This window comes from Geotrypetes seraphini, chromosome 2, assembly GCF_902459505.1.
Source record: "Geotrypetes seraphini chromosome 2, aGeoSer1.1, whole genome shotgun sequence".
NCBI lineage: Eukaryota > Metazoa > Chordata > Amphibia > Gymnophiona > Dermophiidae > Geotrypetes > Geotrypetes seraphini.
In genome coordinates this window covers 263,982,341-264,270,698 of record NC_047085.1, presented here as the reverse complement: position 1 = coordinate 264,270,698, position 288,358 = coordinate 263,982,341, and the positions used below count along the sequence as shown (strand labels likewise).

Sequence of the window (288,358 nt, the reverse complement as noted above, 5' to 3'; positions counted from 1 at the left end):
CTCTTGGGGGAGGATGGGATATAAAACCAACCAACCAAATAAATAAATGGATTTTTTTGACACATGCTCTTATTAGCAAAAAATAAAAAAAAAGCAGCGCTTAGGGGGAAACTGATCTGTAGGTAATAGCTACTTTCAGAAACGCAACTTCCTGTGTGTATCAAAATCCAGATTTTCTATTTGATTTAGGACAGATGTAAAGGCAGACAAATATTCCAGAATGGTGGTTCTTAAACCTGTCCTAGTGGTTTCCCCACCCACCCCTGCCAGTTGGGTTTTCAAGATATCCCTAATGAATATGCATGCATGAGATTTTCCTATAAAGCAGATATTAGGCATGCAAATTTCTCTCTTGCATATTCATTAGGGATATCTTGAAAACCCGACTGGCTGGAAGCCCTCCAGGACAGGTTTAAGAACCATTGTTTTAGAAGATTCCTGGAAGCTCTACCCATCCATAGACCTTGCCAGGTCTCAAAGCCAGAAGAAAGGCAGATGAGGAGGAGAGGGAACAGGAACAGCAGTAGTGCTAGTAAGCAAAGGCAACAACATTTCAAAATGATTAAGGGTGCCAAGCACAGTCCCTGGACACAGTGAAGGAACTTGCTCAATATTGGAGTTGCTCAACACCTATTGAGCTGGCTCTTATTGCTAGTACCACAGAGCAGAGGTCACGAGATCAGCACCTTTATTGCCACCACATCACATAATAACATCACTCTGCCTCACAACCACCTTGTCTCCTTCCTGCCTATCTCCACCTCGGTTCTCCTCTTCCCCACACGTAGTGCAAGCCTCTTGTACATAGTGGGGCAATGAAGAAAGAGGAACACTGGTGAGGATAAACAGCCTGGCCCTGTATATTTGTTTATTTTTTGCACTGCTGTTGCTGCCCTGAGGAGATGGGACAAATGATAAAGATGAGATGAAGGGAGATAGGGAACAAGAGTGAGGGAACACAGATAAGAATAAGAGTGATGAACATCGATATAATTAACATTAAGATTTAGAAGAAAAACTTGTTTACAAATCTAATGTCCCATAATCCCTCAAGTCAACTGAGTCCAGTCAGAGGCTTTATCTATGCATAGTTAATCTAGCACTGAACCCTCAACTTGATGCATGCCTTAGAAACATTGCTGAGACATGAACTAGAAGACATTTGCATTCTTATTAACAAAACAAACAAAAAAATGTAGATTTGGTGTGAAATGTTATTTTGTAGCATGCACACTGAAAATAGAGAGGCTTGCCACAGAGACTGGAAGGGCACCGGCAAGTCTCTCCTCTTTGCCTTTCTAACAGTGCTACTAAATCACGGTTCTGTGATTTCTCAATTAAGGCTTTTGCCTCCAGCAAAGTTGCTGCAGTTCTCTGTCGCACTGTTGCTTTCAGATCTCTACATTCCCTTTGCTGGGTTCTGCCTACTAAGACCGTACTACATCAATGGCAGCACAAAGCTACACTCACTCTCTACTGCTGTATCTGCTGTGTTTTCCTGTCTATGGTGGATGAGCCCATTGCAGCAACATACTTGACTTGTTGCAGGTTTCCGGGTCTCGCTGCGTCTTCGTCAGGTAGAAACTGACGTTTCAGCCACCATGCTGTGGCTTTCTTCAGGGTATGCTTTGAAGTCTGCAGTGTGATTTTGGAAATAGTGGGTTCACTGACCTATCAAAAGACTTTTTCCAAAAAATAGGTCTAAAGACTTCCTGGGGCAACATATTCAGATTTTCCCTGATGTCTCCAGAGAGACTCAAAAAAGAAGGAAAGAATTTTTAATTTTTAATTTTAAAACCTGGAGTGACTCAAATAGGGGGTAGTTTTTTCTTGAGATATCCATGTAAATGTGTAGTGAGATATTTATCATTGAAATATATATTTACAGAGCCATCTCAATTGATTAGTTTTCTCTCAATGAAACGTCTTGAAAAAGGAATAACAACGTAATAACGCCTATGTGAAATTAGCTCCCTGTACTTTAGTTAGACAAGGATTTTTCTTGCTTAATTAATTTGAAGTATATAAGTTCTGCTCTTAATAATGGATTCAATAATATTGAGGACTAGTGTGAGAACAGCTAGTTTGGTATTTCCTTGTAGCAATATTAAGTTTGGAATTATAGTTTAATATGTAGTTTGATCTCACTTTTCTGTACAAGATGTATATGCTTGGTAATATTGTAAAATGTTATAAATAAAATAATAAAAAAAAGACTTTTTCCATTCTATGGACTTTCAAAACAAAACTCAAATTTCTGACCAACTGACTTTCCTGCCAAAATTCAAATTGGTGGACTTCCCTGTTCCCAATCAGGTCAGTGAACCTATTATTTGCAAAGTCACACTGCAGACTTGAGAGCATACCCTGAAGAAAGCCACAGCATGGCGGCTGAAATGTCGGTTCCTACCTGACAAAGACGCAGCGAGACCCGGAAACCTGCAATGAGCACAATGCCAGCTGCAGAAACCCTGAGAGAACATACTTGACATTCAAACTCTTTTTTTTTTTTATGTGAAATTGTTTTTCATTCTTGCAAAATGCAGAGTGAAGGAACACTGGCTCAGGATGTCAGAATGTATTTTTATTTACAGCAAAATAAACAATTAAGTATTTATGGATTTAGTTTGGATTTGTTGTTTCCGCAGTACTTATTCTAGATCACCACTCTCTAAACGTGTGACCTGGAGTTCCCCATCTGGCAGTGTGGTTTTACAATAGTGGATCTTAAATACATATTTATGTAGATGGAGCTTGAAAATCCAACTGGCTGGGGAGAGAGGGGGAAAAATCACCAGAACAACTTCAGGATCCTCTGCTCTAAGGCCAGAATGGTGCCTCTTCAGTCCTGCTACTCTATGAACCGGGAGACGTGAACTCATCGGATCAGTGGGGCTGATCGGTCATTGGTGACGGTGGGACGAAGCTTCACTGTGGCAAATGGATTGGTGCCCCTGCAGGGATAAAAAGGTATATCAGGAGAACAGGTCTATTTTCCCATAACAGCTTTCTCTGGCTGTCAGTCAATCAGGAAGAAGAGAAGCTACACACAAAAGCATTAAGCAAGAGCATTTCAAATTACTCAAGCAAAAAAAATGTTCAGAAAAATGGGGAATTAATTCAGCAGCCTCTATCCTACCAACCCTCTTAATGGCCTTTTTTCTTTACATGGAACTGCACGAACGTCACTGTTAGCATGCACTTCACTATACCGAGCTGCACCAATGGCATTGCTCAAATGAGAAAACAGAGAGGCAATAGAGTACCACAATAATATAAAGGAAAAAAAGGAAACCCGTACCAAAACAACATCAACCCAACCCCAAACAATAAACTAGAAGACAAGTAGAGTGGACACAAGAAAAGATAAAAACACTGTCAACTATTTTATGGACGCACTACTAAAATTCAAAACAATAGAATACCTGATATGGCCATGTTTCTGTTTCACTCAAATGGCTAAATAAGTGGTTACAGATAAAACAAGGTGAAATATTGCTAAGATCAGTTAATGGATTATAGCAATCCTCCAGATCAATACTGCTTTAGAAAAATAAATTTAGTCATTAAAGCCAATATTCATAGTTTATTTAAATTTTTGATTAAATGCTTATCCATAGGTACAAAGCGTTGTACATAATTATTTAAAATAGCTGGGAAACAAACAATTTAAATTATTAGACATACACCGACTAATCATACATCTTATAACCAGAGAGCATTGGGGAAAAAAGGGAAGAACTACAATTTCTTATAAAGAAGTACTACAATTTCTTATAAAGAATACATAAAAGGAGAATACAATGAAGGTAACTCAAGAGAACAAGCGCACCCTAAGCACAAATAAAAAAGCCAATAACAGAAAACTATTACTGTTGCGGGATTCCATCATCAGAGGCATTAACCTTGAAATACAGGGCGAGGAGACCAAAATAGTGAAATGTCTTCCAGGATCCTCAGCTACCAGGAGTTCTAGGCAAATACTAACTATAATTAAGGAAGAAACTAAAGATATTAACACTGATGTTGTTATCCATCTGGGAACAAACGACCTGGCCAACAACTCCACATTTGCAGCACAGAAAGCTTTTTGGGAGCTTGGTGAGGGTTTGAAACCTTTTGTAAAGACTTTAGCTTTTTCTGAAATACTGCCTGCATATGGAAAAGGAGAGCAAAGAGTGAAAAACACAGAGGACTTTAATAGATGGCTCAAATCCTGGTGTCATCAAGAAGGCTTCAGGTACATAGGAGGATGGGGAAATACATGGAAGGACAAGAAACGATATTGCACTGATGGGCTACATATTTCTACAGCAGGAAAAAGAAACCTTGCAGAGAAATTTAGACCAGTGTTCTTCAACCTTTTTACACCCGTGGACTGGCAGAAAAAAAATAATTATTTTGTGGACTGGCAAACTACTAGGACTAAAATTTAAAAATCCCGTTTCCGCCCCATCTCCGCGAGCTCGGTCCCCACAAATCATCTGATCCCATCCACACAAGCCTCAGTTATGATTTTATATTGAATGTATTTTATTAAAGTATAAAAAGAAACAATATTCTGTAGAATTGTCATTTTATAAATACAAATAATTCAGAGCAAGGATCAACAAAACCCCTGTCTCCCCTCCCCTTCACATATATCCCCTCTACTATCAAGAAAACTGAACAAGCCAAATTATTACAGAATGCTACACAAAAATATCATGCTAACAGAATACTGAAGTAACACATGACAGGAATAGTTTTAGGGGAGTGCAACTAGGGCAACTGCCCCCTGGTCAGAGAGCGCCCTAAGCCAGCTGAAAGCTAAAGAAGCACTGCCTGGGTTTTGCAGTCCCCAGTTATGTCTAAAACCAGCTCTAGCAGGATATATATTTCAAATCTGATATATTCTAATCACAAAATAGAAATAAAATTATTTTTTTCTACCTTTTGTCGTCTCTGGTTTCTGCTTTCAATCTTTTTTTCACTCTCTTCCTTCCAGCGTATGCCCTCTCTGTCTCTTCAATCCAGCATCTGCCCCTTCCATCCACTATCTGTCCTCTCCCCCTTCCATATGGTATCTGTCTTCTTTCTATGTCCCTCTCCCCTTTCCATCCAGCTTGTGCCCCTCTCTCCTATTTACATGATTCATTCCAGCTTCACTGCTCTCTTCATTTTTATCTCTCCACCAGATCTATCATCTTTGTCCCTCTGCTTATTTTTCTGCTGACCCCTTCCTATCATCAATCTCTCTACTTTCTCATGCCTGTGTCTCCCCTTCCCCTCCTCTAATCTCTCTGCCAGCTGTTTCCTTCCTTTTTTCATTCTCCTTTCCCTCCTCCTCCTGTCCAGCAGTAACTCTCTTCCCTTCCTCCCCTCCCAGCAGCATCTCTCCGTCTCCCTCTCCAGTAGCAGCTGTCCCTTTTTTTTTCCTTGCCCAGCAGCTTCCCAGATTCCTTTCCCTCCTCCCCTCCCAGAAGCATCTCTCCTTCTCCCTCTCCAGTAGCAGCTGTACCTTTTTTTCCTTGCCCAGCAGCTTCCCAGATTCCTTTCCCTCCTCCCCTCCCAGAAGCATCTCTCCTTCTTCTCCCTCTCCAGTAGCAGCTGTCCCTTTTTTTATCTTGCCCAGCAGCTTCCCAGATTCCTTTCCCTCCTCCCCTCCCAGAAGCATCTCTCCTTCTCCCTTTCCAGTAGCAGCTGTCCCTTTTTTCCCCTGCCCAGCAGCTTCCCAGACTGATAGTGGTTTTCTCCCCTCCCAGCAGCTCTTCTTACTTCCCAGCGCAGCGATTCACGAAGGCAGCCTCGGGTCCTTTGTTGGGTCGCGCCGCCTCTGAGGAAAGAGGAAGTTGCATCATCAGAGGCAGCCGCGACTCAGCAAAAGCCCCGAGGCTGCCTTCGTGAATCGCTGCGCTGGGAAGTAAAGGAGAGCTGCAGAGAGGGGAGAAAGCCACTGTCGGAGGCTCCCCAAGATCTCTCCGGCCCAGCGCACGCTTCCGATGCTGATCTTGCCGGTCCTGCGCGGACCGGCAGGAAGTTCAAATGAGTCAATCTTGCCGGTCCTGTGTGGACCGGCAAAAATTTCCTGCGGACCGCTACCGGTCCGCGGACCGGCGGTTGAAGAACTGTGATTTAGACAATATGTTTCTAGGCATTTAAACTAGAAGGTGGGGATGGTTTATGTATGAAGGACAATTATAGAGACCACCCCCGGCAAAAGAAAAGATGTGATAGTAGTAAAGATTGCAACATAAACAATATCAGAAACTCATTTCTTAGTATTGCAACGGAAAGTGAAACGAAACAAAAATCCATACGAAAAAGGAGATTATCGCTGGAAAGCAATGACCACAAATGCTCGCAGTCTAAGCAACAAAGTTCATGATCTGCAAGCCCTGATGTTAGAGGCAGATCTAGATATTGTCGCTATCACAGAGACATGGTTCAGTGAATCACATGGATGTGATGCAAACATACCGGGATATAATCTTTTTAGGAAGGACAGAGATGGTCAAACAGGTGGAGGAGTAGCTCTCTATGTAAAGATCAATATCCAAGCGACCAAAATGCAAGGGACCTGGGGAGAGGAAGAAGTGATATGGATCGCTCTGAAAAGAGAAGATGGAACTTCTATCTACGTGGGTGTAGTCTACAGACCTCCGACTCAATCGCAGCAAATTGATAAGGAACTGATTGTAGATATCCAAAAATTTGGAAGGAAAGAGGAAGTTCTGCTGTTGGGAGATTTCAACCTGCCAGATGCGGACTGGAATGTTTCGTCAGCGGAATCGGAAAGAAGTAGGCAGTGGCGTACCAAGGGGGGGGGCGGGAGGGGCGGTCCGCCCCAGGTGCCAGCCCTGAGGGGGTGCTCCGGGCCTTACCGTTCAGTCCCCCCCCCCACCCCCGAAGGACCGCTCGCCCCACTGACATTCCTGCACCACCTGTGAAGCAGCCCGCAGCAGGATCGCGACGTCAGCGATCCCTGCGCTGCTTGGGCGCTGCTTCCTGTGCCATGGTCCCACCCCTCCTCTGACGTAAGAGGAGGGGCGGGACCGCGGCGCAGGAAGCAGCGCCTAAGCAGCGCAGGGATCGCTGACGTCGCGATCCTCCTACGGCTGCTTCATAGGTGGTGCGGGGAGGCCGGGGGGGAGCGGTCCTTCGGGGTGGGTTGGTGCATCAGTCCTTCAGGGTGGGGCGGGCGGGCAGGCAGGCAGGATTTCAAGGGGGAGGGGGGTGACAGGCAGGCAGGCCTTCAAGGGGGGGACAGGTAGGCCTTCAAGGGGGGGACAGGCCTTTGGGGGGTGTGCAGACCTTCAAGGGGTGCAGGCCTTCAAGGTGGAGGAACAGGCCTTCAAGGGGGGGCAGACAGGCCTTCAAGGGGGGGCAGGCAGGCCTACAAGGGGGTGGGACAGGCCTTCAAGGGGGGGACAGGCCTTCGGGGGGGGGTGCAGGTCTTCGGGGGGTGCAGGCCTTTGGGGTGGGGTGCAGACCTTCAAGGGGATGCAGGCCTTCAAGGGGGGGACAGGCAGGCAGGCCTAAAAGGGGGGGACAGGCCTACAAGGGGGTGGGACAGGCCTTCAAGGGGGGGACAGGCCTTAGGGGGGGTGCAGACCTTCAAGGTGGTGCAGGCCTTCAAGGGGGGGACAGGCCTTCAAGGGGGGACAGGCAGGAAGGCAGGCCTTCAAGGGGGGGACAGGCCTACAAGGGGGGGACAGGCCTACAAGGGGGTGGGACAGGCTTTCAGGGGGGTGTGCAGGCCTTTGGGGGGGTGCAGGCCTTTGGGGAGTGCAGGCCTTCGGGGGGGGTGCAGAACTTCAAGGTGGTGCAGACCTTCAAGGTGGTGCAGGCCTTCAAGGGGGGGACAGGCCTACAAGGGGGGGACAGGCCTACAAGGGGTTGGAACAGGCCTTCAAGGGGGGGGAAAGGCCTTCAAGGGGGGGGACAGGCCTTCGGGGGGGTGCAGGCCTTTGGGGGGATGCAGGCCTTCAAGGGGGTGCAGGCCTTCAAGGGGGGGACAGGCCTTCAAGGGGGGGACAGGCCTACAAGGGGGGGGACAGGCCTTCAAGGGGGGGACAGGCCTACAACAGGGTGGGACAGGCCTTCAAGGGGGGTGCAGGCCTTCAAGGGGGGACAGGCAGACCTTTAAGGGGGGACAGGCCTTTGGGGGGGACCCTGGTTTAGAAGTACACGGAGGGAAGGGGGTGTTCAAAGAGACGTGCATATGCCAAACTTTGGGGGGGGGAAGAAATAATGGGTCTGAAAATAGAGGAGAGGGAGAGAGATGATGGACCATGGGATTTAGGGAGGGAAGGAACAGAAAGGGAGAGAAATTGGACACAAGGGATGGTGTGGAGGAGGGATAGAGATACTGGATAGGAGGGTAATTGGGAAAAGAAAGGGAGAGATGGTGGACTCTGGGGTGGTGGGGAAGGAGGGAGAGATGCCGGATGAAAGGGTAGTTAAGAAAAGGTGGATCTGTGGAGGGAGATGAAAAAAAGGAAAGATACCAGACTTCCTGGGGAGGGAAGGGAAATGGAAAGGGAGGACAGAGTTGGCAGATGGATGGTTAGCACGCAGAAAGAAGAAAGAAGAAGACCATGGCAAGTAAGTTATCAGAAGAAAACCAGAGCCTTAGACCAACAAGATTTGAAATATAACCAGACAACAAAAGGTAGAAAATTTAATTTTATTTTCTGTTTTGTGATTATAATATGTCAGATTTGAAATGTGTATCCTGCCAGAGCTGGTGTTGGACTGCAAACGTGAGCTAGGATTTAACAAAGAGAGGAAAAGTCCTTTTTGTTTCTTTATTTTATTTACACCACAGCTCCAGTGTGGTTAGGAGAAGCCAAAGGGGGTGAAAAAGCTATAAAACCCACCAGGAGTTTTGAAAAAAATCACCCAACTGGGCAGGAAAATCGAATTGAAAAACCAATTCAATAGGCTGAATCGAATTGAAATTATTTTTCCTGAATCTGGCAGCATTAGTTTGCGCTACTGTCTTAGACTTTAGGACCTGGGATTGGGGAGAGATGGCATCCTCAGTACTTTATAATGCAAGTGAAACGAGGATTTGGTCAGACTTTTGAAGGGTCTGCAGAAAAAAAATATTGTATAGGCCGGGGACATGAAACAGCAGGAAATGGGAACTTTTCTTCCTTCTATTTTTGTGAATGGAAAGGCTGAGGATGTCAGAGAGTTCAGTTAAAATATGTGCTTTATAAGAAAATATAATAATGTGTTTTATAAAGTTTATAGCATAGCTGGCCTACCCAGTGAGGTGTTCTAGTGGTGGTGGGGGCAGCGTGTCAATGTGTTGAGAGGAAGAGGTGGTCTGGGAAATTCTGCTGAGCAAACTCTGGGCCCATTTCCACCCCCCCCCCCCCCAGTTAGTCCACTCCACTCAACTGGTTCACACACTGAGTGGGTCTTTGGGTGTTGTTTTGGGATCTCTTCCAGTGGTTTATCAGTATCTCCTTCTGGTCCAAGGAAGGAAACTTTGTTATCCTTAGCATTGACCTACAGAATATGTTTGTAACAGCGCTGCTTGTGTGGCATTAGGCTATGTAGTGATCGAAAGAAAAAAACAGACCTTTGCACATTTTTGCACTATATGGTGGGTGTATGAGGAGATTCACATTTCCTGCACAGCTAAGTCCATGTGAAGTTACCTTGTGCTGTATTTGACATCTAGCAAGGTCTCTGTTTGAAAGGAAAGATCTAAACTTAAAAATGAAGTGGCCAGAAGTTATGGTAAAAGCAGATAGTATAGCTGGTTTTAAGAAAGATTTGGACAAATTCCTGGAGGAAAAGTCCATAATCTGTTATTAAGACAAGGTGGAAGTGTCTGCTTGCCCTGGATCGGTAGCATGGAATGTTGCTACTCTTTGGGTTTTGACCAGGTATTAGTGTCCTGGATTGGCTACCATGAGAATGGGCTACTGGGCATGATGGACCATTGGTCTGACCCAGTTAGGCTATTCTTATGTTATGTTCTCATTTGTAGGGGCCTTTGTTTTCACTTCTTATTTTAATGTATTTTTTTTCTGGGAACTTATCAGTGTTTTTTATCATGGGAACAAAAATGAAAGAGAATTAATGTGTGTGGGATGAGGGGGTAACTAATTTCTTCAGCTAAATAATTCAATCCACTTCAAACAGACATAGGAGAACTCACGCACCATTCACACACCCTCCAACCAAAAATGTCAAAAGAAAAAAAACTGTTCGACAACCTCCTAGCCATTCGAGCTGCAACATTCGACCCCCAACTCTACAACCAATTGACATCGACCACAGACTGCAAAACCTTCAAAAAGAAATAAAAACCCTTCTATTCAAAAAAACATATAAAACCAAACTAACACAATCAGAACTGTCCCAAGCATCACCTGCAACTACTCCATATGTACTTCTGGTGTCATGACAATTCAGACATAATTTATGTTATGTTATGTTTGGAATATAAGAAAATTTTCACTGCCTGTTTCTATTCTGACCATTTATTCCGTTTCATGGTCATTACAAAAAAATATTTTTTTACATGGGGGGGGGGGTCAAAAAATGATGGGCCACGGGTGCCACATACCCTAGGTACGCCACTGGAAGTAGGGAGATTGTGGATGCCTTTCAAGAGGCTCTGCTCAGACAAATGGTGATGGAACCCACAAGGGAAAAAGCGATATTGGATCTGGTCCTCACAAAAGGAGAGAGTATCTCTAATGTTCAAGTGGGTGCTCACTTGGGAAGTAGCAATCATCAAAAGGTTTGGTTTGATATAACGGCCAAAGTGGAGAGCGACCTTCTAGCATGATACTTAAAGTCCTAGATTTCAAACGTACAGACTTTAATGCAATGGGAGAGTACCTGAAGAAAGAGCTGTTAGGATAGGAGGACATAAGAGAAGTGGAAAGACAGTGGTCTAAGCTGAAAGGAGCAATAAAAATGGCTACGGACCTTTATGTGAAGAAAATCAATAAAAACAAGAGAAAAAGGAAACTGATATGGTTCTCCAAACTAGTGGCAGAGAAAATAAAGGCGAAAGAGTTGGCATTCATGAATATAAAAAAAACCCAAGAAGAGGAGTGCAGAAAGGACTACAGGGTGAAACTGAAAGAAGCCAAGAGAGAGATACGTCTGGTGAAAGCAGAGGTGGAAGAAAAAATGGCTAAAACTGTAAAAAAGGGAGACAAAATTTTTTTCAATATATTAGTGAAAGGCGGAAGATGAAAAATGGAATTACTAAACTAAAAGATGCTGGGAACCGATATGTGGACAGTGATGAGGAAAAAGCAAATGTGCTAAACAAATACTTCTGTGTTCACAGAAGAAAATCCTGGAGAAGGACCGAGATTGTCTGGCATAGTTACACGAAAAAATGGAGTAGATTCTGCACTGTTCACGGAGGAGAGTGTTTATGAGCAACTTGAAAAACTGAAAGTGGACAAAGCGATGGGACTAGATGGGATCCATCCCAAGATACTAAGGGAGCTCAAAGAGATTCTGGCAAGTCCTATTAAAGACTTGTTCAACAAATCTCTGGAGACGGGAGTGATTCCTGGGGATTGGAGGAGAGCGGATGTGGTCCCTATTCATAAAAGTGGTCACAGGGATGAAGCAGGAAACTACAGGCCGGTGAGCCTCACTTCAGTTGTTGGAAAAATAATGGAAGTGTTGCTGAAAGAAAGGATAGTGTACTTCATTGAATCTAATGGGTTACAGGATCCGAGGCAACATGGCTTTACAAAAGGTAAATCGTGTCAAACGAACCTGATTGAATTTTTTAATTGGGTGACAAGAAAGCTGGATCGAGGACATATGCTAGATGTAATTTACTTAGATTTCATCAAAGCCTTTGATACAGTTCCTCATAGGAGGCTGTTGAACAAACTTGAAGTGCTGAACTGGGTTAGAAACTGGCTGAAGGACAGACGCCAGAGGGTGGTGGTTAATGGAAGTCGCTCGAAGGAAGGAAAGGTGAGTAGTGGAGTCCCTCAGGGTTTGGTGCTGGGGCCAATCCTGTTCAATATGTTTGTAAGTGACATTGCTGAAGGGTTAGAAGGAAAAGTGTGCCTTTTTGCAGATGATACCAAGATTTGTAACAGAGTAGACACCGAAGAGGGAGTGGAAAATATGAAAAAGGATCTGCAAAAGTTAGAGGAATGGTCTAATGCCTGGCAACTAAAATTCAATGCAAAAAAAATGCAGAGTAATGCATTTGGAGATTAATAATCGGAAGGAACCGTATATGCTAGGAGGAGAGAAGCTGATATGCATGGACGGGGAGAGGGACCTTGGGGTGATAGTGTCCGAAGATCTAAAGGCGAATGTTATACCCAGGGGGTAAATGAACTCAGCATAATACGTGACATGTCTCCTCAAGTCTGCTTATCTAACCTCCTTGACCTAAGTGTTGCCAAAACAACATCAAAGGAACTGGCCAGGGGGATAACTGAAACCCAGCATACTACTGACATGAATCCACAAGTCTGCTTATCTAGCATTCTGACCTCCTTGACCTAGGTGTTGCCAGGACAACATCAAGAGAACTGTGAAACCAGATGGGAAGCCGGTTTTATGCAGCACCTCCTTCTGACATCCTGACCTGGGTGTTGTCAAGACAAAAGACCAGGACCGGGTGTGCCTGAATCGTAAGTGAAGGACGCTGATTTCTGCTGGATCAGCTGTATTGCTATGAACTATATAAGAACAGAACTCTGCCCCTAACATTAGAATCCTAGACGTCTAAAGGGACAGTCCTTTGGTCCACCCGCCTATCAATTGTAAGGGATTCCCAATTGTGAAGGAGGTCGTTGCATGGGGTCAAGGTGAAGCTATTTTATTCTTATATTTAATTCTTATATATGTATAATAAAGTGTTATTGTTTATGCTTTATATTGTCTGTGTGCTTTTCTGAGTGTCACTGATCATCCCATTTGACAGAAATAAGTGGCAGAACAGCGAAAAAACAGTGTGACAAGGCAGTGGCTACTGCCAGAAGGATGCTGGGCTGTATAAAGAGAGGCGTAGCCAGTAGAAGGAAGAAGGTGTTGATGCCCCTGTACAGGTCATTGGTAAGGCCCCACTTGGAGTATTGTGTTCAGTTTTGGAGACCGTATCTGGCGAAGGACGTAAGAAGACTTGAAGCGGTCCAGAGGAGGGCGGCAAAAATGATAGGAGGCTTGCGCCAGAAGACATAAGAGGAGAGACTGGAAGTCCTGAATATGTATACCCTAGAGGAAAGGAGAGAAAGGGATGATATGATTCAGACATTCAAATACTTGAAGGGTATTAACATAGAACATAATCTTTTCCAGAGAAAGGAAAATGGTAAAACCAGAGGACATAATTTGAGGTTGAGGGGTGGTAGATTCAAAGGCAATGTTAGGAAATTCTACTTTACGGAGAAGGTGGTGGATGCCTGGAATGCGCTCCCGAGAGAGGTGGTGGAGAGTAAAACTGTGACTGAGTTCAAAATAGCGTGGGATGAACACAGAGGATCTAGAATAGGAAAATAATATTAAAAATTGAACTAAGGCCAGTACTGGACAGACTTGCACGGTCTGTGTAAGTATATGGCCATTTGTTGGAGGATGGGCTGGGGAGGGCTTCAATGGCTGGGAGGGTGTAGATGGGCTGGAGTAGGTTTTAATAGAGATTTCGGCAGTTGGAACCCAAGCACAGTACCGGGTAGAGCTTTGGATTCTTGCCCAGAAATAGATAAGAAGAAAAAATTAAAAAATTTAAATTGAATCAGGTTGGGCAGACTGGATGGACCATTCGGGTCTTTATCTGCCGTCATCTACTATGTTATACTGGACTAGATGGACCATTGGTCTGACCCAGTAAGGCTATTCTTATGTTCATAGTTGGTCTGGAGGAGCAACACTTCCCAAGGAGAACACAAGCAGTCATTAGACGCTTGAAGCTTATTATTCTGAATGAGTTCTATTCTAAGAGTACAGTGACCGTTCACATGGTCCAGGTTCCTTGGATGATGTCACCCATATGTTAAAATATAATGCCTGCTTTTCCTCAGAGAAAGATATTTGCCCCAGATTTGTTTTTGATGTAGTGACTGCACATGAACTCTCTGATATTTTGCAGACACACATTAGATTGGGTGATAATATTGCTCTCTTTTTATTAGTAGATGTGAATTATAGATCTGAAAAAAAAATGACTCACTATCAGCTTTCATCAAACAACTACACTGGTACCCATTCCATCACGAATAAAATTTAAAATTTCATGCATCATATACCAAATAATTCACGGAAACTCAGCAGCTTCACTCATCCAGCTCTTCTCAAAGGCATGGTCTACCTCCCACAGAACCCTTAACAGGATACTACTAAACCTTCCTTCAACAAAGAATCTCCAATAAAAGCGAAGTTTTCATTCCATGCTTACCTTCCTAAGAGTGAAAACCTGGAATGACCTCACTGAAATGACCATAACAGAACCCAACTACACCATATTCCGGAAAAAACTGAAACCCTACCTCATTGACACTTGAACATCTCAGATCTTCCCCAGCCCAAATGTTCTCCCCCATTTCTCCTCCCCTTCTCTCCCTGCCTCTCTCCGCTTCCTCTCACTTCTCTTTGTAAGTCACCTTGAGCCTGCTTAGGTATGCGTGATGCAGAACTAGAAGATTAGATTAGATTAGAATACTTCGCTAATTGAGGGTGTATTCCTGGATTTGTTTAAGATTGCTACAGTTAAATCTTTGTTGAAGAATGGCCACTTATATCCTCTGGTTAGCTTTAATTATAGGCCCATCTCAGCTCTACATGCCTTAGTGAAAATTATTGAGAAATTGGTATTGAACCAATTGTTGAGCTTCATTGAAGAGGCAGATTTGCTAGATGTTAATCAGATTGGTTTTCAAAAAGCCCATAATACAGAAATGTTATTACTATCTGTGATTAATATATTAAGATGATGAGTGGATAGGAATATCCATTTTTTTTGTTTATCTTGATATAGCCTCTGCATTTGGAACTGCTCAACATGATATTTTGTTACAGTTGCTTTGGACTATGGGCGTGCAAGGTATTGCATATGACTGGTTTGTTTCTTATTTGAAGAACAGAAAGATGACAATGGACAACAAATTTTTCCAAAAGTTTTGCTTTCTTAAAACAAATCAGTGATTATGATAGATCCTTTCAAAATAAACACAAATATCTTTTCCACTGACTATCACGTAGGAATTTTGAGAAACATGATGGTATCTTTAATTGACTATAACATGTTTTAATGCACAAAGTTTCTGATGCACTGTGATAGTTCACTGTGGCTAAAAGTGTTTTCCTGCTGATTTTCAGTTGTACTCAGTGTCCGGTGCATCCCGTTGTAGTGTCCAACAACAGTCAGCCAGCATTGATGGATTCCAGATGCCCTGATATCTTTTTTCCATAGTGGCAATGTCCTGGTAAAACCTTTCCCTATGTTTGTTGCTGACTGCACTAAGATTTACACGGAAGAAGTCCAAGTGTGAATACAGAAAGTGCATCTTCAGTGACATGTTTGCACTTCATGATTTTGAATGCTATAAGAAGTTTGTCAACCAACTGAATATAGTTTGGTGCTCTGTAACTGCCAAGAAAATTCTCAACAACATCCTTGAACGCTTTCCAGATGATTTTCTCTGGCCCAACTAACAAATCTTCAAATCTCTCATCACTGATGTCTGATCAGTGGGCCGACAAAAATGTCTTCCTTAATCTAGGTGTCAGTAATTAAATATTAATTGCATTAGCCTGAAAGTATAACAAGAAATTACTTTTTTGTTACAACGGTACGTGATATGTAATTTTAAATGTGATTTTCATGATCAGCAGCCGAAAATCTGTAAGATACACCCAAAAGTGATGAAGAAGCAAAAACTTTGTTGTCCAATGTGATTATAACCAGGGATGGTATCTGCTGCCTATGGTATTTAATTTGTATTTGCAACTGCTTTGTACTGTATTGAGGGATTTGGAGGTGGCTTTTAGAATGTATGCAGATGGTGTACAGTTTTTTTTCACGTTGATGATTTTATTGTTGGTCGAAGGAAATTGATACATTATTTAATGTTATTTCTCAGTGGCTGAATGCACATGGTCTACACTTAAATCCATCAAAGACTGAGGTGGTGCTGTTAAAAAGTGGAGGGAACAGTGGTTTGTTGAATCACGTTCAATTCTGTGATACTACTATTGTTGTTAAGGAACAGATCACCAGTCTGAGAGTGATATTAGATACACAGTTGAATTTTAATGCTCATATTGCTAAAGTTGTTCAAAGATGTTTTTATCAATTGCCTATGTTAAATAAGATGAAACCTATGATTCCATCATCAGATTTTTGGGTAGTGGTGTCAGAGCCTTATTTTGACAAGATTGGACTATTGTAATACAGTTTATATATGGGATTGTCCCCTTCCTGTTTGGAGGCCATGGAAATAATACAACGTGCTGCTGTGAAACTAATTCTAGGGCTGGGATGAACTGAATTTGTAATTTTCCTGGAAATGTCCAGTTATCTTCTTTTGTAATCCGCCCAGAACTGCAAGGTATTGGCAGAATAGAAGTCACTAATGTAATGTAATAATAAGACTAGCTCAATGAAAATTCTACATTGGCTCCTCATACGGTCCAGGGCACAGTAGAAATTGATGACTCTAACTTTCAAGACATTGAATGAAATGGTTCCAGGTTATTTTAAGCAGACTCTGCAGCTATACCACCCCACATTACATTGATGTCTTCTATCCCGCCAATACTTTTCAGTTCTAGGTGGTTTACAACAAAAAATTAGCCTGGGCATTCCCAGGGAGATTACAAGGTTGATAGCTATAGTATGCGTCGGGATCTGGGAATGGTCGATATGGTTTGGTTAGATCATTATCCCAGGACAAGCAGGCATGATATTCTCACATGTGGGGTGACGTCATCTACGGAGCCCCAGCGCGGACAGCTTTTCAAGCAAACTTGCTAGAAGTTTCAAGTTTGCACACTGCACCACGCATGTGCTAGCCTTCTTGCCCACTAGAGGGCGCATCCCCACCTCGTGGTCCTCAGTTCATTTTCATCCGCGGAGCCAGAAGCCCTGTGGAGAAATTGTGCTAATTGTGCCTTCTGTCGCCGCGGCTGTGTAGGGATTTTCGCACGGTCGCTGCGTTTTTTTTTTGTCTTCTTTCTTTATTTTCTTCTTTTCCAAAAAAAAAAAAAAAACTTTTTCGTTCCGTTGCTACCGGGGGCTCCCGGTAGCCGTGGCCGAGGAACCTCGCTTGTTCCCGGCTCTCTTTTGGGCCCATGTCCCGGCCCGTAACGGGCTTTAAAAAGTGCGGGCGCTGTGAACGGCTTCTTTCAATTACTGACCCGCACGGGTGCTGCTTGCGGTGTTTGGGGCCCCAACACCCGACGGCGTCCTGCGAGCAGTGTGCCACTTTCCAGAAGCGGGCACTTAAACGCCGCAAAGCCCGCATGGCAGAACTTTTTTCTGTCGAGTCCCCTCCGGGGAAGGCCTCGAGTTCGGCCTCGGCTTCGGCCCCGGCCTTGACCTCGGCCTCGACGTCGGCATCGACCTCAGCTTCGGCACCCTCGGCTTCGCCTCGGGCCTCGATGCCTTCGAAACAGCCGGCCTCTTCCAAGGCCTCGGGTAAGTCTCCGCTTCCCTCCTCAGCTCCAGGATCGTCCAAAAAGCCATCCTCGGGCTCGTCGGCGGGTGGGTCCGCCTCTGCTAAACCCAAGTTGCCCGCGTCCGCTGCCCCGAGGGAATACTCGAGACCGAGGTCGCCCTCCGAGGAGCAGCGGCAGGTCTTGCCACAGGGTATGTCAATCCCTGTGTTCCAAGAACTGCTCCGGGCGTTGATCGCCTCGGAGCTCACCGGGGCCATTGACCAGCTGCAGCAGGCTTCGGCCTCGGCGGCTTCGGCCCCGGAGGCTTCGGCCTCGGTGGCCCCGCAGTTGGCGACCTCGGCCTCGGGTACCGGGGCTTCGGCTCCCGAGGCGCCCACGGCCTCGACCTCGGCGGTACCCTCGGACCCGGCTTCGCGGGATCCGCCTGAGCGTAGCGTGCGCCCGAAGGACAAGGTGCGCCGAGTGCGCAGAATCTCATCTTCGTCCTCGGGGTCCTCGCGAGGTTCATCGCCCTCGGGCAGGTCTCGAGCGAGGCGCCAGCCGAGGAAGGCCAAGCGGTCTCGGACCTCGCCTCGACGGCGTGGTCGCTCGTCGCCGGCCGGGGCCGATGCCTTGCAGGTGCGGGACCTGCGTGTCGATAACCCCATTTTGTTCCGGTCTCCGGCCAGGGAGAGCTCTCGGGCTTCCTCGCCGGGGCCGAAGGGTCGGGCTTCGGTGCCTCGGACCCCGGGGGGATCCCCGAGGGGTTCCTTCCGACGCACCCGGTCTCCGACTCCGTCGAGGTCGCAGGACTGTGCCTCGTTGGGGTCGGGGTCGGGGAGGGAGCCCAGATACTCTCACGAGGCCTCTCCCTTCGGCTCCGCCGGGAAGTCGCGGTCTCCCTCTCCTCCTGCTAAACCCTCATCCTTTACCAGGTTTGTGCAGGATATGGCGGCGGCTTTGGGTGTTGACTTGTCTGAAGGGTCCACTCACACCAAAGAGTTCTTGGAGGAGCAGGATCTTCCTGCCCCTCCTAGGGAGTCCCCGCGCCTTCCGATTAACAAGGTCCTCTGCCAGACCTTTCTGCGGAATCTTGAGGCTCCTTTGACGGTCGCGGTGGTCCCCTCCAAAATGGAGTCTAAGTATCGCACCCTCCCCATCAAAGGGTTTGAGAAGGGCCAACTTTCCCATACTTCGCTCCTGGTGGAATCGGCGGTCAAGAAATCGCAGCCCTCCAGGGTCTCGGCGACGGTCCCACCGAGTAGGGAGGGCCGGACCCTTGACAAATTTGGCCGTCGTCTCTATGCGAACTCTCTGATGGCTGCAAGGGTCCTGAACTATGCATTTTCGTACTCTTCCTTCCTCCGTACGATGGTGAAGGACCTCCCCTCTTTTCGTGAGGTGATGCCGGAGTCGCATAGGGACCGGTTCGCCACCTTTAGTTCGAATCTGACCCAGTTGCGCCTGTATTTATTCCACGCAGTTTATGATGCGTTTGAACTCGCCTCGAGGGTGTCCGCCTGTGCAGTGGCCATGCGCCGGCTGGCGTGGCTTCGGACCCTCGAGATGGAGTCAAATTTGCAGGAACGCCTGGCAAACTTGCCTTGTGTTGGGGTGGAATTATTTGATGACTCTTTGGATGCGGCGACGGAGCGACTGTCTAAACAGGAACGCTCCCTGGCCTCTCTGGTGCGGCCGAAGCCTAAGGCTCCTGCCCAGCGTCCCTTCCGGCAGCCCCCGAGGAGGTACCCTCAGAAGTCCACACCGGCCTTCTCCAGACCGCCCCCTCGGAGACAGCCCCAGCAGAGTAGGGGTGGCCCCTCTAAACCTGCCGCGCAGGGGGCCGCCAAGGCCGCGCCGTCCTTTTGACGGGATGGGCGGTTGGGGGCGGGCCCTCACCGCAATATCGCACCACCCCCTCCCCATCGGGGGTCGGCTGACGGCCTTTGCCGGGGCCTGGTCGGCGATCACGTCGGACGCATGGGTGCTCCGGATAATCTCAGACGGCTATTCGCTAAACTTCTCCTGTCCGCCTCCGGACTTGCCCCCCGGGGCGTGCCCTCCCAATCGGAACCAGCTGGCCCTTCTCCTGGAGGAAGCCAGGGCCTTGTTGAGTCTCAGGGCGGTCGAGGTGGTACCTCGCGATCAGATGGGCCAGGGGTTTTACTCCCGTTACTTTTTGGTCCCAAAAAAGACCGGGGACTTGCGCCCCATTTTGGACCTCCGGAAGCTCAACAAGTTCCTGGTCCGGGAGAAGTTCCGTATGTTATCGCTCCCGGTTCTCTATCCACTTTTGGACGAGGGAGATTGGATGTGCTCCCTGGACTTGAAGGAAGCTTACACCCATGTTCCGGTGCATCCCGCTTGCCGCAAGTTCTTGCGTTTTCAGGTCGGGGATTTGCACCTGCAGTATCGGGTTCTTCCCTTCGGGCTGTCATCTTCCCCTCGGGTATTCACCAAGTGTATGGTGGTGGTGGCGGCGGCCCTGCGCTCGCGGGGTCTGCAGGTCTTTCCCTATCTGGACGATTGGCTGATCAAGGCCCCGTCCAGGGAGGGGGTTATCTTAGCGACCCGACAGACTATCAGTCTTTTGCAGGACCTGGGGTTCGAGGTGAACTTCCCCAAGTCTCAGTTGCGTCCGGCGCAGTCTCTCCAGTTCATTGGAGCCGTGCTGGACACGGTTCGCCTCCGCGCTTTTCTCCCCCCGCCTCGACGGGAGACTCTGCTTCGGTGGAGTCGCCATTGCCAAGGGCAATCGCAGATGTCGGCCCAGCACATGATGGTTTTGCTGGGCCACATGGCGTCGACGGTTCACGTTACGCCGTTCGCTCGCCTGCACTTGAGAATCGCGCAATGGACTCTGGCGTCACAGTGGCGACAGGATCGCGATCCGGTGTCTTCCCGGATAGCAGTGACTCCTTGTTTACGTCGATCGCTCCGTTGGTGGACCGTCTCTTCCAATTTGTCAGGGGGTTTGCTGTTTCTCGTTCCTCCTCACACCAAGGTCTTGACGACGGACTCCTCCGGGTATGCGTGGGGAGCGCACCTGGACGGCCTGAGGACGCAAGGTCGGTGGTCTGCCGAGGATCGTCGGAGCCACATCAATGTGCTGGAGCTTCGCGCCATTTTTCTAGCTGCGCGAGCTTTTGTCCACCTGCTACGCGATCAGGTGGTACTCGTGCGGACGGACAACCAGGTAGCGATGTACTATGTAAACAAACAGGGGGGTACGGGCTCTTGGCCCCTGTGTCAAGAGGCCCTCCGCCTTTGGGACTGGGCGATCTCCCAGAACATGTTCCTGCGGGCGGTGTACATTCAGGGAGAGCAGAACCAGCTGGCAGACAAACTCAGTCGTCTTCTCCAGCCGCACGAATGGTCTCTGAACTCCCGAGTTCTTCGCGAGGTTTTCGACCGCTGGGGTACTCCTCAGGTGGATCTGTTTGCCTCTCCGGAGACTCGCAAGCTGCCCCTCTATTGCTCTCGGATTTACTCTCCGGATCGTCTCGAGGCGGATGCCTTCCTCCTCGAATGGGAGGGGAGGTTCCTTTATGCGTTTCCGCCGTTTCCTCTGATTTTGAGAACGCTGGTTCATCTCAGATCGACCGGAGCCTCCATGATCCTCATTGCGCCTCGTTGGGCCAGGCAGCCCTGGTTCTCCCTACTTCTTCAACTCAGTACCAGGGAACCTCTGCTTCTGCCGGTGTTTCCCTCTCTGCTGTCTCAGAGTCGGGGTTCGCTGTTGCATCCCAATCTTCAGTCTTTACATCTGACTGCTTGGTTTCTCTCCCCCTGACTTCGATTCCGGTGTCTCGGGCCGTGAGGGACGTTTTGGAGGCCTCGCGTAAGGTCTCGACTCGGCTTTGCTATACTCAGAAATGGACCAGGTTTACATCCTGGTGTTCTTTGAATAGTCTGGAACCAGATTCGGTGCCTGTGGCTTCGGTTCTGGAATATCTTTTGCATTTGTCTGAGTCTGGCCTGAAAACGACTTCCATTCGGGTACATCTCAGTGCCATTGCAGCATTCCATCGGCATCTTGAGGGTCGTTCTCTCTCTCTTCATCCTCTGGTGACGCGTTTCATGAAGGGGCTAGTGAATATCCATCCTCCTCTGAAACCTCCTCCGGTGGTGTGGGATCTTAATGTGGTCTTGGCTCAGCTTATGAAGCCTCCCTTTGAGCCCATCGACAAGTCGCACCTTAAGTTTCTTACTTGGAAAGTAGTCTTTTTGATTGCACTCACGTCTGCTCGTCGAATTAGTGAACTACAGTCTTTGGTGGCGGATCCTCCTTTCACGGTGTTTCATCATGATAAGGTGGTTCTCCGCACCCATCCCAAATTTTTACCTAAAGTTGTGTCTGATTTCCACCTCAATCAGTCTATTGTCCTTCCGGTGTTTTTTCCGAAGCCCCATTCTCATCCTGGTGAGGCGGCGCTTCATACCCTTGACTTTAAGAGGGCGTTGGCATTTTATCTCCAACGTACCAAGTCTCATCGGAAGGTTACTCAATTATTTTTGTCCTTTGATCCTAATCGTTTGGGACACCCGGTTTCAAAGCGCACCTTGTCCAACTGGTTAGCTGCTTGTATTTCTTTTTGCTACGCTCAGGCTGGTCTCCCGCTTGCGGGTCGTGTTACGGGTCATAAAGTCCGGGCGATGGCAGCTTCTGTGGCTTTCCTCCGATCTACGCCTATGGAGGACATTTGTAAAGCTGCCACTTGGTCTTCGGTTCATACGTTCACCTCCCACTACTGTCTGGACACTTTGTCCAGAAGCGACGGCCGGTTTGGCCAGTCGGTGTTACGTAATCTGTTTTCATAATTTGCCATCCTCCCACCTGCCCTTTTTTGGTTGGCTTGGAGGTCACCCACATGTGAGAATATCATGCCTGCTTGTCCTGGGATAAAGCACAGTTACTTACCGTAACAGGTGTTATCCAGGGACAGCAGGCATATATTCTCACAACCCGCCCACCTCCCCGGGGATGGTTTCCTTTGCTATGATATGGAACTGAGGACCACGAGGTGGGGATGCGCCCTCTAGTGGGCAAGAAGGCTAGCACATGCGTGGTGCAGTGTGCAAACTTGAAACTTCTAGCAAGTTTGCTTGAAAAGCTGTCCGCGCTGGGGCTCCGTAGATGACGTCACCCCACATGTGAGAATATATGCCTGCTGTCCCTGGATAACACCTGTTACGGTAAGTAACTGTGCTTTTGACAAATTTCTTGAATACTATGGTTTTCAGTTCTTTCCTGAATGTTTTGTAGCTAGGTGTCGTGGTCAGCAGATTTGAGAGGTGGTGGTCTATTTTTGCTGCTCTGGTTGGCTAGTAGACCATGATATATTTTTTTTTGCTTTGCATGCCTTTGATTGGGGGGTGGGTAAAGTGTGCTAGAGTTCTCCTTGGTCTGGATGTGTTTTTCCAGATTAGGCAGTTGTTCAGATAGCTTGGTCCATTTCCATTTAGGGCTTTGAATAGGGTGCAGTAGAATTTGTGTTGTATGCGTGCTTGTATTGGGAGCCAGTGTGAGTCTTGGAAACCTGAGGTAATGTGGTCATATTTTTTCAGCGAGTATATTAGTCTTAGGGCTGTATTTTGGACTGTTTGTAATTGTTTTAGCATGTTGGTGGGGCATGACAGGTATAGTATGTTATAGTAGTCCAGGAGTCCTAGGATTAGCGCTTGTACTAGGAGTTTGAATTGTTCGTTGTTGAAGTATTTTCGGACTTCTGAACCATTTTGTTGATTTGAAGTTGCATGATGCAGCCTTTGTCTATCATTATTCCCAGCAGTTTTAGGTTGGGTTGTAAAGGATATGTGATGGAGTTTATTTCTAGGTTTGTTATGGCTGGGGTTTTGTTTCTTTCTAGAAGTAAGAATTTGGTTTTGTCTTGGTTCAGTTTTAATTTGTGGTCTCTCAACCATTTTGACACTGTTTCTAGTGCAATGTATAGTTTATTCATTGTGTTGGGGGTGGTTTGGTCGAAAGGCAGGAGGATGGTGATATCGTCTGCGTAGCTGTATGATGTTATACCTTGTTTGTCTAAGCATGTGCCAAGTGAGGCTAAGTAAAGGTTGAAGAGTGTTGGTGATAGGGGGGAGCCTTGGGGAGCTTCCCAAGGGTTGTTCCAGGATTCGTTCACTGAGGTCTTCTGCAAAGAAACAATTAGTGGCGCATCAGGGGATACACTATGCAGCTACTAGCCAGAATGCAATGTCAATTTCAGGGCCTCCATGCTGGAACAAACTTCTTTTGACATCATTTGATGTATTTAAAAAGAGGTTGAAAATCTATGTATTTGTTTTGGCCTTTTTCTGATGAACTGGCTGGTTGATGATAGACAGATGGTAAGGTTTACTATACTGCCAACTGATTTTATATTATTTGTATTGACCTTGCTGTTTTCATATATATTTTTTGTTTCCTACTTTGTTGTAAGCAGGATATGAATGTTATAAATAAATCTCTGCTCTACAGTAGAATCTGGCACATTTCTTCCTTCCTCATCCCAACCTCTTAAGAGATCCCAAGGATCAATAATCTTACCTGGGAAACAGCTCTGGGGGATGTGATGATTTCTGTAATAAATTAAAAAATGAAAACAGATTAAGCTGAGCCTCATTTCCACTTGAAGTCTGTTCAATTTTAAATGCAATGCAACAAAATGCACAACAAAGTGGCCTTAAAAACTGGAGATGTAGAATTCTTTAACTTGAAATGACCTGACACGACCCATGTTTCAGATGAAAGCCTGTATCAGTGGTCCAGTGACTTGTATATCTACATCCTACCCCTGATAGAAGGTCAACAATCTCATCAAAATACTGCTTTCTAGCAATATGAGCATATAGATAAATATAGTATCACAGTCTCGTCATTTACATCTCAAATGTGAATATATCAGCAACATTCTCCAGTCTCTTTGCAAAACAAATACATTTGTGCCTTTTTGCGCATGAAACATATTGTGAGGCTCAAGGTCAAAGGCCACATGACTAAAGGACCCCACAAATGAACATCCAGGCTATTCGTCCAGATTGCCAGGACATCTATCTTTATACCACATTTTCAATCAAAATTTCATCCAAGTCCCAAATGCACAGAACAAAACCATTTGAATATGGGAGGGACCAATATAGTAATGGACTGGCCACCCAGACATGGCAATAGAGCAGTGGGGCACCTTACAGGGCACTGCTTTGTACTTCACAAAAAGGGTGCCAGATATGTCACCAGAACTCCCTTATAGGTTATGGTGAGCCCCCCAAAACCCACTATACCCACCAGTCTACAACCCCAATAGCCCTTATGGCTGCAGGTAGCACCTATATGGCAGTAGAATAGGCTTTTGGGGCATTTTGGTGGGCACACTAGTTTCACCATAAATGTAGTGGTTAGAGTGGCTTATGGGACTTGCTACTCCTCTCTATGGTTCACTAGCCCACCTCCCAGGCTATTTAAGACACCTACTAGGCTTTCCTATACCAAGTGCTGATGTTCTGGAGACAGGTATGTACTTTTTTATGCTGATCTTTGTGGGGTGTGAGGGGGTCAGTTTGTGGAGGTCTTTACTTTATCTCTGCAGTGGTTATCTGATCACTTTGGATACCTTTCGGGCACTTTTACCTGTTTATACATCATCTAACTAACAACGTTTAAGTTTTGTCCAGGATGTCTAATAAAACATTTAATTATCCCTGCAGGATGACTAAGTCTAGGTCGACCCCCATCCTGCCCACATACTACCCTAACCATTTCTCTAGATTTGCCAGTTTCAGCTCTGGGTGCACAGCGGTATTCAGAGGCATAAAAAGTCCCGCAGCACGTCAAGAAAGTTAATTTGATTATCAGCACTTGGACGACCTTTTAGGTCATCCAATTGCCAACTTGGGCAGATTTTTAGACATGTTTAAGTTTTGATTATGAGCCCCATATTCTGATACACAATTTTATGAAATTGATTTTTCTTTATCATAATACAGTGTTTATTCAATGGCGCGAGCCTCAGGACATGAAAACTACCCCAAAATAGTAATTGTTTTCCATGTAATTTCAGTACAGAGATTTTGAGCACCCCAAATCTTGAGTTATTGTTTGAAAGGACCTCTACCCCAGGGCCTTACAGGTACATTTCTTGCCCCCAGAAAGAACCTGCTCCTCTGGATATAAGTATATATGCACTGAGTGAAGAGAGAGGATTGAGAGGGTGGGAATCCAGAGAGGGGCTACCCCTCATCCAAACATATTATCAATGGCATCACTAGTAGTGCTGCCCGATTCAGGAAAAACATTTCGATTCAATGCAATTCAGCCTATTGAATTGATTTTTCAATTCGATTTTCCTGCACAATTGGATGGTTTTTTTCAAACGTCCTGGTGGATTTATTTTATAGCCTCTTCACCACCTTTGCCCTCTCCTACCCACACTGGTCCTGTGATGTAAACAAAATAAACAAACAAAAAATACTTTTCCTCTCTGTAAAATCGTAGCTCACGTTTGCAGTTTCTAACACTAGTTCTGGAAGGATACACATTTCAAATATCACATATTGTAAACATAAAACAGAAAATAAAATTATTTTTTCTAACTTTTGCTGTCTGGTCATTTTTCAAATCACGTTGGTCCCAGGCTCTGGCTGTCTTTTGATAACTCGCTTGCCAGGGTTTCCTTTTTTCTTCTTTCTCGGTGCTAACCATCCATCTTCCATCTCTGTCCTCCCCTTCAGTTTCCCTTCCCTCCCCCGGAGGTCTGGCATCTTTCCTTTTTTTCATCTCCATCCCCCCGCAGCTGCAGCGATGGACCCTACCATCCCCAGATCCACCATCTCTCCTTTTCTCAACTATACTTTTATCCAGCATCTCTCCCTCCTTCCCCACCACCCCAGGGTCCACCAGCTCTCCCTAACTACCCTCCTATCCAGTATCTCTACTCCCCTCCCCCTGTCCACACCATCCCTTGTGTCCAACTTCTCTCCCTTTCTGTTCCTTCCATCCCAAAATCCCATTGTCCATCTCTCTACCTCTCCTCTGTTTTAAACCCATTATTTCTTCCCCTTCCACCCCAGTCCAATATATGCATGTCTCTTTGAACCCCCCTTCCCTTCCTCTGTGTACTTCTACATCAGGGCCCCCTGAAGGTCTGCACCCCCCTCCCCCCAAAGGCCTGCTTATTCCCCCAGCTTCCCCTGTCCACCATTCATCCTCCCTCTGAATCCTTTATCTATCATATTCAGCATCTCTCTGTGTCCTTGTCCCCATTCTCCTCTCCAGTAGTGTCCTCTTTGTGTCCCTGTTCCTATGTTCCCTCCATGCCCAGTACCTTTCCTCTGTTTCATGTCTCTCCCCATATCCAGCTTCTTTCTTTTCTCTTTCTTACCTCCTGTATTCCCTTCCCCAGGCACAGGCTTTCTCCTACTATCTCTCCTGCCATCTTGCACTCTTCTCACCTACTTTGGAGCAGTATCTGTCCCTCTTGATCACTTTAAATTTACTGACAGAAAACGTTTTTCTCAGCATTTTAGATTATTTACATTTCCTACTATAAAAGGTTGCATATACAAAATATTTTTCCATACAATTTTATCTTTTCATGCTGGATCATGGGATAAACCCTTTTCTGTCCTGGTAACAAACTTCAACTCCTATCTTTGACAAATTCTTCTGAATGTAATTATAACACACTGTGGGGCTCATAATCAAAACAAAAAAACATCTAAAAAGTGGCCTAAATGGGTACTTGGACGATCAAAAAGCCTGATCGTCCAAGTACTCATAACCAAAGCTGGTTTTAGACGTATCTAAAACCAGCTTAGGCCTTTCCCCTGCCACTAAATGCATAGAGTGAAAAGAGGTATTTTTAGAGGAAGGGAAAGGGTGGGAGGTGGGCCGACCTAGACTTAGTCGTACAGCAGGTATAACCAAAACCTAAAATAGGCTGCCTAGTCGGCACTTATACGTTTTGACTTAGACCAAGTCAAACAGGTATAAGTGCCGAAAAAGGAGCCGCTGAGCTGATCGCGGCTGCCGCGATGAGCTCAGCGGCCCCGGCAACTTGCCCATCCCCCACCGCAACCATCATGGCAGGAGAGATGGCTCATCTCCCCTGCCGTGATGGTGATCAGCCACCCCCCCTCCGAACTGCGGCACTTCAGGGTGAGGATCGCAATCCTCACCTCGAAGTGCTGCGGTTCAGGGGGATGCCAATTACCATGGGAGCAGGAGAGATGCCAATCTCTCTTGCCGCGATCTACCCCCCCTCGACAAGATCAGAGCAGGAGGGAGCCCAACTACTCCTGCCCCGCCGAAACCCCCACCCGCATCCGTGAAAAGATCGGGGCAGGAGGGAGCCCAACCCCTCCTGCCCCGCCGAAACCCCCACTAAGATACGGGCAGGAGGGAGCCCAACTTCTCCTGCCCTGCCGAAACCCCCACCTGCACCTGTGAAAAGATCGGGGCAGGAGGGAGCCCAACCCCTCCTGCCCCGCCGAAACCCCCACTCGCACCCCCACTAAGATACGGGCAGGAGGGAGCCCAACCCCTCTTGCCCTGCTGAAACCCCCTACCCCCCACTCCCATGAAGATACAGGCAGGAGGGATCCCAGGCCCTCCTGCCCTTGATGCACCCCGAACCCCTAATTGGCCCCCCTGAACTCTGCAACCACCCCCACCTGGCGACCCTCCACCCCCTCTTACCTCATCTTCATTGGACGGACGGACAGGTCCCAAGCCCGTCCAGCAGACCCGTCATCCACAGAATAGCGGACCTTAGGGCCCGATTATCCCAGGTGCCTAAGGCCCTACCCAAAGGTGGGGCCTTAGGTGCCTGGGCCAACCGGAATTGGCCCAGTTGCCTTAGGCCCCTCCTGTGGGCAGGGCCTTAGGCACATGGGCTGGGTTGGGCAAAGGACTGGCTCCTCCTTCACCTAAAAGGTCTGGTTTTGGGCATTTGGGACTTAGGCTTTTTTGTGGTTTATTATATGTTGTAAGTGTAGACATAGTGGTGGTCTGGGCGTTTAAACAGTTGAACTCCTTTTGGATGTTTTGGGTTTTTTTGAGAATGGACATTTTCCCTGCTTCTACTTTCAGCGTTTAGGGCCTAGGCCAAAAGGGGACTTGGACGTTTTTGTTTTTTTAAAATTATGCCCCTCTTTGCTTGTACAGTCTTTTTATTGTTAACCGTGTTGAACTGAGAAGTTACTGCGGTATACTATATAAGTGAATTTGTTATGCTATGACAGTATTAAATTCTAATTTAATCAAAATACAAAAATCCACATAACCAGAACAAACCACTTGTCTAACAGACCTCAGCGATGACACCCAGAACTGTTAATTTAAGCATTTACTAGAGATTTACACGCTGCACTTTTCATCAGCCTCAAAGAATAATATTTCTGAGAATTTTAATTTAATTTTTGCAATATTTAGGAATTTATTTTCAGCAGGAGATATTGCAAAAATTAAACTAAAATTCTCAGAAATATTTCTCTTTGAGAACGATGAAGAGTGTGGAGTGTAAATCCCTAGTGAATACTTAAATTAGCACTCCTGGGTCTCACATTGAGGTCTGTTAGACAACAAGTTTGTTCTAGTTGCTTGGACTTTTATTTTTTGATTAAGGGGTCCTTTTACTAAGGAGCGCTAGTGTGTCTTAGTGTGCGCTAAAAATTAGCACACACTAAATGCTAATGCGTCCATTAAATCCTATGGACATGTTAGAACATGTTAACATTTAGAATGCACTAAGACACACTAGCGCACCTTAGTAAAAGGAACCCTACGTTTGATATTCTGTTCAACCAGTGAAGATGTCAAGGTTATAAAACTAAGCCATCTTTAATGGGTAGTATTAAATTCTATCCATATTCTGTCCCCTGGTATGTCGGGTGAGATGCTTTTGCGAATATTCATATTGTTCTCTGGTTTGCTGTTTGTCATATTTTCAAAGAGTTTGAAAAAGAGAGAGGATAGATGTTGGGGTGGGGGGGGGGGGGGGAGGAGAGAGACAGAGAGGAGGGAGATGATGGAAGGGGTGAGCGGAAAGGGAGATGCTAGAAACCAGAGACTGGTACCAACACAACTGAAAAAGTAAATAGCCAGACAACAAAGATTGAAAAAAGAAATTAGTTTAAGATAAAATAGTGTTGTAGCTGTGTTAATAAACATTAATAAGTAAAAATAGAAAATGGAAATAAAGTGTTATATTTCTATTGGATTAATTTTGATACCTTTTTTGACTAACTTCAGAGACCAAAACATCCTTCTTCAGGTCAGGACATCATAATAACAATATGCTTCCCTGATCTGAGGAAGGAGATTTTGGCCTCTGAAAGCTAATTGAAAAATATATTTAAGGCTCCTCTTACTAAGGTGCGTTAGGGCCTTAACGTGCGGAATAGCACGCTAAATTGCCACACGCGCTAGACCTTAATGCCAGCATTGAGCTGGCGTTATTCTAGAAGCATACTGCGCGGTGTAGCGCATGGTAATTTTGTGCGTGCACTAAAAACACTAGCACACCATAATAAAAGGAGCCCTTAGTCCATTAAAATAGTATCATTTTCTATTTTTTGTTATATTTGCATTTGTTAATTTATAACATTGTGGCTTGAATATATCAATCTGATATCATTATATTTTGCTTTCTCATTCTCTGGTGTTGCACTGTATGAAGAATCTAGTTTTTGGGGGGTTCAGTTTAATTTTTATTTCTATTTTTATATTGTAGTCACTGGGTGAAGATTTGTGTTCTGCATGTTTGAAAGAGACATGGTTTTCTATTAGCACTGATTGCATGATTGATCTGTTTTAATCTGATTTGTTTAGTTTTCCAATAGGTTTATTGATGTTTTATTGGTCACTGCAGTTGCAGTCTTGTAGGTGCTTATGTGACTTGTGGAAGTTACTGCTATTATGATATGGTAGAATTGCTCTGTAGGTCCTGAGTGACATTTGTAGTGTTTTGTATTACTTAAGTTCACACTATACCTGGTATTTTGGGCACACTGTCAGAAGAGAGAGATCACTGGAGAAGGACATTAAGTTTGGGAAGATAGAAGGAAAAAGGCAAAGATGGCAATCTGCTATCAGATGGCTGGACAGACTGAAAACAACCATGAGGATGATGCTGGAGGATGTTGCCAGACTAGCACAAAGCTGATTTATTTTTAGATCTGTAATTCATCAAGCCACTAGGACTCAAACATGAGTCGATGGCACCTAACAACAACATACCTGGTATTGGATTTGGATTTAGATCATATCTTTCTCAGCAATGGCTCAAGGCAAGTTATATTCAAGTACAGTAGATGTCTTTTTATGTCCTTGGAAGGCTTATCATTTTTAAGTTTTGTACTTGAGGCAATGGAGAGTTAAAGTGACTTGTCCAAGATCTCATGCAGCATCAGTGGGATTTAAGCCCTGGCTTCCCTAGTTCTCAGCTGGCTTTTTCTTCTGAAGTGAGATTTTTTTAGCAATACATCTGTGCATAATGCTACCTCATTGTAATGCAAACTGAGCGTTACCTCAAGATTCTGGGTGTGCCGCAAGGTGCTAGCGAAGAAGAGAGGTGCCGGTGCCAGTTGACTGCTTACGGGATATGCCTCTTGCTGCGAGAGGCACAACTTGTAGGCAGTCAGCCAGCACTGGCGCCTATCCTCCTCTGCACAGCTCTACTCCTGCACGGGATAGTAATTGCAGGCTCAGAGCACCATCTGGAGGACCTCTGCGCATGCATAGACATTAACATGATGATGTCACACATGTGCATGATGTTATCACATCGACGTTCATGCATTTCCGGATGCCCTCCAGCTGTGGCCCCGAATTCAGTGTGCCGTGGCTTTAAAAAAGTTTGTGAGACACTGTGCTACTATGTCATACCGTATTGCTCTCTCCCTCCCATATCATAGTCAGAGATTGGCAAACCCCCAAGATTAATAAAATATAAACATGCCAGAGAGCAGGGAAGGTTTGCTTCTCACCACAGCAATGCCACTAAACACTTCAGATGCAGCTCTTCTGTGCCAAAGCCTCATGGAGATGCCAGCTCTGACCACTAGCTGCGCCATGAACAAATTCTGGGCCACCAGAAACTCTGCATTTATAATACTGTACAGTTGACTGATGAATTCAGCTGATTTTTCTCCCCCACATTGTTTTTGCTTGCATCACCTCTTTCACTGTCTTTTCCTATTGTCTTTTCTGTTTCTCTTCTTCCCTTCTGTTTCACCCTCCTTCACCCTTCTCTTTTTATTTGCTTTCTTATCCCTGCATTGTTGCTTTCATTCAACTCTCTTTCTGCCTCAGTTCCTCTCTCAAAGGATTTCTTTCAAGGCTTCTCTCACCTACTGCTTTGTGTTAATTTTTCATTGAATCTCTATATCTTGCACACTGCCATTCACGTTGTCTGTGCTACTTAAACATAGCAGGATACCAAAACATTCTTTGTATGCAGAGGAAGATTCTGGAGTCCTTGTTCATAGTGACCTATTTGGAGAATGATATAATAGGTTGGACCTGCTTGTTTGTAAATGGCCAAGTGGGGTGACAACTCCTATACTTTGCAGGAACTACTTAAAGGCCTTGTCTCTAGGAATTGGGGAAGATTTGGAAAAAAAGATGGATGGCTCAGGAAAAGCAAAGACAGTGGTCTTTCTAATGGCTAGCTAGTAAGAGCTGCTCCCTAAACTGGCAAGGCCTAAACCAAAAAGGAGATTGGAGGAATCTGATAGAGTCAAGCTGCCACTAGATGTTTTTATGATTCCCTCAGGAAGAGAGTAGAACCTACTGGGTCCATCCCACCTCTACTCCTGAGAAGCCCAATTGTGTTGTGAGGGATTGGGTCCCTGGGTGCATATCAAACAGTTAGTCAGGAGCTATTTTTGTGAAGATAATATTTGGGAAAGCTGATTTTTTTTTCTCTAAAAGAAGAATAATTCCTCACGCTATACCTCACCATAGAGATAGCTGAAAATGGTTTTGGGATATTCTTTTGCGAGTCTAGTGGCACTTGGCACTGACAGGTTGCATTTGGTGATTCTGGTTTCAGAGATGTATTTTCAACCATGGGACAACATATTAAGTTATTCTGAAGAATATTTTCAGAGACTTTTACAAGCAGCTATATCTCCAGACAATGTTCATACTTGTGTTCATACTTCAACGGAAGACAAATGTCAAGAAGTAATCCTGATGAAAAAAGATTACACCCAAAAAGAACAGCATTTTATGGGACTAATTAAAAACTCAAAACAATACTTAAACAATATGGACCCCTATGATAAGACAACTGCAGCACCCAAAAAGTGGAGAATAAATGACCCCTTATAGTTCAGCACAATCAAGTCATGCAACATGGGGCTAGTCACAGTCTCAAAAAATTCCACAGTATATAATATTCGTGATACTGTCCATTCATAAGTGCAGCCAAATCTTCTTAAACACAGGAACACACCAGGACTAAATTAATCCACCACAACAGAAGTCAGTTCCCACAAGAGAAGGGCAGCAAACAAAAACCAAGAACTCATCAGCCCAGACTCAACAGCGGCCCTGTTTTGCCCACAGCTATTTTAAGAGCACTGACAAATGTCCCTCTTCAAAAACTCGAAAATCATAATCAAAAGACCAAAAAGCAAAGGAAAAACTTGTCCCATATAGGCTCAACAGCAGTTTTTCCTTTGCATTTTGGTCTTTTGATTATGATTTTCGAGTTTTTGAAGAGGGACATTTGTCAGTGCTCTTAAAATAGCTGTGGGCAAAACAGGGCCGCTGTTGAGTCTGGGCTGATGAGTTCTTGGTTTTTGTTTGCTGCCCTTCTCTTGTGGGAACTGACTTCTGTTGTGGTGGATTAATTTAGTCCTGGTGTATTCCTGTGTTTAAGAAGATTTGGCTGCATTTATGAATGGACAGTATCATGAACATTATATCCAGTTGCATTTACAACATTCTAGTTTTTGCTGTTAAAACACAATAAGTGCAAAAACTTACAGCACTTTAGTTAAAAGGCCCCATAAAGTCTCTCTTTCTTCATTTCTGACTGATCCTCTCTATATTCCTTCCCCTTCTGCCTTATCATACTCTACGCTTTTCTCTTTCCCACTCCAATTTCCCTTTCTCGTTCCTTCCACTTTAGTTTCTTCCTCTCACTTCCCTCTCCAGGGTCCCCCAAGTATTTTTGCTCATGAATCTGAAGGTATCACTCTAAGTTACAATTTGTTCTTAAGGTGCAAGAAAAGGCTTTCCCTTTCCTTCCCTTCCCAAACATCCCGCCTCCTTTTTTCTGTTTAGTGCTCAGCACTGGCATCACCATTAACTTGCACATCCAGCTGCATGTACAAAAGTCCTACTGTTAGCAGAAAGAGCAGTCATTCTGCAGCCACCAAAACTCCGGTTCGGGGGTCATAGAGGACAGAATGGTACTAAAAGGACCCTGCAGAAGGACAGAAGAAGAGACAGAGGAAGAGGGGTGAGAAGGTCCATGCAGAACACACATTTCTGCCTTCTGAGCCCTCACTTTGCAGCTGTGCATAAGAACCACTCACAATCAGTGGTGTAGCTAGGGAGGTTGATGCCTGAAGCAGTGGCACCCAGTGCAACCCTGCACCGTACAACCCCCCCTGCTGTTCCCCACCACGCCGTGTGCCTCCCCCCATGTAATTCCCCCTGCTGTTCCCCACCACGCCGTGCACCTCTCCCCCCCCACCCCGCATACCTCTTGAAATGTTTGCTGGTGTGAGTGGCATCTTCCACCTGCTGCTTGTGCTGGCCTTGGCTCCCTTCTGATGTCATTTCCTGATCCCTTGACCAGGAAGTGATGTGAGAAGGGAGTTGAGGCCGGTGCGAGCAGCAGGTGGAAGATGCCACTCATGCCAGTGAACACTTCAAGGAGTGTGCAGGAGAGGGCGGAGAGAAAGAGAGGCACCAGCACCCGGGGTGGTCTGCCACCCCCCTTAATAATATTATTTTTCTATACCGCCAACACCCAAAGAGTTCTAGGCGGTTCACAAAATAAGAAAACTGAACAATTCAGTGATGAAATACAGAACATATGAGAAGCAACAGTACAATATACAGCTTTATACTATTATAGTGTGAATACTGTGATGTAGTCACTAATCAAGTAACAAATTTCTTGAACAAATAGGTCTTTACTAATTTCCTGAATGCAGTTTGTCGAATCATATCATCTAACCAAGCTTGGACTTTACCTACTTGATAGGCCAAGGTTCTATCAAAAAACTTTTTGTAACAGCAATTTTTGGGATTTTGGGGTAAGTAAACCAGAACAAATAGTAGACTTAATCAGACTATACAATTCGAAGTGAGAAAAAAGATAGAATGGAGATAATCCAGATAACAATTTATAGTAAATGCAAGTAAATTTGAAAAGTATTCTAGTTTCTATTGGTAACCAGGGCAGTTGCCGGTAATAAGGTCTGACATGTTCCTGTTTTTTCAACCTGACAATTAAACGGACGGCTGTATTTTGAATTAACCTTAGTCTTCCAAGGATTGTTTTATAGGATCCCAGATAGATTATACTGCAGTAATCGAGAATGGACAAGATTAAAGCCTGTACTAGTAATCTAAAAGAGATAGGGTCAAAATATTTTTTAATGGTTTGCAATTTCCATAGTGCGAAAAACATATCTTAACAAGTATATCAGTATGTTCCACCAGGGTTAAATGATAATCTAGTGTGATTCCCAGAACTTTAAGAGAGGGAACTATTGGATATTCTTGTCCTCTTAAGTAAAGAGTTTTATCCATTATTTTATCATTAGGACTAGCAAGAAAAAATCTAGTTTTTTCAGTATTTAATTTCAACTTAAATTCAATAGTCCATTGTTAAATCCGATTTAAGATGGTGGTGATCTGATTTTTTATTTCCGTGGTAAGAGAAATGACATAAGAACATAAGAATTGTCGCTGCTGGGTCAGACCAGTGGTACATCGTACCCAGCAGTCCACTCATGCGGTGCCCTGATTGAGTCTAGCCTTACCTGCGTACGTTCCGGTTCAGCAGGACCTTGTCTAACCTTGTCTTGAATCCCTGAAGGGTGCTTTCCCCTATACCAGCTTCCAGATTTCTACTACTCTCTGCTACAACTGTTTCTGTACTAAAGCGTTGTCTAAATCCAGATTGATGATCATGAAGAATATTGATTTTTTTTCTAGATACTTAACTAGTTCTAAGTTAAGCAAACCTTCCACTATTTTATAGAACAAAGGTATACTTGAACAGGTCTATAGCTTGTTATTACAGATATAGATTCTTTATGATAGGGGTAATCAAGATACGACCCAACTCGTTCAGAAATAGCCCATTTATCAAAGAGAAACTAATCCATTTAAACAGAGCTGCCGAGGAAATCGTAATAGGAGACCAAAATGATAAGCTGGTCAATTTAGAGGTAAGCCAAGAGGATGTACTCAAGCAGATAGACAGACTAAAGAGCGACAAATCGCCAGGTCCGGATGGCATTCACCCAAGGGTACTCAAGGAACTAAAAAACGAAATAGCGGAGTCACTTCGACAAATATGCAACCTATCCTTAAAAACCGGAGAGATCCCGGAGGACTGGAAAATAGCAAATGTCACACCCATCTTCAAGAAGGGCTCAAGGGGCGACCCAGGAAACTACAGGCCTGTGAGCCTGACCTCAGTCCCGGGAAAGATGATGGAGGCACTGATTAAGGACAGCATCTGTGAACACATCAAAAACAATGGGCAGCTAAAACCGAGTCAGCATGGCTTCTGCAAGGGTAGGTCATGCCTCACAAACTTATTGTACTTCTTTGAGGGGGTGAACAGCCAGGTGGATAAAGGGGAATCTATAGATATCATTTACCTCGACTTCCAAAAAGCCTTCGACAAGGTACCACACGAGAGATTGCTCAAGAAGATATGGAACCACGGGGTGCAAGAGGAGGTCCACCGATGGATCAAAAACTGGCTGGCAAACAGGAAACAGAGGGTTGGCGTAAAGGGCCATTACTCGGACTGGAAAGGGATTACGAGCGGAGTTCCACAGGGGTCGGTGCTGGGACCGCTCCTGTTCAATATCTACATAAACGACCTAGAAGCGGGAGCCAAGTGTGAGGTCATTAAATTTTCAGATGACACCAAACTATACAGCAGGGCTCAAACGAGGGAAGACTGCGAAGATATCCAAAAGGATCTAACGCAGCTGGAAAAGTGGGCCGAAAAATGGCAAATGAGCTTCAACATAGGGAAATGCAAGGTCATGCACGTGGGGAAAAAGAACCCGATGTTCACTTACAAAATGGGGGGAACACCACTAGGGGTCAGTAACCTGGAGAGAGACCTGGGAGTGATGGTAGACGCAACACTGAAGGCATCGGCGCAGTGCGCCACGGCCTCAAGGAAAGCAAACAGAATGTTGGGTATCATTAAGAAGGGTATCACGACCAGGACGAGGGAAGTCATCATGCCGCTGTATCGTGCAATGGTGCGGCCGCATCTGGAGTACTGTGTCCAGTACTGGTCACCGTACCTCAAGAAGGACATGGCGGTACTTGAGGGAGTACAGAGAAGAGCAACTAAACTGATAAAGGGAATGGAAAATCTCCCATATACCGACAGATTAAAGCAGCTAGGACTTTTCTCCCTGGAAAAGCGGAGACTTAGAGGAGACATGATAGAAACCTTCAAGATCCTGAAGGGCATAGAAAAAGTAGACAGGGACAGATTTTTCAAATTATGGGGCAACACAAGTACAAGGGGGCACTCGGAGAAATTGAAAGGAGACAGGTTTAGAACAAACGCTAGGAAGTTCTTTTTCACTCAGAGGGTGGTGGATACATGGAACGCGCTTCCAGAGGCTGTGGTAGAAAGGAACACATTAAATGGTTTCAAGGAAGGTTTGGATAGATTCCTAGAAGAAAAAGGGATTGAGGGGTATAGATAGATATAGACCACTACTCAGGCAATGGGCTTGATGGGCCGCCGCGGGAGCGGACCGCTGAGCAGGATGGACCTATGGTCTGCCTCAGCGGAGGCAACTTCTTATGTTCTTATGATTGTCAGAGAGACCATGTCTAATAAACAGCTTATTTATTTTACAAATTAATAAACTGTTGCCAAACTGGTATATCAAATTTATTCCAGTACATGTCAGCTCTTATACCTTCTCTCAACTGCACTGGTTGAAAATTGTGGAAATCAGTAATAGACTGTAAAGTAGCTCTTAAAATTACAGATTTTATTATTAAAAAATTCTGCTAATATGTCAGCCGACGGAGATTTTTCATTACTTAGCTGCTTTATAGAAACAGTATCAGTTAACTTTTTCACTAGTTTAACTAGTTCTCTACTGTTTATCTTAACTGTACCTACTTTCTGTGCATAATAGTTGGAGCGTTTATCTTTAATAAGATTCTTATAGATTTTTAAGTTACATCTCCAATTTTTCTTGTCCTTCTCATTACCAGTTTTTAACCAAATCCTTTCCAGTTTTCTTAATTTCTGTTTAAAAGCCAAAAATTCTGCATCATACCAATCGTTTAGAGCAGGGGTAGGGAACTCCAGTCCTCGAGAGCCATATTCCAGTCGGGTTTTCAGGATTTCCCCAATGAATATGCATGAGATCTATTTGCATGCACTGCTTTCAATGCATATTCACTTCCAACTTCTAGATATAAATAGAATTTTAAAACCTTGTGGAAGACAATCATTTACAACAGAATCATTTTCCGAGACCAAGCAAATTTCTGTCAAGACTACAATATCTGGGTTGGTCTTCTCCAACCAATCCTTTAATAGTTGTGTTTTATTTCTAATTGAACAAATATTTAAATAAAAACCTTGCAAATTGTCGAAGTTTAAAATATCAGGTTCCCTAGAGAAACCAAGATTTCTTAAAAGGCGTTGCTTTTTCTCATGAGATTTACAATATCTACGGGAAGTAATCACGACTGGTTTTTGCAGGGGGCCCGAATCTGAAGAGTCATACAAAAACTATCGAGATACTGGCTCCACAACAAATTTAGAAGGATAGCGCCAAGTGTAATGAATAGGAATTGATCTAGAATTAAGTACATCAATACATCAACTCTTATAGCAAATCATATATAACACAGCAAATATCAGCAACTGACAATTAAATAACGCTATCTTTCCAAGGAAAGGAATCACAATTAAACAACAAAATTCCTACAGAAATAGTTAATACTTATCAATTTGCAGTCCCATCGCTCAGTCGCTACGCAAAGGTGCATGCTAATGCGTGCGCCTTTGACATATGCCTTCGACGGTGCGCCGAACGGCAGCGCACCGTTAGATGCTGAGGTTTTAAAAGTCCCAGCAGTCACGTGATCAGGCAGGGCGGAGCAACGCTCACAACGCTGGAGAGTGGAAACAGCTGACGACTTTGAACAGAGCCGGTTGTTGAAAGTCACAGAGAAGATAGATTTTCCCTGCTGAGGTTTTAAAAGCCCCAGTGGTCACATGATCAGGCAGGGCGGAGTAAAGCTCACAACGCCAGAGAGTACACCACAGATCAGAACTATTGGACAAGTCATATTCTTCAAGTAACTCTCAGTTTTGTAAACAGAGGTTTTGTGGGTAGGCTTATTATAAGTTGCTGAATATGTAGCAAAGGAACAATTAAGTCAAGATTTATTTTTTTTTTAATTGTGAGATTAATCATGATTAATAATTTTAATTTTTCCACAGCCCTAGTATTTCCCCAATGAATACGCATGAGATCTATTTGCATGCACTACTTTCAATGCATATTCACTTCCAACTTCTAGATATAAATAGAATTTTAAAACCTTGTAGAAGACAATCATTTACAACAGGATCACATAAGTAGAATTTTGGAATTTACACACAGATGTGCACACATAAATATGTATATGCCATCATTTTAAGCTGAGGTGTAGATTTTAGCACCTACTTTATAGGATGGGTAAGGTATATAGTTCTATTATTACCAAACTATAGAAAATAAAGAAGGAACTTCAGAGAATATAAACAGACAAGATAACTTTGGAAAGACAAAAAAGAAAAACAGTGAATAAAAGTGACGCTGTCCTTTCTGTTCATTTTTAAGTGCCTGATTTCCATGGAGACTCTTAACTATTGTATGATGCTGAAAACTGACTGCTTAAGGTTCATGGTTATTATTATTATGACAATAAACCTGATCCCCCTTCAGAATTAGTATTGTTGTAAAATACAGCTTGCAACATGTTTCTGTGGAGCCTTAGTGAAAATTAAGCTTCAAATAGTCACCTGAGCCTTGGCGCTCGTCAATGGAGGCGGTGGAGGGGCTGTGCTGGCCACACTGCTGCGCCGGCTGTTCAAGTTGGACCCAGTGGAGGCCCTGGAGGTTATTCTGTGAGGTGGGGAGACTGCAGCGCTGTTCTGGTAATCAGCTTCTAGGAAGTCATCGGAGCTGTCCAAGAGGTCTCCTGTGCTGTGAGTGCTGCGGAGTGCAAAAGACCTGAAGGAGAAAAAGCAACTCAGGCCAATATGAAAAAGAGGACATTAAAACCACAAATGGGGAAAAGACACGGAGACACTGATTTGAAAAGGGATCACAGGGAAGCAGTGGGTGTTGGCAGGGTTGATATTTTGGTGGGGCCTGAAGTTAACATGGTGAGGCACTAGGCAGTGTGGAAGTTCAAGTTTTCAAGTTTCAAGTTTTATTAATTTTGATATACCAACCATCAAGTTAATATCTGGCTGGTTAACAATATGTTTAAAAGAAAGAGAAACTAAAAAAAACTAAAAAAAAGAGGTATTGTGTATATACAAATAACATTACAGGACGAACTAGACCGTGAGGATAAAAGGGAAGGGAGGGTGAAGTTACATATTTGAGAAGAAAATGGAGATAGTGGGGTTAGGATAAAACATAATGGAGAGGGACGCTTTAAAGAAAGCGGTTATTGTTGATAAATAGAGATGATGGCTCTAAGTGTAAGCGAAGGCATCGCGAAATAAGTTGACAGTGCACCAAGGCTTGTTCTCATTGGTCTACGCTGCCTGCCACTGAAAGGGTGCTCCCAACTCCAAAGCCGTTTTGCCACAATCCACAAACCCCTGCAGTGAAGAATGGGATAGAAGTAAGGCCTAGATTCACCAAACTCACCTTTCCGATCCAATCCGTGGGTGATCTGTGGCCGAGTCTTGCCGGGCGACCGATTCACTAGAGTCCTCATGCATATGATCTGATCGGACACACACCCACAAGCGATCCCACGGATCGCTGCAGAGCGGTCCAGACGCATACGCAGACCATCCTCTGCCTGGAGATGTGATCCACGCATGCACTAACTCTCCACACAAGCTTGAGGTCAAAACAGAAGACCCCCCCCTTCTGTTTTGACCTCAAGCTTGTGTGGAGAGCAAGTGCATGCGTGGATCGCATCTCCAGGCAGAGGATGGTCTGCCCCCGGTGGCTGCACTCGCTGGCCCCACAAGAATCATAACATAACACGTTTTGCAGCCAGACCGGAACAAATAGCAGAACACACCATAGTGCAGCCCCGCTTTAAAGACACAGGCTTGCAGAGAGCAGGGCGCTTTTTGCACAAGGGAGATTTTTTTTTTTTACTTTGATGATTTCAGGACTGTAGGGCTGGGATTTCAGGGTGGTAGAGAGCAGGACAGTCGGCAAAGACGTGAGCAACTGCTCCTCAGCAGTCACTTCTTTTTGGATCAGACAGCCCAATCGATGTTTCTTCATTGGTTTAGTGAATCACTGCCTTCCTATTTTGCATGCCATTTCCCCTCATTTGCATGTGCGGATCAGATCGGGTGCGAATCGGATCAGCCAGATTAGTGAATCAGGTCGGAGAAGGCTTGCAAACTGGTCAGAGAAGGCTCACTAAGCTTAGTGAATCTAGCCCTAAATAACCTTACAGTGATAAAAATCACTGTGTAAAAACAGTGCCCGGGGTGTTAAATCTGTGCTTTCAGATCACACCCACTCTCAGTTTACTATTTGAAAGAATTTTCTTTTTTTTTTTTTACTACTACACAGTAAGAGAAAGACAAAGATAGATGAACAAAGATAGATCGTGTTACCGTATCGATTGCTCTTCTAGGTCTCTCTTGTCTTCCAAGGATTTCACATATGCTTCTGGAAACCATCCTGACCTAGAGCAGAGACAGACAGAATGAGATGAGAAGGAAAGATGGAGACTGACAGAGAAACGCAACCTCCTCTAAGAATATAGCTCAATACAAGGGGACTGTGTGGTAGACTTTAATCCCCAAATAGGGTAGCACCGGACCTCAGCAATGTTTTTTGGTTTAAACCAGGGCTGCCCAAGTCCAGTCCTCGAGATCTACTGGCAGGCCAGGTTTTCAGGATATCCACAATGAATATGCATGAGGAAGATTTGCCTGAACTGCCTTCTTGGTATGCAAATCTCTCTCATGCATGTTCATTGTGGATATCCTGAAAACCTGGCCTGCCAGTAGATCTCGAGGACTGGACTTGGGCAGCCCTGGTTTAAACTGACCTTCACAGCATTAAATAAAGGGCACCTGTGAAGCAAAAAAAACTTCACTCTTCTCTAAACCAGAAAATAAGTTTTGTCAATCTTTTAGTCTGATCAGGGATGGCCCAAGACAGTCTGGGAGTAAGGTAGTTGGGAGTAATAGAAAAACTGCACACTGGCAGGAGCCAAGCAATTACGTTTATTACAAAATCATGAAAATATATAAACCATTTACTGTATATATTACATGCGCATAACCTAATGGAGTCAAACCACACACAAAAGAAAAATGAATCGCTCATTCCACCAGGGTTGAGCTTGTGGCTGACAGGACCTAACTTCACACCTCTGAGGCTTCAGGTAAGGTACGAATACAGAGAATATGGACTATAATTATGCATTAACAGAGCATTCTTGGATCAACCAATAACTCTCTCAACAGGAGGTACAGAGCAGAAACAGAATGCTTCACTTTACAACTACAAAAAAAGAGCACCTAAAGCCTTAAAAATTGGGATTAGCCATTATTAAATTATCATGACACGGGATGTGTTTCGGCACACAGTATCAGTTTCCAGAGTCTCTATGAGAAAGAATATAAAAATAATAAATTTGCTTGCATTTAATATGAATTAATTATTTATGACTATTATTTTCAACTTCTCGCTCATAAAGACCCCCGATGCAAGCGCTGTATGCCAAAACACATCCCGTATAGGATCAATTTAATAAAGATTCACCCCAATTTTTATGACTTTTGGTGCTTTTTTTTCCCCTTTATTTGGTGTACTTTGACTCTGTTTTTAGCTTTCACTTTATAACTCATCATACAAACGCCCTGATGTCAAATCGGAAATAGTAACACAAAACTTTCTCCACTACCAGACACTGTGGGCTCCTTTTACAAAGGTGCGCTAGTCGCTACCGTCTCCTTTTAAGCAGGCGGTAATTTTTCAGCTAGCGCACACTAATCTTGTGCATGCGCTAAAAACGCTAAGCGCATCTTAGTAAAAGGAGCCCTGTGTGATGCAAGACAAAACCTTGCAAATAGACAAATTGACCTCAAATTAACAACTCAAACTACATCAATCTTACCCATGAAAAGTTAGCACTGCAAATGTTCTAGAACACCATCCCACCTCCAGGGATCAGGGGTGTGGGTCTTTTATTAAGCATAGGGGTGATGGGGCTCTTTTCCATTTTGAAAAGACAGACCACTAAGGATTTCTATACAGAACCTACATATCAACTGAATCCTTTAGCCCTATTACAAAAGGAAAACACAGGTCATCATTTAGAAAAAAAATATGAGATTACAAACTTGAAACATAAGCCCCCCCCCCCCCTTTTTTACTAAGCCATGATAGAGATTTCTATCGTGTCCCGGAGCGTTAAATGCTCCGATGCAGCTCTGACACTCATAGGAATACTATGAGCATCGAAGCATTTAGCGCTTTGGGCCACGGTAAAAACCTCTATCGCGGCTTAGCAAAAAAAGAGGGGGGGGGATAATTTAGACAAAAATCTCATGCACGAATACAGGATGCCCGGAGGGTACTTGGAGAGACCTCCCAGGAATGAGACTTGGGAGTTCTGATTGACAAGTCGATGAAGCCGTCCACGCAATGTGCGGTGGCGGCGAAAAGGGCGAACAGAATGCTAGGAATGATAATGAAGGGGATCACAAACAGATTGGAGAAGGTTATCATGCCGCTGTACCGGGCCATAGTGCGCCCTCACCTGGAGTACTGCGTCCAGCATTGGTTGCCATACATGAAGAAGGACATGGTACTATTTGAAAGGGTCCAGAGAAGAGCGACTAAAATGGTTAAGGGGCTGAAGGAGTTTCCGTACAGTGAGAGCTTGGAGAAACTGGGTCTCTTCTCCCTTGAAAAGAGGAGACTGAGAGGGGACATGATCGAAACATTCAAAATACTGAATAGACTTAGCAGATAAAGACAGATTGTTCACCCTCTCCAAGGTAGGGAGAACGAGAGGGCACTCTCTAAAGTTGAAAGGGGATAGATTCTGTACAAATGTAAGGAAGTTTTTCTTCACCCAGAGAGTGGTGGAAAACTGGAACACTCTTCCGGAGTCTGTTATAGGGGAAAACACCCTCCAGGGATTCAAGACAAAGTTGGACAAGTTCCTGCTAAACTGGAACATACGCAGGTCAGGTTGGACTCATTTAGAACACTGGTCTTTGACCTGGGGGGCTGCCGCGTGAGCGGACTGCTGGACACGATGGACCACTGGTCTGACCCAGCAGTGGCAATTCTTATGTTCTTATGTTCAGTTCCTTTTCCGCTTCTCTATTTTTCATCTCCATAAGCTCCTTCCCTTCCTCAGACTACTTACTCATTCTTTCCCTCCAGTTTGCCATAGAGCCATCCATTACGGGCCTCAGGTACCAGGACAGCAATGATATCCCCTTTTCCAAACCTCAGCATGGTCTTGTTACCACTGTTAGAGTGAGAGGCAATAGCCTGGACCTTCAGACCTCCTGTTACGCTGGTAACATCGCCAAAGGAGCTGGACCGTGAGCAATGTTCGCTAAGTAAAGAGCCTGGTGGAGAAAGGAAACAAAAGCAGGAAGTTATTTTAAACTGTAGCTCATTAGGTTCTCAACCCAGACCTCAGGACACACCCAGCCAGTCAGGTTTTCAGTTTGTTCACACTGAATATGCATGCACTACCTTTATTGTATGGCCAGTAGGAAAAAGGAGGTATTGATGCCTCTGTATAAGACATGGGTTTGTGAAAGACTGAGGGCCTCTTTTACAAAGCTGAGGTAGCGATGCTGCTGTGATAAATGCATCGAAGCCCATTCTCTTCCTTTTGTGCATTTACCACAGCACCTTCACTACCGCAGCTTTGTAAAAGGGACCCTTATTGTTTGCAAAATAAATAAGCTTCCGTTCATAACAAAATCTCAGGGTTTCTACTGATATGCCACTCTATCCATGCATTCCAAGTGTGGCCCGGGAGGGCCTACTGGGCCCACCGGGCCCACCACCTTTCAGCCAAAATGCCCCAGCTTCCATAATCTGTTCTTACCACTTGATGGGCTTCTCGAAAGGGGCCTTCTGCCCAGCTCAGACTGAAGAGAGGTTCTCATCTCAGCCTGCTCTCTTTCCACAGCCTGGAGGATGGAGTTTGAGCTGCGACTCATGCCTGGGCTGAAATCACCTAGGGACCTTTGGGACTGTAAAGGAGAACAAAAGATGTGGCATGAGATGGACACCAACATCCTACTCTTTTATTTATTCATTTCTTTGAATATTTGGAGTGCCACCATTCCGACATGACAATTAAAAAAAAAAAGGTATAAACTAATTAGGAATATGCAAAGGAAAGAGTGACTAGAACTACATTATGGTTTCCAAAACAGAGGACAGATGAGTGAAGACAATTTGGCCCCGTGGATCTCAATCCAGTTTGTGGGACACACCCAGCCAGTCAGGTTTTCAGGATACACATAATGAATATACTGTATGTGAGATAGATAGAAACATAGAAACATGACGGCAGATAAAGGCATCTAGTCTGGCCATCCGCAGTAACCATTATCTCTTTCTCTCTCTGAGAGATCCCACGTGCCTATCCCAGGCCCTCTTGAATTCAGACACAGTCTCTATTTCCACCATCTCTTCCGGGAGACTGTTCCAAGCATCTACCACCCTTTCTGTAAAAAAAATATTTCCTCAGATTACTCCGGAGCCTATCACCTCTTAAGTTCATCCTATGCCCTCTCATTGAAGAGTTTCCTTTCAAATGAAAGAGACTCAAATCATGCACATTTATATTATGTAGGTATTTAAACATCTCTATTATATCTCTCTTTCTCCCGCCTTTCCTCCAAAGTATACAGATTGAGATCTTTATGTCTGTCCCCATACGCCTTATCACAAAGACCACACACCTTCCTCTGGATCAACTCCATCTTTTTTATATCTTTTTGAAGGTGCGGCCTCCAGAATTGTACACAATATTCTAAATGAGGTCTCACCAGAGTCTTATACAGAGGCATCAATACCTCCTTTTTCCTACTGGCCATACAATAAAGGTAGTGCATGCATATTCAGTGTGAACAAACTGAAAACCTGACTGGCTGGGTGTGTCCTGAGGTCTGGGTTGAGAACCTAATGATCTACAATGTTCTGCATATGCAAAGTTAAAAACTGGAACAAGAAAGGCAGAAATGCAAAGTTTTAACATATAACTTGGGCTTTCTATAAGAACTCTCAATTTGTCTATCCAGGGCCGCCATCAGAAATTTCTGGGCCCCTTACTGAGCAATCCTATTGGGCCCCCCACGCACCCCTTCCCCCCCTTCTTCCATGGGCCGAATACACAACATACTTTTCTCTGTCGCCGCACTCTTTGACCAAAAGATTTGTAAGCCTGCAACCACGTCAAGGTAGACTCTTTCAGCAGGGCCCTAACCTAACCTAAACTAAACTAATCTATACCTATCTATTCTAAACTAACATATGTCTAATACTGAACTAATAACAAACTAACAAACATCTGCATAATAAATAACTAATAAATAATAGTGCTAGTAGCTATAATTCACTTTTGAATGTAAAATCTCAGTTAAGGATTTCTTTTGACCTTTGTAGGCCAGAAGTAGATCACAATTGCACAATATTTTTGTAACAAGTATTAAATGTGTTTTTATAAATACTGTAAGCTTAATAAATATATCAGAAAAAACTACACATCTGAGCACATATCTGAACATACACATCTGTATGATCCCATCCTCCTCAGCTTGCCTATAGCTGCATCATGCATGTTAAAAATGTACGATATGTTGATATGTGCACCTTCCTTCCTTCCCATCCATCCTCCTCAGCCTGTCCTTACACATCCACAGCTGCATGTTAATGATGATGTATATGTTATGATGATAAATAAGTGCATATGAGCACATCATTAACATGCAGCTATGGATGAATATATAATGATGTTATGAGTGTGCACCTCTTCCTTCCCATCCTCCTCAGCATGTCACATACAGCATGTTACATTACACAGACTTTGTGTAATGTAACATGCTGTATGTGACATGCTAAGGAGGATGGGAAGGAAGAGGTGCACACTCATAACATCATTATATATTCATGAATCAATCTGATAATCATCACCACCAGGCTGTGTGTGTTATGGGATGGAGGAAGAAAGGTGCATGGGATGGAGGAAGAAAGGTGCATGTTTAAATTGCGCGGGGACAGAAATCCCACCCGTCCCCACCCGTCCCCGCGAGGAATCCCCTCCGTCCCTGCCCGTCCCCGCAAGGAATCCCCTCCGTCCCCGCCCGTCCCTATAAACTACAGAAATAGTTATTTCATTTAATTATGCTACTGAATTAAAGGCTCTGGTAGAAACCCATTTACAAATAAGCAAAAAGACTTTATTAATTTGGAAATATTAATTGGGAAGAATACATACTTTGTAAACAGGTTTCTACCAGAGCCTCTAATGTTTATAAATTTTTATCAACACAACTAATATACTACTTTATCCTGAATTAAAAGAAATATAATTTTTTTCCTACCTTTGTTGCCTGGTTTCTGCTTTCCTCATGTTCTCATTTAATTCCTTCCATCCACTGTCTCTCTTCTTTCTGCATCTTCCATTTGCTCTGTTACTGTGCCTCTCCCTTTCTCCCCCCTCCCAAATTGGTCTGGCACCCATCTTCTTCCCTCCACTCCCCCCATAGTCTGGCATCTCTGTCTTCTTCCCTGCCAGTGTCTTCTCCCCACTCTCTCTTCCCCATTTCCTTTCAGCGTCCTTCTCCCCCCCGCTTCTTCCCCATGTCCTGTCAGCATCCTTCTCCCCCCTCTGTGTTCCACATTTGCTTTCAGTGTCCATCTTCCCCATGTCCTTTCAGCGTCCTTATCCACCCGTTTGTCTTCCCCATGTCCTTTCAGCGTCCTTCTCCACCCCTTTGTCTTCCCCAGTGCTTTCAGCAGCCTTCTCCCCCCTCAGTTTTACCCATTTCCCTTAAGCGTCTTTTCTTCTCCACTCCACCTTTCCTCCCTTTCTCCCTCCCTGCCCCTTACCTTTGTGGCGCTTCCCCACCCGACTGACAACAGAACAGGTCCGGTCGGACAAACCTCCCTGCCCTGTAGCCACAAATCTAAATTACCTTCTTACAGCAGCTGGAGTATTGAAGCTGCTGTAAGAAGGTAATTTAGATTTGCGGCTACAGGGCAGAGAGGTTTGTCGGCCGGGCCTGTTGTCGGTCGGTTGGGGAAAGCGCCACAAGGCTAAGGGGACCTGACCGGCTGTGCACACTCCCCCCCCCCCGGGCCCCATGGCTGCACCGAGGTGGACCGCCCCCCCTCCCTTCGGTACACGACTGCCTTTTCCCTACCTGCCCTGCCGCAAGCAGCCGACCGGAAGTCTTCCTGATGTAAGCGCTGACGTCGGAGGAAGGGAGGGCTTTGCTTAAGCCCTCCCTCCGACGTCAGCGCTGACATCGGGAAGACTTCCGTTCGGCTGTGTGCTGCGGCAGGGCAGGTAAGGAGAAGGAGAGGAGACTATGCTTGCGACCCTGGGGGAGCCTGGGCCCTCTGTCAGCTCCGGGCCCCTGAATGCAGGACTGGTAGTACTGCCCTGATGGCGGCCCTTTGTCTATCCACTGGGAAAGGATTCCATAGAGAGAAGCCAAAAAGCTGAGTGCAGAGCTACATGTTGAGTCCAGACACAAGGTGGTAGGATTACCATAAGGTTCATTTGAGAATGTCTCAAAGAGCAAATAGGACAACAAGGGATTAGAAGGACACACCATAAATAGAAAATCTGGTGTAAAAAGCTTGACAAGCCAGCATCAAGGTTTTAAATTTGATTCTGCTACAAGGGGTGTGGGGGGGGGGGGGGAGATCAGACAATCTGAATGCTTGCCATTTAATAGCAATTTTACTGCTGAATTTTGAACTATAAGTACTTCTGGTTTGTCAATGTAGCACCAATTAACAGTGAATTACAAGTAATCTAAACCAGTGTTTCTCAATTCAGTTCTTGAGGAACACCTAGTCCCATTATGGTTTTGGGATATCCACAATGAATACGCATGAGATAGATTTATATACCAAGGAGCCTGTGCATGCAAATCTGTTTCGTGCATATTCATGTGGTTAATGCACACAAACAATAGATCACCAAATTGATGGCATAGATATAGTAGAGGTTAAGTTTCAAAACTTTAATACACAAATGTGAACTGGGAGACTGATGTGGCTATGTTTTGCCTGTACAGCTTCATCAGGGGCAGCTGTTAAACAAAATCAAACAACATTAAATGGTTCCCCCCCCCCCCAATTCTATAAAGTCTGCCTAAAGTTAGCTACCTACATCGGATAGACATGCCACTATAGATGCCTAATTTAATTAACAGGCTTAATTTGCGCCAATAATTAGAACTTAGCAACTCATAATTGCAGTTAATTGAAGGTTAGGTGCACAACTTAATAGGCACTATCATGGAGAGAGGAGATGGTCTAGGGGGAGGGAGAGATGGACTTTGGGGAGAGGGAGAGATGGACTTGGGGGAGTTGGTGGACTGGAGAGGGAGAGATAGGAAGAAGATGGATGGGAGAGATGGACTTGGGGGAGATCATGGAGAAGGGAGATGTACTTGGGGGGAGGGAGAAATGTACTTGGGGGAGATCATGGAGAGGGCAGATGGGGAGGGATAGAAGAAATAATGGATATAAAAACAGGAGAGGGAGAGAGATGGTAGACAATGGGATTTAAGGAGGGAAAGAACAGAAAGGGAGAGAAGTTGGACACAAGGGATGGTGTAGGGGGGATAGAGATACTGGATAGGAGGGTAGTTAGAAAGAGAAAGGGAGAGCTGGTGGACCCTGGGGTGGTGGGGAAGGAGGAAGAGATGCTGAATGAAAGGGTAGTTGAGAAAAGAGAGATGGTGGATCTGGGGATGGTAGGATCCATCGCTGTAGCTACGGGAATAGAGATGAAATAAAGGAAAGATGCCAGACCTCTAGGGGAGGGAAGGGAAATGGAAGGGGAGGACAGAGATGGAAGATGGATGGTTAGCACGGAGAAAGAAGAAAACAACAAATGGACAAGAGACCCTGTCAAGCGAGTTATCAGAAGGCGTTTGTCGCAGAGCCTGGGACCAATATGATTTGAATAATGGCAAGACAACAAAAGGTCGAAAAAATAATTTTATTTTCTGTTATGTGATTACAATGTGTCAGATTTGAAATTTGTATCCTGCCAGAGCTGGTATTAGACCGCGAACGTGAGCTAGGATTTAACAGAGAGAGGAAAAGTCTTTTTTGTTTGTTTATTTTGTTTACACCACAGCGTCAGTGTGGGAAGGAGAGGGCAAAAGGGGTTTGGAAAAAAAACAAACCACCCAATTGAGCAAGAAAATCGAATCGAAAAATCAATTCAATAGGCTGAATCGAATCGAAATATCTTTTCCTGAATCGGGCAGCACTAATCCCGTCATCATGATAAATGCAGATCCACAGCTGATATCCAAATTTGCAGCCACATGAGACACTCTTATCCATCTTCTCTAATCAAGGCATCCATCCTGTCAATGTGCTCTTGTGTGCACGATGTTAATAGGTGACCAGAACGACTTTCGTCGGTTACACCTGTTCTTCCCGCTTTAAACCTTTTTACCCACTCATACACCTTTTATTGATTCATGGTGCTATGTCCATACTGAGTCAATATCAAGTTTCACTCCCAAAGAAAGCGCTCTACTGCATGTTGTTCTTCAATGGTACAATCTTGTAATGGAGTCTCCATGTTTCTGACCTCGTGGCTGCCCCATGACTAAAGGCCAAGTGATGCACTGTGAATGGACGAACTATCCAACAGGCAATGTACAAGTACATTTCGCTAGCTCTGTTCCGGTTATTGTGTAATTTAACAATTGTCTTTAATTTTTGATTCACCCTCATGCTTTATAATCAGCACTTGCAGATTCTATCCAAGCACCCCCCAGCTATGTCTACCAGAAAAGCAGGCACCCTCTTGACAAGGCATGCACATTTATGCCAGCTGCTATTTTCTAAATGGCCTTTTGCATATAATGTAACCACTAACCCTGCTACATAGACATCCCAGGTTTGGCACTGGCAAGTTTAAATGGGCATTTTAAAACAAGGTCATTGCAATATAAAACACCTCACATTCCTGATCACCACTCTGGATGGCTCCTCGCCCACCCAGGACTCTGCAACCACACCTGGGATTCACCAAGTTTCCTCAATGGTGGAGCAGCATTCCAGGACAGCGGTTCCCTCTGCTACTACTATGCATGGTTCTGGCTGTCAAAATGATGGTGCTGACCTCTATTGGTTGTATCAAATACTACTGCTAGAGGTTAGCACCGCCATTTTGCCAGCCAGAGTCACATGGGAAGGAAGCAGAGGGGAATGCCCTGCCTCAGACCCCTGTGTCACCATTGAAGACCTCCTGGTGAGTTTTAGGGTGGCTAGAATATCTTGAATGTAGAGGGAGAGTCTAGAAGTAGTAATTTAGGGGACGGGAGTGTTGTGGTTTTCTGTGGTGGTACTATTCTCATGCTGCCGGACTGCCAGTAGCATGATTGCACATACTAATATCTCAGTGTATATAAACAGTGCACCAGTACAGTACAGTAAATCCTTGTGTGTATGTTAGCCTAACCTCACACTTCATGATACTTTTCCTCATATACAAGGTGGATAAGGGGTGGGTGGTTTACAGACAGGCAAGACATCATCAGTTACAAAGCAAAAGGGGGGGGGGGGCAGGGCTACATTAGGAAGCTCAACTGAAATATGAGAAAGGAGTTTAGTGTGGAGAGGCTGGTGGACATCCAGAGCTCACAACGGAGAACATAGGAGCCAAAATAATGGTGTAATGTAAGATTGCAGAGGATGGGCACAAAGTAGCCTCTATGATGGAGGAAAAGAGAAGCCACAGATCAAACTTAAGCTGTGATAGTACAGGTATTAATTGGCAGACTGGGTGGGTCAAGTAGCCATTTCTAAAAACGTCATCGAGAAACATTTCAAATTTCTCTTGCTTAAGCAGAACAAAGGTCAGGTCTTTATGGGTTTTTTAATGAATAGCCCCTCACAAAGCAGGACATAGCTTCCCTAGCAGAGAAAGAATGTGGCAATATTATGAGGAACTGTAATTTAGACAGGCCTAAAGCTGCCTCCAAAAATTATTTTTCTCTGAATACTTTTTGCCTAATCAAATAGTGTACTAAGGCCACTAGTATTCTAAGCAAGGTTATTTTGTACTGGCTAGGTAAAAAATGTCAGACCTTCCTCTTCTTCCTTTAAATTCCAAATCAAGCTGCCTTTTAAAAAAATATATTTTTCACTTTAGCCACTATAAGGTTTGATAATGGCCCCACAATATTAGGTTGTAGGGGTTATGTGAGCCGCCCTTACAAACGTCCCAAGTTCCATACCGTCACCAAAGATCCACCAGGAAGTAGACTCAAATAAGAAGCACAGCCAGAGGTGATTGCATAAAGAATATATTATAGAAATAGGCTTACAGAAAAGCAAGATTCATAAAAGTTAAAATTAAGCATTAAAATTAATGAGAGATATAAGTTTTACAATTACAGAGACTGCTTCTGTGTTCTTATGAATGAGAGAGGACACACAAAGAAAGAGAGAGAGAGAAATAGAGGGGGTGGGGAGGGTTATGTCCCAAGCTTCGGGTTCTAGAAGATAGACAAGGGAGGAGCAAAAGGAGCCAGAGGAGCAAGAGGAGGGGGTTGATGTTGCGAGGGGGCTTTTATAGTTTGGAAACTTATTCTAAATATAGAATCTATTGAGCTTCAATAGAAGTTAAGCATCCCCATCCTTAGTAAACTTGTGCTAGACAGGAAAAGAATAGAGGGAAGTCAAATGTAATTTCCAGTATGCCTCTGACAATTGTTTCTGATTAACCTTAGTTATCTGTGCACCTGGACCCATTGCATATCCTAAGCTGTCCATCCTAAGCATCAGACATTAACACATCTTCTTAGCACCTCTTAGAGCACCTTTTTCTGCCAGGTCCTCTAAGCACTGATTGAATTAGGGTTATTTGAAACAGTCTGCCTGGATCTATCTGCATCAACATCCCAGAGTCAGATTGATATAATTTCCCATAGGCCTTTGCTGACATTAGTTATGCCAACTGAAAATGCTGATTGCTAGCAATAGCTATGCTGACATTTGGGTGTTCAGCTTGATGCAATGTTATCTTTCAAGCCACAGATTAAAATGATGATTTCCAATGTTTTCTTTAAATGTAGATTATTTTGGAAATTGAGAGATTACCTTTCTTTAGATAATTTTTGTTCTGTGATTAGCTCAATGATAACTCCTATTATTTTTTTAAAATGAAATTTCCATTATTATCAAGCATTTACATCTTGTACAGAAAGAATGATTAAAGTTAGATTAGTTTAACAAAAAGAAACATATGTCAAAAAGAAAAAATTGACTGAACATTCTCAAATCCACAATAATAGGAACCAAGACTACCCAAAGCAGTTTAAAGAAAAATTATACCAAGTGGAAAAGTAAATCAACTATGTATATGTGAAACCTATTCTATTAATGTGAACTCAACATATCTTCTCCCTTGAGGCGCTTCAAAAACAGGAAAGCAGTCAATTTGGGAGTGTTCAAAGAGCACATATTTTACAGAACAATATTTTACTATGCATTTGCAAGGATATCTTAGGAAAAAAGTTCCTCCCATCAAAGTGACTCCAGATTTCAAAAGTAAAAATTGACGCCTCCACTTCTGAGTCTCACGAGCCACATCAGGAAATATCTGAATCCTAAAGTCCAAAAATTCTTTGTGTCTATTTTTAAAGAATAATTTCAAAATCCATAATTTATCTGGAGAAAGGACCACAGATGCCACTAAAGTAGACGACTTGGTTCTCTCTTTATCAGAAGCCTCTAAAATGGCTATAATGTCCATATTCTTTGCATCTTGACCTTGTTCAATAGCTTGCTGATCTTGCTGTATTTTTAATGGGAGGTAATATACCTGTGCAAAAGGAGGAATTGATTCTTCAGACACCATCAAGACTTCCAAAAAATATCTCTAACATTTTTCTAGGTGTCACAACAAACACCTGTGGGAAATTTATAAACCGTAGATTATTACTGCGAGAATTACTCTCCAAAGTTTCTACTTTCCTTCTCAAATAAACATCATCTTTAATCATGGCGTCTTGCACTTGATGAATTTCTGACAAATCTTTATCGAATTTTTCAATCTGAAGTTTAGAAAAACTCATTACTTGCTTTAATTCCTCTTTTTGTTCATTTAATCTGTTCTCTAAGATCTGAATTTGAGGGCTTAATGATTTACCCAAATTTACCAACAAGTCCCAAGAGAGTCTAAAGTCACTTTAGGTGTCTTCTTAACTGTAAAGAAATGATTATGCACAGTAGAAAAACCCTCACCAACTTGTTCCCCATCCTGTTGGCCTTCTTCTTGTTGTTGCTCTTCTTCCCCAGATGAAACCAAAACAGGTCCTCCCAGGGCTGGATTAAAGGATAGGGCCCAAAATGGTCAGGAGGGCCCACTGAAGGAGACCACTCAAATTTTTTTATTCAAACGGCAACATCCTCCCCCCCCCAACATTGATCGACAATGCCAGGCCCCCCAACATCGATCAGCAAACATCCCCCCCATCGACGCAAACAAGGCAGTTGTCCTGGGCCCCCGACTGTCTGATGAAATAGTGATGCTCTCTTTCTCTCTCTCCTGGCTCTGCCGAAGCCTGTAAACAAATTTCACACACATCGCACGGCTCTAACAATGCGTGTGACGTTGATGGCTTCCCTCCTTCTCCTCCATCAACGAAATGGAAAGTTACGTCAAGATGGGAAGGAGGGAAGCTATCAATGGCATGTGCACTGTTAGAGCCCCAGCGTGTGTTCAGTTTTACAGGCTTCGGCAGCAGTAAATGAGTTGAAGCCGGCAGGCCTGGGGAGGGGAAGATGCTAGATGGAAGGGCAGTCGGGAAGAACAAGAAATATGTTGGAGCAGGGGATGAGAGGGAGGAAGAGAAGGGGAAATGTTGGACAAGAGCGGGATCATAGGGTGACAGGGGGAAAGAACAGCAGGAAAGAGAGCGGAAGCAATCTTGGACCCTGAGGGGAGAGGGAAGAGAGAGGTGATGAGATGATTGATTATGGGGGGAGGGACAGGAGGGAAGAGAGATGGGATAGGAAGATAGTGAAGGAAAAAGGACAGGGAGATGTGAGGCCATGAGAGATGGAGAGGAGATGCTGGGCTACAAGAATGGAGGGAGGGGATATGCTGGAAATTGTAAAATTGTAGGAAAGACCAAGGGACGGGGGTGGCAAGGAGACAAATGAGAGGAAGATAGCCTCTAGCCCCTCACCTCTGCTTTTCCACATGCGCCTGATGCTGACGGCACAAGTTCTTCCCACTTCCATCATCTGCCCCCCTTCTCTCTCTCCCTCCACCCCAGGCAATTCACTGAGGGGGCAGGATAACGCGATGGAATTGCCTGGGATGGAGAGAGAGAGAAGGGGCAGATAATGGAAGTGTGGAGAAGGGGGCAGATGATGGAAGTAGGGAGCATAGAGAGAGAGAGAAGGGGGCAGATGATGGAAGAGAGGAGAACTTGTGCCATCAGTGTCATGCACATATGGGAAAGCAGCACTCATCACTGCTGCTGTTTTCCCACATGCTGGATGGGGGGAAGAAGATAGAGTTAGTGAGATGGTGGAGGGGTGGCAAGCTGTAAGTAGACTCAGTGAAAAGAGGAAACTGAGGACTGAATAGTAAGAAAGAATTGAATTTAGATGGAGGCAGAAAATAGAGAAGGAAGACCAGAGAAGAAAAGGAAAGGGAAGAGAGAGGAGAGATGCCAGAGAACGGGGAAGGAGACAGATATATCAGATCTGAGTGGAGGAAATGAGAAGAAAGAGATGCTAAAAACCACAAGGGGGAGAGATGGAAGGAGATTCCAGACCACGAGGGAACAGAGGGAAGATGGAAGATGATGGATGCCAGACCAAGGGGGAGGGGGGTAGGAGGAGAGATGGCAGAGGGAGGTAGGAAGGAAAAGGTGGATGGAAGGAAGAGAATGATAAGAAGATGAGGAAAGCAGAAACCACATGACAAAGGTAGAAATAAAATTCGATTTTTTTTTTTTGCTTTAGGATAAAGTAGTATTGTAGCTATGTTGAGAAATGTTTAGAAATAGAAGTAATGATCCATTTATTGGACTAATTTTAATACATTTTTAACTAACTTTCAGAGACCAAATTCTCCTTCCTCAGGTCAGGACAGGATACTGTAACAGCAGTATACTTTACTGACCTAAGGAAAGAGGTTTTGACCTCTGAAAGCTAATTTAAAAATGTATTAGTCCAATAAAATGGTATTATCTTATTTTCTATTTTTTTGTTTTATTTTTAATTTGTAAAGTGATTTATTTCTTTTTTTTTTTCAAATTTACATCTGCTATCTTTATATTTTGTTCAGTATTGGGGGATATGCACCACTGCTTCTTCACCCCCTAAACTGTACCATTCCTTCAGTTTGTAACACAAGCCAGCATGCTGAATGCTCTGCACTGCCCCAATAGCCATAGAATTCCTATGATCGTCAGAACAGTGCAGAACATTCAACCCACCAGCCAGGGCTAAAACCTCCTCCGTGTTTTTGTAAAAAGAGGGGGGGGGGAATTTAGTTTGTGATTACTTATTCCATACTGGGTGAGGATGGTTCTGTGTCCTATGTGTATGAAAGACATGGTTTTCTATTAGCATTGACCAGCCTTGTTTGGCGAAATGCATCAGACATGGTTCCCGGAAGCACCTTGAATAAACCTGATTTGAATCTCCTTATTGTCTGCCGATCTTCTTTTGTTCCACGTTGGATTCTTTGGTGGACCACTTGCCTTGTTGTTTTGTTACAAAAAAACGTCGGGACCTGTGGTGCTTATACGCAAATGCAAGAAGCCTCATGGCCAAGATGGGTGAACTAGAAGTCGTGGCCAAGGGGGAGGACCTGGATATACTGGTAATTGGAATTACAGAAACCTGGTGGACAGAGGAAAATCAATGGGATGTGGCGCTGCCGGGGTACAAGCTCTACAGGAGGGACAGGACCCACAAGAAGGGGGGAGGCATAGCACTATATATATAAAGGACTCTATCTACTCGGTCGGGATGGATATGGCAACGAAGGCAGAGGGGCTGGAATCGCTATGGGTCAAATTGCTGAGAAACAAGAGTGCAGACATAAAACTGGGGCTGTACTATCGCCCACCTGGTACGCCAGAAGGAGTCGGACACGACTTGGAAGCTGAACTGAGACAGGAATGCAGGACTGGAAGTGTAACAGTGATGGTGGACTTCAACTACCCGAGGATAGACTGGAGTACGGGTCACTCCAACTGCACTAGGGAAACAGGATTTGTAGAAGCTGTGAGGGACTGCTTCATGGAGCAACTAGTCAAGGAACCGACGCGAGGGGGTGCTACTCTTGACCTCATCCTAAATGGATTAGGGGGGCCTGCAAGAGGGGTAGAAGTGGGAGGATCACTAGGCAACAGTGATCACAACGCGATCAGATTCACATTAGAAAGGGGGACACCCATAGTAAGGAGGACCGCAACAACTGCGCTCAACTTCAGGAAAGGGAACTATGTTGCTATGAGGGAAATGGTGGGGAGGAAGCTCAGAAACATCTTTAGGATGGAACTGTAGGAAGCGCCTGGACCCTATTCAGGGACACCCTGCAGGAAGCAAAAAGAATGTACATCCCCAGTTTCAGGAAAGGCTGCAAGAACAAGCGGTCAAAGGACCCGGTTTGGATGTCAACTGAAGTAAAGAGGGCAATAAATGACAAAAAAGTATCCTTCCGGAGATGGAAAAAGGACCCAACGGAGGAAAATCACCAGGCGCACAGGAAATGCCAAAAGGAATGCCACCGAGAGGTTAGAAAAGCAAAAGGGGAATACGAAGAGGGGCTGGCCAGGGAGGCGAAAAACTTCAAGGTATTCTTCAGTTACGTAAAGGGGAAGCGACCAGCGAGAGAGGAGGTGGGGCCATTGGACGATGGGGATAGGAAGGGAGTGATTAAGGAGGATAAAGAGGTAGCTGAGAGGTTGAACACGTTCTTCTCGTCGGTTTTCACAAGCGAAGACACATCTAATATACCGGACTCAGAGAAGCTCATGAGTGGGGAACAGGCCGAAAAATTGGAGCACATAGAGGTAAGTAAGGAGGATGTCCTCAAACAGATAGACAGGTTAAAATGTGGCAAATCACCGGGCCAGGACGGGATCCACCTAAGGGTTCTGAAGGAACTAAGACAAGAAATAGCGGGCACAATCCAGCATGTTTGCAACCTATCCTTGAAAACTGGAGAAGTACCAGAGGACTGGAAAATGGCGAATGTCACACCTATCTTCAAGAAGGGATCGAGGGGTGACCCCGGGAACTACAGGCCGGTGAGCCTGACTTCAATTATAGGGAAGATGGTGGAAGCTATGATTAAAGACGGCATTTGCGAGCACATCGAGAGGAATGGCCTACTGAGAACAAGCCAGCATGGATTCTGTAAGGGAAGGTCGTGCCTAACGAACCTTCTGTACTTCTTTGAGGGAATAAGCAGTCGGGTGGACAATGGGGAACCCATAGACATCATTTACCTCGATTTTCAAAAGGCTTTCAACAAGGTGCCACATGAAAGGCTGCTTAGGAAGCTGTGGAACCACGGGGTGGGAGGGGATGTGCACAGATGGATCAAGCACTGGTTGTCAGGTAGACTGCAGAGGGTCGGAGTAAAGAGCCAATATTCTGACTGGCGGGGAGTCACGAGCGGTGTGCCACAGGGATCGGTGCTGGGGCCATTACTCTTCAACATATTTATCAATGACCTGGAAAAGGAGGCAAAGTGCGAGGTTATAAAATTTGCAGACGATACCAAACTGTGCGGCAGAGTTAGGTCCAGGGAGGAGTGTGAGGACCTGCAAAGGGACCTGGACAAGCTGGAAGACTGGGCAAACAAATGGCAAATGCGCTTTAACGTGGAAAAATGCAAGGTCATGCATATAGGGAAAAAGAACCCGTTGTTCAACTACAAATTGGGGGGGGCATTGTTGGGAGACAGCAGACTTGAGAGAGACTTGGGTGTGCTGGTGGATGCATCACTGAAGCCATCTGCATAGTGCGCAGCAGCCTCGAAAAAAGCCAACAGGATGCTGGGCATCATAAAGAGGGGCATAACAACCAGGACGCGGGAAGTCATCATGCCATTGTATCGAGTGATGGTGCGTCCACATCTGGAATACTGCGTTCAGTATTGGTCGCCGCACCTCAAGAAGGACATGGCGGTACCTGAGAGAGTCCAAAGGAGAGCAACGAAACTGGTAAGAGGGCTGGAACACTGCCCATATGCCGAGAGGTTGGATAGGCTGGGGCTCTTCTCTCTGGAAAAAAGGAGGCTCAGGGGAGATATGATAGAGACCTTCAAGATCTTGAGGGGCATAGAGAGGGTGGATAGGGACAGATTCTTCAGACTGAGGGGGGACAACAGGTACGAGGGGGGCATTCGGAGAAACTGAAAGGAGATAGGTTCAAAACAAATGCAAGGAAGTTTTTCTTCACCCAAAGGGTCTTGGACACTTGGAATGCGCTACTGGAGGAAGTGATCAGGCAGATTCAAACAGGGATTCAAACAGGGATTGAACGGATTCCTGAGGGATAAAGGGATCGTGGGATACTGAGAGAGGTGCTGGGATGTAACACAAGTATAGAAAGCTAACCAGGTAATAAGTATAGAAAGCCAACCAGGTCGTGCATGTGCAAGACCGGAGGGTTAGGACTTTGATGGGAAGATAGGACTTCAATGAGAAACCAAGGTGGCAAGGGGGCCCCTTCTGGCGGCCCTGTTTGGGCCGCCGTGGGAGCGGACTGCTGGGCAGGATGGACCTATGGTCTGACCCGGCGGAGGCACTGCTTATGTTCTTATGTTCTTATGTTCTTAAGTGGACTTTCCTCCAGGAACTTGTCCAAACCTTTTTTAAACCAGCTACATTAACTGCTCTTACCAAATCCTCTGGCAACGCATTCCAGAGCTTAACAATTCTATGAATGAAAAAATATTTCCTCCTATTGGTTTTAAAAGTATTACTCTATAACTTCGAGTGTCCCCTAGTCTTTGTAAATCTTGATGCAGTAAAATATCGATCCACTTGGAGGTAGGCTTCAAAGGGTGGTGGTGAACGGCACCCCCTCCAAAATGACGGAGGTGATCAGTGGAGTGCCACAGGGCTCAGTCTTGGGACCAATCCTATTCAACATCTTTATAAGGGACTTGGCAGAAGGGCTTCGAGGTAAAATAACATTATTCGCCGATGACGCCAAACTAAGTAATGTAGTGGGCAAATGCATAACAGACGAAGATTCAATGCCAGACAACATGATGCACGACCTACTCCTACTGGAGCGATGGTCTAGGACATGGCAACTCAACTTCAATGCCAAAAAATGCAAAGTTATGCACCTGGGCAGCCAAAATTCATGTAAGTCTTATGGAAGTCCATGCAAGTCCATGGCAAACGAGAAGTCGGGGCACTAAACTTGCACACTGCCCCTTGGCTTCCCTTGTTGGTGTGTCACTAGTGGCCAGGGCAGAAGCATTTGGGTGCATGTCACACAGGATACACTCTTAGCTTGAAACATTCCTGCATCTGAACACAGCTGGAGTGAAATTTTGTCAGTGTTCTCCCTAGAGCCTTTTAGCCAGGCGCTCCGCCCTGCTGTCATCTCAGTCACGAATCCTGCTGCTGTTGCCGCTGCTCAAACATTTTAAAAAAACACTCTCACCGGCTTGGGGATTCCTCGGGCTGACTCGGCACAGCCTGAAGAACTGCCGGAAGTTCTACGTTTGACTCCTACCTCAGCCTGACTTTTTTCTTTTTAAAGCGCCAGCAAGTGACTTGAACCCATGCTCCAGGGTTCTATTGGTAACACTGTGTGTGCCGGCTTCCCTTATTCCTCTCCGAAACCGGAAGTTACGTCCCAAGGGAGGGAGGGAAGAGAAGAAAGCTGGCACGCACGGTGTTACCTTTAGAGCCCTGGAGCATGGGTTTAATTTGCTACAGCCTAAGGCGGGATAGTCCATGGACATGCAAGTCCATGCAAGTCTTATGGAAGTCCATGCAAGTCCTCTGGAAGCGCATTCCAGGTGTCCACCACACGTTGGGTAAACTAATTAAACCAGCCCTGGTCCCTCCGGTGTTGTTGTTAATATTACTACCCGGTGGGTTGGGGATAAAACCAGTACTGACAGAAGGGAGAGAGAGGAAACGGGGAAGACCTGCAGAGGCTGACAAACAGAGGGAAGATGGAGGTCTGGAAAGACTGAGATAGGAAAAGAACTAAATGGTAAGGGAAACAAGGAAATCTAACATTAAACATGAGAGAAGCAGAAAGTTCTATGTGAATAGGGGAAAAGGGGTGATAGAAGTTAGGGATAAAGAAAGTGGGAAATAGTAGGCCAAGATGAGCGAGAAAAACAGGGAGATGGGAGCTTGAACAGTCTGTGGCAGTGACTTCTACAGCAGGAGACTTAGAGATCAAAGGCGCTTACAATGACAATACCAGGAAAAAAAACTTAACAACAATACTTAAATATGTGGCCCGCTTTTAGAGTCCAGATTTGGAAAAGTCCAATTCGTTAAATCAAAAATCCAAATCCAGACCATCTGTAACCCCACCCTCATCCCCAGTAACAAATTTTAAAAGTTATTTTTAAAATAACTTGAAAAAAAACCCATAAACCTGTTGGACCATTTACAAAATTTTCAGATTGAAAAAACAAAACATCTTTTGGGAAATCTATTTATTTCCACAGTGCTTTTTTTTTTTTTTAGTTCTTCATTACTCTAAATTACTGAGATGGGAGATAAATCTCTTCTGGCTCCCCAGAGTCAGTTAATTTTGCTGCGGGTTTATAGTGATCATTACTGGTATTCAACGTTGCCCCCAAGTTCTGATTTTTCTACTCTTGCGGCATCTTGAAAGCCACCTGGGGCTGAATGGAGCCAATCTGTTCACTGTTCATTAGCTGGAATAGTCTTCCACTACAGGTGATTGAGGCCAGCAGCGTGCCTGATTTTAAGGCCAAATGGGATCGGCACATGGGATCTATTCACATGGGATCTATTCTGTACTGGGACTGGTGCTATTTAACTTATTTATAAATGATCTGGAAATTGGAACTACGAGAGGTGATTAAATTGTAGATGACACTAAATTGTTTACAGTTGTAGGGCAAAGGTAGGGGAGGGACATTAGGGTGGGCAGACTAGATGGGCCGTGGCCCTTATCTGCCGTCTATTTCTATGTTTCTATGTTTCACTTGTACCTGATCCATTTGTACCACTCAGAATTTTGTAGACTTCGATATATCTTCCCTCAGCCATCTCTTTTCCAAGCTGAAGAGCCCTAACCTCTTTAGTCTTTCCTCATACAAGAGGAGTTCCATTCCCTTTATCATCTTGGTCGCTCTTCTTTGAACATTTTCTAGTGCCGCTATACCTTTTTTGAGATAAGGAGTCCAGAACTGAATGCAATACTCAAGGTGAGGTTGCACCACTGATCGATACAGAGGCATTATAACATTCTTAGTCTTGTTTACCATCCCTTTTCTAATAATTCCTAGCATCATATTTGCTTTCTTGGTCACCACCGCCGCACATTGGCCGGAAGGTTTTAGGGTATTGTCCACGATGACACCCCAATCTTTTTCTTGAGCGCTAACCCCCAAGGTGGACCCTAGCATCTGGAAACTATGATTTGGATTATTCTTCCCAATGTACATCACTTTGCATTTGTCCACATTACATTTTATCTGCCATTTGGACGCCCAGTCTTCCAATTTCCTAAGGTCTTCCTGCAGTTTTTCACAGTCCACATGCGTTTTAACAACTGTAAACAATTTAGTGTCATCTACAATTTAATCACCTCTCGTAGTTCCAATTTCCAGATCATTTATAAATAAGTTAAATAGCACCAGTCCCAGTACAGATCCCTGCAGCACTCTACTATTTACCCTCTTCCATTGAGAAAAATGGCCATTTAACTCTACCCTTTGTTTTCTGTCTGATAACCAATTCTTAATTCACAATTGAACATTGCCTCCTATCCCATGACTTTTATTTTCTCAGGAGCCTCTCATGAGGAACTATCAAAAGCTTTCTGGAAATCTAAATACACTATTATTAACTGGCTCGCCTTTATCCACATGTTTATTCACACCTACAAAGAAGTCAAGCAAATTGGTGAAGCAAGACCTCCCTCGGCTGAACCCATGCTGACTGTCTAATTAAATATTTTTAGATTTAGCTCACCTTTTTCAGTAGTAACTCAAGGTGAATTATTATCTATTTCCCTGTCTCTGGAGGGCTTACAATCTGAATTTCTACCCAAGGCAGTTGACCTAAGGGCCGCCGCGTGAGCAGACTGCTGGGCACGATGTACCACTGGTCTGACCCAGCAGCGACAATTCTTATGTTCTTATGTTATGTGACTTGAGGATAAGGAGTAGCAGCGGGATTTGAACTGGGTGCTATTAAGGAAACAGCTGTTTCCCTGTGTCTTGTTCTGTAAACTGCTGTGAGAAGGTGGTGGAGGGCAATGTGGACAGAAAATACTCACTGTCAGTCATCATCCCTGCTAGGGCTGGTGCAAGAGTAATAGACACCTTCGGCCTTGCACCAGTCTCAACTCATATTAACTTTTAGGCCCCCAAGGCCCCTCTTTGAAGGTTCTAATAAATAAACATCAGCAAGCATAACTCCCCCTACACTTCCCCTCTCAGAATAATCCTATAAAAATGCAGAAGTACGAAGTTTAATATTTATGTAAATAGTAAAGACAATTTCCATAATTATTTATCTGGGTAGATCGGTAATAGTAAGTGCTGATGGTTCTTTGAAATTGTGCGGCTGTCAAGGTCTATACCTCTACTTGGCTGTAACTGCTAGTTGCCACCCCATTGATTATGCTGTCCTGGGCAACTGCCTACTAATTACTGTGCAGTAATCCTCTATCTATACCCCTCTATCCCCTTTTCCAGCAGGAAATTATACAATCCTTTCTTGAACCCCAGTACCGTACTCTGCCCTATTACGTCCTCTGGAAGGGCATTCCAGGTGTCCACCACACGTTGGGTAAACTAATTAAACCAGCCCTGGTCCCTCCGGTGTTGTTGTTAATATTACTACCCGGTGGGTTGGGGATAAAACCAGTACTGACAGAAGGAAGAGAGAGGAAACGGGGAAGACCTGCAGAGGCTGACAAACAGAGGGAAGATGGAGGTCTGGAAAGACTGAGATAGGAAAAGAACTAAATGGTAAGGGAAACAAGGAAATCTAACATTAAACATGAGAGAAGCAGAAAGTTCTATGTGAATAGGGGAAAAGGGGTGATAGAAGTTAGGGATAAAGAAAGTGGGAAATAGTAGGCCAAGATGAGCGAGAAAAACAGGGAGATGGGAGCTTGAACAGTCTGTGGCAGTGACTTCTACAGCAGGAGACTTAGAGATCAAAGGCGCTTACAATGACAATACCAGGAAAAAAAACTTAACAACAATACTTAAATATGTGGCCCGCTTTTAGAGTCCAGATTTGGAAAAGTCCAATTCGTTAAATCAAAAATCCAAATCCAGACCATCTGTAACCCCACCCTCATCCCCAGTAACAAATTTTAAAAGTTATTTTTAAAATAACTTGAAAAAAAACCCATAAACCTGTTGGACCATTTACAAAATTTTCAGATTGAAAAAACAAAACATCTTTTGGGAAATCTATTTATTTCCACAGTGCTTTTTTTTTTTTTTTTTTAGTTCTTCATTACTCTAAATTACTGAGATGGGAGATAAATCTCTTCTGGCTCCCCAGAGTCAGTTAATTTTGCTGCGGGTTTATAGTGATCATTACTGGTATTCAACGTTGCCCCCAAGTTCTGATTTTTCTACTCTTGCGGCATCTTGAAAGCCACCTGGGGCTGAATGGAGCCAATCTGTTCACTGTTCATTAGCTTTCTCATTTCACATGTCACTTAGCAACATTCAGACGTCGTTAGGAACCACTGAGCTCACTTCCCACCAGCGGACTCAGCAACAGCTTTAATCACAACAAGCAACACCCTAAGAACAGTCATATATGCAGGCCTGGTTTGCTTCCTGCTATTGTAATTTTAAAAAATCCAAAGTTTTTCTATTCCCCTGTTTCAAATGAGTTGTGGAAATAACAAATTGGTTAGATAATTGTCATCTAGACATAGGGACACTGGATCATCTGTTGTTCTATTGTCCTTTGATACTCAACTTCTGGAAGTTTTAAGTTTAAGTTTATTCAAGTTTTTGATTAAACGCTTATCCAAAGGTACAAAGCGTTGTACAGAAAAAATTTAAAAATAACAAGGAGACAAACCTTCAGACCAATTAGACGTACATGAATGATAATAGGACATTCTTGGGCTGACTGACATACTTAACCCTCAGGAATGGGGGGAGAACTACAATATTTAAAGAAAAGGTACACAGAACGGAAATACAAAAGGGAGTAGGAAGGTAAAGAATTGCTGGAAAACTGAAAAAGAGAGAAATTTTGGACACTGTTAAGATAAATATGTATCATATTGTCAGTTAAAGGCATCTTTAAAAAGAAAAGACTTTAGACTGCTTTTGAACTTTTGCAGGTTTTGTTCAGCCCCCTATGGACCACTGCAAATACAGGCTTTTCCTAATTTTGACAGGGATAGCCATGCAAATGGTAATTCGCAATTGGAAAAATTGCGACCGCCTCAATTTTCCTTTTTGGTGGGCCAGTGTATGTTTAGGATACAGATACAAAAAGATGAATGCTGATATGTTGGGGCATAGCAATTTATTCAAATTGGTTTGGGGCCCGTTGACATCCTTTGTTACTTCAACATAGTCGTCTTTTGTTTTAATTTTTTGTTTATTTTTATACACATCCAGGACAGGGTGGGTGGGGGGGATATCTTTTTGGTTTATTCTTTGATTGGATGGGAGGGGAGGGATATTTTTCTTCTGCATTGTTATTGATTGAATTTAAGTGCTTATTTTGTTTATTAATGTCTGTATAATTCCTGGCACTTTGTATTAGTTTAGAAAAATTAATAAAGATTTTTTTTTTAAAAAAAAATTTGGTTAGATAAACTTCAATATGGGTTTAGAAAAAGAGATGGAGTTGAAGCACTTATGTTATGTAAATGAATGTGCTTCGTAGGGGGATCAATATGGGCCTGACCTTCTGTATGGTGTCATTAGATAGACAGGTTGCTTTTGACACAGTGGATCCTAGACTGTTAGATAAGTTACAGATGGGAGAAGTGGGAGGAATAGTTTTGAGGTGGTTTGATTCTTTCCTAATGGATCAGAAATTTGTAGTGAAATGTGGAAAGGGATTATCAGTGATGAAGATGAAAAAGGGGATCCCACAAATAGGGTTACCAGATTTTCCAAAGGGAAAATCTGGATCCATGGCCCCGCCCCATTCTGGCTAGCCATGCCCTGTTCCGCCCCCCATCCCTGCACAAGCAACGAGCGACATTGGAATGCATTCGCACATGCACTGGTGTGACGTGATGACATCATACGCATGCATGTGATGATACCGCGTTGCATCCGTGCATTCGTGTGATGTTACCACGTTGTATCCGCGCATGTCCGGGGAAATTCAGATATCTATTAACCCTACACACAAGGATCTGCTTTATCAGCATTATTATTTAATATTTATGTTGCTTCAATAGGGCAAGTTCTTGAACGGTTGAAAATTCACTATTGTATCTATGTAGATGATATATATTTTTCCTTTCCTGTGATGGAGGGGGTAGATTATGTGAAGGGCAAATTGATCAGGTGCATGGTAAATATAAAAACTTAGATACATGATAATAAATTTGTGTTAAAGCTGCAGAAGACGGAAGTGATGTTCATTGGGAATGATGAGCAATTGTTGAATATAGGAGAACTACAGTTACAAGATGTAAAATTTTCAATTTTGTCACTTATGAGGATGTTAGGGGTGTATCTAGATGTAAGGCTCACCCTGCAGACACAGGTTTTACGGGTTATTAAGCAAGCTTTCTTTCAATTGCGAATATTGTCTAGCGTAAAATCTTTGATGGCAGGATCTGATTTTCGAAACAGCGGTATAGAGCCTGGTAATTTCAAAATTGGATTTTTGTAATTCACTGTTGCTAGGTATTGTAAAATCTAAAATTAAGTCATTGCAAGTTGTGCGAAACACTGCAGCAAGAATGATCACATGAGCATATTTCGCTAGTGTTACAGCAACTACATTGGTTACCAATTCAGTCGAGGACTGAATACAAAGTCCTAACAATTGTTCATCAGGTAATCTAGGGGGTGGTACCTTGGTATTTGGCGCAGACATTAAGGCAGTATATGTCTTCATGATCATTGAGATCAGAGTCAGCAATGAGATTGTCAACTGATGACTAGATGCACCATAAGAACATAAGCAATGCCTCCACTGGGTCAGACCTGGGGTCCATCGTGCCCAGCAGCCCGCTCACGTGGCGGCCCAACAGGTCCAGGACCTGTGCAGTAATCCTCTATCTATACCCTTCTATCCCCTTTTCCAGCAGGAAATTGTCCAATCCTTTCTTAAACCCTAGTACCGTACTCTGCCCTATTACGTCCTCTGGAAGCACATTCCAGGTGTCCACCACACGTTGGGTACAGAAGAACTTCCTAGCATTCGTATTGAATCTGTCCACTTTTAACTTTTCCAAATGCCCTCTTGTTCTTTGATTTTTTGAAAGTTTGAAGAATCTGTCCCTCTACTCTCTCTATGCCCTTCATGATCTTGTAAGTCTCTATCATATCCCCTCTAAGTCTCCTCTTCTCCAGGGAAAAGAGACCCAGTTTCTCCAATCTTTCAGCGTATGAAAGGTTTTCCATACCTTTTATCAGATGTGTCGCTCTCCTCTGAACTCTCTCGAGTAACGCCATATCCTTCTTAAGGTACGGCAACCAGTATTGGACACAGTACTCAAGATGCGGACGCACCATCGCATGATACAACGGCAGGATAACTTCTTTTGTTCTGGTTGTAATACCCTTATTTATTATACCTAGCATTCTATTCACTCTCTTAGCGGCCGCTGCGCACAGTGCCGTTGGCTTCATTGCCATGTCCACCATTACCCCCAAGTCCCTTTCTTGGGTACTCTCTTTCAATAGCATCCCTCCCATCGTGTAATTGTACCTCGGGTTTCTGCTTCCCACATGCAATACTTTACACTTCTCAACGACCGTGCGAGTCACTGTTGGCCGATTTTTGGGCTAATTGTGGAACAGCGATCGATGTTTCAACAAGTTTCCATGAAAATTATATGCACGGAGGTTTGTCATAATCCTCATCAGACCAGTCACTCTGAGAGCAACATGACACAGGCGCAAAACCGGCTTTGGGAAGCCCGAACAGCAGAGCAGCAGGGGAAGCCCCAAAGCAGGTGTTGTGCAAGTGTTACGCATGCACAATATGGGCCTCATTTTTTGTTTTTTGTTTTTTTAAATGCCTGGGCTGGTCACCCCTGACGACCCACCCCAGAACCAGAATGGAGGCAGAAAGGATGCCCACTCCCCCATGCCACTGCGGCACTCCCTGAAAAGGAGGCCATGTCTGGGAAAATCTCGACGTCTGGAAATCCCAACATCAGTGACACAGCCTCCATTTACATAACTTTAGAGTACCTCTCGGTCTATGCAGAAAATTTGGGGTAAAGACACTTCCTTCAGATTATGTTCTTACCGTCTCCAGGTGAGTGGGCATCTGCCGATTAGATGGATAGCCCTGGCTGTTGTACACCTGAGAATGAGCACTTGAATGTACCCGACTGGCATCCACTTGCTCCTTCCAATGTGAGACTCTATTCTGCAGGACTCCACAGGCCTGGAACAGAAAATGAAGAGAGATACATCTTAAAATCAGCACCATGAATGTGAATAATCCATTTTATACCAGTCTAGGGGTTATTACATTTTTTCTGCCCTCCAACATGATGTTTCTTTCTGGATTTATCTACAGTCACCCCCCACCCCCACATACACACAATTTATATAAAGTAATTAGGATTAACTGTAAGAGATTCGGATTGTTAGAACAGCTTGGCAGTGAACTCTATGGCCTCTATTAGTGTTAGGTGTGTGAACCGTTGAGTTGGAAAAATGTCAGTACCAGAATAAGGATGTATTCTCCTACTTGAGTGAAAGCACTGGGAGGAGGAACTCTGAAGGAAAACGGTGAGGTGGTATAAATGCTAAGCCCAGGGGAGGTCTCTGGCTTTTGCTCCCTTGGCCACTGCACCATTAATTACGAGTAAGAGGGAGCTTGAAACTGGCTAACACAGTCAGTGCACAGGAGAGAGAAGGTATGAGAGAAATAGTAACATAACCTACTAGTCGCTGCTCTGATTCCAGGGGGATATGGAGTGGGGACCCGACCACCAACACTACCTTCTCAGGAGAAATAAGCAGAGGAGCAGTGAAATCACCTATCCAGGAGAAGCACCAGGATAGAGAACCTCAGTAGTGTGATCCTATCAGGGAAGGGACCTGCTTGCATCTGTTTTCCACCCACCATATCTTCCCAGATTATCCACACTCAATCCATCTCCCACTCTGTATCCCCACTTGTTAGTAGCAGGAGATGTGTTTAATCTGACAACACCTCCTGCTGCCGTAAAACCAATCTCCTGAGATGGCATCAGATTAAACACATGTCTCCTGCTGCCGGATTATAGAGGTACATAGTGGGAGGGAGAATGGGAAAGGTGAAGAACCAAGGGAAAGTGTGTTGCCTGATGTATCTTGCTCCATAATACCTGGAGCAGCCACCCCATTTGCCACCCCTAGTCTTGGCCCTGAGTTAACAAGACAATGATAGCTCTTTGTTATTTCATGTACTGTGACTAGTTAAGTGCTGCAATCATAGTTTAACATATTAGAGGGTGTGTTTTTCCCCCCATAAAGCTGTATAAATTTGGTAATCATAAGAACATAAGCATTGCCATACTGGGACAGACCAAAGGTCCATCAAGTCCAGTATCCTATTTGCAGCAGTGGCCAACCCAGGTCCCAAGGACCTAGCTAGATCCCAAGTAGTAAAACAGATTTTATTCTGCTTATCCTAGGAATAAGTAGTGGATTTCCCCAAGCCATCTCAATACAGTGTTCTCCCGGTTGTTCGCGGTCGGCGGTTCGCAGTCCCGGTCATTTGCGGTATTTTCGGACCGCGAACCGCCAACAAGGAGAGGGCAGCAGGAGAAGCAGGAGAGAGCAGCCGGAGCGCTGCAAGTGCAGGAAATCACTCGCGGTTCGCTCCAACCGCCTCTTCCTGCACAAAGTCTGGCCTTATCCTATCAGGAGCTGCTTTGACACGCAGCTCCTGATTGGATAAGGTCCGACTTAGTGCAGGAAGATGCGGTCGGAGCAAACCACAAGTGATTTCCTGCACTCGCAGCACTCCGGCTGCTCTCCTGCTTCGCTCTTCAGGCTCCCCCATGAAAAACCGTATTCGCTGTTTTTCGAGATTCGCAGGGGTTCCTGGAACGGAACCCCCGCGAATCTTGGGGGAGCACTGTAATGGTCTATGAACTTCTGTTTTAGGAAATTACCCAAACCTTTTTTAAACCCCTCTAAGCTAACTGATTTCACCACATTCTCCAGCAACAAATTCCAGAGTTTAATTACAAGTTGTGTGAAGAAATATTTTCTCCGGTTTGTTTTAGATCCACTACTTAGTAGCTTCATCACATGCCCCCTAGTCCTAGTATTTTTTGAAAGAGTGAACAAGCGATTCACATCTACCCTTTCTACTCCATTCAGTATCTTATAGACCTCTATCATATCACCCCTGAGCCGTCTCTTCTCTAAGCTGAAGAGCCCTACCCACTTTAGCCTTTCTTCATAGGGAAGTTGTCCTATTCCTTTTATCATTTTTGTTGCCCTTCTCTGTATCTTTTCTAATTCCGCTATATCTTTTTAAGATACGGCAACCAGAATCGCACAGTTTTTGAGGTGTGACCACACCATAGAGCAATATAAGGACATTATAACATTTTCACCTTTGTTTTCCATTCCTTCCCTGATCATCCTAACCACTGCTGCTGCACATTGAGCTGAGGGTTTTAACGTATCCTCAACACCACCACCTAGATCCTTTTCCTGGGAAGTGACTCCTAACATAGAACCCAGTATCACGTAGCTTTAGTTCAGCCCTGAAGAATTATCTTTCTTTTTTTTTTTGTAATAAATCTTTATTGATTTTTAAACTTTGACAATGCAATACAAATATCTGAACATAAATATTTCATAAAACGCATTATAAAACATACAATTTATACTTAGAACAATCATTTTCTCCCCCCCTCTTACCAAATTACTACAATAAGACAAATTATGTAATTATAATATTATAATTAAGTACAATTAATTATAATTAAATACCCTGAAGAATTATCTGAAAATTGAAGGCTTTATAGTCTTACTACCTTTTCAGGAATTACTTGAAAACATATTTTTTTCAAAAATTTCCCTTGTAATTCTTTATCCTATCTTCTTACCAATTTTTATGATCTGTTTTGAACCTTGCTGGGGAGTTGACAGAACACAAATATTATAGATCATATATCATACAATATTAGGGGATCCTAATCCCATACATGAGTCTTATTTGAGAATTTAACTGTGTGTGGGGGTTTTTTTTTTTTTTTTAAAATAATGTATGCTTTGTGTGGGAGGGGGTTGTTTGTTTGTATTTTTATTGTAATTATTTGTAACCTGCCTAACTTCCCAACAGGGTATGGTGTAGGATATACAGTATATGCCAAATTAACCCCCCCTTTTACAAAACCATGAAAGCAGTTTTTAGCACAGGCCGGCACGCTGAATGTTCTACGCTGCTCCTGACGCTCATAGAGTTCTATGAGCATCGGAAGAAGCGTAGAGCATTCAGTGCGCCAGCCTGCGCAAAAAAACAATTTTGCGGTTTTGTAAAAGGGGGTAAATTAAATTACTAGGCATGCAAAATTCGAAGTGGATATGAAGCACTATTTCTATATCATAAATGAATATTACTATTTTTATTATTGTTATTCTATAACTCTTGAAGAAAATGTTTCTATGAATGGTGCATGCAGCATTCTCAACCACCCTGACCTCCTGCAGCGATTCACTTACCCGACTATAGAACTGAAAGAAGGTGTTAGAAAGAAGCCATTGCTTTTCCGCCAAGAACCTGTATCTGCGCTTCTCCTCCAGTTCAGCCGCCTGGTGGCTCTGGGAGATGAATGCCTGCATGTCCGAATGTAAGCTGTTCACATTCTTCTGTTTAAGGACAAGAATAGGTTGTGAATTTAGACAGAGGGGATTCAAGCTGTTCTACTGCTTATCAAATGTCCAAAAGCTAAAGCAGGTCCAGGGAGGGGAGAATACTACTAGCTTCAGAAGAAACAGTAAAAAGTTAAAATCCTCCCTGTGTGGTCTTTGAAGCTGAGACACCATATTTCATTCACTTAGATTTCTATGTCACTTTTCCTAACATAGTAACATAGTAACATAGTAGATGACAGCAGATAAAGACCCGAATAGTCCATCCAGTCTGCCCAACCTGATTCAATCTAAATTTTTTAATTTTTTTTCTTAGCTATTTCTGGGCAAGAATCCAAAGCTCTACCCAGTACTGTGCTTGGGTTCCAACTGCCAAAATCTCCGTTAAAACCTACTCCAGGCCTTCTACACCCTCCCAGCCACTGAAGCCCTCCCCAGCCCATCCCCCACCAAACGGCCATACACAGACACAGACCGTGCAAGTCTGCCCAGTACTGGCCTTAGTTCAATATTTAATATTATTTTCTGATTCTAGATCCTCTGTGTTCATCCCACGCTTCTTTGAACTCAGTCACAGTTTTACTCTCCACCACCTCTCTCGGGAGTGCATTCCAGGCATCCACCACCCTCTCCGTAAAGTAGAATTTCCTAACATTGTCCCTGAATCTACCACCCCTCAACCTCACATTATGTCCTCTGGTTTTACCATTTTCCTATAGCTATTCATGGAGGCTTTTGGGCAATAGCGCTGGTTGTCTTGTTCTTTGGCTGGCAACTTGTTTTGTCGATCATCGCCTTCCTTATGTATTTACTTTTTTCTTCAGGACAGGAAAGTACAACTTTAATCCTTTTTGGTCTGGTCTTTTTTTGTCTAAATCTTTATTGATTTTCTTTTTTTAAAAAAATTCTTTATTCATTTTCAAACTTACAATAAGTGTGATAAAATGTCCAAACAAATTAACAATATCTATATCACTTAATAATCATCAATGGTAACAGTGATAAATACTTAACTCCCACCCTTCCCCCCCTTACCTATCAAATAATCAATATTTATACAATACATAACTTTAAAATTCCCCCCCCCCTTCCCTCACAATTGAACTTGTAAATTTAAGGGAAAATAAAATTTCATCTAATCAGTACAATACTTTGTTAATGGCTCCCAAACATCTTGAAATTTCTTGAAACTACCCCGCTGTATTGCCAGAAATCTCTCCATTTTATATATATGACATATGGAATTCCACCAAAAATTATAATTTAATCTACTCTAGTTTTTCCAATTATACGTAATTTGTTGAATGGCAACACCAGTCATTATGAGTAATAATCATCTTTATTGATTTTCAAACTTTGATAGTGCAATACAATTGGTAAATCATAAAATACTGCATAGAACGCACTAATAACTATACAATAATTACATTAAACAGTCATTTACTCCCATCCTCATCTCAATTATTAATACAATAAAAACATATGATGTAATTTCAATATTATAATTAAATAATTTAACTCCTCAAAGTACATTTCCCTTCCCCCACCCACCCACCCTCCCTCCCTGGATGTGTAAAGAAATCTAATGAAAAAGGGAAGAAACATGACCCTTACTGTAATGCGACCCACAAAAAGGCAAAAAGGTCAAAGGCTCCCAAGAGTGGTAGTGAAACAGTGTCCCCAGCAAAGGTTTAATTTGTTGCCAGAGAATGCATGCTTGTGTACTCTAAACACTTTTTACAATTAGGTTCCTGGAGAAATTGTTAACCATGTAGACTTAAGAACGTCAGGAGACTCTAGATTATTCAAAATAAGGCCATATAGGCAGGCATGTACTATTTCATTCACATCTTTGGGGGTGGGGAGTGAAAAAGGTTCAGTGACCAATGGGAGAGTGTGGGGAGATCATGTTTGCATCCCTCCAGTGGATATCTGGTCAGTTTGGGCACTTTTCGGCACTTATTAAAACAGGTCGAGTCCCAAATGTCCAAATTATTGCAAAATAGTATCAAAGATGCTCGCAATATTAGAAAATCTTAGTCTCTTTGAGTGTTCTCTTAGCTGTCATTATATGGAGTAAGTTTTTTAATTAGTGCTGTGCACCGCATTAACCCACGTGTTGGAAAATGCCTATATGGCCTTATTTTGAATAATCTGGAGTCTCTTGACGTTCTTAAGTCTACATGGTTAACAATTTCTCCAGGAACCTAATTGTAAAAAGTGTTTAGAGTACACAAGCATGCATTCTCTGGCAACAAATTCTATAGTTTCATTGAGTGAGTGAAAAAATACTTTCTATGGTTTTTTTTATATGCTACCTGGAGTGTCCCCTAGTTATAGTACTATTTGAAAGGGTAGACAACTGTTCCCTATTTGCAACTTCCTCCCTGTTTTGCCTAGCTGTAACTGTTACCACAAACCAATACAAAACAGTTTTTACCTACTGTCTCTATTGTACAATAGAAGTCACACAATGGTTTCTTTTAAAACTAGCTTTGACCTTTATTAGTAAAAGAAAGAAGGAAAAATAACATGGGTGCCTGTGCCACCGTGAGTGCCTGTGCCTCCTGCATCCTCTAGCCCAGGGGTGCCCAATACGTTGACCGCGATCAACCGGTCGATCGCTCAGGCAACCCAAATCGATCGCGGAGCCATGCAGTTTCCCATCTCTTTTTTCCCCCTCCTGACCGGCATGTAATTAATCTGCCTCGTGGAGAACGCCGGCCAATCATAATTCCCTTCTCTTTTTTTCCCATCCTGACTGGCGTGTAATTAATCTGCCTCTTGAAGAACACCGGCCAATCAGAGTGCTGGCAGGGCGGGATTAGAAGATCGGAGGGGGATGGAGCTTAGCGCCCTACTACAGGAGACAGAAGCAGTGCACCGCTTGATGTGGTAAGAGCCGAGGTTGGGAATAGTGCTGCCCGATTCAAATTGATTCACTTCATGTGAATCTATACAATTTAACCTCCCCCCAAAAAAATCAGCCTCCCGATTCAATGACTGACCCTCCACCCTCGTTCCCTAAAGCAGAATCGGCAGCGCTGCCTCTTGCTGGCTAGCTGCTGCTGCTCCTGCTTTAGAGGGCGAGGGGGAAAGGTCAGTCGGGAAGTGCTTTGGTGTCCAGCTTTCTCCCTGGCCTCCCGCGCATCCCTTTACCTAATTCCAGCAGGGAGCAGCCTGCAGAGAGGATCGCCGGTACTGACTCAGAGGAGGGGCGGGACCGCGGCAAAGGGAAGATAGCTCCTGAGGCCTATGGCAACCTGCAAGGATCGCTAAAGTACCAGCGATCCTCTCTGCAGGTTGCTCCCTGCTGGAATTAGGTAAATGGATGTGTGGCAGGTCAGGGAGGAACATGCAGGTCTTTTTGGGGGATAGTCCTTCAGGGGGGGACAGGCCAGTAGTGTAGGCGTTGGGGGGGGACAGGCAGGCCTTCAGGGGTGGAGGGAAAGGCCCTCAGAGGGACAGGCAGGCCTTCAGGGATGGGGTGCAGACCTTCAAGGGGGTGGTTCAGGCCTTCAGAGGGGGTGCAGGCCTTTAGCGGTGGGGTGCAGGCCTTCAGGGGGGACAGGCCTTCGGGGGAGGAGGGCCCTGGTGTAGAAGTACACAGAGGGAGGGAGGGAAGGGGGGGTTCAAAGAGACGTACATATGCCGGACTTTGAGGGGAAGAAATAATGGGTCTAAAAACAGAGGAGAGGGAGAGAGATGGTGGACAATGGGATTTAGGGAGGGAAGGAACAGAAAGGGAAGCAGTTGGACACAAGGGATGGTGTGGAGGGGGGATAGAGATACTGGATAGGAGGATAGTTGGGAAAAGAAAGGAAGAGATGGTGGACCCTGGGGTGGTAGGGAAGGAGGGAGAGATACTGGATAATAGGGTAATTGAGAAAAGGTGGATCTGTGGATGGAGACGAAAAAAAAGGAAAGATGCCAGACTTCCGGGAGAGGGAAGGGAAATGGGAAGGAGAGGACATGGATGAAAGATGGATGGTTAGCACAGAGAAAGAAGAAAACAACAAATGAGCAGGAGACCCTGGCAAGCGAGTTATCAGAAGACAACCAGAGCCTGGGACCAAAATGATTTGAATAATGACCAGACAACAAAGGTAGGAAAAATGATTTTATTTTCAATTTAGTGATCAAAATGTGGCCGTTTTGAGAATTTATATCTGCTGTCTATATTTTGCACTATAGCCCCCTTTTACTAAATCGCAATTGCGGTTTTTAGCGCAGGGAGCCTATGAGCATTGAGAGCAGCGCAGAGCATTCAGCGCAGCTTCCTGTGCTAAAAACCACTATCATGTTTTAGTAAAAAGGGAGGGGGTATATTTGTCTATTTTTATATAGTTGTTACTGAGGTGACATTGCATAAAGTCATCTGCCTTGATCTCTTTGAAAAAAAACCCAGAATATAAATTATAATTAACATTTTCTCTGCGTAAAGTATGCTTTTTTTTAATTTTATTGTTGGTAGATCATTTTGACTTGGTCATTTTAAAAGTAACTCGCAAACCCAAAAAGTGTGGGCACCCCTGCTCTAGCGTCTCACAAGCCGAATTACCCATTATGACCAGGCGAGGAGCTTTCCCAAGGGAAATACTTATGGGCAATGCACGTGTTCATTCCGCAGATGAGTTCCAATGAGCCTCATTAAGGGGTCTCCCTTTATAGCAATATTCACAACAATGTTTACCATTCATACACACAGAGGATGGCCACAGGACATGTTTCCAGAATGTGAGGATGTTACATATTTCAAAATATATACAGAAAGAACAAAAACAAGATATTTATGTGTGAAAGTTCAAATCCTAGATGGCCTTTTAATATATAGAATAATTAATTGCTCGCCACACACAGTAACTAAATCAGTTCCTTAAACCTTGTTTAACTGTATAAACAACTTGTCTTGAGTTTAGCCTCCCATCTATTTATCCCCATGCACGCTGTACCACCCATCTTATCTCCATCTAATTTCTGCATTTGACCCCTCGGCTATAGGATAAGATGTATTATAGAAACACATTAGCGTCATATCTATGTTATTTGAATGTTATGATCTGTGCATGCTAGGTTCTTCATAAGTATTATGTCTCCCTTTGTATTATCTCTCTCTTATTTGAATTTCAGTGCTGTTAAGTATATTTTTGAACTGTTTTCATGGTAGTCCTATTCATAGGCGTCGGAATGGAGGGGGGCTACAGGGACCATGGCCTCCCCAAAAATTTGATCCCTGATGGTCCAGGGAAGCAGCGGGCAAGAGCGAGCTTTCCACGCTCCTGCCCATTAACCCGGTCGGTGGCAGCTGATTTCTTCTGCTGCTGAGCAGCAACCAGCAGGAGTGTGCTTTGGCATTGCCTGCTCGGCGCTCAGTGGCTTCTTTGACTGGCTCCCGTGAATTATCACGAATCGCGAGAATTCACGGGATTCAGTAAAAGAAGCCACTGAGCAGGCAGCGCCAAAGCACACTCCTGCTGGTTGCTGCTCAGCAGTAGAAGAAATCAGCTACCACCGACTGGGAGGAGGTAGGAGGATGGGGCAGTGTATACTGCTGAGCCTGGGAGGGAGGGGGGACTGGGTGCAGAGTCTGACAGGGGTTGGGAGGGAAGGAAGAAGGGGGCTGGGTGAAAAGCCTGGCAGGGGTTGGGAGGGAAGGGAGCTGGGTGCAGAGTCTGACAGGGGAGGGAGGGAGGGAAAGAAGGAAGGAAGGAAGGAAGGAAGGGGCTGGGAAAGAGCCTGACAGGGGTTGGGAGGGAAGGGAGCTGAGTGCAGGCTGACAGGGGAGGGAGGGAAGGGAGCTGGGTACAGAGTCTGACAGGGGAGGGAGGGAGGGAAAGAAGGAAGGAAGGAAGGGGCTGGGAAAGAGCCTGACAGGGGTTGGGAGGGAAGGGAGCTGAGTGCAGGCTGACAGGGGAGGGAGGGAAGGGAGCTGGGTGCAGAGCCTAGCAGAGGAGAGAAGGAAGGAAGGGGGCTGGATGTAGTGCCTGACAGGGAAGGGATGGGGACTGGGTGCAGGGCCTGACAGGAGGGGGAAGGTGGCTGGGTGCAGAGGGTAAGGAGTTAGGAAGGCAGGGAGGACAGATGCTCAGGGGGCTGGGAAAAAATACTGCACATACTGGTAGAAGGTTGGGAAGGACAAATGCACTGGCTGGGGGGTTAGGAAAGGAGGAAAAGAGAGCTGCTGCACAGGTAGAGTAGTGGGAAGGGAGAGAAATAAATGCTGCCAGTGGGGGAGGGAAAAGGAATGGAGAATTGTTGGACATAGGTGTGTGGCGTGAGACGGAAAGAGAGATGATGTATAAGGGAATGGAAGAAAGAGGGAGAATTGTTGGACATGATAGTGGTGGAGAGGAGGGAGGGAGAAATGACCCAAAGGAGAGATGACCCAAAGAAGGGAGAGATGTCAGACCACTGGAAAGGGAAGGAGAGAGAGAGAGATGTCAGACCAGAGAATGGAAGGGAAGGAGGGGATAGAAATATGCCAGACTGCAGAAAGGAGGGGAGAGAGATGTTAGACCTTGGGAAGAGGGAAGAAAGGAGAGAGATGCCAGACCTTTGGAGAAGAGAGAGATTCCAGGCTATGGGAAGGAGAGGAGAAAGATGCCAGACCATTTGAGGGGGAAAGGGGGAAGACAGAGATGTCTGACCATGGAAGAGGGATGAGATGGTGCATAGGGATGAAGGGGAAGGGGAGACAGAGGGAGGAGATAGTGCACAGCGATGGGTACGACTGGGAAGAGATAAAAAGAAATGCTTCTTATGGATAAATGGGAGCAGGGGAGAAGAAAGAGGGAGGAGATGGTACACAAGGATAGATGGGAAGGGAAGGCATGTAAAAGTAGATTTTGAGAAGAAAGCAGAAAAATAGAAGAAAGTTGAATGTTAAAAGTTAATGCTAAAGATGGATGTATGGCAGAAAGTGAAGGAGAGAAAACCAGCAAATGGATAAGGTGGCTCTGGATACACAGTTAAGAGCACAGACAGAAGGACGTGCAGCCAGAGACTGAGAAAAATGGTTTCAAAACCAAAATCGCCAGGCAACAAAGGTAGGGGAAATGAATTTATTTTCAATTTAGTGATTGAATAGTGTCAGTTTTGAGAAATTACATCTGCTGTTTATATTTTGTACTATTCAGGAAGAAATGCATGTATTTCTATTTCTCTGGGGCTTGTACTGCATGCAGAGTCTTGCATCTTAGGGTTTTGTTTGTATATATTTGTACTTTTAGTTTGTGGTCCTGTATTTGCATAGGGGTTATCTGTGTTCTGCATGTGTGACCAAGGCCTGGTATTCTGGTAGGAATGAATGTTGAGAAACATACAGTGTGCTTTGCGTAGTTTAATTTTGTGATTAACTATTATGTATTGTTAATAAGATTATATTGTGTGTATATATGAAAAATGAATGGAAAAAATGGTATTACAATTAGTACTATAATGGGGACGGGGTCTGGGGCGGAGATTGGGTGGTGTCTGGGGTGGAGCTTGTGGCCCCCCCCCCCCAAACAAAAAACGCTTTTTTGTTTGGGGGGGGGGCCACAAGCTCCACCCCAGACACCACCCAATCTCCGCCCCAGACCCCGTCCCCATTATAGTACTAATTGTAATACCATTTTTTCCATTCATTTTTCATATATACACACAATATAATCTTATTAACAATACATAATAGTTAATCACAAAATTAAACTACGCAAAGCACACTGTATGTTTCTCAACATTCATTCCTACCAGAATACCAGGCCTTGGTCACACATGCAGAACACAGATAACCCCTATGCAAATACAGGACCACAAACTAAAAGTACAAATATTCATTCATTCATGCTGTCTATAGTCCTATTAATAAGTTTCAGTTTACTGATTTTGACTTTACCTCATTCATTGTATTTATGTTTATATTTGGTCTTTTTACTACTGTTATGTGGTTATCAAAATTGTAAGTTTTATGTTGAATTATAGCTGCTGTATAATATCTCCTTTTAAAAGTACCTCAATCTAGAAAGACTCCAGTGCTTGCTTTCCAGTACCAATAAAATTTTACACAAGCTTATGAATAGCATCACTGTGATGTCATCACAATGACTAGAAGATCAACTGTCATTTTCCCCCTAGCCTACACTAAAACACTATCACCTCTACCTGCCCCTATCTTCCTCTTAAACTCCTTACCTTCATATCTCTGACGTTCTTGTCCCTCATTTGTTCCATCCTCCACACTTCAGTCATGCACTTGTCCAGGTTTGCCATTCGGTGTCTGTACTCCATCTCATAGCGCTTCTGGCTTTCCTGTGCCATGGGTTGGGGAGAGGTTAGAGAACCACACATATTAGCATAACAACTGAAATTTTGTGGTTTTTCAGCAGGTACTGTTTTAGTTTAGTAAGCCCTTTAAAAGCAAAGTAAACACAAAATAGGTGAAAAGAAGATAGGAAACAAATATATATGAAACAAGAAGCAAGGAAACAAAAAAAGTGACACTAAGCAGGATGAGAAAGGAAATGAAGAGAAGGTGAAAAAAGGTAGGGAAACAGAGCAGAAAGGAAGAGAGAAGGAGAAAAGGGGAGGACGAGGGGAGCAGATGGAAGACAGGAGATAAAAATAAGAGGAATGGGAAAGAGAAAAAAAGAGGATAATTGGGAAATTAAAGAGGAAGAGTGAGAAAAAAATGAGAAGTAGGAAACAAATAAAAGAAAATAAAAGTTTCTCTTTGGGTAGGTAGAGCACTCACTTGGATAAATTGCATGTCTAGCTTTGTATTCTTCTCCATGTGCTGCAGGATGTCTCCGTGAAATGTCTCTAACTAAACAAGCAAAAGAAAAATTAGGTTCTTACCTCGATAATCTTTCTTGTAGATGTGTCTAGTAGTCCTGAATGCTAAGGTAATACAACCAGACCTGCAAGTTGCTTGCAGAATGAAATTACTCATCTTTCAACTCCGCCTCCTTTCCAGTAGGCATGCTCCAGCCTCTTCAGTTTATACAAAAGTAGTCAAGAACCATTGGCATGGAAGACATCACCGGAAGGAGGGCAACAGGGAGAACTCCCCAACTACACTTCTGTTCTGCTCTGAAACAAGTATAACATCATTAAAATTATACAAAACTGCAACCCGCACTATTTATGGAGCTCGTAGCTACTCGCATGTCCTGCTAAGAAGCAGAAACTCAGACTTGATATCCTTTTATTTTGCTTAGTTGAGAGACAGAGAAATTCTTCACATATAGAAACAGACTGAAATTGAGACCAAAAGCAGGCAAAGTCCCTTCATAGGGTAGGTCTTCAGGACTACTAGACACATCTGTAAGAAATAAGATTATTGAGGTAAGAACCTAATCTTTCTTTCTAGTGCAATGTGTCTAGTAGTCCTGAACACTAGGGACAAACCAAAGCAGTTCCTTAGTCTAGGGCGGGACTACTGTGCCTGCCTTTAATACCGAGGACCTCCATTGCTGCCAAATCCACTCTATAGAACCTAGTAAAGGTATGAAGAGTAGACCATGTCACTGCTCTACAAGTCTCTATGGGGGAGACCACCCGAGCCTCTACCCATGAGGTAGCCACCCGTCTGGTAGAGTGATCCTTCAACACGATCAGCGGCTGCTTACCACAGCCCATGTGGAGGAAATTGCCATTTTAATCCATCTGGAGATCGAGGCCTTGGATGAAGACCTGCCTTTCTTAGCATGACTGGTCAGAACAAATAGATGATCAGAAACTAGAAACTCATTGGTAACTTTAAGATAGCAAAGAAGCACTCTCCTAGCATCTAGCAAATACAATATTTTGTCCTTTTCCTTCAATTCTATAGGCCTAAAGGTGGGCAAACGGACTTCCTGATTAACATAGAAGGCAGAGACTACTTTTGGTAGAAAGGACAGAACTGTACACAAGGAAATCCATGCTTCTGTAATCTTAAGAAACAGTTCCCTGCAAGAGAGAGCTTGCAACTCAGAGACTCAACTTACCAATGTAATCGCCACAAAGAATACCATCTTGACCGTCAGATCTAAGAGAGAAGCCTCCTGTAAGAACTCATATGGAGTTCTATTGAGGACTTGCAGAATGGGAACAGTAGATGCAACAGAGGGCACAACCTGAGAGCCCCTTTAAAGAATCTCACCACAACTGGATAAGAGGCTAGAGACGATCTCTCTCCCCATAGCTCAGAAGAATGAAAGGCCTGTTATCTGTACTTTCAGTAATCTGACTGACAGGCCCTTCTCAAGTCTCTTTTACAATAATTCCAAGACTACAGAGATCAGGGCTTGTAAGGGCTCTGCATCAATCTTAGCACGCCACTGTCAGAAAGTCTTCCAGGCCTTAACATAGGCTGCCACCATCGAGGGCGTGGCTCTAAGCAGAGTGGAAACGACCACCTCTGAGTATCCCTTCCTTATGAGGGCTCAAGAGTCATATCGTAAGCCCAAAGTGTTCCGTATTCTGTATGGAAACCAGACCCTATGTCAGGAGATGTACCTGAACCTTGAATCTGAGGACTTTGTCTTTTTGAAAACCAGGGTTGTCCAACTCTGGTCCTTGAGGGCCATATTCCAGTCATGTTTTCAGGATTTCCCCAATGAATTTGCAAGAGATCTATTTGCATTCATTGCTTCCATTGTATGCAAATAGATCTCATGCATATTCATTTGGGAAATCCTGAACACCTGACCTGGCAAAGGCTAAGGTTGGTCACCTCTGCTATAGATGAACTAATTCCGCATACCATGGTCTGTGGGGCCAACTGTGCACCACTAGGACAACCAGCCCTGGATGACTCACAATCTGTCAAATGACTCAAGCTAGCATTTGCCACAGGGAAACACATACAAGAGCCCCTTTTCTAGCCACGTCTGAACCAACACGTCCAGCCCTGTGCTTCCAGGCTTGTATCTTTGGCTGTAAAAATGATACACCTTCATGTTTGCCACTGAGGCCATGAGATCCATCAGTGGGTGCTCCCACCTCTGAATAATGGCGTTGAATGCTTGTGGGGAGAGCGACCAACCTCCCCTAGGTTGAGTGTCTGCCAACTGAGATAGTCAGCCTGAACATTCTCTACTCCTACATGTGCAGTTGAGATTGCCTGCAGATGAGTTTCTGCCCACCGACAGAGGAACTGAGCCTCTAGACGTAATGGAGCACTCCTGCTGCCTCCTTGTCAGTTGATATAGGTCACCACTGTCACATTGTCTGAGAACACCCTGACTGCCTTGCCTTCCAAGGACTTTTCCTATAGGGCTTGCAATGCCAGCTGAAAGGCTCTGAGTTCCAGGCGATTTATGGACCACTTTCAAGTTTTATTAAAATTTGATATTCCACTTATCAGACTTCTAAGCGGACAGGGACCAACGACCCTGAACTGGGTTTCTGTTGCAATGACCCTGCAACAGTAAAGGTTGGCATCAGACATCAATATCTCCCAGGAGGGTATACGGAATGGCATGCCCTTTGAGATGGAAGCTGTAGGCAGCTACCACCACAACCTGTGCCTTGTATCCAGTGTCCATGGAAGCAGCTGTTGAAGCGAATCTGTCTGAGGAGACCAATGGGATAGGAATACACCATGGCAGTCAGCCTCTGAAGCAGATCCAAAATCTGCTTCTGGAGCTTCAGTCTTTGTGGCTCTGGAAGAAAACCCTGACCTACAGCTATGTCAAACAGAACTCCCAGGTACTCCAAGCACTTGGTCAACCCTAAGTGACTCTTCTTGAAGTTGACTATCCATCCCAAGTCCTGCAGAATTCAAGACTGCCAATTTGCCCTCTTCCTAGGACAGGGCCCTGATCAGCCAAATTTGAGTGTACATGGTTCTTCGATCACTGCCTTGTGTAGGTGCGCTGCTACCACCACCATCACCTTGGTAAAGGTGCAAGGTGCCATAGCAAGGCCAATGGAGAGAGCAGAAAATTGTTAATGCTCCTCCTGTACATGGAATCGCAAGTACCTCTTGTGAGCCAGAAAATTGGGAATGTGAAAATAGGCTTCTGCCAAATCAAGGGGGGGCAAGAAATTCCCCAGGTGCCTCCAGTTGTCTGAGCCCTTTTCTGGCACTATGAAGTATATGGTGTATCTGCCTGAACCAGAGTCTTTAGCCAAAACTGGGTCAATGGCCTTTGCATTGTTGCCAAGACTCTGAGGACTCTCTACAACCAGCCGGGAAATCTACAAAGAGGTCCGGAAGGGGGGCATAGAAGTGGATCTTTTAACCTTCACAAACAACATCTAGGACCTAACGATCTGCACCTATCTATGCCCAGATTGTTCAGTAAGTCAATAGCCTACCCCCCCCCCCCTATGAGGGTGCTGCTGCTGGCCTGGCATCTTTGTGCTTTCTTGGAAGCTGGAGAGGAGCAAGAGCCAGAGGCTTGCTGCCTTCTGCCCCACTGAACCTCTGCATCACTTGGTTTCCTGCTTATGAGTAGAATCTTCGAGATCCTCAAATTACCTCACCCCAAATTCCAAGTCATCCGGAGTCTGTTGTGTAACAAGGCCTTAGGGCAATGGTTCATAACACTGGCCATTAGGTCATCCAGACCCTTTCCAAATAGCATCTGCACTTTGAAGGGAAGCCTGATGAAGGTGGCCTTAGATGCCATCGGGTGGAGATAGAATAGGCTGTCACCTTGTTCATGACTCTTAAGATGTCATATAGAGTGTCTACTACATAACTCACTCCAGAAAAGAACATCTGAGGGTCCTCATCCAGTGGCATAGTAAGGATGAGCGGTGCCTGATGGGTCCATCCAACTGATTTTAAGCAAAATTAAGGGGTTTTGAGGCAGATGGAAGCTTTAGGAAAAAAACATAATTTAAAATCCAATATGGTCACCGCTAGTGAATTCGTACAAAAAATGATTTGGGGGGGAGCTCCTCTGAAGTTCTAAAACTATAGGGAAAGTTTGGGAGTTTTGCTCGGGTCCAATGTGGTGAAGATAGACTAAGCGTTGCACAGCCATTTCCCTGAAGCAGCGGGGGTGCTGAGTTTACCCCACAAAACTAAGGCCTGGTCGGATATAAGTTAGAAGCAACAATGCTGATTTGACAATGGGCTACTCGAGTTAAAGAGCTAAGTATTTGTAAAAGACTATACTAGTTTATTATATTAAATGGAAAGTCAGAAGTCATAAGCTACAATGAATTTCCTTTTTTTTATATTAACTATTTTTCAAATGAACTCATTTTTTGCTAATGAACTTTTTCAAGTGAATAATTGAAGAAACGTATTAAAACACTGATAGGAATCTCCCTCTCTTTACATGAATTTTTAAATGAACTTTATTTTTGCAAATGAACTTTCTTCTTTTCATTTGAACTATTTTCTAAATGAACTCAATTTTTGCTAATGAACTTTTTTCAAATGAACGATTAAAGAAATGTTTAAAACTTTGATAGGAAAGTCATTGATTTAGTGAATTCAAGATTGTCTCAGAGCTTTTTTTAGTGTATTTATTGTATTTATAATACTGAAGCACTTTCACTGAGCACTTTACACTATGGGGTTCATAATCAAAAAAAAAAAAAGTCTAAAAAGTGGCCTAAGTAGCTACTTGGATGATCAAAAAGCCTGATTGTCCAAGTACCCATAATCAAAGCTGGTTTTAGACATATCTAAAATTAGCTTAGGCACTTTCCCCTGCCACTAAACGCACAGAGAGAAAAGAGGTGTGATTAGAGGAGGGGAAAGGGCAGGCGGTGGGCAGGAGGTGGGCCGACCTACACCTAGGCGTGCAGCAGGTATAACCAAAACCTTAGGCAGGTTGCCTAGTCGGCACTTATACGTTTTGACTTAGACAAAGTCAAAACAGGTCTAAGTGCCGAAAAAGGGGCCGCTGAGCTGATCGTGGCTGCTGCAATCAGCTCAGCGGCCCCAGCAACCTGCCTACCCCCTACAGCAATGATCGCGGCAGGAGATATGCCTCATCTTCCCTACCCCGATGCCATCACTCCTCTACCCGAACTGCCGCAGGTTGTGGCAGTTTGGGTAGTGGAGTAATGGCATGACGGTAGGGGAGATGAGGCATCTCTCCTACCGTGATACATCACCCCCCCCCCCCGGACAACATCGGGGCAAGAGGGAGCCCAAGCCCTCTTGCCCCGCGGCACCCCCAACCTCCCCGACGACATCGGGGCAAGAGGGAGTCCAAGCCCTCCTGGCTTCTCGCCCCCCACCCCCCTACATGATCAGGCAGTATAGAGCCCAACCCCTCCTGCCCTCGACACAAACCCCCCAATGACCGCCCCCCGAACCCCTGATCGCTCCCTGCTGACCTGTGAAGCAGTGTTCCTGCTAAGCTGCGCTGGCGTGCGCTGGCGCACAAAATATTAGGTCGCAGCGCACAAGTTTCTCGTCACAGCGCAGGACCGGCAAGATTGACTCATTTGAACTTCTGCAAGATCAGCATCGGAAGCGTGCGCTGGGCCGGAGAGATCTTGGGGAGCCTCCGACAGTGGCTTTCTCCCCTCTCTGCAGCTCTCCTTTACTTCCCAGCGCAGCGATTCACGAAGGCAGCCTCGGGGCTTTTGCTGAGTCGCGGCTGCCTCTGATGATGCAACTTCCTCTTTCCTCAGAGGCGGCGCGACACAACAAAGGACCCGAGGCTGCCTTCGTGAATCGCTTCGCTGGAAAGTAAGAAGAGCTGCTGGGAGGGGAGAAAATCACTATCAGTCTGGGAAGCTGCTGGGCAGGGGGGAAAAAGGGACAGCTGCTACTGGAAAGGGAGAAGGAGAGATGCTTCTGGGAGGGGAGGAGGGAAAGGAATCTGGGAAGCTGCTGGGCCAGGAAAAAAAAGGACAGCTGCTACTGGAGAGGGAGAAGAAGGAGAGATGCTTCTGGGAGGGGAGGAGGGAAAGGAATCTGGGAAGCTGCTGGGCTAGGAAAAAAAGGGACAGCTGCTACTGGAGAGGGAGAAGAAGGAGAGATGCTTCTGGGAGGGGAGGAGGGAAAGGAATCTGGGAAGCTGCTGGGCAAGGAAAAAAAGGTACAGCTGCTACTGGAGAGGGAGAAGGAGAGATGCTTCTGGGAGGGGAGGAGGGAAAGGAATCTGGGAAGCTGCTGGGCCAGGAAAAAAAAGGGACAGCTGCTACTGGAGAGGGAGAAGGAGAAGGAGAGATGCATCTGGGAGGGGAGGAGGGAAAGGAATCTGGGAAGCTGCTGGGCCAGGAAAAAAAAGGACAGCTGCTACTGGAGAGGGAGAAGAAGGAGAGATGCTTCTGGGAGGGGAGGAGGGAAAGGAATCTGGGAAGCTGCTGGGCTAGGAAAAAAAGGGACAGCTGCTACTGGAGAGGGAGAAGAAGGAGAGATGCTTCTGGGAGGGGAGGAGGGAAAGGAATCTGGGAAGCTGCTGGGCAAGATAAAAAAAAGGGACAGCTGCTACTGGACAGGGAGAAGAAGAAGGAGAGATGCTTCTGGGAGGGGAGGAGGGAAAGGAATCTGGGAAGCTGCTGGGCAAGGAAAAAAAAGGGACAGCTGCTACTGGAGAGGGAGAAGAAGGAGAGATGCTTCTGGGAGGGGAGGAGGGAAAGGAATCTGGGAAGCTGCTGGGCAAGGAAAAAAAAGGGACAGCTGCTACTGGAGAGGGAGACGGAGAGATGCTGCTGAGAGGGGAGGAAGGGAAGAGAGTTACTGCTGGACAGGAGGCTGGGAGAAAGAAAGAAAGGGGGCAGGCAGGGAAACAGAAGGAAAGAAGAGAAACAGAAAAAAAGAAAGAAAGGTCAGGGAGAGAGGAAGAAAAAGTTGGGGGAGGGAATGAGGTGTGGAGGAGAGAAAGCATACAGGCTGATAGAAGGGAAGAAAGATTGGATGCACAGTCAGAAGAAGAAAGTGCAACCAGAAATCACCAGACAAGGTAGGAAAAATGATTTTATTTTAAATTTAGCAAAGTGGAGGCAGTATTACCACAGTTTTCAAAGGAATTTGCCCAAATAACTTAATAGTTAACTGGGTAAATTCCCAGAGATGAAAACTTCCCTTCACTTACTATGCACAGTTCTGAATTTATATCTGCTGTCTATATTTTACAATATGGTCCCCTTTTACTAAACCGCAATAGTGGTTTTTAGCGCAGGGAGCCTATGAGCGTCAAGAGCAGTGCTGGGCATTCAGCGCAGCTCCCTGCGCTAAAAACTGCTATTGTGGTTTAATAAAAAGGATGGAGGGTATATTTGTCTATTTTTGTATGCTATAAAAACCAAATACAGAGAGAGACTGAGAGCTGTTGACGAAGAGCTACGTGTGTGTCTTTCTTCCATTCCAGCCAGAATATCAGCTTTGTGTTCAGCCAAACAGGCCCAGGTTTCGCACTGAATAAAGTATTTTATAATTTTTATAATTTTTATTTCATAATAAAGTAATTATAAAATACTTTCTTTGTGTTTATTTGATTCCTATTCAAGAGAATTACTTTATATATAGTCAATATAGGCAGAGAGTTAAATTTTTTAACATTTTCTAATGGTGGTGTGCCTCATGATTTTTTTCATGAAACAAGTGTGCCTTTGCCCAAAAAAGGTTGAAAAACACTGGTCTAGAAATTGAAAGCATCAAACGTATTGTCTTCTGGACTGTTTTTAATTTACAGTTTACACATATGGATGTAACAGACATAACTACATTTGTTGTAAAACATTTATTAAGATATCATTTCATCCCTACAATTTCTGTGTTCTTAAAAATATTATTTAACGTTATTTAATTTAGCGTGTAGGCCTAAAATTCCTTTGAATACCTCGTCCTCATGTATCAGCAACTTTGACAACATATTTATTTGGCTCATAACTTGCTGGCGCCCGATATTTTTAGCTCACAGTGAAAAAAGTTTGCTCACAACACCCGCCCGCTTAGAGGGAACACTGCCTGTGACCCCCCGCCGACCCCACGACCTCCCCCCCCATCCCACCCTTCATACCTGTAAAATGTTGGACGGATGACGGGTGCCAAACCCGCCCGTCCGGCAGGCCAGCCGGCTGCAGAATGGGGCCGGATTGGCCCAGGCGTCTAAAACCCCTGAGCCCTCTCTTTAAGTAATCCCATTTTGGGAAAAATGTTCTCCTAAGTCTGAGGCTTGTCCCCATTAGAAGTTAATTAACACAGAGCAGTCAAACAGTCAGGCAAACCCCTCTCATTTTTGACTGCTCTGTGTTGGTTGGTATGTGTGTTGTTTCTTGTGTGGGATATTCCGGGGGTGGGATGAAATATCTTCAAAACTTTATGAGGTCAACAGGAGAGGCGGGCTGTTTTTGCTATTAGACAGTCCTGTGTTTTATTGGAATATCTTGCACTTTTGTTGCTGACTGTTATGCCTTTGTACTGCTTGCCAGTGTTTGCAATTTTACTGTGTCATTCTGGACCCATGCTTGTTTCTCTTGTGGTCTCTTTAATAAAAATGATGTTCAAAAAAAAAGAAGTTAATTAATGTAATGTGATTAAAAGTTAACAGTCATACTATTAAATCCAATTACTGAAGTAGTAAATCTAATTAATAAGTTGGAATATAGAAGTAGTGTCCATTTTTTATTTTGTGCTAATGGTTTTCAATAGTTTCATATTTTGTGTATATAATACCATTTGAAGTTTGTATTGTTTTGTTGTATCAATACATGTAGGATACATCATGGATACATATAGAAAAAGATGTCAGAAAAGCATAAAGTACAGAAGGGGTAGGAGAGCTGGAAAAAAAGGTAACATGGGTGCAACCAAAGAGCAGAAGTGCAATGTCATAAAAAACCAAAAGGAAACGTGGATTCAGCAGCCCAGAACACAAGTAGCATAATACAGCATATGCATGACAAAGTATAACTATATATATGTGGAGAAAGGTGTTTACAGAATAAGGAAATGTGAGGGGAACCCAGAGAGTGTGCCTTGATAAGGAATAAATGTCAAAGAGTAAAGCCGGTACCTTGTGGAGCAAATCAATGAACGCCCTGAGCAACAGAAATGTTGTGAAACAATAAAGCCAAATAAATATACTAAAACCATGCTAAAACATGATGCAAGTGGTAAAAACATGGTATATTTCATACTAAAGCTAAAAAAATAACCAGCGAATGAAAGTAAAAAGCAAGCAATCAAAAAGAAACGCTCCAAGCGGTGAAATTGAAAGTACAAATGTGCGTTTCACAAAAGGACTTAAAAAGGTTGGACGTGACCGCTTGAGGAGTCAAAATAAAACGTAGCGGCATAAGAGCGTCAAGTTTAAATGCTCACACTAGGAATGCATCGGAAAATGTATATGAGAAGAGGTAGAAAGTGCATGAAAGCTAAAATTAAAGGCTGGGTAACAACTGAAAAGTTGAAAAAAGCATTGTAAAAGAAGAGAAACACAATACCGGAAGGAAAACAGCCATCTGCTGAGGTGAAAAACTGAAAAGCAGATTGGGTTTAAAAGAGAAAGTCTTGAGTGGAAAAAGGCATGAGCACATTGAGCACAAAGGTACAAGAAAACATTATGAGATGATACATGAGATATTATATATGATTGACATAATAAAAAACATCATAAAAACTGAAAATCAGATTAGGTTTAAAAAAGAAAAAGTTTTAAATGGAAATACGAGTAAGCATGAACACATTGATCACAAGGTTGCAAGAAACATCATGAGATAAAAGATGACATAATATACATGATTGTCGTAATAAAAGACATAATAAAAACTTAATAAATAAATAATGCATGAATAAAACAAAATATAAATTGGGAGGATTGCATGATAGTTATGAATATGATTGAAGAGATAAAATGATGACAACCCATACAGTCTCTGAAAGACCAGACAAGGAACCGTGTGACAAATATAAAATTGAAATGTGAATTCAAAACTTTGCAACATCAAAAGGGGTGTCGCATCTGCACCTCTTGGATCTCATTGGGAAGCACATAATTATTTAATAAGCGGTCTTACATTTTTTGTTTACAAGATCATCAAACCAAATCAAAGAGGGGGTGATATAGATTCTGTCCTTTTGCAAGTAGAACAACGCACCACATATGATCTCAATACATTATGCCCACATGGTCTATATACGGAGGTAGATTACAATGTTTTCCTCTAAATGCATCTTATGATATGCAATATTTGATTAAATGAATCATATGTCATTTTAAGTCTGTTATATAAACACTTACTTTTTTGTATGGGTTGCAAAGTTTTGAATTCACATTTCAATTTTTTTATTTGTCACACGTATTTGTCATACAGTACATACCCACAAAGCCTTACACAAATGAAGATGGATTAGATAAGTTGAGAAACTGGTATGGCAGGAGAAAGCCTTGGAACCCAGTCAGGGAAAATCTTCCTTAGACTAGAAAGGATGATCACTTCATTGGCAGGAAAACAAACTCCCAAAAGTTCCTTCTGTAGTTAAAGTTTATCAACTGTGATTGCTTAAGTGGTTGCTTAAGTAGTCAAAGTTTATCGGACAGTTCAAATTTTAAATCACTCTTAGAGTCACTCCAACAGTTAAGAGTTATTAAAACAAAACAGTTGAATTGATTTCCAAGATTGAATGGGGTCATTTTTTCTGAGAGAGGTTAATAGAGTGGTATTTGCTCATTAGAGCTATTTAGGATGTGACGTTATAAATGGAAGCAGGGCTGTAGCCATCTTTGCAGAGAGCAGAGCACGGTATCGTGCCAGAGTGTGCAAGTTTGAAGCATGGATTAGAGTGAAGAATAATATTTTAAAGATGCTGCTGTTTATGGTTTATGATTTATGTAGGTTTGGTCCAGAAATTCCCCGATGAAGCCATCAAGACTGTACATGTGAGCGACTCCGAGGGACTCCAGAAATAACTCTTCTGTTTGTGGGGCCAGAAATCTAGCAGGTTAGGTCAAATGGCACAGCAGAAATCTGTGCTTCATGCCCACCCCTAGGCCCATCCAAAAACTGAGGTCTGGCTACACTCCTGCACCCAAGTACCCTCCCCCCCCCAAAAAAAAAAAGCCCTGCTGCCAGATCTCAATATTGTGCAGTGTGGCATATTTCTAGTAGCGTTATAGAAATAATTAATGGTAGTAGTAATATTGACCTATGTGTTTTTATTCAGAGACCAGTATGGCCTGAGAGGTGAATGAAATGGTGCAACACAGGTAGAGCCCTGCTAGTGAGCTATATTCACCCTCTCCTTTCCACTTCCCTTATCACACAGTCCCTGAGGCAAGAAAGGAAAGGTTTGCCCCGCCCCCGCCCGTACCCTTAAGCCAGAAGCCCTAGTCAGCCAACTGTACAAAAGTTGAAACAATATTCATTTCAAGCAAAATGTCCCTGCTCAGAGTACTATTCTCTGCTACTCTATTTCAGTTTCTTCTTAAAAGTACAGTTTATAGTTTATTTAAACTTCCTATCAGTGGTACTTAAATAGAAGGAAGGCAATGCCAGGCAGACTTCTATGGACTGTCCCATACAGTGGCATAGTAAGGGTGAGCTGTGCTCAGGGCAGTGGCAACCTGCCCCTGCCATGTGTACGCGCCCCCTTCTCTTTTACCATACCTTTTCAACTTCTCCGGTGTGAGCAGCATGCCCACGTTGGTGTCCGCTCGCCCTTTGAGGTCACTTCCTAGGGACGGGTCCCTGAAGTGATGTCAGAGAGAGCGCTGATGCGGGCCACAACCTCACACCGCAGAAGTAGAAAAGGTACGGGGGAAGATAAGGGGTGCACGCATGGCAAGGAGAGGAGCAGGGGGCAGACAGGAGGAGGGGTGTGATGCCCTTAGGAAGACCGTGCCTGGGGTGAACCACACACCCCTCCCTGCACCTCCTTCACTATGCCACTGGTCCCATATATGGCAAGACTAATGTGACCATACGTCCCGTTTTGAACGGAACAGTCCCATTTTTAGATCCCCTGTCCCGTTGTCCCCACGCTCAGCTTCGGGACACCAAAATGTCCCATTTTCAGAGAGAGTGTCCCAAAGCTGTGCGTGGGGACAACAGGACAGGCGATCGTGGAGAGGAAGTTCTGGGCCAGCCAGGCAGCGATTGACTTGCCCAGTACTTCTCTCCAATGTTAGAATTGACGTCGGGGGAAGGCTTCAGGACTGGCGCCTGGACCTTCCTCTCCTGCAGTTGCAGCAGCAGTGAGTGGGAAGCAGCAGTGGGTGGTGGTGGACCAGTGGGGGAGGTTGTAAGCAGAAGAATCAGTGGTAGGCCAGGCTTCGGTGCTGAAGGGAGGGAAGCAGGAAGGCAGGCTGGCTGGCTTTGGGGGTGGAACAAAAGCTGGAAGGCAGTGAGGGAGACAGAAGAAGGAGGGAGGGAGGAAGGAAGGAGAGAGAGAGAGGCAGAAAAAGGGGGGGTTGTAAGCAGAAGAAAGACTAGAGAGAGAAAGGCTTGGACCAAAGGGGAAAGACAGGAGGCAGATGCTGGACTTTGGGAGGTGCAGACAGAGAGGGAGAGACCCTGAGGAAGAACAGAGAGATGCAAGATCATAACAGAGGATGGAGATAGAGGGAGATCTGGAACAAAGATGGTGGTAGGTACATAGGAGAACCGACACTGGATCTGGGAGGATAACAGAGGGAAAAAAGAGAGAGACCTGGACCCAAAGGGGATGGGGCTGGATTGTGAAAGAAAGAAAGAAATATTGGATGCACAGTCAGAAGGAAGTGCAACCAGAGACTCATGAAATCATCAGACAACAAAGGTAGGAAAAATGATTTTATTTTCAATTTAGTGATCAAAATGTGTCAGTTTTGAGAATTTATATCTGCTGTCTATATTTTGCACTATATTTTCTATAGTTGTTGCTGAGGTGATATTGCATATTTTAAAGTCATCTGCCTTGACATCTTTGAAAAAAACCTGAATATAAATGATGATTAACATTTTCTCTGCATACAGTGTGCTTTGTGGTTCTTTTTTTATTTTATGGTTACCATTAAGAATTAATAAGATATTGTGTGTACATGAAAAATGAATGGAATAAATTGGAGCAGGGCTAAGGTGGGATTGGGGGCAGGACTGAAAATTAAGAGATGAAAAAAATAAATTTTGATGAAAAAAAATAAATGGTCATGTTAGGCAAGACAGATCGGGGGGAGGGGGGCTGGAATTAACTGTGACAGCAACTCCAGCAGTGGGGCAGTGTGGGACGGTGTAGTCGAAGCTGGAAAAACTTCTATGGTCTCTGTCCCATAGATACGCCTACGCATTCCCCCTGGAAGGTCCCTCCTCTCAGAAACTGCCCGCAAACGATCCTACAGCCACTTCATTCCACATCTCTGGAACCAACTTCCCCCTCAACTCAGACAACAGAACTCATTATTGACATTCCGTAAAATGGTAAAGACCCTCCTCTTCAACTAAAAGTCACCCTCAGTCCACACCCCCCTTAAACCCCCCTCTCTCTTCCCTCCCCTGTCCAACTTCTCCCTAAATTTCAGTACAGTCCTCTCTTAGTCTGTACTCTGATAAATTGTACCGAAACTCAAATAACTTGTACTAAACTAAACTACTCATACCAAAATAAACGACTGATACTAAACTAAACTACATATACTTAAACTCTACTCTTAATTTACTGAATACTCCCTGTATTTAACTACTTCGCAGTCCTGTATGTCCAAACATTTAACCTATAGAACATCTTATTTGTCTAATTACTCTCCATTGTGTATGTTTATCTGTAGACCATTCTGAGCTACTGGGAGAACGGGATAAAAATCTAAATAAATAAATATGGCAAAAAGGATCAAGAGCAATTATAAGTATTTTATACCACATTCAAATCATCTGTGTACATGTCTTACCTATCACAGGGGGAGGGAAGGGAAAAACATCTTATACTGAAACTTAGCAAGTAAAATGAATAAATACTGATTTGTTGCCTTGAGAATGAATATAACTGTTGGGCAGACTGGATGGACCACACAGGTCTTTATCTGCCATCATTTAATATGTTACTGTACCGCTCACACTGATGATGGAAGCCTGTAATCCTTATTTCAGTGGACCCAGCCTGACTCATAGTCAATCTGTCACTTTCTGTGCTCTTAATTCACCTCTGAGTTCACAGCTGAAGTTTTACCAGCCATAAATTTAAAATAAAAATTCCATGGGCATGACATAAACAGAACACATACTCACCACTCTCTCCACACCAGAGTTCAGGTGTCTGTGACTGTCTGCCATCTGAACTAAAATTTGACCTTGATAATAAAAAAGAAAGAGAAAGAAAATTAGGTGAAACTGTATCATATGGGAAAACATAAAAGTACAATACTGGGGGGATGGTGTTATTTTGGGGGCAGTTTCTACCTGGTTTGTTGGGCATCAAGCTTGATCAAAACCAGGGCTAGAACCTGGCCTCCATTTGTCATTATTTTATATCCCTTTTCCACCCTCTCCCCCAGACTAGGGTTACCAGAGGTCTAGGAAACCCCAGACATGTCCTCTTTCTAAAAGACTGTCTGGGTGCCTAAAGGGATTTTCCAAAACCCGGCAGTTTGGCTGGGTTTTGGAAATCCCTGAGCTCGGAGCCCCATCTAGAGGCCCTCTGTGCATGTTCAGATGTCAACGCAATGATGTCATACACGTGTGAGCATGCACATGATGTCATTGCGTTAACATCTGGGCATGCATGCAGCCCCACCAGACTTTGTGGAAGGAGACAGTAGGTTTGACTGGGAGTTGGGCTGGGTATAGAATGGGGAGAAGCTGAAGGTGGAATGGGATGGAACTGAGGGTGGAATAGGGCAGGGAGATGTATCCTCTTTTTTTTTTAAGAGGAAATCTGGCAACCTTACCCCAGACCAGCCACTGCAGCAACATTTCCTGACTGAGAACCATGTGCAAGGGGTCTTCCAGGAACCCTGCGATCATCATGGACCCTTAATTCATCCATGAAGTATAGCCATTCTAGAACAGTGGTATGCAACCCAGTCCTCAGGGACCACCTGGCCACTCGGGTTTTCAGGATATCCACAATGAATATGGATGACAACCCATCTGACCAGGTGGTCCCTAAGGACTGGGTTGAACACCACTGTTCTAGAATGACTGGGAACTGCCTCCCAACTAGGGAGTGTGAGTACTACTTCTCCTGTAGCGAACTTTACATACTCTGGAGAAAACACCAATGATAGACATTTAAATACCTCCAAAGGTATAAATACACAGGAATCAGGCCTTTTTTCAGTGGAAAGGATGCTCTGGGAACCAAGAGTTATATATATGACCCCCTCCTCCCTTTGAAGAATGCCTCTGCTGTAAAAGCAGTGGTGGAGGATTTTTCAGGTGGTCAATGAATCTTGACTGTGGCTAGTGAAGCTTTGTGGGAGGAGCTGGAGATCCCTTTACCCCAGAAGGAAGAGGGAGTGAAAACTAGACTTTTTGGTTGTTCCTCTCTCCCAAAGTGATAGACTGCGGGAGACTCCCTTAGAGAGATTTGGGAGGGAACTGACTAGATATTGTAAATAGTTCAAGTTAACAGGAATTGGAAGTGATAGGGGGAAATCTGCTGATGGAACAAAAGTTTCTGTCTTCTTTGCTGAAGAACCTGTAAATAAGGGACTCTGTAGGGAACTGGAAGTGACAGGGGGAAATCTGTCTGATGGGACTAGTCTGCCTTTCATTGAGTGCATGTAGTTTAAAGACTGTCCCATAGTCAGCTTCAATAAAGTTCCAGTTTGGTTCACTCATACCTCAGACTGAACTGTCAGAGTGGATAGTGAAGAGTTCAAGTTGGGTGAATGAAAACCCTGGAGCTGCCCATCCTCTAGCCTACTGGATTTGTCCAGCCCCAGCCTACACTCAAGCTCACGTGTGAACTGTGAGTTCGTGAGTGACTGTAGCCATCAGTACACTGCAATTGCATTCTTTTGTGAGCCCTGTTTTCAGGCGGGTGACCCCCCAACCCGAAGAGCTGGCTGGAGCCCCACATTGCGTGGCAGGGTCAGGAATCCAGGGCTACATATAGAATGAAAATGAAAGGGAGCAGATTCAGAAGTGTGTGGTGCAGTGGTTAGAACTACAGCCTTAGAACCGCTATTGTGGGTTCAAATCCCTCACTGCTCCTTGTGACCCTGGGCAAGTCACTTAATCCCCTCATTGCCCCAGGTACACTAGATAGAGTTTGAGCCCGCTGTGACAGATAGGGAAATATGAAAATGTACCTGAATGTAAATCACTTAGGATATAAGTGGTATATAAATGATTAAATAAATAAATTAGCTAAATAAATAAATTTCTCTATGGAATAGATAGTGGATGCAGGGAATGGCCTCCCAGCTATGGTGGTAGAGATGAGAACAATACTTGAATTCAAGAAAGCATGGGATAAGCAATGAGGATCTCTAAGGAAGAGGAAGGGGCTGTAGAAACTGGACTGTTGATTTAGATGGACAGACTGGATGGGCCATAGAAAATAATGGCAGAAGAAGACCCTATCTTTCTAACACCATCCTGGCCAGCTGGGGAAGAGAGGAGGGGGGTGGATAGAGAAAATGAAGGCAGATAAATAGCCCAGTCTGCCCAATCATACCATCTATTATATCTTTCTCTCCCTTAGAGATCCTATGTGCTTGTCCCATGCTGTCTTGAATTCAGATATGGTCTTCATCTCCACCACCATCACCAGGAGGCCAAACATGTCTCAGGAATGAAGCTTAGTATACAAGAGTACTAGTACGGAAGAGGTCTAGTGGCCAGAGCACTAGACTGAGAACCAGGGAAGTTAGGGTTCAAATCCTACTTCTCACTATGGGGAAAGAAAGTGAAAGGGACATAGAACAACATCTCCAGCAAGCAACAGGTTATATGCTGCTGCTAAGGGCTCAGTCTCTCTCTCTCTCTCTGCTAACTCTCTTGCCAGTGCAACTTCAGCCTTGTGTGCGTGTCTCTCTCTCTCTCTTGGGGGTAAGGGTAGGGTCCTCCTTTTGAGGACATGTCTGGGGGTCCAGATGGTTTTTCAAAACCCGGCACTTTGTCCGGGTTTCGGAAAGCCTCCTCAAATTGCGTCAGGTAGGGAGGAAGTCCGTGCATTCAAGGATGCCACGCACGTGTGTGTGATGTCACCGCATGGCATCCGCGTGTGTGTGGACTTCCTCCGTGCCCGATGCGAGCAGGCAGCTGGGGCGGGGCTAGGGTGGGATTAGGGTGTTACAAGGCGGGGATGGGTGGAACTGGGCGGGACTGGGGGGGGCGGGTCTAGGGTTCCGGATTTTCCAATTGGAAAATCTGGCAACCCTAGGTAAGGGAGCAGAGAGAACTGCCGGCAATCACCCCTTTTCTTCCTGCTGCTGAGGAAGAGGAGACTGGGACAGCCATCCTCTCAATCGCTGCTCCCCACAGTTCATCTTTTCCTGTCTGCATTTCAAATTCTAAATAGAGTAGCTCTAATAGCCCCTACTGGCCTAGGAGAAAACTGGAGTCTTTGTGGTATTATGGCAGCTTTTAAAAAGCCAGCAAAACAACTGTTGTACTATAGGAAATTTTGAGCTTTCCTTCTGATATTTCAAGAGGGAAGTTGTGAGGTCTGGAAAGCTCACACACTGTGGCAAGCTTATTTGTGGCCCCTTAAAAGTGGCCAGTCCAAATTTTAAAAAAGTTTGGAGGCCTTTAGACATTTATTGTCAGACTTCTATATAATTTTAATGGTACTTTTGCCATTGTGGAGCGTGTTATAATTCAGGGGGGGGGGTTAGATTTGTATCGTTTGTATCCTGATTGAATTTGGTCGTTATTCCATGGTTGATTGTATTTGTAGGCTGGATTTTATTTTTTGAAAATTTGAAAATAAAAATTGATTATACATAATTGCCCACACATGTGTTGTTTTCACAATTATTCAATAACAGAACAAGCAACAGCTGACCTGCAGCAGTTATTTGCTCATTCATAGTACGTCCTGCAGTATTTATCATGCCTTTTATTCTTTCATTACTATTTTTTTAAGTGGGGAAGAGGGAAGTATTACACACAAGGTAACTTTTACTTCTGACTATAATTAAGGAAGAAACTAAGGATTTTAACATTGATGTTGTTATCCATCTGGGAACAAATGACCTGGCCAACAACGCCACACTTTGGTGAGGGCTTGAAAACTTTTGTAAAGACTTTAGCTTTTTCTGAAATACTGCCTGCATATGGAAAGGGAGAGCAAAGAGTGAAAAACACAGAGGACTTTAATAGATGGCTCAGAGCCTGGTATCATCAAGAAGGCTTCAGGTACATAGGAGGATGGGGAAATACATGGAAGGACAAGAAGCTATATTGCACTGATGGGCTACATATTACTACAGCAGGAAAAAGAAACCATGCAGAGAAATTTAGACAATATGTTTCTAGGCATTTAAACTAGAAGGTGGGGGTGGTGTATGTATGAAGGACAATTATAGAGACCACCCCCGGCAAAAGAAAAGATGTGATAGTAGTAAAGACTGCAACATAAACAATATCAGCAACTCATTTCTTAGTATTGCAACGGAAAGTGAAACGAAACAAAAATCCATACGAAAAAGGAGATTAGCGCTGAAAAATAGCTGGAAAGCGATGACCACAAATGCTCGCAGTCTAAGCAACAAAGTTCATGATCTGCAAGCCCTGATGTTAGAGGCAGATCTAGATATTGTCGCTATCACAGAGATATGGTTCAGTGAATCACATGGATGGGATGCAAACATACCGGGATATAATCTTTTTAGGAAGGACAGAGATGGTCAAAAAGGTGGAGCAGTAGCTCTCTATGTAAAGATCAATATCCAAGCGACCAAAATGCAAGGGACCTGGGGAGAGGAAGAAGCAATATGGATCGCTCTGAAAAGAGAAGATGGAACTTCTATCTACGTGGGTGTAGTCTACAGACCTCCAACTCAATTGCAGAAAATTGATAAGGATCTGATTATGGATATCCAAAAGTTCGGAAGGAAAGAGGAGGTTCTGCTGTTGGGAGATTTCAACCTGCCGAATGCGGACTGGAATATTCCGTCTGCGGAACTGGAAAGAAGTAGGGAGATTGTGGATGCCTTTCAAGAGGCTCTGCTCAGACAAATGGTGACGGAACCCACAAGGGAAAAAGCGATATTGGATCTGGTCCTCACAAATGGAGAGAGTATCTGTAATGTTCGAGTGGGTGCTCACTTGGGAAGTAGCGATCATCAAAAGGTTTGGTTTGATATAACGGCCAAAGTGGAGAGCGACCTTCTAGCATGATACTTAAAGTCCTAGATTTCAAACGTACAGACTTTAATGCAATGGGAGAGTACCTGAAGAAAGAGTTGTTAGGATAGGAGGACATAAGAGAAGTGGAAAGACAGTGGTCTAAGCTGAAAGGAGCGATAAAAATGGCTACGGACCTTTATGTGAAGAAAATCAATAAAAACAAGAGAAAAAGGAAACTGATATGGTTCTCCAAACTAGTGGCAGAGAAAATAAAGGCGAAAGAGTTGGCGTTCATGAAATATAAAAAAACCGAAGAAGAGGAGTGCAGAAAGGACTACAGGGTGAAAAATGAAAGAAGCCAAGAGAGAGATACGTCTGGTGAAAGCAGAGGTGGAAGAACAAATGGCTAAAAATGTAAAAAAGGGAGACAAAACTTTTTTCAGATATATTAGTGAAAGGAGGAAGATGAAAAATGGAATTACTAAACTAAAAGATGCTGGGAACCGATATGTGGACAGTGATGAGGAAAAAGCAAATGTGCTAAACAAATACTTCTGTTCTGTGTTCACAGAAGAAAATCCTGGAGAAGGACTGAGATTGTCTGGCAAAGTTACATGAGAAAATGGAGTAGATTCTGCGCCGTTCACGGAGGAGAGTGTTTATGAGCAACTTGAAAAACTGAAGGTGGACAAAGCAATGGGACCAGAAGGGATCCATCCCAGGATACTAAGGGAGCTCAGAGAGGTTCTGGCGAGTCTTATTAAAGACTTGTTCAACAAATCTCTGGAGACAGGAGTGATTCCTGGGGATTGGAGGAGAGCAGCTGTGGTCCCTATTCATAAAAGTGGTCACAGGGATGAAGCAGGAAACTACAGACCGGTGAGCCTCACTTCAGTTGTTGGAAAAATAATGGAAGTGCTGCTGAAAGAAAGGATATTGTACTTCCTTGAATCTAATGGGTTACAGGATCTGAGGCAACATGGCTTTACAAAAGGTAAATCATGCCAAACGAACCTGATTGTATTTTTTGATTGGGTGACCAGAGAGCTGGATCAAGGACATATGCTAGATGTAATTTACTTAGATTTCATCAAAGCCTTTGATACAGTTCCTCATAGGAGGCTGTTGAACAAACTTGAAGTGCTGAAGTGGTGAACTGGGTTAGAAACTGGCTGTCTGACAGACATCAGAGGGTGGTGGTTAATGGAAGTCGCTCGGAGGAAGGAAAGGTGAGTTGTGGAGTCCCTCATGGTTCGGTGCTGGGGCTGATCCTGTTCAATATGTTTGTGAGTGACATTGCTGAGAGGGACCTTGGGGTGATAGTGTCCGAAGATCTAAAGGCGAAAAAACAGTGTGACAAGGCAGTGGCTGCTGCCAGAAGGATGCTGGGCTGTATAAAGAGAGGCGTAGTCAGTAGAAGAAAGAAGGTGTTGATGCCCCTATACAGGTCATTGGTAAGACCCCACTTGGAGTATTGTGTTCAGTTTTGGAGACCGTATCTGGCGAAGGACGTAAGAAGACTTGAAGCGGTCCAGAGGAGGGCAACGAAAATGATAGGAGACGAAAATGAGGAGAGACTGGAAGCCCTGAATATGTATACCCTAGAGGAAAGGAGAGATAGGGGAGATATGATTCAGACGTTCAAATACTTGAAGTCTATTAACATAGAACAAAATCTTTTCCAGAGAAAGGAAAATGGTAAAATCAGAGGACATAATTTGAGGTTGAGGGGTGGTAGATTCAAAGGCAATGTTAGGAAATTCTACTTTACGGAGAGGGTGGTGGATGCCTGGAATGCGCTCCCAAGAGAGGTGGTGGGAAGTAAAACTGTGACTGAGTTCAAAGAAGCTTGAGATGAACACAGAGGATTTAGAATCAGAAAATAATATTAAAAATTGAACTAAGGCCATTTCTGGGCAGATTTGCACGGTCTGTGTCTGTATATGGCCGTTTGGTGGAGGATGGGCTGGGGAGGGCTTCAATGGCTGGGAGGGTGTAGATGGGTTGGAGTAGGTTTTAACGGAGATTTCGGCAGTTGGAACCCAAGCATAGTACCGGGTAGAGCTTTGGATTCTTGCCCAGAAATAGCTAAGAAGATAAAAATTAAAAAAATAATTTTAATTGAATCAGGTTGGGCAGACTGGATGGACCATTCGGGTCTTTATCTGCCGTCATCTACTATGTTACTATGTACGTACTAAGACCCTGAAGTGTCCATCCAAAATTGGCCTGTCTGCGAACCTTCCTTCATTCAGGGATCTCAAAGTCCCTCCTTGAGGGCCGCAATCCAGTCGGGTTTTCAGGATTTCCCCAATGAATAGGCATTGAAAGCAGGGCATGCACATAGATCTCATGCATGTTCATTGGGGAAATCCTGAAAACCCGACTGGATTGCGGCCCTCAAGGAGGGACTTTGAGATCCCTGTGCTATATATTCCTTCATCTGCAGTAGAGCTCAGGTGGATGAGCAGTACACAGTACTTAAGCACTATTATCTAGCTCTGGCGTGTTATCGCAGTACAAAGGTCCTCTTCTTATCCATGCAAAGAGTATAAGTTGCAGTTTCCGCTCTTTCCTTGTTTTGATTTCCAGACTAGGAACATACAAGAGACCCACTCAAGGGCTACATATGGAATAGATCAGGGTGCGCAACCACAGTCAAGTTTCAAGTTTATTTAAAATTTCTTATACCGCCCAATCAGCCTTCTAGGCGGTGCACAAATTCATAAAACCAGAAAATAAACTTTAACTAAAATACAAGTTTAAGCTGACATTAGGTCACCAAACTGTAACTTTTAATGAAATCTTGAAACTACTCGACTGGGTTGTGGACCTCCATAATGACTTTGCATAAAATCCATTTGCATACAATGAAAACAGTACAACCAAATCAATTTCATGCATAGCCATTGAGGAAATCTTGAAAGCCAGCTGGATTGTGGTCATCAAGGTCCATGGTTGCCCACCCCTGGGATAGATCAATCTGGTGTTTATATCAAATGAAACATATACCAATATATCTATAAGCGGATTTATCACGGCCGATTCATCGCGGGACATTTCAACATGGCTGCAATGAAACGGCCGTTCCATGATGAATTGCGATGAATCTCAGTGCCTCTACTCCTCTCTGCATCCCCCTCCTCACCTCCCACTGATGCCTCTTCTCATCTCCATCCCCACCCCACCCCCACCCCACTGGTGTCTTTCCTCCTCTCCCCCCCCCCCCCCCCCACATCTCTCTTCAAAAGTTTGTTGGCGCATATTCCAGCCCCTGCTCGGCCAGCCTTGGCTTCCTCCTAATATCATTTCCTAATCGTGGGAACAGGACATAACATCAGAGGAGAGATGAGTCTGGCACGAGTAGGGAGTTGAAGTTGCAGCTTGCACTGGTGAACTTTTTAACATGTATGTGGGCTGGGGGTGCACTCCTACCTTGGGGGGATACCGGGGGACACTCATAATTTGGGGGTGGGAGTATTCCTTCATGGGGGGCATAGCTCCCCTACAAGAGGATGGGGGAGGGGCACTCGTTCTTTGGGGGAGTATAGCCCCCCACAAAAGGTCAGACAATTCATCGTGACCAATTCAGCAATAAAACAGCCATGCTAACATGGCCGCGACGAATCGTCCTAGACCCCATGAGTAGTTTGGCATAGTAAATGATGTCAGAAAAGGCTAAAATGGCCTATCCACTCTGCCCAGTTGAGATTCATGAAGTTATCAATACTGACACCCAGACCTGTTTGTAGTCCTCAGAGATTAGAGCTGCAGCCCCTAGGGTTGCCATCTGGCTTCAGAATTTCAGGACAGGCTTATCCAGTTCTGGGTTTACTCTCACTGCATGCAGGGAAATGTCTTTTTTTTCATAAGGCATGCACTGAAGAAATCAGAACTACACATCCCTGCATAAAATAGGGCAAAACTAGAACTGGATCAGCCTGTTCTGAAAAACAAAAATGAAGTTAGGTTTACATTACAACCAAAAAATGTACTCCTGCTCAAGATAAGCTTGATAAAATTTGAGGGGGGATAATTCTATAACTAGGTGTCTATAAATAGGATGCCAGGTAGGAGCCTATTTTGTAGAGCAGTGCTTCCCAAATGTGGTCCTAGAGGAACGCAGCCAGTCGGGTTTTCAGGATTTCCACAATGAATATTCTTGATAGAAATTTGTATGCACTGCTTCCACTGCATGCAAATCTCTCTCATGAATATTCATTGTGGATATCCTGGAAACCTGGCCTGCTGGGGTGCCTCCAGGACCAGGTTTGGGAACCACTGCTTTATAGAATGCGAGCGTAACCATTAAAATATGCACCTATATGTTAGGCACAAGCATTACTTACACCAGCCATAGATTTAGAATAAATGTGTACATGTAAGTTTCAGAAACACACTTATAACTATAGCTTGGAGAACAGACAGCTCAGGGGCGATATGACAGAGGTCTATCAAATATTGAGTGGAGTGGAAAGGGTAGATGTGAATCGCTTGTTTACTCTTTCCAAAAATACTAGGACTAGGGGGCATGTGATGAAGCTACTCACCACCCTAGCCAGAAGATTAACCATCTCCCCTAACTATATCCCCCAAGCTGGCATTCTGTTTGTTTGTCTTATCTGTTTAGATTGTAAACTCTTTTGAGCAGGGACTATCTCCTTCTTGACTCTGCACAGTGCTGCATACATCTGGTAGCACTCTAGAAATAATTAATAGTAATAGTAGTAGTAGTAGTAGTAGTAGTAGATTTAAAACAAACCAGAGGGGCCTTAGGCATCTGGGTCAATCAGAGTCTTAGGCCCCTCCCCTGTGCAGTCCCAGAATGCAACAGGGAGGGGAAGGCCACCATTTTGAAGAGTTAGGCCTGATGGCCGAGGTAGGAGGCATACCTTTGGCTAGCCTTTGTAAACAAGGTAAGGGGTGGTGGAGGGCATCAGAGGCACAGGGGTTTCTTTGGGGGTACGGTGGAGGCGGAAGGGAGTGAGCATCCCTCTTGCTGCTGGGGGGTGCTTGCTTCCCTCCTGCCGCTCTTCAATTTGGGGGTCTTTTTTTTTTTGTGGGTGTGTGTTTATTCTGTATATGTGCCGATCGCTATCACCAGCGATTGGCACATGCAAATTTAGTGACACTCCGTGACTCTCCGCCAAACTCATTTGTATGTGCTGTTTTTTAAGAATGACTCGCCTTTTTGAAATCGTTACAGGAGGAGCCGCAACATTTAAGAATCTTCCCCTTAGTCAGCCGGGAACCATTCCTGGCTAGCTCAGTAACACTGAATATCAGCGGTAGAGGGAGGGAAGTATTCTTGTTTAAGTTCCATATCTGGTTTGGCTGTTCTGTGAAGGCTCAGCACTCAACACTCACTCACTAGCACAATGAGCAAATTCACCTTGAAAATGTGGGCATGCTACGGAGCAGACGTAGTTAATGTAAGCACGCCATTTCCCTGCAGTAGTTTTCAAAGTGAAAGTATGCACATAAATGCACTTTGAAAATCTAGCTAAGGTACACACAGAGTGAAGCTATCTTACTAACTCTCACTAATCCTGATGTCTTGCTCCCAAGTTTATTTGGGATTCTATGGATAACACTATCCTCCTCCCTGTCTCGTCAGCTCACGACCTTGGGGTGATCGTTGACTCCTCACTCTCCTCTGCTCAGATCCAACAAACCGCCAAATCCTGTCACTTCCTCCTCTATAATATTACCAAAATCTGTCCTCTTCTTTCTGAACACACTACCAAAACCCTTGTCCATGCTCTCATCACCTCGCGCTTAGACTACTGCATTGTACTTCTCTCAGGCCTCCCACGCACCCATCTCTCACCTCTTCAATCCGTTCAAAATTCTGCTGCACGACTCATAGAGCCGCTTTTCTCACATTACCCCTCTCCTCAAGTCACTTCATGGCTCCTCATCCATTTTCAAATACAGTTTAAACTCCTCTTGCTGACTTACAAATGCATTCACTCTGAAGCCCCCCAATATCTCTCTTCACTTATCTCCCCCTATGCTCCTTTCCGTGATCTCTGTTCATCGGGCAAACCCCTCTTATCTGTACCCTTCTCTTCCACTGCCAACTCCAGACTCCATCCCTCTTTCTTGCAGCACCGTATGCCTGGAACAGGCTGCCTGAATCAATGCGTTGTGCTCCATCCCTGGCAGTATTCAAATCTAAGCTAAAAGCCCACTTTTTAAAAATTGCTTTCAACTCTTAACTCCCACTCACTGCTGTCAGATACCTATACCCACTATATCATTTCCTCTACCATAATCTCCCCAACCCTGATATGTCCTGTCTAAATTAGATTGTAAGCTCTTCAGAGCAGGGACTGTCTATTGTATGTTAAAATGTACAGCACGGCGTATGCCTTTCAGCACTATAGAAATAATAAATAGTAGTAGTAGTAGATTTAATATCTTGCTTGTCAATAAAAGGTTGTCTAAGTGGTTTACATTTGTTAAGGGTTTTATGGAAACGTTTCAGACTTCACAGCTAATTACAATCAAATTGAATATCAATCACAGTCAGGACTGATATGCGATACTAGGCTAATTTGTCTCCTTGGTTACTCATTGAGAGGTTTCATTGTATTCTGCCCTGAAAAACCAGAATAGTAACTCAAATTTTTGTACAAACTAAACTAACTCACCAGATGTCCTCCAGTTACTGTGTATTTCTTAAAATGAATATAAGAACATAAGAAATGAACATAAGAGTTTCCATTACAGAGACAGACAACAGTGGCCAACCCAGGTCACAAGTACCTGGCAAGATCCCAAGGGGGGGGGGGAAAAAAAACAAATTTTATGCTGTTTATCTGGAAATAAGCAGTGGATTTACTCAAGTCCATCTTATGGACTTTTGTTTTAGGAAATTATCCAAACGTTTTTTTAAACCCTACTAAGCTAACTGCTTTCAATACATTCTCCAACAATGAATTCTAGAGTTTAATTACATGTTGAGTAAAGAAATATTTTCTCTGGTTTGTTTTAAATCTACTACTTAGTAGCTTCATTGCATGCCTCCTAGGCCTAGTATTTTTGGAAAGCATAAACAAGCGATTCACATCTACCTGTTCCACTCCACTCAGTATTTTATAGACTTCTATCTTATCTCCCCTGAGTCTTCTCTTCTCCAGGCTAAAAAGCCTTTCCTCATAAGGAAGTATTCCCAGTGGCGTACCTAAGGAATAATGCCAACTATGTGGAAGGCCAGGGACAGTAACAATGCAATAATGGCCCCAGCTGTTCATCCTTGCAACTCAATTGCAGGAGGCGAGGGTACTGAGCACTTTACACACTTTTAATTTATTCCAATTTAATTTATCATACTTTTTTGATTGTGGATCCTTTAGGCAGTATAGCTTAGTGCCATAGAAATGCCATATTTCAAAATAAGTTTCTAAATTCATATTTTTTAATTATTAAGGTCACTTAAAATCCCAGAAGGTTAAGCAGAAGTGACCTCCAGATCACATTTTCAAGGCCCTGGCTGAAACTAGCAGTTACCTAACACTTATGTGTGACTTGGAGGCAGAGCAAAAGTCAATGCAAACATAAAAAAAATATATATATACATGCACTCTCCTGCAAAATCAAGAATAAACACAAATTTTTTTGGGCCACCCACACAAAACCCAGAATACACCCCCACCGAATCTTCTTATCTTATGGCATTTACATATGTGGCACTTAAATAGTGGCACTGGGCACAGGTAAGTGCTGCACACTACACTTTTCCCTCGGTATTCGCGGGGAATAGGGGCAGAGCCGGACTGCAAATAGGGAAAAATCGCATATATCTTCTCGTCCAACTCTGACCCACTCCCGCCTTCCCCCCGGCATCCTGGCCTTACCTGATGGTCTAGTGGGCTTTCGGGACAGAAGCGATCTTCCTACGCTCCTGCCCCGTGCAGATCACCAATAGGAAATGACTGCCGTGAGTTCCCGTAGTCTGAGACTACGATGAGAGCTCACGGCAGCCATTTCCTATTGGCGATCTACACAGGGCAGGAGCATAGGAAGATCGCTCGTCCCCGAAAGCCCACTAGACCACCAGGTAAGGCCAGGATGCCGGGGGTGGGGTGGGGTGGGGGGAAGGCTGGAGAGAGGCGGCAATGTGATATACTAAAAAAATCACAAATATGTGAAATTGCGAGTGTCAAAACCGCAAATGGGAAGGGGGAAGTGTACTTCTAAAAAAGGCACTTATATTGATTTAGGCCAAATATGCAATCTGCACAAGAGTTCTCTGCATAACTTCCTGCTGGTGGAAGCAATCAGTGGCTTAGCGAGGGTAAGTGGTGCCCGGGCCGGAGGCGGCCCTCCCCGCCGCATGTGCCTCTTCCTTTCCCCCATACCTCTTTCATTTTCCCAGCGTGAGCAGCATTACGAACTTGCTGCCCGCATCAGTGTCAGCTGTCCCCCTGATGTCGTTTTCTAGGCACGGGACCCAGAAGCAATGTCAGAGAGAGAGCCGACATCGACATGAGCAACAAGTTTGTGATGCTTCTTGCACTGGAAAAATTAAAGAGGTATGGGGGAAGGAAGGGGCACGCATGGCATGGGGGGTCAGGAAGGAACCGGGAGGGCGGAGAGAACAGGTGCCAGCGCCCTCACCAAGACGGCACCCGGGGTGGACCCCTCCCCCCCTTATTATGCCACTATGACCCATAAATCATAATTTCAATCAGGAGGGTCCTCCTGTTAATATCTGAAATGCAATTTTGAGGCACCATCCCTGCTAGCAGAGACACACATGGAAGACGCACACACAGCTTAGCAGGAGCACTATATGTGATCCATATGTAAATTGCCTTAGTTCACAGATGATCAAGGTAGCGCATTACAGCATATTTCAGTGGGCCATTTTGTTCATAATTTCGGTGTTTATTGATCTGGCTGACAATATACATGGAGGGCTGAGAAACATAGAAACATGATGGCAGATAAAGGCCAAATGGCCCATCTAGTCTGCCCATCCGCATCCTCTTTCTCTCTCCGAGAAATCCCACGTGCCTATCCCAGGCCCTTTTGAATTCAGACACAGTCTCAGTCTCCACCACCTCTTCTGAGAGACTGTTCCATGCATCTACCATCCTTTCTGTAAAAAAGTATTTCCTTAGATTGCTCCGGAGCCTATCACCTCTTAACTTCATCCTACATCCTCTCATTGCAGAGTTTCCTTTCAAATTAAAGAGACTCTACTCATGTGCATTTACAAAGTTGGATATTCAAGCTTAACACCAATTCTCCACATGATTAGAACCCTAACGTTGTCTGAAACATTATTATATGACAGTGTGGTATTGAAAGCATATTGCTTGAACAGTGTGACACCTTAGAGGGCATCATCTATGTTTATTTGTATTTGTTAAATCACCTTTTATAAAAAAGCAAATCATGGCAATGTACATTAAAAACCAAAAGAAAAAATGATAAAAAAGAAACTCCATTTGAAATGGAAAAAGACTCAAACATATGAAAAGGACATTCAAACAACCACGTAATATTGATTACATACTGTTCCTAAGCTGAGCAACTAGTGAGCGAAGTAGCTTTGGAGGAAAGTCCCATTTCTCAACAGGCCAAATGAAGAGGCAGATGCTATATAACTAAAATCAGAAGCTGGTAATTATAATTTTACGGATCTGCAAACCTCCTTGGGTTTTTAATTATCCTGTAGCTATATTTAGTAAGCTACAGGAAGTATATCAGCGAGTATGTTTTTTCAGCTTTGGATCAGTGGTGATGCATCTTACCGAGGCTCTGCGAAGTGGCGCTCTGGAGTGCCTCCTCCCCAATTTTCTTAATTGCATTAAAATAGACTTCAGCAGCTTTGGATAAGGCTGGAAAACAAGCAGGAAGAAAGGAAGAGTTCAATAGTGCAAAAAAAAAAAAAAAAGTATCCCTAATGCAGAAAAACAGTGACTATTAGAACAAAATCCCTGCCATGCTATTTTATTTGCTGGTTATCTTTATAACTTTGAATCATGATCAATAAAATTATGTCTGTGTGTAATGCCCAGAAGATGATATATTTTAATTAATGATTTCCAATAGAGCTATATTGATATTATTGGTGATGGTCTTTAGATTTGCATCTCTGATATAAACTTTCTTTTTTTCCTCTTAGCCCAGCAGTTCCCTCCTGCTTCTTTGGGCTAAGGCACTGTGAGCTTTTGTCTGGAACTAGCTGAGGTTGTTTCTTTATTTACTACCCCTCACCGACACCTAGCCCAGTTATTACTAATAATAGCCTTACTGGGTCAGACCAATGGTCCATCAAGCCCAATAGCCCATCCTCAGTAGTACCTGTCAAAAAAACCAAAGAGTAGCAACATTCCCTGGTACTGATCCAGGGCAAGCAATGGCTTCCCATATGTCTTTCTCAATAACAGACTATGGACTTTTCCTCCAGGAAATTGTCCAAACCTTTCTTAAAACCAGCTATGCTATCTGCTCTTACCACAACCTCTGGCAATGCATTCTATCCTTCATGTTTCGTGTATGTCTCAAAACTGTTAGTTTTAAGTTATTGTGCTTACTTATATAAACTTGTTTTATGAAGCTGTAAATCGCTTAGTAACTTGAATAAGCGGTTCATCAAATACAAATAAAAACTTGAAACTATTCTCTGAGTGAAAAAATATTTCCTCCTATTGGTTTTAAAAGTATTTCCCTGTAACTTCATCGAGTGTCCCCTAGTCTTTGTAATTTTTGATGGAGTGAAAAATCGATCCACTTGTACCCGTTCTACTCCACTCAGGATTTTGTAGACTTCAATCATATCTCTCCTCAGCCGTCTCTTTTCCAAGCTGAAGAGCCCTAACCGCATTAGTCTTTCCTTATACGAGAGAAGTTCCATCCCCTTTATCATCTTGGTTGCTCTTCTTTGAATCTTTTCTAGTGCCGCCATATCTTTCTTGAGATAAGGTGATCAGAATTGAACGCAATACTCCAGATGAGGCCACACCATGGAGCGATACTACAGCAGGTCTTTCGCTGGGGTCCACAGAATGCACCTCCCTCTCAAATCCAGAATATGAGCTCCCTGAGCCCAGACTCTAACCTTTAGATTCTATATATGGCACCCAGATTTGTGAACACCAATTAATTAACAAACTCTTAACTATCAGTAATTGGGAGCTAACCACTAATTATTGAAGTTAATTGGCACGGGCATTTGGCTGCATGCTGTTCTGTAAGGCATGGTGCCTAACTTTGCTAACACATAACTCAAAAGAGGGAAAGGCCATGGGCATGTCAGGGGAATTCCAAAAGGTTGCGCACTTAGTTATAGAATAAGGTGTCGATGCCTTACTTGGGTGCCAATATTTATATCAGGTTGTTCAATAGGCGTAAATATGACACCTATAGATAGGCGTGGAAATCAGCTCTCAGCGTGATTCTATAAAGGGCATGCACTTCATAGAATCACGTTTAGCGCCAATTTTTTCCAGTGCAGAATTTTGAGCGCCATTTATAAAATTCCCCCCCCTAAGTGTCACTGTTAAAGAGCTGAGGCCGTCAATTACCCAGTTCCAGGAGGGAGACTTTTGTCCAATCCTGGTTTTGAACTTATGTCCTAAAGCAGTGAATGAGTAGAGCTGGTCCCATAATGCACCAAGATGGGTTGTCAAATCTAGAAGTAGCCCTAAATATCCCTCTCAGAGGTGAGTAATTTAGCAGCTCGGTTGTTGGGTGATGCCCAAGACCCCTTTCTGCCCAGTACGTGGGAGCAGGGCTTGAATTCTGTCTATTTATATCCCCAGGGTTGGCCAAATTGAGAAGCAGAAGCCAGACTTCAACAAAGAGGATGTCTGAGGGACAGCAAGAATTGTAGACCTTAATGGTTGGTGTGGATGGGCAGACTGGATAGCCTGTATGGTATTTATTTACAATCTATTGTCTGTCCAGAATGCCCAGATCATTACAGCAAAAATGCTTGCTTGTACCTTCGCTGACAATCATATCCAACACTCAGTCCAGGGCCCTGAGCTCTGGGACCTGCTACTGAAGCACCTTAGATTACAATCATCGCTAAAATTCAAAACTGATCTTAAAACATTTGTATTCAATCACGCATACACTTGATATGGCTTCCTTTATTGTTAACAATATGAAAGGGTTGGCCTGGATAGCACAGCTCCCCCCCACACACACACTCATGTGTTGACCACTTACAATCCTATTAAACTTTGTAGTTATGAACCCCTAACCCTCCCCACTCTGCCTGTCTCTCTATTTCTACCTATAATTAGATTGTAAGCCACTCAGAGCTCTGTCTATGGCAGTGTTCAAGGCCCAGTTAAAAGCCCACCTCTTCGAAAGTGTTTCAATGCCTAACTCCTCTCACCTTAGGTTCTGCATCCCCATCCCTATATGTCATGTTTGTCTGTCCATCCAAGTTAGATTGTAAGCTCTTCTGAGCAGAGACCGTCTATTAAATGTCAAAATGTACAGCACTGCGTATGCCTTTCAGTGCTATATAAGTGATAAATAGTAGTATCAGCCCTCATTTTCTGCGTTTCTACAAACCGAGCCTCAGTATCACACATGGCAAAGTGCCAAATGTGTCATGGAGCCACAAAGCCAGCTTGCATAAATTGTTTCTATTTCTATCCTCCTAAGTTTCAGCACTTCACCTTTGAACTCAACTTTTTAGCACAGTTTACCTCATGGCATCATACAGTAATTATGGGACTATTCAGAAACTAGTCTTTAAGCCCGTTACATTAACGGATGCTAGAACCATGTGTTTGTCTGTCTTTCTTCCATTCTTTCTTTCTCTTTCTCCTTGGCCACTTTCTGTCTGTCTTTCTTTCTTTCTGCCTCTCTCTCTCCTTGGCCGTTGTCTGTCTGTCTTTCTTTCTGTCTCTTTCTTTCCTCAGCTGTCCACCACCATCTCTTGCCTGCTCCTCCTGTCCAGCAGTAGCCCTTCTCCCTTCGTTTTACTTACCCCGTGTCCAGCAGCACCTCTTCCCTGCTCCCCCTTGTCCAGCAGCAGCCCTTCTCCCTTCATTTTATCTCCCCCCTTTCCAGCAGCACCCCTTCACTGCTCCCCCTGTCCAGCAGCAGCCCTTCTCCCTTCCTTTTACCTCCCCCCCTGATCAGCAGCACCCCTTCCCTGCTCCCCCTGTCCAGCAGCAGCCCTTCTCCCTTCGTTTTATCTCCCCCCTGTCCAGCAGCAGCCTTTCTCCGATGATAGTAATAAAACTTGTGCCTTGAATGCTGGCGCTCAATCCACTCATAGAGGAGGGTGACTGGCAGGTCAACCAGATAGTAGAAAAGCGTGGTGGCAATGGCGGCTGGGTTGGGGAGGCCGGTCTCCTGCACATCAGGGGTGCACAGCAGAGGTTCCGGGTACACTGAGCGATCTGAGTCCCACGATATGATGGCGGCCCGAAGGTCACTTGAAAGAGCGAGCGTGAAATCCAGAAGCAGCCCCCCAAAACAAAACAAAAAAGCAGTTCCGTTGCAGGCCAAGGTCGTCGGTCAAAGGTCACGGGGGTGAGAAGAGGCGTCCCGGCAGTGGCAGCGCAGGAGTCAAACTGCCACCACCGCTCAAATCGCTGCAAGCCATCGCAAGCTGTCCCATGCGCCTGAAATCGAATTTGGCACGGAGGTAGAAATCACGGTGGCAGGGATCACGCCGTTTCAACTGCACATGTGCAGGTAAGGATTTTATTATAGAGGATTCCAGACCTCTGCAAGAGAGTGAAAAATATCTAATGCTTATTCTAGATTTCCTCTGGCAGCCTATGGCTGTGCTTCTTCCACCTTTCATCCCTGGCAAAGTATGAAGTGGACTATCAGGGACCAAGTGGATCATCAGGGACCATCTGATTTTTGCCCCAATATATCCATATACTCTAAGTTGATGGATGAAAGTGAGCAAAGGACCCTTTGGACCATTGCTCATGGCACAAAAGTCACTTAAATTTTTAAATACCTTACTAATTTTATCATCTGACACAGCTTTTCAGAACAGGTTGCTCCAGTCCTGGTTTTACCCCATTGCACTGCAGAGACTTGTGCTGTAATTTTGCATTTTCTAAGAAAAGCAGGCGGTGTGGCAAATGCTCTCCTGAAAAGCTGGGACCATGTGGCAACCCTATATCCTGGTATGCTGATTACTCAAAAGGTCCAAAAATGTTTTAAATTAAATCAAACGCCTCCCTCCATCAGCTAAAAAAAGAACACTGGGCTCTGCCTCACCTTCCCAGTGCAGTAAGTTATCACCAGAAAGGGGAACAGTACTCTAATGAGCCCCGTGTAGTGTCAGGTCTCCACTTGACACCCCCCAAACCCACCCCCACCTGGACTCTAACCTTGTTTAGATGGCCAGCCAGCCTGATGTGTCCTTTCTGCGTCCGGCTGGCAGGCCCTCCTTCACTGGAATAGTGGGCCTGCCCCTTTCTGGTGCATCTTGGGATGCTCCGGGAGGAGCCTTAGACACCTGGGCCAAACGGAATCTTAGGCCAGTCTTCCAGTGCATTCTGAGATGCGCTGGGAGTAGCCTAAGATTCCGATTGGCCAGATCCCTTAGGCCACCTCCCATAGGAGGGACCAGACCTTCACCTAAAACCACGATTTTTTAACTGGCATCTGTCATAAGCGCTGGTTAGAGAATCATGGAACTGTTTCCCACCCCCCACCCCCGCAACAATCATGGCAGGAGGAATGCCCAGTCCCTCCTGCCAGAACCTGCCACGACTCCATAGGAGGGGCCTAGGGGATCTAGCCAGTCGGAAGGCCACTCCCAGCGCATCCCATAATGCCCTGGGAGATGGACCTAAGATTCTGGTTGGCCCAGGAGGGGCCTTAAGCACCTAGGCTAATCAGGGCCTTAGGCCCCTCACTGGTGCATCCCAAGATGCACAGGGAAGGGGCAGGTCTGCCATTCCAGTGAAGATGCCAGCTGGATGCAGGAAGGACCCATCCGTCCATCCATTTAAGCAAGGTTAGAGGGGGTCTGGGTGGGGTCCGGTTGGGGGTGTCTGGCAGGAGGGATTGGACAGCTCTCCTGCTGGCAAACCTTTTGGGGGGGGGTTCAGCGGGAGAGCTTGGGCATATCTCCTGCCAGAGAACATTCGGGGGGGGGGGGGGTCACGGCAGGTGTGGGCAGGAGTGAATGGGCATCCCTCCTTCCATGATCTTTACAGGGGGGCTGCAGGCGGTGGGGGACAGGTTGCCTGGGCCGCTGAGCTGATTGTGGCAGCCGCGATCCAGAACTTATACCTTTTTTGACTTGGTCTAAGTCAAAACATATAAGTTCTGTCCAGGCAACCTGTTAAACTTTTGATTATCGCTGCAGGACAACAAAGTCTAGGTTGACCCACATCCCGCCTACCTCCCGTCCTAACCACTCCACGAAAAATGCCCCTTTTCATTCTGGGCACACAGCAGCAGTGAAAAAGCATAAGCTGCTTTTAGATATGTCTAAAACCCTTTTCGATTATCGGCACTTGGCCAACTTGTCTTTTTGATCATCCAAGTATCGATTTAGGTGGGTGTTTAGATGTATTTTCATTTCGATTATGAGCCCCTTAGATTCTATTCCTGGCTTGAGATTTGTCTGCTGTCACTGGGAGGGAAAGAGAAAGTACACGTAGGCCAGGAAAGAAAGCTGGAAAAGGTTGCTTACCATTTAATGCCTGCAGGTAGTTATTTCCCAGGTACACCAAGTTCTCCAAAGCTGGGTTAAATTGATCCAGAATGTTCTGTGGCAAACATAATACAGTATTGTTATTTTTTTTTTTACATTGTATTATTGGTTTTATTGTATTTGCAGCTAAATATTAGCATTTAGAGGGCAATTCTATAAAGGTCCACCTCCCTGGAGCCTATTCTGTAAAGGAAAGTAGTTACCTATCTGCCTTTATAGAACATTAGCATAACAGGTGAAATACCTATGTGTAATAGAAGTGTTATCTGCTTACATTGGCCACAGAGCTATACAATGCGCGAAATATGCACGAGACTGTGTGCCCCACACATACTTTACCTAGACTCTATCCATGAGTATATTCACCTACAAATTATGCACCATCTATATTTAAGTGTGAATTTGCTAGAATAACCTATTGGCATGTACATACACACATGCGCTGTCAGTATTTTGATCATTTGTGAATGTTTTTGGGACCTAAATGTTGGCACCTTCTTTTTAGAATTATCCCTTAACTGTAGGATGGTAGATGGCTTATCACCTCAGCAAGAGACACCCCAATCAGGATCTTTCTCCAGCTCAAACACTGGTAAAATTCAACTGCAGCGTTTGAGTTGGAGACAGATCCTGATTTAGAGTTCTCGTTACTGGTGGTTGCCAGCAAACAATATATGATGAAATGTCAGAAATTGTGATGAAGTGGAGCCAGTTTCAGCCTTAAGCTCCTGATGATGCCTTAGGGCGAAACACAGAGCTAAAATGTTTTCAAAGATCAAGTCCTAAATGAATGGGGAGGCAAATCCACTGAACAATGGCATGAAGAAGATAAACGATTGAGAACTGAGACAGATAAGAAGATTGGGCACTGAACACAGTGTTTTCATGAATTTTAACTTATTTAATGTGTTGGATAGAATGGGAGGGCTTCACTGTTTGGGAGATTGATTGTGTGTATGTATTGTATGAAATCATGGTCTAATATGGTTTAAAGATATTGATGGTGCTATATAATTATAATAAATGATGAATTATTTATAGTCATAAAAAGTAATGTGACGTATAGCTCTTGTTTGTGTATTTTGTTTATGTATTAAGGTAGAGCTATTGAAAAGACTTTACAAGTGGGTTAATAAATACATATTCATTAGGGATACCCTAAAAATCTGGCCTGTTTGTGGTCCTTGAGGACTAAACTTGGAGAAGCCTACTTCTGGAACTTCATATATTTTTTCCTCCTTTGCCTCTTCACATATGATAAACTTGCATTTACTTGCCTCTAGTCTAAAGGAGACTTTTGTTTTGCATAATCACTTTCCACCCATGGCTGGGTGACATTTTCTGACACTATAGCAGTGGTTCTCAACCCAGTCCTAAGAACATTTAACCAGCAGGTTTTCAGGATACCCACAATGAATATGTATGAGATACATTTGCATGGATCACCTCTATTGTATGCAAATCTATCTCATGCATATTCATTGTGGGTATCCTGAAAACCTGCTGGTTAAATGTCCTTCAAGAAAGGGAACTATGATGCCATGAGACAAATGGTGAGGAAGAAACTCAGAAACAGCACCAAGAAAGCTCGGACTGTGGAGCCAGCCTGGTCTTTATTCAAAGACACAGTTAACGTGGTGCAAAACCTGTATATACCCAGATTTAGGAAAGGATGCAAGAAGAATCATACAAAAAATCCAGCATGGATAACCAATGAAGTAAAAAAAGTGATAGGAGACAAGAAAAAATCATTTCGGAAGTGGAAAAAGGACAAAACTGACGAAAACTGGAAGGAGCACAGGAAGCAGCAAAAAGAATGTCACCGAGTGGTCAGAAACGCAAAGAAAGCATACGAAGAGAGACTAGCCAAGGAAGCACGAAATTTTAAACCATTCTTCCGAAATGTGAAAGGAAAGCAGTCGGCAAGGGAGGAGGTGGGACCTTTGGATGAGGGAGATAGGAAGGGAGTGATGAAGGAGGAAAATGAGGTGGCTGATAGACTAAACACATTCTTCTCATCGGTCTTTACAAGAGAAGACACATCCAACATGCCTGAACCGGAAAATATCTTCAAGGGGGATCAAGAGGGAAAATTATCATACTTGGAGGTCAGCCACAAAGATGTGCTCAAGCAGATAGATAGATTAAAAACTGAAAAATCTCCAGGCCCAGATGGAATCCACCCAAGAATATTGAAAGAGCTCAGAGACGAAACAGCAGAGTTACTGCGACAGATTTGTAATCTATCCTTGAGAACAGGGGTAATCCTGGAGGACTGGAGGATAGCAAATGTTACGCCTATCTTCAAAAAAGGATCGAGAGGGGACCCGGGGAACTACAGACCAGTGAGCTTAACCTCAGTTCCGGGGAAGATGGCTGAATCAACGATCAAGGAAAGTATCAGTGAGTACATAGAAAGAAATAATCTGTTGAGAACAAGCCAGCATGGTTTCTGTAAAGGAAGATCATGCCAAACGAACCTACTGCATTTCTTTGAGGGGATAAGCAAACAACTGTACAAAGGTGACCCTATAGACATCGTATATCTGGATTTCCAAAAAGCTTTTGACAAGATATCCCACGAGCGCCTACTAAAGAAGCTGTGGAGCCACGGGGTGGAAGGGGACGTACACAGATGGGTCAAAAATTGGCTGGCGGACAGGAAACAGAGGGTAGGAGTAAAGGGACATTACTCTGGCTGGAAAGGGGTCACGAGTGGTGTCCCACAGGGGTCAGTGCTGGGACCGTTGCTGTTCAATATATTCATTAATGACCTGGAAACAGGGACGAAGTGCGAAGTTATAAAATTCACGGACGACACAAAGCTCTCCAGTAGGGTCAGAACTATTGAGGAATGCAAAGATCTACAGAGTGACCTGAACAAGCTGGGTGAGTGGGCAAATAGATGGCAGATGAGCTTCAGTGTAGAGAAATATAAAGTCTTGCACACAGGGAAAGGGAACCCGATGTACAGCTATATGATGGGAGGGAGGGTATTGGGGGAAGGCAACTTTGAAAAAGACTTGGTGGTATTGGTGGATACAACAATGAAGCCAGCGGCACAATGTGCAGCGGCCTCAAAAAAGGCAAACAAAATGTTGGGTATTATCAAAAAAGGCATCACCACCAGAACGAAGGAAGTTATCCTGCCGCTGTATCGAGCGATGGTGCGCCCACATCTGGAGTACTGTGTCCAATTCTGGTCGCCGCCCTTAAGGATATGGTGATGCTCGAGAGGGTCCAGAGAAGAGCAACAAAAATGATTAAGGACATGGAAAACCTTGCTTATACCGAAAGGCTGGAGAGGCTGGGGCTCTTCACCCTGGAAAAACGGAGACTTAGAGGGGACATTATAGAGACCTATAAAATCATGAAAGGTATAGATAAGGTAGAGAGGGACAGATTCTTCAGGCTAGCAGGGACATCAAAAACAAGAGGGCACTCAGAAAAACTGAAAGGAGACAGATTCAAGACAAATGCTCGGAAGTACTTCTTCACTCAGAGGGTGGTGGACACCTGGAATGCGCTTCCAGGAGAGGTGATAGGACAGAGTACAATAATGGGTTTCAAAAAGGGCTTGGATGACTTCTTGAAGGAGAAAGGGATTACAGGGTATATAGATAATCTGACTGGCTAGGTATGTCCCATGGACTGGGTTGAGAACCCCTGCATTATAGCAACAGAGCTGCCATATTACCCGGTCTCAGGTGGGAGTCTTTGGTCAGTCCTGTTTTAGATCAAAGCAGTGTGGTAGTTGTAGTCCCCGATTCAGCACACTACCTCCACACATCAGAGCCCTTAACGGACTTCTAAACTTCAGGAAAGCAATAAAAACCTACCTCTGTGCCTAGCCATAAATACTCACCTTGAACTACCCCCACCCTATCTCTTCATGCTGCCTTCATGGAATTCTCCATGGACCGCAGCTTATGATTAGAATGTGGGCAACTCCGGTCCTCAAGGGCCAGAATCCAGTCAGGTTTTCAGGATTTCCCCAATGAATATGCATGAGATCCATTTACATGCTCTGCTTTCAATGCATATTCATTGGGGAAATCCTGAAAACCCGACTGGATTCCGGCCTTTGAGAACCAGAGTTGCCCACCCCTGGTCATTAGATACTAGAAGATGTACAATCTGTTCAACAGGGTGACATGATCATATGTCACGCCTATGCTAGATTTGATAATTCTTAGTATAACTTATGTGGCCAGACAGTATCATGAAAATGCTTCTCCCATACTATTTGCCTTAACAATATTGCTTACTGGATTCTAAAGTCTGACCCTATCCTGGACCTCTCCAAAGTCATGCAATATTTAAAGAAACCCTTTATGTAATCTTGTCAAATTGTCTAGTCACTATCCCATGCATTAGTCAGAGAGTAACCTTATGTAGTGCTACATGAATGTAAACTGTAACCCATTCTGAGTTCAGAAAGGATGGGATATAAAACCAAATAAATGAATAAATAAAAACAGGTCCCATAATGCAACAGGATGAACCTATGAGAAATCCAGGACTGGTTCAAATCTCCCACCTGGCTCTGGGTTACTGGGCAGATCTTCAATCATTATAATGGAAATAGCATAAGATTAGAAGGATTTCCAGAGAAACACTCTTTTGGATATTATTAGGTAATTAAAAAAACAAAACCAAACAACAAACCTCTCTATCTCATGTCTCTATGTCCTATTCCTGGGTTACACACATTCTATTTAACATTTTTAACAACTGTACACAATTAAATTTGGGATGGTTGCATTCTCAAAAACAAAGTGTTACAAGATAATGGGACATATACAGGTATTACAACTATCCTACTGACTTAAAATAAAGTAATGAGATCACTTGTACACTATTAGTCTTTCACATATCCTTTTTTTTTTTTTTTAAATTATGGCCTGCTAGATTAACACACATGATCCGAAGACCCAAGGTAAACATGGCACAGAGAGTTAGAGTACATGGCATTGGGGCACTGAAGTCTAATGGGGGTAGAGTACATTCAGCGTCTTATATCATGGAAGTTGTCTTATTCTTTCATTGTGATCGAGTGGGTGCTGAAAAGTTCTCAGCCCAACCAAGAGAATGATGTGGATATGGTTCAATCAATGACCTCAAACAATGTAAAAACATGGAATTTCGTTTCTGCAAATTGGTACTTGATGAAATAAGAGAACACGCTTTTCAGCATCAGTGGCATAACGCTCAGAATTTAGGCAGTTGGTTGTTTGGGCTGAGAACTTTTCAGCACCCACTCGTCAAAGTAAAATGCTTCCATCGCTCTTGGGTCCATCCAGGTGATCCTGTGAAAATCTTATGCTACAGAGAACAGCAGCACCTCCAAAGCCATCCATGCCTAAGGTTCGAGGAATGGCTAATCCCAGCGCACTTGTAAAAATTGTGAAATAATTCATTTCTTTCAGTAATCAAATACAAGAATAGAAAGTAGGGAATATGTGTGTTTGTTCACATCATTACCAGAAACAAAACAGTCCTACTACAGTGGAACATGAGATAAGAACAGAAGAATAGCCTTACTTGGTCATACCAATGGTCCATCTAGCCCAGTAGCCCATCTTCAACGTGGTCAACTCAAGTCAGTAGTACCTGACAAAACCCCAAATAGTAGAAACATTCCAGGGCAAGCAGTGGCTTCCCCCATGTCTGTCACAATAAAATACTATGGACTTTTCCTCCAGGGAATTGTCCAAACCTTAAAGAGCGTAAAAGGATCAGTCTTAATATAATGGTATATACTAACTGTGCAACCTTAATATACAGTATATACCAACATACATCAAAGGGGAGAAAAACACTTCAAAAAACAATTTGTATTTGATTTCACACAGTTGATCTATTCCTGTTTACTAATCTACAATAAGAATTTCAGAGTGAGGAGGCCTTTTTCTTTCAGAAGTCATCTGTTCTTGCCTTGCCTCCTTAGGATGGATGGCGTTCCCATCTCCCTGTAACAGTGCTATCTGTGCAATTTGCTAGCAGAGAATAAAGCCCAATGATTACAGCTTGCCAGGAGGTCTCAAAAGCCATTGTGGACCGGATGACAGGTTCGTTGAGCTGTCAGGCTTTCAGGGACACAGACTCTGAAACAGACACTCACCTTATAAATGCTGATGGTAGAACTGTAAAATTGATCCATTTGGTGGGCCATAGCTCTTCCCTGTCCTTAGGCCCTCTGCAGTGATCAACTGTTGAGGGATTCAGCAGTGGGATCAAGCTTCCTTGTCTTCAGAGCCATAAAGGGAAGGGAGAAAAGGTGAACAGGAGTGGCAGGGCAGGTTTAATAATTCACCAGCTAGCTATTCACCTGATCTCATCAGTAATAAAACACCTTGGAAGGAATGTTACCTTCTCCCAGAGACCCGGCTCAGTGGTGTCATATTAGCCACTTTTTATTTCTGCCCGTTACATTAACGGGTGCTAGAATAGATGTGTAGACTTTTAGCACAATGGGATGCTGAGGTGTTTCTTTCTTTCTTTATGTCTTTTTTTTCTCTCTCCCTTCCCGTCTGTCTTTCCTTCTCTCACTGCCTCCCTTTCTTTATGTCCATCTGTCTGTCTTTCTCTCTCCCTGCCCCCTTTCTTTGTCTCTTTATTTCTCTCTCCCTGCCCCCTTTGTTTCTTTCTCTCCCTGCCCCCTTTCTTTCTCTCTCTCCCTGGCCCCGTCTCTTTCTTTCTGTCTCTCTCCCCACCCCGTCTGTCTTTCTCTCTCCCTGCCCCTTCTTTGTCTGTCTTTCTCTTCCCCTGCCCCCTTTCTTTCTCTCTCCCTAAACTAAACTAAACTAAACCTTAAGTTTATATACCGCATCATCTCCACAGAAGTGGAACTTGACACAGTTTACAGGAATTAATAAAGAAAGGAACTCCAATGGAAAGAAGAAGGGCTTGGTAAAATGGAAGGAAAGAGGGGACTTAGTATAATGGAGAGGGAGGAAGTAGTTACATTTTGGAGAAAAGCCAAGTTTTCAAGTGTTTCCTGAAACGTTGGAGGGAGGTCGAACTTCGAAGAGGGCAGTAAAGCTGTTCCACAGCTCGGTGATCCTGAAGAGGAGGGATGTTCCAAATTTTCCTGTATGGGATATGCCTTTTAAAGAGGGGAAGGATAGTTTGAATTTTTGAATGGATCTGGTGGAGTTAGGATTCGAGGATAGCCAAGATAGTGGAAAGAGGGGAGGAAGGATGCCGTGAAGAGATTTGAAGGCTAGACAGGCACATTTGTAGTGGACCTTGAGGAGGACTGGGAGCCAGTGAAGCTTAGATAGAAGTGGGGAGACATGGTCCCTGCCCCAAATCTGTCTTTATCTCTCTTCCTGCCCCTGTCTTTCTTTCTCTCCCTGCCCCATCTGTCTTTCTTTCTGTCTCTCCCTACCCCCATTTATCTTTCTTTCTATCTCTCTCCCTACCCCGTCTGTCTTTCTTTCTGCCTCTCTCCCTGCCCCATCTTTCTGTCTGTCTGTCTTTCTCTTTCCCTGCCCTTTAGCCACCACCGCTGATTTAAGCTTGCTTCCCCGACGCCGTTGATGTTATCATGCGCTGAGATGCTTCTTTGCTGGGCGCTTGTACTCTGGGCATCCAGAGGCACAGAGTTTCAAAGTGCACATGCGCACTAAGGGTTTTATTATTGATCTATATAGTGGGGATGCCCAGAAACCAGTGGCATAGTAATGGTGAGTGGTGCCCCTCCCCTGCACCCCTCTTCCACACGCATGCACCTTCCCTTTCCCCATACCTTTTTAACTTCTCTGGTGTGAGCAGCATGCCTACATCAGTATCGGCTCTCCCTTTGATGTCACTTTCTAGGAGCAGGTCATGGAAGTGACATCAGAGAGAGCGCCGATGCTGACACAGGCACCAACCTTACACCGGGTAAATAAAAAAAGGTACAGGGGGAGGCAAGGGGTGCGCGTGTAGCAAGGAGATGAGCGGGGAAGAGGAGGCATGTTGCATCCTTAGGAAGACCACGCCCAGGGCAAACCGCCCCCCCTGCAACCCCCTTACTATGCCACTGCCAGAAACATATTTAGATGAATATAGACACAATTTGAAACAAGTAGAATTGGAAATGGCTTGAGTTTATTCTACTGTGAGAAAATGTCTCAACAAATAAATTAATCTGAGACTAAAATGAAAATGAAACCAGCTACAGCTATTATGTAATAAGTAGAAACCTCTGAACTGTATAGAAAGGTCAAATGTAAAGATGAGAAGGCCAAAAAGGTTAATATCTTTCAATAAGGAAGTGGACAGCCATATTTGAAATGTGGGCATACAAATAAAAATGCCTGTAAATGATGTGACTGGAAAGAATAGATTACAAGCATAGATATCAGAGGGGGAAATTCTAGAAATAGTGCCTAAATTTAGGTGCCAGTAGGCACCATACTAGCGTAGGGTTACCAGAGATATGGATTTACCTGGACATGTCCTCAAAACCCCCCGGACATGTCTCAAAACCCCCCCTCTAACCTTTTTTGATGTGTGCCTGCCGGAGGACCCTTCCGTCCATCACAAAAGGTTAGAGGGGGGGGGGCTGGGGGTGGGCTGAGCAGTCTGGCAGGGGTTCAGGATGGGGGGCTTGTCCAGCAGGAAGAATTGGGCATCACTCCTGCCGGTGAAGAACATGGGGAGTTCAGGGGGGTTGTCCGGCAGGAGGGACTGGGCATCTCGTGGATAAGTGTAAAGTGATGCATGTTGGTAACAAAAATCTCATGCACGAATACAGGATGTCCGGGGCGGTACTTGGAGAGACCTCCCAGGAAAGAGACTTGGGAGTTCTGCTCGATAAGTCGATGAAGCCATCCACGCAATGTGCAGCGGCGGCGGCTAAAAGGGTGAAAAGAATGCTAAGAATGATAAAGAAGGGGATCACGAACAGATCAGAGGTTATCATGCCGCTGTACTGGGCCATGGTGCACCCTCATCTGGAGTACTGCGTCCAGCACTGGTCACCGTACATGAAGAAGGACACGGTACTACTCGAACGGGTCCAGAGAAGAACGACTAAGATGGTTGAGGGGCTGGAGTTGCCATATAGCGAAAGATTAGAGAAACTGGGTCTCTTCTCCCTTGAGCAGAGGAGATATGATCGAAACATTCAAGGTACTGAAGGGAACAGACTTAGTAGATAAGGACAGGTTGTTCACCCTCTCTGAGGAAGGGAGATCGAGAGGGCACTCTCTAAAATTGAAAGGGGATAGATTCTGTACAAACATAAGGAAGTTCTTCTTCACCCAGAGAGTCTTAGAAAACTGGAACGTTCTTCTGGAGTCTGTCATAGGGGAAAACATCATCCAGGGATTCAAAAGTTAGACAAGTTCCTGCTGAACTGGAACGTATGCAGGTAGGGCTAGTCTCAGTTAGGGCACTGGTCTTTGACCTATGGGCCGCCGCATGAGCGGACTGCTGGGCACAATGGACCACTGGTCTGACCCAGCAGCGGCAATTCTTATGTTCTTATGTCTGTGAAGAATGTGGGGAGTTCGGGGGGTTTGCCTGGCAGGAGGGATTGGGCATCTCTCCTGCCGCGATGTGTTGGGGGGGGGGGGGGTCACTGCAGGTGGCGGCAGGAGAGATTGGGCATCTTTCCTGCCATGATCGTTTGGAGGGTTGGTTCCTTGATGCCGGTTAGAGAATTGTGCTTTTAGGCGAAGGACTGGCCCCTCGTTCGCCTAACAGGTCTTGTTTTGGGCATTTGGGACTTGGGCGTTTTCATAGTTGGGAATAGTTGTAAGCATATATGTAGTGGTGGTCTTGGCGATTACACTGCTGAATGTACATGTAGGCCATTCTTGCAAAAAAACAAAACACATTTTGAATGGGTTTTTTTGAGAATGGACAATTCCCTGCTACCTACTTTGTACGCCTAGGGTCTTAGGTCAAAAGGGGACTTAGACGTTGTTTTTTATTATGCCCCTCCATGTCGTTCATCTTTAGAAAAATACCTGCAAGTTGATAGCCATATTTAACCCCTGTGGATTCAACAATTACCATATAAATTGTATTGTGGTATAATTTTTTGACTTTGATATTTACTAGGGACATTATATATTTCTTCCCTTACATAGTACAGCTCTTCATATACACAGACTCCTTCTAACCCAATATTAGCAGAGTGCTATGGCTCTTCTCTGTCTTGAATATCCTGTTCAAGTGTGTAACCAAAATAGCTAGTGCTTTTTTACTGCGGTGTTTGTGACGTGTGTTCCATATCTCTACCATTCCAATTATGTATATTGAACTCCCCCATTTAATCTTCCTCTGAATCCTCACACTGTTTACTTGTGATATACCTTGGTGACACTCTGGGATCTTGTCTGACTTTGAACTGTCTTCTGGCCTTGATGTGTCAGGTTTATATCTCTCCTGTCTGTGTTTTCCCGTTTCTTTGCGTGTGTTCCCATGAAAACACAATCTGTCTTATGGGTAAGCAGGTGGTTTCTGTGCAGTTTTCACATACCCTTCCCCCCCATTCTGGCTTTATGTGATACACAGGCAAATCTTTCAACTTTTCTTCTACAACACATGGGGTAGACTGCCATCTATTAGCAAGTTTGTCTACCCAGTTCTCTAGTAATACCCTGTCACCTTTACCTAAGTCAGCAATTTTTACCTTCTGCTCATACCTTTGTTTCTTTTACTAAGTTTGAATGCAGACTCTGCAGCTAATCTGTATGCCTCTCCTAGCTGCTCTTTTAGCTTTTGCAAATACCCTTTGAATGTTTGAGACAATGAACCATCCACTGCAACATCAAAACATAAATCAATAGGTAGCCTAGCTTCCCTTCCAAACACCAGAAAGTATGATGAATATCCAGTAGCAAAAGAAACTGTGGAGACAAATGATCCTGATGTAGGCTTTATTGAATGTGTAGTAAAATAATTCACATTTATGATTGATGAGGAGGATCCAACATGGTCCATGTTTCGACCAAAATGTCTTCCTCAGGGGTTCCAAAAAAATCGTATCAAAAACACATGTGGCAAGGTGGCAAGAGTTCATGCAGACCCCAATGGCAGTACACTCGATTTGTGAAATCAGCAGGAATTTATATGGTTTTTGGTCCCATTTCCCTCAATGGAAGATGCCAATTGGCTCTCCCTGACCTTCAGGATCAAGGAAATAAAGTTCCTCAGGTCTTCTGAGTGTCAATCATACACACAGGTGTTTGTTGCTCCTTGCCAAAAAATAATTTCAAGGATACCACTAATTGGACTGGGCTATAGATGAGGCAAAACCAGATGTTTAAGATGGGGGCAAAAAGGCACCAACATATCCATCATTTTGATAATCTAAGCCAGGGGTAGGGAACTCTGGTCCTCGAGAGCTGTATTTCAGTCGGGTTTTCAGGATTTCCCCAATGAATATGCATGAGATCTATTTGCATGTACTGCTTTAAATGCATATTCATTGGGGAAATCCTGAAAACCCAACTGGAATACAGCTCTCGAAGACCAGAGTTCCCTACCCCTGATCTAGGCCCATACCCAGAAAACAGTTATCTGATGGGACACAAATCTAACTAAGGACCTTGGGCCTATCCATTCCAGGACCCAATTAAAGAGAAAGGCCTATAATAAGAAACTTGATGATTGAAGAAAGGCAGAACAGAAGTCAGATTGAAACATGTACAAGTTTACTGGAAGACCAAAGAGAAATAGGCCTGCAGCCTTGTCTAGCTGGCACATATTTTTGTGCACAATTCCTGTGAATATTTCTAGCCAGCATCCTTTAGGGATTAACCCATTCTCTGCCTGCTCATTGATGTTTCAGCTTGTCAGGGTCTTAGTGCATATGTAAGAAACTGGATGTAAAAAAATTAAAAATTAAGACTGCTTATACTGTTTGTTAAAATCCATGCACTTACAGCTTCCACTAGACTTACTGCCAATACATTTCTGTAAAATCAAAGCACTAACAACCATCACACATATGGTAATTGATTTAATTTTGTTTAATTAATTTTTTATGGTTTTTATTTGAAAGTAAGGGCAGTATTTTTGTGAGCAACTATGTAATGATCATGTAAAACATATGTGCCCTGCTTAGAGGGAAAATAGGCCACACTTTTCTTGCTCCTTTTTTTTGATACATAATGAATTGAAGTATATCAAATTTAACAAACATAAAACATACAGACCAGTCACATATTAGTGATTGGGTGCTCATCATGTAAACATGGGGGGGGGGGGGAGAGGGAGATAGTAAAGTAGAATTAATGTCTTAATTAAAAGTATCTTTGCATTCAGGAAGGGTATAAGCAACTGCCTCCCAATTGAAGACAAATGAGGTAATTCTATAAATTAGTGCCTCAAGTTAGACACCCCAATACCAATTCTGTAACAGCATCCTGGTGCCATGATTCTGTTATAGAATACTAATGTAAGTCAGCATTAGTGCACCCATATTTAGGCAAACACCATGTCAATGGCAGGCGTAAGATGACAAGTGACATGCATAATTAATAGTATTCTATAAACGATGGGGTTATTCTATACAAGGCGCCAAAACTTAGGCGCTTAAGTTAACTGAGATACACTGTTTAAAATGGTGAAAAATGGTACCAGAATAACACCTATATAGGTGCTTTATGGTATTTAATGTCATAAATATCACTTTAACAAACATGCTTTGTCACTATCAGTTCTGTGCCGCTGTCTGCACCTACCTCAGATGCCTAGCGACGCCTAAGTCAACTATGGCTATTCTCCACCCCTAACCATGCCTATTTTTCAGGTAGGTGTCATTAGGCGTCAGAGGGCGCTGCTCTGAGTTTCATACAGAACCCTTGATTTTTTGTTTTTATTTTCCAATTAACTTCAGTGGTGTGATCTATTGCCATGCCATTTAAGCTAACTAAAACAATTTAGGTTGTGTGCAGGTTTTAGTTACGCGTCGCTAGATGTCCACGATTAGGATGTCTAGTGACATCCAATGTAGGCGCCATTTTGAGAATCTGGCCCTTAATGCACAGCAATGACCCTTACATTACATGTAAGATATTGTGCCTACTTATGTATATCACATTCTGTAATAGGAATTTGCACCTTAAGTGTTTAATGCACATAGTGCACAGGAGAAAATGCACTGCCACATTGTTAGGACACATTAGAAGCTACATTTAGACACCTAAAGTAGCACTTCTAGTAAATAGGCCCCTAAAAGTTGTTTATTCCCCAGCTACTATATTGGACCATCCAACTCGACTTCTTGAGACTGTGCAAGTTTAAAATTATTGTTCTGAGTCAGCAAACCAACAGTTATGACCTATAAAGCACAGCAGAAATAGAAAACTTTTAGACATTTTTATCCATACAGGAAAGCTTTAAAATACTCTTCACAAGATGACATGCGGAGGGTAGGGAGTAAAGCTGCCCGATTCCCAATTTAAATCGATTCATTCTCAGAAAACATCAGACTCACTGGAGGACCAGCGTCATCATGGTCTGGGAACTTCTCTGCAGTGTCAGCCTTCACAAAATGCTGCTTTTGTCAGCATCAGGCCTTCCTCTCTGCCGGGTCCTGCCTTCATGGAAACAGGAAGTAGGCAGAACCCAGCAGAGAGGAAGGCCTGATGCCGGCAAGAGCAGTGAGTTGCGAAGGCTGCATTGCTGACAGTATTGTGTGTTGGGGGGTGACAAAGAAAGAGAGAAAGTAAGGGAGAGAGAGGAGGGGGAAGGGAATAGAAGGGAGTTATCAAACCTCGGTGGGGGCTGGATCTCAAGGGAGGGGAGGGGAGGAAAAAAAAAGATGCCTTACTAGAGGACAACTTAAGAAAGAAACCTACCTAGAGGCAGCACAGATCACAAGGTTCGAAGAGTGGCAACTCATTGACCAAAACAACTGTGAACACACGCTAAAGAACGTGAATGATATAAAATTTAATATAATTGAATTATGGAGTATCCTCAGTGTGACAGGGCAGCGAAGGGAGATATATTCCAGCGCTTCACATAACGAGACAGGGACCAACAAGCCCCTGCCCCCACACCATCATAGAGTACCTCCTTGTGTGTAATAGATCAAAAATAGTGAAAAATAAATCACCACCAACCAGTGAACACAAATGAGGTCAATTAAGGAGCCACTCTAAGAACCTCCCCAACCAGCTCCCACAATAGAAATCCAAAACCGACTTAGCTTAAGATGTTCTTGGAAAGTTGTCAAGACAGCGGCAACCCACAATAAAGCGCTGCTGAATACCAGGTCCAACCAAGCCTGGTTTCGGGACACCAAAATCCCTTCTTCAGGAACCCATGATTGTTGTCATTCCGGAACTTGGAGTACAAGCAGATGGCTGGCTAACAGCTGAGCTCCTCCTAAGAGCATTATTTATTTGAATTTAAGTAATATTTTTTTCTTCTGATTTAATTAGGCCACCCAGTGGTACAAAGTGTTAAGTGGATTTACTAAAAAGAAATTAAAAACTGGTCTAAGAGATATTTGGAGTATTGAGATCAAGCATGTAATTAATGCATCTCAATGGCCACGAATTTGGTCTTGGAGGATGAGATGTACGGTGTTGGCATCTATGAGACAAACTTGGTTTTTTCTGTTGCATAGAGCGTTATGGACCCCTGTTAGATTACAAAAATTGGATAGTTCTTTGTCTAATAGTTGTTGGCACTGCCATCTAGAAGCAGGAACTTTAGATCATTTATTGTTTCATTGCCCATTTATTATGAATTTTTGGAAATCAATTTGGGACCAAATTAATAGTTTATTAGATAACCCAGTGGCATTATCCTATGATACTGTGATATTTGGTATGGAAATGAGAGCAAAAAGTCAGATTTCTGCGAACAACAGTAAGTTATTACTTATAATGACTGGTGTTGCCATTCAGCAAATTACATATAATTGGAAGGATTGGAGGAGATTAAATTATAACTTTTGGTGGAATTCTTTATGCCATATCTATAAAATGGAAAGATTTATTGCTTTACAATGTGGATATTTAAAAAAATTTCAGGATGTGTGGAAACCATTAACAAAGTATTGTAAGGATTAATTGAAATTGTTTCCCTTATATTTTATCAATTTAAGGTGTATGGATGGGGGAATATTATTATTATATGTTTTATATGAGAATGGAATATATGGGTGGGAGGGATGGGAAAGGGGAAGGGATAAAAATCTATGTAATGTATCAATGATTGTTTGTAAGTGATGAATTTATTATTAATGTGAATGAATATTTTTAACACTTAATATAATCTTGAAAATGAATAAAAATATATATAAAAAAAAGGAACCCATGATTGTAGCAAAAATCACTGAAGATAATCGAGCCGGCAGAGGGAGGGCGGAGCTAACAGAGAGAGGCGCACAATTGCGCTAAAAAGACACCACCAGAGACGTCACACAAAAAACCACCAATCAGAAAAAAATGGCAGGACCTGTCATACTATGGTATGCCATTCGATACTATCATTTAGTCCAGTGGCTGCACTGACTGTAGATGGAAAATCCAGAACTGTTCTCGAAGAGTGAGATGAGACATCTTATCTCCTCTGAAGTCATGCGGTAACTGTTCCAACACAAACCATGATAGATCAGAGAAGTCATGACCCTTCTCTAGGCAGTGAGGCACAAGTGGAGCAGATCTCGTAGCAGTATGGATCCTGCTTTTATGTTCAGCTAGTCTTGTCCTAATTTTCCTGCTGGTTCAACCCACATAGATGAACTCGCAAAGGCAAATGATGACATACATGACTCAACATACTCCTTACTTTTATACTGTCCCTAAAATTCATAAAACGCTTGATAACCCCCCCTCCCCCCTCGGGAGACCAATTGTATCTCTCCGGGGTACGATTCTTGAACCTTTGTCTAAAATGGTGGACTATTTTTTGAAGCCCCAAGTGATCAAGGCTAAGTCTTTCGTTTTAGACACTACTCATTTTTTTGAATTGGATTAAAACAGTGCAAGTTCAACAGACTGACCTTTTAATAACTATGGACTTGGAGGCGCTTTATAGTAACATCCCTCAGACTGAGGCGCTCCACATTGTGGAAACCAATTTGGCTTCTCTCCCTGTGGACAATCGTATTCCAAAATCTTTTCTGATGACCTTATCTACTTTGGTTCTTTAAAGAAACTTTTTTGAAGTTCAGGGAGACTTTTACCTTCAGACCCAGGGTGTCGCCATGGGCACTGTGATGGCGCCCACGGTGGCTAACTTGCACGTTACCAATTTTGAAGAAAAGTACTCGTACCCTTCCTCATGGATGACATATATTGGGGTTTGGCTACGATATATTGACGATGTATTTTTGATATGGACTGATTCTGAAACCAAGTTTGGTGAATTCCTATTATGGTTAAATGCCCTTGATATCCATCTAAAATTTTCTGCTACTATCAATTTGACCAGGGCCACCTACTTGGATACTGTGGTCATTAAAGTAGATAAGCAGTTATTCACCACAGTGTTCAGAAAAGATACTGACCGGAATACATATTTGCACTATTCGAGTTGTCATCCCTCTCGCTTAAAACAATCGCTTCCGGTCAGTCAATTCCTAAGGATACGTCGCATATGTACCACCACCCTGAATTCAAGGTGCAAGCCAAATTACTAACTCAATGTTTTAAAGCCCGTGGCTAACCTGATTGGACAATCAAACGTGCCTATCTCAGGGCCCGGTATGCCAATCCTGATTTATTACTTACTCCGGTGCCGAGGTCTCCTCCGCAGCAACAAGTATGTGTTATTTCTTTTTCTAATCAAGCTCATCAGGTGGCGGATGTTATCAGGAGACACTGGCATGTTTTGGATTGTCATCCCATCTTTAAGGACTCTCCCCGGATTGCATTTTCAAGACCTAAAAATTTGAGGAACCTCCTGACTCCCTCTACTCCTAGATCTAATCTTCTAGGCAGCCATACGGCATGTGGTCATTGCAGTATGTGTAGCAACACCTTGTCCTTACCTGCTGGTATCACCCCCAGACCCAACGCAGTTATCAATTGAGACAGCATACTACATGTGAGTCTTGTTAGGTCGTGTATGTCATCATTTGCCCTTGCAAGTTCATCTATGTGGGTCGAACCAGCAGAACAATTAGGACAAGACTAGCTGAACATAAAAGCAGGATCCATACTGCTACGAGATCTGCTCCACTTGTGCCTCACTGCCTAGAGAAGGGTCATGACTTCTCTGATCTATCATAGTTTGTGTTGGAATAGTTACCGCATGACTTCAGAGAAGATAAGATGTCTCATCTCACTCTTCTAGAACAGTTCTGGATTTTCCATCTACAGTCAGTGCAGCCACATGGACTAAATGATAGTATCGAATGGCATACCATAGTATGACAGGTCCCGCCTCTTTTTTCTGATTGGTGGTTTTTTGTGTGACGTCTCTGGTGTCGTCTTTTTAGCGCGATTGTGCGCCTCTCTCTGTTAGCTCTGCCCTCCCTCTGCCGGCTCGATTATCTTCAGTGATTTTTGCTACAATCATGGGTTCCTGAAGAAGGGATTTTGGTGTCCCGAAACCAGGCTTGGTTGGACCTGGTATTCAGTGGCGCTTTATTGTGGGTTGCCGCTGTCTTGACAACTTTCCAAGGATATCTTAAGCTAAATCGGTTTTGGATTTCTATTGTGGGAGCTGGTTGGGGAGGTTCTTAGAGTGGCTCCTTAATTGACCTCATTTGTGTTCACTGGTTGGTGGTGATTTATTTTTCATTATTTTTGATTTATTACACACAAGGAGGTACCCTATGATGGTGTGGGGGCAGGGGCTTGTTGGTTAAGAACATAAGAAGTTGCCTCCACTGGGTCAGACCGAGGTCCATCTCGCCCAGCGGTCCGCTCCCGCGGCAGCCCATCAGGTCCGTGACCTGTGAAGTGGTTTCTGACCACTTCTATAACCTACCTCAAGTTCTATCTGTACCCCTCTATCCCTTTATCCTCCAGGAACCTATCCAAACCCTCCTTGAACCCCTGTACAGAGTTCCGGCCTATCACATCCTCCGGAAGCGCGTTCCATGTGTCCACCACCCTCTGGGTAAAAAAGAACTTCCTAGCATTTGTTCTAAACCTGTCCCCTTTCAATTTCTCCGAGTGACCCCTAGTGCTTGTGGCTCCCCACAGTTTGAAGAATCTATCCTTATTCACTTTCTCTATGCCCTTAAGGATTTTGAAGGTTTTTATCATGTCCCCTCTAAGTCTCCTCTTCTCCAGGGAGAACAGCCCCAGCATTTTTAACCTGTCGGCGTATGAAAAATTTTCCATACCTTTTATCAGTTTAGTCGCCCTCCTCTGCACTCCCTCGAGTACCGCCATGTCCTTCTTGAGGTACGGTGACCAGTATTGAACACAGAACTCCAGGTGCGGTCGCACCATTGCGCGGTACAGCGGCATGATGACTTCCTTCGTCCGGGTTGTGATACTCTTTTTGATGATGCCCAGCATTCTGTTAGCTTTCTTTGAGGCTGTCGCACATTGCGCCTTTGGTTTCAGTGATGTGTCGACCATCACCCCCAGGTCCCTTTCCAGGTTACTCACCCCTAGCAGTGTTCCCCCCATTTTGTAGCTGAACATCGGGTTCTTTTTCCCTACATGCATTTCTCTACGTTAAAACTCATTTGCCACTTTTTTGCCCAGTCTTCCAGTCTCGTTAGGTTCCTTTGCAGGTCTTCACAGTCTTCCGTGTTTCTTACCCTGCTGCAGAGTTTGGTGTCATCAGCAAATTTGATAACCTCACATTTAGTCCCTGTCTCCAGATCATTAATAAATATGTTGAACAGTAGGGGTCCCAGCACCGACCCCTGCGGAACTCCGCTCGTGACCCATTGCCAATCTGAGTATTGGCCCTTTACTCCAACCCTTTGTTTCCTGCCCGCCAACCAGTGTTTGATCCATCGGTAGATATCCCCTTGCACCCCGTGGTTCCACAGCTTTTTAAGTAGCCGTTCGTGAGGTACCTTGTCGAAGGCTTTTTGGAAGTCAAGGTAAATGATGTCTATGGATTCCCTCTTATCCATCTGACTGTTTATTCCTATCTCGTTATGTGAAGCACTGGAGTATATCTCCCTTCGTTGCCCTGTCACACTGAGGGTACTCCATAATTAAATTATATTAAATTTTATATCATTCAAGTTCTTTAGCGTGTGTTCAAAGTTGTTTTGGTCATTGAGTTGCCACTCTTCGAACCTTGTGATCTGTGCTGCCTCTAGGTAGGTTTCTTTCTTAAGTTTCTCTGGCAAGTTTCTGGAGTGTTTGTATTTTGTTACTACAGGGCAGGCAGGGAAGGAGATGGCCTGGAGACAAGAGGGAGGTTAGATAAGGCAGAGGGGAAGAGTGGGAAAGGCTGGGGAGGGAGGAAAAGAGAGAGAGAGATGCTGGGACAAGGGAGCTGGAAGAGCAGAGGGAAAAGAGAGAGAAAAAATGAGAAGAGTGGGAAAGATGCTAAATACACAAATAGAGGAAAAAAGAGAGGGATGCTTGCCCTTGGATGAGGGGTGTAGGAGAAGAAATGGAACAGAGGGGGAAAAGCTGGACAGAAGGAGAGGCAGGGCCACAAGGGGAGGGTTGGGGACACAGTGGATGGAAGGGGCAGAGAGAGAGAGGACAGATACATGTAAGGGAGAGAGAGGACAGACACTAGAGTGAAGAGGATGATTAAAGCAGAAACGTAGAAAAAAGAATTTTTTGTTGCTTTATTGTAGTTATACTGATAAATGTTTATAAATAGAAAATGAAAATAAAGCAATCTTTTTATTAGACTAATTTTAATAGTTTTTTGGTTTTTTTTTTACTAACCAGGTCAAGAAAGGATACCGTGACTGTACTGACCTGAAGAATGAGGTTTTGGCCTCTGAAAGCTAATTCAGAAATGGATTAGTCCAATAAAATGGTATTTTCTTGTTTTTCCATTTTTGTTTTATTTCTAATTTGTTAATTTGTAAAGTGGTGATTGTTATTTGTCAGGTTTTTCAAATTTATATCTGCTATCTTTATATTTTGCACAGAATTAGGGGACATGTGTTACTGTTTCTGTGATGTCGCATTGTATGCAGAGTGTGGCTTCTTGACTGTTTAGTTTAACTTTTGTCTATATTCTATTTTTAGTTTGTGATTACTTATTCCATACTGGGCAAGGGTGTATCTGTTTTCTGTGTGTATGAAAAGACATGGTTTTCTGTTAGCAATGACTGTACAGGATCAATCTGTATTAATCTGGCTTTTTTAGTTTTACAATAAAATTGATTCAACTTTAAACTTAAAAAATAGTGTCATTGAAAGCAAAACAAATCAAATTTAAAAAAAAAAAATCTATTCAATAGGTCAAATCAAATCAAAATGTTTTTCCCTGAATCGGGCAGCTCTAGTGGGGAGGGCTGGAGCTTTAAACTATACATACACATTGTAGCTCTTAAGAGCAAATAATCTGATAGCAGTTTCAGAGAAACTCTACTGGATCCAACAGTGATACTTTACAGGAACTCTGTTCCCTGCAAAGCAAAACCAGCATCAGGGAAGAATCCTGAAATCAATAAGAGAATAGAATCCAGTGGGATAAAGCAGCATTATTTAACTACAGTGCGAGCCTCTAACAATGACTTGTCACCATAAAATTTGAAAAATCTCACAAAAAAATTGCAAGTATCTGTTACATTTTAAACATTACAGAATGACTTGATCTGAAGGCATGACTGGCTGAAGCAACACTTCATTTGATGATAAATATATGCATCACCAAGGTCGCTTCCTCTGGAATGATTCCAGGCCTCTAGTGAGCCTTTCACATATAAGGCCCACTTCCAGATGAAACCCATCTGCCAACATACTGAGGTGCCATTTTGAGGGCTCTCAGGAAGCTTCTAAGAGTGTGCCAGGATACTATGGCTCTGATAGGTAGAGAGCTGCTGCAGAAAGTCTCATTGGCCAAGAAGCAGCTGCACCAACCGCTGGATCGTATCACGCTGTTGATAGATGTAGATCTGAGTCTCCCAGAGCATGTTCACCAGAATGGCATCACTGATCTCATCCAGCATAACATCTGTGTCAAACTGTGGGCTCAGCCTGTTAGCATAGGAAGAGAAAGCAGTTACTTACCGTAACAGGTGTTATCCAGTGACAACAGGCAGATATTCTCACATATGGGTAAGGCCATCCATGGAGCCCAGTAAGGACAGTTTGACAAGTGAACTGTCACTTTAAGTTTCAAAAACTTCACAACTGCCCGCACCGTGCATGCGTGTCTTCTCACTCGCAGAATCATGAAATACATCAGTTCCAAAGCAAGCTAAGAAGCCAACCATGGGAGGTGAGTGGGATGTGAGAATATCTACCTGCTGTCCCCGGATAACACCTGTTACGGTAAGTAACTGTGCTTTATCCTAGGACAATCAGGCAGCATATTCTCACATTTAGGACTCCCTAGCTTACTGAAATGGGATGGAGAGAAATTGGCCAGATAAGAGAATAAAAATTATAATACTGCTTGGCCGAAGTAACCATCACATCCAGAAAGAATTCCAGAGAATAGAGAGAGATGAACGTGTGAACTGAGGACCAAGTAGCTGCTCTGCAGATTTCAGCAATGGAAGTGGAACGCAAGAAAGCAACTAAAGCTGCATAACTCTGATCCGAATTGCAGCCCATCCTGAGCATAGCAAAAAGAAATACAGGCTGCAATTCTTTTGGCTGAACTTATTGGTATGAAAAAATGTGAGCAGTTGAAGCAATGCTTTAAGACTGAGACTTTGGTAAGTCATAAGCTAAGACTCGTTTACCATATAAGGCATGAAGAGCTGTCTTGACAGAATGAGAAATAGGTTTTGGAAAGAAAACTGGTGGCACGATGAATGAAAATCCGAGACTACCGTATTTTCACGTAGCTAACGCGCACCCGTGTAAAATGCGCACACGGGTATAGCGCGCGGGAAACCGAAATATATGTAAAAAAATTTTTGTATACCACGCATGCTGCCCCGACTCTCCAGTCACTGCCTGACTCTCCTTTCGCCTGCCCCGACTCTCCTTTCGCCCGCCCCGACTCTCCTCTCCCCCTTGAAGTCCTGTCCCCACCCTGAAAGCCTGATGCCCTCCCCCGACGTCCGATTCACCCCCCCGCAGGACCGTTCGCACCCCCACCCCGAAGGACCGCTCGCACGCACCCGCACCCCCACACCGAAGGACCGCTCGCACGTACCTGCACCCCCACCCTGAAGGACCGCTCGCACCCCCACAGCCTCCCGACCCCCCCCATCATGTAGACGCTCCTACCGGTGCCATGCTGCTTCCTCTTGGCGGTCCCGGCTCTTCTGTGAGCCCTGCGCTGCTTCCTCTTCCGGCGGTCCCGCCCTTTCTCTGACATCAGAGAAAGGGCGGGACCGCCGGAAGAGGAAGTAGCGCAGGGCTCACAGAAGGGCCGGGACCGCCAAGAGGAAGCAGCAGGACACCGGTAGGAGCATCTACATGATGGGGGGGGGGGGGGTCGGGAGGCTGTGGGGGTGCGAGCGGTCCTTCAGGGTGGGGGTGCGGGTGCGGGAGGGAGTGCGTGCGAGCGGTCCTTCGGGGTGGGGGTGCGAGCGGTCCTGCGGGGGGGGGGGTGAATCGGACGTCGGGGGGGGGGGAACTATGTAAAAAAAAATTTGTACAACGCACTCACGCATATAACGCGCAAGGTTATGCACGGTTTGTAAAATCGTGTATAACGCGCGCGTTATATGCGTGAAAATACGGTACTTTGGGAAGAATGCGGAGAAACACCTTATCATGGTAAAAAAATGAAAAAGGTGTGTTTGGCACCAAGGTGTGAAACTCACAGAGGTAGTGGGAAAAAAAAAAAATTCTACTTCCTAAAGGCTAGATTCACTAAGTTCACCTTGTGTGGAGTGTGTGGCGCAGTGGTTGGATCTACAGCCTCAGCACCCTGGGGTTGTGGGTTCAAACCCCGCGCTGCTCCTTGTGACCCTGGGCAAGTCACTTAATCCTCCATATCCCCAGGTACGTTAGATAGATTGTGAGCCCACCGGGACAGAGAGGGAAAATGCTTGAGTACCTGATTGTAAAAACCGCTTAGATAACCTTGATAGGCGGTATATAAAAATCCTAATAAACTTGAAACTTGAAACTTACCTTTCTGGTCCGTGTCTGATTCGTGTCCGGGCTCCCAATTCACAATGCGTCTTCATGCTAATTAGGCCAATCGAAGGCACGCCCCCAACTGACCACGTGGATCGCAGAAAAGCGATCCTGACGCATGTGCAGACCATCTTTTTTGCTTCTAGATGGTCTGCGCATGCGCTTGCCTCTGTAGCAACTTTTCTTTTTAAATTGGACGCCCCAACTTCAGTGCGAGCCTTGTTTTAACCCGCGGATTTAAAGCAGGGCTGCACTGCTTTAAACTCGCGAGTTAAAACCCTCTACTGAGCAGCTGCTAACATTTTCTGGGCTAGATCTCATGCTTTCCAGGCTGGCCAGAGCTGGGGATGTTGTGCAGAGAGTGCTGACGACACCTGGATGTGTAGATTCTTGGGAACTGGGAGCCAAACGTGTCCCCCCCTTTCCCAGCTGCTATTTCCACTGCTGCTGTCTCCAGCCACGCTCGTCACCCGGCGATGTTACTCCCTACACACAGGAGCAGGCGGCATCCCACAGGTAGTGGTGTCCCTGTGCTTGGCAATTGCTTGGAGGAAGTAGATTTCATGGCTGCAGAGCAGAGAGGCAATGAGCAGAGCATTATGTGAAGTGATTTCAGGGCTGCAGGACTACAGAACAGTCAGCAGGGACTTGAGCGACTGGTCCTCACCAATCGCTTCTTTTGTGATCGGCCAGCCCAGTCAGAGTTCCTTACTTATTTTTATGAATCGCTGCCTTCCCTACTTTTTGGATGTCCTTCCCCTCATTTGCATGCATGAATTGGATCAGGAGGCAGGTTAGTGAATCGGGTTCGGGTCGCAAAGGGGTCGCTAACTGGTCGGGACTTGATCGGTAGGCTTAGTGAATCTAGCCCTAAGTTAAGAAGAGCATAGGTCATTGGTTGAAATGGAGGCTGTAGAAGACTGGAGAGAACCACAGTAAATTCCAAACCAGTAGAGGTTTGAGAAATGTTCTGATATCGACAAGTGCTTTCATAAACTGTCAACAAGAAAATGAATAGTCAGAACTTTAACAGTAAAATAAACATGGAAAACACTGAAAACCGTGAGGTGAAGTCTGACTGAAGTCCAGTATTGGTCACCATACCTCAAGAAGGACATGGTGATACTTGAAAGGGTCCAGAGAAGAGCGATGAAAATGATAAAAGGTATGGAAAACCTTTCATACGCAGATAGGTTGGAAAGACTAGGGCTCTTCTCCCTTGAGAAGCGGAGATTCAGAGGAGACATGATAGAGATTTTCAAGATCATGAAAGGCATAGAGAATGTAGAAAGGGACAGATTCTTTAGACTATGGGGAACCACAAGCACAAGGGGGCACTCAGAGAAGCTGAAAGGGGACAATTTTAGAACCAATGCTAGAACATAAGAACATAAGCATTGCCTCTGCTGGGTCAGACCAGGGGTCCATCGTGCCCGGCAGTCCGCTCCCGCGGCGGCCCCCCAGGTCCATGACCTGGAAGTGTTCCCTACCTAACCTAAAATATCCATATCCTATTTGCTCAATGTCCTGTAAGGTAATCCCCTTCGCTTCCAGGAAGTCATCCAGTCCCTTTTTGAACCCCAGAATTGTACTCTGTCTTATCACCTCTCCGGGAAGAGCGTTCCAGGTGTCCACCACCCTCTGAGTGAAGAAGAACTTCCTTGCATTCGTTATGAATCTGTCTCCTCTCAGTTTTTCTGAATGACCTCTTGTTTTAGTTGTCCCTGCTAGTCTAAAGAATCTGTCCCTGTTCACCTTCTCTATGCCTTTCATTATTTTATAAGTCTCTATCATGTCCCCTCTCAGTCTCCGCTTCTCCAGGGTAAAGAGCCCCAGCCTGTCTAACCGTTCGGCATATGAAAGGTTCTCCATACCCTTTATCATCCTCGTTGCCCTCCTCTGGACCCTCTCGAGTATTGCCATGTCCTTCCTGAGGTATGGCGACCAGTATTGGACGCAGTATTCCAGATGTTGGCGCACCATTGCTCGATACAGTGGCAGGATAATTTCCTTCGTTCTGGTAGTGATACCTTTTTTGATAATGCCCAACATTCTGTTCGCTTTTTTTGAGGCCGCTGCACATTGCGCCGCCGGCTTTATTGTGTTATCCACCAATACCCCCAGATCTTTTTCTTGTTTGCCTTCCCCGAGTGCCCTCCCTCCCATCGCGTAGCTGTACATGGAGTTCCCTTTCCCTATGTGCAAGACCTTACATTTCTCCACATTGAAGTTCATCTGCCATTTTTTTGCCCACTCACTCAGTTTGTTCAGGTCGCTCTGCAGTTCTTTGCATTCCTCAACAGTTCTGACCCTGCTGGAGAGTTTTGTGTCATCCGCGAACTTGATAACTTCGCACTTTGTCCCCATTTCTAGATCATTAATAAATATATTGAACAGCAGTGGTCCCAGCACTGACCCTTGCGGAACACCACTTGTGACCAGTGTTCCCGCTAAGCTGCGTTGACGTGCGCACGCGCACAAAATATTACCTCGCAGCGCACAAGTTTCTCGTCGCAGCGCACACAGTGTAGAGCACAGTTCTTCAACCGCCGGTCCGCAAACAAAATCTTGCCGGTCCACGAAGGATTCGGTCCCCGCCGCAACGAAAGGCCGGCGTCAGCTGACTTGCAACTTCCTGTTGCAGTCGCTGTGCCGGGACTCCTGCCTTCGCCGGGACTCCTGCCTTCGCCGGGACTCCTGCCTTCCACCGCGTTTGCCTCCTGCCTTGTCTCCGCACCTCCAGACCAGCAGCGGCAGCTGTGTATGCTTTTAACTTCGGCACAGAGCTGCCCCTAATCAATAGTTTAGCGCGGTTTCATAAGGCAGCCTCGGGGCCTTTGCTAGGCCGGCCCACATCGCATCATCGAAGCGGGCCGGCTATCAAAGGCCCCGAGGCTGCCTCATGAAACCGCGCTAAACTATTGATTAGGGGCAGCTCTGTGCCGAAGTTAAAAGCATACAGAGCTGCCGCTGCTGGTCTGAACTCTTGGGCCGCTGAAGGAGGGCAAAAAGCAGCTGTCCTGGAGGTTTCCCTTCCTCTCGCCTTTACAGGTTCCTTTTTTCCACCTTTTTTTTTTCCTTCAAACGGCAACGGGCCCCAGCATCGACATCAATCAAGTAAGTTCCACTGTCAATCAAGCGGTTCTGCTCGGCCAAAGCTTCCCCTGTGACATGAGCCACCCTCAGGGGAAAGAAAGTGACCCACAAAGGTGAGGGGAAGGGGGGCAGATGATGGAAGTTGGGGGGGGGGAGAGAGAGAGAGAGAGAGAAGGGGCAGATGATGGAATGGAGGAGATGAGAGAGAGAGAGAAGGGGACAGATGATGGAAGTGAGAAGAAGGGAGAGAGAGCAGAAGGCAGATGGATGTCAGTTGAGAAGGGAGAGCAGATGCTGAATGGAAGTGGGGAAAGAACACATACTGGATGGAAGGAGGAGATAAATAAAGGGGGAAGAAAATAGTAAGATAATGGAGGGGTGAGGGAAAGGGGTGACAAGCTGTGTGTAGACACAGTGAAAAGAGGGAAACGGGACTAAATAGTAAGAAAGAATTTAATTTAGATGGAGGCAGAAAATAGAGAAGGAAGACCAGAGAAGAAAAGGGAAGAGAGAGCAGAGAATGATCAGATCTGAGTGGAGGAAATGAGAAGAGAGATATGCTAAAAACCACAGGGGGGAGGGAAGGATAGAGATGCCAGACCATGAGGGGAACAGAAGGAAGATGATGGATGCTAGACCAAATTGGGGGGTGGGGGGGGGGGGCAGGAGGAGAGATGGCAGGGAAAGACAGACAGGGAATGGGAGGGGCAGATGCTGGACTGAAGAGACAGAGAAGGTTATCATGCTGCTGTACCGGGCCATGGTACGCCCTCACCTGGAGTACTGCGTCCAGCACTGGTACTTTAAGAAGGACACGGTACTACTCGAAAGGATCCAGAGAAGAGCAACTAAAATGGTTAAGGGGCTGGAGGAGTTGCCGTACAGCGAAAGATTAGAGAAACTGGGCCTCTTCTCCCTTGAGCAGAGGAGATTGAGAGGGGACATGATAGAAACATTCAAGGTACTGAAGGGAATAGACTTAGTAGCTAAGGCAGGGAGAACGAGAGGGCACTCTCTAAAGTTGAAAGGGGATAGATTCCATACAAACGTAAGGAAGTTCTGTGGTAGAAAGCAACATATTTATTTGGCTCATAACTTGCTGGCGCCCGATATTTTTAGCTCACAGTGAAAAAAGTTTGCTCACAACACCCGCCCGCTTAGAGGGAACACTGCTTGTGACCCCTATCCAGTCAGAGTAGTGCCCCTTTACTCCTACCCTCTGTTTCCTGTCCGCCAGCCAATTTTTGATCCATCTGTGCACGTCCCCTTCCACCCCGTGGCTCCACAGTTTCTTCAGTAAGCGTTCATGGGGCACCTTGTCGAAGGCTTTTTGGAAATCTAGATATATAATGTCTACTGGGTCACCTTGGTCCAATTGCAGTAGATTTGTCTGGCATGATCGGCCTTTACAGAAACCTTGCTGGCTCGATCTCATCAGATTATTTTTTTCTATATGCTCATTGATACCTTCCCTGATCAGTGATTCGGCCATCTTCCCCGGAACAGAGGTTAAGCTCACCGGTCTGTAGTTTCCCGGGTCGCCTCTCGATCCTTTTTTGAAGATCGGTGTAACATTCGCTATCTTCCAGTCCTCCGGGATTACCCCTGTTCTCAAGGACAGGTTGCAAATATGCTGCAGTAGCTCTGCTGTTTCATCTCTGAGCTCTTTCAGTATTCTCGGGTGGATCCCATCTGGGCCCAGAGCTTTGTCCGTTCTTAATCTATCTATCTGTCTGAGAATGTCTTTGAGGCTTACCTCCATGCATGATAATTTCCCCTCTTGATCTCCCCTGAATATTTTTTCCGGTTCTGGCACACTGGTTGTGTCCTCTATTGTAAAGACCGACGAGAAGAACTTGTTTAGCCTACCAGCCACTTCTTTTTCCTCTTTCACCACTCCCTTCCGGTCACCCTCATCCAGGAAGTTCTTTTTTACGCAGAGGGTGGTGGACACCTGGAATGCGCTTCCGGAGGTTGTGATTAGGACAGAGTACACTACGGGGGTTCAAAGAAGGATTGGATAAATTCCTGAACGATAGGGGGTTGAGGGATACAGATAGAGGTAGAGATAGGTTTTAGATAGAGTATGGATAGAAGGATAAAAGGGATCAAAGGGCTTAGAGAAGGATCACATTACAGGTCATGGGCCTGATGGGCCGCCGCAGGTGTGGACTGCTGGGCACGATGGACCTCTGGTCTGACCCAGCGGAGGCAACTTCTTATGTTCTTATGAAGTGATTTTAAGCCATGAGTTGGATAAACGGAAAAAGCATTCCAACACTGAAGATACGGAGGATGATAAAGCATCTTGATGATGAATACCATATTACGCTGAAAACCATATTTTACTGGAAACACTGCCATGTAGAAGGGATTCCTGGAGACATCCAAAAAGATTCTGAAAGAGCAGATCAGCGTCAGACGAGGTCATCCTGAACAGACGCATCAGATGAGACAACTGTAGAATGGGATGTAAAAGAGACTTTGACTCTGCATGAGAAGAGATGGCAAGATCTAGAAGGATATTGGATCTTTAACATAGTGTATGAGGAGTCTCAGATAGAGAGAAAATGTGACGCAAAACCAAGGAGGTGAGCATACACTCATGTTGCCAAAGAAATAAGCTTGTCGGCAAGAGTATTTGTTGCTTCTTGAACATAGACAAGGTTTAAAAATATGTTTCAAGCAATTGAGTAGTTTCAAACCCTATTGGCTTTCTAACAGAAAAAAAAGAAAAACTTATACTGTCATACTTGATTATATAGTAGAACACAAGTTGATTGCTCATGCATAGTAAGAGGAGTTGATTAAATATGCTGTGATGAAAAGACTTGAGAGTATTCTAACTCGCTTAAGTCTTGAAATATGTATATAAACGTCTGCTCATGTGTTAATACTGTCCAGGTGAGGTTCGCAAGAATACTTGGAGGCGTATATGGTCAAAATTGGCTGATCTGGAGGCATCTGAAGCAGCAGCTGTTTGGGAAGATTGGATGAAGTCATCCCCCACTGAAGAGAGTAACACAGCAATGAAAGTGGCTGTAAAAAAAGATCGAAAATTGGAAACCATGTAGACGTCAGAGACTACTGGGCAATTCAGAAATGAAGTCTCGTGAAAAGAATAATATGGACTGAAGATACCATGTGTTCCAAGAGTCCCATAAGTTGTCTAGCTCAGATAGACAGAAGATGAAAGACTTGACTGAAAAGTTGAAACAGATGGTCCTGTCATTACTAAAATAAGAAGGCCCTGAGTATAATTATGTTGCGCAGGGCTGTTATGAATTGTAGTGGTTGAGAGTATTAAAGCTGAGATGTTAAAAAGCTAACTGCAATCTTGAATGTCTGAGAGCATCCCTGAGGAGAGGCATCCTATAGTAGCCAATCATCAAGATAGGGAAAAAATGGCTTGGCATTAAAGCTGCTGCCCTCAGAACGCAGCTCTTGATGAAGCCTCCTGGAGGAGGTCTGGCTGAAGGGCAGAACTGAGCAAAAGAAAAAGGGCTGAAATTTAACATGGCCACCTCAATGCTAAAAAAGAGAGAGACTCCCAGCAACTAGGCTTCTCAGAGATCGCAACATAGCAGATGCTATAGATGAGCAGCAGAGATTGACCCTAATATGCAAATTCCAGTCTATGAATTTGATACTATAGAAGGTGCTGGTTAGAAACAGATAATTTCCTTATGAGTTGTTTTAGAGAAAAAGGAAGAAAGTGGAAAAAAACAAAATCCCTGTTCGCCAATATAAATTTTTGATAATGACGATGAAGCTGTTAAGGTACTAGGAGTTGTGTAGATTTGAACCCATGCCCTTTAGAAGATAGAAGCAGTGCCTTTAACCACTGAGCCATAGGTATTTCTTTGCCAGAATGTATGTGTATCCACAGACAGGAATCTGCCTGTACCAGGAGTCTAGTGTTCATGAGAAAACCGTAAAATGTAAGTGTGTCCCAAATGTTTTTGGTTTATTTTTTAAATATCAGTAAGCCTGGTATGTAAAAAGAAATTGAAGCGCTGTTCTAACATGTAGGAACTCAGCAAGTGAGTCAGGAAGAACTTTAAACTTAAAGCAGAACTGTGCTGAGCTCGTCATATATCCAGGAAAGAAAAGATCTACTGAAGAAGATCTGGTCCTGGGAAGCAATTCCTTTTAAAAACAGTTCTAAAGGAATGCTGGAAGAGTCAGGCATAGGTAAAGCCAAAGCAAAGCCTGAATTAAAGTTAAAAAGTCTAGTCTTTGAGTAAAAATAGGATGATCTCGGTATTGAGCTGATGAAGACCATGATGAGGATCTCTTATTCACTTAAACACATGCGAAATGATGCACTGGAGAAGACTGTCAATGCTTCAAAATAGTGGATTGATGTGTTGATAAGAACCAGAAGGTTGATATAAGATCAATGTCTGGTCGATGGGAAGCGCTCAGAAGATTCATAAATAGTAAGAACTCTGATGGATAGCTAACCCTGCTACTTATGAGGCCTCGTAGTTAAAATCGCAGTGGGCCGGTACCAAGGGAACATATGTGAGCCTGAGTATGATGTACCAAACTTCCTTCTGCAGGTTTGTTCTGAAACATGTACCGGTATCAGTAAGCGAATATTTGGTACCATCAGTGCAAAAGGTTGTCTCGATGCACATAGAAAACTGAAGAAACAGTGGTGTCGTTGAGTGGTCTGTATCAAATAACTGGTTGCTGTTGAAACCTACAGCACCTTGAAGCATGCACCAGTACTAATGGCTGAACAGGCGGTACCCCTTGGTGCAGCAGGTTGACTTGGAGTAGATAACTGTCAATAAGGATACATACCGAAGAAAAAAAGGAAATCTGTGAAGCTGGAGCGCAATGGCATTGATGTATGGTCTATATGAAGACTCAATGCTGGCAAGACCTTCGACACCTTGAAGTATGAACCAATACTAAAGGCTCCACAGCCGGTACCATCAGTGCAGTAGGTTGTCCCAGAATGGTTGACCTCGATACACACCATGAAGGAGAAACAAACTGTGAATCTGGGGAGCGGCGGCAACGATGTGTGTTCTGCATTGACTGACTTGATGCTGTAGAGACCTGAAGTATGCACCAGTATTATAGGCTCAACAGCCGGTACCATCAGTGCAGCAGGTTGTCTCGGAATGGGTGACCTAGATGAGGATGCACACCATGAAGGTGAGACAACCTGCAAAGCTAGGGAGTGGTGGCATCATTGTTTGGTCTGCATCAACTGATTTGATGCTGTAGAGACCTGTGATGCTTGTTGGGAAGCAAATGATCTCTTAGCCGAATTCCCAGATGCCGGAATGTCCCGCAATGCTGACGTCAAAACTGATGTCGATCGATGGATGCGAGGATTTGGCATCATCTATGTGCGTGCCGAAGAACCACTCCCGCAGTAAGGTAAATAAGTGTGAAAGGAGAAGAATCCCCCAAAAATCAAAATAGTGTTTCTGGCCTCCAACACTGCTATGACCTTGTTTGAAAAGTTGTTAACAGAAAAGACCGTGACCGTGACAACCCATCGCACGGACAGAAGAGAACTTTGATGGAATAGTTTGTTCAGAAAAAACTAGTCAAAAATAAAACCCAAAATTTCAGAAAAAAAGGAAAGTAAACTTCCTAACTGTAAAGTTTTAAAGTAAGGAAAACATTAAACAGAAATTAAAATGAAAAAAGGCATGAAGCGTGAAGGCAACAAAACTGAATGGAGTCCAATTAAAAACAAACTTCTTCGCATCTCAAGCCTCTACGGGTGGGAAGGCACTCGCTCACGCATGGTGTAGGCAGTCACAAAGTTTTTGAAACTGTCCGTACTGGGCTCCATGGATGACATCGCCCATATGTGAGAATATGCTGCCTGCTTGTCCTAGGATAAGTATATTTTAGCCAAGTAGAATCCTCCTGAGCCTCTGAGCTTCCAGTTCAGCTGAGGCTGGCCTAGACAGAGGTTGTGGCACCACAAGCTTTCATTTACAGTCTAGCCCACCTATTGTAGCGACAACACTCAGCTAGAAAACCCACAGGCCAGGCTGATTCCAAAACCTAGTGCATGTTTACAGTGAACGTAGTCAGGAGATGTCATTGTGGAACAGTGATGGGGGACTTCCTCCTCCTAGGCTCTGAATCCTACCTCTTGCTGCTGTGCTGCTTCTTCGCAGCTCTCTGGCAGCACTCCAGTTATTAGCCATTTCTGAACCTGTAACAGTGATGTCAAGTGGCAGGGGAGGGAAGGAGAGAAGAGAGAATGTGTACATACAGTGGCAGACTGTAAGCAGAAGGAACATGACAAGATGGCCCCTCCCCTGTGCCACACAATGGCAGGCTGTCTTTGCAATGGCAGTTGGCTCTCAGCTGCAATTACATTAGCCCTGCCCCAGCCCTCCATGTCAGAGCAGTGGCATAGCAGCAAGACAAGCAGGAGCTAAGAGAAGAGGCAGAGGAAGACCTCCAACATGCTCAGAAGGTTAAGGCTGCAATTAATTTAGACCTCCCTCTGGTTCCAATTGCAAAATCGTTTAGGTTGTATACAGATGAGTCATTTAAAAAATGGATTTTCTTGCTTTGAAAAAAGCCAGTAAGATAAGGGTGTGCCTTAATCCAATGGTTCTAAACATTTTCATTTAGAGCATGCATTTAAGCAATGATCTTAAATGCAATGATCAAATAACAGATACTGATCAAATAACAGATACCATTTGAAAAGCAAAAGACTTCAAATGCCATGTCTAAAGCTATTACAAAACTATCTCTCTCTTTGCTTTTGCTCCTAACGTTTAAAGTTGAGTTTCTCCTCCCCCCCATAAAAGGCTCATATCTGAGACCCATTAAGTTAAATTGAAAAGCTAATGTCCTAATCTTAATGCAAGTGTAATCTTTTGATATAGATTCAAATCAAAATAAATTGTACACATATATTTGATAAGTAACATGTACAGAATTCCTGTCACAAAAATAAAACAGTTCCAGTTTTATTTTTCATATCTTAGAACTGATGCATATGGGTTTGAAAGGCAAAGAGACTTTGATTATGCACCATATGAAGAATTCTATTCAAGATATCTAGTGGAAACTATACCATCAGTTTGGCTCATAGTGACAGTTACTTTGCATTGTCTACTGTCACTCCTATTTGAGTATGACCTAACAAGACAAGGGTGACAAGGCAAAGCTTATTTTATTTTTTTGCATGAACTCTGGAGGTCATGTGTCTGCTGCTTTCTGCTTTTACCTCTTGTTTTTTGGGTCCACAATAACTTGCTGCTTCAGCCTCAAAATATCACAAAGTCTGTATTGTTCAAAGTATTTTATATACAGACTGACTGAGAAAGGGAAGGCCTGCCATTCTGAAGAGGTGGGCCTGCCAGCCAGAGGGAGTGGGCATCCCTCCAGTCGGCTTTTCAGAAAAGGGTACACGGTGGGGTCCAGGTGAGTTTCGGTGGGGGTTGCTGGCAGGAGGGATTAGGCATCCCTCCTTTCAGGGATGTTAGGGGGGGTGGTGGCAGGAGGGAGTAGGCATCTCTCCTGCTGGGGATGTTAGCGGGGGGGGGGGGGGGGGGGGGTTTGAGGTGACAGGAGGAATGAGGGCTCCCTCCTGCTGGGATATTGCAGGGGGGATTTGGGGGTTCCCTGCCATGGCCACTCAGCTGATCGCGGCAGGGAAATTCTCCCCTCCCCATCAGCTGAGTGGCAGAGACTTCCCAAAGTTACAATTCTGTAACTGGCGCCCTAGAATGATTGACAGGCAATTCGACTTAGGCGCCGGTCATAGAATCACAGCTTTGGGGAGTCCCTGCCACGATCGGCTGCTGCGGTCTAGTGGCAAAGATAAGCAGCTGAAATGTAGGCCAGGGTTTTCCGTCTATCTGGACTGAATAGGCATGATTCTGTAACCGGCGCCTTTGAATGATTGACAGACGATAACTTGGGCGCCGGTTACAGAATACAGCCCTTAGTGGCTTATTAAAAGATTCAGGTTGGCCAAAAAGATTCAAGTTGCACACAACTGTAACTGTACTAAGTTGCCACTAAGTCATGCCATGCACACCAAGTGAGGCTCTGCTTGGGAAGTATCAAGGTGATACTCTACTCAAACTGAATATACTCAGTGGGACAGCAGAGCAACCTTTCTGAGCTTGGAGGAACCTGGATCCTTTGCAAAGCCTTTTAGTGATCTAGCATAAAATAATGCAGTCACACTTGAAAATGGGATCTAGGTCATGTTTCAATAAATCTTGAATTCACTCAGGAAACATTGCTTAACAGCAGTTTTGGAACCTAGATATGGGGCCCATGTGTGCTGGAAGGAGGGAAGTGTAACCACAGCTTGATAGTGCTGCCTGTTGACTGCATCCATGATAGCATTGAGTCATCCTCAGAAGATGCCGCTTCCTCTTTATCACAGGACATTACTGCATTGTTTCACCGCTGAAGGGGAAGTCAGAAGCAGATAGTTCATAAGATCTACCCATAAAAGGCCTTCATTTGGATTTCCTCAAGCAAGAGTCTATTCTGTGACTTTGTTAGTGTCCCCCAGGGTTCTTCCTATCCCATACTAGGTAAGCTACGGGAAGAACACCTAACTGCCCCCTCCGCTCCAAAGCAGAACAAAGACTCGGCATACCTGCAGGGAGATCCCTCCGAATGAGTACGGCGTACAAAAGATCCTACAGCCATTTTCTACCTCAGCTATGGAACCAACTACCCACACAGATCAGGTCGCTAGACTTACTAATGATCTTCCGCAGAGCAGTAAAGACCTTCCTCTTCCGCCAATTGGCCCATTAAAAACTACCTCCTCAATATACTTCTCCTAGTACTCTTTGCTATGACCAGTCTGGTCTCTAGAATAAGCTCTGTTATTGTCTACTGTAACCTACTTGTTGTCATGACTAGTCTGTTTTCAAACGATTGTGAATGTCTACTTGTAACCCATTCTGATCTTCTAGAAGAACGGGATAGAATTCTAAATAAATAAATAAACAGCAAAGCCAAACTATTGTGGTCCACACAAGACTCCTCACTGGGAAACCAAAGATGGAGAAGAGAGCCAGCCTGGATGGAGCACAGTGTGGAGTGGCTCTTGGAGGATGGCCAGATGTATTCCACACCTCTGAAGTACTTAACTATATTTATAAATTACAGTTACCTGAAAAATGGCACATCCAGCATTTCGCACCAGGCGCGTGCTATGTCTACAGGTCGGCCATCTGAATCAGTGCACTAGAGGAAAAACATTCAGGGTATTTATTCAGTTTAAAAAAATGGAATGGGCAAACATATTTTTGGAAAAAGATCTTTGACTTGCTGGCATACTTTATGCTAAGATATATTTTGAGTCCTTGCAATCCACCCACCCCAGCAAATTAAAGCATTAGATAAATCGATAAGATTGATGAAAATGCAGTGATCCATAGCTGGTCACTGGGAGAATGTCCACTGTTTCTGTCCCTGTGTTGTGTTTTTCACTGCCAAATAAAGCATTTTCAGCACTCCAGAATTCCTCCACTATTATCTGAGCCCCCAGCAAATCACTGCTACTACCCAATTCCCTCTATTACACAACTTGTAGTTTGCAAGGTCTAACATTAAGCCAGACAAACTGGATATTTTCTACCATATCTATACATACCCAAGACGCTTTTGTTAAGTAAGACAAATAAAGAAATAGTATAGTAATATAGGGCTTTTTTTCTTGTCTGATAATTAGGTTGATTAGCGAGAGGGGCCTTAAGCGCCTGGACCAATCAGGTCCTAGGATCCTGTGGGTTGGGCAGGGTAGGGGCAGGCCCACCTCATTTGGACAGAGGTAGACCTGCTGGGCGGACATGCGAGGAGCTGTCTGGTCCAACTTGCTGGTAAAGTCAAGGAGGGGTTCCGGGGTGGTGATGTTCGCTAGGGGGGAGGTCCGACAGGAGGGTTTGGGCACCCTCCTGCCTGTGATCTTAAGGGGGAGCCATTGGGGGGGTCGGCAGGAGGGGCTGGGTACCCTCCTGCCGCGATCATCAGGAGCGTCGGTGGGGGGTCGGCAGGAGGGGTTGGATACCCTCCTGCCGCGATCGTTGGGAGGGCCGTTGGGGGGTCGGCAGGAGTGGTTGGGCACTCTTCTGCCGCGATCACTGTGGGGAGGGGAGACTTTTGCGGCCGCAACTGCAGCCGCTATACTAATCACGGTAGGGAGATCCTTGCCATGATTAAGTACAGCGGCCGCGTTTACTTACCATGTAGGCCAGCATTTTGCTAGCCTACATTGTAAGCGTCTCCCGTTCTGCTAGGGAGACGAGTAGGGCCACCTAGGTTCGCTTAAGGCTACCGCCTAGCCTTAGGTGAGCTTAGGCGGCTTGCGGGCCTCTCTAGGTTCCCTGGAAGCGCCTTCAATATAGGTGCCCTGCCTGGGGAGCATTTTTTTTAGAAAAAGTGCCTCTCGATTAGCTGATTAGACAGCTGTAGGACGTCTACAGCTACCTACAATTGGGAGCACTTTGCAGTATCAGGGCCTTAGTCCAGCAATTTTCAACTTTTCTCGTTCCCTTCAGACTGGCACTGCCTCAGGATTTTTTTTTTTTCTTAACAGACTCCACTGGCTCTCTAAACAATATGCCTTGCTGGTATCGGTGGCAAGGCTTACAGCTGAGGCACCTCTAGAAAAATTTTGGGGAGAAGGGGGAAAGAGTCTCAACTTGTGACCCATCGAGTGCGACACCCCTGAGGTCAGAAGGACCCCCGAAAGAGTCTCCCCCAAGCTCAGTCCAGCACCAGATGGAGACAAGGAGCACTACACAAATTCCAACAGCCCTACACTGATCAAGGGAAAACTGGCATAGCTCACCCAACCTGCTGGAGACTGAGAACAGACTGGTTATATAGAGGGAAGCACAGCTATTAGTATTACAGCCAAAAGTTTGGTCTTAGTCTCTACCTTCTGGTCATGGTGAGCTATTACCCATTAGTGAACTGTACCAGTCTGGAGAGGCGCTAAAGAATTATGATTATCCATCTAAACTAAAAACATTGTGGCGTGCACATATTTTATAAAATAAGTGTCCCCACATATACAGTACACACACATTTATACTGTCCTCAAAACAGATGTAACTTGTTGACATATAAATTATTACAATAGATTTAACTTTCATCTTGAAAGAGATGAATCCGTTTCAGTCCAATAGTCCTCTGATGGAGGATGCAATAATTTGGGCTGCCAAGCAAGATTTGGCCACCTCTCCGATAATTTTCATCTTAAATATTTTTAGCGTGGATTTCTTTCCTTGAGGCAGAGCTAGAGCTTAAATGATCATTAGAGAAATGGAAAAGTCTTGCTTGGCAGCCAAATATTGTATGTTTCATCAAAGGACATTGGGACTGAAGTGAATCCATCTCTTCCAAGATGCAAGTTAAATCTATTATAATAGTTTATATATGTCAAAAACTTATGGGTGCTTGATTAGAATTTAAAAAAAGAAGAAAAGTAAAAATAGTATAAAAATAATATGAAAATTCATATGGAATGTGTAACAGCTAAACTGCATGGTTATTTTGATGTACATCAACGGGATTGGGCTTTGCTTTTTGAAAAACTTCAGGTTTGATGGTTGGTGGATTTTTGGGTGGGTTTGAGGATGGCAGGGGCTGTGGATAGTATATTTAGGGGCTGGGGACTGGAGCTTGGTGGGGTCTTTGGATGTTCATAGGGAGGAGGGGGGGCGAGTTGGAGGATTTCTGTGGGGTACTATGTGCAATGTTGTTTTCTTTACTTGCACAGTATGAGTAGTGTTGACCCATGTTGGGTATATGCACTGGGCCTTGTATAGCAGAATGAATTATGTGGGTTGTCTTTGTTTATTGTATGCTGGTTCTGCATATACTGCTTTGATGTTGGGTTTATTTTAATAAAAAATGTATTGATATAAAAATAATATGAAAATGGATTGATTGAGACTGATAAATGAAGAGAAACTATTTGACCTAAATAAAGATTTGAGTGTCCTCACTCTTCTGATGAGCCACATAAAATTTAATAACCTATTGAATATTTGGAGCGGATGACAGCTTCTCTTGATGTGATTTGAATATTATCTCTCATACTGTGGAGAAGTCTTTGATTAAACAGGACACAAAAGAGGTGCCCTTTTATAAAAATTACCCCTGCAAGTTTAAAGTTTCTTGTGTTTATTATTAAATCACGCAAAACAGGGTACACCCAGACATGTTCCCAGGAAAAATCGCAGAATTCTTAAAAGGATAAGAACATAAGCACTGCCGGGTCAGACCAGGGGGTCCATCGTGCCCGGCAGTCCGCTCCCGCAGCGGCCCCCCAGGTCCATGACCTGTAAGTGTTCCCTACCTAACCTAAAATGTCCATACCCTGCTCGGTCAACGTCCTTGTAAGGTAAACCTTTATCTGTACCCTGTTATCCCCTTCACTTCCAGGAAGTCATCCAGTCCCTTTTTGAACCCCAGAATTGTACTCTGTCTTATCACCTCTCCGGGAAGCGCGTTCCAGGTGTCAGGATGTCAAAAACCATAAAATCAGCTCCCACTGTTTCTTAGAATTTGAAATGAGAATACTATAATCTAAAATGCATTGAAGGGGTGGAGGAAGAGAGATCAAAACAACAACTTAAAAAATAGTTAAATAATTAAAAAAATATTGATGAACAAGTAAATACAAGCTTTCTTTCCAGCTGTTTGGTAGAAGTACTTCCATAGACCCTGGTTCTAATCCCTGCTGGGAACTGCTCCTGAAAGTATGACACTCACACAGTCCACCACCATCTTTCCCAGCTCTCGTGCTCCAAAAACTGTTTTTGCCAGCTCCCAAGGATTGGCGGGCCGAAAGACATCAACCGAGTTCACCTGGACCTGAGGGGGCTTCCCTGTCCCTAGGGAGACTACTACTCCCAGCTTCTTCATTTCATCTCCTCGACCCTGTCAGAAAACAGACAAAAATATCAGTTCAGATTTGAGAAATTAAGAGATCTGATTTTCTCCCGTATTAAATTATTTTATTTATCATTCTTTCACTTGGATACATGACAAGCCAGTTGAAACTTTTTTTCCCAAAGAGAAATAATGAAATGGATAGAGCATTGAAAAAAGATTTCTAGACCACAATGAAAATTTAAAAACTGTAGACAGAACAGATGAAAGAGACCTATTCTACAACATATGCTTCTCAAATGGGCTGAATATAAGGGGTGGGACCGGATATGAAATCACTTAAAAATCAGCTCCCAAAATACTCGCTCTGATGTTTGTGGAAATAGGAATGATTGGTCCCTCTAGTGGGCACCATGTCCTAGGGTCTGTGATTTCACACACAGGCCTAGATGCACTAAACAGGGTTAGTAAGACCGCATGGGTCCGCTGTGGTACAATTTTTGGCCAATTCCAAAAGAGTGACCGCATGCAAATGATTTGAGTGGAGGTTCTTCATAATCCCTGCATGATCCCGCTGATGAATTGCTGTGAGAGCGACTTTCACACATGCGTAGAACCAGCAAGGGAAGCCTGAACAGCTGAGAGGCAGGGGAAGCCACGAAGCAGCCTCCTGCCACTCAGCTGTTCAGGACAGGGAACCTTATTTTTTCTTTTTAATGGACACAGATGTTGTGTGTGTTACTCATTAAAAAAAAAAAAAATTCTGTCGGCTCCCCCCTACCGACCACAGTTGTTGTCGGGGATGCCCATTAAAAAAGAAAAGGTATAGTATGTTATAAACATATTAATTTCAGGGCTGAACTATGGGTAGGACAGGTAAGCAACTGGTATATAGATTATATATTTGCATTGTGGTCTGGAACAGTAGAAGAATTTTGGGATTTCTTTAAATGGTTGAATATCTGCAATTCTCATATACAATTCACGAAAAATTTTTCATACGAGTCCATTGCTTTTTTAGATGTTAATATCTCTCAAACACCAGTAGGTTTTGCAACCACAGTGTACAAGAAGGACACAGATAAATACTTTTTTGAGTAATGATAGCTGCCATCCAAGACATCTTTGAGAAAATTTACCATTCTCTCAGTATTTAAGATTTAGAAGAATATACAGTGATGATAATGAATTCAAGAGACATTCACACAGATTAACAAGTGAGTTATAGAAACAAGGGTACAACAAAAAGGTTTTACATAAAGCATACAACCTACTAAATACAATCAGAAAGACAATTTATTAGCAGAATCAAATGTAGTTCAAGACAGTTTAGACAACAGTATTCAAATTTTTGCTATTATTATTTATTTATATACCACTTATATCCTAAGTGGTTTTACATTCAGGTACTTTATCATATTTCCCTATCTGTCCCAGTGGGCTCAAACTCTATCTAGTGTACCTAGGGCAATGAGGGGATTAAGTGACTTGCCCAAGGTCACAAGGAGCAGCGTGGAATTTGAACCCACAACCTCAGGGTGCTAAGGCTGTAGATTATGGAATACTCGAATGCCAGCCTAGCTCTGAACAAGATCGTACAAAAAAACTGGAAGATTGTTCAAACACATCCACCTTTCCAGGACAAACCTTTAATAACAGTGTACAATAGAGGTTGTAATCTAAAATAAATTTTGAGTTCATTATATCTACCACAGATGCAAAAATCAGTTGGAATCACTGGACACTACAAATGTGGGTCCTGCAAATGTTGTAGCATTACCATGCAATCAAAAATATTTAGTAAACCTCTGGATGGTAAAGTTTATGAACTAAAACACTTTAGCAATTGCAACACTTCGTTTGCAGTATATGTAGTAGTTTGTCCATGTCAGAAGGTCTATGTAAGTAAGACGACACACAGTTTAAAAACCAGGATGAATGAGAACAGATCCAGTTTTAAACTGAAAAGAACTGAGGCACCTATGGTTCAGCATTGCCTCAATAAAAATCACACTTTTACAGATTTGCGCTGTTTAATCATTGATATACAACAGGGGAACAGCAAAGCAGAAGATAAGAGATAAGTCATTAACACAACACGAACAGAGTTGGATCAACAGACTGCAAACTTTGGAACCCTTAGGGATCAATAACTATATGGAGTGGAAGGTATTTTATACCTAGCCATTCAAGCATCACTGCAAATTGAATTTTAAAACTTGAGTGTAAAGATTTGTGTGCAATATTGGCATTTTAGAACTGAGTGTATGATCTGCGAAAACTGTAAGTTTATTTCGCTCTGTGACCATTTAGATGACGTCAAAATTGAAGACAATAGTTGTCTTCCAAGAGTATATATAGTCAGCTTGGTTTAAAGATGGAAGATCAATGACATCAATGCTTTTTCATTGGTTAGTAACGATGGTGTTTTATTTAAAAAGAGACACCATCTTGTTTCAATTAAGAAGCCAGGCTCAAAAAAGTAGCGCTCCGGCTGAAGAATATAGGTTTTACATCTGAAATTTGACGTAGGCAGTTTGGCAAAGTTTTTCCAGTTTAAAAATGTTTTTATAATAAGGCTTCTTTTTTTAGGTAACACTTTCACATTGAAAAAAAATCAACAGATGGCTGCTGTTAGTGTCATGCTACAGAAATGAGCACAGAGAAAGCAGCGCTGCCCCTGAGGAAACAGCGATATGAAACGGTTATGCTACCGTCGGGCTAAGCAAGTTAAGTGCTCTTTCTTTATTTACATGCGATGCACTCAGTCATCTTTGAAGGCATATACATACACTAAATAAATATTGAAAAATTTCAAACAGTACATTAAGGACCAATGATGAATGCACCGCCCCAGTAAGGACATGAAAATACTTAACTAGTGTCCCGGGTGCAAGAGGTCCATAGTATTTGTTCAAACGTAGAAACAGCGTGTGAGGCTGTATTATATGTGTTTACTCTCAGAAGCTGGATTTCAATATTAATGACCTTGTTTGCATGGCCTGATCGGTGAATGAGCGATTGTGCACAAAACCACACGGTGAGCCATTTTGTGCATCAGCTCGGCAAATCCGATCATCGCTAAACAGGTCAAAACCAGTTTAGCAGGTGGGGGGGGGGGGGTGTGTCACGTGATGCACTCAGCCTGAACGGACGTCTCTAGCCACCTCTCCCGACCCTGGAGCTGTATTATGTGCTTTATCCTGCCTAATCCAGTCCTAGAGACCTGAAATTGCTTTTGTCAGCTAGGTAGAGTTCCAGGCTATCTGCTCTTCCTGTTTTCTGCTGGGGTGGGACCCGTTATGCCGACTCGAATCTCGAAGGCTGCTAAAATTCTTCGAGGCCCATTGACTCCTGCCAAGATTACACTGCCTGCCGATGCCTTCGAGGAGCTGAAAAAGCACCTAACGGCTTTTTTGGATGATAAACTTACCCGGCTGCAATCTACGGTTGATGGTATAAAAGACACGGTGGAGAGGCAAGCCACCCGTCTGCAGCACGTGGAAGATCGGGTGTCGATGCAAGAAGATCGCACCGTGGCTTTGGAGGCGGGGGCCCAATCGCTTGAGGAGAAGTGCTGTCGGCTGGAGGACCGAGCGGAAGACCTGGAGAACCGGAGTCATTGGAACAACATTAGGCTTATAGGCCTGCCGAAGTCTCTCACCCATGCGGAGCTGCCCCGTTTGGTCTCTACATGGCTGCCTAAGGAGCTGGGTATGGACACCAGAAGCATCCCATTGCTGGTTGAGAGGGCGCATAGGCTGGGGATCTGCCGGAAGGGAGATCAAAGACCGCGCCCGGTGATTGCCCGCCTTCTTAACTTTGCCAATAAGCAACAGCTCATGGCCAGCTACAAATCAAAGAGCACTGTCTCCTACGAGGGACATAGAATACTTATGTTCCAGGACTATTCTCCGCGAGTATCAGAACAGCGACGAGCGATGGCCCCGTACTGCACTCAACTCCACCAGCGACAGCTCTGCCTTGCTCTGCAATACCCTGCTAAGCTTCGAGTGCACCATAACAACCGGGCACTCTATTTCTCCACCCCGGCAGAGATATACACATTCCTCGAGGGATTGCTGGGCTGAATGCCTTACGCCTGCTGCGCTTGGGAACTCCGCAGACCGTCACCCCCACACTGGACCCAAGAGCGGCTGGACCTGCCACCTTCTTGTGACTGCTGAGTACTTTGCCCGGTGAGACTTGGACTAGAGACCCTTCTATTTCATCGTTCTTTCTTTACTCTCCCTTCCCCAGCATACTGCCATACTGCATAGGGTACCTGCAGTGCCTGCTTGGCCTTTGTTCTTTGCAATCAATTCCCTCCTCTCTATTTCTTCCTTTCTGAAGCCCTGAAGTAGCCCCCTGAATGAGGGAAACCTGCGTGCAAACACCTGGGGGGGGGGGGGCTTGTGCCATTCAGCTGCAAGTGCCGCGTAGGTAGCCTACTGCCTGCTGCATTTCTGGACCCGAGCCTGATCGGGAGAACTTCCAGTGAGCGGGAATCCTGACTTGGAATGCATTCCGGTGGCACCCTACTCAGATGGTTTTATCTCTATTAACTTTCTTTCTTGGCTGTTTTATTTTCTATGCTTTCTTGCTCTCTCCTCTCCTTTTTGCTTCCTCTCTGTGGCCTTCTGGCGCCCTGCCCTGTATATGGGCCGTGTTCGCGCTGATCTCTGCTCTTTATTGTTTCCCTCATCCTGGGGGTATTCTCTTCAAGAGGATCCGCAGCGTATGGGGCTAGCTATTACTTTCAGCTGAGGCCGCACCGGGGACTTTTCTGGTCTGGCACTCCGGATCTCTTCTAAGCTGTCTCCTTCTCATAGAAACATAGAAGATGATGGCAGAAAAGGGCTACAGCCCATCAAGTCTGCCCACTCTGCTTACCCACCCCCTGTCTATGCCCTAATGACCCAATTTTCTTATCTTGACCCTCATAGGGATCCCACATGGGTATCCCATTTATTCTTAAAGTCTGGCACACTGTCTGCTTCGATCACCTGCACTGGAAGCTTGTTCCAATGATCAACCACTCTCTCTGTGAAGAAATACTTTCTGGTGTTGCCATGAAATTTTCCACCCCTGAATTTGAGCGGGTGCCCTCTTGTGGCCGAGGGTCCCTTGAGAAAGAAAATATCATCTTCCACTTCGACACGTCCCGTGAGGTACTTAAATGTTTCGATCATGTCTCCCCTCTCCCTACGTTCCTCGAGAGTGTAGAGCTGCAATTTGTTCAGTCTCTCTTCATACGAGAGACCCTTGAGCCCCGAGATCATCCTGGTGGCCGTCCGCTGAACCGATTCAATTCTGCACACATCTTTACTGTAATGTGGCCTCCAGAATTGCACATAGTACTCCAGATGAGGTCTCACCATGGCCCTGTACAACGGCATTATGACTTCAGGCTTTCGGCTGACGAAACTTCTATTGATACAACCCAATATCTGCCTTGCCTTAGATGAAGCCTTCTCCACTTGATTGGCAGTTTTCATGTCTGCACTGATGATTACTCCTAAATCTTGTTCTGCTGAAATCCTAGTTAAAGTTTCTCCGTTCAAGAAGTACGTCCTGCATGGATTTCCGCTTCCGAGGTGCATGACCTTACATTTCTTAGCATTGAAGCCTAGCTGCCAGGTTGAGGACCAACTTTCCAATGTAAGCAGGTCCTGCGCCATATAATTCTGTAAACTGCATTCACTTACTATATTACATAGTTTGGCGTCATCGGCGAATAGTGTTATTTTACCTTGAAGCCCTTGAGTCAGATCCCCTATGAATATGTTGAAAAGGAGTGGACCCAGGACCAAGCCCTGCGGCACTCCACTGGTCACCTCCGATGTTTTAGAGAGGGTACCATTAACCACCACCCTCTGAAGTCTGCCACTCAGCCAATCATTGACCCATGCAGTTAGTGTCTCTCCTAACCCCATCGATTCCATCTTGCTTAGCAGCCTGCGGTGTGGGACACTGTCAAAAGCTTTACTGAAGTCCAGGTACACGACGTCCAAAGACTCTCTCAAGTCCAACTTTCTTGTTACCCAGTCAAAGAAGCTGATGAGATTGGATTGGCAGGACCTACCCTTGGTGAATCCAAACTGACTGGGATCCCGAAGATTCCCTTCATTCAAGATCGTGTCCAATTTGCTTTTAATTAGTGTTTCCATGAGTTTGCACACTATTGATGTGAGACTCACCAGTCTATAATTCGCAGCTTCTGCCCTGCAACCCTTTTTATGCAGAGGAACGACATTAGCTAATTTCCAGTCCAGGGGAACTTTCCCCTTACTTAGGGAGAGATTGAATAGCTCAGCCAACGGTTTCGCCAGGACATCGCTCAATTCTCTGAGCACTCTTGGGTGCAAATTGTCTGGTCCCATGGCTTTGTTCACCTTGAGTCTTGCCAGTTCACTGTAAACTTCACCTGGTGTGAACTCAAAATTCTGAAACGGCTCTTCTGTGCTTTGTGTTGCCTTCAACTGTGGACCGTGTCCCGGTGCCTCACAGGTGAAGACTGAGCAGAAGTATTCATTCAGTAGTTCGGCTTTATCGGAATCTGCTTCCATGTAACTTCCGTCCGGTCTTCTAAGGCGTACTATCCCGCCTGTGTTCCTTTTTCTGTCACTAATATACCTGAAGAAGGATTTATCCCCCTTTTTAATGATTTTTGCCAGAATTTCTTCCATTCGAAGTTTTGCCTCCCTAACTGCCATTTTGACCGCTGTAGACCTGGTCCTATATTCTACCTTTGCCTCTCTTTTCTCCGTGCGCTTGTAGGAGAGAAACGCTTTTTTCTTCTCCTTAATGAGGTGCGAGATCTCCGCGGTGAACCATTGGGGTTTATTGTTTCTTTGTCGTTTATTTACTGATTTTATGAAGCGGCTAGTTGCTTCATGTATGGTTGATTTCAGTGTTAACCACTTAGCTTCTACATCATTGGTCTCCGCTTGGTCCTGCAGCGTCCGATGAATGAAATCTCCCATGCGTGCAAAGTCTGTGCCCCGGAAATTGAGTACCTTTGTTTTCGTGTTTGATCTAGGGAAGCCTTTCCTAAGGTTGAACCATACTATGTTGTGGTCGCTGGAGGCTAGCGTATCTCCTACTGAGACCTCTGAGACGCTTTCCCCGTTGGTGAGTACCAGGTCGAGGATCGCCTGGGCCCTAGTGGGCTCCGTTACCATTTGTTTGAGACGTGCTCCCTTTATGGAGGTTAAGAGCCTCCTGCTACCGCTGATACTTTGCATCCCACGCATGCTGAGTTATTGTACTTTAGCTAACTACAGCACTTACTCTCTAACTGGTATCACTTGTCTTGTCACTTTATATAAGTTGTTTTTATTATTTTAAATGCTGTTATTTTAACTTTTACCTTCATTTAATCAGCTCCCTCGTTCTCTAACAAGACCGCCGCCGCGAAGCGGCTCCGCCCACATTTCTCCACCGGTAGAGTCAGCTATTAATTCGTCTGCTTTGCGGCGCACGCCATTTTACTTTGCATCCCACGCATGCTGAGTTATTGTACTTTAGCTAACTACAGCACTTACTCTCTAACTGGTATCACTTGTCTTGTCACTTTATATAAGTTGTTTTTATTATTTTAAATGCTGTTATTTTAACTTTTACCTTCATTTAATCAGTTAAGTATTATTTTTAACCATCTTATACTGGCTTATTATTTTAACTATTTGATACTACCTTAGTTCATACGTACATTTTTAATTCACTTTGTATATGTACACTTTTCAATGTCAGTCTTATAGTTGTATCTTTAATAATAATTTACTCATATCTCTCTACTTTCTGTTTTCTTTTTATTCTTTTTCCTTTGTCACATTTACTTAATGTCTACCCTTTTTGATTTTGACAGGCTCCCTCGTTCTCTAACAAGACCGCCGCCGCAAAGCGGCGGCGCCAGCGGCTCCGCCCACATTTCTCCACCGGTAGAGTCAGCTATTAATTCGTCTGCTTTGCGGCGCAAGGAGCGCACCTAAGGAGCAGGTCCTGCTCCTTTATGCGCTCCTTCATGCAGCTCTTTCTGACTCTAATTCACTCCATTTACAATCTTATCCAAACATAGTAACATAGTAACATAGTAGATGACGGCAGATAAAGACCCGAATGGTCCATCCAGTCTGCCCAACCTGATTCAATTTAAAAATTTTTTTTTTTTTTTTTTTTCTTCTTAGCTATTTCTGGGCGAGAATCCAAAGCTTTACCCGGTACTGTGCTTGGGTTCCAACTGCCGAAATCTCTGTTAAGACTTACTCCAGCCCATCTACACCCTCCCAGCCATTGAAGCCCTCCCCTGCCCATCCTCCTCCAAACGGCCATACACAGACACAGACCGTACAAGTCTGCCCAGTAACTGGCCTAGTTCAATCTTTAATATTATTTTCTGATTCTAAATCTTCTGTGTTCATCCCACGCTTCTTTGAACTCAGTCACAGTTTTACTCTCCACCACCTCTCCCGGGAGCGCATTCCAGGCATCCACCACCCTCTCCGTAAAGTAGAATTTCCTAACATTGCCCCTGAATCTACCACCCCTCAACCTCAAATTATGTCCTCTGGTTTTACCATTTTCCTTTCTCTGGAAAAGATTTTGTTCTACGTTAATACCCTTTAAGTATTTGAACGTCTGAATCATATCTCCCCTGTCTCTCCTTTCCTCTAGGGTATACATATTCAGGGCTTCCAGTCTCTCCTCATATGTCTTCTGGTGCAAGCCTCCTATCATTTTCGTCGCCCTCCTCTGGACCGCCTCAAGTCTTCTTACGTCTTTCGCCAGATACGGTCTCCAAAACTGAACACAATACTCCAAGTGGGGCCTCACCAATGACCTGTACAGGGGCATCAACACCTTCTTTCTTCTACTGACTACGCCTCTCTTTATACAGCCCAGAATCCTTCTGGCAGCAGCCACTGCCTTGTCACACTGTTTTTTTCGCCTTTAGATCTTCGGACACTATCACCCCAAGGTCCCTCTCCCCGTCCGTGCATATCAGCTTCTCTCCTCCCAGCATATACGGTTCCTTCCTATTATTAATCCCCAAATGCATTACTCTGCATTTCTTTGCATTGAATTTTAGTTGCCAGGCATTAGACCATTCCTCTAACTTTTGCAGATCCTTTTTCATATTTTCCACTCCCTCTTCGGTGTCTACTCTGTTACAAATCTTGGTATCATCTGCAAAAAGGCACACTTTTCCTTCTAACCCTTCAGCAATGTCACTTACATACATATTGAACAGGATTGGCCCCAGCACCGAACCCTGAGGGACTCCACTAGTCACCTTTCCTCAGGGTTCGGTGCTGGGGCCAATCCTGTTCAATATGGGGATTAATAAACAAAAACATTACCAAATCTTTGTCTTTTATCTAAATTTCTACTCTTTTCATATCTCTTAATCTTGTCTTCTCTTCTACCTTTTATTCCTTATCTATTAAACAATCCCTCAATATTCCCTTCTGCCTTACCCTTACCTCCCTATTTATTAAATACCCTCTCTACTTCACAATACATTAACTCTAACTCAATGGCCTCTATCCCTACTATATGGGGCCACAGACCCATTAAGAAAATCTCCAATTTTGCGCTATCAAAAATCCAACCAAGAAACTACATTCCTATTAACAATAATTTGAACCCAATTCACCTTCCTTCTTCTAATACCAATCCAACTAAACTTAATATAGGTTTGATAAATGTCCGATCTTTAAAAAATAAATATCATTTGATCCATGACACTATTATACAATATCATCTTCAAATTTTATGCATCACAGAAATATGGCTAACTGAGGGAGAAGAAGCCTACATAACCCAAGCCTGCCCTAATAATTACAAGACTATTTTTCAACCTCGTCTAAATAAAAAAGGAGGAGGACTAGCAGTTATTTATCACAAATCTATTTCCCTCCAACAAAACTTTTCTAACTTCACCTCATACGCCCCTACCGAAATTCTACAATTTTCCATAAAACATTCTCTATCCCATAATTTTCTTCTTATCTATCTCCCCCCTCCAGTAACCAAATCATCACTTTCATCCCTCATATCTGCTATATCAGACTATAATATTATCTATCCTGATTCTACAATCTTAGGAGACTTCAATATCCATTTCAATTCTCCTAACCATCCCAACACCTCTGAATTTCTAACATTAATATCTGATCTAACATTATCCCCTCTCATATCAATGCCCACTCATTCTGCTGGAAATACTTTAGATATGGTTATCTGTCCTACTACAAACACCAACCTTTTCCAAAAATTTCAATTTTCTACTTTACCTTGGTCTGATCACACACTAATTACATGGCAACAAGTTTTCCCAGCACCAATTAACCAAATACAAAAACAAAATAAATACAATATTCGCAAGACCAAGGATGTAACACTATCGGCAATCCAATCTACCTTTGATTTAAACCTTACAGATTTCTCTACTTTTTCAGCGTCTGAACAGTCTACACTATGGGAAACATCTACTAAATCTCTACTTAACACGTTGGCACCTCAAATAGAAATACATCCCTCTTCAAACCAAACCCAAAAAAAACAACAACCCTGGTTCAATCAAAATCTAGCTTTAATTCGTAGACAGTTACGCTCTATCGAACACAAATGGCGTAAAACAAAAATTAACAACTTATATCTCATGTACAAAGAAAAAGCTTTTTATTACAAGAACACTGTTCAATCAACAAAAAAAGAATACTACTCAAAACTTATCACCTCTACTCGTAACTCTTCCAATCTTTTTAACATAGTCCAATCACTCTCCAAATATTCTAAGAAAAAAAATCCTCCTCCTTCTACTCAACCGAATGCAGATGAATTATCATCTTTCTTCGTCACAAAAATTAAAAATATTAGATCTCAACTTGGACCAATACTCCCCGACCCCTCTCTTCAAAATTCTACAGACTTTCCCCAACTTTCTTTTAGCACTCTTTCAAATTTCAAAATACCCTCCTTATCAAGTCTTCAGCTTACTTTACAAACACTAAACACTTCTAACAATCCTATGGAAACTATCCCCCCTTCTATTCTAAAAAAATTTTTTTCTTTTTTCGGCCCTTTCATCCTAGAAATGCTATCCAAATCTTTCTCCAATAGTACCGTACCCACGGCTTGGAAAACAGCCTCTATTTTTCCTAAACTTAAACAATATAATCTGGACCCCACACTACCAAAAAACTACCGCCCTATTGCTAATCTGCCCATGATCTCCAAACTAGCTGAAAAAATTGTTCATCTTCAACTTACAGAATTCATTGAAAAAACCCATTCTTTACATCCTTATCAAACTGGATTTCGCTCATGTCATTCAACAGAACTATCATTATTGGGTCTTATATCAATCATTCAATATTACCATGAACATCAAAAATCCGTTGTCCTTATTTCCCTAGATTTAACAGCAGCTTTCGACACCATTGATCACTCTCTTCTCATCAACAGACTTAAAGACTGTGGAATATCAGGTACAGCTTTATTATGGCTTACATCTTTCTTCAATGAACGTCGCAACATAGTCTGTGTAAACAATACTACTTCTGCAGCTACTACACAATCCTACGGTGTCCCTCAAGGTTCGATCCTATCCCCACTACTATTTAACATTTTTCTAGCTCCTCTCCTTACACTAGCCCAATCCATAGGATTTACTATTTTCACATATGCTGACGATATTCAACTTCTCCATCCTATTAACACATCAAACATTTCTGATATAAAAGAAATTAATAACAAATTAGACATTATCTACGATTGGTTATTTACAAATAAACTCTCTCTTAACCTAGATAAATCTCGAAGTATGCTATTATCTATCAAAACTACGGAATCCTTATTAGGTAACATTTCTATCAAATCTACACCAATTCAAATAGATACCAGAATAAAACTTTTAGGCGTCATTATCGACAGAGATCTTACCTTCCATGACCACATTAGCTCAGTTATCAAAACCTGTTTCTATAAATTACGTATCATCCGATCTGTAACTTCTATCTTAGATACCAGCTCAATCACTATCCTGATTCATTCCTTAGTAATCTCCCATTTAGATTACTGCAATTCACTCCTCAACGGTCTACCCCAAAAAGAAATCCGACGCCTTCAACTAATTCAAAACACGGCAATAAAACTTATCTATAAACTAGGCAAATATGATCATGTAACTCCCCTTTTCAAAAATGAACATTGGCTTCCCATCACTCACCGTATCACCTATAAAATCATCATCCTAACCTTTAAAATTAAACTCTCTCATCTTCCCCTATTTCTAGATAAACTCCTCATTCCTCATAGTTCCCCACGTACATTAAGATCAACAGATCAAAACCTATTATTCATCCCATCCATAAAAGAATTTTACAATACACGAAAAGTACATTTTGCAGTAACTGCCCCAACCCTCTGGAACTCCATACCACTGTACCTCCGCAACGAGCCACGAATTGATAAATTTAAGACAGGACTAAAAACCTTCCTCTTCCGCGATGCATTTGATATCATATAGAGTCTCACTTATTCCCTCTTTTGCAAACATTAAATAGCTCTGATATTATGACCCCCCCTCATGTTTTATCCTAACCCCACTGTCACCTTTTTCTATCTCCAATATGTAACTTTTAACCTTCCCTCCCTACCACCCTCACTTTCCAGTTTGTCTTGTAATGTTATTTATGTTCACACAATACTATTAAATTAATTATATATATACTTTTTTGTTATTTTTTTCTTTTCTATCCTGTAATCTTATTGTAAACCAGCTAGATATTAATTTGATGGTTGGTATATCAAAATCAATAAACTTGAACTTGAACTTGGTTGTTGCTGAAAATGAGTTCCAGTCTGCATCAGGCATATTGAAGTCCCCTAGCAGTACAGCTTCTCCTCGTAGTGTGATATTCTCTATGTCTTCAATTAATTCTGCGTCCATGTCTTCCAGTTGTCTTGGGGGGTCTGTATACCACACCTAGATATAGGCATTTTTCTCTGCCTCTCTTCTACTCTTTCTCTACAATAGCTTAAGTTCTCAGAGGGGGGACAGGTGGGTGTGTGGGTTGGTGTGAGAAACGGGTGAGCTATTCATTCCTGCAGTGGATGGTTTCCCTTAGTTATTGCGGGGTCTGCCCGCAGTTCTGGTTAACTAAGTGTAACGTAGATTTATATTGTTCTGTTGGTCATCTGCTCTGCTCTCTGGCAAACCTGGATACTTTCTCAGCAGGTTTCTGCATCTACCCCTGTTTCGCTGTATCCCCCCCCTATTGGGTTTGTAGGGGAGATGGGGGGGCCTGGTTCTTTGTCCTGGGGGTTTTCATTTGGATAGTCCCGGTGGGAGGGAGGTTTCTTGATAAGGCACGGGAGTGGTAAGGATATGGCAGATGTGGAGGGGAAGGTGGGTGGCTTGGGGAGTTGGTGGTGGAGGGGATTAGTTGGGGTTTGGTGTGGGGCTGCCGGTTGTTGAGGGCTTCATTGGGGTTGGGGGACACTTTCTATCTGTGATCCGGTAGTCTTTGACTTGACTCGGTGCTAGGTGGAGAGGGCATTAGGGTTCAGTGGGATCTCTTGTTCTCACACTTCCTAGACCCGGGTTTGGGAGAGAGGCTGGGGGGCTGAGTGTATGCAATCCTTCTTGGGAACGGGGGAATTGGAAGGTTCGAGGAGGACTTTCCGGGATGGGAGGGGGGGGTAGGTTTGGGAGTATGTTTGTAGTGTGGCTGTGGATGAATCTGGGGGGGATTGTTCAACAGCAGGGTGGGGGGGGGGAGGGGGGACCAGGAGGACTGTCTGAGCGCTACTGTTTCCTGGAGATGGGCCTAACTGGGGGGCCTGGTCTCTGGTTTATTTTTCCTTTTTCATCTTCTGGGCACAGTGGTGGCTTAGTAGCTATGGTTAACTTAACTGTACTCACTCTCAATGTCGATGGTATCCACTCTCTAATCAAGCATAAGAAAATCCTTACTTGGCTTAGGAAACATCAGGTTGACATAGCCTTCCTACAGGAAACCCACCTGACTAATGCTGAACATGAGAAGCTGCGCAGAGAATGGGTAGGAGACGTGAGCTACTCCTCTTACAATGGTCGATAGCGAGGAGTGGCCATTTTAATACATAAACAGATCCCTCTCCACATCCATGACCATTCAGGACAAGGAGAGTCGCTACATAATAGTTTTGGGAGAGCTTTGGGGATCTCAGAACTTTTTTTGTAACCTTTATGCCCCAAATGTGTATAGTCACAGATTCTATTCTGGGCTGTTGGGCACTGTAGCGCAATACCCTACGTATCAATTGATTGTAGGGGGGATTTTAATGTCACAGCTGATCCTACTATTGACTGTTCTCCTGCCAAGCCGCCACCCCGGAATTCCACTCGTTCTGGGGGTTAACTTCTTGTGTGACCATCTAGCAGTGGTAGATGCATGGCGGACTCTCCACCCATTTGACAGGGAATACACGTTCTACTCTAACCCTCATTCTCTGTATTCCAGACTAGACTATGTTTTGATATCCTCTATGATCTTTACACGGGTGGACAAAGTTACTATCGAAGAAGCCTCTCTTTCGGACCATTCAGCGGTGATGCTTGTTGTGAGAGTTACGGATCGGGGGGGGGGGGATAAGACTTGGATTTCCAGGCGTATTTACAGGCCCACTGGCTGGAGTATGACATGTACAATAACACTTCTGAAGTAGACCCTGCCATTTTTTGGGACGCTTCTAAAGCGGTGTTGAGGGGTCACATCATCCAATATGTTACCACTAAATGGAAACAGCAGGGGGAGAAACTTTTGGCTCTCTCTGAGCAGCTGGCAGCCTTGCGTCGGTGTCATCGGATGAGTCTTGCAAGGGAGGATGGTCAGCAAATTAAAACTCTTTGGCTTCAGATTGATGAGATCTTGGATCTCCGTGCTCGCCAGGATATTTTCTATCCGAAATTTCGTCTCTATCAGTGGAGTGGAAAGGCGGGCAAACTTCTTGCCAATTTGGTACGGCCTTTTCGGAAGAAACAACTCATTAAATTGGTGAAGAATACTAGGGGTGAGTGTTTCACCCATGAGGCCCAAATACGAGATCAATTTGTGGAGTTTTTTAGTGCTCTCTATGCGCGGAGGGACTTCTCAGAGGCGGATAGGGATCATTTTTTTCGGGATATTCTTGTACCGCGACTCTACGAGGCGCAGGCGGATCAGCTGAATGGTCCTATATCTCTGGAGGAAATCTGTCAGGGGATCAAGAAGTTGAAGCTCACGAAGTCTCCAGGACCGGATGGGTTTGGCCCTGAATACTATAAACTTTTGCCTGATCTTCTTGCTCAGTCTCTGGGGAACTATTTTAACTTCCTCTCCACGTCCGATTCGGGTATTAGCAATAATCTAGCTTACATCACACTGCTCCCGAAGCCGGGGAAGGATCCCACACAAGTAGGCTCCTATCGCCCAATCTCGTTACTCAATCAAGATGTTAAGTTGCTGGCTTCTATCTTGGCAGCACGGCTGAATTTATTTTTACTCCAGCTCATTAAGGGGTCATTTGTCCCCCAACGATGTGCTTCTATGAATCTTCTTAAGGCGATGACGGCACTTCACGAGCATCGGGGCAGAGGGGGCACTTCGGCGATCATTGGCCATGACATGGAGAAGGCCTTTGATAGTATTTCTTGGCAGTACCTTTTTTGGGTGCTGAGGGAGTTTGGAATAGATGGGAACTTTCTCACTTGGATACGGGGCCTTTATACCTTGCCGCAGGCCAGACTTATTATCAATGGTGGCCTCTCGCCTTCCTTTCCGCTATGCTTGGGAACGCGACAGGGTTGTCCCCTCTCCCCCTTGTTATTTGTCTTAGCTATTGAACCGCTCGCCATTAAGTTTCGATCTAGTCTTGCATTGCGGGGTATTCCCATAGGGAGTGCGGAATGTCTTATCACTCTGTTTGCGGATGATATCTTGCTCTTTCTAGACCAGGCACCCTTTCACTTGCCGGTGGTGTTGCGCTTTGTGGCACTTTCTTGGGCCTTAAAGTGAATTGCGAGAAGTCTGACGGGACTGAGCTGGGAGCCCTGGCATGCTGGGTTGCAGATTCCTCCGGTGAGTACCCGATGCGATACCTTGGCATTTACCTGCATGCGGATCCTGGGGTAATGTATCAGTGCAATGTTTTGACTGCTATAAACAAAATTCAGGCCCTTTGTTCTGCTTGGCGTGATCTCCCGTTGTCCCTCTTGGGAAGGGCAGCATTGATTAAAATGATCCTTCTACCCAAGCTCTTATATCCCTTACAAACGGTTCCCTTTTGGGTGCTCCAATGCGACTTTAGGAAAATTCGTTCACTTTTCTCTGCCTTTTTTTGGCGACGACAGGCGGTGCGAATTGCCTATGCAAAGTTGTCTCTTTCTAAGCAGGAGGGGGGCCTGAGTCTCCCTGATGTCTGAGCATATAATGTGGCAGCTCTTATGTGCTTTGTTAATGAGGAGGTGACCGGGGTTGCTCACTTTTCCCCTCCCGGGTGGATGGCTGGTTGGTGTGCACCCTTTACCTTTTTGAATCTATTGCATATGCCCAGAGGTACCGGGGGGAGCCCTACCTTCCAAATTACGGTTCTTACGCCCTTTCTACTTGGCATGGCAGTGGTGGCAGCCGGGCACAGGCTCGTTCCCCTAGGGCTTCTCCTTTCCTACAACTTCAGAGTAATCCTAGTTTCACCCTGGGCTTGAGCCACTCGCCTTTCGCCACTTGGGCCTCTAGGGGGGCTTCCATTCTTTCTCAACTGGTAGATGAGGCTTTTGTTTCATTCACTCACCTTAAGGATCAGTGGGCCATTCCCAACCAACACTTCTTTGCATATTTACAAGCCAGGCATTATTATCAGACTCTTCGCCAGCGGTTTGGGGAGGAATGGACATGTGGACCTATGGATGTGTATTTATTCAGCGTACCTGCCTCCCAGGGATCCCTTTCGACCTAGTACCAGGTGGTCCGGTTCTCTGCTTCCCGCGGGCACTTGGCCGCTCTGCGAGACAGGTGGAATTGGGACCTTGCTACACATTACAGTCCTGAGTCCTTTATGGAGCTCTTTCACACATTAAACACTTTTGTGAAATCCGAGGCTTGGCAGGAGACCCAATTTAAAATTCTACATAGGGCATACATCACTAAAGCAGAGGGCGACCGCATGGGCTTGTGGGGGGGGTCTTTGTGCATCAAATGTCGGGGGGCCCCCGGGACTCTTTTGCACTCCTTCTTAGAATGTCCTGAACTGTCCATCTGGAATTCCTCCTTTGCGCAACTTCGATTGGTCTTGCAGCGTGACATTGAGTGGGTCTATAGAACATTGCTTCTAGGTGATCAGGCTCTGCTGGAGGAACAAGGCCTCACGGTGCCTCAGTGGCGATTCATTTATTTGACTTTACTGACGGTCAAAAGAACTATCTTACAATATTGGACTCAGGAGGGCTCTATTCCTTTGACATGCTGGACTAATCAGATGATCGAACTGGCCTGCTTTGAACTCCGCTACCACACTCACTCAGCTAACTCTGAGGTGCTGGCCTACCTGGCCTTATGGAAGGTGTTCCTGCGGTTGCCTCTGGTCTCTCGGATTTGGGGGGGGGGGGGCGATTGTGATGAGTAACTGGAGTGTGCATGTTTGTTTGTATGGGTTGTGTTGTATGGTGAGCTTGTTCTCCCTCCTGTTGCTGTAAGAGGGGGGGGGGGCATGCTATGTTGTAACACTGAAAAATTGTGGAGCCCATGTGAGAAAGAGCCTGATTTTTCTTTTTAGGACAGCCCTGTGGTTTCTTGATATATTCTATTTTCTCGCTGATACCTGATGTCTTCTTCCTCTGGCTGCCGTTGTTTGACTGTATTTACACTGTATTATGCTTGTTTCTCTTGTTGACTCCTTAATAAAAATGATTTTCAAACAAAAAACAGTTTAGCAATGATCGTTAGACGATCGCTGACTTTAGTGCATCTGGGCCCCAGTTCTTTACACTTTGTCACAGCTTGTTTCCTGCTGTGAATTTTGGTCAAAGTAATGAAGTTATAGTGACTTCCCTTCACCCCTTCCCATTGCTGGCTGGAGAGTAGTGCTAGCACTGAAATCCACTTGCATAGCAGCAGAAATAGCAATAGCTATATATGATAATTTTCAGCAGAAAGACCCATGGAAGAAAAGAGCAGCTGATCTTCACTCCATCCATCATCTCATACCTTTTGCTTCAGGTTCTTGTTGTACTCGTGAATTTCAGTCAGGGAATCCAAAGTGGGGTTGTTGGCTAGAAGGCCACCATCTAAGAAGCGCCCACTAGGACGGAAGTAGGTAGGCGCGGCACCACTGGAACGGGCAGCACGCCATACCAGCTGTTCTACAAGTGAGAAAGTATGCACACGGGCGTTACAGAAATATCACACAAGCATACAATTTTCCTGCATTTCTTGCATACAATAAGAGAAGATTCTGTATAGGACAGATTCCTATGCATCAGAAAGATGGACAGCATGAAAAATGAGGCAAAGCATGCTTTTACAAAAGTTTTTAAATCTGATATTAGAACAGGATGCTTAGGTGAGAAGTCCAAAACAGCACCTGTTCTATAGAGGCAACCCACGCCTCTATGCCTCTAGAAAACAAGCTTCCAGAACCAGTTCCAATAAGGCACAAGTGCCAATGTATACACTTACACTGAGGCTGATGCAAGTGTGTATTCTACAGGTGTACCTACACTTTTTATACAATACACATGTCTATCACAACTCTGCTTCCACTCCTTTCAAAATAAGCCCCCAGACAGACTGCAAAACAATAGATGCACTTTTCATGTTGTACTTCTTATGTGTATATATAGTCACAAAGGCCTAGATTCTATAAACAGTGCCAGAAGATATGCACCAAGATTGGCACACCTAGCCAATCTAGGTGCCTAACTTAATTTTTAAATTAGCTTAATCGGCACTGATAATTGAAAGTGCCATTAAAAACCAATTAAAAACACTATTTAAAAAAATGATTTTGCCAGTACCACTTCAAGGTTAGACACACATTTTGCCAGTACCACTTCAAGGTTAGACACCATTTATAGAATCAGGCTAATTTTTTTAAAGCATTGTGGGCCTAAGAGGGTAATTTTCACCCTGCGTATATTACAAGTGGAAGAGTGAGAGACCAAAGTTTGCTGTGCTGCAAACTGAAAAGTCCCATTTAGCTGGATTCTTTGAAGCAGCTACCGTAATAGGGAAATGCAGTCTGTATCGAGATCCATTACCTGTTCAAAGATAAGTTTGAAAATTGCTTTTATGTGAATCCTTAAAATTATATTCATTATAAATTGCTTGCATTATATATTTGGGAAGATTAGGGTCTTACCTCAATCTTCTTTCTAGTATAAAGGCATACGAGTCTTGAGCTAGTGGGTTATTCTCCTCTAGTCGCAAGTTGTGTAGAAGGCCTCATCTACATTATTTTCTCTCTTGGCTCCGCCTCCTGCATCAATGGGCAGTACTCTAGCTCCTCAGTTTGTTCCAAAGCAGTTGACAATTACTATAAGAGGAAAAATAAAAAGGCAGGATAAGGGGAAATTCCCCAACCAAGCCAATTGTGCTCTGCTCTGCAATGATTAAAATATAACCAATCAATTCCAATAGGAACATAACTTAAGGTGGAAGCAAACAAGTCACCTATCTGAGTGCACCCAACACTCACACTTATGCAGCTCTCTCACTTGCCTTTTTGCAAGAGAGAGTTAACTCATCACTCTTCTGGCCTGTCTAGCAGGAGAAAACCAAATAGCTACATATCTGTCTGAGAATGTTAAGCAGGTGAAATGAAATCTGACAGGGCGGGCCTTCAAGACCAACAATCTATTAATTTCACCTTCTTCCAACAACTCAAGCAGTGACTATACAAAAATCAGACTGACTACATCTGTGGAAATCAGCATTGGAAAAAGCTCAACAGCATCAAAAAAGCTGGTGCTGACTGTGATGCAGATCACCAGATACTAGTGTGCAAAAAACAGCTCTAAAGCTGAAAAAAAAGAGCTAGAATGTCAAGATCATAGAAAAGTACAATCTTGAAAATATTTCACTGGAATTTAAAGACCCTCTATGAAATCAATTTGCCACATTGAATACTAACGAGAGTACCAGGAGAATTTTGGGAAGGCATTAAGAAAGCTGTACTAGAAAAAGAGTCTCTGAAGAAAAGGAGAACAAGAAAAACCAGCCAAAACAGGTGACTTGATGAACACTCTCACAACTGCTTAAAAAAAAAAAGAGAAGCTAAAGCCAGAGGAGAAAGAGAAGTCACAGAACTTAGGTGGAATCTCCAACGTGCTGCAAGATGAGGTGAGAGAAATAGTATAACAATGCATGCAAGGAAGTAGAATCAGAAAATATAAAAGGAAGAACAAGATTGGCTTTCCTAATGTTATGAGAATTATAGAGCATTCCATCCTCTAATTGGAAAAATGCAAAAGAATCTACATTGAACAACATAAGTGGAGATAATACACTATGGCATTAAACCATAAACAGCAAGTGGATCAATAGGTTTTTTTCAATCTGGAATTAGTTGAAATGAACAAATAAAATGTTGTTAGTAATATTGTTTGTTTATTCATGTATTGATAACAAATGAGACTATGATGCAGTCATAATATAACCAATCTTTGGACTATATTTTGTTCCAAGATTGAATCATATATAACTGCCTGTAAGACAGTGGATTGTCAACTGACTTGTTTGCGATAGCAGTTTTTAATCATGAAAGAATATAATCTGCACAACAGGGCAGGTGAAGTTCTGGTCAACTTGAGTGGACTGGATGGACTGCCATCATTTACTATGTTACTATGACAACCATACTAGAACAGAATTGCCTGAAGTTCAAGCAGGGTTCAGGAAAGGGTGAGGAACAAGAGACATCACCACAAATGCAAGACGGACATTTGAAAAGATCAAAGAATAGCGGAAGTCTAATTGTGTGTCATTGTTTAAAACATGAAAAACTCTTAAACCATATTAAGAAACATGGGTATACCAGAACACCTGATAGCTCTCACACAGTTTTTACATTGATCAAGAAGCAACAAATCATATGAAACAAAGAGAAACAGAACGCTTTACAAATGACAGTTATACAACAAGGCTGCATACATTCTCCTTACCTGTTCAATTTATATGCAGAACAAATAATCAGGGAAAGTCTGATGGTTACTGGAGATTACCTTTTCTCCCATATGCCTCACCCAATTAGTCACGGAAGAGGAACTGGGCTGTTACTCTCACTCTCCTGTAGATTTCAACCACTTCTCACTGCTTCTCCTCCTTTGAAGTCCACTCCATCCATCTACTAGCTCCCCTACCTCTCCAAATCGTGGTCATTTATCGAACCCCTGACAAATCCCTATCTTCCTTTCTCACTGACCTGGCTCTCTGTCTTTCTTGAACTTTCGTCTCCTTCCCTCATCCTTGTGATTTTAACATTCATGCTAATAACACCTCGCCTCAAAGCTTCTTGTTCTATTATCCTCATTCAATCTTCAGCTGTGCTCCAGTACCCCCATGCACCACAATGTCCACCGCCTTGATCTTGTCCTCTTTTCCAACTGCTCAATTGACAACTTCTCCACCTCAATTCTTCTCTGACCATCATCTCATAACCTTCACAACTCATCACCCTCCCCCTAAACATGACCAATCTTCACCAATGCTTTCAGGAATCTTCAGACTATTGACCAGTGCACTCTCTCCACCACTGTCTCTCCTTTCCTCTCAAAAACTATGCTATGTAAGTCTGTCAGTGAGGCAATATCTTCATATAATACTATTCTTTCCTCTGTTCTCGATACCCTCGCGCCTCCCATTTCTTGCTCTGTAAGCCATGCCAAACTCAAACCTTAGCTGACCTCTTAAGATCCGGTATTTACATTCCTGTGCCTGACCTGCAGAACATCACTGGCTGAAATCCCACACTCATGCTGACTTCATGCACTTCAAATTTCTGCTGACCTCTTTCCAATCCATCCTTTCGCGTGCGAAACAACACTACTACACTAACTGACTAGTTTTCTTGGATCCAACCTTTGTTATCTCTTTGCCACACACAACTCTCTACTCAAAGTGCCCTCGCCTCGGACTCCTTCTTCACCTTCTTCCCAGACTATGGCTAAGTACTTCCATGACAAGGTTCACAAGATTAACCTTCAGTTCTCGATCAAATCGCCTCCACCTCTCTATCCTCCGGTCGGCTCTGCTGACCCTCCGTCACCCCAGCTGCTTTTTCTTCCTTATCTGAAATTACTGGAGGAAACTGCCCATTTTCTTTCCTCCTCCAAACTCACTATCTGTTTCTCTGATCCCATCCCCACCCATTTACTGCTCACTCTCTCTCCTACTGCCATCCCTTTTATCTGCCGTATCCTCAACCTAATCGCTCTCCGCTGCGACTTTGCCTGGCATCTTCAAACATGCCATAGTTACGCTGCTCCTCAAAAAACCCTTGCTGGGCCCTACATGCCCCTCCAGTTATCACCCCAACTTCTTCCTTCCCTTCTTATTCAAGCTACTTGAACGTGCTATTCACTACTGTTATCTTGACTTTCTTTCGTCTCTGAACTATCCTTGACCCACTTCAATCGGGCTTTTGCCTTCTTCATTCTATGGAAATTACCCTTGCTAGAGTCTCCAATGACCAGTTCCTGGATAAATCTAATGGTCTATATGCCGCCTTCATCCTCCTTAATCTATCTGTGGCTTTTGACACTGTAGATCATTGCCTGCTCATTACATAGAAACATGATGGCTCTGAACTGTATGTGGTATTGCAGTATATAAAAATAAAGTTATTATTATTATTATAAAGGCCAAATGGCCCATCTAGTCTGCACACTGATACATTGTCCTCACCCTAACTTGGGTTTCAGGGCTTTGTTATCTCATGGTTTTCTTCTTATCTTTCCCATTGCACTTTTAGCATTAGCTCTGGAGGATCCTCCTTCATCACCATTCTACTGTTGATTTACCTCAGGGCTCTGTCCTGGGACTTCTTCTCCATCTACACTTCTTCCCTTGGCACTCTAATCTCCTCTCATGACTTCCAGTATCACCTCTATGCTTACTCACAAATCAACCTTTCTATACCTGAAATTTCTACAGAATTCAAGCCCGAGTCTTGGTCTGCCTATCTAACATTGCTACCTGGATATCTCATCGCCATCTAAAATTAAACAGGGCCAAGACTGACCTCCTTATCTTTTCTCCTAAACCCGCCTCTCCTCTTCATCTGTGCTTTATTTCAGTGGATAATGCTCTCATCCTGTCTGTCTTGTCAGCTTACAACCTCAAGGCCATCTCCTGCCAGTCTTCATTAGAAAGTACAGGGGAGTCAGGGATGTGGGGTCCGGGCAGCGGCTGTCAAAGCAGGAGGGAGTGGGAATTCCTCCTGCTGAATTTCTCCCATGGTGATGGACAGTCATGGACGACTGGGAGGGATTGATGGGAGGGAGGTATGGGTTGTTGGGGGGTGGTGGCCGAGGCAGGAGGGAGTGGGCATCCTTCCTGCTGATCCCATTGGGGAGTTGGAGGGGGGGTCTGGCACGACTTTCTTTTATTTTTTTAATGGGCACAGATGTTGTGATTGTATAACACACGTACAACATCTCTGTCCATTAAAAATAAAAAGCTGCTCTTCCTGCCCCAAACAGCTGAGTAGCAAGAGAAGCCCCAAAGCTGCCAGCAGCTTCAGGGGTCTTGCGGCTCAGTTGATCAGGGCAAGGAGAGCAGCTTCACGGAAGGGAGGAGCTGTGCCAAGTGATTGCTCTTCTGAGCAAGCATCAGGCACAGTTCCTCCACACTTTTACCGGAGATTCTCTGCACAAACAGCATGCATTTAATTTGCATGCTATTGTTTGAGCATAGCTAGTAAAAGAAAAATCATTCCCATTATAGTATTTTTTTAACATAGTATCTGAGCCAAAGAGTCAAGTTTTCTTTTCCAGTTTCACTTTCAGGGGAGAGGGAGGGGAACATCAATTACTTGGGAATCAAGGAGGGATCATGCCCTAATCCTCCAGTGATCAGCTGCTCAATCAGAGCACTTTTTTTTTTTTAAACTTAGACATGACAAACAGACTGAACATGGACATTTCTTCCTGTTCGAAAATCAATGTTGGATGTCTTATTTTTTGGCCCTCCTTAGTCCCACTCAAAACATGTCCACAACACCTCCTGTTGCTGTTTGGACGACCTGTAGCATAAATCATCCAAATTCTTACAATCACAAATCCGGATTTGAATGTTTTCCGTAGATGGGTTTTTGGGGGGTTTGTTTTTTTACATTTTGATGCATCCATCTGCTTTGAAAATGAGCACCATATTGAGGTATATTATATGTACATTTAGACACTCAGAGTGGATATACTTCCACAGGCAGGATTAGACAGGGTATGCTACAATGTGCATAGTATTAAATTTTCAACACTATACACATAGTTTTGAAGCCAAACGGTACCTGCAGTAAAAGCAACAGAAATAGCAATAGTATGTGTTTATTCTCAGTAGCTGGAGTTCAATATTAATGACCTCATTTGCATGGCCTGATTGGAGAATGAGCGATTGTGCACAAATCCACGCAGTGAGCCGTTTTGTGCATTGGCTCAGCAAATCCGATTGTTGCTAAACCGGTCAACACCAGTTTAGCAACGATCATTAGACAATCGCTGACTTTAGTGCATCTGGCCCCAGTTCTTTACACTTTGCCACAGCTTGTTTCCTGCTGTGAATTTTGGTCAAAGTAATGAAGTTATAGTGACTTCCCTTCACCCCCTTTCCCCACCCCATTGCTGGCTGGAGAGTAGTGCTAGCACTGAAACCCACTTGCATTGCAACAGAAATAGCAATAGTTTTATATGATAATTATCAGCAGACAGACATGTGGGAAGGACTGAGACCTTAAGAAAAGAGCAGCTGATCTTCACTCCATCCGTCATCTCATACCTTTTGCTTCAGGTTCTTGTGCTCGTGAATTTCAGTCAGGGAATTCAAAGTTGGGTTGTGAGGCCACTATCTAAGAAGCGCCCACAATAAAAGCAGGGATATTTTTTTTCTAAAGTTAAAGCATATTTGCATTGTGGAATAAAGAAAGACTAAAGAGGTTGGGGCGCTTCAGCTTGGAAATGAGATAGCTGAGGAGGGATATGATTGAGGTCTACCAAATCCTGAGTGGTGTAGACGGGGTAAAGCAGTGGTGTCAAACTCGCAGCCTGGGGGCCACATGCTAGGCACTATTTTGAGGCCCTGGGTATGTTTATCATAATCACAAAAGTAAAATAAAACAGTTTCTTGATCATATGTCTCTTTGGCTATAAAAATTACAATATTATTATTAAGTCTTAGCCAAAAGGAAAGATTTATAAACTATAAAGAGTTTTACCTCATGCAAAATTGTCATTTCTTTAATAAGACATTAACTATTTTTTTCTGAGGCCCTCCAAGTACCTACAAAGCCAAAATGTGGCCCTGCAAAGGGTTTGAGTTTGAGACCACTGGGTTAAAGTGAATCGATTTTTCACCCTTTCAAAAAGTACAAAACCAGGGGAAATTATATGGAAATACTTTTAAAACAAATAGGAGAAAAATTTTTTTCACTCAAAGAATAGTTAAGCTCTGGAACTCGTTGCCAGAGAATGTGGTAACAACAATTAGAGTAGCTGGGTTTAAGAAAGGTTTAGACAAGTTCCCGGAGGAAAAGTCCATAGTCTGCTATTGAGACAGACATGGTGCAAGCCACTGCTTTCCCTGGATCATTAGCATGGAATGCTGCCAGGTAACTGTGGCCTTGATTGGCCACTGTGAAAACAGAAAAAAACTGGGCTAAATGAACCATTGATCTGACCCAGTATGGCTATTCTTATGTTCTGTTTGAACTGGTGCATTGTTCACAGGTAAAAGTGCCCATGGACCACAATTATCCATGGATATTTAAGGCCTACTGCCAAAAGAGTAGCAGAGGAGACCAGATAGTGAGTAGGATCTGTGACAGTACAGCAGTCAGGTATCAATGAGCAGAATGGATTCTTAGCAATATTCTATCTAAGCAGCACATTCGGGCACCTTTTTTTAAATTGCCACTGCCACATAGCAGGACTTTTCCCACTTACCTCTCGCTGCCACCCCTGCTGTTGCTGCTGCTTCTTCAGGCTAGCAGCAGTAGAAACAAAACAAGGTAAAGCCATAACAGGGTTCCACTCTATAAACGCGCAGCTACCAGCTCTGCCCCAGAAGCTAACATCAGAAGGAGTGAGACCGGTAGCTTTGCACATACAGTGAGCCCTGTAATGGCTTTAGCTTGTTTTGCCATTGCTGCTGCTGGCCTGGAGAAGCAGAAGCGGCAGGGGTGGCAGCAAGATGGAGGGGGGAACATCCTGGTGAGCTTGCTGTGCCGCAGTTTTAAAAAAATAGTATCCCAGTTCTCTTGTCATAAGGTACTGTGATAATGAAAAAGCTGCTTGAAGAAACCTTAGTACCCACAACTTATTTAACCAGTAATTTTTGCAAGATCTTCCAGTGAGCTCTAAGTTATGCTCCACAAGATTCATTGCACTCAGTTCTTCATTTTATCTAGCAAAATTTTTTACAATTCACCACTGTATGTTTTTTCAATAAATTTTCGATGTATATTCTCAATAAATAATTTCAAAAAGATTTATATACGGTATATACATAGTAACATACCCCCTCTTTTACTAAGGCGCGTTAGTCGATTTAGCACATGATAAATATTATCACGCACTAAATGCTAACACATCCATAGAATATAATGGGCGCGTTAGCGCATCTTAGTAAAAGGACCCCATAGTAAATGACAGCAGATAAAAACCTGAATGGTCAATCCAGTCTGCCAAAACATACACTCTCTATAATTTAATGATTTAATTTAAATTGTTCTTTTTCTTAGATATTTCTGGGCCAGAAACCCAGAGCTCTGCCCGGTATTGTGTTTCTACAGGAGTCTCCGTTGAAGTTCACTAAACCATCCTCAACTGAATGGCCATGTATGTGACATAGACCATGCAAGTCTGCCCAGTACTGGCCTCAGTTCTTTCACTTAGGTGGCTCTTGTACTCTGCGTCGGGTGGGGACATGACACTCTGACATGTTGCGCCCTACGGCTTCTTCAGGGAGGTCCCCTGGATCAAAAAGCCACTATTAGCACTATGTTCTAAAAACGTGGTCCACATAGAGGGAACATTGCTATAAACTTATTCTGCCCATTGCTATCCAACTGTTGTGCTGTCATAGAACCTACTCACTCTCTGGCACCTACTTGCACTACCCTTTTTCATTTTTCACCTCCTCTGCACCTTAAAAAGCAACAGCTATTAAAAGCAATAGCTATAATACATATACATTTTAAGAGTACTGTAATGAAAGGAGGCAGCCATCTTTCTCACTCATCCCCTGATGCATTGTCTCTCAGAGTGAGGATTAAAAAGGGCAGCAACACAAGAGAAGAAAACAGAGAGAGAGATTCCTCCTAAGTAACAATTCTAAATATGTAGTTTACACTCTCTCTTCACTGGCTCCCTTTAAATGGTCTCTGGGCTGTGCAGTTGGAATGCTGAAAACCCTTTCATTTGCTCAGAGAAATGTCTAACTATCTGGAAGAAGAGCGCCTACTGGTGGCCATCTGTAGTCACTGCATTAAAAATCTGCCACCTTTTATCTCTGAGGTGACTCAGAGAATTTTCAAATCTCTTTTACAAGTAAATTACAGGGCATAAGTCCCAACTTTTTACTACTTGCTTAACTGCAAGGCCACTGCGAACAGGAAAGCAAACGACTGTCAAGTCACTTCTCTACTTTTTATTTATTCATTCATTCAATTTTCTATACCGTTTTCCCAGGGGAGCTCGAACGGTTTACATGCATTTATTCAGGTACTCAAGCATTTTTTCCTGTCTGTCCCGGCGGGCTCACAATCTATTTAATGTACCTGGGGCAATGGGGGGATAAAGTGACTTGCCCAGGGTCTCAAGGAACAGCATGGGTTTGAACCCACAACCTCAGGGTGCTGAGGCTAGAGCTTTAACCACTGCACCACACTCTCCCCCTTTGTTGACAAACATTTACCCTAACTAGTCTATTTGTGTGAAGGTATTCTTAACTCCAAATATGTGGCTTAGTTCTAGAATCTCATGTAGAAGGCCTGAATTGCAGGTTCTGGCAGAACATGCACCAAAACTCCTTTTGCACAGCTGCCAGACTGAGTGCTGGAGATTTTACTTGGACAGGCCGACAAGTCAGCATAAACCATACGTATTCTCCCTTGGCAGTCATACCACTTCAGATTTTTTTCTTTTCCAATGAAGCTACCCACCAGAAATCTCATATCCTCTCCACAACCATTTTTATTTCCATAATATCTCCCCTCTCCCTCTCCCAAATCTGTAATTTGACATTAGAATGGTTTAATCAAATTTAGAAACCGGGTCCATATTCCAGAAGCCCAAGTTTCCTGAGTTTTCTAGGACAGTGGTTCCCAACTTGGGGTCCAGGAGACCATCACAGGGGATCCACCAGGAGAGAGACATTCAAACTGCAGCTGCTAAGAAGCTAAGGTGGACCACCTCCAAGAGCTCTGCTTTAAGGTTGTTGCTCACATCAAAGAGTCTAAATCTGTGCAGAGATGAGAAGCGGAAAGAACAAATTGCTGCCACAAGGAAATGGAAACCTATGAGAAGTGAGGATGAAACAGAAGCCTGAACTGTTGAGAATGACTGCCACTACCAGTAGCCTGAGCCAGTAGAGAAAGTGAGTGAGGAAGCTATAGTTAGAAAAAGGAGATGGGGGGACACCTTCAATAGCTGCTGATCAACATTCTGTTAGCGGAGGAGGCAAGCAGATAACCTTGAGAAGACTTTCTGAGCACTGTAGAATTTGAACTAGCTTCTCTGCTGACCTGATAGTGAGGAAAAAAAAGCCACACTGAGTAGCATGTTTGTTTGGAGGTGGGGGAATGGATGATAGAAATAACACAAAGCATTCAGGAAGGGACCTTGAGAAGGATGAAAGAGCCTACATAGTAAAAAAAATTATGAGGTGAAAATAGGAAAGAGAGAACCAGGGAAAGGTAGAAGGAGTGGGCATTCATCCAAAAGGAACCATGGGAATAAACAGGCTAAGCGGACAGTACTTACGGAACCATGGGGGACTGCAGGGGGTAGAGACAGTATGTCAGAAGAGGCTAAGAAGGGGAGGAAGGAAGGAACTAAAAAAGGGGCTACAAAGAGGAGAGAGAAAGAAGGGGTTACTTACAGGTCTGTGGATAAACAGTTGACTGCTGGAGCAGCTGAAAGGGAGAGGGATTAATAGGGAACAGCTGGACAAAAGAGGAAGGGAGACTGGTGGGGAGAGGGGTGAGGAAGATAATGGTTCCTAACCTTTTGTGTGTGGAGACCCCTTGTCAACATCCAAATGTTTGGAAACTACACCAATCTTGCTTCTCCCTGAACCTCTTCTTTCTCCCCTCCCCTCAATCAGTATTTCTCTTTCAACTCTACGCCAGTTTCTCTCTCTCCCTCACCCCCTGCCCCAACTAGTCCAGTCCCCAAACGTTTATCAACCTCTATCCAGAAATCTGTCTCTCACCACCAGCCTTTCCCTCAATCTTTCTCCTCTCCCATAAAATGTTTCTCTTCCCCATTCCTACTTAGCACTACTTCAGTACCTCAGCTGCCAGGCCTCACCTCACTAGCCTCACTCACCAACTCCCACCCCTCTTTTTCTTCCTCTCTATTTACCACTCTATCTCCCTCAGTTCCTCACTTCCAGGGACTGGGGGAGAAGGGAGTGGTCTACTGGAAAAGTACACACATACTCTGCCAGTATACATATGCTCAGACAAAGTTAAGTAAAGCGCACAGATACATATTTATCTGTACTGCAGCACACAATAAGGCACAGGCATTAATATCAGCCATAGGGCTGGACTGCTGACACTTTAATTGTAAGCACCTTTTTCACCACTTGCTCTAATATAAAAATTGGCACCTACTTTTCTTTTTCATACAGGCTTGAAATAGGCATCCTGTTATAGAATTACCCTCAGTGACTGCAGAACCTTCATCAAGATAGGGGACCTCTTACCTTCTGGTTTTATGAGGGGGCGAAATGAAGCAACTTTCTTATAAGGAGACTCACGTCCAGTTCCAAGAAGGTCATAATTACGGAATAAGTGAAGTTCAGCAGGGTGCCGGTCAGCAAGGGTCCCAGTTACTATTACCCTGCGGAAAGGAAAAGAACAGTCAAGGTAAGGAAGCTACAAAAAGCATATTGAAATATTCTATTTCTATTAGACAAATAAAGATCCAGACTCTTCCAACATGCAGTACTTTTCTCTGTTGGGGCAGAAGAATCCAATTGTCTTTACTATGATTAATGAACACACAGTAGAATGATTATCACACCCCTTGTTCCTTTCTGGAGATCATCTGATACCACCCTGCCTGAGTGTCAATTCTAGGAGGGCAGCAGAGTTTCCACAGTAAAAGCCATGACATTTTCATGCAAATCCAACTCCTGATATTTCAAAAGCAATGTTCCATCTTAGCTGTGTGGGAGTCCTCTACCTACATTCCTGCTAGTGTGGGGACGTGCTGTTTTAATATCACATTTTCAATAGTGAGGTACAGGCAAGCTCTGTTGGACTCCAGAGAACCTGCTTGTCTCTGGTGATTGAAAACATGATATCGAAGCACCACCCTTCTACTGACAGGACTGCAGTTACAGGACTCCCACACAGCTTGGAGGGAACATTGGGTGTAAGGACTGATTTTAGGAGTTGGGGAACAGGGAACTTACTTTGGTTTCCTTACATCTGCCATTTTGGTGTGCTCCCCAAACTCTCTTTTCAGGAACTCTTCCAGAGGCCCCGATTCATAAGGCCGTGACCCCTTGAACACCTCGTCCTTCATGCGGAAATAGAGACAGCGAAGATAGTCCATGGATTTACCTGAGATGAGTAACAAATGGGCAGAAATTGAATGCAAGGAAAGCTACAAATCATGAGGAAATTCACTCTAATTCATCAATGGCGTAATTATGATAAACTAGTATTTCACCGCATCCTGTAACTTAAAACTCCTGTACAGGTGCAATATTGCTCATATTGTAATATTGCATCATTCACAAAAAAGCAAACCTTTCCTTCTAACCCTATGGAAATATCGCTCACAAACATATTGAAAAGAATCGGCTCCAGCACCAGTCATTGAGGCACTCCACTACTTACCTTTCCTTTCTCTGAGCAAATTCCATTAACCACCACCCGCTTGAAGTCTCAGTCAACCAGTTTCTAATCCAGTTCAACACTTTGGGTCCTAACTTCAGCCAGTAAAGTTTGTTCAAGTGCCTCCTATGAGGAACAGTGTCAAAAGCTTTGCTGAAATCTAAATAAATTATATGTAGCACACTTCTTTGATTCACTTGTCTGGTCACCCAATCAGATTCGTTTGACATGATTTACCTCTACACTTCTCCCTCCGAATCTGCAAGGGTTAGGGACAGAGCAGGCCCGTAAATACGGAAAAATTGCGGATAACTTGTAGGGCCGACTCTGACCCACTCCCATCTCCCTCCAGCATCCCGAACTTCCCCAGACCTTACCAGGTGGTCTAGCGGTGACACGGGGCAGGAGCGATCTTCCTATGCTCCTGTCCCGTGCAGAACCATCATCAAAAATAGCTGCCGTGAGTTCCCGTTGTAGTCTCACGAGACCACAGAAACTCACGGTAGCCATTTTCAAGATCGCTCATGCCCTGTGTCACCGCTAGACTACCAGGTAAGATCTGAGGAGGTCTGGGATGCAGTGATTCAGTGTTTTAAAACTAGGATCAAAAAAATTGTGAAGAATCGAATTTGCGAGTACTAAACCTGCGGATTTGGAGGGAGAAGTGTAGTAAAGCCATGTTGCCTCAGATATTGCAACCCATTAGATTCTAGGAATTTCAGTATCCTATCCTTCAGTGAGGCTCTGCAACCACTTTTGTGAAGACGAACCACATCTGCTCTTCTCCAATCCTATGGAACCACTCCCGTCTCCAGGGATTTATTGAACAAATCTTTAAGTGGAGCCGCCAGAACTCTCTGAGCTCCCTCAATATCCTGGGATAGATCCCGTCTGGTCACATGGATTTGTCAACCTTCAATTTTTCAAGTTGTTCATAAACACTTTCTTCCATGAACGGCATGGTATCCACTCCATTCTCATTTATAATTTTGTCTGCAAATTGTGGTCCTCCAGGATTTTCTTCCTTGAACATAGAGCAGAAGTATTTGTTTAGCACGTTTGTTTTTTCCTCATCTCTCCACATAGCGGTTCATAGCATCTTTCAGTCTCGCAATTCCATTTTTCATCTTCCTTCTTTCACTAATATACCTGCAAAAAATTTTTGTCTCCCTTTTTTATATTTCTAACCATTTGATGCGCTTTCACCAGACGTATCTCTTGGCTTCTTTCATTTTTATCCAGTATTCCGCTTTGTGCTCCTCTTCTTATGTATTTTTATAATTCATGAATGCCAACTCTTTTGCCTTTATTTTCTCCGCCACTAGTTTAGAGAACCATATCGATTTCCATTTTCTCTTGTTTTTATTTATTTTTCTCACATAAAGGTCGGTAGCCATTTTTATTGCTCCTTTCAGCCTTGAACCACTGTTTTCCAACTTCTCTTAGATCCTCCCATCCTCCATTTTACTGAAGTCCACACATTTGAAATCCAGGACTTTGAGTTTTGTGTGGCTGCCTTCCACTTTAGTTGTTATATCAAACCAAACTGTTTGATGATCACTACTGTCCAGATGGGCACCCACTTGGACATTTAGAGACACTTTTCCCCATTTGTGAACACCAGATCCAGTATCTTTTTATCCCTCATCAGTTCCGTCACCATTTGTTTGAGTACAGCCTCTTGAAGGGCATCCACTATCTCTCTACTTCTTTCTGATTCCACAGACGGAACTTTCCATTCCGCATCTGGCAGGTTGAAATCACTCAGCCACAGTACCTCTCTTTTCTTTCCCAGCTTTTGGATATCTGTAACAAGATATTTACAAATTTGCTGTGCTTGAGTTGGAGGTCTATAGACAACACCCATGTAGATAGAAGTTCCATTTTTTCTATAATTAACTGCATTACTACAATATGCAGTATATCAAGTTATTGTAAGTAAATAAATAAATAATGGTACTCATACTAAAAATATGACCCCTAACACTGTACACTGGACCATCGTGGAGTTAAATGTAAACATATTCTGCATCCATAGATGTCCATCTCACCCAGCAATAAGTGCACAGGAGAACTAGAACATTTCCTCATAGAACTCAACATACCAAAAAAAAAAACAAAACCCCGATTCTGTCTTTATCTCAGTTACAGCAACAAACCTTCTCCAGCACCAAGCAACCTTCTGAAGGGACACGTATCAAGTCCTTAGGCCATGTTTTCAAGCTGTAAGAAAGCCAGACCCTGTTTGTCTTTCTCTCTTTGAAAATACTACAAGGACATTTATGTTTGAACAGAGATGTTGTGAAGTGAATTCAATTGTTTTTATAAGCCGCATTTGCAAACAGATTTAGATTAGGGGCTCTGCTGGTCAAGGCTTTTTCTGACCTTTTGGACTCCAATCTCAGATAGGAAAAATGCTGATGTGTTTAAAGTTTCATGTGACCTGTGTCCATATATGGTTTGTGTTTACATCACATGCTGACAACACTGATTCATGTAAAAGATATAAAAGGAATGTGAAGCTGATATTAAAGCGGACATGTTTTGGAAGATGATTTCTGGTCTTTAAGATATGTCCCCAGGTACCTGACTTCCAAATGACAGAGACAGAGAAAGTATGGGGCAGGAATTGGGACCAAATCCTTTTCAGTTGGGGGCAAGTCCGCGATGGGCAGATGATATCACCAGTATTTTGTGAGTATTTCTGAATTTTTTTCTGTTCTTTAATACTCACTAGGTAGTGGTGACCTGTACCCATCCCTTATTTTAAGTTCAAGCTTTGGGTTCTATTATGGAGGGTTTTTTTTGGGAAAAATCTTGGGGTACTTTCGGTAAGCGCCCCTTGTGAATATAAGCAGCTGCCATTCTTTTGGGAAGAATGAAATTATTTATAGAACCCCCCTGCCCACTCTATCATTTGTAAGGTTAAAACTTTTATAGAGTATAAGATTTTATTGTCTCTTATTACTGTACCTCGCTTATAAGGTAAGATAAGCGAATATTTTTGCATTGTTATATTGTTTTTGTAATGAGTCATAAAGGCACTTAGGATTCTCCTAGACAAATGAGACTTGTACAGCTGTGTGTGTATGACATTCTTCCTTCAGTTCCACCAATGTTTAACACTGAGGTAGGACGTGCTGTTATGTGGAATGAATTGCAAGCGCTGTTTGAATTAGTCTAAGATCTTTCCTTTGCAGCTTGTATACAAGCAGCTTTCATTATCAGGGTCCGTGCATGAATGCTTTTGCCCCTTCCCCTAGACTTCTCAGTTTGGGCTTACACTGACCCCCTATAGTGCTTCTTTGAAGTTACTCATTCTTGTTTTTATCAAGCAGTACGGTGAGAATCATGATTCCACTGCTTGTTACTGTTGTCAAAGCTGATGGCATTCCCCGTTTCGTCCTAGACTTTAGGGCTGTTAATGTTTTGGTAATTCTCATTGCACTTATGTTTCTTCCACCATTCCACCGGCAGCCAATGATTTTTTTTTTCTGTCATTGTCCTAAAGAATGTTTTATTTTTGTCCCTGTTGGTGAGGCTTTTCAGCTCTTTTTTGCCTTCACCTTTACGCAACAGTATACCTTGTGTGGAATGCCCCAGGGCTATGTTGACTCCATTGTCCTTCGGGCTATTCTACAGTCATGCACTGCCCCTCATGGTCCTATCCTTATTTTGTACATCTTTTTGTGTTCCATAATTCAGGAGACCTGTCAGGCTGATAGTTTGCCCCTTTTATAATGGTTGTCTGTGTGTGGTCACAAGGTGTCATGAAATAAACTGCACTGGTATAAAACTGAAGTGAAATACATGGGTTTTGTCCTGTCTCATGGTCAGAGGAAAATCTGCACTTTCCGCACTGCTGCTGTTCTGGGTCTGCCCCGCCCAGCTACCAAGAAAGACATGCTTACTTTTCTTGCTATGATTGGTCACTGCCGCCAATGGATCTCTGCTTGTTCCTTCTATGACCAGATTCTGAGACAGACCCTGGTTTCTGAAATGACTGCTCTTATCAGATGGACTCATGATATGTTGGACATTTAAGATGTGCTTTGGTTTCTAGCTCAAGTCTGAGTTTTCCTGCTTATGCCCACATGTTTTATCTCTTTGTTTGGGACTAATGTAACACCATGAAGGGAGAACATGGCGGTAAGTTACGCTCTGTTGCCTTTTTTTTCTATAGTCACTCCTGTTCAAGAAAGCCCTGGCTGCTTGTGCTATGGTGGTAGAGATGGTTACTCCTCTGACCCTAGGTCACCCCATTACCCTTCACACTTTTCACGATGTCCAAGCCCTTCTTTTAAATGGGCTCCTGGGTCTCACGGGTGAACAGGATTCTCTTCCCTTCAGTCCTTTGTTACCCCCCCCCCCCTCTGAACTTGATGCCTGGCGTTTGGCAGGTACCCAAAGCCGCCCTTTTGGACAGACTTTGGTGCAAAGAGGGGAAACCCTGGATACCAGCTGCTAGCTCTCCCTTATTCAATTGCCCAATATCATGGTATTGGTTATCGTAGTGCTCGCTCGACATTTTAACTTCTTGCTAGTGATATTTTCATTCTTGACCTTTTGCTCCTTGATACAGATATATATAGCTCGATAATTACAGCTGGCACGTTTGTGAATTGAAAACAAATTGGAAAATACAATTCCTTTCTAGTGTTTTAGCTGAAATTAGGATGTTGCTAATTTAAAATGTTTTTTCCGGATGTATACATAGCCATCCCAGATCAGTTTTGGCACAGATATTTCTAATGTTTTCTAAGGGTCCTCTTTATCACTGCAGAGATAGAGATGCTCCAAAGAGACATTAGCTTTATGCCTTTTTCCAAATATGAGATGGTTATGATATACATTATTTGTAGTTTTGGTTTTTTATATCAATGTGTTTATTTGCAGAGTTAAATTCAGCCCTGCACACTTGACAGATGAAGTAATAGCTCCACGCTTAAACCTTTATGTGTTGTCTGTGTCATGTCTACTTGTTTTAGTTTAGTGGGTACCCCAGGATACATAACATTGGCCATTTCTAGAGCTCTTTTTCCACTTCTTACTAGCCTAACTGCGCAATGTTCTTTTACATATAGCTTTTATATTCTGAATATAGTTAAGGGTTATATGTTTAAGAAAAAGTTTTACTTTATACAGCATTTATTTCGTGGTGTTCCCTACATATGATCCATTCAATATACATTTCTGAATACATTCAGTACATCAGTATGGTCTCTCTGAAGTGCATAATAGTTATATGCAGCACGAAAAAAATATATATATATCCTTTTGGATTGTTCAATTAAGAACCTTAAGTAACTGAGTATTGTCTCTCTTTTGCCATAGCTATGCTAAGTAAATGAATTGGCATTGTTTCATGTTGCCACATTCAGTACAGGCAACATGGTTTCTCTTGTTTTCTATCTCTTATTTGGATCACATTGGAGTACAGCTGCTGAATGATATTTGGAATGCTTTTCAAGTATCTCTTTCTGTATGCACAGACATCTGGCTGCTCTCCCTTTGAGGTTCTCACGGAATGACCTTTCCCCGCCCCATGGGTAGATTTTCCCTTGATACAGGAGGAATACGTCCAAAAGCTAATTGAAATATTAGGGCTTGTTCAAAGAAACGTGTCTTGCACTTCTCCTTTCTCTCCACAGATTCCTACCCATTTTTTCCAGCCTGGTGATTGTCCAGAAGCTTTCCAAGGATCGGAAGCAGACGGATTTCCCCTTTGGCCTTCCCACTACTGTGATCGCTGTGACCAGGCCCGCTGCACTCACTGAGGAGTTTCCTGTTTGGATCCACGCAAGTCGCTTGAAGAGGGTTAACCTAAAACCCCAGAAGCAAGTCTTCCCTGAGCAGATTTCACCTCCTCTAGTGGAACAACATGATGATCTCATTGCAGCATTCTACCAACTTTATCATTCTCTTACTGGCAACGCTGCTGCTAGTTTTTCTCCCTGTATGGATCATTTCTAACTGGGTCTACAGGGATGATGTGTTCTGGGTCCACGACACTTTCTGCCCATACCCATCTGTAAATGACACTCCTGCTGTAAACAGCAGCCCCGGCATCTCTTTGCAAACACACGTTAAGCTGGACTACTCCCTCGCAAAGGCTGTCCTTCAATTGGAATCCAGAAAAGACCGACAGTATGCTACCCTTTGGTATAATTCCAGCAGTGTGCAAGTTGCCACCTTCTCCTTTGAGTATTGTGACATTGTGGACTGTTCATCAATTGATATCCCAAGGCTGTGCCATTGGTCCTCAGAGATTCCTAAAACTAAAGACATATATATATATATATATATGTAATGTAATGTAATGTAATTTATTTCTTATATACCGCTAAACTCCGTTAGGATTCTAAGCGGTTTACAGAAAAAATAGACAATAGGGTGCATTAAAATTATAAGTAAAAATAGGTACTTAGATATTCCCTTACTGTCCCGAAGGCTCACAATCTAACTAAAGTACCTAGAAAAATGACAATTAGTAGAGTAATGAAAAAATAAAATAGAGATAGATGAGAAAATAAACATTCTAATAAGACTACAATGGTCTAAAGGACTTTGAAAGGTTGAAAAAAAGAGGGGAGATAGGAAATAGAAGCAGAAGGGAGAACCGTTGAAACTATAGAATTCTTGGGAAATTTAAATGAAATTTAAATAATAAAGTAGGAAACAAAAACCAAGTGGCAAAACAATGAATGAGATTTAAAAATAAAATATCATAAACTAAAAAAGAAAGTGAAAAATAAAAGCAAACAGTCAAGACTGAAGTCCAGCTTGAAATGACTTCACTGCTTTGGCTGCGAAACTTCTCCAGATGTCATCCGATCCTTGTCAGCAAACCGGAAGCCCCAAATATGTGTTACTGACTTACGTTGGGGGGATAAGTGTGCATTCTGGGGAGCGGTAGGGTGGAATATTGATACTGACTGGGCTTATAAACTAGAAAATACTCTGGATAAAACAGTGGACCAAAATGGTAAATCACTGCTTACTTGTATGACCCTTCATAAGGTTAGACATTGTTATAGGAAAAGTGTTCCTGCACAAATTATTAAGCTTTCTCTTACTATTGACAACCTAGACCTACTGATGAAGGTATGTACATTATGGACATGTAGTTTAAGGGTGGGTCTAGCTATCCGACCCATCAGTTTTCTTATGGGATCTATCTACCTCCTCTAATTTTACCTATCCCCTTTGTGCACTGTGGTGTTCTAAATACCTTTTGCTGCCAGGACAGCAAAAGCTTGATATTGCCGTTACCATCTATAAGGGCAATTACACATGTCATGTTTCTAATCTGACACAGGGTAGTTTTGTAGGTAATTTACCCCCAGGTTATTGTTCTGTCTTGGCTCATAGGTATGCCCCATTGTTGCTGCATCAGATTTGATATTTACTGGCTTTATGGAGACTTTTGGCTCCCTGTTAAGCTACCAGCCAGTGGATAGGCCAGTGCACTTTAGCTAAGGTTACCATGCTCTTGCATATTTTTCTGAAAGGCATCCTTCCTATTTACATGGTTTTTCCTCTTTTCTGTCTCGATATAAATCTGATCACATGTATACATATATGCTATAGGGGTCCCAAGAGGGGTCCCAGATGAATTTAAGGCCCGAGCTCAGGTTAAGGCTGGGTTTGAGTTCCTTATTCCCTTTATTACTATTAATAAGAATGTTGATCGGATTAATTAAATTTATTATGATCAGCAACGCTTTGTGAACTACTCTAGGGACGCCTTGCAAGGTATTACTGATCAATTAGGCTCCACTTCTCAGATGGTTTTCAAAATCATATGGCCCTAGATATGATTCTAGCTGAGAATTCTGTTAAATTCTCCTCAGTACTTTAAGCTGTTGTACTTTTCTTTCTGACAATATAGGTCCTACTATGGCCATTCAGAAATTAGCAGACCTCTTTGCTGAGCTCAAATGTAACTCTGATTTATCTATTTCTTGGGATCAGCACTTTACTTGAATGCAGGGTTGGGTAAAAGACCTTTTTATTGTTATAATCTCTATTATTATCTGCACTGTTGTCTTGACTGCTCCTGTACTGCGTTATTCATATTACAGCTCCTAAAAAAACCCTCCTTGAGAGACATATCTAGAGTATCACTCTCTTCCAGCTCATGCTGTGTATTTATGATGTCATTTTCATGACGTAAGAGGGGATTGAAGGGACACGTATCAAGTCCTTAGGCCATGTTTTCAAGCTGTAAGAAAGCCAGACCCTGTTTGTCTTTCTCTCTTTGAAAATACTACAAGGACATTTATGTTTGAACAGAGATGTTGTGAAGTGAATTCAATTGTTTTTATAAGCCGTATTTGCAAACAGATTTAGATTAGGGGCTCTGCTGGTCAAGGCTTTTTCTGACCTTTTGGACTCCAATCTCCAGATAGGAAAAATGCTGATGTGTTTAAAGTTTCATGTGACCTGTGTCCATATATGGTTTGTGTTTACGTCACATGCTGACACATGCTGACAACACTGATTCATGTAAAAGATATAAAAGGAATGTGAAGCTGATATTAAAGCGGACATGTTTTGGAAGATGATTTCTGGTCTTTAAGATATGTCCCCAGGTACCTGACTTCCAAATGACAGAGACAGAGAAAGTATGGGGCAGGAATTGGGACCAAATTCTTTTCACCTTCCATAACAGCAATAATCCCAGAACTCACACAAGGACCTCACCTAGATAAAAGGCAGCACTGTAAATATTCTACTGGGCTCCAGATCATTAATACACCTATTGGGAAAACTGTACAAGTCAGACTACAACAGATCCTTACACAGAAAACGGGACTAGTTTAAGAGATGCAGAGGCCAAGGGCAGATGTTTGAGAATAGGCACCAAAACAAAATTAGCAAGCTGTGTCCTATTCAGTTTTGGGAAGATATGAACTCTCCAATGATGCTAAAAGAATACCTCATCTCAGTCACACACATAACAAGTACAGAATGAGTTATCACAAACTAAAAATAGAAATATGTAGACAAAAATTAAACTGAAACTCAATGTGCAGTGGTGGCTAAGCAAGCAAATAGAATCTTAAGAATTATCAGGAAAAGAATGGAAAACAAAGATGAATATGTTATATGCCCTTGAATCGCTCTATGGTATGGCTGCATCTCGAATATTGTGTGCAGTTCTGGTCGCTGTATCTCATAAAATATATAGCGGAATTAGAAAAGGTACAGAGTAGTGCTGCCCGATTCAAGATTCGAATCGATTCACCGATTCACTTTGGGTGAATCAATTCTAATCGATTTTGTTTTTGGAAAAAAATCGAACTTACCGATTTGTTGGCCTCCTTGCTAAAGACCCGTTCGTGCTTTCCTCTGCCACCGGAGTCCTTGCTTCTGATTTAACTTCCGGTTTTGCAAAAAAGGAAGTTACATCAGAAGCAAGGACTCTGGTGGCAGAGGGAAAGCCCAAAAGGGTCTCTGCGTGCAGATCAGCGGCAACAAGGCTTTCTCCTCAGGTCGGAAGTATTTCTCCTCTCTTCCCTGGCCAGGCAAAAGCGGTGGTAGTGAATGCAATTCTCTACCTGCTGCTACTCCGGGCATCTTCTTTCCATTCGGCCGCTCAAGTGGAAACAGGTAGTTTTCATTGAGGGTGGGTTCCAGTGGAGAGAAGACGCAAGGAGTGGTGGCAGGAGCGGATCGCTAAATAATTACCGCCACTGGCAACATGTTGTAATGTCAAAATAAAGGTAGATGGGGGGGAGAAGGGAGACAGACTTGGGGGAGTTGGTGGACTGGAGGAGAGATGGGGAGAAGATGGATGAGAGAGATGAACTTGGTGGAGGGGGAAGATGGATGGTGGAGGGGGAGACAGTCGAAGGAGATCATGGAGGTGAGATGGACTTGGGGGAGAGGGAGAGATGGACTTGGGGGAGTTGGTGGACTGGAGAGGGAGAGATGGGGAGAAGATGGATGGGAAAGGTGAACTTGGTGGAGGGGGGAAGATGAATGGTGGAGGGGGAGATGGACAATGGGATTTAGGGAGGGAAGGGACAGAAAGGGAGAGAAGTTGGACTCAAGGGATGGTGTATCAGGGGGATAGAGATACTGGATAGGAGGGTAGTTGGAAAGAAAAAGGGAGAGCTGGTGGGGAAGGAGGAAGAGATGCTGGATGAAAAGGTTGAGAAAAGGAGAGATGGTGGATCTGGGGAAGGTGGGGGTCCATCGCTGCAGGTACAGGAATAGAGATGGAAAAAAGGAAAGATGCCAGACCTCCAGGGGAGGAAAGGGAAATGGAAGGGGAGGACAGAAATGGAAGATGGATGGTTACCACAGAGGAAGAAGAAAACGGCAAATGGACAAGAGACCCTGGCAAGCAAGTTATCAGAAGACGTTAGTTGCAGAGCCTGGGACCAACATGATTTGAAAAATGACCAGTCAACAAAAGGTAGAAAAAATAATTTTATTTTCTGTTTTTGATTACAATGTGTCAGATTTGAAATTTATATCCTGCCAGAGCTGGTATTAGACCACGAACGTGAGCTAGGATTTAACAGAGAGAGGAAAAGTCTTTTTTGTTTGTTTATTTTGTTTACACTACAGCACCAGTGTGGTTAGGAGATGGCAAATTGGGTGAAGAGGCTATAAAAAAAAAACCACCAGGATGTTTTGCAAAAAAGCACCCAATTGGGCAGGAGAATCAAAAAATTGATTCAATAGGCCGGATCGAATTGAAATATTTTTCCTGAACTGGGCAGCACTAGTACAGAGAAGGGTGATGAAAATAATAAAAGGGATGGGATGACTTCCCTATGAGGAAAGGCTAAAGAAGCTAGGCCTCTTCAGCTTGGAGAAGAGACAGCTCAGGGAGGATATGATAGAGGTTTATAAAATAATGAGTGGAATGGAAAGGATGGATGTGAATCGTTTGTTCAACATATTTATAAACGACCTGGAATTTGGTATGACGAGTGAGGTAATTAAATTTGCAGACGTTACGAAGTCATTCAGAGTAATGAAGACGCAGGAGGATTGTGAGGACCTGCAACATGACATAAACACGATTGAGAAATGGGCTGCGACATAGCAAATGAGATTTAACGTGGATAAGTGTAAGGTGATGCATGTCAGTAACAAAATCCTTATACATGAATACAAGATGTCTGGTGCGGTACTTGGAGAGACCCTCCAGGAAAGAGACTGGTCGACAAGTTGATGAAGCTGTCCGCGCAATGCGCGAAAAGGGTGAACAGAATGCTAGGAATGATTAAGAAGGGGATCACGAACAGATCGGAGAAGGTTATCATGCCGCTGTACCTGGCCATGGTACGCCCTCACCTGGAATACTGCATCCAGCATTGGTCGCCTTACTTGAAGAAGGACACAGTGCTCCTCGAAAGGGTCCAGAGAAGAGCGACTAAAATGGTTAAGGGGCTGGAGGAGTTGCCGTACAGTGAGAGATTAGAGAAACTGGGCCCTCTTTTCCCTTGAAAAGAGGAGACTGAGAGGGGACATGTTCGAAACGTTCAAGATAAAGAAAGGAATAGACTTAGTAGATAAAGACAGGTTGTTCACCCTCTCCAAGGTAGAGAGAACGAGAGGGCACTCTCTAAAGTTAAAAGGGGACAGATTCCATACAAATGTAAGGAAGTTCTTCTTCACCCAGAGAATGGTAGAAAACTGGAACGCTCTTCCGGAGGCTGTTATAGGGGAAAACAACCTCCAGGGATTCAAGACAAAGTTAGACAAGTTCCTGCTGAGCCAGAACGTATCAGGTAAGGCTAGTTAGGGCACTGATCTTTGACCTAAGGGACACCGCGTGAGCGGACTGCTGGGCACGATGGACCACTGGTCTGACCCAGTAGCGGCAATTCTTATGTTCTTACTTTCCAAAAATACTAGGACTAGGGAGCATGCAATGAAGCGGCTAAGTAGTAGATTTAAAATAAACAGGAGACAATATTTCTTCACACAACGTGTAATTAAGCTCTGGAATTCATTGCTAGAGAATATGGTAAAATCAGTTAGCTTAGCAGGGTTTAAAAAAGGCTTGGATAATTTCCTAAAAGAGAAGTCCATTGGCCATTATTGAGATGGCTTGGGGAAATCCACTGCTTATTCCTACGATAAGCAGCATAAAATCTGTTTTATTACTTGAGATCTAACTAGGTACTTGGGACCTGAATTGGCCACTGTTGGAAACAGGATATTGGGCTTGATGGACCTGGTGTCTGTCCCAGTATGGCAATTCTTATGTTCATAATTCACAACCTGAAAGCAGTACAGCACCACAGAAAGCGATGCACCTCCGCCACACTGTACAAAATATAAAAGGCAGAGTTTCTCCCCCTCAGTCCAGTCTATTTCTACCACTCTTTCTGCAGGTCTGGCATCACTCCCTCTCCTACCCCCATCCCCCAGTCCTGCAAACCTGCCATGAATTGCCAGTAAGAGTAGTAATAAAAGACAGGCTGCTTTCAGCCTGCCTCTGGGTCTTTTCTCTATTGCATCCAATCCACAGTAAATTGCATCAGAGGAAGGATGGGGCAGAGGGAAGATCCAGGGGCAAGTCCACATAATTGTAGGGAGGGAGGGGGAAAGGAGGGAGGCATGAAAGGGTAGAGATGCTGGACAAATAGAGGGAGGGAGCAGAGCCACAGGGGGGGGTGGAGGGAGGAAAGGGAGAGAAACAGAGATACTGAACTGAAGTGAGCTAATAAGAAGGGGCACCGGTGCAGATAAAGGGTCCACTGCTGGAGGTAGGGGAATACCTTAGCAAGTAGGCTCAGGGCACCACAATCCCTTGAGTTGACTGAAGGAGATGATGGTTAATAAAGGAGAAATTCAGCTAAGTAAGTCATATATCCGATAGAATTTATAACATTTTGGGCAGTCATCTGTTGGCTGGGGAAGCAGTATGTCAACACACTAATATCAAGTGCTACCACAAGTTGACACTCAGAATTAGCATATATGGAGGAAAAGATCTCAGATTCACCACTCAGGCGGAGGAGATAGGATCAACCGCCTCGAGCAACGAGAATCTCGATGGATCTTTAGGCTCCAAAGCATGTACCCAAGAAGACTTAATACTAAGCTAAACTGGACAGTTTTTATCTAAATCTTGCTTTGTTGGATTTCTCAGCCAATGAGCTTGGTTCCTTTTTGTCATTTTTTGAAGGATGTCCCTGTACTGGTAAAATCCTCTTTATTTTTCAATGCCATGTTTTAAGCACTTTATTTATTGGAATTACTACCGCATATTAATAAAACATAAAATATATCCGAAAAGTTTGGACATCGTAAGAATTAAATACAATACTTTATTTAAGGGAAGAGTACGCATGCATTATTGTTTTTTTGGAGGTACGATTAATATACAATCAGAGTACTTCATTTTTAGTAAGAACACGGATGCGTTGGCGTGCTCTAAAGATTTAAATGCCATTTTGGAATGTAACTTTTGTGATCCTACTTGATCAATAGAATGCATGTAGTAAGTTCTTTGTTGTGCAGTTTTAAATGGATTGTAGATTTTATCTGAACGGGTTAACACATCTTTTATCATCTCTAATATAGCTCGAATATCAATTCCTGATGAAGCCTGTTGATAATGGTGAAACGGGACCCGTCGAGTACTGAACACTGAGCGAGAAAATTGAGCGAGCACTGAGCACTAAGAACATTGAGAAGCGAACATTTAGAGACTCTGTACTTTGAGTGCTCACAGTATCTGAACATCAGTTATCGGACTTAAGGTCTACAACCTACAGATAAGTGGCCGACTGTTTGTTTTTCTCAGTGCTAGTTCGATCTATGCGAGGGAGAAATTTTTGAGTTTCACAGTCTGTAAATTGATTGGTCCCTGCTTATTTATTATTTTTATTCAATCATTGAGATTACTCAAATAATGAGTCAAGGTAACATTGCTAATCCAAAAATCAAATATAAAAATTTAATTTAAAAAAAAGATTAGCAATCTAGGTTAGGGTGGAGGTTTTTGATCGATGAAAGAAATCCATCACCACATTATACATTTGTAGGGAGAATGATATATGTTCCCCTAGTGGTGAATCTGAGATCTTTTCCTCCATATAAGCTAATTCTGAGTGTCAACTTGTGGTGGTACTTGGCTGGGGAAGCAGCTCATATTTTAAATAAAATGTTTTTTTCAATCTCAGTACTTTATCCAGGGAGCTACAGATACAGATAGTGCAAAAATAAACCGTTTTGATGTATTAACCTTACCATGCACAATAGCCAAAGCCAATATGCCCCCTGTACTGGTCCCCGAAATCCAATCAAACAATTCTCGGATGGGTCTGCCTGCCATCTTTTCAATGGCCAGGAGCAACTGGATCAGTACAAGACCTCGTATCCCTCCACCATCCAGACACAGCAGACGGTCCTGGCTGAAGAAGATTAAAAAAAAAAAAAAATCAGGCGGGAGAATTTAGAATCACACTATTCGTTTCTATTCAACTTGTTTATTAATTTATTGTTTTGAATACAAATTCTCCATTTAACCAATGAGCAGGTCAAAAGCAACAGAGAAACCGAAAACCTCCCCTTTCATCCATACTGGGAAAAATTAAAATGATCTAAGGCAAATATTCAATGTAACACCATCCTAATAACTTTATACAGATAAGAAATTCATACCTACTTGTATACTGAACAAGGTCCATTTGTTAAATGTGCATATACTGCATAGATAACTTTATTTGGAGTAATTTTAAACAGGACATCTAGGTGACATGTCCAAAAGTGCACCTATAAGAGCAGGGGTGGGCAACCACAGCCCTTGAGGGTCACAACCCAATCAGATTTTAAAGATTTCTACAATGAATATGCATGAGATCTATTTGCATACAATAAAAGCAATACATGCAAATCAATCTCAAAACCCCAACTCGATTGTGGCCCTCAAGAATTGGACTCCACCCAAAGTACACCCATGGAAATGCCCATGTGCAGATCACATGAAAGTAGCTGCAGACTTTGCAGATATGCATGAAAAATAGGCACATGGAAATCACGCAATCTTATAAAAGCTCTTTTCTACATACAAGATAGGTTTTACCCACACAAAAAGCTTTATAAAACGATCCCCTATCTGCAGAAACTTATACCTGCTTCTTATAAGGGAGTGGAGAATAGGAACCAGAGGAACACATTGATCAAAACTGTTGTCACCTGTTTTATGTTGCTTCAGTGATGTTCAATGAAGCAATTGTTATTGACAATTTATATGGGTCTGTCTCTGGGAAAATGTAACCAAAGTCTCCAATCCAAAATGTTGAGAATGGGTAGTTTTTCACAATATGGGCTCCTAAGCAGTATGTAAAAGTTACATTTTTGAACGTTTGACACTTTATTTTTTCATATAAAATGATGAGGTATGGATTATTGTAATACATATTATTTGCTCTAACAGAGTTTTGTCTTGCAGTTGTACTGCCCTGTGCGTGTTTTACACTCATTAGACAGGATGTGTTTGGAGTCTGTTGAGTGTTGTCAAGCTCTCAGCGAGTCGCAAGACCCGATGTGTTGGGACGCCTTACCGTTAGAATTAAGACAGGTTTATACACTCCTGCAGTTTAGAAAAGGTCTGAAAACAGTTTGTTTGAGCGTTGCTTTGTCAAGTGGGGGCATGGGGAGGATGTATCATTCTTTCTTTATTCTTAGTCAACAGGGCTGGTGGGCATGATTTTAAAAGATTTTATTTTGATGATTTTATTAAATTTGTCTTTGTTTTGCATATTTGAGTGTTTGTTTTATTTATTTATTATTATTATTATTATGTATGTCATATTGTTACCCATCTAGAATTGTTGGATAAGCGGGCTATAAATATTTTAAATCAATAAATTCATTAAAACCTCATTTTTGATTTCTGGTGACTTTAGTCATCTTTTCCCAGAGATGATCACATATTGCTGCAATATTGTGTGACTTGCTTTTTGAATAAAAATATTTCAAACAAACAAACAAAAAAAAAAGATATTTTCAAATACCTGCTAATTGTGCAGTGTGACAGCATTTATATGGATAACAGCTGAATATTGTTGCCGTCTATATAAGATTTTAGTCTACCCTGGATCCTACCCAAAATGCAATTAGCTAACTTTACCAATACAGTACTCCCCCGATATTTGCGGGGGTTCCATTCCAGGAACCCCCGCGAATCTTGAAAAAACACGAATACGGTTTTTCGTGGGGGAGACGTGAGGATAGGCAGCAACATAGTAGCGGCAGCCACTGCCTGGCCCATCAGCAAATCTGAAGAACGCTGAACAGAAAAGCACGCGATTCGGGCACCTCACAGGAGGTACACGCTCCGGCGAGGAATCTCGGACCAGCTGTGCGTACACAAGGCAAGAAATTCAGTGGGGGAGACAGGAGAGGACAGCCGGAGAGGCAGAAGAGAGCAGCCGGAGCACATGCGAGTGAAGGAAATCACTCGCGGTATGCTCCGACCGTCTCTTCCTGAACTAAAGTCGGGCCTCACCAATCAGGAGCTGCGTGTCAAAGCTGAACTAAAGTCGGGCCTCACCAATCAGGAGCTGCGTGTCAAAGCAGCTTCTGATTGGTAAGGCCTGACTTTAGTGCAGGAAGAGACAGTCGGAGCATACCGCGAGTGATTTCCTTCACTCGCATGTGCTCCGGCTGCTCTCTCCTGCCTGATCATTTGCAGTCGCAGCCTCTCGAGGTCCTGGTCATTCGCGGTCAGAAAATACCGCAAATGACCGGGACTGCGAATCACCGACCGTGAATGACCGGGGGAGTACTGTATAATAATTTATAAGGCTGAATCTTAGTTGTTCTATGGAAGGGAAAATATTAAAAAGAAAAAAAAGACGACAGTCACCACAGTCTACATATATCCTTTCGACAGTCAACCCTCTTGTGTCTTGTAGCTTAATGGTAAACAAAGTTCATGATGAAAGTTCACAAAACTGTGGAATAGTACCTTCCCCTATTTCTATCAGTCTGCCGAATAGCTAAGCAGAACTAAGAACCAGAAACAGAAATACACAATACTCCGAACAGGAGTAATAACTAACATACCCAAATGCTGTTGGAAAATGCAGAGGAGAGATACCAGAAAGAAAATGTCCCCACAGCTCGCCAGCTAAGCCAGCCGAGCCACAGCCGCTGTTCTTCAATTCTCCCCAGCCCTAAAAAAATACTAGAACCCGCAGAAAAAAACAAAAACTGTCCATGCAACAGCCACAACAACACAACAATAGACAGGGTGGGGACCTCTACCAGTCTGGAAAAGCTAAAAGAAAGTAAATTAGCAGGTAAGAACCTAATTTCTCCTTCTTTAGCACTCTCCAGACCGGTAGAGGTTAATCTTACAAGTGGGATGTACCAAAGCAGTCCCCATCATGGGTAGGACCCCCGAAGGGCCGACACGAACATGCTCACCGAAAACCGCGTCCTGATGCGCATGAACGTCTACCCGGTAGTGTCTGACAAATGAATGTTAGGAAGATCAAACCGCAGCCTTAAAAATGTCCACTGGAGGCACAAGCGAAGACTCAGCCCAAGAAACTGCCTGACCCCTAGTGGAATGAGCTTTGAGAAATTCTGGAATAGAAACCCATCTAGCTGAAGTAAGGGCCACCAAGAAGACCACTTTAAGAGTAAGGTCCTTCAAAGAGCAGTCACCCAACGGTTCAAAAGGAGGACACACTAGCACTGACAGAACCAAATTCAGATCCCAAGATGGAACAGAGGGTCTACGGGAGGCTTAAGCAATTTGGCCACCCACAAGAAGCGAATCACGTCAGGAATGGCAGTCAAACGCTGACCTTTCAACAATCCCCAAAAGCCTGACAAGGCCGCAAGCTGAACCCGGAGAGAAGACCAAGCCAGTCCCCTATCCAGGTCATCCTGCAAAAACTCTTAACATGTAGGCAGGGAAGCGCAAAAACAGACCACTCCACATGCAGCACACCACTCCTCAAATAGACGCCAAACCCTCACATAAGCCTGAGAGGTGGAAAGCCTCCGGGACCCCAAGAGAGTTGATCACTGTATCTGAATACCCCTTCTTACCTATGCGACCCCTCTCAAGAGCCAAGCAGCAAGACAGAAGGGACCAGGATCAAACATTGGAATGGAACTCTGCATTAGAAGGTCGTCCAAAAGAGGCAGAGGATGAGGATCCGCCATCAGATGCCTCACCAGATCCATGTACCACGGACATCAAGGCCAATCCGAAGCCACAAGAACCACGAGACCCAGATGTCCGAAGTCACAAGAACCACGAGACCCGGATGGCAAATGATGCGGAGAAGAACTCTGCCCACTAATGGCCACGGAGGGAACACAAACAACATCCCCTCCGTTGGCCATGGTTGAACTAGAGCATCCAGGCCCTCGGCCAGACAGTCTCTGCAACGACTGAAGAAGCGGGGCATTTTGGCATTGACACTCCAGGTCCATCAGGGCCTGACCCCAAGACTGCACTATCAACTGAAAGGCCACAGGGCTTAGACACTCTCCGGGATCTAGCATGTGAAGAATAAGGAACTCCGCCTGAACATTATCCACTCCGTCTATGTGTGAGGCCGAGATGTCCTGAAGGTGGGACTCTGCCCAGACCATGAGCAGAGCCGCCTCCTGCGCTACCAGAGTGCTCTTGGTGCCTCCCTGATGATTGATGTAAGCCACCACCATGGCATTGTCTGACAGAACTCTGACCGACTTGCCCGACAAGAAGGGGCGGAAGGCTAACAGCGCCAGATGGACGGCTATGGTCTCCAACACACTGATCGACCAGGACACCTTCTCTGTGGACCAGGTGCCCTGAGCTCAGTGTCCTAGACACTGAGCTCCCCAACCGAGGAGACTGACATCCGTGAGAAGCACCATCCACTTTGGCTGATCCAGACTCATCCCCTGAACAAGATGAGAGGTCTGGAGCCACCAAAGAAGACTGCAGTGCGCCAAGCCTCGCAGAGGAACAGGGAAATCCAAACTGTGCCTCTGGGGTGACCACCTCCAGAGCAGAGCAAGCTGAAGAGGACGCATGTGGGCCTGCGCCCACCTCACTACGTCTAGGGAAACCACCATCGACCCCAAGACTTGGAGGAAATCCTGCGCCCGAGGACACCTGGGCGCCAAAAGGCAAATCTGAGATTGCAATTTGCTTACTCAGGCTCTGGAAGGAAGACCTTCCCTTAGGAGGTGTCGAACAGAACCCCAAGGTACTCCAGACGTTGAGATGGGGCTAACCGACTCTTGGAAAGGTTGACCACCCAGCCCAGCGACTGGAGAAACTCCACCACCCGAGCCGTAACCCGGGTGCTCTCCTGCAACGACTTTGCCTGAATCAAACAGTCGTCCAGGTAGAGATGCACCAGATTGCCCTCTGACCACAAGGCTGCCGCGACGACCACCATAGCCTTGGTGAACGTCCGGGGAGCTGTGGCCAGACCAAAGGAAAGTGCAAAGAACTGATAGTGCTGATCCAAGATCGCAAAGCGAAGGAAGTGCTGATGGGAGGGCCGAATGGGAACATGCAAGTAGGCCTCTGTCAGATAGAGAGAAATCAGGAACTCTCCCGGCTGAACCACCAGAATAACAGACCGTAGTGTTTCCATGCGAAAAGAGGGAATTATGAGAGCCCTGTTGACCCCTTTTAAATCTAGGATGGGCCGAAAGGTCCCCCTTCTTCTTGGGCACCACAAAGTAAATGGAGTAGCTGCCGGTGCCGGACTCATGAGAGGGCACTGGAACAACTGCTTTGAGATCTAGCAAGCGCTGAAGGATCTGGCAAAAGGCCTGCGTCTTCCATGCCGCCTAACATGGAGGCTAGAAAATGATCTGGCAGAAAGCGGGTAAACTCCAGAGCATAACCATCCCGCACCACCTCCAGGACCCACTGATCGGATGGGATCTCAGACCACTTGGGAAAAAGAGTTGTGCAGCCGGGCACCCACCAAAGGGGGTGCCAGCAACAAGTCATTGTGCAGGATGGGCAGCAGGGGAACCTGCGGAGGGGAGTCCCAGCCCCCCCGAAAGGACTGCATGGGCTGATAAAACCGACCCCAGGAAAACCCCGAAGCCTGGAAAGTAGCAGCCCCACACCCAGGGCGATACATGCGGAACTCCCTCAGACACCCGCGGGTAATACCACCCCAAGACACCGGGCGGGCACGGTCCTCAGGCAGGCGGGGCACCTTACAGTCCGTCAGAGTTGGAAGCAACTTATCTAAGTCCTCTCCAAACAAAAAAGACCCCAAAAGGGAAATTTGGTAAGCTTAGTTTTGGACGCGCATTCGCCAACCATGCGTGAAGCCACAAGGTACATCGTGCGGTCACTCCAAAAACCATAGACTTAGCCGATGTCAGCACCAAGTCATAAAGAGCATCCAAGAGGAACGAGGCAGCCATCTCAATCTTTGTCACCGCCTGATCCACTAAGGACCAGTCATCAGACTCACGATCCAGGACACGCTCGGCCCACTGAAACACAGCACGAGCCACCAGCCCCCCACAAATAGCCACCTGGACTCCCAAGGCAGAGACATCAAAATTCTGCTTGAGAATGGTCTCCAACTTATGCTCCTAAGAGTCTCGTAAGGCAGAACCGCCCTCAATAGGCATGGTATGCCGCTTAGAAATTGCTGAGACCACCGTGTCCACCACTGGCGACGTTAAAGTAGCCCTATCCCCCTCCAGGATGGGATACAAATGAGCCATGGCACGCGCTAACCAAAACGGCGCCTCCGGCATATTCCAGTGCACCAGTACAATACCTGATGCATAGGAAAAGAGCGGGAAACAGTATGGATCCTCCTAAGAAGAGGGTCCCCCACACACGGGGCCTCCAGCAGAGCTTCTTCAAAATGCAGCACTGATGAGACCTGCTGAATCAGGTCTGGTAGCTCATTCCTCTGAAAAGGCGCACCACGGAAGAAGGCGGGAAACCCAACGCCCTACTGCAGAGGCCGTCCCCTCGAGAGAATCCTAGAATTCCTCAAAAGGGTCCAGATCCTCATCCAGGTCGACACGCTCCTCTGACCACCAATCTGCAACCCAAGCTACCCGCGGGCACTTGGACGAGGGAGAAGGAAGAGGGGACGCCAAAGGAGAAGAGGGAAGCAAAGCCACAGGGGGTGCAGAGTGTGACCAGTCAGACTCTGTTACTGATGTGTTTCCAGCTAGAAACCCCAGGAGAGGCAGAGACAGGGCTAGGAAAACTGTTCCCAAGCCCCGCAGAGCCCAGCAGCCTAGGTTCCCTGAGTACACTAGGGAGAATTCCACTGAAGATGAGATCCTATCCGACTATTCAGAAGCTGAAGACATGGAAACTCAGCTCAGCTCTGTTAGGTTTTTCTCCAAACCGATGAATATTAGGTTTAGACAGAATGCTCCTATGAGAAAACCCTGCAATTTCCAGAACATTCACAGGGGGAGCCCAAGAGAGCCTCAGAGCAGTGCAGGCACACCAAGTGCAGGGCGTGGCTCTCACTCTGAAAAGCCACAGCTTTCTCTTCAGAATCAGAGAGGACAAGGAAGGGAAAGGGTCCTCTCTCCTGTGCTCAGCAGTCAGCCAGACCAGAGCAACTGAATAGCCTGAAACCCATGGAAGTGGAGAATGTAGTTCCTTGCCAGGAAGCTGAGGCCACACCTCAAGTGGAACAAATGGAGGTTTGTGAACAGATATTTCCAGAACATGAAGCAATGGAAATTGGTATTGCCTGCAAGGCTAGTAACTGAAAAACTGTGTTTTCTTTTTGTGAAATTTTCCAAGCAAGCCACTGTTTTGAAGTGAACTGTTTTTGAATGCTGTTTTGTAGTTTTGCATGGACAATTACCAGGGCTTGTGTTTCAGCCGGCAGCTTAGAGAGGAAGAAAAATCAGAATCATGGTCCAACCCATGGGAGTACCCCAAGGATCACCTCTGTCTCCCACACTCTTCAACGTATACATTGCCTCCCTAAGCTCTTACAAACTAGGCATTATCTCCTATAGTTACGCAGATGACATCACCATACTTCTCCCCTTCGACCAACCAGCTCTCTCCATGGTAGGCACAATACACAGAACACTCAAAACAGTAACAACATGGATGAAAGAACACAAATTAAAGCTTAACCCTAACAAAACAAACTTCATCCTCCTAGAAAACAGCAAAACCCCAACTTTGACTAACCTAGTAATTAACTCGATCTCATACCCCATTCAGCCCACGCTAAAACTCCTCGGAGTGCTGATAGACAGAGAGTGTACCAGGCAACCACAAATCAACAAAATAATAAAAACATCATTTGCAACTATGAGAAACCTAAGACAAGTCAGAAAATTTTTCGATAGAAAACAATTCCAACTCGTGGTTCAATCACTAATCTTAAGCCTAATAGACTACTGCAACATACTATATCTCCCCTGCCCTGCAACCACGATAAAACAACTTCAAACAATGCAAAACACAGCCCTAAGACTCATCTATTCGCTGAAAAACTATGACATCACAGAGGCATACCACAACTCACACTGGCTCCCAATACAAGCAAGAGTATACTTCAAATTCCACTGCCTACTATTTAAAGCTATAAAAGGAGACAGCCCAACCTACTGGAACAATCGACTAATTCAATCTACCTCAACCAGACACAGGAGAACCCACACAATATTCACACACCCGCCAACCAAAAACGTCAAACGAAGAAAACTGTATGACAACCTATTGGCCACCAGAGCAGCGAAACTGGACAGACAACTCGCCAATCTGCTAATTTCAACCAGACTACAAAACCTTCAAAAAAGAAATAAAAACCTTACTCTTCATAAAATACATAAAACCAATATAACACAACCAGACATATCCCAAACTCCTCCTGCAATACTATCTACTTCTTAGCAAATTAGAAAATGTTCAAACTATTCCTTAAGTACTTCTTATTATCTTAACAATATGTAATTCTTAATATCATAACAACTCTTATGTAATCCGCCTTGAACCGCAAGGTAAAGGCGGAATAGAAATCACTAATGTAATGTGTTGTTTTTTGTTCTTTTCTTTCTCTTTTCTACTACCTGGGCTCACTTTTCTGCTACCTGGGCTCACTAGCACTAGTGAGGCCCACTGCAAGGCCCCAGGTGGAGGCAGGGCTCTTTAGCTGGAATGTTATAAAGGACTGTTGCTGTTGCTTTCATAGTTTGTTCCACTGGAGAAATGATTTGGGATTTTTTTAAACTGCATTGCTTTTGGTTTGAATGCAATAACATACAGGGACTGAGAACTGTTCTCAAGAGGGAGAAGTTTGTCAAGACCTCAGGAATATTTGTATGAAGACAAACTTGGCAGTTCTCCTGCCCCAGCTCAGGAGCAGAGCTGAGGGCCTCCTGAACTTTTCTTTTGTGTTGTGTGAAGTAAAGCAGTAAAAGTTATTACACTGTGCTCAGTGAAATTAGCTCTCTTTTGAGCAAGGCCTAGTCCTAGGGTCGGAGTAAGGCCTAGGCCCAGGTAAGGCCTAGCTGCAGGAAGCTGTGCCAAACTTGCTAAGGCACAGGGACTTTCTATATCCTGATTCGCTGACCAGAATTTTTGCTTTGAATTTTTTCTTTTTGTTGCTTGTTTGCCATTCTGATTGTGTTTTGTGAAATAAAGAACCCTGGATAGGATTTTAACTAATTACCTGGTTTCCTCCTGACTGTTTTATTTGATATTTTGCCTTTGGGGACTGTCTCCTTATTGAGCAGCACACCAGCGCAGTTTTTCGGTGGTCCACTCGGGGCGCTAACAGCTAGTCCAGGGCCTAGTGGCCACAGGAGGGAAACCCCCCCCCAAAAAAAAAACACATCAGGCGCATGTGGGACCCCCCAACTGCCTGAAAATAGACTCTGCACAAAGAAAAAATTAAATCAGGGGAAAAACCCCCATGGTCCCATGGGACTCCCTGCCACAGCAGGGGACCTAGCTGAAATTCCAACAGCCCTATCAAGGGAGATGGGTACAGCTCACTCACACCTGCTGGAGACTGAAAGAAGACTGATAGGAACAGAGGAAGGTATCTCTTATGTACTATTCCACAGTTTTGTTTTAGACTCCACCTGCTGGTCATGATGAGATATATATCCACTTGTAAGATTAACCTCTACCAGTCTGCAGAGTGCTAAAGAATGTCCACATTTCCAGAATGCTTTATAACAAAAATTGTTCCTTCGAGGCTTGTTGATTAATGGCCCCACCCCATGCCCATAAAAAACTGCAGGTCTGCAACGGCCTCTATTTTATTGTTCACTCACATCCTTAGTCTATCATTGGTTGAGTCCACGCTGTCGTACCCTCTCACCATTGGACCAAGCGCTGTTGCAAGGTAGACAAAGTCCTGGAATCCTGAAAGATGAAAGAAAATGTCATTCAGTGCAGAACTAAATTGCTGAATCTAGATTGTCCTCCCAATCACACAGTGCCACAGTCATCCCCATCCTCTTACATGTCTTTTAACCAGAAGTCTCACACTCACACTCCACTCCAGCTTGTACACAGAAAACTACCTGGTCTTTCTGTGTGTTAGCTTTATGGACTGTGGTTTTGTTTCACTGTGATCTTTTTAATTTAATGGTGTATCTCTTTCAGATTCAGGTTTCCTTTACTCTCAAAGAAAAAAAAGAGTTCAGGAATACGTTTAAATCTATAATTTTTATACCACATTTAGTGCTATTCCCCTGCTGCTGGCTGGCAGCTCTGGACAGCAGCGGAGTTTTTATAATCTGGACAGAGAGGACTTCACTACATTATGAAATTCTCCCTCTCAGACCCAAATGGCTCAGCATTTGCCTTTGAATCCAACTACCATATAGAGAGCCTTTTAGTGCCTTCCATATGCAATAGAAAATCAGCTTCTTTGCCTCTCCACCAAGCAAAGAGTTTTTTTAAGTTGTTAGTCCATGCTCATCCATGCTATAACAATTCAGTTTCTATTTCTCTTAATTCCACATAGCATGAGAAGGAGAAGGAGAAGCAGAAACAGTACTGCAATAGGGCAGCAGATGAAAAAAGCGAGCAAAGTGCACTGCAAAATAAGTCAAGCAAGAGTCAAGAAAGCAGCTGAAGCCATGCAGCCTAACACTCCTGCAGCATGCAAAGGAAATGCAGCAGGAAGAGGCAGGCGCTTCATGTTTGTGAACAGGTGCTCAATTTCCCTTGGTAATAGGTGATAGGGATAGACAAATCAGATCTATTCTGACTACTGACAAAACTAACTAATTGCTCTCAATTGTATTAGTATGCTCGATTACTGTAATTCTATATATTACGGTATCAAACAATAAAAATGATTACCAGGATAAAGAAATTCTATCACGTCACCCCATTATTAACATCTGCACGCTTGATACCCTTCAAACATCGTCTTACTCTTAGTTTTTAAAACTCGAGCCAATAGATCTTCGTCCTATTTAGAAAATTACTTAATCCCCTACACACAACCTCGTACCCTTCGTTCTCTGCAACAGAATTTACTTACTGTACCATCTCACAGACATACCACATACTTATCCATCCGAGATCACATCTTTTCAGTTGTTGCTCCACAATTATGGAATGCACTTCCAAACTATATTCGAATGGAAGTTACCTTTGAAAGATTTAAAAATCGCTTAAAAATATTCCTTTTTGCGGATGCTTATGAATGATAGGCTAAAAACTTTTATCATTGTGGACTTATTGGTAATAGTCTAATACTAAGCACAAACAACAAATTTTAAACTCCTTTTTTAAAAATCCTATTTATAGATTGTATTATTAATTTCCATTTTATTTTATAAATTGTATTTCTAATTTCCATTTTATTTCTAAAATTGTATTTTAATATGTAAATCACATAGATGTTATTACCAATGCAGCATATCAAATGTAAACAAAACTTGAAAACTATGAATCTCTCAAATATGAACTCTCCCACACCTAACACACTGGTCCAGTATTTCTCAAACAAAATCAAAACTATATTTAAGATATTCAAAAATGATGCAGTCAATCAGACAATGCCACTTCTGAGAACAGCTTAGTTAACATCCTAACAGACAGACAGAATGGACAACTTTTTAATATAGTCACAACAAATGAATTAAGACCTCTAGTAAACAGATTATCCAGGACGGGCTGCAAACTAGATCTCTACCCTACTACTACTATCCATTCAGTTGTGCCCAACCCTTAGATACTCTATAGGCCAGTCCTTGCCATGCTTCCCTGTTTCCATGGCTTCTTTCAATTGCTTGATGCTCATTCCCGTGTCATTCTTGATGGTACCTAGCCAACAGGCCTTTTGTCTCCCCTGCTTCCTTTTACCACTGACCATTCCAAGTAGCACCTCCTTTTCTAGTGAATTCGCCCTCATCACATGTCCAAAATAGGTCAGTTTCTCTCTAGTAATCTTGTCTTCCAGGGACAACTCTGAGTTTATATGATCAAGAACATCTTTGTTGGTGATCCTAGCTGTCCAAGGGATTCGTAGAAGTCTTATCCAGAACCACAGCTCGATTTGCATGTCGATTTTTTTTCTATCTGCTTTCGTGAGTGTCCATGTCTTGCAGCCATATGTCACGACTGGGAACACAATGGCAGTGATCAGTCTTTGTTTTGGCATGTCAGATGAAGTACTCAAATGGTTAACTGAGATGATAAACTCTACTTTTCCGCAAGGATGGCTCTCAGAAGCATTTGGAGAAATCTTACTACTCCCATCCCAAAAGGATCAGACTTAGACCCATCCCAAGCTGCCAGTTACAGACCAACAGTTAGCATACCTTTTATAACTAAACTGACTGAATTTGTAGTTGCAACCCAACTAAAAGATTACATTATAAGCTGGAACCTGCTGTTACCTTCCCAATATGGGTTCAGAAACTCATACAATACAGAGAAGTGTTTAACGGATCTGGTGTCCAGAATAATCAGCACTAAGTAAAGGTAGACAAATGTTGCTAGTACAATTTGACATCTCAGCAGCATTTGACATGAAAGATCATCACATCTTATTAAATAGGTTATCTGAACTAGGAATCAGAGGACATATCCTACAATGGTTTCAAGGGTTCCTTACAAATAGAAATTAACATAGAAACATGTTATACCCCAGCATATTACTGATAATTTTGTTCAGAATATTATATGTCTCCTCAAGTCTGCTTACCTGAACTCCTGAACCTTAGTGTTACCTTGACAACATCAAATGCTTTCCTAAGAACCCAGCAGATTTTCCCTAACTTCAGTTGCATGCGTACCGCCCAAATAACATCAGTAAGGACAGACCTGGGTGTTATCAAAACAGAGAACAAAAGAGCAAGACCAGTCCCTGCAACACCTCATTAACACCAGATGGGACCTGAATGTTATCCAAACAAAGGAAATGGCCAGGGGGGTAACTGAAATTCAGCATGCTACCGACATGAATCCACAAGTCTGTTTAACCAGATGAGAAGCCGGTTTAACACCTCCTTATGACATTCTGAATACCTCCTGGGTAACATCAAAAGAACTGAGAAATCTGCTATCTTGACCTCTTTTGACCTGGGTGTTGTCAAAACAGATAACAAAAGAACAGAACTAATTGTAACAGCAGGACCAGCTGTTTATGCTTTTACTATGAACTCCACAGTGTGCATCCTATATAAGACCGGGATTCTGACCCTGACAGTAGAATCCTAGCCGGCTACAGGAACAGAAGCCACGAGGCTAAAGGGTCAGTCTCCCGTGTCCTACTCGCCTATCCATTGAGGGATTCCGAATGGTGAAGGGAGGGTTTACGTGAGATACGGTGATGCTAATTTATTCTTATATATATATATTAAAGTGTTATTGTTTATGTTTGATATTGTCTGTGTGTTTTCCTGAGTATTTCTGATCATCCCACTTGACAGAAATTAGTGGCGGAACAAATTGGTACCAGAAGTGGGGTTGATCTAATGATGTCAGGAAAATCAACTAGGCAACAAGGGGTTGAGGAGCAGGCTCCCAATCCCTCCATTCCAAATGGGAATGAAATTATGGGAAAATTAATGGCCACTGAGTGGTCTGTAGAAGCAGGATTGTGTGAATCCTGTACTTTTGGAAGTGGGGATCCACATGAATTATGTGCCTCCTTACAAAAGGTGAAAATCTCAAAAGGAGAAGAGCAAGAAGTAATTTCTAGACAAGGAAGGATGATTTTGTCAGACTGGAGGAATTTGCATGAAGCTAAACAGGAATTACAATTGAAATTAGAAGAGCTGGAAAAGAAAAGGAATAAACAACAGCATGCCATTACAATGCTACAATGTCAGAATAAGTTGTTAATGGATAAGGTAGAAACCTATCAAAATGTAATAGAACAGTCAGCTATGCAATATGCACGATATAAACACAAGAAACGGAGGTGGAAAGTGAGTTACAGAAAAGTTAAAATCTTAATTTATCATCTGCCGAATGATTGGAATCCAAACAAACGGGATGGGAATATTTTGGATTCAAATTCTAATAACAGTGAGGAGGATATATGTGTTAAAGGAGAACAGGCAGAAAGTTTAGAAGCAGAGCCTGTGAGGAGACAAAGATTACAGGGAAATCTGCAAAAAGTAGAAAATCTAGTTAGGGAGGATGTTACTCCACATGAAATCATGGATATGATGGCACGCTTTACACAGCAGCCTGGGGAACCACTAATACAGTGGGTAGTTCGGGTGCAGGAGCTGGGTGCAGCAGGGATTATGTTAGATGCCACAGATGCCCCTAAATTTGTTCAAATTTGTCAAGAAATAGCAGTGCAACATGCGTTGCGGAAGGATTCTTATCCTGCAAAAAATGCCCAATGGTCTTTATTAGAGATAATTAGTAGGGGTGTCACGAGGCGATATCCACTTGAATCTGATTGGCCCTCAAATGATAAGATTTGGTATACATTAAAAGATACTCAAATGAGAATTAAGGAGGAGTCTATGAAGGCAGCCTTAGTAATAGGTCACGCTGACACATATATGTCATTACCTTTTACTGAGTCCATGAGAAATAAAATGATTAAGTATGCTGCACCAGCATACAAACAGGTAAAGATAACTTTGTTGATCAATCAAATAGATAGGACTATTTTGGAAGCCTTAGAAGCGATCCGACAGTTAGGAGATCGGGGGGACTGGGGACCTCAAAATACTTTTGATAAAAAGAGAACAGGACAATCCAATTCAAACAGGGCTAAGCGGGTGTCTCGGAGGAATATGTTTTTGGCATTAATAAAAGATGGTGTAAAGAGGGAAGAAATAGATGGAAAAAATACAAGGACATTATGGGGAATGTATAAAAGTAGAGGACTGGGAAAGAAATCTATGCCTCAAGCACACGTAAACAAAGGAGAGAGGGTGCCAACGGCTCCCCCTGAGGAAACTGCTTCCATTCTTTATCCTGATTTAAAAGGGTGGAAGTGTTGGGAGAATCAATAATGTGAATGCCGAGCCTCAGTGTGTGCCTGGACCAAATTAGAACAGTGTCCGCAGGTAGAGATAAATATTTAGTAGTAACCTGGGGAGCAACAGGTACAAGCTGTAGTGGACGCTGGGGTGTAGGAATATAAATATCAGGATTGGGGGGAAAATTATACAAGCAGGAAGAAAAAATTTTACAAATTTTAAAATTGGACAATTACCAATTTGGGATTAATCTATGGGATTCCTTGCCAGATATCCAAAAAGGGTTAACATGACAGCTTTCCGATGGAAACATGAACCAATGCATTTTTACTATCCCTAGAGTGGAGCAATGTCCAGAACAATTTGCATTCACTTGGCAAGGGAGGCAATATACATATACCAGACTACCACAAAAATACTTACATAGTCCCACTTTCTATCACAAGATTAAAGCAGAAAATGGGCAAAAGGATGCCGAGAGGTGATAGAGAAAGCTAAACTGTAGAAATATTGCTAAGTGACCTTTATAATGTATAAAGTTTTGTTAGATAGTATAAGGAAGTTGCACTCCAAGTAATTTTGCAAATGTGTCTTTTACCTAAAACACTAATATTGTGAACCACTGTACATGCATGTAAACCTCTCCTGTATATTTTATAGATTAAAAATTCCCTGCGTGCATTCTCTTACGATTGTGTGACAGAGCTTTGAAATGGAAGAAAATAGAAAAGAAGACCAGTAAAACTATATAGAGCAATTAACTTAAGTTTCTATCTCTCTCTTTCTTTTAGAAGCTTAGTATCCAGACATGGTCAGGAGAACCAATTTCACTGTGCCACATTTAAAATACGTCCAGCACTGTGACCTGATAGTGGGAATCCAATGGATACCACATTTGTTTGTGACTCTTTTGATTAATAGTGTGCTTATTTACAGATTAAAATCAACCCTGAATCATTACCGATGGAAGAAAGCATGCCGGAGCGCTGTGTTTGTCTGTTTCTGTTATGTGTTGTCTGTTCTAGCTTATGGGGTACCCCAACATTGCACATTGGCCATTTCCAGAGTTTATTCCACCCCTTCTATTAGTCCAAATGGTACCATATCCCTTTCCAAAAAAGATTCCCCCACATACCAGAAAGTATCTTATGAAAACCATGCTCACAATGATTTTATGCTATGGCTCACAGGTAATAGAGGCCAGCAGCGTGCCAGATTTTAGGAATAAAGGGGACGCCCATGTGGGATCCCTACATGGGTCAGGGCAAAGGGTCTATAGAGTGGGCAGACTTGATGGGCCTTGGCCCTTTTCTGCCGTCATCTTACTATGTTTCTATGTTTATCCCAGGACAAGCAGGCAGCATATTCCCACATATGGGTGACGTCACCGACGGAGCCCCGCAGCGGACAGCCTCGAAAGCAAACTTGCTTGAAGATCTCGAACTTTCGAGTGCTGCACCGCGCCTGCGCGCGTGCCTTCCCGCCCGAACTAGGGGGCGCATCTCCTGAGAGGATCCTCAGTTCGTTTATTTCCGCGGAGACAAGAAGACACGTTTTCTTTCTCTGCAGCATTGCCTTCTCATCACCGCGGCTGTTTCTTTTATTTTAAAGTCGGTCGCTGTGTTCATTTTATCTTTATTCTTTTCTTTTTCGTTTAAAAAAAAAAAAAAAAGTATATACTTTTTTCCTTTTCAGTTCGGCCGTCGAGCTTTGGGCCTAGGCCTAGGCTCCTTCGTTCGACACGGACTTTATTTTTTCCATGTCCCGGCCTCTTACCGGGTTTAAACGTTGTCGACAGTGTAATCGGGTGATTTCGGTCACCGATCCCCACTGCCGTTGTTTACAGTGCCTGGGTTCTTCTCATTCCCCAGAAGATTGTCATCGCTGCTTTACCCTCACTCCACGAGCTTTTCGGCGGCGTTGTGCTCAATTTTTTCAACTTTTCGGTATGGAGCAATCTTCGGAGCCGGCCTCGACCGTGGCGGCTGCACCGGTCTCGAAGGCCTCGACTCCGACGACCTCGACACCTGTGGTCTCGAAGGCCTCGACCCAGACTCCGGCTGGAGTTTCGGTCTCGAAGGCCTCGACCTCTTCTACTTTGGTTGCCTCAAAGACGACGTCTTCCACGAAGCCTTCTACGGGGGGTAAGTCTCCGAGTTCCCTTTCAGGTGCCGTATCCAAAAAGCCACCAGAGTCCTCGGCGCGCCCACTTTCAAAGCGTACCTCCAAGATAAGGGAATACTCACCTTCGAGGTCGCCCTCTTCGGAGCGTACTGCTGCACATACGAGGTCAGAACCTTCTGTCTCGGTGCCGATGCTGGAGGACATGTTAAAATCTATCCTCACCACTCAGATTACTTCTTTAGTGGCTCAACTGGTCCCGTCCTCGACCTTGCCTCGGGCTGACCAGCCTGTTACTCAACCGGAGCTTCCAGTCTCCCGAAGCCGATCCCGAACACCGAAGAACATTTCTTCATCGGAGTCGTCTACGGGCTCACCTCCTCCGAAGCATCGGTCGAAGCATTCAAGACATGTTGCCTCCAAGCTTCGGAGGGAGTCTTCGACCTTGGATACCGAGGCTTCTTTGTCTCGTTCTTCGAAGACGAAGCAGGGATCTCGACATCGAGCCTCCACTCGAAGCCCTTCTCGATCCAGAACCCCATCGAAGCCAGTCCGTCGAGACAGTTCTCCACACACCTCGACTCATTCTGTGCCACGTACACCGGGTACTTCTCCATCCAGGAGTCTGAAGAGGAAACATTCTCTTACTCCACTTCACAGTACAGCTTCTTCTGCCACTATGCGTATGGAATCGGACCTTTCCACATACTCTAGAGAAAATTCTCCATCCTACTCAGTTCAACCTAAATCTCGCAGTGGCTCTCCTGAAGAATCATCTGACCCAAAATCAGTTTCTTTTGCCAAATTTATTTTTGATATGGGCCAAGCTCTCAAGCTAGACCTTCATTCAGACTCTAAATATACTCCTGAGTACTTGGCGGATATGGAGCTTCCCCATCCTCCTAAAGAGTCACTCAGATTGCCGATGACTCCTGTTCTCCAGCAGACCTTCACTCGCAATATGGAAACTCCTTATTCTATCACTGCTATCCCATCTAAATTGGAATCTCGTTACAGAACGGTTCCATCTAAAGGATATGAAAAGTCTCAACTTTCTCATCAATCTCTAGTGGTAGAGTCATCATTAAAGAAAGCACATCCCTCCAAAATTTACGCTTCAGTTCCTCCTGGTAGGGAAGGCCGTACCATGGATAAATTTGGTCGACGTTTATATCAGAATTCTATGATGGCAAATAGAGTTCTGAATTATAATTACATTTTTACGTCCTATTTCAATCATTTTTTAAAGATTTTGTCTTCCTTTTACCCGGACATCTCTACCAATCGTCTATCAGAATTTAAAAATATCCTTAAGACTCTTTCCCAGTTGAGACTTTTCATGCTACAAGCTTCCTATGATGCCTTTGAACTCTCTTCTAGAGTCTCGGCATTTGCAGTAGCCATGCGTAGATTAGCATGGTTACGGATAGTGGACATGGATCCTAACCTTCAGGATAGATTGGCTAATCTTCCTTGTCAAGGAAATGAATTATTCGATGACTCAATTGAGGCAGCTACAAAGCGTCTTTCAGAACATGAGCGCTCTTTTGCTTCCCTCATTCGTCCAAAACCTAAATCTGTACCAACTAGAGGTTTCAAACAAACTCCACGTCGCTATCCTCAGAAAACAACTCCTGCTTTTTCTAGACCTCCTGCTCGTCGGCCTCCTCCACAACAACGACAACAAAAGTCACAGACCCCTGCTACCACTAAGCCTGCTCAGTCTTTTTGACAATCTCGACTTGAGCATTCAAATTTCTCTGTTTCCAAATTCTCCCCTCCCCATAGGGGGTCGCCTGTCCAATTTTTATCATCAATGGGAGCTCATAACATCAGATATCTGGGTACTTACCATCATACGAGAGGGATACTCTCTTCGACTCCTTCAGGTGCCTCCAGATCGCCATCCAAGAGAGTGTCTTTCAAATCAGTCGCATCTTCCTCTTCTTCTTCAAGAAGCTCGGGCTCTTATTCTCCTGCGAGCAGTGGAGGAAGTACCTCTCTCCCAAAGGAACTCGGGATTTTACTCCCGTTATTTTCTAGTTCCCAAAAAGACGGGGGATTTGCGACCGATTTTGGATCTCAGAGCTCTCAACAAATATCTAGTCAAAGAGAAATTTCGAATGCTCACTCTGCCAACTCTATATTCCTTGATGGATCAAGGGGATTGGATGTGCTCCCTCGATCTCAAAGAGGCCTATACTCATATCCCCATTCATCCAGCATTTCGCAAGTACCTCAGATTCCAAGTAGGAAATCTTCATCTTCAATACAGAGTTCTCCCCTTCGGACTGGCTTCTTCCCCCAGAGTTTTCACAAAATGCCTTGTGGTTGTGGCTGCAGCTCTTCGCAACCAGGGTCTCCAAGTATTTCCATACCTAGACGACTGGCTCATCAAGGCTCCCTCTCTTTCAAGGGTTATTGTAGCGACCCAACAGACTATTCTTTTTCTTCAAAGTCTGGGATTTCACATCAATTTTCCCAAATCTCAACTGACTCCTTCTCAGTCTCTCCAGTTCATAGGAGCAACTCTGGACACTATCAATCTGAGAGCATACCTTCCACAACCACGTCAGGATGCACTCCTTCAAATTTCTCAACAATTCTTCCAACTTTCCACTGTTCCAGCAAGGAAAATGATGGTTCTGCTCGGTCACATGGCTTCTACAGTTCATGTGGTTCCTTTTGCCAGGCTTCATCTTCGCATTCCTCAATGGACACTGGCATCTCAATGGCAACAATCAGTGGATCCACCAACTCGACTAATTTCCATCACTCCTTCATTAAAGAAGTCTCTCCGTTGGTGGATGCTCTCTTTGAATCTTTCAAGAGGTTTAATGTTTTACCCTCTTCCTCATCAGAAGGTCCTCACAACCGACTCGTCAATGTATGCATGGGGAGCCCATGTGGACGGTCTTTGCACTCAAGGGCTCTGGACCCAAGCAGACCGGAGGTGTCCTATAAATCTGTTGGAACTCAGAGCGATATTCTATGCTCTCAAAGCTTTTCAGCATCTTCTTCACGACATGGTGATTCTAGTACGTACCGACAACCTAGTAGCCATGTATTATGTAAACAAACAGGGAGGGACGGGATCTCACTCCCTCTGTCAAGAGGCTCTGAAATTGTGGCAGTGGGCGATTCTCCACAACATCTTCCTCAGAGCAGTTTACATTCAGGGTCAACACAACTATTTGGCGGACAAATTGAGTCGTCTTCTACAACCTCACGAATGGACACTCAATTCTCCTACTCTTCGCCAAATTTTTGCTCGTTGGGGGACTCCGCAGATAGATCTGTTTGCGTCACCTCTCAACTTCAAACTGCCTCAATTTTGCTCCCGCATCTATACTCCTCAACGTCTCGAAGCGGATGCGTTTCTACTGGACTGGAGGAATCAGTTCCTTTATGCTTTTCCTCCGTTTCCTCTGATTCTCAAGACTCTGGTCAAGTTGAAATCAGACCATGCCACCATGATTCTGATAGCTCCTCGGTGGCCCAGGCAACCTTGGTTCTCCCTTCTACTTCAACTCAGCACCAGGGAGCCTCTACTTCTACCAATATTTCCTTCTCTACTCACGCAGAATCAAGAATCTTTGCTTCATCCCAATCTACAGTCTCTACATTTGACAGCTTGGTACCTTTCTCTTTAACAGACTTTTCTCAATTCTCTCTGTCTGTACAAGATATTTTACTTGCTTCCAGAAAACCATCCACTAGGCAATGTTATGGTCAAAAGTGGACAAGATTCTCTGCTTGGTGTTCTACACATAATTTACTACCCAGATCTGCTTCATTGACATCAGTTCTGGACTATTTACTTCATTTATCACAATCTGGACTTCAGACTACATCTATCCGAGTCCATCTTAGTGCTATAGCTGCTTTTCATCAGCCTTTGGATGGAAAATCCCTTTCTGCACATCCTATGATTTCTCGTTTTATGAAAGGACTTCTCAATCTTCATCCTCCTCTTAAACCACCCCCTGTGGTTTGGGATCTCAATGTTGTTTTAGCTCAACTTATGAAATCTCCTTTTGAACCACTTGACAAAGCTCATCTCAAGTATCTCACTTGGAAAGCTGTGTTCCTGATCGCCCTCACTTCTGCTCGTCGTGTCAGTGAGTTACAAGCGCTAGTGGCTGATCCACCTTTCACTGTTTTTCACCATGACAAGGTTGTTCTCCGTACTCATCCTAAATTCTTGCCTAAAGTTGTTTCAGAATTTCACATCAACCAGTCTATTGTTCTACCTGTATTTTTTCCAAAGCCTCATTCTCACCCAGGAGAGGCGGCTCTTCATACTTTGGATTGTAAACGTGCTTTGGCTTTCTACCTGCAACGCACTCAGCTTCACAGAACGTCTCCTCAACTTTTCATATCCTTTGATCCAAACAGGTTGGGTCATCCTATATCGAAGCGTACCATCTCCAACTGGATGGCTGCTTGCATTTCTTTTTGCTATGCTCAGGCTGGTCTTCCTCTACAAGGTCGAGTGACGGGCCATAAAGTTAGAGCTATGGCGGCATCTGTAGCTTTCCTCCGTTCAACTCCTATTGAGGAAATCTGCAAGGCTGCCACTTGGTCCTCGGTTCATACTTTCACCTCTCATTATTGTCTGGATACTTTATCCAGGAGGGATGGCCATTTTGGCCAATCTGTTTTGCAAAATCTTTTTTCGTAAATTGCCAACTTCCCTCCATCCCTTTTTACTTAGCTTGGAGGTCACCCATATGTGGGAATATGCTGCCTGCTTGTCCTGGGATAAAGCACAGTTACTTACCGTAACAGTTGTTATCCAGGGACAGCAGGCAGATATTCCCACAACCCTCCCACCTCCCCTGGTTGGCTTCTTGGCTAGGTATCTGAACTGAGGATCCTCTCAGGAGATGCGCCCCCTAGTTCGGACGGGAAGGCACGCGCGCAGGCGCGGTGCAGCACTCGAAAGTTCGAGATCTTCAAGCAAGTTTGCTTTCGAGGCTGTCCGCTGCGGGGCTCCGTCGGTGACGTCACCCATATGTGGGAATATCTGCCTGCTGTCCCTGGATAACAACTGTTACGGTAAGTAACTGTGCTTTTTATACAGCCCAATGATAATTTAGTTAGGGGTTATATTATAAAAGGATATCTGAAGAGAAATAATTAGAAAGCTTTATACCTGGTAAAATGGTGTTCAAATAAAATAAAAAAATAGTCTCTCTTTATTTAACTTACCAGGTATAAACAGTGCAGTGCACATCTCTGACATAAGTTATTAATGTTATCACATTCTGTACGTGTGTATGGTCTCTCTTAAATGACATAATAATTATGTCCAGAACATAAAAAGGTATATTTTCTGAATGTCCTACAGAATACCTTTAAGTGCATTAGTGTTGTTTCTCTTATCTCACACAAATACTACCTTACACACAAGTATTGTGTCAAATGTTATCACATTCTGTACGTGTGTATGGTCTCTCTTAAATGACATAATAATTATGTCCAGAACATAAAAAGATGTATTTTCTGAATGTCCTACAGACTACCTTTAAATGCATTAGTGTTGTTTCTCTCATCTCACACAAATACTACTTTACACACAAGTATTGTGTCACATGTTATCACCTTCTGTACATAAAGTGGTTTTTCTCCTTTTTCTCTTATACTCTTTTACCAATAGGGGGGTTTAATGTAACATTGAAGCTAAACAGTCATGAGGAAATATTTTCCTTGAAAAATCACGTACTGGGAAATGTTATTCCATATAGACTTTCATCCTTTTGTGATAAAATTGGTTAGCTCTGCTCTCTCATTCTGATGATTTGGCTAACATGCTGGGTTAAGAGAAAATTTCACCAGACCGAGAAGATGACCAGACATACAGTGCCGTGCCATGAGGCTATTATGTGGCACCGACTTGGGAATAGAAATGAGCCTATATCCTGCCACTTCACATTAGGGCTGGTCTCTGGGGGTAGTGCATGTGATTTACATGAGTGAAGGCATGTGAGTGGCATAGCAAGCCTATTGAAACTGGAGCATAGCCAGACCCTAACCAAAGCTGCTAAGAAAAACAGGATACCAGATAACTGCAGTGATCGATGGTGACTATGAAGCCACCCTAAATGTATGTAAGCCATGAGTAAGAGCACAAATATAATATTAATAAGATTATTAATTTTCATGATTCCCAATACGTGATACTTTCAAGTGAAAGGCCTAATTAGCAAGAAATATTAGGGAATGCAAGAACACCAGGTTTAGCACATAAGGAAATAAATTATGAAGGGAAAATTAATTTTCCCATTTTACCTTTGCTTAAAAGTAGAATATTGTTTCTGAAATACTGGCTGGCAAAGAAGCATATTTTGGCTCCAGAGTAGCAGATGTATTTAGAAGGGAAGGTGAATGGGTGACAAATACTGTACATAATTATGAACTAACGCTACGATATGATCAGTTAATGTTACATGTCGTTAATGATATCACAAAGAATTAACTTTATCGCATTGATTTAAAAACCACATCACATTCTGTACCCTTAGATAGAAAATGGTGTAAAGTTTGAAATGAAACAATGTGTCTTTAGTACTGTTGAACTTGTGATTCCTGCTAGTCAAGCTCCCTTTTCAGTATGTTTACAGAATGTTAATGTGTTGCAGTGAGCAACTGAATTTTGAAATAATAACTTGCATTCTGTGGCAGATCATATTGAAGCTACCATTGCAGTGATATGGCATAAAAGGAGTTTCTTCATTTTGTACTCTATAAATTTGTTTAACTATCTTTTAACATTTCTTAATTGTCGGACACTCTCTCCCTTAATTCGGAGGACTTCTAAATTTGGAGAAGCAGACTTGAGTATCCAGGAGTGGAATGTTATACCCCAGCATATTACTGATAATTTTGTTCAGAATATTATATGTCTCCTCAAGTCTGCTTACCTGAACTCCTGAACCTTAGTGTTACCTTGACAACATCAAATGCTTTCCTAAGAACCCAGCAGATTTTCCCTAACTTCAGTTGCATGTGTACCGCCCAAATAACATCAGTAAGGACAGACCTGGGTGTTATCAAAACAGAGAAAAAAAGAGCAAGACCAGTCCCTGCAACACCTCATTAACGCCAGATGGGACCTGAATGTTATCCAAACAAAGGAAATGGCCAGGGGGGTAACTGAAATTCAGCATGCTACCGACATGAATCCACAAGTCTGTTTAACCAGATGAGAAGCCGGTTTAACACCTCCTTATGACATTCTGAATACCTCCTGGGTAACATCAAAAGAACTGAGAAATCTGCTATCTTGACCTCTTTTGACCTGGGTGTTGTCAAAACAGATAACAAAAGAACAGAACTAATTGTAACAGCAGGACCAGCTGTTTATGCTTTTACTATGAACTCCACAGTGTGCATCCTATATAAGACCGGGATTCTGACCCTGACAGTAGAATCCTAGCCGGCTACAGGAACAGAAGCCACGAGGCTAAAGGGTCAGTCTCCCGTGTCCTACTCGCCTATCCATTGAGGGATTCCGAATGGTGAAGGGAGGGTTTACGTGAGATACGGTGATGCTAATTTATTCTTATATATATATATTAAAGTGTTATTGTTTATGTTTGATATTGTCTGTGTGTTTTCCTGAGTATTTCTGATCATCCCATTTGACAGAAATTAGTGGCGGAACAAAACATGACAACAGATAAAGGCAAAATGACCCATCTAGTCTAACCATCTGCAGCATTCACTATCTCCTCCTCTGCCTAAGAGATCCCACATGCCTGTCCCATGCATTCTTGAATTCAGACACAGTCTTATCTCCACCATCTCTACCAGGAGACTATTCTATGCATCTACCATCCTTAGATTGCTCCTGAGCCTATCACTTCTTAATTTCATCCTATGCCCTCTCTTTCCAGAGCTTCCTTTTGAGTCTCTTTCCTTTTCACTCATGCATATTTATGCCAAATAGATATTTAAACATCTCTTTCATCTCTCCCCTCGCCTGCCTTTCCTCCAAAGTATATATATCGAGATCGTTAAGTCTGTTACCAAATGCCTTATGACAAAGACCACTAACCATTTTAATATCCTTCCTCTAAACTAACTCCATCCTGTTTATATCTTTTTTAAGGTGCAGTCTCCAGAAATATATAGAATATTCTAAATGAGATCCCACAGTCTTATACAGGGAAATCTATACCTCATTTTTCCTACTGGCTATACCTCTCCCTAAGCATTGTTCTAACTTTCGCCATCGCCTTTTCAACCTGTTTGGCCACCTTAAGATCATTACATACTATCACACCCAAGTCCCATTCCTCTTTTGGGTTTTTGCAGCCCAAATGCATGACCTTGCATTTCTTAGCATTAATCAATGTTGCAACCCGCCTTGAACTCCACTTCAGAGGATTTGGCGGGATATAAGACCACAAATAACAATAGTATATATGGATTAACAAAATTCTCTCTGTGCTGGCTGGACATGAAAATCAGGAAGAAAACAGCTGTTTTCTTTCTCTGTAGCAGGTCAGTGCTGCAGCATCTGAGATAAGTGAGAACACTGTGCAACTAGTGAGTTCAGCAAACAAGACACCCAAGGGACCGTGAGAGGGTTTTAACTTACTGCAACGTGTCGAAGTTTCAATGGCTGCAACCAAGTGTGTGAGTAATAAAAAAGGCTGCAGAGAAATTAATCAAAAAGGAAAAGAGAAGTTCCAGGCACTTCAGTGCTTGACAGGACATGGAGGAAAGACTGAAAGATGACTAAGGGAAAAGAAGGAAACAGCAAGAGATTCAAAATCTAAGAGAAAAAAACAGAAAGGAGGAATCAATCAGTAAAAGACAGAAAAGAGGTGAGGGGACAGATGATCACACGAGGGCAGGGTATTACCTATGTTGTTACTGTTGATCCGAGGGGGCGGTGGTCTTGCAGGGGGGGAACTAGAAGACAACTGAGTGGGCTCGGGGGTGGGTGGATAACAGCGCTCAGCTCCTACACTATAAAGCAGACTCAAGAGCACCTTTCGATTCGTACCTTGGGGGAAATGGAAGTAAGAAATTAAAATTATCATCAGCACCTGGTAAAACATGCCTCCGTTAATCAGGAGTTCATAAGCAGAGCAGGAAAGGCCTGAGAGGTAGAGGGGGATCCACAAGTTCCTCCCCTTGTTTTCCCCCCAGAGTTCTGAAGTGGAAAAAATTGAAAATCTTTTGAAATATTGTTCCTCTTAGAATTATTTATGAAATGCTCTGCAAAACATATTAGAACAGGGATTCTTAACGTTTTTGTTCATGAAACCTTTTGAGAGTCTGATGAAAGTTATGGACCCCTTGTCAGAAAATAATATTTAAATGCATAAAACAAAACACAGATATACAGATTGCATTACAAAGGAAATCAATTTTGTTCAAATACAGTTATCAAAATATTAAACATTGAACAGACTTCCTAGAATCACAGGCTTATGGACATTTAGGTACAAAATAACCTCTGAAATGCAAACTATTGTTTGATGATTGTTATCAATTACACGTCTTTAGCTACACACAACCAAATGTATTCTGGTTTTGCTTTAAGGTATAATATGCATGAGAGCAATTTTCATATATTGCTTCCATTGTATGCAAATAGATCTCGTGCATATTCATTGTGGAGATCTTGAAAACCCAACTAGACTTTGACTCTGGAAGACCTGGTTGCCCACCCTTGCCCTAGAGTCGCCAAAATATGGAAGTGTTCTGGAGCAGGAACATCCAATGTTTCACAAGAAAAGATGTATTTTTGAAAAACAGAGACATTTAAAAAATTTATTTACAAGGGCTTCAATAGTTAGATTTAACCTGTTTGAGCTTTTTGAACTTTGTCTCTCCCCTCAGACTCCTCAGTATCCTGAGGAATTTGGTTGCTGCATAAGAACATAATTACAGCCTTAACTGGGTCAGACCAATGGTTCATCTAGCCCAGTACCCATCTTCACAGTGGCCAATCCAAATCACTAGTACTTGGCAAAAAACCAAATAGTAGCAACATTCCATGCTACCAATCCAAGGCAAGTAGTGGCTTCCCCATGTCTGTTATAATATATCTATTTTTGCTTTCTCAATTCCCTCGTTAACTCTATTGTTCTTTAGCCATCCAACTGGAATGCATTTGCTGAGACAATGCACAATAAAATCAGTTGAAAGAAAGCACCAAGAACCTAAATAGAGGAAGAATTGTGTACACATCCAAGCACTTCTGACTGATGCCACAAAAGAAAAAAAGATCTCTTCAGTAAATTTTAGGGGTATAGAGAACAAAACAAATAAACAGGGGAACTATGGGACCACAGCAACATAGGAGCTACCACATATGAGTAATGGAAAATTGCGAGTCTTTCCAGAAAGCTCTAGAAGAGCTATCCATTCAGGATCAAGCACAGTCACATGGCCCATCTGTTCAAGTCCAGTGATCTGCTTGTCCTCAGACCTAAACATCCAGGTTACAATGATTTTAAATTTAGCGCCAGTGATTTTATGAATACCGATGAATGCAACTTTGTGATATGATCAGCTTCTGCAAATGATGCGCTGACAACCACAGCCAGGTGCACAAAAGATTTCCTTAAGACATGATATGCTGATAATGTTACAAATTCTGATAGGGTAATAAAACACACACATGGAGAATAATGTTGTTGACATCATTAGTGCAAGGTTCTAATGTGGTACAAGACATACTCTGCAATACCTGAGTTCAAGTTTCAAGTTAATTTGAAATTTCTTATACCGCCTAATCAAATCTTTTAAGTGGTGTACAAAAATGTTAAAACCATCTAATAACTAAAATACAGTTTAAAAACATACAACAGCACTAGGGAAAATACTAACTTTTAAAAGTAGAGATGATTTTCAAAACTCTCTCTATATGTAAACTAGCTTGATAGAAAATTTTCTTCTTCACACATTCATTTAATACCATGCCTGAGAAACTCCCCAACCCCCTACTTGTCCTGTTGTCTAACAGGACAAGGAACTGACAACTGAGAAGGAACTGTCTCTTGAATGTTTTAATGTACAGCACTGCAGAAATGATAAGTAGTATTAGTAGTAGTATAATTTTCAATAGCTCAAGCTGTATAAAAATATGCAAGGACTGTTTTCCTCCCATAATCTAAACAAGCCTACAGGAATCATCCTTCTAAGAAGGGCAAACATGAACTATTGAAGCCATTTGTTCATTTAGCCATGTGTGAAGAGGCTATCATGCCAGTTTACATATAGAGAGAGCTTTGAAAATCATCTCCTCTACTTCGGCAATCAATATAGTGCAAAAATACAAATGCAGACAGCAAGGAAGATGTTTCCACCTCACCTTTGCTGATTCTTGCAGCCAGAAGTCCAGGCGTCTCGCCAAAGTCATTTGGGATCTCCACGTCAGCCCCAAACACAATCAATGCTTTGATGAGTTCCAGGTGATCCTGCTGTAGAGTGGGAAGGAGGCACGAGGCGGGATGGTGAGGAGAAGACACTCCTGGCCACCTCTTAAGGAATTTTGTCAATTTATACATAAAGGAGCAGACATACTATGCATTTTTACCATAGACACAATAGGGGGAAAAGCCTTTTTTTTTTTTTTAGCACATCTGGCTGAGAGCACATGTGGATTAGCTCAGCTGTCACAATTAACATGCATACATTCTTGCCAGAAGACCCAAAAAAATATGCAGTGAAAGGGTACTTTCCTTAGGACAGGTGACATAAATGAGGTGTGAGTGGAGAAAGATGAAATGAATTGAGTAGCTGTTGTAATAATTGCATACAAGATAAGCTTACAAAAAAGACAAAAGCTCTGAGATTTAGTTGAACACATGATAAAGCAGGGAATAAACAGAAGATACCATGGGGGTAATTACATTATTCCTGGTAGAATTCTGTGCAAAAAGGGTCATTAAATCCAGTGGCGTACCTAGTATATATGACAGCCAGTGTTGATCATTTTTTTTAACAACCCCTCCTCAATATAAAAATGTTATTTTTAGTAATAATCCATGAGTCACACAACAAGGGTGCACCTAGGAAAAGGCAGCATCTTAAACACTGCAGTGAGCACACACATTGTAAAACTAAAGCCAGATCCTGCACAGTCAATTGATCCTGTACAGACGATGCTAACAGAAAACCATGTCCTTTTCATACACAAAGAACACAGAAACACCCTCGCCCAATATGGAATAATCACAAACTAAAAATAGAAATATGTAGACAAAAGTTAAACTGAAACGCCAAGAAACCAGACTCTGCATACAATGCGACCCCACAGAAACAGTGACACATGTCCCCTAATAATGTGCATAATATAAAGACAGTAGATGTAAATTTGAAAAAAAACTGATACATAACAATCACCACTTTACAAATTAACAAGCAGAAGTAAAAGAAATAACGAGAAATAATAAAATACCATTTTATTAGACTAATCCATTTTTCAATTTGCTTTCAGAGGTCAAATCTTTCTTCAAGACAGTACAGTATACTGCTGCTATGGTATCCTGTCCTGACTTGAGGAAAGGGGATTAGTCCCAAAAAAATTGCCTTATTTCCATTTCCTATTTATAAACTTTTATCAATACAGTTACAATACTACTTGATTCTACGTAAAGCAACAAAAAAAATTTATTTCAACCTTTTGTCGTTTCTGCTTCAATCATCTTCTCTTTGCTCTCTTCTTTCTATACAGCATTTGTCCTCTCTCCCTTCCATGCAAAATCTGCTCTCTCTTTGCTTCTTCCACCCAGCCTCTGCCCTCTCTCTCTCTCTCTACCCACCCCTTCCATCTACTGTCCACCCTCTCTCTGCCCCTTCTATTCACTGTCCACCCTCTCTGCTCTTTCCATCCAGTGTCTGCCCTCTCTCTCTTCCATACGGCATCTTCCCTCTGTTTATGTCCTTGAATAAACTGTATATCCTGTGCCCTTTCTTTCCTTTGTATATGATTCGTTTCAGTTTCACCCCCTCTCTATTGTTCTGTCTCCATCCCCTCCCCCATGCTCTGGCATCTCTCTTCTCCTTTCCTTCCTTCCTTTCCACTCCACCCCATGGTCTGGTACCTCTATCTCCCTCCCCTCCCTCCTCCCATGCCCTGGCATCTCTCTCCTATCTCTCCCTCCTTGCTCTGGCACCTCCTCTCCTTTCTTTCTCTCCACTGAGGTTGGATTTCTTAAGTTCATTTTGAAAAAAAAAAAAAAAAAGTGTACTCAAGATGAAATTAAACAAACAGCAAAGCAACCAAAAGATTTTGCTGGCTCCAGCACTACTCAAAAAATCTCCTGCAGAGTAGTCATTGACTCCTGAAGAAGGTACAGGTTTCTGTACCCAAACGCCTACAGCATCAAGTTTTTTGTTTACATTTACAGAACTGAATCTCTGTTTTTAATAAAAGTTTGTGTTTGGAAACATCTCTAGTTTACCACTTGTCTCTTCTATGATAATTTAAAACGCCATTAAAAATCAATTTAAGTTCCACATGGAAACCCGCACCTAGACCAAGGTGCCTATGTGAAAGGCAGGCGTGTGCTTAGGGGCAGAGTTTGGGCAAAGCGTTAGGCACCAGTATTTTAGGCCAGGAAAACCCTGGCCTCATATAACAGTGCCTAACTTGATTTAACCAGTTAGAGGACTGACTATCACTGCTGGCTCTGCCCCCAGACCACCCTGGCAGCAACTGGGCAGTCAGAGACAATATTCATTGATACTAACCGCTTAAGTGCCACTGAATATTGGCAGATGGCTAGCTCAGAGGGGTTTAACTAGGCAGGAGCCTTTTTGAATATCAGGTCTTTGTAACAGACCACCTGGTGTGGCAGGCTGTCTTGGCTTTCCAGGAGAGATCAGCAGTCAGAGAGCTAACACACAATTGCATATAAAGAAAAATCTTTATTCAGGGTCGTTTGCCTCACAAATAAGGTTTGGCTTAGCTTAGCCAAATGCTGTACCTAGCTCTCAATCCCTGCTGCAGGACCTCTCCTCCCTCTGGGACCTCTCTCTAAGTGAATCCAGCCTGGGCAGAAATACTCTTGCCTCTCTAAGGCCCATCCCTGTGACATGCAATCTGGGACATGTAGTTTTTTTGTTTTCCCTAATGGCTCAGCACCCTCTACTGCCCGGTACCATAGCAACATCCCCTCACTGTGTCACAGTCTTTTATTATCAAAATTTGTACGACCACCCCTCACATACAAAATCCACTAAGGTAGTTCCCCTGAAGCTACCAATTTACAGACACCTGCAACTGAACTGCCTTCAAATGACAACAACCTATAGGCACCACCAAGCCAAGCAGGACTGAATCTAACTAAAAAGGAAAACAATCCTGCGCTTGCTGCCACAAAAGAAATCCTCTGCATCCTTATGCTATGCCACCCAGTTTCCTGATACTTGGTAACCCCAGGGCAGGATTAATATGTAGACAAACAAGGCACATTCACAAGACCCAAAGGTTTAGGAGATATTTGAATTCAATAGCTCCCAAGGCAGATTTTTGTCCTAGTAAAGGAGGGGAAAGGTCTACAACCAGAGCCATTACTGGCCATAGAGGTCTGTCTATTTTCCCCACCCCTTGTGCATCAGAAGTCTGTCAGAAGCACTTCTTACCCACTCATTCCTCCTCTGATAGTTTTGCTCCACAATCAGAACGTGACTCAATTTGTGGGTATTTTAAAGTGTTAATTATGATGGAGGGGCCCAACATGTTTTGGGGGTTTATTTTGCCTAAGGCCATTGGAGGATTGATTCTGCCTTGGACAATCTGCCTGACACACAAATTGTATCACTTACCTTCATGGCCAGATGCAGAGGAGTGTTTCCACCCTCACCCTTGAGGTTTGGGTTGGCACCGTGGGTGAGGAGCACCATGCTGCACTCGAAGCGTGATCGCTTCACCATGATATGCAGTGCAGTATCTGCTGTCTTGCTAATCGCGTTAACATTGCAGCCACGCTCAATGATCAACCGGGCCATCTGCATACCAACAGAGAAGTAGAAGAAGATGGAGATGTCTGAGACTATTTCACAGTATAGATAGCAGTCAGCATCATGAGTGAAGAAGTAGGCTGAGAACCAGGAAAGCCAGGATTCAGATTCCCATTTCTGCCACCAACACTCCTGGACAAGTCACTTCACTCTGCACTTTTTCAGATATAAATTTCTCTCTCTGCCCAAGTTGACTTACAATCTGTGAACTGGACTACATTTTTCTATTAATTATACACCACTTAGTGTTGAAAGAGGGGAAGGGTTTAATGGGAGGGTTTATGATTTTATAATGAATAATGGGCTTAGAGGGAGGGTGGAGGGAGGATTGCATTTATATTTATAAGATACAATGATAAGATGTTCAAGTGATCTAATTAATAGTGTTTATTATGACTTCTGTACACTTGATGAAAGTTTAAAAACAAATAAAGAATTTAAAAAAAAAAAAACCAAACTCCTCAACCCTCAGCAGCCAATTCCAACCACCTCTCACCCCAGCACCTACCAGGCGTTCCATAGTGGCTAGTGACTGGGCACTGTCTGCTTCCAGCATCAACAGGGAACCAGTTAACCCCTAGCAGTAGTCTCACAGTACTATCACAAGAGGGGGTCAAACTCCTGCAGTACACATCAGTGCAGTAAAAAGTATAACTTCATCGGAGCTTGATAACTGCCCCTCTAAACTGATATCCAACACAATGGAGTGAATTGCTCAGGGTCACTCACTAGGAGCAGCAGTGAGATTTCAACTCTGACTTCCCTCATTCTCAGCTCTCTCCTTAATTAGGTTATTCCATTTGTTTTGTTCTTCTCTTTAAGGCATCTCAGTTGGGCCTCGTTAAGATGCTTTCTTGCAGGACCTCTGATAGTCCTACATTCTTTGCCCTGCTCTTTTATCAATACATGTGCACTAGCAGAGGACAGGATGCAGCTCCCTGAACCTGCTGCCCTGTAGCAGAAGCTGAAAACAATCCATCATTCTTATTCCTGATCAATGAATAGAAAGAAGGAACTGGATTCCACTGCAAGCCAATGTGAATAGATAATTAATACAAACAATACTGGGGGCGTGGCTTGGCACGCGCATAAGATGGAGGAGTGATCGCGACGCTCCTCTAACCTGGGCAACAGTTTGACAGAATTGAAAGGTTTTGCTGATTTTTTCTCTTAACCGCTGTGTCAGATTTAGTGCGGAAGCATGGCTAGTACACGGCAAACTAAAAATGAGTCAGCTTTTGCGGCAGGAGGAGCGGCGAAACGCCAAAAACAAGAACTGTTGATGCCGTCAAAGGTTCCTCTTCTGGGAGACAAAACAGAAGTTTTAAGTAAAAAGGAAATAATGGCTGAATTCCGGTGTTTAAAGCAGATGCTGCAAGATAATACGAACAGCATAACTGAAGTAAAAGAAGAAATGTCAAACTTAAACTGGCAAATGGAAATAGCTAATAAGAAATGACGACCTTAGAAGACAAGATGGAGAGATTGGAACTCTGAGATACGATGCAAAAATGACAGTTTAACTGTGCAGGAATTAAAGAAACAACTTGAAGAATATGAAAATAGAGGTAAAAGAAAGAATATAAAAACTATTGGATTAGCTGAAAATTTGGAAGGGGGTAATGCTGACCAATTTCTAGAAAACCTTCTGCCTAAACTATTGCAGTTAAACTTAAAACATCCCCTAGAAATAGAACGAGCACACAGGATTCCATTAAAACGGTCAGCAAGTCAAGTGAGACCAAGACCTTTGATCTTTAAATTACTGAAATTTCAGCAGGCTTTAGATATTTTAAACTTAGCCAAAGCTGACAGAAATTTAAATTATAAGGGGTCCAAACTGTTGTTTGTGCCTGATTTCGCTAAGAACACGGCGAATACGAGGAAGCAATTCTTCATGTTGAGACCTCAATTGAAAGAAAAAGGATTCAAATATGGATTGTATTACCCTGCAAAAATGAGAGTAAAAAGCAGAGATAAATCCTTAGTTTTTGAAGATCCGGAGAAGTTAAAAGACTTCTTGTTAAATTCTGAGCCAATGTCTATTTAAAACAAATTAACTTGAACAACCTGGACTTTGTAATTCTTATGTAGATTTTGGGGAAATCAATCAACAAAAGATTTGGATAAAAATAAAATGGATAGTACGGTTCTGCAGTTTTCAGAGAGGCTTTTCTCTTTGTTGCTTTAGAGAAAGTGAAGATCATTTGGAAAAACACTCAGTCATGCTTATGAAGGAATACATAAAAGAAACAGATAATGAAGAACAGAAGAAATTTATGAAAGAAGTTTCAAGATTTGGCAATGAGTATGGTCTGATAAGTACATGATCTCTCTTAATTTAGAAAAAGCGAGTACATAAATTTGTACCTGGAGGAAAGTATTGGAGGAGATAGAAAATGAAAATGTTCATATAAATACTTTGAATCTACAGAAGAAAGCTTGGCCAGGAACCATTAGAATTCCAAAAATTTCAAAGACTTCAAAGAATAATCAAAAATAAAATGTTACAAAAGATTGGAAACAGGAATAGCTGTTCTTATTTAAGAATGGATCCAGAGTGATTAGGCTTAAGTAAAAGTTGGAACTTTATAAAGAAAATGGTAAAGAAGTCTCTTCATATTGAAATTGACATTTTACAGATGAAAATATTTCAGAACGTGAACAAGCGACTTACCAAGAATTAGAAGCACATTTGTAATGTACCATTTGACTAATTTGGGCTTTTATTTTTAAGAAAGTAATTCTAATATACTTAATTTTTATTTGTCAGGTTGTGTAGCTGCATATACTCATTTTTGAAACGATATTATATGGTTTTTTAAATATGACTTTATTTAAGAAGTTGACTCTAGTTAAATAAAGTTTAGGGAGAAGACTAATCTGTAATGAATTTAAAAGTTCTTACAAAATTATACTGTTTTTTTTTTGTTTTTTTAAATTATTAGGTGTATATTGAAAGTAATGAGTTAAATATTCAGTTGGATTTAGATTATACTTTAAATAACAAAAGAAGCATGGGGTTTAATTTCAGATATATGAATTTCTTTTCAAATTATTTGTTACTAATTTAGGAAGAAGAGGTTTAAAACAATGATTTCAAGGAAGGAAGTTATAATTATTGTTTAATGGTGTTTTATTTGATGTTCTAGGGGAAATTTACATGATTGATTTAGAGACTAAAGTTATTATTTATAGCAGGGGTGCCCACACTTTTTGGGCTTGCGAGCTACTTTTAAAATGACCAAGTCAAAATGATCTACCAACAATAAAATAATTTTTAAAAACCCCACAAAGCACACTGAAAGGCAGAGAAAATGTTAATTATCATTCATATTCCGGGTTTTTTTCAAAGAGGTCAAGGCAAATGACTCTATGCAATGTCGCTTCAATAACAGCCATACAAAAATAGACAAATATACCCCCTCTTTTTTTACTAAACCACATAGCAGTTTTTAGCGCAAGGAGCTGCACTGAATGCCCCACGTTGCTCTCGATGCTCATAGGCTCCCTGCGCTAAAAACCGCTATTGAGGTTTAGTAAAAGGGAGTCATAGTGCAAAATATAGACAGCAGATATAAATTCTTAAAATGGACACATTTTGATCACTAAATTGAAAATAAAATCATTTTTCCTACTTTTGTTGTCTGGTGATTTCATGAGACTCTGGTTGCACTTTCTTCTTCTGACATTTTCTGACTTCAGCCCACTCCTGCATCCAATATTTCTTCCCTTCTTTCAGCCTTCTATCTGCTTTCTCTCCTACAGACCTCATTCTCCCCCCAACTTCTTCTTTCTTTCTCCCTGCCTCCTGTTCTTTCTTTCTCTTTCTCTCCATGCCCACTTTCTTTCTGTCTCCCTGTTCCCTTCTTTCTTTGTCTCCCTGTCCCCCCTTCTTTCTGTCTCCCTACCTGCCCCCTTTGTTTCTTTCTCCCTGCCCTCCCCTAAGCCACTAGGTTTGCCACCACTACCGGGAAACAGACCTCCAAGCCACCACCGCCCCAAGCTTTCCTTGCAGAAGCCTTGCACTGACCAGGGTTCCGCTCCCCTTCAATTCTGATGTGGGAGAGGAAGTTCCGGGCCAGCCAGGCAGCAATTGGCTGGCCCAGAAATTCCTCTCCGATGTCAGAATTGACATCGGGGAGATGAATGCTGGTCAGCGCAAGGCTTCTGCAGGCCCAAATCTCCAGACGCCCAGGGCCGAGGAAAAGAAAAAGCCAGTCTATAAATCCTTCCATGAGAGCCGTTCCAGTCTCCTTTCAGCACGGCACTTACAAAAATGCGTAGCCCCCCTCCCTCCTCAACTTCCCATTTTCAGGCTCAAGATGCCAGAGCAGCAGCAGTTCTTGCATTTTTGGGCAGAGCACCTTCTGCTCCCGAACGCCTTTCTCTAGTCTGTTGATTCTGCCAGGGGCAGCCGGTGCTCAGCTCTCCAGTGTCGTGACTTCCCTAGACCTCCCTCCCGCCTTCTCCCGAAGGAAGTGACATCATCCCCCAGTCTATCAAAGATTGTCTATGGGAGAAAGCAAGAGAGGGAAGACGGGTTCTGGCAGTCGGGCAAGGAAGGGCGCAGCGAGAATGAGTGTGCATGAAGTGATGACCGGTGGGGAACCTCGGGGAGAGGAAGGCTGATCGGCCGGTCGATCAGGACGGCAACATGAGTCTATCACGGAACCCGGGATGGGCTCCGCGATCGACTCGCGTTACCTTCCCAATCGACCGGTCGATCGCGATCGACGTATTGGGCATCCCTGATTTATAGTAATGGTTTAAATGGATGGTAACTTCATTTTAATGAAATATATATTATTTGAAAGAAAAGTTGTTCTGATGCAATGAAAAAAGTGGTAGGCTACATCAGACAACATTGGCCGATTTTGAGGGCTCTGAGAGGTCTAGAAGAGTACCCCATGATAGCTTATACCAAGGGGACAACGATAGGCCAGTTGCTGAACCGACAAGCCACCCCAACTGTCAGACAAGGGGTCTACACCAAATGTTCCCACTGCCAATGGTGCGATAAAACTATAGAGGGCAGTACTTGGCAAGATCCCCAGACCAGACAAATCATCCAGGCTAGGGAGAATACTACATGTAAATCGAGTTGGGTAGTATATATGATCATTTGCCCCTGACCACTGGTTTATGTGGGACCTACCAAGCGGGCAGTCCAGGTAAGACTCAATGAACATAAGTCCTGTATACTTACAGAAACTTTGACAGCCCCTCTAGTACAACATTGGTTCTTGAAAAAAACATACGGTTGACCAAATTAGGTGGAGGATTATTGATGTCTTAAATATTCAGGGAGCAGAAGGAAATTTGGAGGCTAAGTTAAATTATTTAGAACAGAGGTGGATTTATCATCTTAATACAACAACTCCCCAGGGATTAAATCTTGAACTTGAATGGCAGTCCCTCTTCTGAGGTCTCATTGTCAGGATTCTGTTTCTCCCTCTATGAATATAGGATTGATATTATTAAAAACCATAATTTCCACAGCCGGTTATCGCCGCGTCTCCGTGTTTACCCAGTGACGTCATTCACAGCTTTGCTGTAGAGTATTTAATGAGCTTAATCCCACACCGCGGCCATCTTTAGATCATATATCGGGTGGCCACGTCTTGAATAACGAATAGTACTGAGGTAAGAAATAAGTTATATGGTGATACTTTGATGTTATATAGTTAACATTTTATCAAATACCAAAGTCAGCTCCTTTTTGTAGGGATTGTGCCCTGAGGAAACCCCCTGTTGGGTGAAAAATGTTGGCGATCTTATCCCTCTTGGTTAACCACCCAAGCTAAGTACATTCACTTTACAACTATATGAAGCTGTTGCTTTTATTTAATTTATTGAACATCAAAAAATAACCATTGTAGACATTCAATTATCAAACTAGTGACCCGATGACGATAGAGTGCATAAAGCCAAATGTTATGAAAGTTTATTGAATGTTTGGTGGCATTTCTGAGGGCCTGAAGAATCAATATCTATATAGAAGGTATTTAGGGGAGGTTGAATCATACCACCCCTCCTATTGTGATTCAGAGTTTATCCTTCTATTTGAAACCGTATATTTTAAGCCTGACATAGAAAAAAATGTTAATTTGAAAGGCATATAAAATGAAATAGTTTTTATAATGAAAGTTTAAGGGTTGTTTTATAACTATTGTCTATATAATAAGGATCATATATATATCATTTCTTCTTTTGGAAAAGATTATAAATTATTTATGGTAATGATAAGATATGATTTTGAAAACTTGATTTAATTGGATAATTTTTTAAATTAAACTTCTATACTATAGACAATTAAGACTACATTATAGCAAGGGTTTATAGTGGGATTATTTGTTTCATAATGCATTATAAATAAATCTAATATTTTCAAATATTGTAAGAGAAAGAAGTGATGGAATGTTGCCTGGGGGGGTATTGTGATTACTAATCCTATGTGTGCCCTTTCTCTCCTTTGTACATGATTCATTTCAGCTTTACCCCCTCCCCTATGCTCTGTCATCTCTCTTCTCCTTTCCCTCCTTCCTTCCCACTCCACCCCATGGTCTAGCATCTCTATCTCCTTCCCTTCTCTCCCCCCCATGCCCTGGGATCTTCATCCTCCCCCTCCCCCCATATGTGCTGACATCTCTCCCCCCCTTCATGGTCCGGTAGCTCCTTTCCTTTCCCTCCCATGGTCTTGGCATCTCTTGCCTCTCCTCTCCCTTCCCTGATCTTTCTTCTCCCCTCTCTCTCCCCAATTGGGTGCTGCTGCAGCAGCACTTCTCTTCCCCTCCCCAATTGGGTGCAACAGCAGCAGTTTTTCTCTTCCCCCTCCCCCCAAAAATTGGGTGCAGCAGCAGCAACATTTCTCTTCCCTTCCCCCTCCCCCCAAAAAATGGGTGCAGCAGCAGAACATTTCTCTTCCCCCTCCCCTCCCCCATTTGGTGCAGCAGCATTTCTCTTCCCCCTCCCTCCCAATTGGGTGCAGCAGCATGTATCCCCCTATTGGGTGCAGCAGCATTTCTCTTCCCCCTCCCCACACTGGGTACAGCAGCAGCATCATTTCTCTTCTCCCCCAATTGGGTGCAGCAGAAGCAACAGCATTTCTCTTCCCCCCCTCCCCCTCTAATTGGGTACAGCAGCATTTCTCCTCCCATTCAACCCCTCCCCCCCCCCGGTCTCACACACCCGGCAGATTCGCTACAGACAAAGGCAAGTTGCAAGTTTACCTTCGTCGCTGACCTATCTCCCAAAGGTCAGCGACAGAGGGAAGTTTACAACTTGCTGCTCTTGCTTACTTCGGGCCTTTCTTGTTGCCGGGTCCTGCCTTCGCGGAAACAGAAAGTAGGCAGGACGCGGCAGCGAGAAAGGCCTGAAGTAAGCAAGAGCAAGTAAGCTTCCCTCCATGGCTGGCCTATCTCCCGCATGCTCCGGGGCTCTAAAGGTACCACTGTCCGTGCCGGCTTCTCTTCCCTACCCCCCCGGATGTAACTTCCGGTTTCAGAGGGAAGAGAAGGGAAGCCTGGTTCAAGTCGCTTGCTGGGTTTTGTTTTGTTTAGTCAGGAGGGAGTCGTTCGGCGGCTCTTCAGCTGCACATTAAGCAGTGGCGGCAGCAGGATTTGCGGCAGATGACAGCCAGGCGGGCATCTAAATTTGCTGAGCGGAGCGCCCAGCTAAAAAGCGCTGGGGAGAACACTGAACACTATGGTCTAGAATGTCTCACCTATTGCACTGGAAAAGCTAATTATCTTTCAAGAGTTAACACTGAAAATTTTTACAGAAAATAGTAGGTTAACACTAGAAGAACTGAAGAAGGACTAAGAGAAAAAAAACAGCCTTAGTTTTAAACTATTTAATTTCAGTCCATTTGTAGTTAACCAATTGGAAATTTTATCCAGAATACTGGAAATCTCAGAAATAGTCTGATATTTTTGGACAAAGTGGAAAAAAGCAATTGAATATCATCTGCATGAAAATAGAAATGAACATTAAGAGAATGAATATACAAAGCAAGTGGAACAAGTAACTTAAACTGCCCTTTTAAGGGCGACTTAGATTCAGGAAAGATTTATTATCTTCTGTTTCCCTTCCCTTTGTTCTTTTCCTTGAATGGTCCTTTTCTCTCTATCAATTGTAGTTATAACACTTCTTCCCTTTCGTTCCCATTCGTCAATGTCTATAAAAAAATTTTCATTTCCTCCGATTTGTCTTTGATTATACTGTAAATTAATTTGTCGCAGAGTTTTGGCATTTTTGTACACGGTATAAGAAATTCTAAATAAACTTGAAACTTGACAAGAAAGGGACAGGAACCAAACACTGAGAAATGCTGCAAGAAATACTATGAGAAGAAATTGTGCCAGACCAGTAAACCTGAACTTCTATCAGAAAGATAGGAAAGAAACAAAGATAAAGGAAAACCAGAAATGCCTAACTCTAACAGCCGATGTATGAGAATTTGACGATTAACAAGATCAAACACTGCAGATAAGTCTAATGAAACAAGGAGAACTTCTTCACTTTTGTCAAATAGTATGAATAAAGTTAGTAATCCCTATAAGTGTCTGCTCTGTACTGAAATGCTGATGAAACCAGTTAATACCAGCTTTATCCTTTATCATTCTTGCCACTAAAATGTTGGTGGCTCCTTATAGAAATTATCACCTAAAGGTATTTAGCTTCTTTAAAAATGGTTTTAATGGCATTTTTCACCTTAAGAATCAGTTTGAATTGTGATTGAAAGACATTCTGAGATATGTTTTGGAGCGAAAATTCATCCTACCTCTGCACTCTTTGCCCAGTGGAGTGGGGTTCCGCCGTAACAAGGATCCTCTGCCAGTACCTGACTATGAGACACATCAAGAATGGTTTCGACACATCTGGAGTGAAAAAGTGAGAGAACATTTGAAGGAAAAAAAGCTTCATATTATACAACCCCAAAAAAGAGATCACTGTAGCTATTATTACATATAATGTTTCTATAATGCTATAAAGTATGTGCAGCACTACACAGCCATGTGTATCTATATGGACAAAATGAAATTACCTGCTAATTTTCTTTTCTTGAATCCCTCCAGACCAGTCCAGATGTTTGAGTTTGCCTTCTATTACCAGCAGATGGAGACTAAGAACTATTAGACTAGACATATCCCTAAGTATGCTGTGCAGCCTGTCACTCTGTAATGTAACCAGGCTCAGGTCCACCCAAATTTAATTTAATGTGGCTGGCGGGGATTCCCAAATCTCACCAGCTGAAGACCTCCTCCTCACCGAAGAAAATGACGTCAGCAGCTGCCAGCACTGTCCCTAACCAAAGGCCACTCTCTCACATGCACATGATCAGTTTTCAAGAATGTGCAAAACTTAGCATATGCGCATAGAGGCTCTAGGACAGTGCTGGCAGCTGCCCAACATGTCAATTCTTTTAGTGGAGAGGTGGTCTTTGGCTGGCGGGGTTTGGGAATCCATTAGCAAGCTAAGAGAACAACCAGAGGAGGTGGGAGGGATGTGAGAATATCTGCCTGCTGTCTCCGGATAACACCTGTTATGGTAAGTAACTGTGATTTATCTTAGGACAAGCAGGCAGCATATTCTCACATATGGGACTCCATAGCTTACTACTGAGGGATGGAGAGAGAGTTGACCTTTAAGAATATAAATTTAGTAAGACTGCTTGGCCGAAGTGCGAACTGAGGACCAAGTAGCTGCTTTGCAAATTTCATCAATGGGAGTAGAACACAAGAATGCAACTGAAGCTGCCATAGCTCAGACTTTATGTGCTGTTACACGCCCCCCTGAGCTGCAGCCCAGCTTGAGCATAGCAGAAAGAAATACAGGCCGCAAGCCATGTGAAAATAGTTCTCTTGGTTACTGGGTGACCCAATCTTTTGGGAACAAAGGAGGTGAACAGTTGAGGAGATGTCCTGTGAGACTGAGTCCTTTGTAAGTAATAAGCTAATGCAATGCAGAGTTGTTTCTCCAGGGTGAGTAGGAGGCTTCAAAAAGAAAACTGGAAACACAATCGATTGTTTCAAATGAAATTCCGTAACCACTTTTGGCAAGAATTTCAGATGGGTACGAAGAACTATTTTGTCATGGTGGAACACTGTAAAAGGTGGGTCCGCCACTAATGCTTGAAGCTCACTCACTGGACATGCCGAAGTGATGGAGATTAAAAATACCACTTTCCAAGTGAGATATTTAAGATGAGCAAAAGACAATGGTTCAAATGGAGGTTTCATTAATCTGGTGAGAACCACATTAAGATCCCAAACCACTGGAGGCAGTTTAAGAGGAAGTTTGATGTTAAAAAGACCATTCATAAATCTGGAAACAAGAGGATGAACCGCAAGAGATTTATTGTTGACTTGAACATGAAAAGCACTGTTAGCACTAAGGTGAACTCTAACTGAAGTGGTTTTAAGACATGAGTTGGATAAGTGTAGAAGGCATTCCAATACTGAAGGTATGGTGGAGGATGATGAAGTATCTTGATGTAGATCACACCAGGCTGAAAACTGTGTCCATTTCTGTTGGTAGCACTGCTGTGTAGAAGGTTTTCAGGATGCTTCCAAAATGAGCCTAACCAAATCAGAGAGATCAGCTTCTGCTGAAATTAGGCTGAGAAGTACCAAGCTGTCAGGTGCAATGACTGCAGATTGGGATGTAAAATAGAGAATGACACGGAGTCTAATTTTTCCCCATCCCCGTGGGAACTCATTTTCCCATTCCATCCCCGTGAGTTCTTTTCCTGTCTCTGCCCCCATTCCTGCAAGCACTGTCCTCATCTGCACAAGCCTCAAACAATTTAAAATCATAAGTGTTCGAGACTTGTGTGGTTAAAAGCAGAGCTTACAGGAATGGGGCAGGGACAACGACAAAACTCATGGGGATGGGATGGGAAAATTGAGTTCCTGCAGGGACAGGGACAAATTTGTCCCTGTGTCATTCTCTAATGTAAAAGAAACCCTTGACTCCGAATTAGAAGAGATGGAAAAATCTGTAGGGTTGTTGGATCTTTGACTTTGAGCTGAAGTAGAAGGGAGTACCACAGTTGTCTGGGCCACCGAGGAGCTCTAAGGATCAAAGTAGCCGATTCTTGCTTGAGCTTGACCAGTGTTTTGAGAATGAGAGGAATCTGAGGGAATGCATAAAGGAACTTGCTTGCCAAGTCCAGGATGAAGGCATCTGCCTCCAGATGCTGAGGAGAGTATTGACTGGAACAAAATTGAGGCAGTTTGTGATTGCTGGGGGATGCAAATAAGTCTATCTGAGGAGTCCCCCTAAAGAGAAAATATCTGATGCAAGACTTTGGAGTGGGTGTCCACTCGTGCCATTGAAGATATCTGCTGAGTTTGTCGGCAAGTGTATTTTGTGCTCCTTGAACATAGACAGCTTTGAGATATGTTTCGAGCAATTGCCCAGGTCCAAATCTTCTCGGCTTCTTGGCAAGAGTTAGAGAACCTGTCCTCCTTGCTAGTTTATGTAATACATTGCAACTTGATTGTCCATGTGGAACAGGAAGATGTGATTGGATATATTGTGCTAAAAAGTCTTCAGAGCATCGCAAATCGATCTGAGTTCCAAGAGGTTTATGTGGAGCTTCTATTCTTGCACAAACCAGTGACCTTGCATTCGGAGGCCGTCCAGGTGAGTTCCCCAAGCATATATGGACGAGTCTGTGGTGAGGACTTTCTGAATTGGAGGTGTCTGAGACAGCAGTCCTTTGGAAAGATTTGAGGAATTCATCTGCCACTGACCAGAAGGGGTGAGAATGTCTTTGGATACCGACTAGCCCGCCTGCTTCGTAGGGCTTTAAACTAGGTAAATTGGGGGAGGGTACCCACTCACATACTGGGGTGGTAAGTAACCATCCTGGTGAGGTAAGTTGCCACTCCATTTCTGAGTCTGAGGTAAGTACATACATTGCAAACAGTACTATAGGAGTCACTCTAACTCAGGCAGGAAAATCTCCACAGAAACATAGCAAACATAAGGTATGGAGGGCTATGTACTTTAATGCACACAGTTTAGGCAATAAAATTCTGGAATTGGAGACGGAAATGAGGAACGCCGACCTAGATGTGGTGGCGATATCCGAGATTTGGTTCACGGATTCCCATGGGTGGGATATGGCTATACCGGGATACAACTTACTTCATCGAGACAGAGAGGGCAAAATAGGAGGAGGGTAGCACTATACACTAAAGAGGACATCAAAGTTATCAGAATCCCTGATGTTAAGTACACCAGGGAATCCCTCTGGGTGAACCTGGCCAGGGGGAATGACAAATGCCTGTATCTTGGTGTAGTATACAGACCTCCAAGACAACAGGAAGACATGGATATAGAATTAATCGAAGACACAGAGAACATCACTTTGCATGGAGACACAGTGCTGTTAGGGGACTTCAATGTGCCTGATGCAGATTGGAGCAAACTTTCTGCTACGACCAGCGACAGCAGAAGGCTATTAACCTCCATAAAGGGAGCACGACTCAAACAAATGGTATTGGAGCCCACTAGGGATCAAGCGATACTGGACCTGGTACTCACCAACGGAGAAAGTGTCACAGAGGTTTCGGTAGGCGATACGTTGGCCTCCAGTGACCACATGGTATGGTTCAACCTCAGGAAAGGTTTCGCTAGATCAAACACATCAACAAAGGTCCTCAACTTTAAGGGCACTAACTTCAAAAGCATGGGAGATTTTGTCCATCGGGCGCTGCAAAATCAAGCCGAAACAGATAATGTAAAGGTAATGTGGTCAACTCTGAAATCTACCCTACACAAAGCAACCAACCGCTATATAAAAACAGTAAGTAAACAGCGGAGAAACAATAAACCTCAGTAGTTCTCTGCGGAGATCTCAGATCTCGTAAAAAAGAAGAAAAGAGCATTTATCTCCTGCAAACAATCAGAAAAATGAGAGACTAAGGAAGACTATCTGGCTAAGTCTAAAGCTGTCAAAACAGCAGTCAGAGAGGCCAAACTCCGAATGGAAGAGAATCTAGTAAAGAACATTAAGAAGGGGTCTAAATCCTGAGTTGAATGGTATCAAGCAGGGCTCCAATGATCTGTATTGTTTGAGAAGGTTGAAGTTGAGATTTTGAAAAGTTGACTTCGAACCCTAACTGTTGAAGAAACAGGATTGCTGACTGTGTTGCTGAGAACACCCCTTGAGGAGAGGCATCTTTTATGAGCCAGTTGTCAAGATAGGGAAAAACAAAGTCCATGATCCCATATAGCTGCTGCCACTACTACAAGGCATTTGGTGAACACTCTTGGAAAGGAAGCCAAGCTAAAGGGCAGAACTTTGTATTGAAAGTGTTGATGGGCAATTTGAAATCTCAGAAACTTTCTGTAAGCAGAATGAATTGGTACATGGATATAAGCTAGATCTAGAGAGCATAGCCAATCATTTTGATCCAATAATGGGTATAGAGTTCCTATGGATAACATTCAAAACTTTTCTCTGACTAGGAATTTGTTTAGGTCTCAGAGGTCGAAAATTGGATGTAGATGTCCCATCTTCTTTTGGATGAGAAAATACCTGGAATAGAACCCCCAATTTCTCTGAGAGGAGGGCAGTACCTCTATGGCATTTAGTTGAAGCAGAGCCTCTATTTCCCAAAGAAGAAGGGATGTCTGCTGTAGGTTGAGAGGACTCTCTTGGAGAATGATCTGGAGGAATGGTGAGAAAATGAAGAAAGTAACCCTCCTTGATGACTTTGAGAACCCACAAGTCGGTTGTTATCAGAGTCCAACATTGATGGTAGATTTGTAGATGACCTCCGATTGGATAAGGAAGAGGCTGAGATAGGGAAACCGTGGCTGTACTCTTGAGAAGCGTGTCAAAAAGACTGAGTAGGCCACTGTTGCTTCTGCTTCTTTTGTGGTGGCAGTCTAGAAACAAAGGTTTAGTAGTATATCACCTTTGATAGGAATAAGAAGGCTTGGTCGCTTGTCTGGAAATTGAAGGCTTAGTCTTTGTTCTTGACCAAAAAATTCCAACTCAATTCATGCAGAGTTCATTTTTGTGTAGTTGCTTCAACAGAATCACCAAAAAGGTCATCTTCTAAGCATGGAATATTGGCTAATCTATCCTGAAGACTGATGTCCATATCAGAAACTCTTAGCCAAACTATACATCTCATAGCCACTGACATAGCCGATGCTCTAGATGACATCTCAAAAGCGTCATAGGCTGACCTCGCTTTATACTGCCTAGACTAGGAAACAGTTTGCACAATCTGTTGATATTGTACAAGATGCTGTGAAGGAATAACTGGTCAAAGTTAGACAATTGTCTTACCAGTTGTTTTAAATAACAGGAAATGTAGAAATTGTACTTAAGGATCCTGCTCGCCACCATGGAATACTGATAAAGGCAATGTCCAAATTTGTCCATCCTGGAGGTGCCAAGGCACAAACTTTTGCATTGGAAGATTATTTAAAGGGTTGATTCCACCATTAATGATTGATGTTGAAGTTGTGGTTTATCAAACCCTAGACAAAAAATAATTCTGTATAAGGAATCAAGTTTTCTTGGAGACACTAATTGTTAAAGGCGTTTCCCAATTTTTGAGAAGTGTCTCTTTAAGAATGCCATATAACGGTAACTTGAGGATTTCTTTGGAAGGTTCATCATAGTCTAAGGCATCATAGTCTAAGGCAAGTACTCTGCATTGTAACCATTGTCAGCTTCCAATTTGACAGGTAGGGCTTTGCCCAGCTGTCTAATGTATCTAGTAAAAGAAAGTCTCCCTGAAGGAGATTTTCCTCTAGGAGACGTTTTCTGTGGCAACTGTTCCAAAGGAATGCCATAACACTCAGGTGCAGATAAAGTAGGTGAACAGTCTGAGACAGAATATATGTCTGAATCATACAGAAGGCTTGGAGACACTGTGTGTCAAGGAGAATGATATCTACGAGAAGATTTTTGACGTCTTTGGTAGCAATCTGATGAAGACGAGGAAGAGGACCGATGAGTGTTCCTCTTACGCTTTGAAGCATGAGATTGACATAATGATATCTTGAAGGCGGTCGCCCTGAAGAAGAGTGTTGATGCTTCGCAGTAGATGATTGATTCTTTGAAGAGGAGCGTTGGTGATACGAGAAAGAGCATCAATGTGTTTTGGATGTCATCTAGAAGATGAAAATAATGAGGTTTGATGCTCCAATGGATAGCTGACAACGGTTCCTTGAAGCCTTGTATTGCTATGCTCAATCTGGGCCAGTACCGAGGGAGTCGATGTTAGCACGGACATACAGTGCAATTTGAATATATTACCAAGCTCCTTCTGGAAGAACTCATCGAGTTTCTCCCTGATGGCTCAACAGCTGGTTCCATTGGTGCAGCAGGTTGTCTCGGAGTGAGTGGCCTCATTGAGTATGCACACCCTGCAGGAGAGACAATCTGCGAAGCTGGAGAGTAATGGTGTTGTTGTTTGGTCTGCATCAAGGGACTCAATGGTATAGAGACCTGTGACACTTGTTTGGAAGTGGGTGGCTTCTTAGCTGGCTTCAACAATGCCAGAGTATCTTGTGATGTCGATGTCGAAGCCAATGCCAGAGTCTTCGATGTTGACACCTGTGAAGATTTGGCGATATCCATGGAAACATCGAAAAACTGCTACTGTTGAGCGCAATGGGCTTTAAGAGAGTGGGGCTTTAAAGAAAAACAGCGAGAACAAGTTTCTTTCCTGTGTCCAGGGCCTAGACAGTGTAGACACCATTTATGAGGGTCTGCAGCAGAAATAGACTGCTGACACTTGCCACACTTTTTTAAACCTGTCAACAATCTCAACATAAGATGGAAAAATTACTTCAGCGAAATTGAACTCAATTGTTGTTGAAATGTACAAGGGGGGAAAAAAATAGAAGAAAAAATACATGAAAGTAGGAAGGTAAACTTAGGCTGAACAGAGTTCAGCCAAACAATACTTCTTCACTCCACGAAAAAGTTTCTTAAAATAAAGTGACAGGTCACTTTTTATACTATCCATACCGGGCTCTGTGGATGATGACATCCATATGTGAGAATATGTTGCCTGCTTGTCCTAGGATAAAGCATTTGGTGGGCCAGATTCGTGACCATGGGCAATAGGTTGGAAAAACCTGTTTTAGATGTTGACAGTTGTAAAATGGTTGCTCTTTCTACACATAACTGATGCATACACAAGCACTTCTGCATCAATTTTAGAAAAGGCTCTAGGTCAGCAGATCCTCTGCTAAAATATTACTAGAACGGGATACATCCTGACTTGGATGTCTCAATTCTAATTTCAGAAGACAAGAAGAAGCAAACAAGCAAACAGCAGCAAAGCACAATTTGTTTTAAATAAGCACCTGAAGTGGCCACATTTCATCTCACTAGGTCGCATCAGGAGTAGAGTTGTTAATGATACAAGTTATAGTTTACACTTTAAATTAAAACTGGCTATATATAGGGATCCTATTCACATGTACTTGTTTTGCTTTTTTAATGGAGTTTTATATGGTTTGTATTATTTATTACTTATGATCAGCATTATTTGGTTTTGTGTTCATTTTAACAGCCCTAGACCCCTGATGCAGCCTGGTGAGGCAAAACATGGCCATGTCAATTGTTTGTTTAAATAAATTGTGCTTTACTATTTGCTGGTCTGCTTCTTCTTGTCTTCTGCTGCAAGTATTTGTAGGCCACTCCCTCTTCAATTCTGCACCTGTTCTAATTTCTATAATCTTTTTAAAATGGGGCAGCACATAAATAAAATGGAAACAGCAACAATGAAAACTAGGGTTTATCATCATGGCCGTTTCATGACAGCCAGTTCAGTGCAGTTGTTTCAGCGCTGAATAGTCATCATTTGGGGGGGGGGGGTGATGCCCCCCAAAACCACCCAAAATTCTTCCCCCTCTCTCTCTCTGTGATCTGTCTAGTTTCCAATCAGGAATTCCTGTTTCTGCCACTCTTTTATGTACCTGTAACTCTGGGCCCGGCCCTCCACTGACATCAGGACTGCTCTTCACTACCACTCCTCTACTACTGCCACTGTTACCACCACCACCACCATCACAGTTGCTCCTCTCCTGTTGCCGTTTCTCTACTACCGCTGCTGTTGCCACCAACACTGCAGCTGCTCCGCTCCTGCCATCGCCCTTCTAATACTGCCACCGCTGCTTCAATGCTGCACAAACCCACCACTACTATTTCCTCTGTCCACTGCTTTCCTGGCTGGCCAATGGGAGGCTGCTCGACTTGCTGTCAATAAGGCTGGCCAATGGGAGGCTGCTTTTCTTGTTTTGCTGCCAAATAATTCCTTGCTGCCAATGACATTGGCACCCCCGCAGTCCACTCAGGCTGGAATGGGATGATTAATCACGGCCATTTCAGCCCAGCTGTGATGAAATGTCCAGCTATGAAAGGGCCAAGATGAATCGTTCCATTCCATCAAAACCATTCCTGCTGGTAAAAGAGCGGGGACTTTGAATACTGCTCTCTTACACTGCAGGTAAAATCAGTGTACTGTGGAATAACATGGGTACGTCTGCCTGCAGTGTCTAGACTCTAGAAGAAAGGGATGGAACAATACAGACTAATTTTTATAATCAAAACTAGACACACTATTTCAATCAGAAAACATACGTAGAAGGAAAGTAGGCACAGCTCTCTACAGCTAAGCTTTCAGAGGGATAATTATGAAAGCTAAAGCATGCATGTACTTTCATTTTCATTATTGCAGCAAATCCTGTGGATTAAAATTACCTGCAGGGGTTTGCCAGACCCCAAGTAGTTTCATTGTCTATCACTTCATTATTTTAGTGCTAAAAATGGAAAAACAGGAGTTTCACACACAAAAAAGAATATCTTGGGATTTATATCAATGTCACTACATTTTTCTTTCATGGTTCTGCTATAAGAGAAGGATCCACATACCCTTTCTGAACATATTTCATTGCAGTGTGAATAGGAAAACCATGACGGCCTATGGCATCACACTTGGCTTGTGAGCGGAGGAGGGCCTGGACTGTGCCCTCTTTACCCAAGCGACATGCCACATGAAGTGGGGTCTCTCCATTCTGGCTGAGGTGATTCACACCAGTGGATGGATTCATGGCCAAGATCTGTTAGAAAAAAGGGAGAGAAAGGTTAAGTTTTGCTGCTCATCTGACAAACATATTTCTCTTCCTCATTCACAAATCTAAGATGCTAGATGCTCTCAAGAGAAGCAGCAGTGCCAGTTCCAGCTCACTCTAGCAGATACACCTATTTGCACAACTACAGACACATAGGGCTAGATTCAGTAACCCCCAAATCTGTCACCGATCCGTTCCCGATTGCATGTAGACCGACAAATTCACAAAAGGCCTGCATGCAAATAGTGACGATTGTTGACATGCCCCTCCCCCCTAGAGATCCTCGAGTATGCGCAGACCCTGACACTAGTGACAAAAGAAACAGCCTCCTGTCACTGCTGTCAGGGCTTCCGCTGGCTTTTTTTTTTTTTCCATTTTTTTTTTTAATAGGCCGCAAAATATCAGGCCTATAAAAAAAATGAAAAATAAAAAGCCTCCCGACCGGCACGGCACACCCCCCAACTGGCACGGCCCAACCCGACACCCCAGCAAAAGTTAGGAGCAGGAGGGGTGCTCAGTCCCTCCTGCTCCATAGGCCTCCCTCCTGCGACCGACACGGCCCACCCCCGGCAAGGCACCGTCCGTATTTAAATTTGGGACCTCCAAGCACCCCTCCTGCTCCTCCGGATTCCAGCGACACATCTACCTGGGCATTAGGCCCCACCCCGGTACATCATGTGCCCCACCCCGGCGCCTTGGGCTCCTCCCCCCTGATCCATACTGATTAGGTGGCAAAAAAACAACTAGCAGCAACCTGTCAGGCTACGTCTTCCTCCTCTGCTGCCTCAGCCTCGAATATTGATTCAAATCATGTGGGACACCCTAGAGTTGCATGGTTCAAACCAATAGAAAGATCACAAACAGAAGAGCTAGAGGATGCAGCCTAATGTGCAGCAGCTCTCTTCACTGTGTGAATCTTCATCAGGGTAGGGGGAATAAAAGGAGAGTTTCAATGTGCTAATAACAGAGGATAGCCAGCCCTTAAGCCCCCGACCTAATATGCTGTCCTGCATGAACTCCTGGCTTTCCACAAAGATTTAGAGAAGACCGAGAAATTTTGCAGGAAGACCTAACTTTGCCTATAGATATGTATGTACATGTTGCATCACCAATTAACTTCAACTACGTATATTTGAGAGGGACCAGAATTCTGCCTGATCACCACTGACTTAAAATGGAACAGAAATGGCATATCAACAATCACAAATGATTAAATGGAATAGAAATAGCAGATCAATGATCACAAATGATTATCAATATGAGGCACAATATGCCCCGCCTCGGAACTCTCTATCCTAAAGGGCATCCCAGAGATAATGCTCTAATTCCTCCATTCCATGTCCTGGAGGTCGCTGACTTCCTTCATCCCCTCACCTCAATGATCTGTGGGTTATTCTGCCTGGCAGCATAGTGAAAGACAGTCTCCCCTTTCTTGTCAGCAATGTCCTGCCGGGCCTGGCACTCCTCCACCAGCTCATGGAGGCACTCCACATCACCTTTCCTACATGCCATGTGCAATGGGGTACATCCATCTTCGTGTTCAGTGCTATTCACACACCTGCAATACACAGAACAAGGAAAACAGAGGAAGAGAAATGAAAGGCTTTCAACCAGTTCCGAGGCATGTAACAGGAGCCAGTAACTGTGTAAACATGAACTATACAAAATGTACTAACTATACATTCTTTGCCCAGGAAGACAGCATTAAAGGATGGACCAGTCCCATAGTGCTATTGTTTCAAGAAGTACAGTAAAAGTCTTAGGCAAAAGATGTCCTAGTTCAAATTGAAAGCACAGACCTCCTGCAATTATGTCACCTAATTTTTGCCAGATCCTCTGATGTAGCACTTGCTAAGGAGATAACGAATGATATCCAGGTGTGCTTTACTGGGGCAACTCTGAAACCCATATGATGGTTCTTTTGAAAATGTGACCCAGAAATCTCATTTCTTGGATGGGTAGTACAGCGAGTGCATTTTGTGTGTTGTGAGGGAGAACTTTCAAGTATCTGGGCTTTCTGTGAAAACCCCTAATTACTCTGGAAATTCCTTTGAAAACTGTCCTTTATGTGCTCAACTGACAAAAGGTTGTAGAACATCTCAGACATAATTTACAATAGTCTATTTATTTATTTATTTATTCATTCAATTTTCTATACCATTCTCCCAGGGGAGCTCAGAATGGTTTATATGCATTTTTTCAGGTACTCAAGCAGTTTTCCCTCTCTGTCCTGGTGGGCTCACAATCTATCTAACGTACCTGGGGCAATGGGAGATTAAGTGACTTGCCCAGAGTCATAAGGAGCAGCGTGGGTTTGAATCCACAACCTCAGGGTTCTGAGGCTCTAGCTTTAACCACTGCACCACACTCTCCCCTAGTCTAAATGGCCTTACTACAATCCTGGGTTCATCCTGGTCAACCACATGAACAGGAGAAGCCAGTATAAAAAAAAGCCTAGAAGGCGAGGACAAAACTAAGAGAAAGAGCTGGAGGGCAATGAGAAAAAACCGTACTAGATGAAAAAGTTGAAAATACCTTGTGAGGGGGGGGAAAGACTTGAATAAAGGGGGGGGGGAAAGCAGATTGATGAATAATTAGAATAGTAAAAATTTCCTGAAACAGCAATCACACTCTAGACCAGTGGTTCCCAAACCTGTCTTGGGGGACCCCCAGCCAGTCAGGTTTTCAAGATATCCCTAATGAATATGCATGAGAGAGATTTGCTTATCTGTCACTTCCATTATATGCAAATCTCTCTCATGCATATTCATTAGGGATATCTTGAAAACCTGACTGGATGGGGGTCCCCCAGGACAGGTTTGGAAACCACTGCTCTAGACAGATGAGTAAAATGAGTAAAAAAAAAAAAAGAATATCTGGTGATTTATTAAGTCACATTTCACTGCTGTTCAGCACCAGGCTCTGGACAGCTCCTGTAACAGATACAACCAAACTAAGCAGGGCAATTCCAAAAACTGAAATGTAACAAAAAATTAAATTAAAAGCAAAATTAAAATAATTAACACGACTGGTTTTTTTTTTTTTCCATTATAATTTTTATTCAATTTCAAATTTTACATAAAGTGTACTAAATATTGAAATACAATTAATGAATGTACAATATCACTTTTATATCTAATACATAATATTCTAAACATATTTTTATCCCCTCTCCCTCCCACCACCCTTCTAGTACTTTCCAATCATTCATTACATATTATATATCATATTATATCATATTGTGTAAAAATTATTTTCATTACCCTCCCCTTCATGTGTGTCACAAAGAAGATATTGAAAAGACGAAAAGAAGAAGAAATCCTATTATTTATTCATTACAATATTTTGTCAATGGCCCCCAAATTTTTATAAATTTAGTGTATGTCCCTCTTTGTATTGCTATTGCTCTTTCCATTTTGAATATATGACATATTGTATTCCACCAAAATGTATAATTTAGGTTACTATAATTCTTCCAATTGTTGGTTATATGCTGAATGGCAACCCCTGTCATAACTAATAAAAGCTTGTTATTTTCTGGTGAAATTTGACTTTTTTTTCTCATCATTCCAAATAACACTGTATCATATGATATTGCTACATGTTTTTCCATCAATTTATTAATTTGTGGCCAAATTGCATTCCAAAAACTTTTAATGTAGGGACAATGATACAGTAAATGATCCAACGTCCCAGGTTCCAGATTACAGTGCCAGCATTTATTGGACTTAGAACTATCTAATTTTTGTAAACGTGTTGGGGTCCAAAAAGATCTATGTAATAAAAAGAACCAAGTTTGTCTCATAGATGCTGACACTGTACATCTCATTCTCCAAGACCAAATTAGTGGCCATTGAGATGCAGTAATTTGATGCTTAATCTCAATGCTCCAAATGTCTCTTAGACCATTTTTTGGTTTTTTATTTAAATATCCAGATATTAATTTATACCACAATGCGGCTTGATGCCCTAGGAAGTCTGCTTGAAAACATAAGAACTTTAAACTATATTGATTATTCAATGTTTTCCATTCAGGGAACCCAACCTGAATGGCCTGCTTCAATTGCAACCATTTAAAACTTTGTGTTTTACTAAGACCAAATCTATGTTGCAATTGTGAAAATTCCAGCAGTTTACCTTCTGAAATAACATCATTTAGAGATCTAATGCCTGCAATAATCCAGTTCTTCCAAAGGATTTGAGCTCCGCCAATTTTGATCTTGGAGTTTATCCATAGAGATTGATTAGTTGATTTGTTTATTGGGATAGGTGTTAATTTACTTATAAACCTCAAAGTTTTCCAAGTATCCATTAATATTTTATTTTCTCTGTATCTTCTAGGTATGTTAATACTTGGAAGATGAACTAAATTTAGGGGAAACATAAGGCGCCATTCCAAATACAACCAATCTGGTGCATTATCTATAAGTTCTGGGAGGATCCAATACATACCCTGACGTAGAATATAGGCTTGATGGTACCTATAAAAATTTGGAAAATTTACCCCTCCCTCCTTAATTGATTTTTGCAAAGTTACTAAAGCTATTCTAGGTGTTTTACCAAGCCAAAGAAATTTCGTTAAAATGCTATTAAGCTTTTTATAAAAGGACCCCTGAAAATAAATAGGTATCATACTCATTTGGTAACAAACTACAGGCAACATCATCATTTTAATAGTTTGAACTCTCCCCCACCAAGAAATATGTAAAGGGTTCCATTGTTCACACAACTCCGTAACTTTTTTTAATACAAATTTTTCATTCTCTTTTACGGTATCTTCAATTGTATTTTTAACTTGAATGCCAAGATATTTAAATCCTTCTTCTTTCCATATGAACGGAAAAGCGTCAAATAATCCTTTTACACAATGAACACGACTGTTAAAAATGTGCATGCCAATTTTTCTAAATATATTATTAAATAAATAAATAAATTATTAAATAAATGAATTAAGCAAAATAGTGTTGGGAGGGAGGATGGGTTATGGGGTTTGTAGATATATATATATATATATATATATATATATATATATATATACACACACAAAATTGTTATTGTCTTGATGGATTTATCAAGTGTTATTTCTGAGACTATGTATGATTTTTCTTGTACACTTGTTGAAGGATTAAAAAGGAATAGAGAATTAAAAATAAATAAATAAATAAATATATTCTTCAACCCCATCCTAATGTGATCATGTATTTGCATCTGTGAAAACAAAAGTGATTATATTCTTCAATAGTGTTTTTTCTAGTTAGAAAATAGTTCATTAGGGGAGTTTTGATACTAGTTTGCTTTAGAGCTCCTTTTACTAAGGTTCGCTAGCGTTTTTAGCACGTGCTAAACCCGCGCTACACTTCTAGAACTAATGCCAGCTCAATGCTGGCATTAAGGTCTAGCGCACGGGGCAATTCAGAGCGCGCTATTCCGCACGTTAAAGCCCTAACGCACCTTTGTAAAAGGAGCCCTTAGTTTTATCAAATAATTTGATCAGTTTCCAAAAGGAGCAGCAAGAAAGCACAGTTACTTACCGTAACAGTTGTTATCCAGGGACAGCAGGCAGATATTCCCACATATGGGTGACGTCACCGACGGAGCCCCGCAGCGGACAGCCTCGAAAGCAAACTTGCTTGAAGATCTCGAACTTTCGAGTACTGCACCGCGCCTGCGCGCGTGCCTTCCCGCCCGAACTAGGGGGCGCATCTCCTGAGAGGATCCTCAGTTCAGATACCTAGCCAAGAAGCCAACCAGGGGAGGTGGGAGGGTTGTGGGAATATCTGCCTGCTGTCCCTGGATAACAACTGTTACGGTAAGTAACTGTGCTTTATCCCAGGACAAGCAGGCAGCATATTCCCACATATGGGTGACCTCCAAGCTAAGTAAAAAGGGATGGAGGGAAGTTGGCAATTTACGAAAAAAGATTTTGCAAAACAGATTGGCCAAAATGGCCATCCCTCCTGGATAAAGTATCCAGACAATAATGAGAGGTGAAAGTATGAACCGAGGACCAAGTGGCAGCCTTGCAGATTTCCTCAATAGGAGTTGATCGGAGGAAAGCTACAGATGCCGCCATAGCTCTAACTTTATGGCCCGTCACTCGACCTTGCAGAGGAAGACCAGCCTGAGCATAGCAAAAAGAAATGCAAGCAGCCATCCAGTTGGAGATGGTACGCTTCGATATAGGACGACCCAACCTGTTCGGATCAAAGGATATGAAAAGTTGAGGAGACGTTCTGTGAAGCTGAGTGCGTTGCAGGTAGAAAGCCAAAGCACGTTTACAGTCCAAGGTATGAAGAGCCGCCTCTCCTGAGTGAGAATGAGGCTTTGGAAAAAATACAGGTAGAACAATAGACTGATTGATATGAAATTCTGAAACAACTTTAGGCAAGAATTTAGGATGAGTACGGAGAACAACCTTGTCATGGTGAAAAACTGTGAAAGGTGGATCAGCCACTAGCGCTTGTAACTCACTGACACGACGAGCAGAAGTGAGGGCGATCAGGAACACAGCTTTCCAAGTGAGATACTTGAGATGAGCTTTGTCAAGTGGTTCAAAAGGAGATTTCATAAGTTGAGCTAAAACAACATTGAGATCCCAAACCACAGGAGGTGGTTTAAGAGGAGGATGGAGATTGAGAAGTCCTTTCATAAAACGAGAAATCATAGGATGTGCAGAAAGGGATTTTCCATCCAAAGGCTGATGAAAAGCAGCTATAGCACTAAGGTGGACTCGGATAGATGTAGTCTGAAGTCCAGATTGAGATAAATGAAGTAAATAGTCCAGAACTGATTTCAATGAAGCAGATCTGGGTGGTAAATTATGTGTAGAACACCAAGCAGAGAATCTTGTCCACTTTTGACCATAACATTGTCTAGTTGATGGTTTTCTGGAAGCAAGTAAAATATCTTGCACAGACGGAGAGAATTGAGAAAAGTCTGTTAAAGAGAAAGGTACCAAGCTGTCAAATGTAGAGACTGTAGATTGGGATGAAGCAAAGATCCTTGATTCTGCGTGAGTAGAGAAGGAAATATTGGTAGAAGTAGAGGCTCCCTGGTGCTGAGTTGAAGTAGAAGGGAGAACTAAGGTTGCCTGGGCCACCGAGGAGCTATCAGAATCATGGTGGCATGGTCTGATTTCAACTTGACCAGAGTCTTGAGAATCAGAGGAAACGGAGGAAAAGCATAAAGGAACTGATTCCTCCAGTCCAGGAGAAACGCATCCGCTTCGAGACGTTGAGGAGTATAGATGCGGGAGCAAAATTGAGGCAGTTTGAAGTTGAGAGGTGACGCAAACAGATCTATCTGCGGAGTCCCCCAACGAGCAAAAATTTGGCGAAGAGTAGGAGAATTGAGTGTCCATTCGTGAGGTTGTAGAAGACGACTCAATTTGTCCGCCAAACAGTTGTGTTGACCCTGAATGTAAACTGCTCTGAGGAAGATGTTGTGGAGAATCGCCCACTGCCACAATTTCAGAGCCTCTTGACAAAGGGAGTGAGATCCCGTCCCTCCCTGTTTGTTGACATAATACATGGCTACTTGATTGTCGGTACGTACTAGAATCACCATGTCGTGAAGTAGATGCTGAAAAGCTTTGAGAGCATAGAATATCGCTCTGAGTTCCAACAGATTTATAGGACACCTCCGGTCTGCTTGGGTCCAGAGCCCCTGAGTGCAAAGACCGTCCACATGGGCTCCCCATGCGTACATTGACGAGTCGGTTGTGAGGACCTTCTGATGAGGAAGAGGGTAAAACAGTAAACCTCTTGAAAGATGCAAAGAGAGCATCCACCAACGGAGAGACTTCTTTAATGAAGGAGTGATGGAAATTAGTCGAGTTGGTGGATCCACTGATTGTTGCCATTGAGATGCCAGTGTCCATTGAGGAATGCGAAGATGAAGCCTGGCAAAAGGAACCACATGAACTGTAGAAGCCATGTGACCGAGCAGAACCATCATTTTCCTTGCTGGAAGAGTGGAAAGTTGGAAGAATTGTTGAGAAATTTGAAGGAGTGCATCCTGACGTGGTTGCGGAAGGAATGCTCTCAGATTGATAGTGTCCAGAGTTGCTCCTATGAACTGGAGAGACTGAGAAGGAGTCAGTTGAGATTTGGGAAAATTGATGTGAAATCCCAGACTTTGTAGAAAAAGAATAGTCTGTTGGGTCGCTACAATAACCCCTGAAAGAGAGGGAGCCTTGATGAGCCAGTCGTCTAGGTATGGAAATACTTGGAGACCCTGGTTGCGAAGAGCTGCAGCCACAACCACAAGGCATTTGGTGAAAACTCTGGGGGAAGAAGCCAGTCCGAAGGGGAGAACTCTGTACTGAAGATGAAGATTTCCTACTTGGAATCTGAGGTACTTGCGAAATGCTGGATGAATAGGGATATGAGTATAGGCCTCTTTGAGATCGAGGGAGCACATCCAATCCCCTTGATCCATCAAGGAATATAGAGTTGGCAGAGTGAGCATTCGAAATTTCTCTTTGACTAGATATTTGTTGAGAGCTCTGAGATCCAAAATCGGTCGCAAATCCCCCGTCTTTTTGGGAACTAGAAAATAACGGGAGTAGAATCCCGAGTTCCTTTGGGAGAGAGGAACTTCCTCCACTGCTCGCAGGAGAAGAAGAGCTCGAGCTTCTTGAAGAAGAAGAGGAAGATGCGACTGATTTGAAAGACACTCTCTTGGATGGCGATCTGGAGGCACCTGAAGGAGTCGAAGAGAGTATCCCTCTCGTATGATGGTAAGTACCCAGAGATCTGATGTTATGAGCTCCCATTGATGATAAAATGTGGACAGGCGACCCCCTATGGGGAGGGGAGAATTTGGAAACAGAGAAATTTGAATGCTCAGGTCGAGATTGTCAAAAAGACTGAGCAGGCTTGGTGGCAGCAGGGGTCTGAGACTTTTGTTGTCGTTGTTGTGGAGGAGGTCGACGAGCAGGAGGTCTAGAAAAAGCAGGAGTTGTTTTCTGTGGATAGCGACGTGGAGTTTGTTTGAAACCTCTAGTTGGTACAGGTTTAGGTTTCGGGCGAATGAGGGAAGCAAAAGAGCGCTCATGTTCTGAAAGACGCTTTGTAGCCGCCTCAATAGAGTCATCAAATAACTCATTTCCTTGACAAGGAAGATTCGCCAATCTATCCTGAAGGTTAGGATCCATGTCCACAATACGTAACCATGCTAACCTACGCATGGCTACAGCAAATGCAGATACTCTAGACGAGAGTTCAAAGGCATCATATGAAGCTTGTAACATGAATAGTCTCAACTGAGAAAGAGTCTTAAGGATATTTTTAAATTCTGATAGGCGATTGGTAGAAATGTCCGGGTAAAATGAAGATAAAATCTTTATAAAATGGTTGAAGTAGGACGTAAAAATGTAGTTATAATTGAGAACTCTATTTGCCATCATAGAATTCTGGTATAAACGTCGACCAAATTTATCCATGGTACGGCCTTCCCTACCAGGAGGAACTGAAGCATAAATTTTAGAGGGATGTGCTTTCTTCAATGATGACTCTACCACTAGAGATTGATGAGAAAGTTGAGACTTTTCATATCCTTTGGATGGGACCGTTCTGTAACGAGATTCCAATTTAGATGGGATAGCAGTGATAGAATAAGGAGTTTCCATATTGCGAGTGAAGGTCTGCTGCAGAACAGGAGTCATAGGTAATCTGAGTGACTCTTTAGGAGGATGGGGAAGCTCCATATCCGCTAAGTACTCAGGAGTATATTTAGAGTCTGAATGAAGGTCTAGCTTGAGAGCTTGGCCCATGTCAAAAATAAATTTGGCAAAAGAAACTGATTTTGGGTCAGATGATTCCTCAGGAGAGCCACTGCGAGATTTAGGCTGAACTGAATAGGATGGAGAAGCCTCTCTAGAGTATGTGGAAAGGTCTGATCCCAGACGCATAGTGACAGAAGAAGCTGCACTGTGAGGTGGAGTAAGAGAATGTTTCCTTTTCAGACTCCTGGATGGAGAAGTACCAGGTGTACGTGGTATAGAATGAGTCGAGGTGTGTGGAGAACTGTCTCGACGGACTGGCTTCGACGGTGTTCTGGATCGAGAAGGGCTTCGAGTGGAGGCTCGATGTCGAGATCCATGCTTCGTCTTTGAAGAGCGAGAAAAAGAAGCCTCGGTATCCAATGTCGAAGACTCCCTCCGAAGCTTGGAGGCAACAGGTCTTGAATGCTTCGACCGATGCTTCGGAGGAGGTGAGCCCGGAGACGACTCCGATGAAGAAATGTTCTTCGGTGTGCGGGATCGGCTTCGGGAGACTGGAAGCTCCGGTTGAGTAACAGGCTGGTCTGCCCGAGGCAAGGTCGAGGACGGGACCAGTTGAGCCACTAAAGAGGTAATCTGAGTGGTGAGGATAGATTTCAACATGTCCTCCAGCATCGGCACCGAGACAGAAGGTTCTGACCTCGTATGTGCAGCAGTACGCTCCGAAGAGGGCGACCTCGAAGGTGAGTATTCCCTTATCTTGGAGGTACGCTTTGAAAGTGGACGCGCCGAGGACTCTGGTGGCTTCTTGGATACGGCACCTGAAAGGGAACTCGGAGACTTACCCCCCGTAGAAGACTTCGTGGAAGACGTCGTCTTCGAGGCAACCGAAGTAGAAGAGGTCGAGGCCTTCGAGACCGAAACTCCAGCCGGAGTCTGGGTCGAGGCCTTCGAGACCACAGGTGTCGAGGTCGTCGGAGTCGAGGCCTTCGAGACCGGGGCAGCCGCCACGGTCGAGGCCGGATCCGAAGATTGCTCCATACCGAAAAGTTGAAAAAATTGAGCACAACGCCGCCGAAAAGCTCGTGGAGTGAGGGTAAAGCAGCGATGACAATCTTCTGGGGAATGAGAAGAACCCAGGCACTGTAAACAACGGCAGTGGGGATCGGTGACCGAAATCACCCGATTACACTGTCGACAACGTTTAAACCCGGTAAGAGGCCGGGACATGGAAAAAATAAAGTCCGTGTCGAACGAAGGAGCCTAGGCCTAGGCCCAAAGCTCGACGGCCGAACAGAAAAAGAAAAAATAAAGTATTTTTTTTTTATATTTATCAAGAGAAAAATAAAGATAAAGATAAACACAGCGACCGACTTTAAAATTAAAGAAACAGCCGCGGTGATGAGAAGGCAATGCTGCAGAGAAAGAAAACGTGTCTTCTTGTCTCCGCGGAAATAAACGAACTGAGGATCCTCTCAGGAGATGTGCCCCCTAGTTCGGGCGGGAAGGCACGCGCGCAGGCGCGGTGCAGTACTCGAAAGTTCGAGATCTTCAAGCAAGTTTGCTTTCGAGGCTGTCCGCTGCGGGGCTCCGTCGGTGACGTCACCCATATGTGGGAATATGCTGCCTGCTTGTCCTGGGATAATCCTGACTCTGGTTAATAGATGGATATTTCTATAACATTACAGCTCCAGTTAGGCACCCCAATAACATGTGATAAAACCATATTGTATAACAGTACCTGGGTGCTCTGGCATCATTGTAGAATACTGGTATCAGCACACCTAACATTACCATGCCCAAGTTACAGCAGACATAGCCTGGAGCAAATGCAGATGCTTTAATGCAGAAAGCATTAGCATATAAAGAACAGAAATGGATATATAGACTTAAGTCCCTAGCTCAGGGGTGTCCAATGTCGGTCCTCGAGGGCCGCAGTCCAGTCGGATTTTCAGGATTTCCCCAATGAATATACATGAGGTCTATTTGCATGCACTGCTTTCATTGTATGCTAATAGATCTCATGCATATTCATTGGGGAAATCCTGAAAACCCGACTGGATTGCGGCCCTCGAGGACCGACATTGGACACCCCTGCCCTAGCTCCTGCAGGACTCAATGAAGATATTGAATGGTTATCAATTTTATGAGAGCCGGTTCTATGTTCTGGTCCTGTAGCTGAGCCTTGCACTGGTGTTTGACGATGTCGTACGTCCGGCGCGCTGGGCCGCTATTATGTCCTGCGATGTGCGTTAGGCCAGCTGAATTTAGCTGCCGTAATTACAAACCGCAGCCATGTTATGTCGTTGAGTTAGCTCCCATAATCGGTAAGCATTCTTTGAACTTTTAATTTTTAGGCTCTGTAGTAACTTTGGTAGTAGTTTCTTTGCGGGGAATATTGAAGGAGGCATGTAGTTGTGTTAGGTTGTCTTCATCAATATGAGATTTTAAGGCATTTTGTTATGTTATTTTATTATAGTTTCCCTCAACCCTGAAGAAAGTTTTCTAGTGTGAAACATGCATGTCGGGAGAGGTGAAGACCGGACTGTATCACTATAAGCTAAAGCTAAGTGATAGTCTGATTGTTTTAAGAAAAATTCAATTAAAAACTTTGACAAAAATTAATAATAATAAAGGTTGGACCGACGAAGAGTAAAAACAATCGGTGGTTTATACCCTGATGGTGGTCTGAAGGTCCATACAATCTAGCTATACTATGACATGAGTGTTTACTATAATTCCTTTGAGAGTGTGCACCATAGTTGAAGAATATCTACTATATCATGGAGTGTTAGTCCTTAATGTGAAACTAACCAAGACAATCACAGTATATGATATTATTGAAGATACAACTGAGGCTATATATATTGTTAATGCAGCTGGAACATGTGTAACTTCTAGTATTCCATAAGTTGCATGAATAACTCAGAACCCATGCTACGTCCATGACCTCCCTCCTCCCCCCGTTACAGTTACACGCTATGGCACTCATTCTCACCCTTACAGAATAGAGCTTAGGATGCTTACATGCGTAACTGCTAATTTCCTCTATATTTACATGTGCAAGAGGCGCTTAACCACAGGCACTTAGTTAGGGAATTTCCCTTTAGGCGTCACCTTTAAGTGATTAACTTCCTCCCCCTCCAACCCAGAGCCATGAGCTTTGGTATCTCTGCAATATACTCAGCACCAGCTAACCTAGAGAATGGAACACTTAACTCAGGAACTCATTCCATGTCATCAAGACCTACCCCATAAATGATTTTAAGAATGTACACTTCTCCCTCCATATTCGCTGCGATAGGGAATTAACAAAACCACAAATACAGAAAAAACGCGAATAACTTTTCCTATTAAAAATCATCGTGAATATGGAGAAACCACGAATAACATGGTGGGAGACCTGGCCTGCTCCTGAATGAGATGCAAAACATGGCGAGGAAAGTGCTGGGAATCAGCAATTTTCTCTGTAAACGCTTGGAATCAGTGATTTCTCTATGCAAACTGATGTCATTTAGGGGGAGGAGCCAGCAAGCTAAAAACTGCAAATAATTGAAACCGCAGCTGCTAAAACCGCAAATACGGAGGGAGAAGTGTAAGTAGATCTGAGAGAAATATGACTGGCAGTACAGACTTCTAGAATGCAGCCATACCTCTCCTTCTGCATCATAGAAAGTGAAGATGAGAACAAGAGTGCAATCAAAACCAAATCTTTAGCTGAAATTTGTCACAGTTTCAGCCAGAACCAGGAGGTATAGCGCCTCCCAGCTCCACCTCTCCCCTACAACATCCACCAGCCCCTGCACCAACTGAAAGTTACCACCTTCCCGTAGGGCCTTCCGGGCCTACCTTAGAAGCTCTGGTGATCTAGTGGCCTCGTCAGGGCAAAAGCGACTTCCAGTCATTGGTGCCCATGCTGGCTCTGCATTCAAAATGGCTAGGCTACTAGGGTGAAGTCAGTCTTGTGTGACTGCCTTGGAAGGTCACAACAGGCTTCTTGAAATTGGAACTGGCACAGGCAGGGGGGATTCACAAAAATCACTTCTGCCCATGCTGACTCCAGTCTCAAAATGGCTGTCACAACCTTCAGCAGTAGTCTAGCAAAGCTGCCACAGTAAGTCACAGAAACCATTCTGACTGTGAAGCAAACATAAAAAGGAGCAACTGGGTATCGCTCCTGCTCTGATAAGGCCACTAGATCACCAGTACTTCTAAGGTAGGCTTGGGGAGGAAAAGTTTCCATTTTAGCCAAAAATGCATAGCATTTTGGGCTGAAACCTAAACACAGCTGAATCTGGATTTTGGGCCACTTCCAGTGCCAAAGCCAAAACAAACTAAAATTCAGCCTGCCTCAAATGAGGACAAAGAGAAAAATTTGGGGATACGAGAGGTGCGCAGAACAAAGATGGAGAGAGAAGCATGGTATGCCTTGGTGGGGGCTGACTGGCAAAAAAGTGACTTAGAATAAACGGGGCACTGAGAAAATGTTTCCTGTGCTAAGGACAAACATTATAGCTATATATGGATGTCTCTAGGCTTAAGGCATATTGCAATACACATAACAGCTCTGAGAATACAGCGATACACACTGCTAATCATGCCAGCAAATCCTCAACTCTCTCAATATACAAGAGTAGCATGTGGACAAATTTATTTTTATGGTTGTAGGGCCACAGAGCTAACAAAATGCACTGGCCAGTGGGGAAAGAGGCGAGGTTGCCATGCAGATTTAACAGGAATCATCACCTCCTCTCTGTTGGCTACCAATTGTTTTTGCTGAAGGTTTAAGCCAAATACATTGCAGGCCGCTAGCTATAACTTTTATCTAACAAATACACAAATAATCCAGAGATTTTTCAAGACTACCACCTCGCTCTCTATGCTCCTCTATCACAATGTGCCTTAATCCCACCTGATAAACAGAGAAACAAACTTAGTGCTACCACCAAGCAATAGCACCTGCAATTAGTACCCAGCCAGAGGCTTCCCCAGAATCTGAAGACCTACATAAAACGGTTTGGGGTTTTTTTTAAATTATAAATTAAAGTTTGTTTTTATTTTAATTTTGTTATTGAAATTTTAACAAAGGTAATACAAAAGTGTATAATGAGATTTTACAGCACATATGAGACAAGCATCAATATGGATGCATCAAAGGAACATAGAGTATTCATGAATATTGAAACTAAACAAAGAGCAAAAATTGTCCATGAAGACTCAAGGATTAGAGCTTATTATAGCAAATGGGAGTGAATCTTATACATAACACTCATGCCAGATGAAATGTGCCTACTATTTAGGAATGAGTGGAAACATTCGCCAATGGAGACCATATCTTGTTAGTATTATAGTCCTTATTTGTAAAGGAGTAAATTAAAGTGAGATAAAATCAGATTTTTAAACACAAGACAATGTAGTCATTTTTTTTGTCGCTAAACAAGGAAGTTTTTTTACCTCAGGATATAGTTATGCTTGAAGCTATCCCGTAGGCCCATCTCCACGGCAACGTGAGCCAGCGACCAGGCGGGGTGATTCCGAAGGCACTCTGTCAGTTGCTGGAGAGCATCGGTCTTCAATACCTCTCTTGAGCATTCATAGAATGGCCGCAGCTTCTGAGAGTATTCAAGGAAATGCTGAACAGCGTCAGGTTCTGAGCTCAATTGGAAGAGCCTGGGTGAGAAAGTTAATTTTGGTTTAAAAAAAAAAGAGAGGATGCACAACCTTTCCTAATCACACTAAGAACATAGGACTAGACATACTGTGCCAGACCAATGGTTCATCTAGCCCTGTATGTTGTTCTACAGTGGCCAATCCAGGTCACATGTACCTGGCAGAAATCCAAATACAAGGGCTGAACTGAAAGTATCACACCTTAATTTTTCTTGCGTAAACAAATAAAGCTAGGGAGGCGTGGTTTGGTGCACATATGTGGGCGACCCATGCTTGAATTTTTCCCACCTACAGAAGCTGTCAGTCACCGGCAGACCGCCAATGAGTGAGGAAGTGTAAGTGAGCGCCATCCAATTTTCATTTTTTACAAAATGACAGAAAAAGTTGAACACTACTGCATTAAATTTTGTGTAACGCTTGGCGATTCCCAAGTGGAAAAAATCTGCAAGATTTAATAGGTCTTCGGGGTTGAAGCAATGGGCACTATACAGATAAAGGAGTGGTACTACCACTTCAGAGATGGTCACACATCAGTGGAGAGTGAAGCACGTTCTGGTAGGCCCTCAACATCCAGAAATGAGATCGTCATTGACCAAGTGAGGACCTTGGTGATGCAGGATCGTCAAATCACCAAGAGGTTCTGCGTCACCTTCGTAACACTGTGAGGCACAAACAGACGGACCTGTGGGCAGCAGGCAATTGGCAACTCCATCACGATTACGTATCTGCCCATTCTTCACATTTGATATGGAGTTTCCTGGCCAAACACAACACATCTGTAATTCCTCAGGCTCCCTACTCCCCTGACATGGCTCTGTGTGACTTCTGGCTTTTGCCCAAGCTGAAAATGCCTCTGAAAGGGACCATATTTTAGTCAAGAGAAGACATCATGCAGAATGGACCAGTTGAGAGCAATCTCAAAAGAGGCGTTCCAGTGCTGCTTCCGACAGTGGCAGAACCGTTGGAAGAAGTGTGTGGTAGCCCAAGGGGACTACTTTGAAGGAGATTAGTATAAGATTGTTGTATCTGAATAAGAGTATTTTTTATGAATAAAGGTCTGATACTTTTTGAACAGCCCTCGTAGTAGCAACATTCAATGCTACCAATCCCAGGGCAAGCAGTGGCTTCCCCCATGTCTCAATAGCAGACTATGGATTTTTCCTCCAAGAGCCTGTCCAAACCTTTTTTAAACCCAGCAATGCATAACTGCTGTCACCATATCCTCTGGCAACAATTTTCAGAGCTTAACTATTTGTTGAGTGAAAAAATATTTCCTCTATTTATTTTTACAGGTATTTCCATAATACCTATATTGAGTGTCCCCTGGTCTTTGTAATATTTGAAAGGGTTAAAAAAAAAACAAAAAAAAACACCCACGAAACATCGATTCACTTTTACCTATTCTACATCACTCAGGATTTTGTAGACCTCAATCACATCTCCACTCAGCTGTCTCTTTACCAAGTTGAAGAGTCCTAACTTATTTAGCCTTTCCTCATATGAGAGAAGTTCCATCCCCTTTATCATAGAAACCAACTTTTCAAAATGCTTGGAGGAGCTCAACTCGGCACAAATTACCAAGTCCATATAAAAGAAATTAAAGCATGGTGGGTTGTAAACACAAATGGTCAGACTGTCCTTAAATGAAGAGCACATCAGGTGGTGCCACTTAAGGAGGACTTGTAGCTAAAAGAAATGCTAGAGATAACACTGCAAATCCCACCACTCTCTCCCACTCTTCAGCCCCAACTCATTGCCAGTTTACTATCTTACTTCCAGTCCATCTACATCACACTTTGGGGTTCATAATCAAAAAACCAAGACGTCCAAAAAAACCCACCTAAGTCCTAACTGTCGGAAAGTCTAAGTGCTTTCTTGGACGTCGTGAGACATTTCTCCTGCTGTGCATCCAGAATTCCAGAAGGCATGTTGGAAGGTATGTTTTGGGCAGGCTTAACTTGATTGGACCTGTCCCAAGGTGTCCTGTACAGAACTTAAAGATTCAGAGCTAGACCTGTATTAGAAGCATCTAAGTGCCACAAAGATATCCAAACTGAACAGATGACCACTGGATACATTAAGGTATGACTCTCCCACCAACATTCCCCCACTGCTCACTAAACCCTTCCAACCCTACCAAACATCTGAAAGAGTATACACCTGTCTCTAGAAAAGCAGCACTTGATATGGGAAAGCCTAGTAGAGCACCACACAGGGAGATATGATTGAAGTCTACAAAATCCTGAGTGGAGTAGAATGGGTACAAGTGGATTGATTTTTCATTTCATCAAAAATTACAAAGACTAGCGGACACTTGATGAAGTTACAGGGAAATACTTTTAAAAACACTAGGATGAAATTTTTTTTCACTTGGAGAATAGTTAAGCTTTGGAATGTGTTGCCAGAGGTTGTGGTAAAAGCAGATAGAGTATCTGGTTTTAAGAAAGGTTTGGACAAGTTCTGGAGGAAAAGTCCATAGCCTGTTATTGAGAAAGACATGGGGGAAGCTACTGCTTGCCCTGGATCGGTAGTATGGAATATTGCTATTCCTTGGGTTTTGGCCAGGTACTAGTGACCTGGATTGGCTACTGGGTTTGATGGACCATTGGTCTAACCCAATAAGGCTATTCTTATGTTCTTATCTTAATATTGTGAATGGGCTAGTGAACCATAGAGAGGAGGGCCCAGACCCATAAGCAACTCTAACCACTACATTTATGGTGGAAAGTATGAGCCCACTAAAACCCACCAAAACCCTATTCTACTGCCATATAGGTACCATCTTTAGCCATGAGGGATATTGGGGTGGTAGACAGGTGGGTCTAGTAGGGTTTGGGGAAGTTTTGGAAGGCTCACCACAAATTATAAGAGGTGTATGATGAGATGTACTTCTGGCACTCTTTATGTGAAGTTCACAGCAGTGCCCTCTTAAGGTTTTCTACTGCTTTGTTGGCATGTCTGTGTGGCCAGTCCATCACAATGATGGTCACTTCCATGTCCAAACGGTCTGGATTTGGACATTTTTAACTTGGATGTTTCTGTGGTTGAAAATGGGGTATAAAGTTAGGCATCCTAAGGATTGGATATCCTGTCAGCCTAGATGTCAAATGGACAATTTTTTGGGGGAGAAAAAAAAATTTCTTTTGAACATCTAGAAGTTCAGCTTCTGAAATGAACATTTCTGTGTTTCTGACTGGATGCTTAGATATCCTATCAAAAATAGCCCTCCACGCCTTCAGTCCACCCTGCTCTATATACAAATCTGTATTCTTCACTTCCCAACCAGTCCCCAATATTCCCTCTTCCCTACCTAACCTGTGCACACCATATGCTTTCTTTTCTCTCAAGCTATCCCCACTTCTTTCTCAGTCTTTCCCTGCCTTAATGTCTTTTTCCTCTTCTTCTTATTTTCATATTCTGTTTTTCTCTCACTTCTGTCTCCCAATGAATTTTGAATTCAAGTTTCAAGTTTCAAGTTTATTAGATTTTAATATACCAACCATCAAGCAAATATCTGGACGGCTTACATTAGATTTAAAAAAAATAGACAGAAAAGAGTAGAAACAATTGGGAAAAAAAAAACAAAAATATTAAATAATTTAAATAATGTATAGTGAACATTAAAAACAATAACAAGACAGACTTGACAGTGAGGAGAGAGGGAATGGATGGGTAAAGTTACATTGTAAGTAGGAAAAGGAGAAAGAGGGGTTAGGGAAAAAACATGTTGGATGGGGATAAGATATATTGAATATTTATAAAAGAGCAAAACTAGGTAGAAAAGAATTTAAGAGGATAGAAATTAAGTGGAAGAGAATGCATCTCGAAATAAAAAAGTTTTTAAGTTTTTCTTAAATCTGTCAAGGTTTTGTTCGTCACGAAGTGATTGTGGAAGGGAGTTCTACAATGACGGGGCAGTTACTGCAAAGTTTATTTTGCGTGTGTAATAAAATTCTTTTATAGACGGAATCAATAAGAGATTTTGATTTGAAGATCTCAAAGTTCGAGTAGAGCACTGAGGGATAAGAAGTTTGTGGAGATATGACGGCAGATGAGAAGATTTTATTTTGAATGACAAAAGGATGATTTTGTAGGTGATTCGGTGTGTCACGGGTAACCAGTGAGCTTCTTTCAAGGCTGGCATAACATGATCATATTTACCTAGGTTAAAAATTAGTTTTATTGCTGTGTTTTGTATAAGTTGAAGGCGGCGAATTTCTTTTTGTGGGAGGCCGTTGAGTAGGGAATTACAGTAATCTAGGTGAGAGATTATTAGAGAGTGAATAAGAATTTTGATGGATTCGGTTTCTAGAATTGAGGTCAATGAACAAATTATGCGTAGTTTATAGAAACATGTTTTAACTACCGAACTAATATGATCATGAAATGATAGATCTTTATCAATGGTAACTCCTAAGAGTTTGATTTTTGTCTCCATTTGAATTGGGATAGATTTGATAGAAATTTTGTCTGGTAGAAGTTCAGGATTTTTGATTGAGAATAGAAGACCGCGAGATTTATCTATGTTAAGAGAAAGCTTATTAGAATGTAGCCAATCGCTTATGGAGTCCAGTTTATTGTTTATATCTTTTATGTCTGACGTTTTGGAAATATTGATTGGGTGAAGTAATTGTATGTCGTCTGCATAGGCAAAGATCGTAAATCCTATAGATTGTGCAAGGGTTAAGAGGGGAGATAGAAAGATATTGAATAGTAAAGGGGAAAGGATGGAACCTTGCGGAACCCCATACGTTAATGATATTGAGGGTGAGGTTTCATTTCTAGCAAAGACTTTGAAGCTGCGTTCTTGAAAGTAAGATGAAAACCAAGATAGTGCCGTTCCTGTGATATCGCACTCTTTAAGTCTGTTTAGGAGAAGCGAATGGTCAATGGTGTCAAAAGCAGCAGATAGGTCGAGTGAGATAAGGACAGATTTTTGGTGATCATGATAGTAGTGTATGGTTGTAATAAGGCCTAGCAGAGATAGTTCTGTTGAATGTGATGAGCGGAAGCCTGTTTGACAGGGATGTAAACAAAGGTTTTTTCAATGAATTCTGACAGTTGTGTGTGTATGATTTTTTCAGTTAGTTTAGATATTAAAGGAAGATTTGCTATTGGACGGTAGTTTGTTGGGAGAGAGGGATCAAGATTGTGATGTTTAATTTTTGGAAAAACAAGAGCAGTTTTCCATGTCAAAGGGACAGAACAGTTGGAAAATGATTTAGATATCATTTCCCAGAGATATGGACCAAAAAAAGAAAAGAATTTTTTGAGAAAAAAAGGGGGAATGCTTTCAAGAGGAGTGTTAGTAGTATTTAGAGAATTCAATATTAGTTGTAAGTTTGCTAGTGAGGGCATTGTGAATGTAGAAAAGGTACTGAATGATAAAGTGGTAGAGTCATTGGTGATATGGGGGGAGAAAGAGGATGGAAGTGTTCCGAAATGTGTTCTGATATTCTTAATTTTATTGTCGAAGAAGTTTATTAGTTCTGATGCAGTGGGAGTAGTAGTTATGGGTAGTTTTTTAGTAGAATATTTTGATAAAGATTGAGCGAGACTGAAAAGTGTTGAAGAATTTTGAGTGGAAATAATAAGTTTGGCATAGTATTCCTTTTTTGCTTGTTGAATTGCTTTTTTATAGTAAGAGGATTTTTCTCTATAAAGCAATAGGAAATTAGGAAGGTTGGTTTTTCGCCATTTGTGCTCTATAGAGCGAAGTTGTCTGCGTAAGATAGTAAGATTTTCGTTGTACCAGGGTTGTTTTTTATGTGTTAAGTTTGAAGTACATTTCTTTTTTTTTTCATGTTGAGGTGCTAGGGAATCTAGTAGGAATTTTGTGGAAGTGTACCAGCTGGAGGTTTGATCGTCAAGAGAGAGAGAAGAAAAGTCAGTGAGGTTTAGATTGAAATGGTTCTGGATGGTTGTAAGAGTGATTTTATTAGTATTACGGATTGTGTATGTATCTTTTTTATTTTTATTTTGAATAATTCTTGAAGTTAAAGGCAAGTCTAGTTGCCAATTAATAAGTAGGTGATCTGACCATGGTACGGGATGGAATTGGATATTTTGAAATAAGTGGGAAGTAGATATGGGACTGAAAATCATATCTATTGTGTTGCCAGCCGTGTGGGTTGGCAAAGAAAAAAGAGGAGTTAAAGAAAGGTCGGAGATCAGAGTTAAGAGTTCAGAAGTATTGTGATGACTGGGCAAGTTAAAATGAATGTTGAAGTCTCCAAGGATAACGGAATCTGGATAATTAATATTGAATTCTGAAATAGTAGAGATAAGAGTTGAGAGAGAGGTCTTGTTGACTGGAGGGGGAAGATAGATTAGAAGAAAATTAAAAGTGTGTATGAGTTTAATGGAAAATGGAAGAATTTCAACCGGGGAGGTGGCAGAGAAGTTAGAAGAATTAGGCTGGAGGGGAATAGAAGTATGGTAAATAACAACTATTCCACCTCCTTTTTTATTCAAGCGAGGTTGAAAGATAGACTTGAAATTGGGGGGGCATGCTTGAGTTAAATAGGCTTCTTCTCCTTGAGCTAACCAGATTTCAGTGAGGCATAGGATTTGGAGTTTGTGTTGGATGATAGTGTCATAAATGAGGTGATGTTTGTTTTTTAGGGATCGTACGTTCACTAAACCAATGTTTAGTTTAGAAAAAGAATGAGGTGGGGTATTAAGAGAGGTAAGAAAGGGACAAATTGGGATGATGGTGTACGATCTAGTCCGTATTTCAGTAGAATAGGGGATTTTCTTAAGAGGTCGGCGGCCCCAAATGGTGGTAATTGAGGACATTATTTTGTTGTTAGTAGGTTGAGAGATAGAGAGAGAATGTTGTAATGTGGTGTAAGGTAGTGGATGAAAGGTAGAAAGGTTAGCTATTAAGAGTAGTGTTATAAGTAGAATAGAAGTAAGGAGAAATATGTTGATAGTGGAGACTTTATTGAGAAAGTGAAATGAGGCATAAAGGAGCTGCATGAAGGAGCGCATAAAGGAGCAGGACCTGCTCCTTAGGTGCGCTCCTTTGGCGTGCGCCGCAAAGCAGGGAGATTTAAAGGAGACTGAACTACCGGTGGTGGATAAAATTGAAATGGACAATCATTAGAAAAAAAAAAAAAAAAACAAGGTAAACTACAAACTTAATAAATAATGAATAGAGAATTTAGAAAGAGTAGGAGGAAATAGTCATGGAAAGGTCAAACACAGAAAATAAAATACAGACAGACATGGAAATTTAAGATAAATAATAATGGTACTAACTGTTTTGAAGTAAGTGAAATTTAAACAAGTTAAAATAAAACTTGAATCAGTATTTTAAAAAAAACACAGAAAATCAGGTTAAAACTTTAGGTAGAAAGACAATAAAACAAGTTAGATCTTAAAAGTTTCTAGCGTTGGCTGTCGGTGAGTCAGCAAGCAATAGGTAGTGAGCCAGTTTTGGGATAGAATGTTTAGTGCCCCGTACTTACTCTACTTTCCCATTCTTACTTCACTGCTCTCTACTTCCTCCTGACCTGACTTGCCTTGTCCCCTACTATTTCCTCCCACATTAGGTTCTCTCTCACTCTGCCTTCGTCAGTATCCCTCTACTGCAGGCTAGGATCACCTAGCCCTCATATCTCCTAAGATTTATCACACACTGGTGGATGCAGCAGGTAATCAATTATATTCTAGAGAATGAGACGGGGACAAATTTTTCCCTATTCCCAGAAGAACTCAATTTCCCTGTCCCGTCCCATTCCTGTAAGCTCAGCTTTAACCACACAAAACTCGAACACTTATGATTTTGAAGTGTTTGAGGCTTGTGCAGATGAGGACAGAGCTTGCAGGAATAGGGCAGAGACAGGAAAAGAACTTGCGGGGATGGGACGTGAAAGCACAGTTACTTACCGTAACAGTTGTTATCCAGGGACAGCAGCGCATGCTTACTGATGGCTCTTCAGACATGGCCGGAGATCGTGGCTTTCCAAAACCCAGACAAACTGCCAGGTTTTGGAAAGTCCATCCAGGAACCCAGACAGTTCTCTAAAAAGAGGACATGTCTGGGTTTTCCCAGACATCTGGTAACAATACACACAGCTACTCGCCATCTCTTTCAGCTCCTCTTCAGTCTGATGTTTGTGTCTGCCTGCTCTTCCGGTCTTCCAGATCAAATATTCTTCTGCCAAAAACCTTCCCCGCATAGCTCATGCTCTCTCTGAATTCTTCTCAGGAATTCTAATCAGTGACCCTTTTCCATTCCCTTTACCCCTTCTTTCATCTCCCACTACCTCTCTTTTTAACTTCACCTCTTCCTTGTCATGCCAATAAAGTTATCTGAATCTGCCTGTTCCTTTTGTCAGTGTCAATCTGCTACACTTGCCTTCCCCATTGGAAGCTACTAGGCTACAGCAACTCCTTCCTCCCCTGTATTCTGTTGGACAGACTTTGGGGGGGGGGAGCAGGAACTAGGACACAGAAAATTCTTCCTTCCTAAGTTTTCTTGCAGCTCTGCAGCATGGAGCTTGCTGCCACAGATCTATAGACATATAGGGAACCTACAGAGCTGGCACCTATGCCATTTATAATATTGGTTGCTCTTCTTTGAGCCTTTTCTAATTCTGCTATATCTTTTTTGAGATATGGCAACTAGAATTGAATACAATACTCATGGTGAGATCCAACCATGGAGCGATTCAGAGGCTATGATATACCTCTAAGATTTGTACAATAAGGTTTTACAGCCAACTGGAAGCAAAGATGTGAAGTCACTTTTTTATGCAAAGTTTTGCTATTTTTGGGGTGCAAATATCTTAGCTTTTTCCCTTTTTTATGTCATTTGAAAGAGCGTCTATTTTGCTGCAAAGGTCACCTGTTTCATGTTCTGTTGAAATATAACCTCAATAGTATGGGCTACTGCTCTTACCAGGCTGAGGTGCATTGGCATCTTCAGTAGCTGGGGAAACCCCTTTGTATCAGGAGGGAAAATTCATATTGATTCCTTACTGTCCAGTGTGTTTACAGAAAGTTTACCATATCGCATACAGTACAAAGCAGAAAGACAGTGATGGAAAAAAGCAGACCATAAAATTTAATAAGACTAGCAAACTTGAATGAATTCCAGGGAGCAGGTGCTAAGATGATTCAGGAGCAGAGGAAACAATTGCAAAGGGCAGCATACAATAACAACTGGCTGAAAGTCTCAGATGAGGAAGAATTTATTTTGCCATTGTAGTTTTGTTCTTCCTGTTTTATACTTCTACCTCAGTCAAAACCAGTACTAAACCAGGGGTGGGCAACTCTGGTCCTCAAGGGCTGGAATCCAATCGGGTTTTCAGGATTTCCCCAATGAATATGCACAAGATCTATTTGCATGCACTGCTTTCAATGCATATTCATTGGGGAAATCATGAAAACCCGACTGGATTCCGGCCCTTGAGGACCGGAGTTGCCCACCCCTGCCCTAAACCTTCGTCTATAAATTTTAGTAAATCCTCCTCCATATGCCCCTCCTCTCATATAAAACAGAAGAGAGCAACTCACCGGAAGGCATTCTGTGGCATCTGTGGGGTCACCAGTAAACAGTCCCAGGAGCGAGATGAATTATTCTGATACAGTATCATCCGGCCATCCTGTCTCACCTGAAGGCATGAGGTATATTCTGAAAGCGAGACTTCCCGCACGCGGTACGGATTCGACAGCAGGTTGGTCACACCACTCAGTGTGTTCACCAGACGTCCAAATAGATTCATCTCTGGACTTTCTGCAGAGAGGAGGAAAGAAAAAGCAAATTCAGGCCACACTTCCTCATCCATTCATCTCTCATGCAGTATGACAGCAGCAGTTCTTGAGCCAAGGGAAACCAACATTTGCCCCTCTCTGTTACCAGTACTACTTATTACAAAATGTGATTAACTGTCCTTCAAATTGAGGCTACCATAAAAGCCATTGTAACAGTGCTGCAGAAAACCTCTGTACTGCCTTTTCCAGACTAACAATCATTTGGCAAAACAGAAAAATAAACAAATTCTAGCAGTGTACAGAGCCGAGATCAGAAACTCTGGACAATGACTTCCCTACCTGCTTACAGAGTGCTTGAACCAAGTCCATCGGGTTTCACTTTCCTTTCTCTTAGCCTTCTAGTTTTGCTTGTAAATCACACCCCCTTCCTCTGAAGATGGAATGGCTTGAACAATGAAAAGGTCTGGTTAGGAGCTGCGCCTTGCCTGAATTAGCGATGTTTATTAACTGCCAGCTACCAACATGTCTGGCTGTACTTTTAAATGAGCAGTCCTGAAGCCAAGTGCAACAGCTCACCTTCACCTATAACCAGAACCCACTCAAGCCACTTGGGTACAGTACATCTCAAAGCCAGTCATTCAGAATCCTTGACAGGTGTGTTGCACAATGAAACACTGCACACATGTAACCAAAGAACCAGATTAATCTGCCCCTCTCCCCATCCCCCCCACACTACTACTACTACTATTTATTATTTCTATAGTGCTGAAAGGCATACACAGCGATGTACATTTTAACATACAATAGACAGTCCCTGAGCTTACAATCTAATTTAGTCAGGACATTTCAGGGTTAGGGAGATTATGGTAGAGAAAATGATACAGTGAGTATAGGTATCTGACAACAGCGAGTGGGAGTTAAGAGTTGAAAGCAGTTTTTAAAAAGTGGGCTTTTAGCTTAGATTTGAATACTGCTAGGGATGGAGCATGTATTGATTCAGGCAGCCTGTTCCAGGCATTCGGGTGCTGCAAGAAAGAGGGATGGAGTCTGGAGTTGGCAGTAGAAGAGAAGGGCACAGATAAGAGGGGCTTGCCCGATGTACAGAGATCACGGAGAGGAGCATAGGGGGAGATAAGTGAAGAGAGATATTGGGGGGCTTCAGAGTGAATGCATTTGTAAGTCAGCAAGAGGAGTTTAAACTGTATTTGAAAATGGATGGGGAGCCAATGAAGAGACTTGAGGAGAGGGCTAATGTGAGAATAGCGGCTCTATGAGTCGTGCAGCAGAATTTTGAACGGATTGAACAGGTGAGAGATGGGTACGCGGGAGGCCTGAGAGAAGTACAATGCAGTAGTCTAAGCGCAAGGTGATGAGAGCATAGACAAGGGTTTCAGTAGTGTGTTCAGAAAGAAGAGGACAGATTTTGGTAATATTATAAAGGAGGAAGTGACAGGATTTGGCGGTTTGTTGGATCTGAGCAGAGAAGGAGAGTGAGGAGTCAAAGATCACCCCAAGTTTGCAAGCTGACAAGACAGGGAGGAGGATAGTATTATCCACAGAAATAGAGAACGGTGAGAGAGGGGGGAGATGAGTTTAGGTGGAAAGATAAGGAGTTCAGTTTTAGCCATATTCAGTTTGAGATGGCGGTGAGACATCCAAGAGGCAATGTCAGACAGGCAGGCTGAAATACGGGCCTGAACTCCTGTAGAGATATCTTGTGTAGAGAGGTAGATCTGGAGTCATTACCATAGAGGTGATATTGAAAACCATGAGAGAAGATCAGTGTACCAAGAGAGTGGGTATATATGGAAAAGAGAGGGCCCAGGACAGAGCCTTGAGTTACACCAATAGACAGTGGGATGGCGGTGGAGGAGGATTCACCGTTAACATACGCTGAAGGTACGATGAGAGAGATAGGAAGAAAACCAGGAGACACCAGAACCCTGGATCCCAGTGAGGTGCTTCTCTGTCTCTCTCTCCTTCCAATCCCCCCCCCAACAGGATCGCACAACCTCTCTCTCCAGCTCCTGACTCTCCCACCTACCTCCTCCCTGGCTGCTGCATTGAATTTTTGAACAGCCAGTAGAGGCAACAATGTGAGCCTGCTACCGCAGGCCTGCCCTGAAGAAACTTTTCTGAAGCAACTTCCTGTTCCCACGTAGGCGAAACTTACAGAGAGGCAGTTTCCATAGCAGGCTGATGGCTGCTGCTGGCTGGTACAGCGGTCAGGAGGTACGTGAAGGATGCAGGAGAGCTGGCTAAACCTGAACAGACTCCCCATTTTTAAAAAATCATCCAGACAGTCCTCTAAAAAGAAGACATGTCCAGGTTTTCCTGGCCCACAAGCCTTCCCCCGACATCAATTCTGACGTCGGAGAGAATGTCTGGGCCAGCCAAGCAGCGATTGATCACGAAGACCATGCACCAGAGTCTTATACAGGGGCATCAATACCTCCTTTTCCTTCTGGCCATACCTCTTCCAATGCACCCTAGCATCCTTCTAGCTTTCACCATCACCTCTTCAACCTGTTTGGCCACCTTAAGATCATCACATACAATCATACCCAAGTCCCACTCTTCTGTGGTGCACATAAGTTCTTCACCCCCTAAACTGTACCATTCCTTTGGGTTTTTGCAGCCCAAATGCATTTCATAGCATTAAATTTTAGCTGCCAAATTTCAGACCATTCTTCAAGCTTTGCTAGGTCTTTCTTCATGTTATTCACAACATCCATCTACCCTATTGCAGATTTTGGTATAATCTGCAGAGGCAAATCTTACCTGACAGCCCTTCAGCAATATCACATATAAAAATGTTAAAAAGAACAGAACCTTGGGCCACTGGTAACATCCCTTTCCTCAGAGCAATCTCCACTGACCACTACCCTCTGTCATTTTCCACTTAACCAGTTCCTCACCCAACCCATCATTTTAGTGCCCATCCCAAGAGGACTCAGTTTATGTCTGTGTGGATCATTGTCAAGAGTAAACAACTGTTCCCTATTCACATTTACCTCCCTACTCAGGATCTTATAGGTCTCTATTATAGATCCTTTCAGCCATTTCTTCTCTTATCTTTCCAGCCTTTCCCTATATTAGTCATTCCATCACTTTAACATTCTGATTGCCCTTCTCCCTACCATTTCTAATTCTGCAATCTTTTTTTTCCTGAGATAAGATAACCAGAATTGCACACAGTACTTCAAGATACAGTTGCATCAGACTGATATTTTCATTCCCTTTCAAATCTAATAACCTGTATTTTGGAGGGAGGGGTTTTGTGTTTTTTTGGGGTTTTTTTTTTTACCAATAATGTACGCCCAGTTAAGGTGCCAAAATCTTTTCCTGCATAGTGACAGTGTTTCTGAGGTATTCACTAATCTTTTTGTGAAGAAATATCTCCTTCTAGTGCTCCAGAATCTACCAGTGAAAGGAGGGGCTGGATGATAACAAATAGCTGTTTTTATAACAGTTTCCATGCAGCATGTGTCTTTTGCTCCAGAGACTATTCATGTTGTTGTTGGCTTAGTAAACCGGGACTATTGTTGTTATACCAACCACCCTTTGGTGTCTCTGCAGGCAGGATAGGAAAACTGTGAAAAAACCTAACACCTCCTACCTATAGACTTAATCCAGGATTTGGATGCATCTGTTTTGTATCAACTATGCTTTTCCCCTCCCTCTACTCACACTCAATTTTAAGCAAATGCAATAGCTGTCATGTGGCATTAATTTGGTTCAGAAGTTTTATGCCATAATGAATTATTTCTATGTGGGCTACAATCTTTGTAGGATGAGATACCTTTTTACAAGAGCAACAACAGAAAATCTTTTGCTCCATATAAGAACATAAGAATAGCCATACTGGGACATACCAATGGTCCATTTAGTCCAGCATCCTGTTTCCACAGTGGCAAATCCAGGTCACAAGTACCTGGCAGAAACACATATAGTAGCCACATTCCATGCTACCAATCCCAGGGAAAAAAGTGGCTTCCCCCATGTCTGAGCTTTGAAGACTCCACAGACTTCAAGACTTCAGCCTGAAGTCACACCTGAAGAAGGAAGGAGACATATATATATCTGTATATATCCAGAGAATACTGTGACATGGAAAGTTCAAGACTAGAACTTCCATTAGACATTTTGGACCATCCCCTTTAACAAAGCAAGAAAAAAATGCTGATCCTTCATACTCGCACAGAAGAGAAAAAAAAAACCCAGACATGAAATCTTCACTAATGCTAGCCAAGGAAGAACAAGCTAACTCTACTCCCCTTTAGATCCTGTGTTAAAGCCCTAGCATTAGTAAAACCTGTGCTTGGTGTTCTTCTCAGCATCTGGGTTTCACTGCTAATACCTTTATAACCACTGGATTTAAACAAGCTTTCTTTCATTTCACTGAAATGTTTTGATGTGCTGAAGTCTATCTGAATCTTTGTGCACTAATTCCTCTCTTACAGAGCAGCCATAACTGTGCAGACCCATGCTAAGCTCTGTGCTAAGCCTCAGGCACTTTATTATATTGGTCTGTTGTCACACTCTCCCCATCTCCCTCTTTTCTTGCTATGTTTAGAATGACAGTCCCTCTGTGATTTGTAGTTTAATTTTTCCCAGCACAAAATGCAGAACCTCTGCTACCAAAGAAGTAACAGCAGCACATCAGATATTAAATGGAAACAGAAAGTTAATACAGAAAGCCTGAGGGGCATAATCAAAGGAAACGTCTAAGTCCGTTTTGGGCCTAAGTCGCTAGTCATCCAAAGTCGGCAGTATAAAAAGTCCATTCTCAAATAATACAGCCAACATTTTTTTCTTTTCCAAAAATTGTTTAAGTATATGTCCAGCCGTTTGATCGTCCAGACCGCTAAGTCGTCTATCTTTATACCCCATTCTCGTCCAAAAAGTCATCCAAGTCAAAAACGCCTAGAACAAGACCTTTTGGACGTGGGAGGGGTCAGCAAAGTGATGGACTGGACACCCAGACATGGCAACAGAGTAGTGAGGCACCTTACAGGGCACTGCTGCGAATGTTACAAAAAGTGTGCCATATAAACATATCACCAAAACTCCCTTATAGGTCATGGTGAGCCCCCCAAAACCTACTAGACCCACCTGTCTGCAACCTCAATAGCCCTTATGGCTGCAGGTGGCACCTATATGGCAGTACAGTAGGTTTTGGGGGGTGCACATGTTTCACCATGAATGCAGTGGTTATAGTACAGTGGTCTCAAACTCGCCAGGTACTATTTTGAGGAGCTCGGCATGTTTATCCTAATCACAAACGAAAAATAAAACAGTTTCTTTATCATATATCTCTTTAACTATAAATGAAAATATTATTATTAAGACTTAGCCAAAAGGAAAGATTTATAAACTATAAAGAGTTTTACCTCATGCAAAATTGTCATTTCTTTAATAAGACATTATCTATTTTTTCTGAGGCCCTCCAAGTACCTACAAATCCAAAATGTGACCCTGCTAAGGGTTTGAGTTTGAGACCACTGTTATAGCAGCTTATGGGTCTGGATCCTCCCCTCTATGGGTCACTAGCCCACCCCCCAGACTACTTAAGCCACCTCTTTGCTGCTCTACTAGGCTTTCCTATGCCAGGTGCTGATGTTCTGGAGGCAGATTTGTAAATTTTTATTCTGTTATTTTTGGAGGTGGAGGAAGAGGGGTCAGTGATCACTGGGGAAGTGTGTGGGGATCTGTACTTTGTGTCTACAGTGGTTATCTGCTCACTTGGATACCTTCTGGGCACTTAGACCTGGTTTTACATGGCCTAAGTCACAACACTAAATTTCCATCTAGGCAGTCTTGTTACACTTTCGGTTATACTTGCAGTATGACTAAAGGCCTCTTTTACAAAGGCGCACTGCACTAAAGGCCCCAAAGCCCATAGTGATTTAAAGGGCTTTGGGGCTGTTGCCACGCGGCAGCCGCTAGCACAGCTTTGTAAAAGAGGCCGTAAGTCTAGGCTGGCCCACGTCCCGCCCAGATCCCGCCCTCACCACTCCTCCTAAAACACCCCTTTTAGCTCTGGGTGTACAGTAACACTGAAAAGGCCTAAGTCATTTTGAGATATGACTAAAACCTGGTTCGGTTATCGGCACTTGGATGATTTGTCTTACAGATCGTCCAAGTGCCGATTTAGGCCGGTTTTTAGACTATTTCCATTTTGATTATGAGCCCCTCAATGTCCTCCTTAGAACAAACTGACTGCATTCTTTTTCTTTTAATGATGCACTCGTTATTTATGTAAAATCAGTCTCTGATTGAAGCGGTCTTAGGCCATTTGTTTTATCAATTTTCTTGCTTTAAAACACATTCTATAGAAACAATTAAAAATACAACAAATGTTTAGCATACTCATTACTTATAAACCAAATATACATACAACAAACAGTAGAAACACAAGTATTTGAGCAATTTTGTATAAAATAAAGTTCCCTTACTGCATTCTCTCCCATTTATAACAAGATTAGAAAATTCTAGTTCTGGACCGTTAATAATGTGGAATGTTCTGAGTGAGAAAAACTGGAATGTAAAGCATAATCTGACTGGTGGCAGGACATAATGTGCTGAACATATTTTGAGATGCACAAAAAAGTCAGTGAGTCTATCCCCTTACACTATCACACTTTTCAAGCCAAAAATTCTGTTTGTGTTCATTATTCACTCAGTTTCACAAGGCTGGCCCCATGCTATTTCCTTTCAAAAATGCTAACTCATGCCTATTGAGCAGCTGACATCTCCAGGGACGCTCACTCATTGGAAAGATGTGTTTACTTCATGCAGGCAATCCTTCTTGAGCTCCAACACAGATCTCAGAATCTATGGTAGAAAGCACCAAGCACTGCTAGCTAGTGCTTTGCCAGAGGTCCTCCCTCTGAGCCTGTGCTGCCCTATTATCCCAGCAGCATCTGTAATTTATTGTTGTGGGCCACTTTGAGCATCAGGGAAAAGCAGAACATAAATAAATCTCGATTAAACAGTCATTGTGCCTGAAAATTACACTATGTGTGTTCACACTGGCCTCATCTTACACTGTTTGGGTACATGCTGGTTGGCCCATGTTAACAGTTTGCAGATCTTCCAAGTCTCCCACAAAGGGCAGAAGTCCAACTTCTGTTCTCTCGCCCAAGAGCTGAAAACTCTCATCCACCCAATGAGGATCTGGGCATGTACTCAGGCTCATCCATTCCTGTGTGTGTGTACCATGAGCAAGGATAGAGTAAGTAATCCAGAAAAGGGGCGGGGAGGAAGAAATTGTCCCTTTTCTCCTAGCACTTGCTCCCAAGTCATGGCTCAGGCAACAATTGTCTATGAATCATGGGCAATGCCTTTCCATAGAGGGGAAGATCCAGGGCCACAGTGACTGTTTCCAATAGATTCAACTTTCTATGTGTCTGGCCAATACTATGATTTAAGTTGCAATATCCACTGGATCAGGACGGGTCACGCTGCAAGGTTGAAGCCCATTCAAAAAATTGAAGTTACACTAAGCATTGCAGGAGAAATACTGAGAGAACTTCAGGCTGCACTGGAGTCTGTGGCTAGGAAGAATGTTCCTTGGGGGGGGGGGGGGGGGAGGGATATGGAATGAGTCTTCCCAGCTGCAGATGAAGGAAATAGGGCCACACACTGATTAAAAATAAGTTTGTACAGGGGAAGGAGGAGAGCCATGAGGAACAGCACCGGGGAGGGGAAGAAAACCAAAGGAGAAATGGACAAATAGAACAAGGGAGTGGAATGGAAGCAAAGATAAGAAATGAAAATGCAGGAGAGGAATATGAGAGTGCTAAAAGATAAAAAGCTATGAAAGCAGAAGTGATTGTTATGAAGGAAAGAAATATGGAAGCTAAGAAAAATGGGAAAGTAGAGCAAAAAATACTGAGAATCAGACCGAGGATGAATGAAGAAGGCCTCATGATGGAAGGAGGAGGAGGGGCCCAGGGATAAGAGCAGAAGAGATAAACAGGAGTGAAAAGGGACAGAATTGGGAAGAGGGGACAAAATCTAGGGAAATAATGAAGGAGGCAAATAATAAGAAACTGAGAAAACATGAGAAATGAGAGAAGGAAAGGAGAAAAGGAAAATAAGACAAAAAGGGAAAAAAGATAAAAGAAAAACACATTAAGATACCTGTTCAAAAGAACTGAAACGGAAAATAAATTAAGACACATAGAAAAATAAGGTCAAGAAAAAATTAAAAACAGAGAGCAAGAAATAAGAAAATAGAAATCAAACTGCAAACAGGTAAGTTGGAAATTGAAATGCTAAATGATTGTAGCAGGTTTCCAGGTCTTGCTGCGTCTGTGTAGAAAGAACCAACGTTTCAGCCATCATGCTGTGGCTTTCTTCAGGGTCTGCAATATGTATTTATTTATATATTTATATATAGTGGGCTCACGGACCTGATTGAGAACAAGGCAGTCTGTGAGTAAAGAAATTTAAATTTTTTGGTGGGAAAGTTTGTTGGGGCAACCTGATTGAGAACAGGGAAGTCTGTTGGTTATGAATTTTAATTTTGGTGGGAAAGTCCATTAGAAACCCTAATTTTGACAAGGTTTCCTGCTTTTATTCTTCCTGTACTTGGCCACTAGTACAAAGCAAGAGGCTACCATAGGTAGGGGAAAATGGCTGTTAGGTGCCCTCTTCATTCCTGTTACCTACCAGTATAAATAATTTTTCTGGAAGGCTGAGGGGATAAACACAGAAGACTTCTTTTAAAAAATTGCACCTCTTTTGCCAAGATATTCACCACTTATAAGGGTGAGATTTTAGGATAGCATTGATTTCAATGCACAAAATCAAGGACTATAAATACTGTTTTGAGATGCCAGTTAAAAATCAGAACTGGCCTAAAGATTTCACTCCTGGGACTAGGTAACTTGACAGTTCAATTATATACAGTATGGAGAAGAAATACAAGATTTTGTTACAGACAATGAAGTCTGGTGTGTAGTTGCATATGCCTATTTGCCTCATATTACATTATAGCAGAGGAAATGACTTAAGGGTCAAAGTAACAGACTAAGAACCAAAAGAGCAAGAGGGTCAATTCTGCTCCGGGTTGTTTGTTCCTTTGCAATTGTTAATAAAGATAATTGGGGAAAAAAAATAAATAAACACCTTGGGCTAATCACTATCTTTTAAGTGCTACTGCATCAAGTACCCACCTAGCTCTATGGCAGGAGTAGGGCAACCTCGGTCCACAAACAGGCCGATGACGTCACATGTATTCTGGCGCGCGCGCGGGACACTGTCCTCCTCTGGTAACTCTTCCTCTCTACCTTGCTCCTGGTTCCTCTTACCCGCGTCCCGTCCACCCTGTGGCGCTTCCACGCTAAAGCAGGCGTGCTCCTCCCAACTGCAGGTCAGGAGGCGGGTTTTACCAAAAGGGCTAACCCGGCCGCTCAATGGAGAGGAAAAAATTCTCCGGAATCCAGTGTTGCCATTTGGGCGGTTTTCGAGCCAAACTGAGGTAGCTTTCAAGGCCGACGACGGGAATTTTTGGTGTTTGTGGTTATGGAATTGTGGGAAATTTTCTTAGAGTTTCTGCTGTTTTGTTTTGGGTTGGTTTTTGGTTTGTTTGTTTTTTTTGGGGGGGGGTGATATTATACACGTCCCAATACCTTTACTCAACCAGTGCTCTTCCGGCTGTCTCTCCGTGAATTTCAAGCCTCATTGTGGGGCTCCAATAACTTCCTCTCGTTGCAATCCAAGCCTCATTGTGGGGCTCCAATAGCATTTTTTTTCTAGGGCGTTCCAGGCCTCACTTTGGCGACCTCAATGTCTGTAGTTGCTTTCTGCAGTTAGCGCTCAGTTTGGAAACAAGAGAACAAAGTGTAAGGATAAATTGACTTATATTGTTGAACATCGAAGGAGTATAGGGATAGCAATTATCCTCTCACTATCCATATCCTTCCCCATATTCAGCACTTCTCCTGTGTGTCCTTTTCTCCCTGCTCCATCCATGGTTTGCATTTCTTCTCTGTGTCCCTAACAATGGCTAGCCTCTCTCACTTCCTTGCCTGCTCCCAGGTTCAACATCTTTCCCCCTCCCCTTTACTCCAGGTCTCTCTTTTTCTCTGCACCTCCTTCTCTTTGCTCCATGTCTCTCTCTCTCTTTCTTCTGCATCCTCCTCCTGCCCCCTGTTCACCCCTCCCCTCTCCTCCATTCCAGGTCTTTCTCTCTTCTCCCTGATCCTGCATCTCCTCCTTATCCCAGGACAAGCAGGCATGATATTCTCACATGTGGGTGACGTCATCTACGGAGCCCCAGCGCGGACAGCTTTTCAAGCAAACTTGCTAGAAGTTTCAAGTTTGCACACTGCACCACGCATGTGCCTGCTTCCTCGCCCACTAGAGGGCGCGTTCCACCTCGTGGTCCTCAGTTCATTTTTTTCCGCGGAGCCAGTAAGCCCTGTGGATTGTGAGCTCCAAAAACTTTTTTGTCGCCTGCTTCCTGACACCGCGTCTGATTTCTTAGGCGCTGTGCTTTTCGATTTTCTGTGTCGTTTCTTTATTCTTTTCTTTTCAAAAAAAAAAAAAATATATATTTTTTTTTCTTCTCGTTGGGCTCCGGGGGCTCCCGGAAGCCGTGGCTGCGGGACGTCGATCGTTCCCGGCCAGTTTCGTCGTTGATGTCCCGTCCTGTGACGGGTTTCAAAAAGTGCAGCCGGTGCGAGAGGCTGCTCTCCATTACAGACCCCCACCGGTGGTGCATCATTTGTCTGGGCCCGGAACACCCTACCACCTCGTGCGATCGCTGTTCCACCTTTCAGCCCAGGGCTCTCCGTCGCAGGAGGGCCAGAATGGCAGAGTTATTTGTGGCGGACCCCGTGGTGAAGGCCTCGACGTCGGCCTCGGCTTCGGCCCCGGCCTCGACCTCGGCCTCGACGACCTCGGGGCCCTCGGCCTCTCCTCGCCCTTCGACTTCCAAGTCGACCTCGGGAACGAAGACTACCTCGGGTAAGTCCTCCTTTCCATCCCCTACAGGGTCTGCAAAGAAGCCGTCCTCTGCTTCGACCAAGGCGGGTGGGTCGTCCTCGGCCCCGCCTCGGGCTCCACCCGCGCACGCCCCGAGGGAACACTCGAGACCGAGGTCGCCCTCCAGGGAGCATGCCCCGGATTCGGACCTCCCGACTTTCGTCGGGATCCCGGCTTTCCAGGACCTCCTCAGAGCGCTCATTTCATCGGAGCTGTCGGGGGCCCTGGAACAGCTGCAACGGGCTTCGACCCCGGCGGCTGTTGCCTCGGTGGCCTCGGCCTCGGCGACCTCGGCCTCGGGTGCCGGGGCTCCCTCGACCTCGGGGACCGGGGCTCCTCCGACCTCGGTCTCGGCTGTCGAGGCTCCGCCCGCCTCGGCCTCGGTCTTACCATCGACCTCGGGGGATCCGCCGGAGCGTAGCGTGCGGCCCCGGGACAGGATGCGTCGGGTACGCCGCATTTCCTCGTCGTCTTCCTCGAGGTCCTCCCGGGGATCTTCGCCCTCGACTCGGACTCGGTCGAGGCGCCGGCCGAGGAAGCCGAAGCGCTCACGGGGTTCTCCTCGAGGGCGCGGTCGGTCTTCCCCGATCGGGGGCGAGGCGTTGCGGGTGTCGGAGTTGCGCATGGACAATCCGAAGCTTCTCCGCTCCCCGGCGCGAGGGGTGTCCCGTTCTTCCTCGCCGAGGAAACGGGAGGGGGCTCTCGTCCCCCGGACCCCGGGGTCCTCGCCCCGGGCCTCGTCGAGGCGGACGCATTCTCCTACCCCCTCGAGGCCTGTGGAGAAGACATCGTGGGGCTCGGGGTCAGGGAGAGATCCCTTGTATTATTCGCACGAGGCCTCTCCTGTTTTCTCGGCGAGAAAGTCGAGATCTCCTTCCCCGCCTGCTAGACCGTCCTCATTTTCG

At 43.5% G+C, this 288,358-nt stretch overlaps 2 protein-coding genes across 8 annotated transcripts; both read right to left on the bottom strand.

Annotated features, from left to right (window-relative positions):
* Positions 1–2,597: 2,597 nt before the first annotated feature.
* On the bottom strand, positions 2,598–122,487 carry BAIAP2L2 (BAR/IMD domain containing adaptor protein 2 like 2). The gene is made up of 14 exons (XM_033932831.1): positions 122,437–122,487; positions 116,292–116,367; positions 110,404–110,490; positions 95,624–95,685; positions 81,267–81,338; positions 80,708–80,824; positions 72,386–72,532; positions 68,958–69,098; positions 45,137–45,284; positions 44,438–44,645; positions 41,661–41,732; positions 39,861–40,071; positions 24,143–24,174; positions 2,598–2,954 (listed from the first exon to the last, which is right to left on the bottom strand). The coding sequence occupies exons 1-14, from the start codon at positions 122,485–122,487 to the stop codon at positions 2,879–2,881; spliced, it is 1,500 nt and encodes a 499-aa protein (XP_033788722.1). The 3' UTR covers positions 2,598–2,878.
* A 13,029-nt stretch (positions 122,488–135,516) lies between these two features.
* PLA2G6 (phospholipase A2 group VI) lies at positions 135,517–286,185 on the bottom strand. Of its 7 annotated transcripts, XM_033929521.1 has the most exons (18): positions 285,641–286,026; positions 276,795–276,900; positions 276,258–276,477; positions 266,517–266,732; positions 252,713–252,896; positions 251,139–251,326; positions 242,001–242,097; positions 233,021–233,203; positions 229,560–229,728; positions 227,097–227,240; positions 210,962–211,052; positions 200,939–201,102; positions 186,286–186,436; positions 185,572–185,708; positions 173,638–173,792; positions 155,285–155,452; positions 151,674–151,747; positions 135,517–137,365 (listed from the first exon to the last, which is right to left on the bottom strand). In XM_033929521.1, the coding sequence occupies exons 3-18, from the start codon at positions 276,464–276,466 to the stop codon at positions 137,221–137,223; spliced, it is 2,475 nt and encodes an 824-aa protein (XP_033785412.1). In that variant the 5' UTR covers positions 276,467–276,477; positions 276,795–276,900; positions 285,641–286,026; the 3' UTR covers positions 135,517–137,220. The 7 variants fall into 7 exon arrangements, with proteins under 7 accessions (XP_033785412.1, XP_033785413.1, XP_033785411.1 ...); XM_033929522.1 differs by lacking the exons at positions 276,795–276,900; positions 285,641–286,026 and adding an exon at positions 286,097–286,185; XM_033929520.1 differs by lacking the exon at positions 276,795–276,900.
* Between the last annotated feature and the right edge of the window lie 2,173 nt (positions 286,186–288,358).

Excerpts from the sequence above, each read along its gene's own strand:
- BAIAP2L2 (XM_033932831.1), bottom strand. The coding sequence starts at position 122,487 with ATGGCCCACCAAATGGATCAATTTTACAGTTCTACCATCAGCATTTAT. Across the intron at positions 81,339-95,623 it reads ACTCTGGTGTGGAGAGAGTG|TTAGAGACATTTCACGGAGA; the intron begins GTGAGTATGTGT and ends TTGCTTGTTTAG. Across the intron at positions 41,733-44,437 it reads AAACTGGAGGGAAAGAATGA|GTCAGGATGGTTTCCAGAAG; the intron begins GTAAGTAGTCTG and ends TCTCTGCTCTAG.
- PLA2G6 (XM_033929522.1), bottom strand. The coding sequence starts at position 276,466 with ATGAATCTATTTGGACGTCTGGTGAACACACTGAGTGGTGTGACCAAC. Across the intron at positions 229,729-233,020 it reads CTCTGCATCTGGCCATGAAG|AGGTGGCCAGGAGTGTCTTC; the intron begins GTAAGTGATACA and ends AAATTCCTTAAG. Across the intron at positions 201,103-210,961 it reads ACCAATGATAGACTAAGGAT|CCAGGACCGTCTGCTGTGTC; the intron begins GTGAGTGAACAA and ends AATCTTCTTCAG.